We start from the raw sequence: 202,236 nt of genomic DNA on the forward strand, positions 1-202,236 counted from the left end.
CTAATTCCCAATACATGATTGCTAGAGAGATGAAAAAATATTTTCTTTGTATATCTTTTATTTCTTATTTAAATGTTGTCTCTAGACAAGAGAGTAAATTATGTATTTAACATTGCAAACTAATATTTCATATTTTAACCCTTTCGTACCTCCGGGACATACATATATGTCCCACCTACGAAAAAAATCATAACTTTTAAACAAATAATCCTATTGACTCTTACTTTGGCTTGTTTTAAAGAAGAAGGTTCAAGCTACATGTAAAAAAGTCACGCACTTTCAAATATAATGTTTACAATAAAATATAATTATCTAAACTTTGCAAAAAATCAAACTTTTAGAGAATAAAGAATAATGCATATTATATTGGAAAAACATAGAATTTATGCACTTATTATAAACTTAAAGTTTTATTTAAATGTGATTACAACTTTATTATAATAAATATTATAATAGTTTATATGTGTAATTAAAGTGTGCGCGAAGTAAGACGACGCGGCAGATACAAGGCTTGCAAAAAAAAATGTATAACAACGCCACGAGTCGAACGTGTGTGTGTGTATATATACATTCAGAAAAATCATAATATATATTTAAAAAAAAAATCTAAGCTCATATTTTAAATATATTGATATTTAAGCTTTTCATGGTCGCCATTTTGAATCTGCCATTTTGAATTTTGATAGTAAATTTGGAACCAGCACCAAAAATCTATAAAACTTCATATGAAACGCATCTTTTTTGGGAAAACCGGAAGTACGAAAGGATTAAACTAAAATTATATTCTTATTATTATTATTATTAGAAATAAACGGGCACAAGACATACTCGCAAGAGACAAGACATATGCAAAAGACTGATCATCATAAGATAAAAAAATAAATATAACTGTATTATGCAATAAATATTATACAGAAATAGAGTAATAAATTAATGATAAAACACTGTGATTAATAAATTAATGATAAAATAAATTAAATAAAGTCAAAAAAAACATAAGATTCATTACTGAATATATTCATTCCTTATATAATGTATGTCATTACTGAAAATATTCTTCAGCCGGCGGTCTTTTGATTGCACTAGTTATGTTCTCGATAAGCAAACCCATCGCAGTCATTTGAGTTGAATTGAGACATTTTCCTTTGAAATAAGAAGCGTTTTGAGAGACACAAGCCTCAGCAGCATCTGGCATAAAACAATCCTCGGTACTCCATTCTTTTTCGCACTTACTCCAGGGCAATTCCCAACCACCTATATAAAAAATTTAAATAAAAGAATATTAATTACAAAAGTTATCAACCATTATAAATTTTAATTAGAATATATCTTTATAATTAAGTTTCAAAATAAAATTTTATTAAAGTTAAGTTTACCAAAATCTACTATAAAATAAAATTTTGCACATTAGTTATATTTTTTCTAAAATTCAGCTTAAAAAAAATTCTATTTTTTTAATCATCTATAATTTTGATATTATTAGTACAACAATAGTCCTAAATATTTCTGCTAATAAGGTATCAATTTTTAAAATTTATCAGAGAATTTTAAAAGTAAATCTTAAAAGTAAAATTCAGTTATGTGTGTAGAAAATTTCCTATCAGTATAATTATTTACCAAGAACCGAGGCAAATATGTAATACAGCGTCCAGGCGATGATTAAATTATAATAGAGCATTACGACGGAACTAATGAGGACCATTCCGTATCCTAAGCCGCGCAGCAAGGGGCAAAACTGCTTATAAGCTGCCACTGGTCCGAGACTGGCATATTGCCCTGTGGAATAGGAGAAAGGACAATATATCCCGGTTGCGAATAATTCATTTTATCACAAAATCATTAAGAAATCATCAAGATATTGTATCATTGTTTCGTCTACCTAAAGAAAGTTCCATGAACATTAGAGGCAATCCGGCGATGACGAGCATCACGGTGAATGGTATCAGAAAAGCACCACCGCCGTTCGAGTAGCAGAGATACGGAAATCTCCAGACATTTCCGAGGCCTACGCTATATCCCAAGAGAGATAATAGAAAATCGAATTTCCCTGTCCAAGTTCCGCGTTCTGGGTGATCATCTTCACCGCCCTGCAAGGGCGCTTGACTATTGGCCACTGAGTATTTATCGTCATTCTATCAAAAAATTAATTTATTATTTATATTTTCTATAATATTTATTAGTTCTTTTTTATTATGAATAATTTTGCAAGAGCATTGATATGATATATGAAACTCGACAGATATTCCTCAAATTAATATAAATCTGGCTTACGTCCCAGTCCAGGTAAGGACGTATTCTTGAGGATGTCTCTTCCATTTTTTACATCGATATGATCTATCGCTGTCGCAATATCAATCGTTTCTTCGTTTTCTCATGACTACCGACTCGGATCCATTAAAGTTCAATGCTAATTGTACTAATTAGTCCTCTTTGATGAATGAACATTCTACGTGTTCATTTCTTCGAATGCTCTATATGTAGAAACTTTTTTAGCGAATATTATTACATTAAATATTCTTCTAATGTTATATCGCATTAAAAATACAATAAACTGCTTAATTTTATTTTAAAGAAAAAAAGATGCAAAAAAGCAAGCACTTTTGCTTGCAGACAAACGTTCGCATCTCGATTTTCCGTTACTTTTACACCGAAATTCGCTACATCATTGAATAATAATTATTAACGTTCTAATTAAGTTATTATAGGATTAGCATCAAGGAGATAAATACGCGCTAGAACAATGACGTAATTGATCGTTGATTGGAATTTAATTTTCTCATACAACTGAATTAAAATAAATATGAATCTAAAAATTATATAAAATTATTTTTGTTTGATTAGAAATACCTTTTTTACATTGAGAAAAGGAAGCGTATATGTAAAATATTTTTAATATTAAAAATATGTTACACATACACTTCCTTTTTTCAATGTGAAAAATTAATTTTAAAGTATAATCGAATTTTAATTGATTAACGTGTTTTTTCTGATTAATATTTGATATTACGATGCAAAATACGGAAAGAGATAAAATTATAAAGAGATAAAGATAAAATTAGAAAGAGATAAAATACTACTTAAATTAAGATAAAAATAAAGTGATGCCAAAACCAAACATGAATTTATATATCACATTCGCATCTTTATCATATATATGTCACTTACCACGTCTTTATCAACTAAAATTGCACACATTCATACACTCATTCAAGCATGTTGGAACACAGACATGTTGCCGGTAAAGTCAGCTGATGATTGACACTATCGATCTACCTATCAGCCTTGACAGATACTTTTGCCAAGGTCAGATTTACACTGTCACTAAATGTCAAGGCCACGCTTGGCAGGTCTGTGATCGCGAAAAGGGAATGAAAGAAGGAGTTGGAAAAACAGCCGGGAGATGCGAGGAGAGGCAAACAGATGTGGAAAATTGATTGAAGGAGCGATCCGTGCCCGGGCAACTCGCCGGCCTATCTGTCTGCTTATAAGGGAGCTTTTCTATTTGCAACCCTCTTTACCTCTCCACGACCCTGTCCGCTCACTCTCACATTCCCACTACCCTATTCATTCTCTCTCTCTTTCGCGCCCAGACGAAACCTGTCGCGAGCCTCAAACTCCACTCAGATCGATCGATATTACTGCTCCTGCGAGCTGTGCTCCATCCTAAACCTTGTAGCTCTCTCTCACTTGGGCCACTTTCTCAGTACTATCATATATCATCATTTATTCCATTTAGTTTATTAATTTCAGCGAAAGAGAGATGCACATGTGCACTCACGAGAAGAGATCGATGAAGTTTAGAGATTAATCCATTTAATATCATTTTTTAATACTATTATTTTTACTGTCAACTATTCTTTTATACTCATCCATAAAATTTTTATAAATTGTAGATTGACATTATTAATAAGCATTACGAGAAAAAAGATGGAAATTTTTTTATATTAAGAATTAATCTTTTTACGTGTAAAACGAATTACTCTTCCAAGTAACCGCAATGTGTTGTATAAAAAGTTTCTTAAGACTTGAAGGAAGTAATATTATTATAAAGTTATATCATATATAATATACGTAAGGAAAATTTTATATCATATAAAGGAGTCTATCTTAATTATGCATAATTAATTGATTGAACAAGTTAATCCGTTAATTAAAAAATTAATTATAATAATTTATTGTAAGTTTATTATAAATTATTATAAACTCAATCCCAGAAAATAAATAAGAAAGAAATAGCATTAATTTCGCTTTTCATTTAATCTTACATAATTCTATTGAACACTACTATGAAACTATACACAATTAACAGGTAATTAACGATGAATCTTTCATTGATTTCCGGTGAATATTGTCCATAGAATAATATTGTCCATTTCTGTCCATAGAAAATTATTGTCTTCTTACGTAATGTTCAGTGAATATTTTTTTCATGCATCTTTCTTCGCCATTTTACATGTATAATTTTTAGAAATGCTGCAGTGATCGAGAATGGTTGCAACTGTATGTTGACAGAGACCTGCAAAATAACATAAATAGAGTAGAGTGACTCTTTGTATGCTACATTTCCGAATGAGAGCAACGTAATTGAAATAAGATTATGTATTAAAAAAAAAACGCTTTCTAATGTATGTTATTTATTAAATTAAGTTAAAATATTATTTTTATCGAAATGAAGAAATGAGGAAGATGTTATTTAATATATAGTTATACACTTTTTTTGCAAGCCGCGCATCTGCCGTAAGACTTGGATGCTCGTCGCACGCGTCGTCTTCGCGCACATTTTGATTACACATATAAATTATTATAATATTTATTATAATAAAGTTGTGATCACATATAAATAAAACTTTAAGTTTAAATTCTATGATTTTTCGATAATTAATATACAGTTATTCTTCACTCTTCTCTCTCTCTCTCTAAAAGTTTGATTTTTTGCAAAATCAGGTAATTATATTTTATTGTAAACATTACATTTCAAAGTGCGCGATTTTTTTACATGTAGCTCAAACCTTCTTCTTTAAAACAAGCCAAGTCAATAATATTATTTTTTTTTTAAAGATGATTTTTTTCGTAGGAGGGACATATATGTCCCGGAGGTACGAAAGGATTAAAGATCTGCCGCCAAAATGGCGACGTGAAATACAATCTGATTTATCGCACGGTAAAAGCGCATAGTAAATAAGAACAGAAATAGTATCTATTCTCTGCTTCTATTGGCGAATATTTTCTATTTCGCGTATTTATTGGTGAATAGTTTTTATTCCTTATTCCTATTGCCTGTTGCCTAGCATTGTGCAAAGGCCATCACACATAAAATTCCATAAGCACGTAAGACGTAAGCGTAAGGAAATCGACCAATTGGAGGGGCCAATACTCGATCGTGATTGGTCGATTTCCTTACGCTTACGTCTTACGCGCTTATGGAATTTTATATGTGATGGCCTCAAGGGCCTTAACGCACGATCACGATTAGGATTAGGCCTGGTCTACAATAGGCAATTTAAGCCTTAAGAGATTGACCAATCACAATCAAGTATGAAGAGAATATTCGACCTATTGTAGATCGGGACTTAGGATGCATTCGAAAATTTTCCCCTAGTTAAAATGATGTTAAATTGACCAATCCGAGCAAAGAAATCTCTGCTTCTTCTCTCTTGATTGGTCAATTAAACGTTACTCTATCCTACAGGTAAGATTTTCGAACGCATCCTTGTCGAGAGCCGTATGCGACTCGTGGTCTCGTTGGTGCCGATTGTAAACGGTAGACATTGATAGATAGAATAAAAAAGAAAAAAAGAGGACAACAAGGACTCGTTCCCCGTGCGTATTCCCTTATTCCACGAGCCTGTCGAGTCACATCGATCCCTCGCGTAATTCGCGAATCGTCGATTTTCCTAACCTCCAAAACCTCCGAATCCTCGGACTCTCGGAGTGCCTTCTACGCGAGAGAGGACAAATCCATCTCTTGGACTCTTTTCCTCGCTCGTAGTTCCATCTATCCATCTTCTCTCTCTGTCCTACTCGCGCTCGCTCACTCCCACTCTCATTGCCCTCTGTTTCCCTATTGCCTCTAGTTCTTGGCAGGTCTCTAATAACTCCCACTTTCGTGTCTCCGACGTGCGAAAAGTGAGGGGAATCGCGAAGATCGTTCGGACACGGTGAAAAATTTGTGTGCAGAAATTAAACGTATAGTGTCGTCGTGAGTCAAACAGCTTACGAGGACCTGTGGACAGCGATATATATATTGTTGCGCGGAGTGCGGTGACAAGCACGGTGGCAAGATTCAACTTCCTGTCACAATCGCCGAGTAAACAGGCAAAATTCCGACGATTTACGGTCTATGAGCGCCAAGAGTCAGGGGGACCCTGGAGAAGATCACGTTTCCAGGTGTCACGAGAGTCGTTGCGTTCTTAGTGTCGCTCGCAAAACGCCTTTTGAAATAATGCGCCGTCATGCATCTCCGACAAGAGTAGACTCTCGTTCCAAGAGTCACGCAAACGCACGGTTTCCTTCTCGGCGATGACGTTTGTGTCCAAAATCCAAATTGTATCGACCACGAAATTTTACATTGTCGAAACCTACGATCGGTGAATTCAGTCTTTGTATGAGAAATTTACGCGGATTTTCGCTATCTATCTCTTTTAATTCTTTTAACTTTTAAAAAATTTCTTTTGGTCCTCTTTTATTTGTTCAATTCTCACTCGCTCATCGTCGCTCGATTATACACAGAGAACTCGTATACAGAGAGCGACGTAACTTCATCATGAGATCGCGAAATTACAAGAGTCTCTATTATTAGCGCTTTGTTTTGGTGCAACGACATTGTGTCATCAGACTTGGCGAATTATGTATATGTATAATAACATATAATTCTCGAGACAATTCCCAAGTTCACTTAGCACTTTTATGTCACATTCAAGAAAGACTCGAGCAATCTTTATTCTTTGCAAAAATTTTAGCTTTGATATTTTGTCGCAATATTGAGATATAAAATGTAATGATTATATTTATATAAAATGCAATGATTATATTTATATAAACAGAGATAGACAAGAATAAATGTTAAACCTTTCTTATATGTCGAAACTCTAATATATAAGCATTTATTTTTGTGATACATATAGTCTTATAACAAATATTTTCTCTCTATGTATTATATATTTTCAGAAATTGTGCAAGTAAAGACCATCATAAATAGGCATGACTATCTGCTCTTTGCATATATTTTATATATGTTTTTTACTGTCATCTTTATAGGGTAAGAGCAGAGAGTCCTTGCAGCGACATGAAGCGTGCAGCTGCAAAAAAGCTTATTGAACGGTACTTTTACCAACTTACGGATGGATGTGGAAACCCTCATTGTGACAATCAGCATTGTGCCTCGAGTGGCAAAGTATGACCTCAAAGCACATTTGTTCAGCTATTGTAAGAATTGGATAATATCCTACTTATGCATTTTATTCTGTTTTGTTCTAGGTTACTAATCTTACTCCAAATCAAGCAGCTGCTCAAGCAATACAATTATTTTCGCAAGAAGCGAGACTTTGCGATGGTACACAACCTAGTAAAGTTGCTCGGACTACTATAGAGCCAGGGCAAACATCGTTAGCTAAGAGTCTACCTGTAAAAAGCGTTAATCCTACGAGCTCCGATGAAGGTATCTCAAGTTGATTTAATGAAGCTTCGACTTTGATTCAAAGGTTAAATTATAAATTATGACAATATGCAAAACTAGATGGTAATTGTAGATTATATTTTACAGATGTAAGTAAATTTGAAACATTTTGATTTCTTATTAGGAAAACAAGAGCCATATCTTACAGAAGCCAAACTTCTGGATATTATAGAAAAATGTAAAGCGGAAGATTCATTTTCTTTATTAATTCGTACTTTGGGAGAGGTGTTTTCATCTGGAAAGGCATTAAGTCTCAGCTTTCAAAAAACTGAGAAGAGTAATTCTCCTTTGGCGGCGCTTCTCGAACGGGCGCCAGATACTTTATTAAGGCCACCTGCGGATTTAAATAAAGAAGCAGTACGATCTCTTCAAGGAGAAGATAAGGAAGAGGATAGCAGTGATCCGTCGCCTACAGTTCCTAATAATGATGATACTAGTGTTGATTTACCATCTGTTCGTAGAGCTTTCGAAGCACTTTGGTCTCTTCCAGGTGTGAAAAAATCATTTTACCTAATATATTTAATTATATGTAATTAATTTATTACATTTATTATTAAAGTTAAATGTTTCTTTATGTTTTCTAAACCGTTAGTATATAATTATTAATTTATAAAGAACGCATTTTAAGACTTTAAATATAATGTCATTGATAAATATATGCTATTTCATTTTAATTAGGTGAAGTATTTGAATCAGCTTTGGTCAATGCATTAGTTACTTTGGCAGATGACATAGAATTAGATCTAAGAGTATTTCGCATAGTACGCTGGGACAGTATGGACAGTTTGTTAAATGTATTTCTCATTGTCTTTGAAATTCCGATGCTCGGAAATAGCGAATATCTGGAATTAGCCCTCCATATGTTATGTAAAGCATTGAGTTGTTTACCGATAGTAGCTCAAGCTAAGTTGGCACGTGTTTGGGCCAAACACTGCAAATCGCGGCTTCCAAATCTTCTGCAGGCGCTTCAAGAACTCATCACTGTCAAAGTGCGTCTCCTATTTTTTCAATAGCACTGATTTCATTTTCATTAATTTTAAAATGACCACTATCTTTATTTCCCATAGTTTTGAAAACTTTAATACTATGTTATAGGTAATAGGAGGGTCCTTTACGCGCGATTATTGTGTCCAAGATGCAGATACCATTACCGCACCTACAAAAGTTATGAAAATTCTATACTATGCGAGTATGTTGGCTGGAGAATTAGATCCTCCTGAGTTGATATTGGGCGATGAGGCCGAATCGGCAAGCAGCGATAAAACTACTTCACGATCAGCGATATCAGGACAGATTCCTCAGGTATTATCTCTAATGGTATTCTCAGAAGGTGTATTTATTACATTGCTTGTCTGTTACATAAAATATTTATTTCAGGATGCATTAGCGATAGAATTAGGAATTAATGCACTAGACGCACGTAAACCTTTCATACCATTTACCGATTTCTACAATGAACCACTTAGCGATGCCATAGAGATGGACAAAGATTTTGCTTATTACAAGAGTGAAGAACCGATGAAATTTAGCTTTATGAATTATGCTTTTGTTCTTACACCAGCCACTAAAACTTTGGGTTTATATTATGATAATCGCATTAGAATGTATAGCGAACGACGTATGAGTTTTTTACAAACTGTTGTCGGACAACCTACCAATCCATATCTCAGATTAAAGGTTTGTTAATAAGGCGATCGATTATAGAAAACGTCAATATAAAAGTTACATTCTTACTTAAACAGGTGAGGAGGGATCATTTGATAGATGATGCATTGGTGGAATTGGAAATGGTAGCCATGGAAAATCCATCCGACTTGAAGAAGCAATTAGTCGTCGAATTTGAAGGAGAGCAAGGTGTCGATGAAGGCGGTGTATCTAAAGAATTTTTTCAACTAGTTGTAGAAGAAATTTTTAATCCTGATTATGGCATGTTCACAACCCAGGTCAGAACTCACTTCAATTAAATTAAGTAAGCTAAAGTAATTTTTCTGTTTTTTTTTCTTTTTATTTATTTTTGTTCAAGCATTATTTTTTTAATGCTAAGACTGTAAAAATTCATTAATTTCTATAATATAATTTTTCACTTTTTATATTTCAATCTTTGTGGAGGAAAGATGCATAATCACATATATATATAGTCACCTTTCATAATCACAATTTAATTTTAAAATATGATCACTTCTTTATTTCAGGAAGATACACAAATGACATGGTTCAATCCGACATCGTTTGAAAGTGATGCGCAGTTTACGCTAATAGGCATCGTTCTTGGTTTAGCAATTTATAACAATGTAATTCTAGATGTACGTTTTCCAATGGTAGTTTACAGAAAACTGCTAGGCAGAAAAGGTGCTTTCGCGGATCTCGAGGATTGGAGTCCAACGTTATATCGAACGATGAAGGAATTAATGGAATATACGGGAGATGATATGCCGGAGACATTTATGCAAACTTTCCGAGTGGGTTACAGGTGAGTTACGAATGGGTTACAGGTGAGTTACGAATGGGTATATAATTACAATGAGATTACAAAAAATATCTTGAAATAATCGAATTATGCACGCGAGTCTGAATATTTGTATCTTCATTTTATAGAGACGTGTTTGGATCGTTATCGTTCCACGAACTCAAAGAGAACGGCGACGAATTATACGTTACACAGGAAAATAAAAAGGAATTTGCCGATCTTTATGCGGATTTTTTGCTCAACAAGTCCGTGGAGAGACAATTTAATGCCTTCAGACGTGGCTTCCAGATGGTAACGGACGAGAGTCCGCTCGCATTACTCTTCAGGCCCGAAGAAATTGAGCAGGTATAACCGTATACAATCGTTGATATAGCGTAAATGTTATATCGGGCGATTATTCTCACGATATTTGATACGCGCGCAGCTTGTTTGCGGAAGCAAAATATTCGATTTCGCCGAACTGGAAGCAGCTACGGAGTACGAAGGCGGCTATACTGTTGATAGTGAAGCGGTACGTAACTTTTGGCGCGTAGCGCATTCTCTACCACCTGAAAGTCAACGGAGGCTTCTTCAATTCACTACCGGTAGCGATCGAGTTCCGGTCGGCGGTCTTTCAAGGCTCAAAATGGTCATTGCCAGACATGGTCCAGATTCCGACAGGTAAAGTAATTAACGTTAATTTTATATTTTAATTTTTATTTATATAATTAGCATATAATTAACACATATATTTTCAGATTGCCAATCGCGCACACATGCTTTAATGTTTTATTATTACCGGATTACAGTACAATAGAGAAACTACAAGATCGCTTATTGAAAGCGATTAATTATTCAAAGGGTTTTGGCATGTTATGAGCATGCTGCACATCGCCCCTCTCTCCCCCAGTCTTTCGAATTATATTCGACATGATGAAACTCGATTCCCTTTATCATTTTAATCACAGCTATAATACTTGGAAGTATCTATCATAATAATTGAAAATTGTGCCAGTGCGTGGAAACATTGCTTGTTGTGAATATGAATTGACAACAAAAGGCTCCTAACATTCTAAAATACTTCAACGAATCAAAGAGAGAGATTGAGTCCTTTGTACAAAACAGATATAACTTGAAAAACGCTTCACAACTATTCTTGCATGCAAGAATCGCTTGTATCATACTGTGTACTTTTTCTATTGAAGTAAAAATAATGAATATTGATTTCATTAGCCATTTCGAAATGATTGAGAAAAGAAGTGCAAAAAATGAATGCAAGTGTAAAAATACGGAAAACCAAACGAAACCGCATTATAGAAATAAATATGTAACTTTAGCAAAACATAGTCAACAAAAACAGAATGCGTTTCGGGAACTCGACGGTTGCAGCCGTTATGTATTTCATTAGATGATGAGAGTTAGTTTATAGAATTGAACTCTTTTCTTATTCTTAACAAAGCTAAATTGAATAATCTTTTTTTTAACATGCATTAAACACAAGTCATCAATTTTTTATTTAATTTGTGTTATTTTAACGCAAAGTATCAAAACTTCATTGATTTTGTAAACAATTTAATGTATTTATGATGTTAAGAAATTGCATAATACTTGGTTCAAAGATAAAGCAGATAAGATTAAAATTGATTTATATTTATAAATATAATTTTCATATGCAAAAACAAAAGATTTGATTGTACATAATAATATCATAAAGTTGTAATCAGTCACAGATGTATAGCTATCGTTTAGCTTCCTAAACGCATCTGATGCCTGATGCTGCAAAGCTGAAGATAATCTTTTTGCAAAAAACACATTGAACTGATGTCACCTTGACTTTTTTTTCTTTGTAAAATAAGATGTGAGATAATGGCGCTTTTATATGTATATTTTCTTTAACTTTCTACATTTTTCTCATGCATCACGCGCGTCATGATGATCAAGTATAGTATCAAATAAAAATTGAATTTGTATAAACATTTATATAATAGACAGCATTCTCTTCAACGGCTGACATTGTCAATCGTTTTATTGTTATTCACATGACAATAAAGCTCTTGAAACAAAAAAGCAAAATCGTTATCTTCTGGTCACTCTATCTCTTCCTTAGTTTTTCCCTTCACCCACCTGGGAGTTGCTGGGAGTAATTTCGAACGCAGCCTAAGGTTGATGACAGAGAACGAGACGTAAGCGCTTACGTCTGTCGTAAGCCGGTTATAGCTGGTTATACAATAGCTGTCGTAAGAGTTAACCAATCACAGTTGATTTTAGAGAAGAATAATCGAATACGATTGGTCAACTCTTAAGCGTCGTCTACAATGACCGTAGCATAAGGTTGTAAGGCCGTAGTCGTAAGAAATTGACCAATCCCAGTTGAAGTTCAGGAGAATAATCAACTGTGATTGGTCAATTTCTTACGACTCCAACCTTATGCTACGGCCATTGTAGACGACGCTTTACGACACCCGACTTACGACAGCTATTGTATAACCGGCTTTACGCCTCGTTCTCTGCCATCAACCTAAAGGCCCTTGCACAATAAGAACAGAAATAGTATCTATTCTCTGTTCCTATTGGCGAATATTTTCTATTTCGCATATTTATTGGTGAATAGTTTCTATTCCCTATTCCTACTGCCTGTTGCCTAGCATTGTGCAAGGGCCTTAACAATACTAATCTAGCTTTACTTGATCAGAGAGAAGACTGAGAGATGTCATGGTCTGTTTTTAGGTAATCCCTGAAAGCGATACTCCCTCTATGGACATTGAAAACGTGGACATGAACTACAAAGCCAATGTCCATGAATGTTCTCGGAGGGTAATATATAATGTGCACAATTTCTGGTTTAGTTCCGTGCTATGTGCACGAAATGCCGGTAGCACCAGAGTATAACAATCATTATTTTGAAAATAATATATAAATATGATAAATAATAATTTTTATAAAAATAATTTTTATAAATTACTTACCTATATGTGTATGTATGTGTGCCCCACGTTGTCCAAATGATTTTAAATATAAGAATAGACTATTTGAATATCGGCGTATGTTACCGCCGGTATAGCTCTCAGGTTCATGAGAGTACTGAAACCTCCTCACCTGGCAAATGCCTTCGTTAAGGCGGAGATACAGGGGAGGAAAAATTGAGGAGGAATAATTTTTTTATTTATTTTTTTTTATAGAGTTTTTAAACAGAGAATATAATACATATAAAAAATATATATTACATAATTATAATATATACAACGTAAATTATAATTAATTTGCAATTACATAAAAAACACATTACAAAATATTAAATTATGTAATATAAAAATAATTACATTACAAATATATATATTACAAAATTTAATGCAGAATATATAAAATACAATGCATTAGAAATATGTATTACAAAATATAATACAAATTTAATATAAACTATAATTTTAAACTTAATACAAAATAAAATTTATTACACGAAAGTGTCCAAAGTATACGTATAATATAAAATTTAGTAAAAATTTTTACATAGACCAGACAAGACTGATTAGTGATGATTAATTACGCGATATTTATTATTAATAATCGACATAGAATAATAAAATTTAATTAGTTTTATATAAATAACGTATAAACGTAAATAATCATGATCAAAAGAGTCATTAATAAAATTATTGATCATTTCTTCGATTGTAGAACAAAGTATTTGCACTACTAGCGCATTTTGCGCGGACTATTAGAAACAATATTCAAAGACGTGAAAAGATAGACAAAGCTTCGATGTATAAGTCAACGATTAAATTATAAGATAATATTAAAATATAAGACACATCGCGATTTAAAATTTACGAGAAAACGCGACGAATAAATAAGTCGATAATATGCGAAATATTTGATCGCGATACGTATAATTTTTATAATATAATAATCGAAGCTCTCAATAGATACGTGCGCGATATAATTATTATCACATAAATATAGAATATCAAAAATATTTCAACAAACATTTGAGGTCTGTAATGTTTGCGAATATACAATTCACCGACCGATTTACTTGTGAATTTTTATAAAATAAATCGCAATTTAAAATTCGAGATAAAATGCGACGAATAAATAAATCGATAATATTCAATTGCAGATACGCGAGTGACATACCGGTATTATCCGATAAAAAGAGGAGTGATCTTAAAAATGGAGAACGATTAACATCTTGTTTCTACATCAGATTTCACAAGATCAATCTGCGAAGAAAAGTTAAGTGATCCATTGAAAGTCGGGAACTTCACTGTAGGAGGGAACGAATCTCGGATCTTCCAGACTATTCCCAATAGCAATGATTTCAGTAATAAATCAACGACAATTCCCTCGTCATTATCTTCAATTCACGAAATTGATATGCACGTCAGAAAACATGTTCTTCCATTACTAAGAAATATATTTTTTTATTGAAAATTAAATGGATATAACGATCTTTTTTATTGAAATGTGATTACGAACGATTATATTTATAAATAATAAAATACATGCATTATTGGAGTTTGTGTTAAATGTGCGAATACATATAATTTGGGGTACCGTTTGCGCGCGCGAGACGAATCGAACCCGATAACAGCAAGATTTAAAAAATTTCAATTCGAATAGTGCGCAAAATAAAATAAATCAAATAATTTTAAATATATAATTAATTCTAGATTAATTCTTTAGATTCTTATTCTTATAATGTTTAAATTAATAATTTCTTTTCTTTTAATCAATATCTTGCTGATATAGGGGTACCCATTCGATTCGTCTCTAAATTTTTAAGTATTCGCACATATTATGTAACATTCATGTATAATTTCGCGTATATATAATATATCATATTAATAAAAATTATAAAAACATTTTGGATACGTTAATTTGTGCATGTATTTTATTATACATATATATAAAATGGTATATATCTAAAAATTCTAACTAATATTCTAAAATGGCGATGGATGTCCAATACCTGCAAATAGTTTCTTAAAAGAAACTAAAAACTAATATTAATATCCCCAGTACCTAAAAATAATTAATAATTAATAATAAAATATATTCGTTCGTAATCATTTTTATCAAACAGTTAATAAAAACTATTACAATATGAAATTACTTGAAAAATAAATTTTATACAATAAAATTTATACACAACGCTATATCCATATTTAATCTACTATTAAATCTTTCTGGCATTAGACAATAATAATACCAATTTTAATAATGACAGAACATTTTTAACGAGAAGAAAAAAATAGATGCATTTTCTCTCACATCTAAATATATATTATTTAAATTAATTCGACTTTAAAGAAGCGTATGGCGTTCGCCGTTGAAATACTACCGAAATCATTGCTTTCAGAAATTGTCAGGAAAAACCGGGATTAATTCCATTCTTACAATAAAAATTCCCAATTTTCAACAGGGCACCGAACTAGACGTCGCGAATGGATCTTATAAGAACCGATGAGAAATAATTCTCCATAATGAAAATCGTTTCGACTCCTCGGCGGTACGAACCACGCAACTTTCATTAACGTTTATCTAACGAAAGGAACAACGATAACTCTTTTATTAAAACGACAATCTTGTCTAAGAACGTGAAAAGAACGCGGGAAAAACACGGTGTTTTCGCAACTGTAATTTATAATTTATTTATGAATATTTTTCGATACGAAATTCGTAAATACACAAATATAACTGAAGAAACAAATTATTAAATTCATAATAATTAACTCGCGATTCTATAATATCGAAGGTGATCATTAAATTTTGTGAAGCTAATATTTCGTAATAATCGTTGACTTATCACATCGAATCTTCACATTCTTATTCCATATTTCTTTATATTTAATTAACAATATTTAGCAATATTATCTGACGAGAGAGATAGCGATAAGATCCTTTATTAATTCAATCTCGTTTGAAAATGCAAAAAGAACGCGGAAAGAGCACGGTATTTTCACAATCATAATTTATTAATTTATTTTAGGATTATTTAGTTACGCGCGATATGGAATTCATAAATAGATAAATCTAACGGAAAGCATATCATTAAATTTATAATAATTTGACTCGCGATTCTATAACGAAGGCGTTCGTCAAATTTTGTAAAGCTTATATCTCATCATTAATTTAGCACCGAATTTTTACATTTTATATAAAAATTTTCCGAATTTATTAATGACTCTTTGATATGAAAATATAAACAGTTACTCTTTTATGAATATTTTAAAAATATATACTATAGAATAAAATATGTTAATTTAATGAAATTACTATTATATCATCATTATACGTATACTTTCGATAATTTTCGTGTAATTTACAATCGTAAATACTATTTCATGTAATATAATTATAGTTATAATTGTATTTTATACACATTTATGTCAATAATTAAAAATATCAATATTAGATTATAATTAATATACAATTATAACTATTTACAATTTACAAAACACAATTTACTAATTACAAATTACAATTTACAATTTATGTTATCAATATCAAATAAATGTACTTGATTTATTCAAATGTTTAATAACATAAATAATTTGACATTGACAGCATTAACATTTGGACTTAATATTATAGCTATATATTAATTTACACATATATACGATATATTTTTAAGTTTTAAAATAAAATATAACATGTTAAAATATATATCTTGAACATTTATAATTATGCAATTTGTTTAATATTCTTGAAAATAATTTTGATAATTTAAATTTCATTTTTAAAACATTTTTAATGTAAAAGTAAATTCAATTCGCGCATGATTAGTTAAATGAAATAAAATGAATCTTAAGACATTACAATTTTAAATATAATTAAAAAATCACGTTGTTCGCCACGATTTAATAAAGAATAACGAAATGAATGATTTTACCAAAGTCCCTCTCTAATAATTTAACTATCTAACTATATCTTTAACTATCGATGTATTAGTAGAGTTTAATAAGATTTATATAATGATTTAAACAATCGCGATTAATCATCAATAAAATTATCCATCATCTTTTTAAATAGTAAAAAAAATATTTGCACTACTAGCGCAGACTATAAAAGATAATATTCAAAGACGTGGAAAGACAGGCAAAGTTTCGACGTATAAATCAACGATTAAATTATAAGATAATATTAAGATAAATCGCGATTTAAAATTCCCGAGAAAACGCGACGACTAAATAAATCGATAATATTCGGAATATCTGATTGCGATATGTATATCTTTTATAACATAATAATCGAAGCTCTCAACAGACATGAGCGCGATATAATTATTATCACGTAAATATAGAAAATCGAGAATATCTCGACAATCATTTGAGGTCTGTAATGTTTGCGAATATACAATTTACCGACCGAATTACTTCCGAATTTTTATAAGATAAATCGCGCTTTTATTTAAATTCGTAATAAAACGCGACGAATAAATAAATCCATAATATTCAAAATATTCAATTGCAGAGGGACAGCGATAAAATTCTTTTGTTACGGTAATATTGTATAAGAGCGATTAAAAATTTTATATTTGATCACGCGATGTGTATATACTTAATATGTACATACTTTAGACGGCACTTCCGGTTTCGGTACGAGCGAAAATCCCATTTCACTTATGAAAATCAGCTTCGAGCCAATAGGTCGGGAACGCAACGATACAACGAGCAAGGATTAAGTCCAAACCGGAAAGAAGACGAAACGATTGACGGAAATAGAGGAAAATGAAGTTCACCAGCTCTTTTTCGCGCATAATTATCCTATCTCGTATCGAACCTGGACCCGCTAAGCACGATTTCAGGTGCTCCGCCCGGACATATTATGCCTCTCGCGGTTGCTATATGCTACACCAGGCTAGTAGACGGCAAAAGAAGAGGATACCCACATTTTTTAAATGCTAACATTCAGCAATTTAGAAAATGAGGAGGCAACCCCTTTTACCGAGCGAAAATCGTGCCTAGGGGAATCCATTCGACTCCTCGACAGGGTTAACACACGCAATGCGTGTGGCTGTAGACGAGCAAAGAGAAGGGACCCATTGACGACCATTCCGAGCAATCGATCGAGTTCTAACTAATTCGGGCCGAATCACTTGACGAAGCACGAAGCAAGAGTGTACGTTGCATAGCAACGTGTGCAAACTCGAAACATCCCAGTTAGTTGGCATCGGAAGCAGAGACTCGTGACAATAAATGAAATTGGGATTTTATATGAAAAGTCCAAAAGTTCCGCGAAAACGCGACGACGCGAGAATACTACAACGCGAAAACGCGGTAACGAAGCGCTTGCCGTCCGCGGCACGTTGACGGCACCGACGACGCGAAAGGGTACTTAGCTTCCCATTCAGGCACCTTAAGATTTATCATAAATAGAAAAATTTAAGATAAACCTCACCATCCAAGTACTAAGCCCTCCCACCGCGACAAGGTGTACCCCATGGGAGGGTTGTATTATATATAATTTTATATATAATATAATACATAATTTGAAATTTATTTTGTAATATAGTACATAAATTTAAATTCGCAAATATAAACGATAAATAAAAATATAAAGGATAAGAGAACATCTATTATACAAAGCAATGTTCAAAATAATTGATTTTAAACCTAATTATTGCGCGCAATTAATTTTTACATTTTTACTTTTAAATAGATATATTTTAATATTATAAACTGCGTAATTACAAAATAATTTATATTTCTTAGATATAAACTTTTAAAAATATGATAAATAAAAAAATTTCTATTTTTTTATATATGAAATATTTAAATGAATATATTAATTTGAAATGTTTTATAAAAGTATCTGAAAATATTAATTAATAAAAAATTTTATAAATGTTTTAATTATTTTAAAATAAAATGGAATATTTTTTATAAGTATATGTATTATATATGTTACAATTTAAAATCACTATTAAATCACAATCAAAGAAATAAAACGAAACGAGAAATATGTATATTTTGAATATATATATTATTGATAAATAATTTATATATTGTTGCGTCCGCGGAACGCGGTATATATCGAACGCGATATATATCGAACGCGCGCGACACAATCGGCAAAATACATAACATACGCTGACGCTCGTGCACTCGTAAATAATAACGCGATTTAAGGTGCACAAGAATTTTAATAAATCGCGAGTAACATACAAGAATTCAGAATAATCGTAAAACGGATCACAAATAGACGCGCGTCCGCACAACTTGACAGCTGGGCTTAGACTCTCTGACAGTCGTTGTTTATAACAATATCTTGACAACGCGCGCAAAAACAATCTTCTTCGAAAGAATTCAACGGGTGACGAATACATTCAGCGGGACGGGACGCGGGACGCAACAATATAATAAATAATGAATGTGATAAATAATTTATATTAATGACTTACATCATATCTTATTGATCCATCCACTTCCAAAACCTCCTTTTTTCTTTTGCTTCCTTTGCTCTTTTCTCGTGGCACTTTAATCCTCGTTGCACTTACACTTATTCACGAAAAGTTCCTCGTTGCACTTGCAATTGTGTTTAGAGAAAGAATTTGATAATATATGAAACGTCTCACATCACTACTTCACTGTTCAAGAGCCACTGAGCGAATGATCGTAAGTCAAGAACATTACCGCGGTACTGTTTATATCGCCAGGATCGACTATGTAAAGGAAGAATTTGATAATATATGAAACGTCACTACTTTATTGCTCAAGGTACTGTGCGAATGATAATAAAGCCGTGTAACCTATTAACAATAGCGCGATACTGTTTATCAAAGTCGAACACGGTGTTATTGATAATTCTCTCGTGCCGAAATATTCTCTGTAATATAAAATATTCGCGCGCGGAATATTAAATTATAGAAGTATTTTAATTTATTGATTTAAATTGATTATTTTTTAACAATTTATCATGGAGCCTTTCGTTATGCTATTTATTTGCATCTATAATTCGATTGTTTTACTTTGTATTCTCTCATAATCCAAATTATTTTTAGATTTTCAAGTAGAACGATAAAGTAACACGGATGAAATATATTTGTGACTCTAGGTATTGAAATAATAATTATTGTCCGTAAAGATCGCAACGATCGAAGCAATTATTTAACATTTTGGATTCCTATCATTTAATCGATTCTCGATTAAATTGTACATTGTTTAATTAACAAGGATTGTTAAAATTTAAGGTATTGGTCGAAATATAATTAATTCTAATATTGTTAATGAAATATAATAAGCATCAATGATCGAAAGTTCATAACATAATTAAGTTTCTTATCCCCTTTTATGTATATTTTGTTTCAATTTTTAATCACGGTAATGAATGATTGCGATTCGATAAAGATTTATAGTTGCGATACAGTTTCATCTCGTGAATTAATTTTTAATTAATTAATTTATATTAATATTTAAAGCAAATTATGTTTCGATACTAATCGTAATCGTGTTTAGTAAAAAAATTACAATACAATACGAAACGTTTCTCACCACTACCTTATTACTCGAGAGTCAAAGACAAAACCGAAACATAGCGCGCTACTGTTTATATTTTATATTGCCAAAGTCAAACACCGTGTTATCAATAATTCGTTGCCAAAATATTTTATATATTATAAAATGTACATTAACGCGGAATATTAAATTAATAAAGTATTTTAATTTATTGATTAAAATTGATTATTTATTAAACAATTTATCCTTTCATTGTGTTAATTATTTGCATCTATAATTCGATTGATTTACTTCGTGTTCTCTCACAATCCAAATTACATTTAAATTGTCAAGTAGAACGATAAAGTAACACGGATGAAATATATTTGTGACTCTAAATATTATAATAATAATTATTTTGTCCGTAAAAATCGCAACGATCGAAGTAATTATTTAATATTTTGGATTTCTATCATTTAATCGATTTTCGATTAAATTGTATATTGTTTAATAACAAGGATTGAGAAAATTAAAACATTGGTCAAAATATAGTTAATTCTAATATTAAAGCTTTAACATAGCGCGCTACTGTTTATTTTTTGTATTGCCAAAGTCGAACACCGTGTTATCGATAATTCGTTGCCGAAATATTTTATATATTATAAAATATACGCTAACGCGGAATATTAAATTATAGAAGTATTTTCATTAATTAATTAAAATTGATTATTTATTAAATAACTTATCACGGAACCTTTCGTTATGCTAATTATTTGAATTTATTCGATTATTTTATTTTCAAAGTCAAATTCTATAATATTTAGTTTTGCATTTTAGAAGACTGACTTAGAGTGAGCTAAATAAATAAACAAATAAATAAATAAATAATAAATAAATGATGTTGAGAAGAAAAAGAACACACATAAATAAATAAATAAATAATAGCGTGGAAAGAGAGAACATACTAATATTTTTATATAATAAATTATTATTAATTAAATTATTTATATTTTTATTTATATTATTTATATTATCAGAGAGACATATATGTTACCCTCTGAGAACATTCATGGACATTGACTTTGTAGTTCATGTCACGTTTTTATGTCCACAGAGGGAGTATCGCTTCCAGGGATCACCTAAAAGCGGGCCATGACATCTCTCAGTCTTCTCTCTGACTTGATTTTACGAATTTCGCAAAGCTGGGTTTGTTTGTAGCATGCGGTACAAGTAAGTAATATGTTATTTGTAACAATCTTTAATATAGAGGCTACTTTTCGCTTTTCGTCACGTAATCAATTTTAATTTGCTCATATTAATTATATTAATTGTATACAAATATGAATTTGTATCTAATAGAAACCGAAAGCAGGTGACCTATGCATCTTGAGGTATTTAAGTTAACCTAAAAATGGAGCACACCAAGTCATTTTTCTTATCGGTTACTCAACGTATTTTTAGCAACTGGACAGCTTTAAAGGTGAGTTCATATAATCTTTATAATCTTATGTTAACGTTATAATTTTTTGTTATATTCGAAGCATAATTTTTTTGTTGCAATTGCACTTTTTACACAGTGCTTATTTTTATCCTCATTTTCCTATCAAATTTTATATAAGCATAAAATTCTTTAATTTTAAAGAGATGTAATATAAAAAACAATCTTTTTAATTTTGCTTATTTTAAATGTAAAAAATATATCATAATGTATAGCTCGAGATGAGCTGGAAGTTCTAGGACCTATGATAAAACTTATGACTTATGATAAAACTTTATCCATTTTTAGTTGGCAGTAGAACATGGCATGGGCTCAGTAGAAAGAGCAATAGAATTTTGTCCATATATAACAGAAGTGCTGTATATGAATGGTTAGTTGCTATTTACTTGGTAGTTTACTATTTCTTATTATACAAGAATGATATTATAAATGATATTATAAATTGCATTGAATTGCATTTTTCTATAGAGGGATTGACCAGTGATCAGATTGCTGCCGAAATAGAGGATTATATGGATGAACAACTTAACACGATACTGGAAGATAATAGTACTGTACAAGTAGCAGAAGAATTATTAAGATTTTATCGATATTGCATAGAGGGTAATGAATCTACAGCCAAAGTGGAACTTGAAAAATTACCACCATTACAGTCTTGGTTTACTTGTGAACGACCTACTCGATCTACTCGTTCTCTGCCAGTAGAACAAGATAGCAGCTCGAATGAGGATATGGACGTGGATAAAAGTGAACAGGATGGATGGACAGTAGTTACAAACAAGCGAAACAGATAATTTCAACTTTGTATAAAACATATCTTTACTTAGCGCTTTTCTTTTTTGTATATATAAAAAAGTCGAAAGACGTGAGGGGAAATAGAGAGAAAAAAAGAGAGTCAGGCGCATATGTTATATCCGAATGTAACATATCTGCATTCGTTCCATAATCATGTAAATTCCAGCACTATAAAATTACCTAGAAAACTGTTTTACCTAAAGCAGCCTCTTGAAGCATTGCTAATTATCATTTAGCAAGCGTCTCTTCTATATCTACAAAAGAAAAATAAAAATCTGTTTTTGTTCTTTACATAAAAAAAGAAAAGATGCTTAATAATATATTAATATCTTAAAGATATTACCTTTCCCACTTTGGGATAAACGGACGGTAAAGTAACCGTTATGGTGTATATTCTGATTTTTTATCGAGCTGGCTTGCCTTCTTTCGCCGGGTCCCGCCAAACTCAATATTACTGGCAGAAATACCAACCCGTGAAACAAACCAAACACCACTACTGATGTGAATAGCTGGAATAAATACGAGATTATTGCATCTCAGTTTATTTCGCGACAATTGTATTTTTAATAAAGAGCATGATTTACCTTAAAGAAAGTCATGAAAACGTAAGCTTTGCTAAAACCTAACAGGACAAAGGCGAGGAATGTGCTCAAACCACCGTTGAATACTGCCGGTCCAATAACGCTGAGCGTTGTCAATGCGCGTTCTAAAAGATAAAAAGTAATGTTAAAGTTCTCAATCTCTCTAATGGACATTGCAATTTTCTTTATAAGAAATATTAATTTTATTCAATGTTTAATAAATTTAAATAATATCTATATTTAAAGAAATTAATTTTTAATCATATAATCTATAATTAATTTGAATAAATTTTATAAATTTTAAAAAATTTTATATGAGATAAAAATATGTTTTTATTCTCAATACATACATGTTCCTATTATTATTATAAATTATGATTATTAATGACCTTGTTTACTGCCGCTCGAGCGTATGAACTCTAGTCCAATATGTGAAGCGTAATCAACTGCCAATCCTGCGCAAAGCAAGATCATAATGGTCGACGAGATTTCGACGGTCAATTCTAGGAAGTACATCGAACCCAGAAGATCGATGAGTGTGAAAAACACGCAACATATTACCCAAAACGACGTAATTAAATTTCTAAGTAACACTAACGTTACTACTCCTACCGCCACAATCTCCAGACTCAAGTTCCTGATTAATTCTTCACCGATAATCTGCGCAGATTAATTAATCCACAAAATATTTAATTAATGAGATAAAAAATTTCGCAACAATTTATTTACCCTATTCGACGCCCATGTTATATAATCTAACGAATAAATCGCTATATACTCGTATCCTTTAGTAAAATTCACGCATTTTATGCCGTCTCTCAGTGATTGCATAGCCTTTATTTGATCGGACGTCGTGCTTATGGGGATATGTTGCACTGGAATCTGCGATGTCTGAAATTGTCATACGTTTTCCCGTATGAAAAAATATGTTTCACAAACATTTGCAAGCGTATAGAAATATATCGTTATTTTTTACGTACTGTGATATTATAGTCATTAAAGGGTAATTTGTTGAATTTCATATCCTGGATATATGCTTGGCCCTTTACCGTGAACAAGAGATATTCCGTGAGAGTATTGTAATACTCATCTTTGTCCTCAATATATTGTGCTAATGAAAGATAATAAAAAATTATATGTATTTTATTATAGTTTAATTTTTTCTCGCATGATTATATTTTTATATCTCGTGGTTTGATAGTCAAATTGCATTTTACATCATCATTTTACTATGCGTCAATTAAATTACCTTTCCCGGTATTGTTCAACCATTTTTGGTACGCCATAAACCATGGATCGAGAGTATGATTATTGATGTACGGATTTTGCATGAGGATGTCCACCAGCTGAACCAGCGCTTGACGGTCCTCGTAATAATTTACACCCGTCAAGTATATGTTGACGTATTTACCGTACTTGGGAAAGTATTCCTTTAATTTATTGTGAAACTGTATAGGGTAAGATTCCTGATTCAGATACACGAGTGGATCAAAGTTCTGAGTTAATTGAAATATCGCCCACACATTGATGCCTAACAAAGAAGCGGTGACTAGCAGAATAATCGTTTTCACAGATGTTTTCATCATGCAAGGTCCGACGTATTTTTCGAAGATGAGCCTCTGAAAGTTTCGTTTACTGCATTCATTCGGTCGCCAATTGGGACGTGGTCGGCAACAACAACCGTCTTTCTTCGCTGCCAATCGTCTTTCATCGAATACCAGACAGCTGACGAAGAATGTGATCTCGTAGATGTAAAGAAACAATATACCCATTGCGGCGAACATACAGAAGGATTTTAAGAAAGGCATCACCGTCGTCATGCCGATAGCGAAAGCTACAATGTTGGTGAAAGATGTAACGGTAATGGACATACCTGCAAACGTGAGCAAAAGTATCAGTTGAATTGTTTATAAGATATCCTACTTTAATGATGGATTCTATTAATTCATCTAATGCATTTGCACATAAGTTCGTAGTAATATAAGCTTCTATTTTCCAAGTTTTTGGACATATATTTTTAATACACAATTCGACAAATGATAACGCGTATTATTTCTATTTCTTTTTAATGCCGCACCTGATATTTGAATAGACTTTGCGATACGGATAGAAATGTCCGAGGACTTGTCCGTTTCTGACATAATCTCGAGGTTCTGCATGATGACAAACATGTCGTCGACGCCAATGCCGAGCAACAGAAATGGCAGAATCTGGTGTACGGGTCCATAGAGAAACCCCATGTAGTAACAGACTCCGTAGGACGACAGGATAGCTTGACCAACCACGGAGATGCCCATGAGAGAAAGATATATCCGTTGATAAATCGCATTGCATCGACCAATCATCACGATTACATAGATCAGGATCAGCGATATGCCGCAAAATAACACGGTCATGTTGTTGTTGATCACCTGGTGCAGCATGTCCTGGTAGCTGCGCAGTGTCACCGCGTAGATCTCCATGCCCGGTGGTAAGGTGCGATTCGAATGTAGTACTCTCTCAATGAACTCAGTCTCCCATTCTGGTGAGTGTGGATTACTCTTTTTCAGCAACCAGTACATTAATGTCGCCTTTGCGCCCTTCACCTTGCCGTTCGCGTCATATTCGACACCTGCCAATAATGGCGTGATATCGGATAATATGTCTTTGGTATTCCTGTGTAAAATTAATTAATGCATCAGAAATAAATAAAAAATATGTGTGTATATGTGTATGCGCACGTGCTATTAACTATTAACATATTTCGAAATAAAATTTAGAAAAAATGCAGAATAAAATTTAATTGAAATATAATTGAATCGACATTAAAAGAATATAATTGTAGGAAAATAATTTTTAAAAATTCATTTCATTTCATTTTTTCATGAAAATGCGAGGGGCATAAATAATTTATAGTATGCTTATATTAAATTTTATGCGAAGATCTTGAGTGATTCAATCGTATCAATTTTGTTATGTAAAGTTTCAGGAACTCACTTATTTTGCAAAGTCATGGAAATGTCCCTTAGTATCTCTTTTTTCGTTAATTTTTCAATACTTTTTTTACCGTTTTTCTGCCATAATTTCAAGAGCGATTTGTGAATACAAGGCTCCTTTGCCATCGTCTTATTTATAATAGGCAGATATTCTTCGGGGAATTCGGCTTTATTCATAGTTTCCCATCTATCATCTTCTTGAAACCATGTAAAGTAGCTGGAATATAATGCAAATGCAGTAAATTTGAAATTAATTTCCATACGTATAAAAAAAAAATCGTACGTATAAAAAAAAATATTTACCCAGCGCACACATCTTTCCAAGTGTTATTTTTTACGACTATGCTTTTCACATCTCTCTCGATATCTTGAATCTATAATTAAAAAGTCAGCCATTACGATCGAAATATAATCGAAATAATATACATACTTTGACCTTTGTAGTCTTTATAAAGAATGTCTACTAAAAAATGCATATTTAAATAAATATTTAAAAAGTAGACTCATGCAACGTAACAAACATACAACGTAAGAAAGCTTATGAGCATCAATGTTAATTAATGTTAGATTAATTATATACATTACATACAAATGATTTTGATGTAATGTGTATATACATATATAGCGAATCTTATTTTTAAAAATATATATACAAAATATATATACAAAAAAATACAATCTTTGATGATAAGTTAGATTGCTGGTCGATTTTTAAACAACTAAAAGCATAATAAAAATTGTTTTTTCGCCGAAATTTTATAAAAAATTATGAAATAATTGATTTAATTATCGCGAAAAGAATTGTGCATTAATAGAAAAGAACCTTCGTTGATACTCGTATAATTCATGATCGCCTATGTACCGATCGCAGCACTTCGGGGTCCAGTATGTTGGGGGCAACGATTATGATGCTTTCGTGTCTGAGATCGTCCCGAAAGTGCTCCTTTACCCACAAAGCATCCTTGCGAATTGCAGAATCCGTCGGCGAGTAGAGTTCAATCTCGTCAATCTCCTCCTTCCAGAGTAATAATCCCAAGCCACAAACGAGGTTTAGACAAAGGGTCATGAGTATCCAAAGCCATGGCTTTGTAGCTATACTAAATCCGATCCTGAAGAAGACACACGAAAACAAAGGTAACAAAGGTAACAAAAAAATTAAAAGATCAAATTAAATAAAAAGTAAATTAAATAAAAGATATAAACCAATATTAAACGTGTGAATATTAAATATACAAAAAAATAAAAGAGAATAACTAAATAAATAAAAATTAATTCGATAAAGCATCGACTTCATCATATTCATTGAAAAGATTAAAACTGAATGCAACGCCAGCCCCAGATACCTTATATTAAATCATATAAATTCAATCCGTGATCATATGATCGTGAGAGAGACAATGGTAATCGATAAGTTGAGGTCGATGACAATGATCTCTGAATCACATAAATAAGATAGAAGATAGAGAAACAAAAATACAAATGTCTCATCGTCAGAATTGATATTAATTTATGTGCAATTCAATTATCAACATTTTGATATTTCTGCTAATTTTTATTAGGAAAAATATACACACATTTATAATAATCGGTCAAAAATTTTCATTAAATTATACAAACTTTATAGATATTGATAAATTTACACAGATATTGTATTTTTATTAATTTTTATTAATTTGCGGGAAATATTTTCCAGGCCTTTTGAATTGAAAATCATAGACTTTGAAACCTGTTTCTAGTTGTGCAGCTAATTGCTAACTAGATGCATTCAAGATGATTTCAGGGTCACACGCAAACAAATTTTCTCGGGATGAGACTTAACTTCTTTCTTACCATGTCAGCTATCATTCAAGTCACTTAAGCTATTAATTAATCGTTAAATAGAGACGAAGAAAAAAAACACTCTTTGGCACGAAAGTCGATAAAGTTTTTTAGATTGTTTTTGCGCTGCTTATAAATGAAATCTTTGATGTTCTCAGACATGCAACATCACAAACAAGAAATTTGCACAAGAAGCACTTGAAGAGTTATATAATGCGACATACGTTACAAATTAATAGTTTCTATAATTACGTTAAATACGTTAAAAATTAATAGTTTCCGTAATCCTACGGATATGCCGGATAAGTAAAAAAGATGAGGTATTAATATAATGACGAAATAAAAGCAAAATATTAAAAAAGAAGAATACTTGATAAATCTTTACGACAAATTAGAAAACAAAATTATCTACACATATTGAGGGCCATTATTAAGAGCAATGATACTGCAATATATCTTCATATAATCATTAATCCGATAAACATTTGTTTACAAATTAGCTTTCGAAAAAACAGAGATACTAATCTGTTTTAAATTTTAAAAATTAATAAATTTTAAAATTCCATAAAATAACATCGTTTAGAAATATTTTTGTATGTATATAAATTTTTAATTCTTTTGTATTTTTTATAATACTCCTAGCTATTTATCTACATTTCTTCTCATATTTAAAATTTTGTAATAATTTATATATAATTTTTACTACAAATGCACAATTTTATTGTTCTCTCTCTTTCTGTAATGTTTCTATTCAGGATTCAAAGATTATAGTAATATTAATTGTTAAGGCCTCGAAAAGTTCAGTTGTAAAGAAATGATTAAATAATTTTCACAAAACAATTTACTTAACGGAACTTTATTTCCGTGAAATTTATTTGATTGACAATGAAGAATGTGAATAATCAAGCACAGCGATCTTGCTGTGACGTTGCGAAAATTGGCTGAAACCAGCTTACTAACCTAGTAACAGTTAATATACGTGACGATGTCATCTATTTTTTCCATTTGGGACTGATTATCTCGATGACTCGAGAAAGACTTGTAATGTCATAATTCGAAAAACCATTCGAGTCTTTGACAGTTGCACATAATCATAATATATTAGACATAATTTTCTAATGGAAATCATTTTTCTGATGCTTTTTAAGTATAAAATTTGATATATTCAGACAAATAATAAAAGAAAAATAAAAAAAAGAGAAAATTATATCAAGTTATAATTGTAAGATATAATTATAAATTTATAATTATACATAATAATATAATTTAATTATTCGAGATCTTAAAAGTATCTTGTTTTGACAAACTTGAGGTAAATTTTTTCTTTGTTTTTCAGATTTCCTCCGAATCGCAAATTAGTAATGATAAGAATTTGAAATCACACCTGTGGCCGTCTTAAAATCGATAACGCAGCAGATGTACAACGCATCATAAATACTTATCAAAATATTTTCATTTATTTACGATAATAGCGTATAACTTTATCGTAATTACTGTTTTCTCTTGATACGAAATTAAGATATCTCGACCGTGTTTTATGTATCTTTCATATAAAATATTTTGTTATTACATATTTCTATACTTTATTATATACTTCTGATGCATATATAATGCTACATTATAATTTCTGAGAATTGTATGTTGTTCATATATCATTAGACAAAGTGCTTTCAGAATACATCATTGCTTCTCATAATATTAAGCTGGCAAAAACTTATTGATCGTTTGTTGCATCGCATAAAATGCATAGTATTGCATCGCATTATAGAGAAGATATAGCAAACAAAGGATTAAAGAAACCTTCGTGGAGTGAAAGCGAAACCTTTGACTTTATCAAGGTTCTTTCTGTTTCTTGTGGAAGGTCTCTCTCTCTTTCTCTCTTTAATTCAATCTCGTCTATCTCATAGCATCGTTTATTTTTCGTTTCTATTGTAAATAAAGAAAAGACGATACAGGAAAACAGAAATACACATGCAAATTAGCTTTTGCATTATATATCTCGACGCTGATTAATTCTGTTAGCGCATTGACTTGGATTGAATTGATCGAATATTGATCTAGATTAACTGAATCATTTTTAGAATAATTAAATGTCTTCTCAAAGAAAATACGCTAGGAAAAATATTAAACACATAGATCATGCAAAGTAAAATGTGATAGGCAGATAGATATCCATTTCGAATAGTTTAAAAGACTAAAAAAATTTTCTTCTCCTTTCTACGCGTGTTGTATAAATATAGGGAACTGCATACATAAGAAATTTTCCTATCTGAGACAACCTATCTGACTGACGATTTGTCATTGATTATTCATGAATTCTCTTCTACCGATCTGGAAAGTTGATCTCTTCGGCAAAGTTTTCAATTTTTATCATATTAGATATCTTTTCCTAATAAATTTTTAAATTATTATACAAATATTTTAACGTAAAAAGTTTATTTGAAATCAAACGTACAAAATATTCGTTAACAAAGTGACAAAATATTCGAAGATGGTTGGATAGATAACAACGATAACAGTGATTCTTATTCGACATTTTATATTTGACATTGCGCTGATTATGTTTTTTTGTATATTTTGAATTGTGTTTTTCTACGACCGACATTGAAAAGGATTCAGAGAGGATCGAAACGTTTGCGTTTTTTTTGTATTGAATTCTTAGATCAAGCGTCCTTTGTTCTTTTCTGGCAAAATCATATGTTATTCTAAATATATAATAATAGATTTTTATATGAGTTTACGTTGTTTTCCAACGCCGGTGGTTTTTTCATTTGCCTTTTTATAAATTTTTATGAAAATATTCGTTCATATTCAACCATTCATTTTTTTCTTTTTTTTCTTATTTTATTTATACTTTCTATACTCTAGTTTATTCTTTCTTCCTCTGCATGAGAAAAAGAGAGAGAACACCTTGAATATATATTTATTTTATTCCAACCAGAGAACGTGCAAACGAGCAGTCCACGGCGCACTGGGTGCATCCAACCGAGAATTCGTTTCGTGACTACTCTTTTTAATTCCGCTAACACATCCTTTGAATTCTCGAAATGGAAGAAAAGAAACGAGAGAGATTCAGAATTGAGAGTGCAAGAAATAAACAGAATAGCCCTCTCGAGCTCGAAGCTCCGTAAACAACGTGGAAAGCGATAAACAACGCATTTCTATCTACGTAGACGGTAGTCGGGAATCGAGCGATGGGGTGCGGGGAACCCTTTCCCCCGACTATTGCAGGCTTCCGGGCCAGAAGCGGGAAAAGGGGGACACAACTATGCGTACTTCCGCACACTCACCGGTAAAATATCCGATCGGCGTTCAAGTGAAAGTCGAGCAGCAGCTTCCTACAGCGACTCCACGTGACGATGGTCGTTCTGCTCTGTTCGTCGTCGGCCGTCGATGCGGCTGTCGTCGGCCGGTCACCGTCATCACGAGCCTCCATTTCGGCGATGCTCGCTACCGCGTCCGATTGTTGACTGGCGCTCCCGCGGTCGCTCTTTATGTCGCCGACTGACAGACTGACTGCTTGGCTGGCTAACTCGCTCCCGAGTGAGTTGGTATCATTCGCAGTAGCGCCGAATCCGTCGGGGCCGGGCGGCGGGATAGACTCCGTGCACGTGCGTTACGTAGACGCATGCAGTTGACAGGTACATCGAACATCGTGACAGCGATATCTCGTAGATGTATTGCGACTTGTATCTTTTCGCCGATATCATGTATATAGATTATAAGTTGTGTATCATGCAACTTTTTTACTTTTTCACACTGTCATAATTTTGTCCGTGCTATTATGATTATTGCAAGCGATATTCTTTTTCCGCTGACTTGAGGTACTGTTGGAGTCTCTATCTCCGTAGAAGCTTACATAACTGCTCGGCTGTGGACTGTGTCCTCTCGTTTTTCAGTCGTTTGATTACGAATATATTTGAACAGTTTCTGAAACAAATATTTTGATTTAATTTCAACGAAAAAAAACGGGGCTTATGGATATTCGTGGTTACCATTATTTATATACGAGGTGTCAAAATCATGCATGCATATCTCACCGTTGCACATGTTCAAGCACTATGCTAAACACCAATATATATGAAGTTAATCCCCCCCACTTAACAACCGTCAGGCTTTAAACATAACCGATGTCTATCTCCTCTATTGTCATTATTACTTAATAGCTGATGCACACATGCAGACACTCATTTCGCGCGTAAGTGACATAAAATTTGAGTTTTATACTATATCAACTAAAGCTACAAAATATTGAATAATCAAACAACATTATTGTGATAGTTATAAAAAATTGCTAGAGTTGTATGTATTCCAAATAAAACGTATTAAATTTTTATATTGATTTCTTACACTAATATTTTTTAAAAATATAATTATTGTTTATATTATGACGCTAATTATCTAAATATCAGTGAAGATGTGTAATGATGTAATAGCGTATATGCGATATAAATACACACACCAGATGAGCGCAAATATCTAGTACATGTGCACCGAGTGTTACTGAATATGTGAAGAAGATGGAGGAAGAGCTTTTAGTACAAGTGTACTGAATAAATACATAGATGAATGAGTAAAAAATTAATTGGAGTCTTGACACGAGAATGTCCGCCAACGCAAAACGAAATACAAATTCTCATCGTACTAAATATAATAGGTAGCAAAAATAGTCATTTCGACGTTAAATTATATTAAAATAATGTTAAAATGACTATTTTTGCTATCTTGGATAATAATAATAAAATATTTACAATTTGCAATTTATGATGACTTTCTCTCAATAGAAAATAGAAAGTGTGACATTTGGAGCAGATGAATTAAATACTTTTAAACTTAATCAAAATTTAATTTAAAAGTTATGTTATTTCGCTTTTCTTGCGCTTTAATAAAATTCCGGCCTCTCAATTAAATTAAAAAAAATTATTTTTATTTTCTAAACCAATTAAATTAAAAAAAATATTTACTTTTATTTTCTTACTGTATTTAAAAGATTTCGTGTACTATAACCAATTAAATTAAAAAAAATATTTACTTTTATTTTCTTACTGTATTTAAAAGATTTCGTGTACTATCTCAATATTTCATGTGATATATCAAAATGATGAAATTATGGATCCATTCATTGTTGCTTTCATTGATTCATTTTAAGCTACTTTAAAATCAAATAGATACATTCAAATTATTTTCTGGCGTGCAAAATATAACTCTAATATTCCATTGTGGAATATAATTATCTTAAATCTTTAATGCCACAATATAGATAGCATTATATCTCATTGAGTGCATATGCACCGAAGGGTCAAATGTTATCTTCTACGAGAATTATTTAAGAGTCATTATTTTCTATTAGAATATTTTCATTTAATTTCTTGTGATATACACTCTGTAATTAGGTTAAAAAACAGTTAATATATATGAGAATGAAGACGCAATGTTTGAATAAGCAAGTTTTACAAAAACAGATAAAAACAAATAAATCACATTAAAATTTACATAAAAAGTTGCACGAGTGCTTAAATCACACATGTACAAGATATTTACATATTTTGCATAAAAATTATTGCTATATACATATATATGATATGTGTAGCCATTTAAAAATATAATTTAAAGAAATATCCTCTTTAACTGAATAAATCACTTTAAACAGAAATGAAACGTAAACATCACGTCTGTCAAATCTCTTTTAGTTACACCCCACGTCTATAAAAAAAAGTTTGAATATATATATCAAAAAAGCTAAAATGAGCCCAAGAAAGCAGCTAAAATGAGCGAACCTATCTGTAGCGGTTTGATTAGTTTAACCGCCCGAAATAATCGCCGACGTGAAGTTCGCGACCCTGTCGCCGTCCTCTCATACGCTTGCATAGTTAGATATATCGAAAGCCACATGCCACATGTTGCATAACAGCATCCGATGTACTCGCGAACAGCTGCTTGCGTGCAAGTGCACCGACGAGACCACGATTAATCAACTGTGGTACACCCACACCGAGATTTCCTTCGGCAAGAATGGAAACAGGTTTCGCTCTCACGCTTTCCTTTATCGAGACTTAAGTCGTATTTTTATGCGTAGCAGTATAATCCTATGAAACATAATTAATACAAATCTCGATCGAGAAATCGATTTCTATCTTGATTTTAATTAATTTTATTCTCCTCAGAGGAGAAAATCTGATCCTAATTCGAAGCTTAGAATTTAATTAGAATAAGTTTGAATCTTATATAATTATAGTTATATAGTTCAATTAGAGTCAGATTCAATTATATTTAATGGTTCGCATAATTGGAATTAATTATGATAAGATGTTTGTGCAATGATATGGACGGTAAAAAATGTAAATGTAACACATGCACATGGATAATTTATGGCGCGTCTACGATTACAATTACAAATGTCATGTGTCTACGATAAACACACAGTCACACCTGTAGATTATTCTTTTATCTGTGAAATGTATTGGGTTGGCAACTAAGTAATAGCGGTTTTTTTTAACAAAACAAAAGACAATTTTTTCATGGAACAAGATAATTTTATTTATTAATGTATTGTCCATTTTTATCAATGACCTCTTGCCATCTTTCAGCATCATAATTCCACGTTCATAAAATTTTTGGTTTTTATCGGCAAAAAACTGAACCAAGTGCGACTTGACATCATCATCATTATTGAAATTTTTACCATTCAAGAAGTTTTGTAAAGCTCAAAACAAATGGTAATCCGATGGTGCAAGGTCAGGACTATACGGTGGATGCATCAAAATTTCCCACCCAAGCTCTCTCAATTTTAGGCGGGTCGCCAAAGATGTGTCGAGTCTGGCGTTGTCGTGATGGAAGACGACGCCTTTTCTGTTGATCAATTCTGGTCGCTTTTCTTGAATTGCATTGTTCAGTTTGGTTAATTGTTCAATGTACACATCTGAATTGATCGTCTGGTTGCGTAGTAAAATCTTAAAGTAGACAATTCCTTTGTAATAAAAAACTGACAACATGACCTTCTTTTAATGAAACCAATTTTGACAATGCCGTTCTTTTAAAGCTTCGTCGCCATACACAGCACATAACTTTTTGTGAGCTTTCGATGCGCTTTTTCCTTTGCGGAAGTAAAAAAGCAAAATTTGTCGAAAGTGTTCATTTTGCTTTTCCATTTTTCAACCGATGCCAAATAAAAACTACACAACCGATCAACAAATTTTTTTCACAGAATGTTAATTGGAATACGAACTGTCAAACAACAATATGAGTTTGACATTTGAAATACGTGAACATATCCAAAATTCAACTAACATTATCTATCAATGAAATCCGCAATTACTTAATTGCCAACTCAATATATAAATATTTGTAGCGAAGCGATGACGTGTTACAGATGAATGTGAAATGAATGCGGGAGCATGATCCTAAAGTTCAAGGTCTCGCTCTGCCTTATGATAATATTATCTAAAGCAAAACTTTCGACACGTGATCGCTCCACAAAAAAGATCCATAGTATTTATCGCATTAGTATTACATTATATTAATTACAACATCGTATTACATTACTATTGAAAGAGATTACCTTGAAAGATGGATGGATCTTTCATTCGAAAGATTGAATTAAATAAAATGAAGATTGAATTAAATGCGAGGTTAAATGCACGGTTGATTAAAATAAATTTGCAACAGCTGATACTGAAATATGACGCGGATATTTTTTTAAAGATCAAGTTAATCCGCATCTCACAGAATCGGACGTTTAAATTCTCATCTAAAAATGGATACAGCATCGATGACGCGTCCACTTCTTCCATTTTAACGATAATTAATTGATGCTAGTCTTTCAATATGAAGTTAAGCGCATTTAAACGCGTTTGAATCATAGATATGTAATAAATATAAGGTGCTTTCCATTTACATCAAAACTCAGATAAATCTCACTTCTGTCTTTCTTCAACATTCATGTTAAAGAAAGACAGAAGTGAGATTTATCTGAGTTTTGATGTAAATGGAAAGCACCTATTGATTAGCGTGCTCTATCTTAATCCTAAACAATCAACGCGTGTGTCATAATTATAGCGTTTTCAAGCCAAGCAAGTTTGAGAATGATTAATAACATCATAAATCTCCGTCTTGGATTACTAGAGATACTTGGATCATTATATTAATCGATGAAATCTTTCTCCAAAAAGTGTTGGATTGATTAATCATTTCAAAAAATCTTGTGCCTTAAAAACGATACGTTTATATTATTAATATTATACTCGTATTAATATTATAAATTTTATTTATATTAATCAGATTCGAAATCAATTTTTGATCGAACATATATTCATGACAAATTGGATTTAATTGCTCTCAGAGCGATCTAACCTGTTTCACTCGAGAACGCTATTAGAAAGGTTGTCACGAATGTATATTTATCTTCCTTTATAACTTAATTACCACGATTCCTGTTTTCTATTCTTATATTTGAAAGGAAAGACTACATTCCCGAAAGCTTTTTAAATTACGTACAGTAGGCGCCAATAATGCCTTAACATATGAAATTGGTCGTATTCGAGATTAATAATGACTAGTTATTATTAAGTTATTATTAATCTTGAATGCGACCAATTTCATATGTTAAGGCATTATTGGCGCCTACTGTACAACGCTTGGTCGAAATTACAAATCACAATCTACACTACACTTACTTGTTTATGGTTCCCAAATGAAGTTGCACCCATTCTGACGTAATCTCCGACGCGGGCGCAGCAGGTCTAGATAATTCGTGACTCGAATCGGTCTGACATTTCGGCAATTCTGTAAGTATGCATGTAGAGTACATTTGAATTTAAAGTAAAATTGAATAACGATGGGTGCGATCTCGATAATAATATAATAAAAATATAATTTTAAATATCTTAAATATATCTTAAATATATTAATCAGCGAAATGACGCGCGCAAACGTCGAGACAGAACGCGCGCTTAAGTTTGCGCGGGAAGACGCTTGTAGAACACATAACACATCTCCGGAGCTGGAGGATCCCCGGTGGCGATGTGCGCCGCATCGAGGCTAGACGATGAGCACGATTAGCGAACGGTAATTTCAACGTTTTCTTCCTATTGCCTTTGTGTCGAGCTGTGCTCGGTTTGCATCTCGGCCTGAATAATCCTAGAGTAATCCATCTTATATTATACTGCACCCTTTCAGGGATCGTAATTTTTCATGTATCATAATGACGAGAACCGCCAGTCTCCGGGCGAGAGAAGAGGATGGAATTACGACTTATCATCGCGAAAAGCCGTTCTATGCAGATTGCTTATCTGGTGTATGGCACTTGTTACACATGCAAAAGGAAGCGGAACGAGATTATCGTCCAACAAGGAAAATAAATGTCTTTCCCTGCTCTGTGTATCTTGTAAGAAAAAGACGCTTTTATCTTCCATCAGGTAAAAATCTTGTTTAGCGATATGATTGCATAGAATTTCAACATTGAATATCCGAAAATTTTAAAAAATAAACATTTAAATAAGATACTTCTACTGCAATGTTCTTAATAATAATATAGAGTAAGTTATTGAAAAAGATTACATATAAAAGGCCGCATTAAGCTTAAAAAAAAACAAATTATGAAATCATATTTTTCACTCGATTTAAAAAAAATTTTTGACAAATATTTTTCTTTAACATTTAAAATTATTCCATACACTATGTTACACTACTATGTTGCACTTATCCTCAGATTATAATGCGTGATTTCTGTTTAATCTTCTGGATTCAGATATAGAAATATCCACAGAGATGTATTATTTAGGTAAAATCTCAATCCAAAAGAATTTACGTACATCAGTGGAATTCGGATTCATCCAAAATACTTGTAATACTTTGATATTGGCAATCAACGTGGATAACTTACTCCTGTATTACAAAGTGTATTGGTTTGACCTCTGCGTCGACGATAATTCGCATCTGTCCCTGTTCGTTTATGGAGGCTAAACAAATTGCCGGATCCACCTGAGCCCATCGAATCCAGTGGGGGGTCAAAAAGACGAATCAAGCTCGAGCTCCGCGCCCCTAAGTAGGTCTTTAGCCGTTCAAAGACCGTTATCCGGCTCGCGACCTTCGGCAAACAATCCATCTGCGGTCGTTTGTCCTCGCGCAACAACGGCACCGCCGTTGACCGGATCTCGCGACATACTGTGCTCATCCAGCTTCCCATACTGCCGATTGGAGCGAATCAATCCGAAGATGATATTGGTATGATCAGAAGATCATGATAGCTCAGCTTGCTCAGTTTCCGAGAAATTAATTCAATTGATGACTATCAGACTTGAACTTTATTTTTACTGCACTAATACTGCGTTCGCTTATTGCATTATATTAATTTGCAATAATCATTAAAAAGAATTTAGTACAGATTAGATGGTTAATCTTAATATTGTAAAAATAAAAATATTTAGTTTAATTCAATTAAATTTTTAGAAAAAATAGAAATCTAACGATTAAAAAATTCGGTGCAAATAGTACAGTAGAATTAACAGTATAATTAATTCTAAAGTTCAGTACAGTTAATTTCTCAAAAGTTGAAAAAATGAAATAATTTAAAGACCAATTTTTCTGAGATTTTTTTGAAAGAAAATTCAATCAAACGTTAACTAATTTTAAAAGATTAATTAATTTATTATTATTAAAATAATATTTTAAAAATTATTGAACTTTAGAAAATTAATTATTATTATTATTAAACAATTAATTGGATTATTCAACTCTTGAGTAATATTTTCTTATCTTACTTATAGATTCTTTTTTTCTGAGAAAAAAGAGGAACTCTTGTTATAAAAAGGAAAGAATGCGAAGAGACCTTCGCCTTCGCACATCATTTACATTTCTAAGAGAGAGGAAGACTCGAAGTTCTAAGAGAGAGACAAACTAGATTCATCTCCCACACGTGGACTCCTGCTCACCTTTTGCGATCCTTCTTTCCCGGAAATACTGGTCGACCAGTTTGCCTTTGACTAATTAGGCAGAATCGCAGAATGCTTTCGGATAAATCGATGACTCGTCGCTGATTCCTTTGTGTCAGTGCAGCGTGTAACAGGTTCTCTCGTATGTAACGAGACGTCATTCAGGCGAATGTGGCCAGGTAAACCAATTGACGAGGTAAACCGGCGGTGGCTGAAGGTGTCAAGGTAGGGAGTTCACTCCCGGAGCGGAGTGAATGCCTTTCTCAGCTGCTTCGTCCCGGTATTTCAGTGCTCCTGGTGCTGCACCAACCGATGGGACTCGTCGTCTCCTCGCGCGCGGTCGTGATCAAGAAACTTAAAGAGATACCGGTAGATCGGCGAAATCAAGTTCAACGATCGACGAGCTGATCGATCGCGTGATCAGTTAATCGCATCGTCGATCCGAGATAATAAACGTGAGTAACATGTTCGCGAGGTGACTTATTGCTTAGAGCAAGAATCAAATATTAATTCAAAAACGATAAAATAAATCGGATACTCGCTTATATGTTATTTATTACGCATTTCTCATCTTCGACATTCGATGTAATAATTGAGATACAAAATACTACCTGCTACATCTTAACTAAAATGCCTGCTAAAGTGTAATCGAAGATTAAAATCCGGTATGCATACATCACATATAAAATTCGCGAATCGAATTTTATTTAAAAAATATTCAGATATAAAATTAATATTTTATAATTCCGCATATTCGAATCATTTTAAGTATTTCGCGTTGAACTAGCGGCATTAAGATAACAGCAACATTATACTTTTAAATGCAGTGTATTAAAAATGTGTCGAATAAATCTTTAACATCAAGTTTGGTCATGAAATTGTGAAATTTTCTAGGATTAAACTAAAGATCATGAAAGAATATTAATTTCTAATTTAGCAACTATTTGTATTAAACAACTGTTATATGTGAAAATTTTTCAATGAAAATATCCTTTTTAATTCTTTAAAGTATTAATCTTTTGTTCTTTTTCCTAAAGAAAGTATTAATTTTTTATTCTTTTTCCTTTTCAAAGTAATCTACTTTAGAACTTAATTCGTTTTATATTGTACATTTTAGTTTTAATAATTGCTCTTAAGCTATAATTTGAAATTTATTCAATTCATCACTTTTTTCTCTGCTAATAATATTCTTCTTCTGTCTGATTCAAGAGATGTAAATAAAATAAAATAAATGATATATGGGAAACTAAAGATATTAAATAAAGATATTAATTAATTAAGATATTCAAATTTAAAAGATTCAATAGTATTTTAAATATTTACAGTATATTATGTATATATATATATATATATATATATATATATATATATATATGTGTGTGTGTGTGTGTGTATTTTACATGCATATGTAAACAAAATATTAAAAATTTTCTTGATTATTATTATGACTTATTATTAAAACAAAAATTCTCAGTTCTATCGAAATAGATTTAAAAGTAGGATGAATAAATATGTAAACATACAAATGGGATAAGTTTTATAGATGCGACCGAATTTGAGGTCAGTCATAATAATTTAAATGGCTGAGTGCACTATTCAATATCGGTCGAATACTGAATTCCCAATGGAATTAACGGTTTTAGAAAGCCGTAAAATAACCGATAGAACAGGAATCGTGTATAAAATCAAAAAACAATTTGCATCAGAAATTAATTTTTGGGTAAATATCTGTGCACATAAATTCTTTTCCTCTGAGTCTCAAATTAAATTATCACATTGGGCAATATCCCAATGAATACATATAAAATACATATAATCTTATTGTAACATGATGAAAAGAAGCAGAATTTAATCATCGATATTTGAGAAAAATCATTCTTTCATTATGATTTTTACGGTATTTTTTCTATTTCCGTTATTAATGTAATTACCAAACAAGAGTCTAGAAATAGTAACTAGAACTGAACGAGTTGACAGAAAATTTCACACGTATAATGGCTTGATTCATTTAATGAATAACTGTGGACTTGTCGTGCGAGCCAACTTTTAATTGTCACGCTTCGCCTACATACGTAATTCAAAAAACTGGATATGAATAATTGGAATTTCTATTGCTCAAATCTAATTATCTTGTCATTTGAATGTGATTGCAACCGGTGTGCGATTTTGTAATTAATTCTTAATATGAATATATAGTAAATTCTTAATATGAATTATACAGTTAAATCATTGTAGAATAAATAATAGGGAGATGAAAGAAAAATATAATTGTGCATCGTAATCCATGCTAACGAGAGAAATGTAGAGAAATAAATTAGCTACGCGGGTTTGTTAAATTCAGAGAAATCGAACGAAGAGAAAATTATCGAACTAGAAAAGAAATCTTTAGCTTACTTTATTAAATACGCCAAACATTCATCGCGAGAAGTGTAGCATCACGCTCTCCAATATGACGCAGCAAACACACGCGCTTTCCAATAAATTGTCGAGTAACTTTAGATCCAAATACTCTTTCTCTCTCTCTATTTCTTCTTGAGGTGTTGGCCAGCACGCACGTGGTTAGCACGCTTGTCACTCTCTCCCGGAACGGGGCTTTTCCCTTCCATTTCGAGGTCACGCTTTAACATACAAGTACTTTCGATGCGCTGAACCTTGCCTTCCTGACCCAATAATTCTATTATTCTAGTCCGATCTGTAAAACATCAATTCGACGAGTATCACTTTTGACAATATCTTACCTCTTTATAAATTCTCAAGTATACATTTTAATTTTCTTATTAATATCTCTATAAATTCTTAAAATTATGCTGAAGTCTTAGAAATCTAGAAAGAAAAAGTCTCTCTCAGAGTCTAGAGAAATCTTGCAAAATTTCCGGCTGAAAATATGATATAATGTATATGAATCAGATTAATTAAATATTTATAAATTAAAAATCTTTTCTGCCTTTATAATTATATTTATTGGTCTTGCCTTGACCGACGAAAGTATTACGCTCTCATCGTGATTGCGAACGTGTAGCAAATTTTAACGGCATTGCCACCGTATTTGTATTTCACTCCTATTTCTTCGATTATGAGGTCACAGCTGTCAATTCAGCTAAATGAGATACTGCAAAAAAATGGCAAAGAATTTTGAACAACTGGAGGTATTTTCTCATGCCATGTCGTTCCGCTTATATTCGTTTCATTGCAATGAATAAGAGCAAAGAAGAGTTCGCGTAAGAGAACATGAGCATTTAGACAATCGTGATTACGTGCGCCAAGTGCATCTTGTGAACACCTTTCTTCTCTTCTCTCCGTTACGACACACTAAAAATCCCACGCATTCGTTCCGCTGGAATAGCGGGAATCTAACTCTTACCGCGACCGTAGTCGTTAAAATTCGTTACGAGAAATTACATCCATCACAGACCGAAAGTTCGCTGAGATAGAACACAATTCGAGATAATTCTTATTTCCGCGATAAAAAAATTATTGTTTTATATGAATTTATTATTTTATACATATTTTTGCCACTTTAAAATTGTTTTTCTTGTTCAGGATCATGATCAGAATTGCAATTCTCGTTCTTACGATTAATCTGGTGAATGGCCAGCTCAACTACGAGGGAAACCCGTTCACGGAATACACCGAGTATATCGCCGAAGAGAGCAATCTTTCTGAAAAGTCTGCCAGGAAGAATGACGCCTCATTCGATTACTCGAACTCCGAAATATCATCGCCTTCCCAGAAACTATATCCAATCGTAGAATCTGAAATCGACAAGCATCTACATCAAGTGACGGAACCTGACAATCTTCTTACTGATAAATTGCAAAAACAAACTTCATTCTCGGTCCAAGCCTTTCGATCGAACAACACAGACATGCATTCCGCTCGCCAGTTCCAGGTTTCTTCCGATCAGAATTCAGCAGAGCTCGCGTTGAACACGTTTCTAAATTCCAAAACACCCGAAGAGTCCCGCTTATCTCTCGAACACTATCTCCGCAGCCAAAACTCGCCAAACGCTCAATCCTCTCGATCCTCGAACGTAATCATCGGTCAAAATAAAAGGATGATCGAACCAACGCTCGATGTTGAACGGCCATTGAACCCTCAAATGGAACAACAGCAGTCGTTGGTAGTTCCTCAGGTGAACCAACAACTGCCACCGCAAGTGAATCAGGGTCAACTGGTACCGCAGGGCCAGCTAATGTCGCAGAACCAGCTAGTACCACAGAATCAGCTAGTGCCGCAAAATCAGTTAGTGTCACAGGGCCAATTAGTAACACAGGGTCAGCTGTTACCGCCTACAGGACAGGCTTATGACTATGTGGGGCAACCGCCTCCAATTCAGCCCGTAATCAGGGCACCTGCGGGAATTATCTTGGGACATGGGATGATGCAGCCCGTACCGCTTATGCCCGGCTTTCACACCAGGAATGATATAACGCCAGCAATGTGGAGAGAAAGGATGAGAAGGATTCGCGGACAGCCGTTTCCTTTTGCGCAACCTAGGCTGGCACCAGGATTGTACAAAGGAACGATCGCAGGTAAGTCTGAAAGAGAAAATATATGATATAAAATATATAAATATATATGAATAATTTTAAGCGATGATAGCCTTGAATACGAGATAGAAAAACAATTTTTTGCGAGTTGACCCAAGATAAAAAAGCTTCATCCTTTTTGAAAAAAGAATTTAATTCGTGACTTTGCCTGAACGACACATTACATCACTCGCAAAAAAATATTATTCAAACTTGTTTTATATTTATAACTATTTGTCTCTTTTAATAATCGATATTTTATTAATAATAAGAAAAAAAATACTTAACTCTCTGAAAGCATCAATATTACGCAAGTAATTTATTAAAATTCTATGGAGATGAAAAAATTATATCTTAAAGTTATCTTAGAGAGACAGAGAATAAAGAAGAAAAGAAAGGGAGAGAGAGAGAGAGAGAGAGAGAGAGAGAGAGAGAGAGAGAAGGAGAGATTACATTTAAATTATTTTTCATGAAATTTAGAATAAATTATTTTAACTATAAAATATTTTTTATATTTAATTATAAATATAAAAAAATCACTTTTGTAAAGGAAATTTTTTTAAAAATTCTTCAAAAATTATTCATAGTTATTTTGGTTTGCAGATAACGAATAATAGTGTCTTAACGAGTAGTGTTGAAATACAAGAATACTGATTTGATGGAAGTGACCTTTAACTATGATATAACTATATTATGCGGATGTATGTTATGTTACGTTGTATTATTCCGATATATTTTTAGTAATTTTATGCAAAAAAAAATCGTGAATAAACACTTTCCATTAGCAATATATCTTTTTTAAACCGATTGACGTTCGCGTGAATTTATAAATCGCAATCTACTAATGATCGCATCTATTACTAGCACTTAGATTCTCATTTCTTCTTATAACATAATCATTTACGAGCTATCGCATGTATCACATATTCTAGCATATAAAAAAAACAACAGGAAATTTATAGACAATTAATAATAATTTTAACGATAATCAATTGATAACTTTTCCTTTCAAAGATATCTTATGACGCATACTTTTTTTTGTACTCAACACTTGAATAGCATTAACGCACATTTGCGTTGCAAAACAGGCACGCGTATAGAATACACTTAACGCATCGCGATAAATTGTATGAATCTTTTTCTCTTAATGGAATCTATCACCTTCTGGATATCTCAGTTCCTTTCAAGCCCAAGGCTCCGATCGAGGTGATTTATACGAAGCCACCGGGTTTCCATCGAGGACCACCCATCATCAGTAATCCGCCGGTTCCTTACGAAGATGCGAGCGCCTGGTTCCCCGAAGCCGATCATCCGCCGTCTCAGAAGGATGTCTATTATTCGCAGCTGTATGCGCAGTCCTATGATCCTCATTATTACAATTACATTGCCACGACCGGTAAGATACGGCCGTATCTCTATGGGAAGCTGGGTAAACGTGAAGAGGAAAAGGACGATGGTATCTGGTCGGAGTTGTATCGTGGCTTCACGAAGCATGGCCTGAAGAACATCATGACGCCGACCTTCCTATTGGGCATGACGTTACCGGTGGTGACCCTGATGCTCTCTGCCCTCGTGCAAAAGCGATCCCTTGCGCGATCGGATGGGGCGAGAAACTTGGACCAAGAGGATGCTCTGCAAGAATATCTCGAGAGGTTGCAGAGAGCGATGGAGTGTTATGCTGATAGGAGCTCTCAAGATGCGAAGCTAGACGGATGCTAGAATAAATTAAGAAAACATTCTAATGCTAGATGAGCCGTTGGACGGAATAATGGCGCGATTTAATTGAAATAAAATCCTTAAGTCCGGTCTTAATGTCAATGTTGATAAAAATTGCATTAATTATTCAAGCAATAAAAATATACATGTGAGTAGTAATTTGATAAATTGCTTTCATATTCAAATAGAATATAATGTGTGTATTATAATGAATGTAATATTTCCTGATTATTCTTTTATTATAAATAAGATTGTTTAATATTAACGTTCATGTTAAAATCGGGCTATTTTTTCGCGCAACACTTATACTTCTTCATTTCATTCGACGGCTCAAATGTGGCCGTCTGATTCTGACATTTATTTATGTAAATCACGCTGATTAATTTATCGAAATAAAAATCGGATAGCCACATTTTGCAATAAATATATGGGGAGAATATGGATTATTGGTGCTTAAATCGCGATAAAAAACACTGATATCACGCGTGCTTTGTAGAGGTAAACGTATAAAATGCTTTTAAGCGGCCATGCTGACTAACAGGTGTGATAGAATTGCAATCTATCATTTTCTGATATATCGCGCCTAGATATTTTATTAAGAAACAGTTCATACGTGAGAGATTGCCGTTCAATTCTTAACATCATGAATTTTTAGAAGATGTATAAAAACAAATTTATATTAGTCATTTATATTAGCCAAAGTCATTTTAAAATGCCATGAGTTTATAAATAATATCGCGACATAAAGAATTAATAAATAAATTATGTTATACAAATCACATAAAACATAATATATAAAAATGCATATTTAGGAATCAATAATTTTATGAGCTAAGAGAAAAATTTAAAATAAATAAATGTAATTTCTATCCAATGAAACGATCGTTTCCGGCAATTCACGTGGAAAATAGATTGCTGTTTTCCACATGAATTACATTCCAACTCTCGCGATATGGCACAAACCTAATGATACGCATGTGTACGCAATGTATTATTAGTATTACGCAAGATCGGTGTCTCTCTTATGTTACACAAGTCGTTAAAAAAAAAAAGAAAAAACAGCTGAAACGACTCTTTAATTCCTTGCGCAACTTAAATTTAGGAGAATTAAATAACGTAAGACGAGTCTCGTAGATTTGCCAATGTGCACATCGAGTATACCATGTATATACATGTACTTAATATAAAAATATATAATATATATTCATGTTTAACTATAAAACCGATACACCAGATGTATGTTTATTGTTCCTAGCATAACGAATATTCCCATATTCTTCGTCAATCTCGGAAAAAATCAAGCATAGAAATCTTCTCCCCTTTCATTTTGGATATGGTAGTGAAATCCACCGTGGGAAAACTTTCACGCATCTCAGTCATCTGTTCGCACAATGGATGCAGATGAGGGAGAAAAAATTATTACTCTTTAATTAAATAGTAATTAACTATTTCATCTTTTATTTCATAACAATCAATATATATTTACTGATCGATATAAATTATTTATAGAAAATAAGAGAGCATCTTAGAGAAGAATAATTTACCCTTGTTCTGCGATAATATGCAATTAAATGCAAGGCGAGACTGGCTTCGAATTCTGATCTTAAACGTTGCAACCCACGTCTCCTATTACACACAGGCTGTCGCCTAATTTACGAGTTCAGTTCATTAATATATGTTCAGACTAACATAATTGACCTTGTCGTCAAATTGCTAATCCGGCATAGTTCGCTAGAATTGTCTGTACGTGCATTCGAGCTGTTGAAAGTGTCCTATATATGGACAACGCATAGTTACATTATGTTAAAATATCGCGTGCAGTGGCGTTGTATTAAGAAAAAATTCGCTGAAAATAATAATTAGCATTACACAAGAAACTTACAATAAAAATGCAGCTTTATCTAATTTATTACAATATTTCCGCACACGTAGATGGCTCGTAAAATGATATCCTCTTGCAAACATAGACAAATTTTTTATTAATTACATAATAGTATAGCTACCGAATTAATTTATATCTGAAAATTGATTCAGTTTTAATGATTCGCGAATTTGAAGTTTTGTTTTTCTTTTATATTAGCTGATACGAAAAATATAAGGTATATATGATAAAATAATATATGTATATAAAAATTTTATCTCTATGTATAATAAAAAAAATTTTTATACGAAAGACTGGCAGCTTATAGGATATGTGCATTGTTTGAAGAGTTGTGTTCACAGAGTATTTAGAAAGTAATATTAATTTAGATCGATATATATATATTTTTTCAGAATCAGCCGGTTTTGCCGGTTATGCTAGATCTGTTCGATGTATTAAGATAATTTCACAGTGCAGTGACCCAATCTGGAATGCTAAAAAACCTATCTGAATGTTATAAATCGTTTAATAAGATGTAGGTCACATATCAACGGTATTTATTTATGATTAAAGTTAAATCAACAAAGTTAAATGGAAAAAGACAAGTGTATAGTATTCCTTTCGTATCTTTTTGGAATATTTTCGAAACCTGCTATATATATAATAAATTATTCCATTGTTATAACGAGATAATTTATCAACTTTTTAAAAAATTAATCAATATTCTTAATAGATTAATTAAAAAATATCTAATATAACGTTTATTAATTAATCTTCATTATTAAATGATAATTAGTTTGATTTTTCTCTGTTATTACTGTAATTTAGGAACACGCAATTTTGAACAAAAAAATTTCTTGGAAATGATTTAGGATCGGTTAATAAGTTGAATTAACCGTCACGACTTTCGATCGAATTTTGTATTGACGACTGATATCAAGTTGAAGAACGAGCTTACCTACGTTACAAGCAAGCTCGAACTGTTCCCAGATTGATTATAATCGCATTATTTAATCGAACGTTTAACAGCTCAGCTCAAGGGTCATGAGACTCAGCTGCTTGTGTTGCTTGCAGAATAAATAATCACATGCCACTATCAGATCCGCTGTCCCTGAGTCGCTAAGTCGAATATGCGAATTGTGCATCGTAAAAGAAAAGAGGGATAAGGATGTTAATCGCAAATTTAAAAATATAAAAATTGATATATACTTAAAATAATAGTGTACAAAAGCAAGAGAGAAAGAGATCTGTGTGCTCCTTTGATTATAAAGGAGTGAGGATGAGAAATAAATAAACGTGCAATTTATTAAAATAAATTCTAATTTGCTCCATAAAATTCATAGACGCTATATCAGAAAAGTTCTACATTTGATATATTATAATTAAAAAACACAGTATTAGTATTGCCTTCGATGACATTTTCTCTATATAACTGCCATTAGTATACAATAATATGTACTTTAGTATAATGTATTTCTATCGTTAACTATTAAGTGTTGGCAGCGGAGGCAGAGCTTTTATTGGCATGTGATCGTGTTGTAATTTCAATCATTGCACGATCATTGTCGTGAATGAAGGATAAGTCAATTTGTTCGCTTTGCGTTTAAGTTCTATTTAATCGATCAGTCTTTATTTCAACGAACATTAAATGTGGTATGATTAAATCTGATTTTATCGCTGTGCCAAAATTGCTCTGTATAAACGGCAAGTACAAAATATAATGTGCGTTTTGAATTGTAACAACAATTTTCATGTAATTTCTAATACATAAAATATTTCAGTGCACAAGAATAGTATCTCGAGAAGAATCTCAATTTACAGTCCATTTTTAGTAAAAATGTTAAAGAATATTTCTAAAAAATTATTTGTAAATTTCAAGACATCTTAAAGAGAAAAAAATTAATAAATTAAAAAAGGATTGATGAGAATACATTCCATGGAGTTAGATTTTTAATTTCCATATTAAGAAAGAATCTTAAAATTTTTTAAAGAACTTTCTAAAAGGTTTCCTGAAATTTTTAATTTCTTTTTGATTGTAAAAATTAAAATCATATTTCTGCGCAGAATGAATTCTTGTGGCTTTGGAATTTATTCATTTTCGTAGATTTATTTTCGCGATCAAGGCGTCTATTTTCCTTGAGCCTTATTTTTGAGGCCTATTTTTTGTAACATCAAACAAAATCTTTATGCAGATTGCATTCGATTAACAAGCTGTCTTTCAAGAGACTAGACCTGACTATATTACTAAAGAATATAATCTAGATTACTTTTTAATATAGATTATATTTTTAGCATATACATATTATACATGGTTACAACGCAGTATATAATTATGCAGTTGCAAATTTTAAGAGCAAATAAAAATTATGCCTATTTATCCATTAAGAGAACATTGTACATATCACTTTGTATATTTTACATTGTTTTTGACTAAGCAAGGCATTTTAATAGAGCACAATTTTGTACTTTGCATACAAAATACGTTCAGCTCAGTTTACCATGCAACTACAATATGTAATTGTCTAATGTGTGTGTGTTTAAAGATGATTGCAGCGCGTCACGTCGTCTAATAAAATCTCAATGTTAAACTATTATAAAGTTATATTCAGAGCGTGTGCAAGACATCATACTCGAACAGTTTTAGTAAACATATATACTGAAATTCATAATAAAAATTCTCTTTATATATATGTCTATCGTCTCAACATATATATACAATACACAATAATGTGCCAATTTATATTCTTTTAATTATTCTATCTACAATATATATATATATTAATCTGAATCTTGTAAAAGCATTTTTTTCCAAGATCTTGGTGTTCTCTAACTGATAATTTATTACAGTTCCACATATATTTAATTTTATCCTAATTCTTTTTATCAATTAGTCTACTCAAATGGGTTAGTTAAAGGTCATTTTTTCGTTAAAAAATTAGTTTAAAAGAATCAAAAAATATCGAAAAAGGAGCAAATTAAATATATTATGCTTTCATAACATATTATAGCCTCTCGTGCTATTTTCTGTTATTATGCTCTGGAACATCGTCTAGCGATGTAGGCTAACATTTTCTAAAGAATTATTTGTTATAATATTCACGTCGTTTCGTGCACTTCGTCTTCTTTTTTTTTCTTTTTGTCTATATAAAGATGTAAAGGCTTGTGATACCTACTCTGTGTATGCTAACTTATTCAAACTTTTCTTCTTTAAACGTGAGATTGATAGCTTGCCCGACATCCTTTACGATGAACGCTGGTTTACACAAGCCTTCATCAACTGGCAGAAAATCCCTAGGACTATGATCAAGTCTAAATTTGGAATCCGGCTGATACACACCAGTTTCGACTAAAATACTAATGCAGGCCTTTGTGCTAGGACACCTCATGTTCTTGCCAAGGAGTTTTTCCAGACTGCGGGATTTAGTACCTTCTCCAAACTCGTAACGTGATAAATATTTGTCGTATAAATTCGCGCCAAAAATATCGGTATTGATGTTGTCACTAAAAATCAAATGCAAATTGCTCTATCACGACATGTTATAAATTAAATGTATCTGTAAACTTTATAATGATTTTTATCTTCAACACATACCCGATGGCGTAAATCGTATCGACGTTCTCGATGCCAATGCTATTGGCGTGATTTACGAGCAGTTGATTGGCATAATAATATGTAATCTCACTAGGTTTTCCGACTAGAGCAGCATATGTCATGTCTTTGCCTGTGATCTTCTTATATAAGTTTTCGAGGCACAATAAGAAAGTACCATGGCCGTATCGGGGAATTGGCGCCTCCGATGACCATAACAAATCCATGTTGCACGCTAACACTGGAATGTGCGGATAAGGAATAGTAGTAGGCAATCCTGTGGGCATTCCATTGGTAATTAGGAGGTCTACCATTAATTGCAACGACGTTTCCCAATTTATTGGTTCGCTCAGAAGTACGATCCCCTCAATTTGTGGAAAATTTAGATCAACCGGACCACAAATTGGATTTCTCTTCTTCACATTTACATAGTCTAAGCATGGAAAATTCTTTACTAATTCCTCTATCGTTGTTGTCTTCTCGAAACCTAATTCTCGGGCTATATCCGTTATCGGACCTTGACCCGATATGAGAACTTGTTTATTGTGAAAATAATTAAACATGTGCAATGGTGAATGTGCCAGCACAACTTGAGATTCCGCGACTTCGAAACCTATCCAATTTGAGAGCTCGACAGCTTTCTGCCTGCACAGCGAATTTCCACTATTGGTGACAAACAGCGTGGGGATACGAAATTTCCCATTTTGTCCTTGAAGCCGTTTGAAAGATTCTTTTACTGGTGGTAGTACTTGTTTTCCACGTACTATGACACCGTCAACGTCAAAAATTAGACCAAATTTTGGCTTTGTACTTAAATGCTGTACAAACAGAAAAAAACAAATCTATATAATTTTTAATACTGTTTAACTATTTGTGCAAAGTTCCTTGGATACAATATAAAAGATACAGAGAACTTTTGTTTTCATAACTATATTTATAATATATTATTTATATTCATCCCTGGAACTGGCATGAGTGTAGATACAAAAATATCTTGAACTTGAAGGTGCGATAAAAAGATTAATGTCATCAAAGAAAAAAAGCGATAAAAAGATTAATTTCATCAAAGAAAAAAATACACAAGTCAAAACTACATAATATTTATGTAAAAATTAAATAATATTTTACATAATATTTATGTAAAAATTAAATAAGAGATATTTTTGTACATTATTATTTACCGATATTTTGAATAAGTGAAGGAAAGAATAATGTCAAATGAATCGAATTTTAAATGAAAAAAGAAACCGAGAGACCACTAATGAATATTTCAAAAATGCGTGACCACCTCCATGATGACATGTGTATATCACATATATAAAAACTAAAAATACAACAATGACAAGTTATGAAACTCCCCGAAGTATTATGTAAAACGCGCATAATACAATAACGCGCTAACAATGACACGTACAGATGCGAACAAATCATGAATGTCGGAATAAAAATAAAAAGAAAAGAGTGAGAGATCGTAAACGAAGGAAGGACTTGTCAAAAAATAAATCGACACATTGGCGAATGACAGTTAGAAAAAAAGAAAAAGAGGAGAGAAATGGTGAAAGCGTTACTCACTCTGACTCCGGTGAACCTCGTCCGGACGTCCAGCCGCAGCAGGATATTGGCGATCGCCATGCTTTTATTTTTATTTAATTGAACGTATGGCGAGGCGACGACTTGCGTGTGATCCAGTCACGACCTCAAAACGCTCGCCAGCCGCCTGTCGCGGCTCGATTATACATACTGACGCGCTTTGAGGTTATATTGACCCCGCCGCACACATTTCATTGTATTTGTTCGCACATGCCGTAAGAGGACACGACGCGTGGACAGTGAATAGAGAGATTCTAGAGAGATCATCGCAAAGCGATCTGCATCTATAAACTATAAAGATATACATAGATGTAGCATTAAACTGCTAAAGAAGTGCGTTCAAAGATCCCATCTGGAAGAGAGAGCCTTTAGGCTGAGTTTCCACTGAGCGCGTCACGCGTCGCGTCATCCAGCGCGAGCCAATCAAAACATCCCATTGTAATAACACGGAAAACATGTTATTACAATGGGATGTTTTGATTGGCTCACGCTGGTTGACGCGACGCGTGACGCGCTCAGTGGAAACTCAGCCTTAATCGACCAATCAGGATTGACAAACCTTTTCTCCTGATTCGTTAATTAATAGCTACTTTACCTCACGTGTAAGATTTCCGAACGCATCGTGGCAGGTGGAATCTACAGTTTTGACGTGAGGACCACGAGTTGAAAAGCCATTTCTCACACGAGAGGAGCGTTCGCGTTTTTTATCGTACGTTCAGCAATTACGCCAAAATGTTTATCAAGCCATTTAAAATCAAGTCGAATTATCAGCTGAAAGGAACTGAAAGGTTTGTGTAATTTTTTGATTGATTCCACAGTCTTTGACGTGTGGTTAATGTCTCATCATATATCCTGTGTATTTATCAAATTGTCAAAACAAAGGTTTTTTTGTACAAACAAATGTTTTTTTCTTTCATGGATTTAAATATATCACAAAAAATAAGAGAAGATTCACGAGATCAACTGTAACATTTTAAATTTAATGTATATATGCAGTATATTTAAATACGTTTGACTATAATATATTTAAATATGCTAAATAAACAAGATATAATATATCATATTTCTTTTAGAAAAAAATTATGCGAGGAAGTATTGGCAGCGTATCCGAGTTTGGTACAAGATATTCAAATGCTGTTGCCTAAAAAGGAATCCATCAGCATTATGAAAATAATAACACATAATGGACAGATAGGCAAAATATACTGCGTCGCTAAGATACCCATGTTTTTTCAATTAGATTCATATAATCTGTTATTTCCCACAATTTATACATTATGGCACCATCCAGCTTTGATAAATACCTTCACTATGCACTCAGCAGTTTTATCCAAATTAGCGGGTGGTGCGGATCTCATGTTGCCAGGATTGGTTCTCAAGGAACCAGTAACATTGTACAGTTTTGGTAAACTGCCAAAAGGTTCTCCAGTATCGATCAACACTGAAGACAACAAGGTTTAGATTTTTATTTTTCTGTCAATTAGTTGAATATCAAAATATGGAAGAGAGAAGAAAAATGTTCTTTGTGCAGGCTACAGTTGCTGTTGGCATCACTGCACTTTCCAGTGAAGACATGTATTTGGCTGCTGGACATGGGAAATGCGTAGAGATTTTTCATGTCATTGGCGATATGCTTTGTCAAGGCAAGCTACCTTTAAGGCCTGATTTGGGACCACCAAATGATGATCTCACAAATATAGCGGAAAATGCCGAATCGAGTAGTCAACAGGCAACCGCGAATCAAACTGAAGTATTGCCGGTTAAATTAGAGCAGTTAGATATCGCCGAAGATTCAAGCGATGACGCCGAAGATGAAACTGTTTCCAAGGTAAATATATATCGGCGATTTTTTCTTAATACAAATAATTGAAATAAATTCATTATATTTAGGAATATTTGGAAGAAACAGAAAATGTAGAGACGGAAATTGTACAAAATTCACACACGATGGAATCGGAAGTAGTTGATCCAGTCCAAGAGATGGATCAATTATTGGAATATTGTTTCTTGAAAGCGTGCAAAACAACGATAAAGCCTAGTGATCTACCAATGCTGTCGTCCAATTTCTTTAAAAACCATTTGTTAGTTGTCTGTCCACCGGGTAAAAATGTCGATGTCAAAAAATCTCGATATAAAAAATTATCAGTTTTCCTGGCAGAAATGAAGGCCAAAGGAATAATCAATACATCCATCACGAAAGGTGTCGAGACCTTATTGTCGATCAAGGTAATACTTATATTTCAATTTCTTTTATAATCGAAAAATATATCTTAAAATCATGTCTCTTTCTCTTTCTTTCTCTGAGTTTACATTTTAAAAATTTTATCATATGTATTAAACATTTTTCTATAATTTTAGAAATAATTTTTTAATTAACATGTTTGATTAGAATAGCATACAATTGTAATAGGTTCCATTCTTTCACTCTTCAGTTTGATCACCCGCTTGTGAAGAAATTAATCGTTAATGAAGAACCGGTTGTGGCCGAACCGGTGGTTTCGAATAGCGCCGTCGTGTCGGAATGTTATAGAGTGACCGCCGACGTTTTGCCAATTTTATCGAAATTTGGCTACGAGTAAGTATGATAAGCATAGCGCTTGTCGAGTAATGTCATCTTACATTTGCAATACAGAGTAATTGCAAAAGAGATTACTTTCTATGTGATGATAACAAGTTGAAATTGATATATTATATATATATATATATATAAACGTGTGTTTACTTTATATCGAATGCATAAAATGAATGATGATTGCAGAAAGGGCGATGTGATGAAAAGAGCTGACATCAGGAAGTGTTTCACCGAATACGTGAAAGCGGAGGATTTACAGAACGGAAAGTAAGACAATGATGTTTTACTTGCATAAGTTTGAACTCGCTTGTTTCTGCGTTTCTTCTTCTACTGATATGATTTCTTTGAATTTGTAGAACGTTAAAGCTGAATCCCCAACTGGCAGGTATTATGCGAACCAAGGCTCATCAAGAGACAGTGACGATTGAGGATGGAATAAATAAATTTATCGGTCGTATGACGCACATGCACGAGGTCACTCTAGCGGGGAATACTTTGTTGCACACAGGAAAACTGGAACCGATCGACATGAGGGTGACGGTGCGATCAAGCGGGAAAAAGGTAAAAACAACAACTTGAGATGCAAAAATTATTCGCTTTTCTAATGGCATCGCTTGAATTCCAGGTGACGTTGGTAAACAACTTGGAAACATTCGGAATTAATTTGAAAGAATTCAGTAAAGAATGTCAGACCATTGGCGCGAGTGCGACAATCACCGACGATCCTGGCAAAAAGACACCTAGTGTTCTTGTTCAGGGAAATCAAATTTTATACGTGTATAAATTGCTTACAGGTGAGTCGCTTCGATTTTAATCTCTAATATCTATAGTTCTTTAATCTCTAATATTATAGTTTTGCAAATGAAATATGTAATTATCGTTTCTACAACTTTTTTAATGTATCGTTTGTTGCAGAGAAATATCAAATTAAAAAGAATTATATAAGAGGTTTAGAATTCGCTCCCAAAAAGAAAAAATAAAATCCTTGCATAAATAAGAAATATCCTTATACACTCTGTAAATAAATCAAGTTGTTCTCTTTTTTAATGTTATCGCAATGAGATAAATGTGTAATACTCGGGCTCTTTATGTTTGTGATTATCCAATGACTTCGTTTCGTTTCTTTTTCATCGAGGTTTTCTCGCAAATATAATTATTGCATTTTGAAACAATTTAATCATAAAGATTACGGAAGGATGCTGCCACTATATATTGCGAAAACATTTCTAAGAAATGCGATTAAGAAATTGACGATATTTATCGTTCTAACAGAAAGACGTACGTTACAGTAAGTAATAAATAAAAGAAACTTGCAAAGACAGTACGAGTTGTTATTATTAGTATATTATTCTGACCTTATCATTTCCTATCATGATATAAAGCAAAGAAAAACAAGAAAATACCCAAAGAATAGGTAACGTTCGTGCGAGAGATGACAGGCGATCGATGTTTGTTAATATAATTTATTATATATCGAGGTTTCAACATGGAAAAGTACAAATATTGCAATATAGGGAGGGCCCGCCAGCTCTCCTCGGGTGGGAGGGAGGGAGGGAGGGAGGGAAAGGGGGGAAGGCAGCAAAGGGTTTCGATTGCACAGAAGGGAGAGACGACGCACGTAAAGGGGATGTTCCTTGCGGGATACCTTGGGGGATGTTGCGTTCGGACAAAAACCGAGAGTGAACCGCGTATACGTGTATAATGTATATATATATAATGTATATGTATATATAATCATATTCTTCACATATATATTTATATATCTTTATATCGCTTTTTTTTTGCCTTAAATTTATCTCTTTTTTTTTTCTCCCTTTTTTTTCGAGGCGCGACGGGGATGTCGACGGACGTCGCGGAAAGCGTGAGGACGTCCGGTCGGGGTTTTCAGGGTATTTTTTTTTTTCTTTTCTTCTTTCGCTCGGATAAAAGGAAGGTTCCCTCCTCTCCACGGCCCCCGCATATATTTAATACTCGTTTTGTTCTTCATTTTTTCTCTTTTTTTTTCTTCTTTTTTTCTACCTGTACGTACAGGCGCGTCACGAGGAGTCGCGACGCACGCGTGCGTGTTTCGTGACAGTAATTACTTTTTTTTTTCTCTCGCTTTCTCTTTCGCTCTCTTCCTCTCGCTATCATCATAATCGTCATCGTTAGCCTTATCATTATCGTCGCCTTGCGCCTTCTCTTAACTAACCGCCTCGCAGACGTACGATCGATCGAGACATAGCGATCTATCTCACGGATGTCGTGCGCTCTTCGCCGAATCCATCGATTGTCATTACGTCATCGCAATGATATAGACAGTATATAGAGCAAGCAATACGAATTATAAGAGAAAATCGTCATCTTGTGCTACTTATGAGTCTTGATTTAATTGTTTATTTTTATTCAGCTACGATGACGATGTCTCTTTCAATTCGTGTCACTCGCGATTAAATCATCTGTGCCGACTTCTGAATGACAGCTCGCATTCATTGTTAATTCTCCGTTTCGTTCCTAAAGAGCCTTATATTTTTCTCATCGCTAATTATATATTTTAATCGCAATGCTTTAATAAATAGTGATTGATGCGACAGTAATGATTGACGGATTCGACGAGGGGCACACGGAAAAATTCGTCTAAATGTCGATTAAGCCTAAAACGCGCGCGCATTTTACTCGTGGACCAGATTATATCATCAGTCTTCTCGTTTAAAGCGTCGAGCGACACGGATTTATCCGATCGCTCTGTTCTCTTCGCGCGATTCTCGCGCCGATCAACAAGAATCGCGGATTCGGGTCCGCGAGAATCGCGGCGAAGGCTCGATAATTCCCTAATCCGAACGCTATGATTCGATCGTTATTGATTTTACTCAGGCAATCTCTCTTTTCTCTACGTCTGCGGAGGAAAGCCTCATGCTCGCCCTTTTTCTTTCTCTCTCTCTCTCTCACGCATTTCTATCACGGTTTCCTTTCTCTCTCTTTCACTTCACCTCGCATTCTCTCATGGGAACATATTGTACTTGCCGTTGTTGCCATAGTAAATCATCATCTCCGAATCAATTCGCCTAAGTCGTCATCACTATTATTTCTCTCTTGCTCTCTCTCACTCACTCATTCTTTCTCTCTCGCTCTCTCTCTCTTTCTCTCTCTCTTTTCTTGCTCGCTCGGTCTCGTTTACCTTCTGAATTTTCATAGTTTTTTTTTTCTTTATGCAACACATAATGCGACTAGGTAGTACAGATTAATTAATAATTAATATCGTGTTAGTGTTATACAATAATAACGTATGACTAGACAATGCAAGATAATAATTATATCGTAAATATAGTAATAATCATATTATGGATCGCAATTTATATCAACAATGTAGTGGCGCGCACGTGTTTCGAAGAATGGTAACAGTCTAATTACCGTTTTGTGTGCATGTATCTGCCTCTTTGTGTGCGTGTCCGGTGTGCGTAACTATTTTCCCGCTTCCTATACATGTATTATAGATGTGATGTATATGTATGTATGTATATATGTGTACCTTTTTCCCTCGAGAATCAAGATCTGTCTGTTGTTCTGTCTCGCGCGTATTACATCGTGAATGTGAGATTAAAAAAGAGGAGGTTGCAATTGGAGTAACGTCCACAAAAAAAAAAAAAAAAAAATTGCACAACGAGTCTCGTGGAGATGAACGATTTCCAAATTCGAAATTCGCAATTAAAAAAGAATCCTTTTCTTTCATCCTGCTCTCACGATGCAACATCCCGCGAGCTTTGGTTTATATGTATTTGTTTACATGTGGGTGGAAGCTTTCTGCGCGTTTATATAGTAACGTCGGTATCCCGATTAACTCCTTAAAAGGTATGCGAATAAATGCGTCCATCGCGCGATACGTGCGACTTCCGTCGAGAGAAACATTAATAAACTGTCGGGTAAAATGCACGTGTAATTCTTCCGCGCGATCCTACGTGTACATCTCTACAGAAATAATGAAATCATTATATATCCATAATATAGTGAGAGAGATAAATGAACGACAGTTTCAGCTGCGCGCGACGCAACGTCTCGCGGACACTCGATCCTCCTTGATTGTTAATTAATCATCGTAATCGCACTCGTTAATCGCGATCATCGCGAGGTATCTCGTCGCGCGTCAATTATCTCGCACGATAATAAGATATACGCAACGATCTAATAATGATATTCATACGAGTCGCATAATGTCGCTTCGTCTACTAATAATATAATACGTAATAGCATGACGATAATAATAGCAATAATAAGAACGATAATAACACCAATATGTACGTGTGTATACAAAGTTCTGTCGAAGATACAATACGGTAATATCTCTATCTTTTTCTCTTTCTCTCTCTTCCTTTCTCTCTCTTTCTGTCATCACAATTACTCTTTTTTTTTTCTATACACTGCTATACGTAATGGGAAAGCTGTTTTCACGATTGCACAGGTGAATTAAGATCTTTGAAGGTGTAACGAGGGAAAAAGATTCGGGGTTTTTTCGCGACCCGAGAGGCCCCGAAAATCTACTCCTCGAGAGATTAAAAAATGCGTCTGTGGAGAGAAACTCTCTCGTCCTCGTCGTTTAACGGTTTCGCGATATCAACGCCCATCGATGGATTTTTTACGGGGGAAATCATCGACGGACATCAATCTGCCCAGGGCTGAATCCAGGGTGCGGTTTTAGAATCGAAAAGTCACGAACAAAAGAAATTGATCTAAAAAGATCTCTGGAAAAGACGAGACTCTTCCGTAATATCCTCCTCTATCTTTTCGCGAGACGTCCCATCAAGTGATTCAACACGTTCGGAGACGTATCGTTGTTTATCGGTTTTTTTTTAAATTATATATACAATATATATATACAAATAAAATACAATATATGTATATGTGTATGTATATGTATATGTGTATATATATATAATATATACTAGTTGTATAAAGAGTTCCCGCGATGGCGCCCACGGGAATTTCATTTAACCCATATTAATCCGATGCTGTCGCGTGATTTGCAACGTTATTAAATTAATTATTTCAATTTATTATTATAATTAATCTAGATATCTTCAGATTATTAAGGGTTAAGCTCTCCGTAAATTTACAGTACTTGGAATCTCATTCGATGATCAATTTTCACCAAGAAACTTTTGTCGACAAGTTGAAAACATCGCATCGTCGACGCTACAAACTATAGAATTATCAAAGAAAAATGCTCCTTTTAATCTGCGCGATAATCTCTTGCATACAGAAGCATATATTTTTTACGTCAACGTTTTAATATTTTCCTTTTGTTGAGCTGTGACATTGTAAAGCTATTCGCAGTAGTAAAATCGAGATACGGTCAGACATATTCGATGAGCCGATCGCTTCCGTCCTGATTAAATCAAATCGATCCTCCCCCCTCCCTCGTTTATTTACTTCGTGCGAGGCCTAAGGAGTAAAATCTATTTTCGAGAGTCAACCTTGATCGTCAATGTGTGTTTTTTTTCTTTCCGATTATCAAAAATTTCTTATTCTTCTCATGTATCATTACTCACTAAATAACTTCATCAATTACACGTAACATCGATTTTTTCGACAAGTATATCGATACTTATCGCGATAATTACCGTTTCAAAATTGATCTCGAATTAACGCAACAACTCCCTTCTATTATCCTAATCCTTATTCTCTTCGCCTTCTGTTTGTTTATTATAATATCATTACGCTTTTTTTTCTTTTTTTTTAAATTATTAAATCATCCGTTAAACATCGAGTATCGCAAAATTGGAAATGCTTAGGTCTTCGCGATACTATCGCTATTATTATCACTTGGAGTTTTTTATGCAGTCCTTAGTGCGAATCGTCCGATTAAATTGGAAGCATTAAGAATCCGCGCGAAATTTTTTTCTCGCGAAGATATAATTTCTCCCCTTCCCTATCCCCGTGGTCCAAAGTATCGATTTATGATATTAATCAATTCACGTATCCGCAACAATTTCTCCTCTTTTTGTGACGAAACAAAATGTTCCGTATTTTAAAACGTAAGATGTTTGCGATTAAAATTAAATTAGAGATTTGGCAATTAAATTTATAAAATTTTTATTAATTATTAATTTTTTATGATTGTAATAGATCTTAAATTAAAAACAATTGACATATCAATTTTGAAAGAAGCACATCAATTTTTTAAGAAAAGGAAACAATCTCATAATCATATGGAAAAATAAAATTTTACCACAATTTTCCATAACGTTTATAGCATAATTCAGAGCAGATTAAATCCTATCGATATTTGAACAAAGGACCTCCGCATTAGCCGATCGATATCCTTGTTCATTTTATTTGCTCACTCATGTTGTCCCTTTTCATAACGATGTTATGCATATCGCATAATATCTAACGTTATCGTTATCCTTATTATAATGTATATCTATTGCGCGATTCCTTTTCCTTAATATCGCTCTTATTACTCGGTTACAGTAAATATCGCTATTAATAATACCGTATAAACCCGTCATAAAATACATTACTTTATTTAAATCCGTGTATCTCTCTCTTTTTCGCTTACGGCATCTACAACGTTATCGTTTCGCTTTTTTTCGCTATATACGTTACGTCGATTAATAATTACGGAATTGCGGTGAGAGCATACCTAGCATCCAGCGGCGATCCTCCTCCCTCGATGCGTAGAAATCGAATAACCGCTTGATTCTTTCGCCTAATTGCCTAATTAATATCGAGATTTGAGTCTCTTTAGTATGCCGATGAAGAATTAGCATCGATCGAGCATTAAATGAAGTCGATCAATCAGCTGCTAGGACATTGCCGTCAATAAAAAATATCTAAAAAAAGGAATAATTATACGATTTATTGAAATTCACTGATAATCGAATCATGAATAATTCTATTTAAATATAAGTTACACAAAAAGCATTAATTCATTCGTAAGTATATGATAAGTCGGTAGAAACAATCGCGCGGAAAACACGTAATTAAGAAAACAATTAATCTGCTTATCGACTCGGGTCAAACAGCAGAAAAATAATGTCGTATTAAAGTCTTTTTAATCTAACTGTTCGGCCTATTCGTCCGTCACTAAACGAACGATCAATTATCGCCATGTGAATCTAGCTTGTTTTTCGCAATAATCTATTTCTTTCAGTACAGCGAGAGCCTTTCAACAAAATTGATTTCAAATTATTTTTAATCATCATTAATATATCGATTTATACATAGGATGTCCCAAAATATCTTAATTTTTTCAATCATTTTTAATATTTTAACTCAATATTATTTAATATTGAAATTTAGAAGATCTTGAAATTTCTATAAATTTAAAAAATACATACATGCATATATATATGCATTGAAAAAGATAAAAAATTATACATGGATTTTTTTCTTAAATTTTCAACATTCAGAGAAATTGTTATAACGAAAATCAGTATTGAATTTCTTTAAGAACAGTCTTATTGTTAATGTGTCATTCGTCTTTCGGGATATCTTGTATATATCGCTTATCACATTGTTTGTTACATCATGATACCTTACATCTCATATATCACGCCAATGAACAAACTGAGACGCAAGAAACTTTCCAGCGCACGTTTTGGAGCGATTAATTAGTCGCGTAAAGCGACTAATTAGGCGGACATCCAAGATTAATAAGCGAGCCTATCGAGATATTCATCATACGTATTTGCATGTGTGCGTGATTAATCCATTTGTGTCTTTGTCTCATGTTAATCTTCAATTAATAACGGATTTTTGTTATTTTTGTGAGCATTGCAATCACAACAATAAGAATCTTCAAAGCATTTTCATAATTATTCCTAAAGAGAGAATTGCTTTATACATTTTTTAAATTTCTGTTAAAGTGTTATAGATTGTTATCAATCAATTTTTCAATATAATTCAAATAATTAAATATAATTAAATAATTCAATGTAATTAAAATTATCAAAATTATTTATTGTGTTGATCCTCTTCGTTATGAGTCAAGCATCAACATCGTGAATAATCGTACATGCAAATTTTTCAGATGATCAAATTTGAAAATATATTCATTTATTTTCAAAAATAAAATTAAGACGTTGTAATTTCTTTCATGACCATCCGTTTATGATTCGTTCGTGTGCGTGATTAACTTTCCACATTTCTTCATCTTTCGTTACGACTGACCGATAAAAGTGTTGATGTTTAAGAGAATAATATCGCAAATTGGAAAGAAAAAATAACATAAAAAATTGATCCCTTTTCTTTTAATAGATATTAAGATTTGAAAATATTAAGAAAGGTAAATTTCCCCTGTGGAATCTTAACGGATATCATTTTGTATCAAATTAATTAATTTTTTAATGTCTAAAAGATCGATTCAATTATGGAAGAATAATGAATTGTGCTATGATTTGAAAAAGATAATATTCCCAAGTATATTTATCCATATCATGTCTATAATTTTCATATGTTTGCATTCTTTTCCCTTCATTGATTGATTAATTTGTAATTACAAAAAAGAATATAATAATATATTTAATTGAAAAAATATTAGACGGAACCTATTATTTTACAGTGTGCGTGTTTAATGCCTCCCATCTTTTTCTCAATTATATCCATCGATTGATATCGAATCGTCAGTTGTAACAAAAATTACGAAACAAATTTTCATATGAAAATTATTATGTATTAAGTGCTGTGCGTGATTATATATACACAAAGCCCTCGATCTTCGATATTTTATTAATAACTCGATACTTATAACGCAAATGAAAATAAGCAAATTGCACAAAAGTCTAAATTATTCAAGGAATCGTATATATTTCGTCCAAAGTTGCATAAACAGATCATTTGTCTATTTACAGTTACGATTATCGTCGTATAGATGTAATATATGAACATTGTCTTGAATTCTCGAGTAAACGAGGCGTTAAACAATCTTATACTATCTCGCTTTTGCTCGCAAAATCGTGCGATCGAAAGTAAACGAAATTTTATTCTATGCGTCTCGATCGTATCAATTTTGTTTCTTTTTCTAAAATTCGAAAACGAAAAAGAAAAGTATCTTTTCCTTTCCCTCTCTGACTTTCTTCCCTGATTCATGCGTTTAATGCTAACCATAATTTCGCTCACGGTTTATATTTAACATACATTCGTATGTTCCTTTCTGCTTCCTTACTCGTTTCATTTCTTTTACAGCAATGGTTTAATAGCCATCAAGATTGGAAATATCCAAAACGGTAGTATTGCACTGCGTTAGCCTGCCTGACAATAATTTTTATGAACACTTACATACATACAACGTTATATAATATCGTAATGGTAAAATCGCTGGTAATCGTAATAGTAACACGAGGTCGTTGTGACGACGACGACAACGACGACTCGATGTGTACATCGGAAAATATCGATCATGTCGACAATCTTTTAAAAAACACTGGTAACTATCGTTTATCTGGATGCTCTCCTTGAAACATAACTCGCGTATTGAAAAATCAACATTTGTTTCAATCATAGACTTTCAATTTGGAATTCCAATTCAATTTGGCATCTGCGAAAAGTTAAATTAATATGGTATTGCATAAAACATATACTAGTTTTAAAATTAATATAATCGTTTTGGATTAAATAAGAAAAAAGTTACCTAATTTAATATATAATTAAATTATATATAATTAAAATATATTATATATTATATATAATTAAAATATATTATATATTATATATAATTAAAATATAAATAAATAAATGATATATATAATTTATATTCATTATTTAATATATTTATACATACTTAATATATATGTATATATCGCATATAAATTAATGAATAAATATAAACTGATTATAAGTTGTGTTTCGATATAATAATTGTGTTGGAATAAATTAACAATATTTATCTAAAATTAATATTAAAGACGACTGATATAAATTTTACGTTTGATCAAGGAGAACTTCCTCGACTGTACTGTTCTTTCGGAATGCCATTTTTACTTGAAAAAAAAAGAAGAAATGTTTTTTACTTTAACATTGGTGATATTCGTTTAACTTTCATTCGAACCCGTGTCGAAATATATGCGTTCTTTGTTATAAAGGGGATATCTTTGGCGATAGTACGATATATAATTCGAAATCGATAATCAAAAGTGCGTATATATATATGTACATGTATATATATACGATTTTTCGTGCGGCTTTTTTACGCAGAGGATTAATTGCACGCGTTATGGAATGTGCAATAATGTGTGTGAACGTCTCGTCTATTTCTCTCGACAATTAAAAATAATGCAACAATTAATGCAATTTTGATGAAAACATTCTTTAAGAAAATGAAAAATAAAATGAGAAATAAAATCTTGTAAGTTACAATTACTATAATTAATCTCTTCGGAGGCTCGTTTCCGACTTAAGTTAATTAGAATAAATAAAAAAGGAACGGAATCCGAGATCATAGACGAGAGAAGGAAGTCTTTTGTCGCGCGCAAAAATCCTCAGGATTCGGATGGAATGTTTCGATAGATCGATATTGGCCTCTGGTCTTACTTATACAAGCGCCTCGCAAATATCCCGTCGAAAAATTAGATACATCAACTCCTCTCATCCCGTCCTTTCTATAATGAGTCCTATAACTTTCGAAGTACTCTCTATATTATTTTTCTCGCGATAGTGAAGCGATCGATTTTCGGCGAAAAGTCGCCGAAATAATCGCAACCTCGTAAATCGACGTTTCTTTTTTTTTACGCGATTATATAAGTTACAACGTTCCTTTGGAACCATTTTCTTTTAATTATTATTCTATAATTCGCGACACACATGAGCTACTTGAGTGAAAACAGTATCCGTTATCGACTTCTCGGTAGAATAAGATTTATTTATTTTATTATTTGGTAGAGAATACGAGATGAGCCACATATACGCTCGTTAAAAAAAAATGAACGAAAACTTCTAATCTCGAATGACAAATTTTAATCCGCGCAAATGATATACGAATACCATTTTTATCCACGCATAGCGTATCGGGAATCCAAGCGAGTATCGTGAGGTCAATTACTCTACGCATACATCTCAGGATAGAAATCCGTATGTATTTTCAGCGCATATTTAACGGTAGACGCGTAAACTGTTCGCTTTATAATTTATCGCTTATCGCGCATAAAGATTGAACTTGAAAACAGTCCGTGTTCAACATTAAATGATACGCTGAAACGGAGAACAAAGGATCGCTGCCGGGCTTCCTCGATGTGCTCGTGTGAGAACGCTCGGGAAGGAAGATTATCTTTAATTGGCTTCCAATTCTCGCGTTAACGCCATAATAAGCGTTCTGCTTCGAGTAGCCTCATCTACTCCCGCGACTACGTCAATCGAAGTAATCGGAACAAACTGATCCCTTAATTTAAATCAGCCTGTCCAGAAGACAGAGTGATCATTTTAATCATCCCGTTCCAGCAACACGATAAAACTCGTTTCGACAAAAGATAAAATTCGAGGATAGCCGAAAAAGAAAGTTTCCTTCGAAGAGACTTTTCCTTGACACCTGTCAAAATTTTCTCCCGCCATTTATTTCATCGGACTGGGCCGAGATCGGCGGGAGAAACGAAGCGAAACTTTCATCTTCCGGCTTTTCTTTCCCTCCGATAAAGCTTCCTTCGAATTCCATAGTCGACGCATATCGAGTATAAGTAACCATCTCTCCTTCAGCTCGTCGCACGAGCGCTTAATTAGAACGTGAATTACGAAAATCGGTCGTTATGCGAGATTCGGTAACAGTCTTATCGATGAGCGAGCGAGCCTCGGCGCCATCGTGATTCGGAAAGAAGACGATGCGATTGCATCGGTTACTGATCGAGGTGATCGCGCGATTAAGCCGTGACATATCGATATATGTCAGCTGATCGTAGCTATTAGACGTTGTCACACGCACATGCGGGCTTTTCTTTCGCGATTAGCAACAGAACGATTGCGATCCTAGATCAGCGAGATGTCGAATATTCCAGCATAATTCGCGAAACTATGATAATCTCTCAAAGTAAGGAATGTTCGCGACAAAATATACCGCCGATGGCAAATTATGGCTGTTGCATAACAACAAAAATGAGACCGCAGGGACGTGTGAAAACTGTGAGAAAATGTTTTTTTCGCACCCTGGCCACGAGGAGGACCCGACTTTTGTGTTTTTAAAGAGAAGAATTATAAATCGGAAGAACTCCCTCCCCCGTTTTTTCCTCTCCTATCCCCATGATGCACTGTGAAACTTGTCCCATTAAACGTACAACGAAAATCTGTGGGACATTTCGTTAGAAAATCATTTATTTTCGTCTCGAAATTATTCGTGTTAATATCCGCGCGCTTGACTTTCCGTCTTGTAATTTGTGTGCTTTTTTCCCGTTAAAGTTTAATAATTACATTTATATTTTTATATTGTTTATTTGTACGCGTGTGTTTGAGTGTGTATGTGTGTGTGTGTGTGTGTGTGGGTATGCAATGTGTATATATGTGTCATTCTCGCCTCTTTCATGCCTTCTTCCGCTTGCGCTTCTCTTAATCGAGCGATCTAATAATTATAATCGTCAATCGTTCTCTAGATTCTCTCTCGCGCTCTCTCATCCTCGCGCAATTGATTTTGTTCTGTTTTTTAGTATCACTATAGAGTTATCATAATTAAATATTTATACACCCATTGACAGACTAGCTACCACGTTTTTTGTCGTTTAAATATAGTTTCATAGATATCAATTAATTTAATTAATTAATTAGTTATTATAAGTTATGAGATAATTAATAATTAGAATAATATATATCAAAACATGTACAGAAGATTATAGATTACTTCTTTTTTCTCTCTTTTCTTTCCCTCTCTCTCTTAACTCTTTTTTTATCCCTATGCTCTCTGTTTCATTCTCTAGACTGACATGTTTTCTTCTTTCCGCTCTAATCCGTCTCTATTTTTCCTTTTTTTTTGTTTACAGAGTAGTTATCAGTTTTGTGGATCGTTGTGGCTCGCCTCGGAATAATTTCTCGAGTACTTTAAATATTTTCTATTTCATTCTCTCTCATTCTTTCGTTCGCTCGCATTCACTCTCTTCCTCTCTCTCTCTCTCTCTCTCTCTCTTTCTCTCACTCGCACTCTTTTATTTGCATAATATTTGTTTCTTCTTTCTCTCTCTCTCTCTTTCTTTCTTCCGCTTTTTCTTCCACATTTTTTTAAGTTAGTTTAGACAGTACATAAATACTTTTCATTTTTTTTCTTAGTTAGGCCTACGATGAGCTAGAGTTGCTTTTGCTGCTTTTCCATGACGCCGTTTCCATTTTGCTGCGCACGTTTCCGCATTTTACGTACGCCCGAGTCCGTACAAAAGTAATGCACCGTCCTACTCCGTTTCTCGTTACATGCAATTTCATTACCTACCCCTTTCGCAATCGTATTGCCGATGCCGCAAGTGCCGCTTGCATCCTTTATGCAAAAATCATTAAAGAAACGCTCAATTAAATTTATCAATCGCGTCATGAAATAAACCACTTCAATTTAAGATAATTAATGTCCAAGGAAGATCGGATTATCGTACATTATAACTTGAGGCTAGGAATTTAATCAGATTCGCGGATAAGAGTTAGAAAAATGCAAAAGGCGCTCGCGGGACCCGCAACGATCGATGATGATTAAAGTTCGTGGATTATATGTAATTCTCATTCCCTGGTTAAGTGAAAATTATCTCTCGAACGATAAGAGGGTGCCTGGATCGGAAGAAAACTTTCCCCTTTAGGGCGAGCGATGTTTATTCGATCATTAATGATATAATGATGGTACAATTACTCGAATGATATATCTCTTACTCTCTCTTCCCTTACGCTACATCTGTTTTTCTCGTAACACGAAGGAGGACGATTAATGATGAATCATGACGATGGGTGAATGAATCAATGACTGTGAGTCTTGTAATAAATTTATTATGCCGCATTTAATGTATGAAATGGAATAATGATTACGAATTACGTGTGTATGCGTGTGTGATGATGTGTGAATGATTCGATGAAACATATCGTGGCATTTCGATGAGAATACATGATGGCGCGATGAGATGATTAAATGGGTCAAAGAATCGACGAATGAATCCTTAAGCAAAATCGAAATGATGAATGCCACGATTGTGATGGATGACGATGCGATATATTAATGACAATGATTTATGGACAGTCTCGTGATTTACAACTAACAAACAAGTCGCCGTCCACATAATGACGACGATTGTGCGTATTTTAGCATACAGCGACGCTACTTTGTTTCGACATGTCGGAAACAGCTTCGCTGAAAATCCTCGGACGATTTTTCGCTTTCGCGCGAAATTCATCGCGTACGCGCGTCTCCTCGTCTCGGATTAAAAATTACGACGGCCTCGAATTTTCAGCAAAACCGTTCGCAAAACGATCCCATCACTGGAATCTCTATGACCGATTATTAATGTTGCGAAAAAAACAAAGTCGGTTTCGTTGTTATTCGAAAAATTTCATTCCCAGCTCCGGGCAACTAATTTCGTCAGTGTCATATGACTGTTGCGATTGCACATAATTATATCCCATACAACACAGAAGATTGCCGCAATGTTGCCGCAATGTTCTGCATGGGATACGACTGGCTTCCATTAGATTTAAATTATTCGGGCTATCTTCGGCGAGGCGTCAGTCCGCGAGAAAAGATAATGTTTTTGACTACAGCACCACTTTTGGATTTTTCCCCGGAGCCGCACCTCGACCGATCGACAAAACACTTTATATTGCACAATGTGAGGCGAATAAACATCGCGCGCGCTTCATTTCGAATAATCTCTCAAAATTTATATCGTGAAATATCAGCAATGACTTATCGAGAAAATTATGAAAAGATATGTAACAGTGATTAATGCGGCGGAGATATTTCAAAATAATTATATGCAAGTGTGAAGAGAGAGAATTAAGCAGATTCTTTTTCATGAAACAACCGCACATTGCTAATATTTCCAGGACGACTTAAGTGTGAGAGTAAGAAGAAATGTATATGTCGTTAAAAATTTTGCGATGTATCAAAGAATATGAAGATTCTCAACGAAATTAATGGAACGCCCGAGAAATGGGCCTCCTAAACGTTTAATCTCACGAGCACGTAAAGTCGAATCGCACGATTTTTGGAGCTCGATGCTATCGTTCCTTTGACACCGCACCGTCGTTTTCCGGGCGGTTTGCCTTTCATCCGGCCAAGCCACCTCTCATCCCTCACTGCCGAGAATAACGTTATCTCCGCGAACAATTCCGCGCTTCTCCAAAAGGATCCGTCTTGTCGAAGCCCCGAGGATCCGCTCCTGGAATCGCGCGCCTCGATCCTCGGGGATCCTCGTCGACGACAGCAAATCCGGCTTCGCCGACGAGCGAGCACAATAGGAAGTTCCCGCGATACCGTACTTTCCGAAAATTACGCCAAAGTTCAATCAGGATACGTTAAAGTCGCATGGTGACAAAATCGTGCGAATCCAGGACGAAATTTGTGAGATGAGATTCGGACTTTGCAGCGCGACTTTAGCGACTTTACACTTCGACGTGCGTACTTTTTTTTCATCGTATCGCTCGAATACGATGTCGCGAGAACCTCCTAATAATAATCGCCATTAATCTCGGGATGTTAATCTTCCGTCTATCCCGCCAATTTCCATCATCGCGCGCCGATCCATCATCCGACAGACTGATTCGCGTTCGGTTTTCCAACACGCGTTTCCGTTTCTCTCGCAATCTCTGCCCTTCCTTCCTTTCCTCTCTTCCTTCTTCTCTTTCTCTCTCTCTTCTTCTTCTTTTTTTTACGAGTATAAGAGGGTACGAGCGCTAGTTAGTAGTACAATAATATCGATAATGCGACTAATGGTTAAATGTAAATCGTTTAATAAATGTAATATCGTTCGTCCATCGCAGAAATCAGTTAGAAACCGCGAATGTACCGATCTACTTCGAGGCTCTCGTTTCTTTCGAGATGTTACAGGATACCCTTGATCCTGTCGTCGGGAAAGTCCTCGCGTCTTACGAGCGCGTCTATGCGATCGATGAGGTGCATCGAATGCATCAAAGAATCGGTCAAACTGCATTAGATACACGGAATCATTGTATAACTCTTTCTCCTAATCTTGAAGCGCAAGAAAAAATTTTAACTCAGAAACTTGTTAAATAAAAAATTTGATAATCGTACGAATCAAATTAAAATTTGTTAAGAGATTATAAATTGATATACACAATAATATATCTATGTAATAATAATATATAAATGTAGAAATTAATTTTCAATTGGAAAAATCCCCCTCACGATACAATCTTCACGACCGCACAGGCCAGGCTCGCGCGCGTTGCATGTGTGTGATAGTTTACGAACTGTGTGTATGCGTGTCTGATTCCGCGTGTGTTTTTACTTCCCCTTCTCCGAAGTCATCGGTAATTATCATACTCATTATCATCATCATCATCATAGCGATATAACTAACAACGATTATTGAGACATAAATACAATACACATAATGTATATCTAACGTAATAATCGTATGTAATATATTATATTTAAGTAGATTAGCGTGCTCATTCTCTCTTTTTCTCCCTCTCTTTCTCTCGCACTTTCTCTCTCGAACTCGCCTCTCTCTCTCTCTCTCTCTCTTTGCGTTCTTTCGCCAACGACAGTAATATCTGATCCGAATCGTTGCGAGCGAGTCTGCATCCCCTAAAAACGGGGTAGGGCTCGCACCACTCTTTCGACCGCCGCCATTTTCTCCCGTGAAACGCATTTTCGCTTCCTCCTCAATCGCCTTGGTCCTCGCATCCGCCTCTCTTCCGCCACTCTCCCTCTTTATATCTACCTATTTTTACGTTTCGAGCGCCTCTCTTTTAGACTATCAATCGAGATCCAGAAGAGATTCGGAAAGTCCTGATGGACTTTAAGTATCCGTGGACATAACTAATCACAGTATTCACCGATATTCGAAACGAATAAGTCGCTTGTTTATCTTCTTTGAATTATATCGTCACGAAAGATACGCAAGTAACTTACTGCTTGACATTCAACTGGATGTGCCACAAGTTTTCTTTCCAACAAGATCCGTGAATCGTGTAATGCATTTTTTAAAACGACAGGAGTAATTTCGATGATCTGGATGTCGCCCTTCCGTCGTGTTGGATCAACGATTCAAGAGTTAATTATCGAAGGACCGACATCGCGTACTGTCAGAATGTAACGAAACTATATTTATTTTCACAACATCGTGACACCGAACTCGATTCGATTCTTTTCACTTTGTGTGTATCGTCGAGTTATCCTTTTACAATGCAATTATTTCGCGGGTCTCCTTTGGAATATACATACTCCAGAAATATTATATTAATGACTAGCTTAAGACTCGAAATTTATATGCATATAATAATCTCTAATGCTAATGCCAACTCTACGCGTATTCGTGAGAGATTCGTTTATAATTCATAAATAGTATAAATGGAAGATTTGTCAAATTCAATAAATCAAATTTCTTTATACTATTTACAAATCGCGAACATCCGCATAATCTGGCGTTAGCATTGTACGCCTTGCATCATGAACACTGCCCAACATACATGTCGAATATAAATAATTTTCCAAAATGACATTTTTCTCATTCTGAAGAAAGATATGGCACATGCTTGACGCAATCGTCTCCAATAATTATAACAAACAATTCGCGGTTCGTAAACGATTTTGTCGCATTCTAGCGGTGTTCACGAGATTATACTAAATTGCTATAATAATAAAGACGCTACGAACCAGGATCCATAAGCGTGTTTCGTGCATCGAGGTCGAGCGGCTCGTCTCGTTACATCGCTATTAAATCAGTCTGTAACTCGTGGAATGCCGTAAAGAAGAGATCGTGGAATGTCGGTGAGAATGGAGCAGGGGGATAAATCGGTGATATAACGGGAGATCGGGATCCGGTGTATGTATATGGCAACTGAAACATTTTAATAGAAATAAAACAAACGACTTGTTTGAACCAAACACAAATCAGTTTAATCCTTAAATAAAACATAATAGTTATGTTATTTAATAATTTTAATTAAATAAATAAATAAATAGTTGGTAAGTAGTAGTAAGTGGTAAGTATAGTAATGGCGGTAACAGTAGTAGTAGCAATGTAATAGTTATAGAGCGGGTGGCAGAAAGTGGCGACAGTAGAGCGATGTTAAAGTGAGCGAGTGAAGAGTGACTGTAATAAAGTACTTCTTTATAATTAATTAAGTAATGAGGCGTTAGAGGTTACACGTAGCTACTAGACGAGAGACACAGAAGATATACACGATCATAAGTAATAATAATAATAATAATAATAATTAATAATAATAATAATAATAATAATAATGAGAGATGACGATGGCGATAATAATATAATATAACCAGAATAATAAGTCTAATCATAATACGGTAATAGTGAGAAGGAGAAGAATAATTGTTATGGCATATATAATCGTACACAATATGAGAAAAACGTCCGGAAAAACGGACGCCTCGCTGATATCGAGAGGATGCCGACGAAATACGATTCATCTCTCATGTATCCGTATTACATAGCTGCCGATCGTATGCACACTTTCAAGTGGCATTGATGCATGCCAGCATTTGTCATTTAATTCTAGTGACGGCTTATCTGTGACAAATACACAAGTGTATTTCAAATCGCGAATAAAACTCACTGTTCGTTCTTTCAAATAATGCAATTAACTCGAAAGATTACTTTGTACTATTCGTACGAACGTTATCGCAATATATTTGCTATAATAAGTTTGCTATATTCATATAATTGCTATAGTCATAAGTGATGAGGGGAGACCAATCGTCGTACAAACACCCTCCGATCAGCGAGTTATCGAATTTGCGCTTATGCGGCGACATTTAAATGCACGTCGACGCTTTAATTTGCACTAATGTTCGAGATCCTGCCGCCTCTCGCCGAGACTCGGCGTCCTTCATCGAGTAAGGATTCGCGCGCGAATCGACGACGGCTGTGAATAAATAAAGCAATATCTTAGAAAAAAACCACAATGCTTGCGTATGGGAGTCGCGAGACAGACTTTTCTGGAGGGAGAGGGGGTAAATAGCATCCTCCGCCCTTCCTCGCGTCTCTCCTGACTCCCGGACTAGACACAAAAAGGTACACATAAATAGAGGACAATATACATGTGTTTACGCGTCCGTTTTGGTTTCTTTGACTAAATCTAGCCCTTAATCAAGTGTCGCCTCACTTGCAATTAAGTACATGCAGTCCGTATTCTCACGCTGTTTCGCGCATCAATCATTTCGCGAAATGTCAACCGCGATCAAAAACTATCTAATAGCTGTGAAACATCGCTTGCGGGGGAAGCGGGTGTAGGAAATCACTTTGGCAAAATTATCTCTATACGATCGGAGATTATCCACGTGGTTGTGGAGAAACATATCCATGACTATCGAAGAGTCATTTTGTTGAAAGCGATTTCAACTACCCACAGTTATAGAGAATATTCTTGAGATCCGCGCAGAGTCTTTGGAAAAAATAGTTTCTAAAGTGACTGTAATTATTAGTGGATAATTGCTTTAAGATACAATTCTGTCCAAGTCATCTGTTCATAACTCAATTTATCGACCAATGATTATGCTGCGCGAAACGAACGTGAGAAACTTCATCCGCTTGCCTCGCGTCGTTTCACTTAATTGCATACATCATCGCGTTCACCTCCAATTTCCTCATTTTCGCTGCTAAGCATTTATCTTCTTCTTCTTCTGCGCGAAGAGAGCACGTAATATCGCACAAATGACGCGTCAGTTTGCACGTAGACTAGATGCGTAATTTTTTTAATCTGATCTGAGATCGAATGTCGACCAATTTTTGCCATTAATCCGTGTATCACATACTTGTGCACCGTCCTCGAAGAATATGTAGAATGTCTCCTCTGAATCTTTCCTCTTCGGAATTTCGGAGAGTCGGAAGAACATTAAATCCGCGCGTATATATATATATATATATATATATATATATATATATATATATATATATATATATATATATATATATATATATATATATACACATATATATACATATATATAAATGTATAATTGTTTCTCGAAACGAGAATCGACGCTTTACAGGATAAAGGCGAAATGACGAATATCTAAGTCGGATGTACGTCATAAGTATATATGCATATGTATGTTTGTTTTTCTATTTTAAAGAACAATGCGTTTGCATTAATAATCAATTGCGTAATCATATCTACATTTTCCGTCGAAACGTGCAAAACTCGACGACGAAAAGTGTACAATCAACCGTGATGCTTGAGCGACTATGCGCTTCAATTTGTGCATCTGACATATTATAAATGTGAAGTAAAAGATACAAATATACGTGAAGATTAAAGAAGTATTTTTTTTAATTTTTAATAATTTTTAATTCCTATTAAAGAGACAAAAAACCCGTTTTAAGAGATTCTTTGCGTTCGCGACAAGAATCTCTCAGAGATTGTAAAAAGACCGATAGCCATGAAGCCATTACGTAACATCGTAAAACATCCTCTGGGACGGTGCACCTTTGCGGAAAATTGTCAAGAGTTAGAGAATTCGATTCTGCGAAAACGCATTTTTACTATCTAAGTACGTTTTATAAAAAAAAGAAAAGGAAAGGAAAGCGACATGTTACGCGCGTATCATCGGCACGTATGAGCGGCGATGGAGACCACCTGAGTACTGACTAGCACAAGTGTTTTACATGGTTATTAGTTTACGCGGTATCGCTTCGCGATCTCTCCTTGAGACCCTTGCTGTCTATCGATCGCTCCTTGTCACCTTCGGGGAGCACAATACATACAGCCCCGGCCCAGGAATAAATACGTCTCTCGTTACAAACAGGGTAACATCTCTTTTAATTAAACTAGGCTTACCTTATTAAAGTACACATACATCGTTCGAACTCTGTGAGTGCGAGCCCTGCCCCAATATCTTATTATATATCATCTCTTTCTAGCAATCTTTCGACTCTGTATGCCATCGCCGTCGGTACACCTACCTCCCCGCATTTTACATCCCCCGAATCCTCGAGCTTTTTCACGCGATTAATTCAGCAGTCAATTAATTAATGTCTTCACGAGCCCCGATAACAGTCAGACCCGTTCCTCGCTCTTACGGATTTCTGCGAAAAAAATCGATTCTAATCTCTTCTCCATCTCTTTCTCTTTTCCTTTCCTTCGTTCGTACCCTCGTTCTGTATTCCTCATTGTCTCTCTCTCTCTCTCTCTTTCTCTCGATCTCTATCTCTCTTCAGTTCTCATCCATACGACGCTAATACTCTCTAAAACTTATACATAAAACGAGTATGTATAACCACCTACTACTAAGCACTGTGTGTGTGTTTCTCTGAGGTTTCATTCTTTTATACTCCCCTCTATCTTTCTCTCTCTCCCTTTCGCTCTCTCCCATCCATTCACTTTCTTTCATATTTCGTTCGCGACCAGGAAGCGCGAGGTGCTATCACGTGATCCACGTGTTCCCCGCGACGAGTCTTATATCTCACGCGTTTCGAGAAGTCCGAAATATGTTCTTTTACGACAGCCCGCCATTTTTAACGCCGCGCATTTTATTGATCGTTCTTTCTCTAAGTGTACGTATACATGTGTGTGTGTATATGTGTATGCTTGTGTACTTGTGACGAGTGGTTCAGTCTCACAGCCCGATATCGTCGTGACTAATCCGGTCATGGATGTACATTAAGTAAAAAAAAAAGAAAAAAAAAGAAAAAAAAATTGGCCAAAGTGCCTGGCGGAGGCATTCGACGCATCGTCAAATGTCATAGTATAAGGAAAGCTCTTTCTCTCTCTTTCTCTCTCTTTTTCCCTTTCACATCTCGATCTTTCCGTCTCCTCTTTCTTCATCTTATCGTCCTTTTTACGCACGCGGACACCACGTGGTCCACACAAGCGCCCTCACGTACATATACATATAAATCGGTAAATATGTATGTACAGGACCCGCGACCGGTCACTGTGCGAGAGCCACGTAAGCCTCGTCTCGTCTCTCCTTCCTTCCGTTCCTCCTGTTTCCTCATCTTACCCTCCTATTATTCTAGCGAGTCAAGTAATTAGGCATAAAATTTGCACTTTATGCTTCAAAACGATTAGGAATAAATTTCCTACTCTCGCAGCGTCTATATCGATGATCGTGGAGGAACGTAAAACGAAGGCAAAAGCGCAGCTTCGATTTCTCGTCCTCCTTGTCAAATTTCTTATGATTTTAAGTGTGTCAATAAGGACACCGAACATCGTCTTTCGCTCCCGCATCCTCGGCCGCGGCCAAACGCGAGCCAAAAATGCGACAAGGAGAAGCGCGGGAGGATGCGGCGAGCGCAGCGAGGAACGGAAGGATAACGAGAGTACGCGAGAGTCGTTAATATTGTACCTTTCTTTTCGCTCCTCCTCTATTTTCCTTCGAATTTTCTACACGCACAGTTCCACGGTTCATGTATCGGACAGTCGAACGATTCTACCCATTTTTTCCTAATTATCTCTCGCGCGACCTTTCTCGTTCCTTTCTCCCTTCACTTTCCCTCTTCTCTTCATTCATCTTCGCACGCACACGCTTCGTTTCTTTCACACTTTCTCTCTCATACGGACATACACACTCCTCGCAACTACGCCTTCTCGCTCTGTTGGAGCTTCTTGCTGCCGGCCTGACGGTTGTTGTTGGGCTTGCTCTTCAGAGAGGTCTGCTTGGCTTGCGCGTGCTGACGTTGCTGTTGCTGCTGCTGCGTTGCCGGATTCGCCGCTCCCGAGACGGCCATCTCGATCGCCCGAGTGAGATCATGTATGCGCGACGGTAGACGTTGAAGGAACGGCTGCCGTTGGCCCTTGCTTCCTCCATGAAAGATGCCGCCGCCGCCGATGTGACTGTTGATGTTGTTGTTGCCACCGATAACGCCCGGTATCTGGCCAGGTCCCCGCTTGTTGTAAAGATGACCCGCTGGCATCGGCATCGGCAGCTGTACCACCGCCGCAGTACGTAGCAGCCGATGGCGACGATGATGGTACGGCGCCGCTACCGCCGCCGCGTCCGCTGCCGCGGCCGCAGCCGCAGCCACCGCCGCCGCTGCCGCCTGTTGCTCGTCCTACGCCGCCTTGCTCTTGTTCGTCTTGAAGCTGACCTGGAGCACGCGGTTACCCAGAGTGTAGCCGTTCAGGCTCTGTATGGCCACCACCGCCTCCTCGTAATTGGTCATCGTCACGAAGCCGAAGCCCTTGCACTTGTTCGTCTGCAGGTCGCGTATGACCTTAACTGATTGGACGGCGCCGAACGGCCCAAACAGCTGCCAGAGCACGTTCTCCTCGGTCTCGGGCGCGAGGTTGTACACGAAGATGCACCAACCGGCGCCGTTCATCGTGTTACCGGGCAGCATAGAGTTTGCGAGGAGGTCGCCCGCCAGCGGACTGTACCTGGAACACGGTGGCCGGGCCGATGATTAAACGGACATCGTCGCCCGGTGACGGTTCACGATAACGGTCGCGGAAGCGACGAATGACCGAATGAACGATGCTAAAACGTCATTATTATTCGAATAACGTCTGATGATGAATCGGTCTCTGGCGAAAATATAAATTATATCATTAGAAATTTCTCCTCTTTTCTTGCGAAAATTTTATAAAATTTGATGTTCACGAAAGAGATACTTAAGATTAGAATTTAACGCGAATGAGACATTTTATATAATATTTTTAATAGATATTTTATATCATTTTATATCATGATGCGTGATTTAAATATAATTTTATATTAATACCTTTACGTAAATTCACTTTCACTCTATACTATTGTTCACGTTTCATGAAGGAAACGCTTGAGCACCGTTCAGTTCAAGTTATAAATATACTTGCTATGGTACTTATATTTTCTTTTCTGAACAAAAGAGATTAAATCTATATAAGATTTACATTATACGCTACTCGCACAGTATATCGCAATCCCAATGAAATTAAATGTGTAAAGATGCGAATATCGATGTGAACACTTATTTTGCGCGTGATATATTTTTATTTACATAAATAGTACTTTCGCAGACATTTACATATGATATTGGTATGAAAAGATGAAAAATTATGCAAGATTACATGACAATTAATTTCATATTTTATATAATTTACACGAGAAATAATGATAATATAAATGGTATGTAAGGATAACGTGCAAATCTTGTTTATATATAAATGTCTAGAAAGAGATGTGCGTTTTCTATATAAAATATTGAAGTATTTATATTTTAGTCATATATTTACTATAGCAAACATTTTTAATATACAAATTAATGTATGAAAATAGAAAAATTAAAAATAAATATTTTTCGAATTTTAAGTCACTTATTTCTCTAAGAGAAAAATACATCTTTAATATTATTGTATTTTATGTGTAAAAAAAATTTATTTATTTTAACGACGAAACTCTATAAGTGACTAATTTATACATATATAGGCTGCATCATAAAAAGAGAGCGACATTTATTCCAGATTATTACATAAATTACATTTTATTAACGTACTTTATATTTGCGACACATTCTGTATTTATGTTAATCACAGAATATTAAGTAATCATATGCAAATCTCTATGTATGTATGTAATAAATTTGTGCTAATAGGAAATAAAGAAAACATTAAGAAGAATATAGACGGATTTTGGCAAATAATGATGATCTGTTTAAAGTTATAAAAATATAAGAATAAAAATAAAAGAAGAAACATCAAAATTAAGTAGCAAGATTACACAAAACTGAAGAAATGTCACTCGTCCATATTTTACATAGAGAGACGAAAATTATACAAATACATCACGTATCAAATACCGATCCTTTAATCAATTATAATTAGATTCGTTTTAAGCCATGCATTTTTTATAAGTAGAAAATAACATAACATATTCAGAGAAAAAAAGCAAACTCGGAGACAGAGCTATATTTATTTTACATTCATGCATTAACATGCGCGGGGATCACACATATAATGAACGTGTTTCTTGCAACACAAGCCAATTCCTTGGATGACATTCTACAGTGAAATTGATGTTAATTCATCATTAAATGTGCAATAGTATTAGTCAATAGACAAATGAGATTTTAGAAAACGGGAATAAAAATTATACACGTCTCATACATGGACGCTTATAAAAGTTGAGGGATATTTACAGTTGTAAAAAATATCTACGTACCTACTTGACGTCACAAGCCGCGTTAAAACAGGGCACATCTCGGTGAGTACTCAGTATAATGCCGAGGCCACAGTAATATGCATTCGTCATGAACGTTTGTTTTATTTGTTAACACGTTATCGCGAAATAAATATGTATTTTTTTTACGCATGTGTTTTTACGCAAAATTGTGTGCATCGGATGGTTTTACGATCGCGTGCATGTCTGATTTAATTCTGTGTGTATGTGTGTAGAGTTGTGCGAGTGTGTATGTGTGGAGAGTTGAAAAAAAAAGGAACGACAGGATCACAAGGACGAGGAAATGAGGACAGTAACATCACGTTGCTTGCGTGTAAGTTCATCCCGTTATTCATTAAGCATATGTACACTTGCATAAGTATCTGCATCCGATTCTCTTTTTACACATCTACAGATATTCGTATTCACTCGAAGAAAATCGTCCATTTTTACGAAACTTTTGTTTGTAAAAAAATTTTATATAAAAATATCAACAAATTTTTTACATTACAATATTTTTAGATATATTAATATTTTTCCTTTAAAAAGCTATAATAAAACGTAATGTAAAATGATTTGAATTCTCTGATTATCATTAAAAAGGCATGCCAATTTGACAAAATGTAATTACATTCTCTCGAAACCGTTTGCAAATGATGTAGAAAAATAATAAAACTCTAAAATATGCTATAATATAATCGTTGCAAATACTGCGGCGGCAAATACTGCTGCAGTTTAATCATTACTAAAGGATTGCACTATATAAATAAGTGAAAAAACGAAGGAAACCAAGGAGGCTTGGTTGCGAAACTCAGGAAAACGTGACGTCAACAATGTGATATCTACCATTGTGTTTGCAACTGAATCGAACAAAAGTTAAAGCAAAAAGGCGTGAAAAATGCATAAGTGATGGAAAATGCAAAGAATATTGGGACGTCGTTACGAAATTATGATTGCATAAAAGAAATTGATAACAAATCTGAATAATACATCATGAAAAATTTTGTAAAAACATACAAGACTGAACAGAGATGACTCAAGAAATTTAAGTAATAATAACAAATTCAAACTTGGATTACTCCGCTTTAATAATAAAATAATTGCACGATACCTTAGATAGATATTGAATTCGTAACGAGTCGAAGAAGGAAAAGATAGTAGAGAAGAGAAAGAGAAAGAGAGAGAAATAGAGAACGAAGCCACACAACATAAAATGTAAATGAAAATCAGGAGTGGAAAACGTAGTGGTAGTAACGAAAAAAATACTGACCTCTGTAAGCCTTTGTTAATGGCAAGCATGGCCTTGCCAGTGCTAAAACAAAAACACAAAAAGAACAACGTAAGAAGAGAGATACTCCGGGATCGAGCCAAAGTCGGGGGATAAGTCGGGCGCTTCCTGTGCCATCGTATTTCATTTTTCTATTCCTACATAGCGGTGCAATTTTACTCCGAATGAAACACAATGGGGAAGATGCAATGCGGGACTCAGAAAAGCGAAGTGACTTGCAATAAACATCTATTCTACCGATGAAATTTATTTCGCGATATCAGAAAAGACAAATCTTAGAAAATAAAATATAGTAACAATTTTTAAATTTAATCCAATTTATCATATACAATTCAATAAATAAATTGTTTACACTATCAGATAGAAAAAAAAACCAAATAATTTGTTTGAATAATATCTAAAAAGATAAAAATTTAGAAAAGAGTTTAATTTTTCACATATCTAATGGAAAATTAAAATAAAACTCATCTTTTATCACTTCGATTCTCTGTCAGGAGAGGAATATCAGAGGATTATTGTTTGTTATGGCAATGAGATAAGTACTTTTTTTCAGATTAAACTTAAATATGTTCCAAATATCAATGAAAAAATTAATATTAGAATAAATTAATATTAGAAGTAAGACAAGCTCAGTTTTGTTACCACAATTTCCAAGATATCTATAAAATGAGGTAAATTTATTTTAATAAATTAAAAAATATTACGAAAGCAAAGATATTAAAAATTGTTAAGAAAAAAAGAAAGAGAGAAAGAAGGAACAGCATCTCATTAAGGCTAAATGATCTAGATCTAATAGATTTAAATGCAAAAAAATTACACATTTTTACTTTTGTAAAAATTGTGAAAAATTAGCTTTACTCTATTCGAATCTAAAATCATCAACGTTTGGAAACAGTTTCGTTTAACACATTGACAGTGTAAATAACTGTTATCGCATCACTTTATGCCGGAAGGGAAGCAGGATAATAAGAGATAAAGCGATAGCAAAGCGCAGCTACACTCAGTTAACGCTTTGCATTTGATAAAAGAACCAAATGATTAATGTCTGTCACGAATCTCGTAGAGAATTTCGGCAACTCTGTAGTTCGAGTCTGACGTACAAACAGACCTAGCGTGTGCGATCAATGAAGATGTACAATGCGTGTATATTGTTTTCTTCGTAGTAACGAAATTAGGCGAATATATATACGTATACTATATAAATAGATATCGATAGCGAGCATCGTGACTTATGCGTATTATATGGAAGGCTCGAAAATGAAAGACAGATGATAACTTGTGCGAGTGTCATTAGTCTTTAATTCCACGAGTGATATTTGTCGTCAATATCGAATGGAAATATCGTGCGGAAAAATTTCTCCAACAATTTTCTAACACATATATAATAATTAAACAGTACTATATAAGCTTGACGACAAATATTAATACAGAATGTAAGACTATCGTGCATGTCTTGCTCCTCCAGGTTTCCAGAATGGCCAAGAATCAGCTTCGTTTTCAAATCAAACTTGCATTATTACATTATTTCGTATCATTATTATATTATTTTAATTTTCGTATTATTTTATATTATTTTACATTATTATATTATTTCGTATTATCTTACATTATTCGATATTTCGATCGAATAATATTAGATTATACACGTTTGCCTCGCGAGATCTACTGATCGCTGGCCTTGCAAGAGACGAGAAGTAAAAGAGAGATAGAAAATGAAGAATCGTATAATCAATTAAAGAAAAGTAACTACAACTATAAATGATAAAAGAGAGCCGGCTTCTTATTCTATACGCGAAGTTACATGGATATTATTGATCTATTATTTGGTAAAGCCATGCCTCCCATCCCATCGGCCTTGACAAGCTTTCGTTTCGTTGATGCAAGTTTGATAGAAATATATCGATCGCGCGAGGGAAAGACCTTTCTAAATGGAACTAATACGATTCTTTGTTCTGAAATATTTTATTTTCTCTTGCTTATCCATCTTTTATTCCTCGCTTTCAAATTGCGTTTATAGTTGTAATTAAAAATTAAAAATAATACTAGTATTTGTGTGTTATGAGTGGTAAGTATAATCATGACAGAAAAAAAATCTCGTAAAATTGTTTTACAGTAATTAAATAAAATTGTTTCTCATGTAATTAAATAAAAATATGGACAATACGATACTTAAGGATTACCGTGTAAGTAACACAAAAGTCTAATTATTCCGGCAAAATAACAGTGTTCAATTACAACTAAAAAAAGGAGCAGACATGTTAATATGCACATAGTTAAAATTTTGTCGCGGGAGGAGCTTTGTGCCGAATAATTCATACGATGTAGACATAACGTTCATTGTTTACAATCGATCGATCGTCTATTCATCAACATCAAACATTTGTTATCAAATGCTTTGCTTTCAATCAACTCGCTTCGATTAGTAAATGATTAAAAAGCAATATAATAGGTAATAGATAGATTTTTATTGTGTAATTAATTTAATAATTAACATCTTGTAAATTATTAATTTAATTATTATCATATATTTAATACGTGTCATCTGTGAAAATTTTCGAGTTGAAGCAATTCATAATATTGTATCGTACATTTTCTATCAGTTATTTTTCCTCGTCATATTAAAAATCACAAAAATATATACTATGTTCTATAATGCTAAGTTATTATCAGAATAAATAAAAAGTTTCTAAGCAAGTTTATATACGACCGATCGATTTAATCAAGTATTTGTATTTGCGCGTGATGTGTATACATGTGTATGTGTGTCAAGAGAGAGAAAATAGAAGGAAAAAGACAAGTAGCGTCCAATAGATATAGATAGATAAATAGATAAATAACGAAATAAACGGACAATTGGATAGAGAAATGGACGAATAAGGAGAGGTTCACGGATGAGTAGATAAGTAGCTCACAATCTATAAAGAATTCAATCTATAAGTAAAGAAGAATCATCAGACAAACCAATCGATAGAGAAACAGAAGCGAAAGAAAGAAAGGAAGGAGAAAAGCGAGAAGACGATGCGCGATCAACGCGGTATTTAATCCAGATACGTGCTAAATTTTCCCGGATCCAGGTAACATCGATATACCGTATTAACAACCGCATTAATTGATCGCACAGAGTGATTCTTAACGAAAATCTAACGAAAGCTGTAAGAGTAGAAAGGGGCAGAAAGAGAGAGAGTAAGAGATAGAGCAGAGATAGAGAGTTAGAGTTAGAGAGAGAGATAGAGAGAGAATCCTTGGGTAGAGCGAGTAGAGGCGAGTAGGTACCTGGATAGTGGCGACAGTGGAATGTACCTGAAGCGGCCGGTCGGATGGTGGATCGGCCCGCCGAAGCGCCGCGTGGCCTGTGGTGCGAGATAAGCGGCCAACGGCGGTATCGCCTTGTTGTTGTTGCTGGGATTGTTGGCGAACTTGACGGTGATCGGCTCGGACGAGCCCTTCGGTATGGTGCCGTTCAGCTCCTGGATCGCCCGCTCGGCCTCGACGCGCTGGTCGAACCTTATGAAGCCGACGCCCTTCGACAGGCCTATCCGAGAGGTGCCGAGAAGGTCGGCGGGACACACAAGATCACACTGGTTATTGCGAGATGCGAGATAACGTTTCGCTTTGTCGGAATCGCGCCGGACGCTTCCGGCCCCGTCCGATCTCGGTCGTTCTCTCGTGTATTTTTTCCTTTGCAGTTTAACGTGAGAAACAGCCAAGATAAAAAGCTGTTTATTTTCTTTTAATTTAAACGATATTTTAACGTGTCTTCGATTAGCATCCTCAATCAATTAATCATTGTATACAATTATCGCTCCGTTGCATCCTCGTAAAATGCGTGATGTATGTTAGTGCTATATAAAGAGGATGCGTAAGACATGATGAGTAAATATTTTTAAAATATTGATGATAAAAGAATGTTATATAAAATAAAATTAAAATTTTTAAAGAGATACATTTCGCTTTCAAATATATTAATATTAATATATTAATATTTTTTCTATATAAAATTAGCTATAAGAAAATTTTAAAAATCTATTAATAATATTTTTTTAAATAAAACTATACTTTTATGTGTACAATTCAAATGAATAGTCAGTCGATTCAAATTGATATTAAATGAATAGAAAAAAGGTGTAGTATTTTTAAACTCAAAATTCACTTAATAGTTTCACATAGACAAAAAATAAATATATCTAAAAGGTATGTACTTTAAAATTCTACACTTTTACCCAATAACATGTTTTCACATCATCAATCTTTCAAAAATATTCACTTGTCACGCTTCACGCGATTTACCCTTAATATGGCACGAGTCAACATCATTCATCCCACAAATTGCAGTGTATTCGCATATCATTAATCGCGCAGAGTGATAAATTGCGAATACAATTGCTTATCACTTGTAATGATGAAAAAAAAAATACCATTTACGTACACTCTACCTTCGTGCGCGCGTGAGAAATGCCAATAGTTTATTTAATCGTTAATTAAATTGTTAATTTATCTATAAACTGTATACACGCGTATCACACACACGCGCGCACACACACATACAACACGCAAAGCGAGTGGTTCGGTGCGCGCAGATTCGTTTCTTTACAAACACAACGACATTATTGTCGTGTGGACGTCTTTTTGTCTTTCTTTCGAATCTCTACTTTGCTGTTGTATCTCATCATCGCGGTTTACTGATTAATAACGGGTAGACAGAAATGGAAAAAAAAGAATGAGAAAGTGAGATAGAAAATAATAGAGTGAGAAAGAGAGAAAGAGCGAGTATATATATATATATATATATATTCGATTGTGGACGTACGTAGATATAATCGAGAGATCGTAATCAAATCATAATCATAACGAATGACAAAAAGCGTAAAGAAACAAAAATGGCGCTCGGAGGGAACATTGGATGCGCGTGTCTTCCGTCATTGCAAGACAACAATGAAAGACGCATCTCTTTCTCGTCATCTCTCCCCATATCTGTGATGCTCGTAAAACTTCGTTATAAAATGTGCATTTTACAAAAATGATACAGCTGAATATGTAGATCGTGTCTTTTTTTTGTTCGATTTCAGAAATTTTACGTTTCCAGTTCCATGAAATTAATACTTGAAATTTCGAAGACTTTCGCCGAAATGTGCCAAATGCCATTATTAATTTTGGCGTCGTTATTAATAATTATTAATATTATTAATTATTATTAAGCAAACATGGATTTTACTCGAGACACAATATTTACCTTGAGCGGTAATAAATCGATTTTCGATTCCGGCGCTCGATTGCACCGTATTTGTGCTTCAAGTGCGTTGTGTTTCATTAACAACGACGATGACATTAACAAAGTGCACGACGAAGAGAAACGTGGGGAAAAAAAACCGCCTAGACGAGAGACGCGCGCATCGCAGATCGGAAGAAACGGCTGCTTGTCGTTTCAGCTAGAAGGACGTAATGAGGGAAAAGAAAAAAGAGATTTGTGAGTTACGTACCGGGCAAATTGTCTCCGCCGCCGGTCACAAACTGTCGTACTAAAAAGAAACGGAAAAAATCATATCTCGTTAAAATTCAACTGGCAGCACTACGCGCGATTCGCTCGCCCCTGATTCATCGACGGTTTGGGGGATAAAACGTGTTCGCGGTAAGAAACGAGGTGAAGAAATTAACGAGAGACGCAACAGAAGCAAAATAAGAGCAACGACAATCGCGTTCAAATTTAACAAGAAAAAAAACGCCCACGACTTGAACTCAAACACATTTAATTTTTGCGAAATTTTTACAATAAATCAAATAGTGCAAAATTATTTACTTCCAATGTGTAAGATGCAACTTCGATAAATTAATCTGAATGTTTATACATTTGATAGATCGATCGAAGAAGTATCACAAGTGTTTTTTTTTTTTCTATATAAAAAATATAAAACTAATATGTCGCAAAATTAAAAAGGTTTAATAAAAAGAGAAAAATAAAAAAACTCTATGAAAAGTATTAATAAACAGATCTTTTTCATTCTACTTTGATTATATTATTTAACGCTTTGTTTATCGTTGCCGGATCGGTACACGTTGCTTTCGCAACTAATATTCGCGTCTTCGATAAAGATAAGAAACCGCGATATCGTTTTAAATAAAATAAACATGGAGCGAATAAGGGGCGAGCGGACTGCGTGTAAATTACGCTAATTTTCATCTCCTTAATCATATAAAAAGCGTGAGTGTCAAGATGGGAAAAATTTGGCGTATCGCGCATGTTCACTTTTTGCGGGAGGGAAACGAAAGCGATGTTTATCGAACATAAGTCTTGAAGATGACGGAGCAAGTCTGATGGACTCCGGATAACGAAGTAATAATGATGTAATAATGCGTAGGATCGATCGACGCAGATAAGATGAAAACGTATCGGAACGTGAGGATGGAAGAGGATGAAAAGTGAGCATGATTGGGAAACGCGAAATTAAGATCGAGGTGGTGGCCATGAGGCTTCGTTCGTGCAATCCGGGCTGATCGGAGAGGGGCATTTGCTAAATTAAATAATAAAATAAAATAAAAAAATGCAAATTAAATATCCAGCTCAGGAAGGATTAACTAAAAACAAAAGACAACGGAGGGGGACACTTGATTCGGTATTCACCGATAGATGAATAGCTCCCCTCGAGAACGAAATTGCGTGTACATATATGCGAAAAGCTGTACTCGTGAAATTGTTGAGGGATTTTGTGCTCTTCGAATGAGGAAACGTGAAAAAAGTGTGTGTACAGGCGAAAGAAAACATAATGAAGTGAAACTGATACGGTTACGATTTCGTTCACTTGCTTGGAATACTTTTATCGTATCGCTATAACACACATTTCATCGAATTATTTATTACTCGCACTTTCGTTGTCATTATCATTTATGGCGCACCGACCCACCCTACAAATAACTCTAACCCCATGGCCTACGCACCTGTGATCTGGACGCATTATAATTTTATTTAAAATCATCGATTTTTTGTCGCTGTCTTAAATGTAGTCAATTTTACTCTTGTACAAAAATTTTCGCCTCAGCGCGAATAGAAACATGACGTACCAAATTTAAGACAACTCGATGGAAAAAAAATATAAAAAAATCTGGATAAATCGCAGAAATATTTTAAATGGCAATTATGTGCGACGATCTGTCGGACTTTTGTTCGTATATAATTCATCATCGTCGAAAAAATTGACAAGCGGTCAATCGATTGGTAAATCCACTGTGGAAAGCTCGCGAAGATCGACAGACGAGACGGTTTTGCATGGGACTTACCGGTGATGTTGTCGCATAGTATTCGCGACGTGATAATTCTGCCGTAAGGGCTGAAGAGATTCTCCAGATCCTGCTGCGCCATATTCTTCGGCAAGCCGCTAACGTACAGATTCGCACCTTTGATCGCCTCGCTGCTCGGTCTCGCGTACGATACCTAAAAATTAAACAAATGCGTCCCGAAATATAAAAATATCCCTTTGTACCTCCGACAAATAGCAATCGCGAATTAACGAGATGACGAAAATATCTCCAAAATGTTTAGAGTAAGAATAAAAAAATTATGCTGCGCGATAATCATCGCTTTATTCTTGTTCGCGCGCGATAAAACCGAATCCAGGCCAACCTATTTATATTGCTGCATTGCCGCCTTACACGCTCGCGTAGATGCATTTAGCATTCTAGAAATTGGACAGATCGCTTTACACAATTTGACTATCGAAAAAAGACTATTGGAGATATTTTAGATCGAAAAAAGACTATTGGAGATATTGAATTCGAAATTATATTAAGAGATCTCTCTCTCTATTAATGTCTCTCCTTTGTATTGTAAATTAAAAAATATTTATGATTTTAATCTTTGAAGAAATTATTGATTAAACGAAAATACAACTGTGATAGAAAACAATCTTTTTGTTTACGAAGATTAGCAATCAAATAAAAGACTTAGACTTAGAACTGCATTAAAGGCTCCTCTCACCTTGATGGTTTTGTTCTGTAAACGAAGACCATTGAGCGTGTTTATAGCCTTTTCGGCATCTTCAGGCCGGTGATAGTTGACGAAACCGTAACCCAAACTCTGACCTGCAAACAGAAAAGCGTAGATCGATCAATTTCGTATATATTTCGCAATATTGAATTTATCTCGGACAAATAGACTGACCGAGCTAGACGCGTATGCGATTCGCGACAAAGAAACGACGGAAATATTTCATCGTCGACAATATGTCTCGATTGCTTTTGCTCTTAATGCGGTTAAACGTTTCTCTCGACGTTGCCAACGGATTTCAAAGTCCGCTCGTTCGTATCCGCGCGTCCATCTATTTGCTGGAATAGAATCGCATTGAAGAAATAGTTGAACGCGTAATCCCGACTTCAATTTCCTCGATACGTGCCGGAATCAGTTTTATGAATGGCGTAGTGGCAAATATATCAACGAGTAGTTGGCGAAATGCCTAAAGCACACTGCGAGAATACGAGTGAATTTTTTTTTGGCTTTACTCTGCGAGAGGGAGAATAATAATATCAATTTTTCTTATCGTTCTCCAATATCTTAATGCTAAGCTCTGCTCCACAAAGTTAATTTTAGACCGAATATTATCGCTTAAATTTAGGAATTCAATTCGACTCATTGCTTGCACAGTTTTTATTAAAATAGCAAATCTGAGGAACAGATCTCTCGCTATATTTATTAAATGTTTCTTATTACAATGATATCGTCAATTATTTTTTGACGGAGATGAAGCAGGAAAACAATTATGATTTTTTTCAGCCAAAAGGAAAAGAATTGTCCCGAATGTGATTTGAACGAGGCGACGAAAGACGTGGGACGATACTGCGATTCCGTGATGGCGAGGTCGAGTATAAAGCGGCAAATCTTCAAACCAAACGCCGCCCCCGCTCTCTTCGCGCGGCTCGAAATAGCGTCGCAACGTCTATACACGTGCTCGTCGCTGCCACTGCACGAAATATACCCGGCATGCACGTACGGGTCCGAATTATGCCAAGATTATGCATACTCGATATAACGGATCAATACGAATAGGCTGCGCAAAATATCGTGATCAGAAATTTATGGATAGATTATATGTATGAGCAAAACGATTTAGTTTATATTCCATACTCGAGGGTAAAATAACAAGATTTTGTAGAGGACAAGAATTTATATTCCTTATTATAAGAATTTGTATTCATATTCTTCCTTCGAAGTTATGTGTTGAAAATGTTAATCGTCGAGAATTTATTTTTCTAATAAAATTATTTTTTTACGCGATAATAATTTTCGACATCATTTTAATCGAGCTAGATTGTACAAATGAAATGAAACAAAGAAAAGTTTTTTAATGTAGAAAATCATAGTAAAAAACCGTCGAGAATTATTTCATTTTGAGGATGATGCAAATCAGTTTTCCAAATTTTGCTAATATTGATACGTCGCGATATCTGATTAGAACGCTTCAAAACTAAATTTACATCCTTAAAATAGACGGTGTATGGGCAACCGACTCTAGATAGCTTAACACAAAAAGAAAGGATTATAATAAAAGTGCTGATCTTACCGCTAAGCTTATCACGGATTAGCTTGCAGCTTTCGACCTCGCCTATACTGGAGAACAGAGAACGAATCTCATCCTGAGTCATGCTCTGCGGCAAATAATTTACTATGAGATTCGTCTTCGACTCCTCCTGCGAGGTCTGTCCGAGGGTAGATCCTCCGTTTTGTTGTACGACTGTATCCATTCCGTTCGCCATCATTGCAATCCTCTAACGAATCGTCTCTAACTATGTACGAAATCTGCAAACAGAATATACATCACATTGGACTCGCAATCTAGATAAATAATCGTCATCAATTATATAATAATAATATAACACACGCACATACACAATACACACACACATATTTGTATATTAAAATATATATTTCTATCAAGAAATATTGAATATATTGTGAATTTCTTGGATAATTATGGTAATGTTAGGTCTGCATATCTTATACTATTGTAAGGCATTAAAAAAGGTTTCGAGGAAGTTTCGCTTTCAAAACATCGAATCGGCGAATACGAGTTCATCGCAAGAATAATGTGGAAGAAACTACACAACACCGATGTAAACAAATATCAAAGGACGTAAAAACGTACCATCAAAACAATGATGCACAAGACGTTCTTTGACATTTGAAAGCTCAAGTGGCCTCGAGTTTTTTTTTGTGTAACCTATTCGCGTTAACTCAAACACAAGAACAAGTTCCTTTGTTCTATAAAGCAAAATTGACGCAAATCGTCTTAACTTTGGCATTATTGTAAAATAATAATAACTATCGAACAAGTTTCTCTCACATATGTACACACTATGTAATAGTAATCTATAATATATAATGATTATATATGAAGATAAATTATATCGTAATCAATAAATGTTATTGATCTAAATATTTTTTATGTACATTTTTCTAAAAAGAATGAGCCTGCATTACTTTTTTTTATTTTTATAAATGATACATTTTTGAAAAAATGCTTCTTAATAATTGCAAAGATATATAAAAATTATATAAACATAAAGTTTTATTTTGTTAAGGACTCGAAAAATCTTATTTAAAGCCATGAAGAATTGAAGTAAAAAAATTTGTAACATTCGAGATTCGATAGTGTAAAAATCTGGATGATGACTTTCCAAACACCCAAGTGTAAAAGGAACAAGAGCGACGGTTGGGAGAACTTTCGGGGTAACGTCCGATACAAACTTGGATAATTTAAAGGGGCCGACGACCCCCGTTGTCATTTAAAGGGCCGGAGACCCTTTCCAAACTACGAAGCACGCCGAGTGCTATAGAAACCTACATACATGGTGTCCACAGCAGATACAAGTTATAAGATTTATATTATAAGACTTCTGAATATTTTTCATAATGAAAATTCGATTAGAAACAATCTAATTAATGCGATAACGGGTAGTAGAATCATTAATTTCTTTCAATCACAACCCTTCATACACAGACACGTAAAATAAAAGCAGGAAATGCTCTCTGCACCACCCGCTGCATTTCTGAATAAATTATGAATTCGAGTGGCAATCAGCCATCTAGAACCTTATTACCATCTAAAAGCAATTAATTCCGAATTATATCTATAATTAAAATCGCTAAAATGCGACTTCATAACGAAATTATACTTGCATAAAAATATCAAGACAAATGTTCTTGTAATTACGCATCTAAAAGTCTAACTCTTAATTTTAATTAATTTGCCAACTAGATACATGCGCTTGATGAAATTTTCTATGAAGGAGATTCGTGAACACAAAAATAAAGCGAAAAATAATAATAATAATTTCAGATCAATTTCAAATCAACAAAAAAATTATTGACGATTTAGATCCAAGATTGGACGACCCAATCAGCTTTTTTTAAGCGGTACACCCGGTACACGCACGCACAACAGAGCGCAAAGGGAGAAACAAGAGCGCAAGAGAGAGGCAGAGCGAGGAAGGGGAATTACTGTGATGGCTACTGTAGGGTAGCGCTATGGTGTTCATGATTAAGGCGAGTACACACACAATACATACACAGAGCTGCGACGACACATTTATCAGTCGGCACGAGCCACCGGTGTATATTTTAATTCTCTCTCTCTCTCTTTTTTTACGTTCCCTTCTCTACACGCGTCTCTCCGTCCTCTCCCCTTTTCTTTCCTGCGTAACAATCAGCTGTCCTTAAAGCCTCCCTCTCTGTGCGATTAGCTCTCTGTGACTCGTGGTAGTAGCCACCCTAAAACGACTTGTCCGCAATGTCCTGAAGTAACAGATAGCTTTTATTATGCGTGTGCGGAGAGTGACCGGCCCTCGAGTTTCTAAAACGAACTGAATATGCATCATATATGAAAATATGATTGCACGAGATAGTGATATGTCATGTTTCTTGTGTAACGCATCGAATGCAGTGAACGGTCAGCGGTTTGATATCTTATTAATTTGCATACAAGTCTCAGTTTAAAAGATTATATGCATCTCATCAATATAAAAACAACTAGATGAATATATATAAAAATTGGATGTATGTGTATTTTAATTAATATATGCAGCTGTAATTAATAAGCGGTTCGTACTGATTAAAATATCCTTCCACTTGTGTTAGATTTTTCAAAAGCGAGTCTATATATTTCTTTTTTTATTTTTAATAAATTTATTGAAAAAATACTTGTCAATTTTATTGGGAAAAATGTATGGAAATTGTATAAATATATACAAAAGATTTACATTTTTTGAAAATAAAACCGATTTACAATCGCAAATATTGTGTTGAAGAATCAAACTGAAAAAATTGATACTGGAGATTCGGTCATGTAAATCTGGACGCGATGACTTTGCGAACACAGTATAGCAAAAGGAACAGCACAATTTAATTTTCAAGCATGAATCATTGGTATATTTCCAATTATCATAAATAATCTCGAGTTATTTCAACGTTCGTCATATGAAGATTGACAAATTGCTAGGCTTTATTTATCTCTTCTGATAAATTTAAACATGTAAAATTGATCAAATTACGAGTGAGAAGGTTGAAGCTCGGTTATTTTTTATGCGTATTATGGGAATGACTTTACACGAAGAAAATATATATATATTCGCCGAATAGAAAGAGCGCCGATTAGTCTCTCTTTCTCGTTCGCGTCCCCTTTGTTTACGAACGCAAGCGATAAAAGCGCCGCTCGCAAAGGCAGAAAAGTCGCGGTGCGCTTATCGTAAGCCGGCATCTTCCTCGGTATCGATCCGCGCTCGGCGTTCGCCATCGCGATATATTTTCGGATCCGACAATACCGAGGGCACGGCATAAGAGGGCCGCCGAGTTGGCCGACTACATTGTTACGGATCGCGCGACACCGATCCAACTTTTAGACGCATCTCCGCTGTCATTACGAGATAACAATGGATGCACCGCAAAAGTGCACGCTCCGAAAGCGGGGAAGGGGGATGGCAATCGTACGGACGACCCTCATCAAAATTTTAGATATAATATCGGAGATACACCCTATGAAAAGATTCCAGAAATTATTTTTAGTAAAATTTTAGTAAAAAAAATTAGTAGAATTAAATTAGGAATTTTAGTAAAAAATTCTGTAAAATTTTCGTAATAATTTAAATAGAGTAGTTTAAATGATATAATTTTTTATGAAACTTTTTAATAAAATTGTTATAATTTTCATGTGCCGCGAAAATTTATCATGGTTCAAAGTAGTTTAAAAAATTCAGCAGCTTAAAACTTGCGTGTTATATTTATATAGTTTGATATCTCCAAATTCCCTTAAATTTATTTAGCAAAATTTAAAATTACACATAATATATGATTAACTATTATACTTTAATATACAGATATATCGTCAAATATTCTATTTCCGGAGTATAATACGATATCTCATTGAAAAACAAGGTAATTATAAATAAAATTTTTGCGAGTCATAAACTGAAGTACGAAGGGAAACTAAATGGACGATGAGTTATTTCGAAACAGCCCGGGACTATCGATCTGGCGAAATCGATACAACAGAAATACCGTTTTATTCTGGTAAATGCTACCTTGTTATTTCAATTTAGCAGCGTCCCTATCGCATGGCAAGAGATAGCAATATCTCCGATTATTTAGATCATCGTGAGAATTTTACAAGTGTCCTCGATTTCAAAATTATATATGTTTCGTTCACAAATATCACTATTAAATTACAATAATAATCGAAAAACAATAACGATATAATTATCAATTATACGCAATTAGGATTCATGTCCGAGAAAACCAAATATTCGACGAACCATCGAGTGTTCCGCGACTTACGGGAAAGTGTGCCCTTCGCGCGAGGCTTCTTCGAAGAGGGAAAAGAAAAAGTTCTTTACCGAGGCCGAGAATGTCATCGTTAAGCGGCCCGACAAGGACGGGCATTGCGCTTAAGCCTGGTCGACGGGCGACCTCGCGGGTTAAAGTTCGATTAGCACGTACGTCGCGAGATACGATCTTCGGCCGGTGGCCAGGTGGCCATGGCGACGGATCGTGAAAATCGCGTGGCCGGGGCCGATCAATACGAGCGCGGCTCCTCGGTCCCTGAGCTTCGCGCTTTCTCTCTTTCTCTCTCCCTCTCTCTCTCTCTCTCTCGTTCTCTCTCGTCGCTCCACGAGAACCCCTTCCTGCCGTCGCCCCTGCGCGTTTCTGAGGGTGACCCCTCCCGCGCGTACGCCCCTTTCCGCGCGCGAAAAAGCGGCTCGTATACGCAAGTACGCAAGAGCGCGCGTGTAAGCGCAGACGGCGAGTTTCCGAGTTGCGGCGAGGGGGAGCGAGAGGGGTACATCAGCGCGGAAAGAACGATGTGCGAACGCACGCACGCACGCACGCACACGAATACAAATGAGGGGTCGAGAAGAAAATGCGACAATGACACGTGCTCTCGAGACGCCGATCTCGAGAATGCGAGCGACGACAGAGGCGACAAGTGTATCCTTCCTGCCCCGTTCGGCGAATCGACTCACTCACTCTCTCTCTCTCTCTCTCTCTCTCTCTCGCTCCGCAATAATCGATGCATTCCCCGGGGGTCGTTCAGACGCACTCTCGCGCCGATCTTTTACTCGCCAAGCGCCGACTTTTCACGTATCATATTTTTCCTTCTCGGTACCTGTAGGGTCTCCTATTCTCTCTCTCTCTCTCTCTCTCTGGCGTGCCTGTCACTGGTTTCTCCTCTCCTTGTCGCACACGAAACCGAGCACCGTACGAGCGGTCGGCCCTTGCGCGAGCCTCCGGCTCCTCTCCTTGTTTTATCGTTCTCACCACCGCCAATGTGCACTGTTATCACGCTACTGCTCTCGCACCACCGCCCGGAACCGAAGGGGAAATCAATGAAAGAAAAGTACGGCGCGAGCCCTCGTAAACCGGCATTTATGCACACCGTCCGACCGTCCTCGGTGCACTTCGTGACGGGCGACGGTCGCGTATCGACATCGACGACGACGGTAGCTGCTTTCGGCGTAGAGGCCTGACGCGACGAGAAAATGGGGGTGTCGGGGAGGATGGAGAGAGAGGGGGGGGAGGGGTGAGGGAGGAGAGTACGACGCGAATTCGGATCGGAGCGTGCCCGGAGCGTGCCAATGTACGATATTTGCGTGCGACGCGCGCGTTTAACGGAAGGGGGACGGAAGGGTTGCGCGAAGATGGCCGAGAAAAAAAAAATTAAAGTTCGAAACACTAGACTAAGGAAACGGAAAGAACGACGCGACACGGGCGGAGGCTGCGTAGAGACTGGACGCCTCGCTCGCCGCCTGACCGAGGCGGCTTCGGCCGCCGCTCGCGATCGCTCGGCCGTCATCGGCCGTCATCGGCCATTCCCGGCCGCGCTCGGCCGCGCGTCGACGGCGCTCGCAGACGCGACGCCGCGCGTCGCGAGAGCGTATCGCGAACCCTTCCTCGCCCGTGATTCGCCCCCCCTGGCACGCGCGAAACCGCGCACGAGACGGGGTTGCTCGTCGAAGCGTGCTTTAGACTTCGAGATACGCAAATGCCCGAAATGTATTTTTGAATCCTCCCTTTTTTAAGTTGATTACGCGAGAAATACTCGCGACTCCTAAAAGCTGATATTTAAATTTTAACGAAAATTTTTAAAGAAAAAGTGAAAAAAAATTATGTTTTAATTTTGTCCAGGAGTATATTTATGCAAGTATAAATTCGTGAGAGTCGTATCTCATTTGTTTGAATTATTTCATGAGATTTTGACGATCGAATCACGTTGATACAAATTTAATAATAAATAATGCGAAAAGAAAGAAAAAATTTTTATTATTGCATATATCATATAGACGTCGTGAGAGTCATATCTCATTTGTTTGAATTATTTCATGAAATTTTGACGGATCGATCGAATCACGTTGATACAAATTTAATAATAAATAATGCGAAAAGAAAGAAAAAGTTTTTATTATTGCATATATCATATAGACGTCGTGAGAGTCATATCTCATTTGTTTGAATTATTTCACGAGATTTTGACGGATCGATCGAATCACGTTGATACAAATTTAATAATAAATACTGCGAAAAGAAAAAAAATTTTTATTATTGCATATATCATATAGACGTCGTAAGAGTCATACTAAAATTTTCGCTAGAAAGATGAAACATATATACGTATGAACGAAGCTGAAAATATCCGAGCACACATCACATATATGCAAACGGAAACTGAAAACTTCTTTAACGTGCAAAGTTTACGTTTAATTGCAAATCTTTCCGATCCAGTTTCATCAACCTAGTTCTGCACGAAAGAAAAAGGTGTGCACTTCAAACCTCAACTACATTTCCCCTTACCTTACCGGCCCTTCAGGGTTTTTGACCCCTGACGTACTACGGTATCGCATCGAGATAAGGGTCTCCCTCTCGTTTTTTACACCGTCCGTATTTGATCATAAATTTGCAAAAAACACACCGCATAATCTTTGCATCGCGTTATATCAGAAACAAATCATTGTAGATATATATCAGAAAATATGTATAGCAAGAAAAAAATTCTCTTAATTGATAATATCGTTTTAACCGCAAATTTACATTAATAATTTGTCATTAATTTAACAATTTTTATATACAAATTATTAACAATTATTAATTTAACATTAATAATTTTTATATATAAATTTCTTTGAAAGAATAATTAAAAAAGGCGAGATAACGTTTGATGGAAATAATCCAATTTTTTTTTTATTTACAAATATTGTATAAGGATCCACTGATTATAACTACATCATTGCGAATTTTACGATGTTGTATATACGGATAAAAATAAAATTTGATCGACACTCCGTGTTTTGCGAAAGTGCCATTCGTCTCGTCCGCGTACGAAGCGTATAATCGCGGGAAACGAATCAAAGTAGCTGCATCCCTGACCTTAGTTCAAAGATCGAGCCGGTCCGTCTCCAAATGATAGAAGCCCGAAATTACACGGCTCTGACGAAACGTACCGAGTAAGACTTGGCGGCCATGCCAATAAACGATGTGCCAGTGCGCTAATGCTTTCGGAAATTTATTCATACGAGCATCGGAATATATATTTTGACGAGAGAGTGTCACGACATTGAGGGATCGATCGCGTAAATAGAATAACTTTACGCTAAATACGCAAAAGAGTTGGAAAATGAGAGATTATGAACGGATGAAAGCACTTTACTCGCCGTTCATCTTTCATCCATTCGCGTCTTTAATTTTAATTTTTTCAATTCGCAAAGATTCACATTGTGGACTAAAATCCCTTCAGATTTATTCCTTCAGATTTTGGATGCTTTTGCGCGATCGCAGAAAAAATAGGAAGGCGATTTCTCGAGTCGCGCCCATGACCATACTTAATGCTACGCGTCGTCACCGGAGAATCTATAACGTTTGGTCAAGGTGGAGAACAAAAGGGGATAAAGTTTAGACTAGGGCACGGTTACCAACAGATGCCAGACATATGCAGAAAAGAAGCAATGTATGTGTATATATGTGTACGCTACGCGTGTATTGTTGCATGCGCATGCAAATTTACCTCGATATCAAAAGCTCGTCTCTTTTTAAACTATTCAATCGGGCAACTGACTTAAAAAACATCTAATCTTTCATCCCAACTATCAATAATTATTAAACAAATATTTGAAACTTATATATTTTTTATATGATTGACAATACTTTGCATTTTCAAAATTAACGCGAAAGTTTTAATCATATGATACTCGTTTGAATTCATCTGCTTTTTTGATGCAGGAACTCGCGCTGCAGTTTGTAAATGATGAAATAGTTAAGCAAGTATTAAATTTGTACGAGACAAGTACTGGGATTATTCAATGGGATATTAAAAAATGCGAAAAATACGCCGGTCACGTGGCGGACCCCGTGAATCATTCCTGTCGACAAACGCAGACCTCACCCTCTTTAGTTTAGTCACAATCCAGCTGTCGAAGCTACGTTTTCGGGGGTAGACCCTCGGCATCATCGATCTGGCACGGCGGGCACGAGTATAATTCTATACGGGGTTATACCTCGGGAACAATAATTCCGTCCGGCAACTTTTTCCGAGGTCATCGAACCTTTAACGAGATTCCGTCGATACCTCCGACTCGAAATCGATTTGGCCTTACATCGGTAGAACAAAGTTATTTAAAAGTGTACCGAGAATACACTGGGTGCGTGAATATAGTATCACGCAAGATGATTATTGATTTAATAACAGGATTTAGCTGCTATTTCTGTATAAATGTAATTACATTCCCGAGAAATATTTGTATAAATATTTGTGTGTAATTGATATTTGGGGCATAAAAAATATTTTGTGTAACTTGTTTTAATATTTACAAGCATCGAGTTTCACGAAGAAAACCATAGGATAAACATTATGGATCGATGAAGATATTTTAGTCGCGTTGAATATCGATCGAAAAATTAAAAATATAAATACATAGTAAGAGTAGCCTGCTGCGTTTGCAGAAAAAAAATAATTACACACTGTATTCTTGCGTTTAGATTAGAATTTTTCTTTTAACTTAACGCGCGTAACAACATCTATAGATAGCAACTAGCGAGAAAGTTTTAACATCGGTGATTATGGATTAGCGAAAGTATTTAGAGACCGTACAAGTTTTGTAATAGTCTGTCAAGAAAACAAATAGTTTTAACTTTGACTTTCTGCATCATTTTACTTCATTATTCAAATCCTGCATAATGTAATGCATTCTTAATTATTTATCAATTGTAATTATTTTAATAAAAAATGAGAATAAAATTTCTTCCATACATACACAGAAAAAAAATAAGTGTCAAATCAAAACTTATATACTTAAACTAACGCGTTCATTGTTTCGTATATAGGCAACAATTTATAAATTTTAACAATATTATAGTCTTATTTTAATCATTATAATTGTCATCTCAAGAATATATAATTATTTAATTCTATTTTAAGAAAATTAGAATCTTTGATTTAAAAATGTTATTTTCTATCTAACATTGTTTCTTTTCCATTTAAGAAAATTAAATTTTAAATGATAAGAATATATTTTTCTTGATTAAACTATATAAAATGGCTTCATTCAAGTAAGCAGTTATTCAAGCAATTATATTTTTCTTTAATTAACGCAATATAATCTCATTTTAAGATTTCCATGTTAAAACTAAATATATTTTCAAAATAAAAATGTGCTTTTTTCTTGTGTACACATTTGCGATATATTTAAATTTAAATATTTAAAATATTTCTGACTTTAAAACTAAAAAACTTTGCGCTGAAATATTTGAAGAATTTCTTTGTTTTATTTTCTCAGAAAAGGTTTATTAATTAGTGCAACATCGTGCAACGCCTAGATACACATCTGGTTAATTTCTCGCTTATGTTTTTGCGCGAAAAAAATCGCCGGTAAAGCATAAAGTGTATGTTTTAATTAAAAATATTCAATGTATTCACAAGTAACTTTTCATGATTAGTCACGATACACGGTTTGACATTTACAATCGGTTTAATATAATAGTTATTAATATTTAAGTTTAATTTCGATTAAATTTAAATTTGATATATTATATCCTGCAACAGAGAGAGAGCGAGAGAGAGAGATCTGCATAAAAATTAACAAATTAACGAAAAGATTAAATTACTCCTTTCTCTCTGCTTATTTGTCCGTAATTCAAAATTCACGGAACGTAATTAAATGCAGCGTTTGATCGATTCAGTATCAGACGTGATAAATTAATTTTTCAATAACCATGTAAATTCATCGCAAAGCAAACAAGTTTTACGAGCGATTGCGTAAATTCATTATATATTTTCTGTTTCAAGCAACACACGATTACGTGGTCGTTGTACACCCGCGACATGTTATGTCGTATCAAATATATACATACATACACACATATATGCGCGTATACATCACGAATACGTACATGATGTATATACGCGTTTCTACAAGGCAATATTGTACATACAATGTGTGGGAAGCATCGAAGAGAGATAGAGAGAGCCGCGGAGAAGCTTCATTGATTGGTCGATGGCATGGTGGAACATTGCAGCTATCCTGGGGGTATATGAACCCTAATATATATATATATATATATATATATATATATATATATATATATATATATATATGTATACGTGTGTGTGTGTGTGTATGTATACTCTTCTCTCTCTGCCATTCCCCTTCTCGTCCCCTTTCCTTCTTTCATTCTCACTCTCTCTCTCTCTCTCTCTCTTTCTCTTTCTCTCACTCTCTCATACTCGTCTCTCGTTTACCCTCGCTACGATTTTACCCCGTAGTAAAACGCAGGCGCATCACATGGACCCAGGAACGATCAATACGAGGTTCCCCAACCAGACCTAGTCTCTCTCTCTCTCTTCCTCTCCCTCTCTCTCTCTCTCTTTCTCATTCTTTCTCTCTCTTTCCCCTGCTCACTGTTTCTATTTCCGTCTCTTTCTCCGTCTTTCGTGATTCTCATTACCATCTTCTTTAGCCTTCTTTCTCTAGCCTTCTTTTGCAAAATCGCGGCCAATCTTTGACATTTCGGCGTTGACTCGAAAATTCCGCGTCGAAAAACAAAGCCGATTAATAGTCAATCGTAACATTTCTCCTACTTTTCATTCTTATTAATCTTCGCACAACCTTAGCTCAAAGTATAAATTATATTTAAAAATACACTTATTAAATATCTTGTTTATGTATTAATACATGTATAAGATTTGATTAATACATGTATAAGATTTGAAACTCAAATTTTGCATGAACAAATTTCATTCATTCTCCTAAAAAATCGAAATGGAATCTAAAATTCGTATTCAGTTACCTAATAGCTTGGTAAAAAAAAAAAAAGGAAGCGATATCAAATTGATCTTCACCGGCTTTATCGTCTAATTCTCCCCCTCTTTGGCTCACGCACCATTGTAATCGAGGCCGTCGCGGACGGAAGTGTCCCTCTCGAGACATCCTGCTTGTCCTCGACAAGGACCCGCAGTGCCGGTCCCTGCTCCATCCCGGATCTGCTTGACGCTTCATCATGCATCGCGAAAGCTCGACGTCCTCGTTACTGAGCTATTTCAATTTGTTGTTTTTCGGTCGGGGTACGTTGCGGGATCGATAAGGGGTTGGATCGAGGAAGAGAGAAGCAGGAAGTTGTACGCGTATGTGTTTATGCGTATTGGGGTTGCGTGTGCTTGCGCGTGTGTGTATTGCGACGTGGTGCTCCCGCGACAGTCGCTTTCTGGTGCCACGCCCAGAGGAAGAGAGAACGATCTGGTGCACACACAATATTGCGTCGTGGTAAGCGTCAGCTGCTGGACGCGGTGGTTTCGCGATAGTTCTGGCGGTTGATCGACGTTAAATGCAACAACTTTGCCCGGTTAATGAGCCCCGGCGTCTAATCAGTTTTTATGTCCAAACTTGCTCCTTGCGTGAAATCACGCAATTGTTTTCAACATGGCAAGGTACACATAATAATAAAATATCGCGTGTACGAGAATCATCCTTTAAGCACTTGTAATAATTCTTGATCAGCGCAAAGAATTGTAGTTTTAATAAAATAATAAAATCTTTAAAAAAATTTTTTATTTTAATCAATTAAAATTTTCTATAAATTTCTGTTATAATTTACTCTATAATTTCGTAATATCGCTATGAGACCAATTTATTTTCAAATTATTTAATTGTGATTAATTATGAAAGAAAATTCTAATCTTAATGGCAATATATATAATATCTTGGTCTTAATCGCGATATTTTTGTTATAGAATGCATTTCTTTCGCTAGTTTTAACAAGTACAATCTCCATTTTAATTCAATCTGTAATTATAATATCATAAATTCCTCACGAATTTAAGTATCTTTTATTTATATTTGTGTTACATATATATGATATTTATAAAAAAATTGGAAAATTGGAAAATTAAATATATAGTCGATAAAAATTGCGAAGATGACGGGAGCACCACAGGAAATTTTAGGAAAGATTAACCTAAGTAGTACCGGAAGTTTTCTCGCATGAGGATTTCCAGTACAGAGGACGAACGTATACATAAAGATCGACAGCCGATCAGTGTACGATAGACGTGCACAGATCCGCTGATGAATAGTCAATAATTATAATGGCAATAATAACAACAATAATATAATAAGATAATAATAACAATAATGAGATAAAGATTTGTGAAAAATTACAGAAACAAAGAAAGTAAAGAAACAAATGAACATACCGGTTAACGATGAAAATCAGTGGTTGGAGGATGCCGATATCTGGGCGCAGAACGGAACGACGGTGGGTTTTATTTAATTACTTTTATTTTGTCCCTATTTATGCGTGTCCCTCTCTCGATATTTATCTCGATCACGATTTTAAACGCGTGTGCGTGTTTTTCGTTATATCTTTGTACAATTTTCTCTTATTTTGTCAACAAATTTTTCTATTACGACGCGAGACTCGAGGCGACGATCGCGACGATCGATCTGGAAGCCAGTTTCTGATCGTCAAGCGAGAGCTCCGACATTGAATATCGCGAAAACGCGCGAATCCATAAATCGGATATAATTGCGAGCACTTGACATATAACTCGCGACAGAAAATAAACAAATCTCGCGCGCGACAAACACACCTAGTGTCTCTCTTTCACTCCCACCCCGACCAGCGAAACGTTCTCCCTTTTGTCCCTCTTTCTCTTTTCTCTCTTTGCCGATGTCTCCTCTGCCGATTAAAGAATCTTCAGCTGACGATCTTGTTGCTCACGATACCGCTCTCTCCCTAACGCAATCAACTCCCATTCTCTGTTCACGATCGAATCGTCTTCGAGATATCGCGACGCGTCGATCAGAGGGATCGTCGATCGAGATGGATAAACGATTGGGACACTAAGAAAGTGCTCCTTGCGGCAGGACGAGTCGGGAATACGAAATAACGGAGAATACAAGGTTGAGGATCGAATGAAATTAGAAGATTGGAAGAACACGGAAGTCACTCCTCTGCTTTATCTTCGATAAGCCGATTTCGTCCGGTAAACTTATCTTCCCGCACGACGTTCACGAGATTTTTCCCTGTGTTTTGTTCTTTTTTCGCGATTTTTCGGACGTCGTCAACCGGTGATAACGAACAATGATGTCGTTCGATCGAGACACGTGAACGGGACGAAGCGGTAGGAAATAACTGAATTTTTCGAGAACAACAATAACGACGACGACGACGACGGCGACGACTCCGACGACGATGGCGACGGCGACGATGACTGCAACGGTGATGACTGTGCTTTTGATTACGACGACGAACGATATACCGAACCGAATGTTTTTTTTTCTTTTTTTTTTATGCCGAATTGAAGGGTCAGAAAAATTAGGAGATATGCAAGCAAATAGTAAGAATGTTGCGGGTATAACGGTGTCTACAACGCAATGCCTTTATGTGGTGCGGTAACTAAACTGACGAGGCCGGCCTCCGATGTCGACGGTTGCACCCTCTGGACACCCGCCATCGTCCCCACCGTCTCGGATCGTCGGAGGGAGCGGAAAGAAAGAGGGGATAGACTCAGGGCGAAAAAAATCGCGAAAAAGCTCGATCGAGGGAGATTGGCGGCGATGTACGCAGACGCTGTTGTTGTCGTTAGTCAAAGGTGAAGGAGAAACCGGGAGAGATGCGATCAGTTAGGAAGAAGAGGAGAGAACGGGATGGATGCGAAGAAGTGTGAGGGGACGCGGAGGAATCGGTGATGACGGCAAAAGGGTGGAAATTCGCGCAGACGTAATAGGCGGCCTGCACCCTCCAAATACCGATCGTCGGGGGTTGCTTGGTTGATTATGTGTGCGTCGTATTTCGATGCACATATTTCCAAACATCGCGGTGCAGCTACAGAGAGATTTTTGCAGTCATTATGCGCGCGCGACATCACGGTGATAATTGACGAATCGAGAAAGAGAAGATTATTGATTAAAATGATCGGCCCGGGAATTACGGGAAACAACTCCCCTCCGCGTCGGTCATTGCACGAATAAGTGTAGTTATACGAGGAAGGATAACTGTTCCATCGATCGGTTCATTTTGACGTCTCTCCAAAACTTTAATTTGGCATCGTTATGGGTCGATGTACCTAGTAATATTTTCCAGAATTAAGAATCTTAATTTAGATTCTCAAGCGCAATGCGGTTAACTCTAAACTGAGCTCTGCGAGAATTAATACTTTATATGAGTCATATACTAAATAGAAGAAAGAGAAAGAAATAGAAGGATATACTATCGGAGAAATGTATGAATAATTTAGAAATGTAAATAATCTCTCTCCAAATACAACAGAGTCGCATTTATTTATGGATCGATCGATAATTACAAGAAAATATGGGCCAATGTATAATTTCGTTAATTATTTAGATGGATTTGATATTTTACAAGTCTCAAACATGTTCGTGCAAGGATAAAAAAAGGTTGAAAAGAGATAACAAAAATATAAGAAAATTAAAACAAAATTGAAAGATAAAATGTGATCGAGTGATAAAATTTATACAAATCTTAATTTTCGAAGATAGTACAGTTTTAAGTTAAACAACAACATTATACAGTTTTAATTAAGAAACAACAAATTATAAAAGAGATAAAAAAGAGAGAGGAAAGCTAATCTTTCTCTTTTTTTATTTCTTAAAAAAAGAAAGAGAGAGAGAAGGAAGGGGAGAAAGAAGGGGAAAAAAGATTTCTAAGACAATAGCTATCAACTTTCAAGCTGTCATCGACGATAGAAGATTAAAAAGGGGATAAAAGGGGGAGAGATACATGGGAGTGAACTAGAAGAACGCAAAAATTTCATTTATTTTATTTTCAAATAAATGAACTTTTAAAACACAATGTAATTTCTATCAGCTGCATCATCCATCACACAGACCAATCCCGATCGATCGAGGTGCATTACGATGTCTGATCTTCGCGGGAAGTTGCTATGATTAATATCGCGAGTGCACATGAACTTTTGAACAACTGTACATCGTCTCGATTATGGAGGGGCCAAAAGAGAAAGGGGAAAGATACAGGGAGACGGACAGGGGTGAGAATAGTAGTCGGCGGAAATACGCACGCGCCATGGGGTTCATGAAATGGAGGGGTTGATAGCGAGAGACAGAGAGAAAAGCAGAGAGAGAGAGAGAGAGAAAGGGGGAGGATTGATAAAGGACTGGATAGCGCAAGCGCCAGCCAGGGGGTGAAAAAGCTCGCTCATTTCCTTGGCAAATGGCTTTTCGGTAACGCGAATGCCAAATTTCATCATGCGATGTGAATCCCATATTCTGTTTGATCAAATAAAACTGCACTTCTCAAAGCCTTTTCATTCATGGTGATTTTACGCAAAGCTCTCGATTCGTTCATAAAAAATAAATTTTGAGTGAAATATTTCGAAAAAAATCGAATCTCTTCTATTTTTATATCATTAACTATGAAATTAATATTAAGTTAGGTTTTAATATTATGTCAAATATGTCTGAATGAATCAATCACAAAAAAAAAGACAATTCAATCATAAGTGAATAGTATCACTTTATAAAATTGCATAAACAGATTATGATAAACTTATAGAGGCAAAGGCCTTGCCATTCTATTTTTATGTTAAAACTTTATGCATTATCGAGTTAATATCAAGTAGTTTGAATTCAGCATAATATATAGAAATAAAAAAAAACACATGCGAAGAGCGAACGTGCTTATCTCGTGACAGCAATCTCATCTGCGATCAGCAACCGTGAATAATAGTGCTAATATATAAGGCCTACCGATCGATTTTCTTAGGTGTGTGGGCTTATTTGTCTCTGTTCTATTACGCATGACGTTCGTTTATACGAACAGTGTGACAAACGATTTTTTAATGAGTCATGTCATGGATAGAGGCGAGAGAATCGATAAATATCAGGCGCGATATGTACTAATTGGTTTCGTCTGCGTCACATTGCATGTACATTTTGATATTACGAAATACGAGAGATAAACGAAACGATGCGTGGAGCAAAGAAATCGCCACGGCGGAACAAAGAGAAAGGGAGAAAGAAAGAGAGTCACAGGGGAGAGGCAAAAAGGGACAAGGGAGACAAGGGGTGTAATCTAATGGTAAATAGCACGTATGCATATAAGGGTCAGTCGAAGTGCGTCCCAATGGCGTAGGAAACTGAATACTAGTTATCAATGTATTTGAAATGGACAATTTTTGTAAAGTCTCAGCTCTGTCTTATGATACAATAAAAAATATAGAGACATAATAAACACTAAACATAAAACTTCACTTATAAAATAAGTAATATTCAATCTCTTATAATTAGATGCTAATGAGAACTTTAATTTTATAATAAAAGAGAAAGATATATTTAAAAGGGATTATAATACATTTTTCAAAAGATTTTATGAATTTATATTATTATAATAATAAACTATATATATTATGTACATTTCAAAGGATTACGTGCTGTTAATTTATATTATTATAATAATGATCTATTATTATATAATATTTTATGCACGCGTTTTAAAATTATGCAAAAAATCTGGCGGTGAATTTAATATTTAACGCAACTGCTCTTTCGTGTACGCTATTACATTAAATAACTAATTATTCATTTTTCAAATTTACATATTTATGCATATATTAAGAGAACGATGCTGAAAATCTCGGCATAATTATCAACTGAAAACATATAACGAGACGATCGTGATAGCGAAGAAACCATTTATTCTCGTCTCAATCCCTCTCAACATATTTTGCGACAATTATAATTTCAGGAAATAATTTGTCAAGAGATATCGTTATACATTACAATTGTCCGTGACAGATATCCAGTATATTCGCTCATAAAACTCGTCGATCGCCGGCAATCGATTGACGGTCGCACCCACCCCGCGGGTCTTAATCGTCAAAGGAGTCTAGACACCTTCCAGAGGAGGTCGCATAAATTCCGCGAGAGGACGACGTGGCAGATAATTTACGGGCGCGCTTGTCCTCTTTGTGCTTCCGAATGTCCTAGGGAAACCGACGCGCCCATTCCACCCCGAACGCGTCCCCTTCCTACGCCACTGGGAGGGTAGACCGAGGGGTGCCAGCGTCAGACGGGGCCGCCGGCCGGGGTTCGGAGGGTGGGGGGAAGGGGGAATTCGGAGGGGGTCTTTCGAATATCGATCTCCCCGCGCGTTCTCCCAGTCATTCACTCTCTCTTCCGTGCAGCGCCATATCCCTCTCACCACCCGGTTCGCGCGCACCCAGCACTCTCCCGGAGAGTGGAAGGGGATGCGAAACAGGCGGAAGGGAGGGAGCGCCGAGGGGAGCTTCGCCCGGCGGTCCCAGCCAAAGCCCGGAGGAGGAGGGCATTCACCAGGGAATACGCCGCCACCAACTATTACCACTACTACTACCACCACTAACCGACATCCAGAAAAATGTCCTCGGGAAATTGGTTTATCGGATCTTGCAGCGGGAATTACCCCTCTCGCCTCCCCACCCTTCGCCTCTCCATGCTATCTAATTTGCATTCTATCTTTGGAAATTCGTTACATCGTAGCCTCCTTCGCGGCTATCTAAATTCGCAGAGGAAACGAAAACGAAGTAGAAAAATATAGATCAGCCGACGTTTTTGGAATTTTTCAAAAGCTTTATTGTACAAATATCAGTTTTTGTATTGTTTAAATAAATTTTTGTACCCTTAATTTTGTTGCAAATTATTTCTTTTATGTTTTTTATAATAATTGTAAGTTTCTTTCTTCCTCCGTAATCATTAATTCAAAGTTGTGTAATTGTAAATTGTTTTATGATACGCTAAATACATGATATAATGTATTATCTTATCTCTTTATTATACGAATTTATTATTAATAATAGTTTCTATGTTCTATTTATAATTCGACATGCTATTCTCGAATTTTGACATCAGTAACAAAAATCATAGTTATTCTCTTTATCATATTATTCTTTTATTTTACCAAATTTCCGCGTAATTCCCTGCAAAAGGAGAATGTCCTGTGCGTCTTAATTCATTTATCAAGCGCAAATTTGTCGCGCAGCAAACGGAGAAGTGAATAAGCGACGTCGACATCTCGTTTGCGAAATTATTCGCGGAAATGTCACCCCGGAGCGCTCGAAGAGAATCGTTACCCTTCGCCCCCCACGCTCCCCGTCCACCCTTTTCCGTCGCTTCGCTGCCCGGATCATCCCTCTCCTGGAGTAGAGCTTGCCCTGGGATAGGATGGATGGTTGCACCTTACGGCACGGGTGATGCACGCGCATTTAACGGATGTGAAACATTGCGTGGACTCTAGAGCGAGGCTGCGTGTTACACGAGTGCCGCACAAAGGTAGTTTACATGTATATTTATGTGTAATCTTGTCCTCTCTCGGCGTATTTTTGTAACAATCGAATTTCATGCGCGCAAATTATATATCGACCCCCCCCCCCCCCATCTCGTCTCCGCCCGCCTCATCCAGACGTTACATAAGCACGCCAAATTGCGAAATTACAGACAGGTCGGAGAAGCGACGAGATTACGGATCGGAAATGACGTGACTGGCTGCTAACTAGCATCTGATTTAACGGCTGTAAAACTGTAATTTTCTAGGTAACGAGCTGATTAACATTTTAATTGAACGCTGGTAAAGATAATTACGCGCGAAAAGTAAAAAGTCTTCTCATTAATATATTTTTAAATTAAAAAGTCTATATTGGAATTAATTTCCAATTAATCTGCGTCATTAAGAAAGAGAGTGTTTCATAAATTTCAGGTGCTAATTTTTATTGCTTAAAGGACAAAGCTAAATCGAAAATACCGTCTTCTAGCATTCTAAATGTTTGCGTTTCCAGGCTATTTACAATGGAGATAATTTTCTGTTTTATAAAATAAATTAAATAAAATACGAAAATATACGTTATGCATCAGATCGCGAGTTAAACCTGCTTGAATTTTCATTTTCCCGTCTAGACAAGTTTATTTCATCTGCCAGCTTATCTGGAACATTGCGGTTCAAGATAATCGCGTTGCTCAAGACGTATACATATCGATTCAACAAACCAAGGAAACCAGAATGGACTCGGCGACGCAGTCGCCCAGTAAAGTCGTGGTCTGGGTGGTCCAGTCTGAAGCAAGTCCTACCGATCAGGTCCTGCCGACATGTCCGAAGAAACCGGTACGTACATATTATATCATGTGTCCTTCGCGATCGTCCTCGAACCGACTTGCGAGACCCGGATTGTGATTGCGCTATCGCAGACACGCGGGACGTATCCGTTCTCGATGAATTTCGCTCGCGATCCGTCAAATCGATTGAATCCGCTGTTCGAGGGATCACGCGAGGATTATCACGCGCTCGCCGATTGCACCCTGACATTTCCCATTTCGCACCACTGTCGGCTCGAAACTCCGTCTGGGAAAGCGACGTCACGTACGCGAGCACCGGTTGTCAATCACTCGGTCGGACAAGGTTGGCTCTAGCAACATCAACAATCGACGTATTTTTGAGCCGTCTCTTTCACACACACGTAAAAGTAAAAGCCGAAAGTTTCGTCAGTTAATCGAACGCGCTTTACATGCTGATGAAGTGTACGAAAGTTATGCTGCGAATCGCGAAATCGTATCTTGAAGTCATATTCCGGTAAGTAAATAAAGTTTAATTTTTCTTATATATATTGTTATATTTTCTCTCTCGTGATCTTTTTAAATAGCAATGAACAAATGATACTGAAACAAATGATGTTCATCCTTATCCCTTGAATCTGAAATTACGGTTGTAATTAATTATTTATTAAGAGTTAATTATTGCAAGATAAATTACTATGTCACCAAATTAAAAATTACTGTGATTCATATCATAGAAACTGCTAAGATAATCTAGCACCATGAGAATTCCGCGATTATTTATGGAGTAAAATCATAGGCGTCTATCGAATTTTAATTCACGACGATTCCGTACATAGCAATTAAATAGCAATTAAAATGGATTTAATTGAACGCGAAAAATGGTCCTCGTTATTTTTTGATGCAATAGAAATTGTCGAATTTTTAACGCGAATTCGTCGAATATTATTCGCATATTATTTTACATTTTCCATTTTTAACTTTTATTTAATTGAATAAACTTGAATAACCTTTAATTTGAACTTTTCGAACATTGTTTGAACTTTTCGAACATTGTTAGTCGCTATTCGTTTAAAAAATTTTACGATATATTTTGAATATAATCGCAATGAAACATAGTGTAGTCCTTCTTTTATCCCGGTAAATTAAAAAAAAATCTCACTCGACTTTTTAATACGTGTACGTGGAAGATGCGTATAGTTGATGAAAATATTACAGCGTTTAGTTCTTGCAAATAATTTAGAGTAATATAAGTAATAAGAATGTAATAATATTCAATTTAGATATATGAAATAGCGTTCATTTATTAAATTATTTAATTTCTCGAACATATTTATTACGAAACTGTAAGAGCAAATAGTTTCTAAATGCAATTATATTGAGAAGTTTATAGAATCACAGTTGAACTAGTTATAAATAATTATTATCTAATTTACTAAAACTTGTCATTTCGAGATTTAAATTCCAATTTATTAAAACTTGTCATTTTGAGATTTAGATTCCACATATAGAGAGAAAATCTTATAGATTCCCTTAGATTATCTTCGAGTTTTATAAATATAAATATAAATATAAGTTTATTTTTAATGAAAGAGCCTATTTATATGCATTTCTTCAATTAAAATAAAATTTTCTTATCGATTTTTCAAGTTCTAGCACTCTGCGAAACACTGAACTATTTAAAAATTAATATTTATTTGAATTTATTAAGAAAATATTAATTAGAAAGTTTATTATTGTTATTATTATTTATTTATTAGAAAAATTTATTAAAAATAGTATTTATTGGAATTCACAATATATATTAATGAATTAAGATAAACTCTCCTTAAAGCATTACACGAGTAATTATCTCGAATATTACATGCTGCGAGACGTTACTATTTGATAAAGTATTCAATGTTTCTTGAAAAAATATGATGTGTAACCTTTTATTTCCGTACGCTGAATTATTGATGATCTAGCTATAGCATCTTGATGTAAAGCTAGTATACCCTTTCCGCTTGTGGCAAAGGAACATAATGCTTTTAGTCACAAAGTGCGACATTTATGTTATCAGATGCGATGGAAATAGATATCGAGTGATCTGAATTTAGATCTGTGTATTGCCATATAGAATAGGCTATATATTTCTATGATAAGAAGTGCGATAAAAAGTCGATTCTCAATGGAACTTGTCTTGTATATTATATTAGACGACAGAATGACAGAAATATCCCGAATCTCTTTGTCATTCTCTCCTTCTTTAAGCTTTCCGTTTCTGTATGAGACAATATTTTTTTCTTGAATTGTAAAAATATTCATGGGATAATTGTATCATCTTTAAATAATTTAACTGAATCGCGAAAAAAGAAAATTTTATCATTTAACGATATTAATATTATTAGTTTTTGAATAATTATTAACATATCTCATTAAAGGGACAAGAAACGTTTATCAAATAATTATATAGGTGAGGAAACTTATTTGAATATGTAACTTTTATTAAAAAAAAAATTTATTCGATAAAGTTTTTTAGGTAAGTAACATTAATAACAAAAAGTTTTAAGTAACTTCTGCAATATCATGGTCTCTTATCTACAATTAGTCAACTTTTGGGTATCGGGGTAACATGAGTACACCGTTTTATTCTATTTGCCAATTCTATAAAACTATCGCGATTTTCACCAAGCCTCAATCACGCTCTCCTCTAATCTCGGTTCATCTATAATCGAATCAATCAGAGAGTCATGCTAAAACTCCCGCAGAGATCTCGTGACCGCAAATGAGTTTTCCCGGTTTATAATCGAAGCTTCGAATCGTGGGCGAAAGAAGAGGGCAACGGGGAGCTGTCGAGAGATCGCACGTACGAGATCTTTGACGCTTGGCAGCCACGCGAGTTTCCTGCGAACCGATTCCCATTTCTCTTGCATTGAGTTGGCTCGTTCACGCGAGACTCGCGAACCGGGAGATTCTGCACGAAGGCGTGCGAAACGCGGGGAATCCGCTCTTATCACGTAGGCGGTAACACCTACCAACTATAGTGTAAAGCTGATCGTCTTGCACGAAGCCGTCAGTGCTTCATCTTCCGCCCGATAGGTCAGAGTGTCGTTTGCTTCATGTTTGCTCTAATCTGAGAGACGTCATTCATTAATAGTGCCGGACCAACGTATCGTTTCGAGTTTCATTTGAGAAGTCATGGCCTTCTCTTGCGAAGGACGAGACCCTCTGGAGCATACCAGTCTTTATCAGCGCGCGGGTTAGATATCTTTGCCGTTCACACACTCTACGAATCGCGTTTCGATAATATTTCACCGTTCGTAAAATTTATACTTTAAAAATTGCAAGTCGATAACGTGTGCGTTTAATCGATACGGTCGTGAAATGATAACGCGTCATTATCAACATTATTATCTATATTTTTCCTCGGAATTATCGTGACTGCAAAGTCTAATATATCGTCATATTTTAGGTTTATCTTTTCGTTTAATTACATTTAATTTACTGGACCGATGCTCTTGTAGAAAGCGAGGATAGCGATGCCGAGGGTGGTCTAGGTAACGTGAACAAGATGGTGATGCGACCACCTGAGCATAGCGGAAAAGCTAAGAAGGGACACATCTGTTTCGACGCCACCTTCGAGACCGGTAATCTCGGTAGAGTGGACTTGATCTCCGAATTCGAGTACGATCTTTTCATCAGACCTGACACCTGCGGACCCAAGTTACGTCTATGGTTCAATTTCACCGTAGACAATGTGAAGGCGGATCAACGAGTGATCTTCAACATTGTGAATATCTCGAAGAGCGCGAATCTCTTTCGGCAAGGAATGACGCCGTTAATGAAGAGCAGTAGTAAACCGAAATGGCAAAGGATACCGCGAGAACAGGTGAAATTTTGAAAAGTCAATAATATATTGTTTCTATGAGAAAGAGAGAGAGATTTATAAATTTTAAATTGAACGTTGTGTTACTTATAAAATTTTCAAGCATCGACAAAGAATAATACTTTAATTTGTCTCAGCGATAAATAAAAATTCTTAATTAAAAGTTTAAAAGAATGTCAATTTTAATAAATTTTTTCATCAAGTACCAAATCATATACTAAATTTGCGATTATATACAATATGCAGATGCATATCTACATCTCTGAGGCAAATTTACATCGCGCGATTGACATAGACGTTCCAATTTATTGGCAATATTGCCGGTTTAAATCTAGAGAAACTGTGTCAGAGCGAATTCCAATATCCAATTACTTCATCAAGTACCAATAGTCTTTTAAATTAGAATTATCGGTATCATAAATCGATCGACGATTACTATCGCTGACGTGATTGATTGCTATTATAAATTTAATCAAGATATTCTTATATAAGAATTCTTGTATAAAAAAAAAAAAAATAATGTGAATAATATTCTCACATCATAACATAATCTAAAAATAAATTCTCATCATTTACAATAAATTAGCATTTAATTATATCTTACATAATTCTATTTCTCATGTCAGATTAATCGAGAAGTGCGCGATTACTAATCTATGCGCGATTCATATACAAATGATTGTCTTGAAAACACAGTTAATGATTGACTAGTAATGATTTGTCAACTATTATAAAATATAATGTAAAATATAATTAAATTAACTATTTTAAAATATAATGTAAGATATTATTAAATAACTATTTTAAAATATAATGTAAGGTGCGATTCTACGAAGATAAATATAAATGCAATTACCTTTACAAATAATTAACAAAAATTGCTTGTGCTCCACTGATGCTTGAGTCTCTCTCGATGTCCTCCTGATGTCCTCTTTTCTTGTTCTTTGCTGCTCTTTCATGGCACAACACTCACTCGCGAAAACACTTAATTACAATCGCACGCGCACTAATCATCAAAATCGACAATGCTGTGTTATTTTATATAACATTCCTAATGTTATAATCACACACGATCTATACTTTATTTTATATCGCGACAGAAAAATGCGAAAATCATAGTATACGATACGCTGGGCGTTGAAAATTACGATACGTAATTGATGATAATTAAAATACGCAGTTAAATAAAACTGTATTAATTAAACGTATCATGATGTCGCTCGATTTTAGAATCGATTATGTTGATAAAAATTATTTTGTTGATAAAAAAAACCATTTTATTAATAATAGAAAAATCCGGGAATTTATAACTTTATTACGCGATACATGCGAGTTAATGACCAGTAAAAACATAATAATCGCGAAAATTAATTAATCGCGCGGATTAATAATCGCTAATTGTAACAACTGAAGCGAATATTCGCGTTTGACATCTTTTAATACTTGTCGCGATCGTATTTCTAGAAATAATACGACGACATACACGAAACGCTTCGCGGAGTTTGCTTCGAGTGTCACCGTTGACTGACAGCAAGATTATGATATGTAAACAACAATGTTCTACACGTCGCCAAGTATTAGCCCGCTATTATTTACATACTTGTAGAGGGGGAAATTTTATCACCCGTACGATAAGACTGTAGCAGAAAAATATTATGATCGTATTATCTCTCCTAAAACGCAATAATATATTTCCGAACTACTAAAGGTCATCATATCTGATGTTATATTGTGTGATTGATAAACTTTTTCGATTATTATATCTCTAGCTTTAACTCGTGTAGTATCGCGCACTCTTAGGATAAAATTGGTCATATTATTTTCAGATTTTTCAATCATATTAAAGAATATCGCGAATATGTATAAAATTCGATTATTATTATGACATATTTATTAACTTATATATTTATTTATTTATATTATTATAAAAGATAGTAAAATTATTATTAAAAATGTGTGTATATATTATCTATTGGTAGGTAGAGAACATTGTGTGAATTTTCAATGCCAAGCGAATCGCAACTTTACGATTTTTACATTTTTCTATTACAATATAAAATAAAGTGCACGTCGTATATGATTAACGTTAGAAATGCTACGTAAAATATCGTACATTCATTGTATTCTAATGATTAGTGAATGCGTAATTGTAATTAATGTTATTTTTGCAAATGAGTGTTATGAGTATTATGAAGGAGTAGCAAAGACAAACAAGAAAATAGGAAAAGAGGCGATCAGGAAAGATCAGGCGATAATGGAAAACATGAGGTGAACAATTTTATTTATTGTTTATTATTTTATTAGCTATAAAATTAATTGTCCAGTTCTATCTTTCAAATAATATCTTTACATTTTGAAATGTAAGAATTAAGAATCAATAACAAATTATTTTTAGATGATCGCTCATCTGTGAATCGGACAGTCCAGAATTCTTCGATTTTGCTTTTTTTATTTTTATTAATGTTATAATGAATTTTCGAATTAATTATTCTCGAAACATATCAATACTGAATTTAATACTTGCAAAATAAATTCAAGAAATAATTGATAATTTGCTTTACGAATATTAACTTCACACAGAAGTGGTATTTTAAATAATTAATTCAGAGAATAGTTTTAATATCAAAATCAAAAGAACTAAAAAATTTTTTTCATTCTTATAAATTAGCATCATACTCGACTCGTTTTTTTTATATTAAATAATAAATATATACTTCGAGGGAAATTTTAACATTAAAATCGAAAGAAGTTTACATTAATGTTTACTCTTGTCATATTTATTCTAGTAATATTGAGGATTGAAGCATTACTTTTTAAATTTATTTTACGACAATTCATTCAAAACGAGATTTCAAATATAATTTGATTTTATATAAATTATTTTTCATAGTTTATTCCAATCTATTTCTTCATGTTACAGGTATTCTACTACAAATCTGCGCAGCATCAGAATCACTACGTATTAAGCTTCGCTTTCGCGTTCGATCGCGAAGATGACGTCTACCAGTTCGCTCTAACATACCCGTATTCGTACAGTCGTTATTTGGGGCATCTCGACAACTTATGCAGCAGATTGTTATATACAAAGAGAGAAACGTTGGCCGAATCAATCCAAAAGAGGAATGTAGAACTCGTGACTATAACCTCCGACTTCGAAGATACGGAACGACCTAGAAAGGTGGTCGTCGTTCTCGCCAGAGTTCATCCCGGCGAATCGCCGTCCTCTTTCGTATGTCAGGGATTGATGGATTTTTTGGTCAGCGCGCATCCCATCGCCCAGATTCTAAGAGAGTATGTGATATTCAAGATAGTGCCGATGTTGAATCCCGATGGCGTCTTTCTCGGAAATTACAGGTACAAATATTCTCGAGAAATAATCGATTTTTATTCATTCGTTTTTAGTAACGTACTTTAATAATTCAATGATGAATTAAACGTCAAATTAGAAACCGAATAATTTTATATAATTTTATATAACGTACATAATATTGTAATTTTATACATATGTAAATAATTTTATATAACTGATGCTTGGTATATTTTATAACCAAATAAATAATTTTATTTAAATTTATTTTTAAATAAAAATATTATTTATTTGGTTAAAAATATTATATATTTTTAAGGAAAATATATTTTATTTTTTATGAAGACTATATCGCAGAACAATAATATATATAATACACTCGATTATTTGATTAAGGTCTACCGTGATGGGATTAGATCTGAATCGATCCTGGAATCACATCTCCGAGTGGATTCATCCTACTCTACTCGCGACTAGATCGATGCTGAAGTCTCTCGATAAGAATTCGCATACACCATTAGATTGCGTGTTGGATCTGCACGCGCATACCAATGCCACGGGTGTCTTTGTCTATGGAAATACGTACGAGGATGTCTACAGGTAACTCTAATCTCGTTTATCGGTGAGTCAAGCAATATTAGGTATTCCATTAAGTCGAATTCGTGACAGAACTATATTATTCTAACGAGAATATGGAAAGTTAATAAATCAATCGAGCTTGTAATCCAATCTGACTCATGGCTGCCAGCCCCTCAGGTACGAGAGACATATCGTCTTGCCGAAATTACTAGCTCAACACGCTGAGGACTACGAACTAGGCAACACCATGTACAATCAAGATCACAATAAAGCTGGAACTGCTCGACGTTATTTGTGCTCTATCTTGAAGGAGCACGTCAACTGTTACAGCATAGAGGTTTCCATGTACGGTTACAATAAAAAAGGGATACCCGGTATAATGCCCTACACAGAAGAAGGATGTATCCTTCATGCATAATCATATAAAGCCCCTATCATTATATATAAAAATATAAAATATGAAAGCAATTGCACAAGCGAATGTTAAAAATAATTATTTTTACGTTTCGTTGAACTTTATTAAGAGTTTCAAATACGGAAAATAGTAATTATACGCGATTTATGTCAAAATTTAGCGTCAATACGGATTCGCTGATATCTAATTATGATATTTAATTAATTAGGAACATGTATCCTTCATGCATAATCATATAAAGCCCCTATCATTATATATAAAAATATAAAATATGAAAGCAATTGCACAAGCGAATGTTAAAAATAATTATTTTTACGTTTCGTTGAACTTTATTAAGAGATTCAAATACGGAAAATAGTAATTATACGCGATTTATGTCAAAATTTAGCGTCAATACGGATTCGCTGATATCTAATTATGATATTTAATTAATTAGGAACATTTAAGGCCTTGACTATCAGAATCGAATACAGATTACAGGCTCGGTCGCAATTTGGCTCGCGTTTTTCTGGAATATTACAAGCTTACTGGACTTATCCCGTCAGGGCTTCCCGATCAGCCGTCGAATAGGCGAACGCGTCAATCTCGGCAGAGACATCGATTTCCAAGAGAGCCTAGACCGAGAACAGTGAGGACTCCAGCGACTTTGCATCTCGCCAGCATTTATGAGTAATTATTTCAACCATACATATACGCATATATATACAGGGTGTTTCTTAATAAATGCGAAAAATTTTAGATGATTCTTTGTCGAAAATTAAGGGGGCTTTTCATATAAACATATATTCCCAAAAATAGGGGTAAAAATTAGGTTTTTATTTTTTTCTCAAATTTGGAACACAAGTTAAAGAAATGAAATTAGGTGGATATTTTCTACTAATAAAAAGGTTATTTATTAATATTTTTTCAGCCTCCCGTATTGTTACAAGGGGATGAAACTAGCAACCCCTATTCAATTTTTTATTAGAACTGTTTAATGTTTATATGAAAAACCCTCCTTAATTTTTGACAAAGAATCTCCTAAAATTTTTCGCGCTTATTAAGAAACACCTTGTATACATACATATTAATTGTAGCATAAAAGTATCGTCTCTATTATAAATTATATTTATATTAAAGACGAAATTAAGAAAATAGATAGAGAGAACGACATTTATTTCAACATTACAATAATCGGCTCTCTTTTGAATATATACAAATAAATAATAGGGAACCAAACAATTTGAATGATCCAAGACAAATTGAGTTATCTAGAAGCAAAAAATCCTTACGTAAAAATGTCAGTTTAAATCTAAGATAGAATGACGCGTATTATTTATCGAGATGCATTAGAAATCGGCTAATCTCAGGACCGAATCGTCAGGTACTTTCGGGAGGAAGCTGAGCCGCTCCCGAGCTCTCGTTACCGATCGATGAGCGGTACGCGGATGGGACAGCAGTCCGGAACTGGAATCGCGAATGAAACTGGAACGGGCGTCGGCAGCGGGTGCAGGGACCGGAGCTACAGGTTCCGGAGCCCCGGGGCACCGCTCGACAAGGTGCAGGCCCTGATGGGGCGTCCCGCCGCCGAGCCGCGACTCACCATTATCGATTTCAATCAGCTGACGCGGGGTGGTTTGGAGCTCGCAGCCACCAAGAACAGATCGACGGTTCCACGCAAAAGCGTCAAGTCGCGCAGATAACGATCGTCTCGCCTCGGACTTGGTCGTTTGTAAGAAGAAATCTCCGCGGCCTGGCAAACTGCGAATTTAAAGTCCTCCGGCGATTCGAATACGCTGCTTTTATTTTCTAGAGACCGGAGTGAGATTAGGAAATTTGCATCTTATATCTTAATAATGACAATATATAAATATAAATATATTGATTTATATAGGTATAAATGGAGATGAACTATTGCATCGAGATTCACGTTACTTTTAGCGACGAAAATAGAAGCAGGCTGTTTGTCGAGAAGAGAAATACATTTCGGAAACTATTTACTTAATTGTCATAATGATTATTATCAATAATTTTCGTTCTTTTATACCAAATAATTTCGAATCTAACAAAATTTAAATAAACGCATTAACGTAGTGTATATGTATTTCTCATAATATACTATATAATTCTCTTTCACGGATGCACATAACAATCAAATTTTCTAAACTTTCTCTTATATTTATATATTCTTATCTTTTTCTTTTTGATAATAAATAATAATTATTAATAAATTAATAATAAATAATTATTATTAAATTAATAAATAATAATTGTTCAAATTGTTAGATTTTATCAATGAAATTATATATACATATATCTGTCTTGTGACATGTTTACACATACAATTTCTAGCACTATATCTGTTACATTTATTACAGTTTATAGCACTATTGTTGATGTTATGCTGTGTAATACTCTTTATTTCTACGTTCAAAGATAAATACGATATTGTTATGCATATTAAATAAAACATTAAAAAGCATGCTGTTATCGATACCATTTCCGAATTGCATCTAGAATACTTTACAAAAAATTGTAATATAATTACATATATTGTAATAAATAATCGCCACACAATTTTGAACCTTGTTAGACATTACATTACAAACTTGTAAAATTTCAACACAATTTCACGTCATTATATAATACTTTATATTTTATCATTATTTTCGTATCAGATAATTTATTCGTACTTCAAAATAGAACAAAAAAATTTTACGGTGACAATTTCTAACTAGTAATTTTTCAATTTAAAAAAAATTGTTCGAACTTAAAACTGCTTTAACATAAGAAATGTTCCTCAGGAAGAAAAAGCAAGGCACAAAATTGATTCTATGAAGACACCTCGATTCAGGTTTTTATCAATCACACACGTGGCGATCGATCGTACGCTCCGGATGCTTTTCGGAAACGGTCGCGATGTTCCGTCAATGCCCGATTGACAGCGATTGCACATACCTGAGAGAATGCGAATTACGTTTCCTAAAACTCAACGAACCCGCGCTCGATGCACGCGCGCATTGGATGGACAGAAGACGCAGGTACTACGCGATGGCCCGTTACACCTGGCCGGATACGGACCTAAGGATACTCCGGATACTGGACGCGGGTGTGTCCGTGCATTTATAACGACGACAACGACGGGAAGGTCGGTATACTAATCGTGCTTGCGAATTCAACCACGAACAACGAACAAACGAATTTACCGTGTGCGTGTGTACATGGGTATGTGTGTGTATGTGTGTGTGATACGTGGGTACGTTGTGCGTGAGAGAGCGGGTCCCTGCGTAACGACGGTGTGTGCGTGTATGTTTCCGGATATGTGTGTACGTGTATATGTGTGCCGAATTTGCGATTATATATTATACGTGTATATGTCAATCAATCGGAACTGAAGAGGAACTAAAACGGAAAGAAATGAAACTATAGCGAAAGAAGGGAGCAGACAAGCGGCCAGTAGCTCTTCTACCCCTGGGCTCGAGACGGAACTGGCCCGTGGGCCGCTCCAGCGGGCTCGCGAGACCCCCATCTACGATCCCCCTTCTCAATCCCCCTTCCCACCCTGCTCACGGTAACCCTCTTCTTTTGCCAACAACCACCACCGCTCGTCCCCTTTCTCCTTCCTTCTCCTCCCTTTCCTCGATTGCCGCCCCCGGTCTCGCGTTCTTGCCGCCAGGAGTGCGTTTTCCTCCCTTCCGTACCGCCCCGTGCATCCCCCTCGAACTGGGCTGGGTACTTCAGGGTTGGACGAGAGCAGGGCGGTGGTCGTTGAACCAGGTATATAGCGGCTGATGTCTGCGTCGTGTCGGTTGCGCAGCAACAAAACGACCCTTACTACCGCCGTGTCATCCCGCCGCCCCCTCCTCGTCCCTCGTCTACTATGCGCGGGGTTGCAACCCCCGTGCACCCTGTCGCTACAGCGCAGCTCTCGGACGGTTTCCCAGGAGAAGCGACTAACCTCCGCGAACCCGGGCGAAGGGAGAACCGAGTGACGATCGGGATGAAAATGCGGAGAGGCAGGAGGGACAGATCTGTGCAACGGAGTCGACGTGTACGCGCGCCAGTGAATTAATATCGGGATTCGCCGGGGCCGAAATGATTTAATTCCGGATTTTAATCCGGGCTTTTATCTACGCCTCGATACCAGATTATACAAGCGTCGACTCTTTCTTTTTCACCCTTTCTTTTATCTGCCGTATACGCGGGAACGTTGCCAAGAACCGGCGACTGAGCTTCCCTCACATTTTTTGCTTTTTCTTACAAGATTAAGCGTTTTATTGCTTCTGCGAAAAATCTTATATCGGGATTGCTAATTATTCGCGTTCGTCTTTTCGTCGTCTTATATATCTTTATACTTACTTTTCATTTGTTATTTTATTCTTAATGCCAATTAAAAAAAAACGTTGTAAGCAGTACATTCCTATTTTGTTATACTTCTTTGCATTAAAAATAAATATGAGATAACTGCCTTAAAACTCATATCGATCCGAGTTAAATGTGAAAGATAATTAATGAAATCTAAAAAATCTTTTCATTATTTCCTATTTTTGATTATGTTCTCTTTATATTAATGATTGGAAATAAATTTAATTTCACGTAGATAAAACGAAAGAAATTGATGGTATTTTCTACATTTTGCCCAAAATATAATACTAAAAAAATAAGAAAAAGAAGGAAATTTCAAGATAGAAAAAAAGGAATAAAATAGATAAAAAACGACAGATATCCATTGAGAGAAAAAAGAGTCGGACACAATTTTTCTGAATGTCGCGATTGACTGCATGATCAGCTCCCCTCTTGATAGATATTTTCTTAGACTCGGAAACTATAATCAATCCCACTATATATAAAATAATCATTCTTTCTTTTATAACCTTATTATACCGTCGCGTTTTATTCTATTCTATTAATAAAATAAAGGCACTTATATGGAAATAAGCAAGGCTACTTATATGGAAATTTAAATTCATCTACTCTCTAAAAGTAAATCAGTGTATTATCACTGTAATCAGTGCTGTACTTATAACTGTTTGTAATCAGTGAGTATTTACTGTTTTTCAGTGATAATACACTGATTCACTCTAGTGAAAGTAGTAGAAACTACTGATGCTACTGAAACTACTGAAACTACTGATTACAGTGATAATACACTGATTCACTTTTAGAGAGTATATAGTGAGAAAACTTATTATATAATTTATTGTTTTACAATATTTTTAAATTCCTTATGGAATCTAATATTATAATATTCAACCTTTAAAAAAATATCTTCACTTTTTTATTAAACATTTTTAAAAAATATCTTTAATTTTGTATATTGTGTTAACATTTTTATATTATGTTGAGCGAAAAGCAGCCTATATATTCATGTATAATGTATACATACGTCATATATGTATGTATTCACTCGCAAGTCATGTACATATACTTATTGAGACATATACATATAAGATATATTCATATATCAATATATCAATATATAAATATATATACATATATATATATATATATATTATTTAATAATATTAATTATATATAATATTATTTGCGCGCGTACATAATATTGTGTGTATGTATATTTATCAAGAGAAAGAAATCGATGCATTTTTTTTTATGCATCGCAAACAAGTTAAACAGTTACGTGCTGCCATCTAATGTAGTCTTTCAATATCACATGCATATCTCTCTCTCTCTCTCTCTTTCTAAAAAATTATAACAAATGGTAATAAACTTTTATAAAATAAGTCATTCAGTCATAAAAAATCAAAAGTCAATCAGAAATATTTTATAAATATAAAATTAAAATTCAATAAACTTTTGATTGATAACGCGCCATTTTTAATAGCGTATTCTTTCGATATGAAGTGCGTTTAGTATTATTTGATTATTGCCTAAAAACATATTAAAGGCAGTTGCGCGTCCAACAATCGTAAAGAGAAAATATGCTAATATTATATTCCATAAATCTATCGCTACCGTTTTTTCATTGATATTTTATATCCGAAAAATAGCGCGATATATATACATACGCATTTTATTAAAAAAAGAATTCCAATATGTGTACTTTACTTACCGAATTCCAGCACATCGCGCCTCACTCGAAACGATGAAACAGCATGGCCAAAAGCACACACACACACACACACACAAAGTCCGTCACTTCAACGCGCGCGCGTTTCCGGGAAAACACTATTTTAAAACAGAATCTTACACGCTTCCTCAGAATTATTATATTTCGCGGTAATTTCACCTCTCTGTTCGCCTTCGAAACTCCGATCGTCCCGCCGATGACGCCAAGTGCGCCGCGACGCGCGCATGCGCTCCACGACAGCCGTTACCGGCGCGAAGTTGGCGTTGATCGCACTAGCGACGCCGCGCGGAGGCTCGCGAAGACTCCAGTAGCTCGCCATGTTTTTTACTGAGTGGGGTGTGTAGAAGAGAGGCCGGGGTGAAAATCATCTCTCGAGGTATGCAGGTACGTTTAAGAATTTTGCATTTCTTGCTATCACGATGGACACGCGTGTTCGGATTTGTGCATTAGCGCGATTCCCGTCGCGATTCCCGGTTGCGAGCGATCGCGTAATGTCGCGTTTCGTAACGTCGTCACATCGCGCACAGGCTCATGCGTTCCGGGCAAGAGGTATGACTCAGGCAAAACTATAGCGCAATCGGCAAGGTTATTTGCATTACATATATCCGTCCCTTTGCCAACAACTCGCACGCGCGGATACGTAATTGCGTCGCTCGCCTAAATCCGCGCTCGTTCGTTCTCTCTTTCTCTCGTTCGCTCGCTCGCTCTCTCTCCCTCTCTCTCCCTCTCTCTCTCTGCGCGTTGTGCATTCGCAATCCTCATGGCGAGATAACTCCGAAGAGATCGATGTATATATTGCGTTTTGTTGCACACGTCTGCATATCTATAGATAGATAGCACGTCTCTTTGACAACAGTCACAATGGTCTCGAACATGTGTAACGTCGCGATTCTATTTGCATATGCGCTGCATGACTTCTGGACCTTGGTCTTTGTTTCTCCGCCTTCTCGCGGTGCACGTTGGCAAAATTTATTATTCTGTACACTGTGATGTATAGAATGTTGTCTATATATATGTGGCAGCTGACGTATTTCTTTAAACGGTTACCAACAAGTATTAATATGTTAAATATTATAAAGTAGGATATTTCACATAGAATATATCGCGGAAATTTTTACAGCAGTATTGATAATGATTTAATATGCATATATAAATAAACTTCTAGGGATATTTGTAATTTGCGCTTATCTATAATTATAATTTAATTTCATTGCAATCGTATAACAAATTGTCGAGCCATAGAATAATTGTTCTTATGAAAAGTATAACAATACTAGCCAAGAAGTTCTAGGAAAATATAAAACAATGAATAAGATAATATTATTTATATTTTGTATATAATACCAAAAAATGTTAATTATAAATGAAACGATATATGTTTGTGGTAGCAAAGCGATTATTTATATCATTTTTATTTGTTAACTTTCAGTGTCAAAATGGGAAGGAGACTATACTTGTTATCCTTCACTAAGACCTGCCAGCCTCACTTTAATGATATATCCACCACCCATGCACAAGAACTAAATAATTTTTAAACAACGTAACAAACTCTAAGAAACGCTAATAATATTTCCGGGCAATTAAGAAATTTAATGTGAGAAATTTAAAACAAGAAGCGAAGAAAAACGTTTGATAAGCCCGTTTGATAAGTCCAAGCGTTGTGGTGGTGGATTCTGTAAAATTGAAAAATTAAAGGACAATAATAAAATATCTTACTGTATATACGTGAGTGAATTTATATAGATTTTAAAGGGTTGTTGATTTTAGTGGCTCTTCGTTGAAATGTTGACGTTATAAAATGAATGTAATCCACGAATCATGATTGTAATTTGTTGTAGGAGAGAAGATGATCACCCTGGAGGTAGTGGAGTTGGTTAGAGTTTCTGGGTCTAGGAGGAGATTTATTAAGAGGGAATGAGGAATCCGGCATTGCATTTGATCGGGATAGCGGCGTCCCCTGGAGGAGGAGGTGAAGTCTTTGGTTCGCGGGCCGAGGAGGAGTTGCGCCAGTGGCTCGAAGCACGCCTGGACGCATTAGGGATTGACCCTGTTGCGTACTCGCGATTTGTGCTCAGCCTATTGCGCCGCCCCGACTCGGCCCTAAGTCCTCCAGAAGAGGCAATTGAGCTAGGTAGAGGCACAGGACGTCGCATACGTGCCCGATCTAAAGCAAAGCTGCCAACACATGGTGACAGGGAGCAACGACGAGCTGTTGTGCAATGTCTGACAAGTGCCGCTGATGACGTGAGTTTAAAATATAATTTTTATTAAGAATATATAAAATCTTTAATTTCTGTTTCTTAAATTGATACGTTATATGATAATTATATGTAAAAATAACATTTCTCCTATGTATAGAAATACGGAGTGGAAACACTGGTTGATGAATTGTGTATAAAATTAAAAGAATTGGAAGGAGGAAGTTCGCATGATGAAAAAGAAGAATCTAAGAAATCCAGTGATGAACCCAAAACGAATTTAGAAGCACTCACACCTCGTGATAGAGCTCTTAGATACTACGCAGCATTCCCATCCTTGGAATCTGTATCCATCAAAAAATTTTCTCTCAAAAATTTTGCCAACAGCAACAATAATAAAGACAACGGAATTAATTTGCATAATAATAAAAATAACAGCGCTTATAATAAAAAAACTAAAATGTCTATTGTAAGTATAACACTTCTCTATTTGTTTGGCATTTTATATAATTATCAGTATGGTAAATTATTATTTTCTTTTTTTCCTTTTTTAGAGCATTGAATCACAAAGATCAGAGGATAAAGAAAGCTTCGGATTCGTTAAATCAATGGAACGGGAAAGGGAAAAAGAACGCGAATTGGAACTCGATCAATTAAGATTAGCGCAGTTAAAGGCAAAGTTTAATGAAAACTTGGAGGCACTTTGGAATTCAGTACCAGGCAATGCGCAGGACACAGCTTCAATATGGGCAGCTCCAACACTTTCCATTCCTTCTGGACCTCTATGGCCAACAGACACTACCAAGACAATCTTTACTTTACCTATTTCAAATAACGATTATGCTACTGACACACCAAATCAAGACTCAATTGTTGATGAATCACCGCTTATCCCCTGGGATATAGATCTAATCAGCATTGAAGATAATGCAGATGAATACAGCAATAAAAATACAACAGGTCAAACAAAAATATATGTGACGACATATAATTTATGAATAATACTATTAAAAAATTTTATATAGATTGTTTTTTTATTAAAGATTCTTATGTATTAATGTATCATTACAGAATACAATATAAATTGGTCAGATTCGGTTACGGATGGACCCTGGTGCTGGAGAGGAATCGATAGCAACTTAGCTACAGGCTTGTATTGTCACAATCCTCAGACTGGTAGTTGCTTCTTTCCAATAGCATCATGTAAAACTCCAATTGGAACTTGCAAACAGTCTCGTTCGAGTTTGAAGGTAAACAGCCTTCCCGAACCAGATGAAGATTTATTGACTTCCATGCGTACTCACTTTCGTCCGATAAAGGACGATGGTCACTGGGCAGATGGAACAACGTTTCCCGTAAACAACACAGTAGAACGAGTTGCCTATCGCAGATCCGAATCAGGAAACTTGTTGTATCTTCCTGGCGGAGAAAGCCCTTATATGGAGTACCGGGAGAGCGATGCGGTGATGCCGCCCGTGTCTACGAATTTAACGTTGAAATTTCGAGTGCGTCAATGCGACAAAGGCGTCCAAACCGAGCCCATACGATCTCCGGTCAAACGTCGCATCCTTTCCGAACAGGATCATTTTCGCTATTCCCCGATCGGAGCTGAAGATGCTGCTATACTCGAACAAGAAAATATCGAAAAAGATTCCTTTGATTCGGAATGGCCTCAACTTAACTGGGTACAATCAAGTATACCTCTGCACAATGATAGAAAAAGGTAATGAATATCGTTATAAAATATATGTCATATATGCATTGCACAAATACCTCAGTTACATAAAAATTATAACATAACGTCGTATTTGCAAATACTGATGAAGCAGTTTTACAAATTAATTAATTGTTTTTTTTTTTTATTATTATTAAGTGAGTGGAGTCGACCAAATTGCCAAACTGGAATTGCCATACGAGATTTGCAATACAATACATAATCGTTACAATTCAATTGGGTAATAACAAAAAAAAATTGATTATAGACAACTTATATTTCTAGTGCGAAAGATAAATATTGATATATATGTGATTATTCTAGAAAATTTCAATAGACTAAATTAATTTAATATAACCATACAACTATGCAATATGTACAACATTTTCATTGGAAAATATTTGAATGAGTTTTGATCCTTCAAAAAACATGAGATCAATTTTTCTTTAGAACAGGACTCACGCATGTTAAAAAAAATATGCAAAGAGTTACAACAGAGATTTTGCTACTTAGTAATTGTCCTGAATTCAATTGCAATTCGAAGATATATCGATAGTTTGGATAAAACTTTTACAGACACAATTTAGTTTTGTCACACAATAATTGTATGTACTCTAATTATACATGATATCTTTTTTCTGATAGAAGGCACAGTAGCAGCTTTGGGTGCCAGCCACTGACGACTTTGCGTCCTTTGACCTTGTGAACTGGATAATGTAAGCTGCTAAATAATTCTATATGACGGAGATTTGAGGTTTAGCTATATATACTTTTTTTTCGCAAAATAAAGAAGCGAATGATAGGTGCGTCAATGGGGGTCCTCTTGGCATGTGGAATTTGTTATGCATGTATCCAAGAAGGCACGAGTAAACCCCATCGTCACTCGTAATAAGCAACATGCAATCGAATACAAAACGAAACGCGAGGATATTAATTATTCATTTAGATAGTTATTATTAACCCTCTTTGTGAGATGAGTAAAAAGGAATGAGAAAAAAAAGAAGTGTATACACAATGTTTCACATAATGTCTCACGTTGTAAAAACGTTGAAGACTATGAATAGCTACGTGATTTAAGTTGTAGATTGTTGATTACTTTGTGATTTTTGAGGAGAGAACTTAGTAAGCTGGGTTTTTTTAGAAAATTGTAGCAAGCAATTTTGTTTCTAACGTTCGTCTAACGTGCAGGCTAAGAGTATACTTATTCAATTTTTATTGAAAAAAAGGAAAAAATAATGGGTATTAAAATTGAGAATTGGAGACAAATTTGAAAGGATAGTTGAGTACTTATTTTAAATGCTGCACGTTGCAAATCGGGTATTTAATTAAAGTGCTGTTCTATTTTCTTGTTGTTTTTTCGTAATTATTAACGGATTATCTTCTTAATCTCGTATTCTCCTAATTATAATTTAACTCCCTAGAAGATTAATCCTTCCCTCTATCCTCTTTTCCCTCTCCCATCTTCCACATTTCCTTGTATCCAGTGCTTTCCCTGTGCTCACCCTAAGAAAATCGAATAACTGAGAATGTACATGTAAAAAAAAAAACGTGTAATTTGAAAACACATGCTTACCTCATGAAAGAGGTACGCAAGAAAAAGAAAAAAAAATACAAGAAATGTTACTAGTATGCAAATGCCTTAGAAAGGAATGTTGAAAGATGTTAATGTGTCCAAAGGAAATGTATAGCGTGTATAATTGACTTTGTCTTTGAGAGAGATGATTTAAGGAGAATGTGCAAGAATCGAATGTTGAAAGATGTCAATGCATGGAATGTGTCAACACTTATAACTGACTCTTTGTCTTCAGGAAATGCTGTAAAAGAAAATGCAAATAAAAAAGTGGAACGAACAAAAATATATTTGCGCGAAATAATGTATGAAAAGGACAAATTAAAGGCATTGCGAACATTATACATAATTTTGAATCTTCCATCTCTTCACACATTTATTCATCCAAAAAATCCGAGAATTATATCCTCTCCTTTTATCAGGACAAATTATCTAAAGTCACAAACATGTCACAAGTACGATATATGCTAAGAGCATGCAAATTGATCTATAAAGTTACCATATATTACAATAACCGCTTCACTGTCACATCAATATGAAGATTCATAAATCTAAAAAACATCTTGAAAATCTTATAGAAAATTAGCATATTGTCTAAAAATAATTTTATATTTGTGCGATAATTTATTTTCTATATTTTATATATATCTCCCGAATAACACGGAACTTAAAATCTTGATCTAAATTGCATTGATTTAAATCCATGTGTGGGAGCAGGATGTAAATTGAATCTTATTGGTTTGATTGCTTTTGTTATGTTAGTTTTGGGAGATGTATCGTTACGTATGTCGCTAACTTTCGCACGGTAACGATAATACCAATACTCGAATGCTAGCGTGAGACAAGCAAAGACAATGCCCACGAAAATTACGAGGAATACTCCGCCAATATTATGAATACTGATACCATCGCTCTGATCATTTTCTAAATCGCAATTTTTCCGCATAGGATTATACTTCCACCATTTGTCTTTCAACTTTTCCAATCTTCTCTTGTTCAATAATATGAGGATTCTGCAAAAAAGATTCTTCTTCATAAAGAATATATATAAATATGTTTCCATACGTACGCGTTATTAAATTGATCCTTCAATGGTGATCCTTGTTGGACAGCGATGGCGTACGGTTTTCTCGAAAATTCTTCCCCGACTTGAGTCAGATCGCAATTTGTCAGGACGAGATATTTGATGGTCGAGGCATCTCCGATGAAAGCGAATTCATTATTCGCATACTGACCCTGACGTCGAATTCGTTTTAAAGCGTCGTCGATTGTGTTTGGAAAGCCAGCCTCTTTCATGGCTTGAAACATTTTTGTATACTTGTCGCTAACAGGATAATCCCAGACAGCGAGTTTCGCCCTTTCCACATCCGATAAGCTATCATTCAGGCTCATATCTTTCCAAATACTGCAAAAAATTGGAATAAGTTTAACTTGACAAAGAATTTCTCGCGCACATGAAGCTGATGGGAAGAAGAAGAGAAAAGATGACGGAAAGAAGAAGAGAAAAGATGATAGGAAGAAGAAGAGAAAAGATGACGGGAAGAAGAAGAGAAAAATTGATGGGAAGAAGAAGAGAAAAGATTACTTACTCATAAAAGCGAGACTCGATATTCGCCATCCTCTCAAAATAGACGTACGCCGGGGAATTTAATATAGGCGCGTACTGTATTTTGTACTGTTTGCTAAGATCCTCCAAGGTCTCGATAGGTATTTCCAGTCTGGACACTGTGAGGAAAGCCGCCAGGTTTGCTGTGTAGGATGCGATGATGATGAATCCAAAGAGCCACCATGTGGCCGCCACCAACCTGCCGGATAAATTTTTCGGCGCCTCGCCGCCACCTTGAGGAGTCAGAGAAGTCATGCAAAACCAGAAGCACTCCCTGAGATTGAACTCCCTCTTCTCGTCATCGTCTTTGTACTTCTCGCGATTGTTCTGATAGCTGTAGGGCGACCAGCGGTCAAACGTCCACATGAGGAAGCTGGTAAAGAAGTAAGCCGCCAATATGCAGAGCCAAACGTCCCTCTCCAGTACGGTGAGAAACTTGAAGAGCGACGTCGTTGTCTTCGTCTTCTGCATCATGATCGTCAGACCGACTAGATCGTAATAGGGCACGGTGAAATCCACGACCTTCTCTCGCTCTGCCATCACCCATATCGAGCCTAGACCGATATCGGCCCGCTTGTCTACCAGCTCCCTTATTATACCGTTCCAACTGCCGTTTTCGTTCAGCGCCCCATACTGTCCATCCTCCATCTCGCGCACCTCGTATTCAAATGGCACGGTCTCGCGGATCGCATCCAGCAGGTCGATGCAGAAACCGTACCATTGTTTAGTCTCGTTGTCGTACATCATGAAAGGCGAGTGCTGAATGGTAACCACCCTGTAGTTTGTCACCGCGCTGTTGTTCATGATGTCCTCGTTGGTGATCTTTTGGAAAATCGCAAGAGTTGTAAGTTCTCTCTTGTTCTTTTGATATTATGCGTGGACAATCGACGATAATGTTGGATTACACGCAGGGTGGACAGTGTTGTATCGAGTCGGCGCCGGCGCCGATGTGTGAAGAGAAGGTGGTGCGAAGCGAGTAAAACTAAATACGCAAATAAGGGCGAAGAGAGAAGGGAGTGCGAACTCGTGCGCTTTCGTGACGCGATATGTGAATAAATATAAGTGCATGTGACTATCCATTCTCTGACCACCTTGAACTTTTTCCAGGGCAGATAAGCGATCGTCATTAGACGAGAGCGATGGTGAGGCAGATACGTGGTATGGTATTAATAAAGGAAGAGCTTACGTCGAAAAATATCCCTTTTTTTCCCTCCAATGTAAGTGTATCTCATTTAATGAATATTATTGCGTTTGCATTTATTAACAAACAGTCTCTTTGAGAAGAGCAATAATTCAAAACACATGCTAGTTTTTTACTTGAGCATTTCTGTATCTTTTTTAATTTATAAATGTTAGATATATTACGCTATACTATAGTGCAGGTTGAATATTCTTCGCAAATGAGCAAACGTTAGATATAAAAGTCAAAATGCACTACAATATCATTTTAATGCAATTCCTTCAATACGACGACCAAATTGCTTTTTTTGCGAATTATTTCTGAACATATTCATGGAACATGGAAAAGGATAGTACAATGCGGACAAAAAAATATGAACGATCGATCGCATAAATGCCGCTTGGTCAACCACGATGGTCAAGAGTGATCAATAATCCTTGGATATGGCACTCGAGAGAAATGGAAGAAAAATCGAAAAGGTCACACGCGATATTGAAAACATCTTCGTATTTTTCAACCGGAAAAAAATTTCTTAGAATATATCGTGTGCAAACGTAATCCCCTCGTTCGTTTAATATCGACAAATCGATTAAAAAGTAAAAAAAATAAATGGAAAATATTAATAAATCATTCGATTAACACACATGTACGCTACGTCTCAAGCAACTTGGACCTACTTGCACGGCCGTATCTATGCCCGCCTGCCATTCTCCGCTTTGTATCTTCGACGTGATCTTTTCTCGCTCCATGTTCACCAGGTACATGACCATCTTAAAGTCCGCGCCGTGTTCTCCATTTTTTCTACCCCAATGAATACCGGCGTACGTCGGCGTCATATTCTTCGAGGTCGCCATCAATTTAGCCAAAAAGTCCAGGCCCCTCGTCGGCGTGTTGGTCTCGTTGTAGATGTTGCAATTGATTTGATGGGGTTCCAAGGGCCAGTCGCCGTTATCCAAAGCCGACTTCATCGCACGAACTCCCAACAAGGTCAAATCGTAATAAAAAGCGGATGTGATGAACGTTTTCGGGAGTATCGTCCTTACGACGGACTCTGCCTCGCTTTGATTGCCCACCGTCGGCGATTGCGGCTTGATGAATAACAGGGTGATATTTTCACATTGGCAGCTCGGCCATAATTCGTCATTCAAAGTCAAAACGAACCAGCCGTACTTCCGTCCGGTGAAGCTCAACGATTCCGCGATATCCAATACCATATCGATGGATTTCTCGTCGCCCAATAGAAAGTAATTGACTACATCCAAATCTCGCAATCTCATTAATTGCTCTTTAATTAATTCGATCGAATTATGCAGATCGTTGATGACGTGTCTGGTCGGCACGTTTAACAACAAACTCTTATACTTGTGATTCATAATGAAATTCTTATCGAAGAGAATGCCGGCATTAGTGATGTTCATCTGGATCGCCAGCTGTCGAATTATCTCGGGCGCGAGATCGCCCGGTGTCATTACCTGAAGTGAAATTTCAAGCGACACGAAACTAAAAAAGATATCTAAAATATATCTGAAGAATTTTCTTCTAAACAACCAGAAGAGACTTTACCGACTTTAAACTAAATCGGATCTTCTTGAACTGGACTTTAATAAATAAATGGTTATATATATTTCTAAATTGTTTAAAGCAAGATACATAAAACTATAACTGACAAAGCACAGACCGGAATATATTAGTATTAGACACATCTGAACTCGCTTTAAATATATCAATGGACATGTAATGTTCTGTTCTCTGTTAGCAGATTTTTCCATGTGTGCAACTAAACGCATTCTGGTACCTGGATCAAGTAATTTTTCTGATCAAGGTCCAGATCTCGCCAGTAGCGGATATCGCCTTCCTGACCGTATTCTGCGGATAAGGTCGGGATTCCCATGGACGCGGTGAACGAACTCGATGCTTCGGCGCCCGGGCCGATTGTCGTCACGTCCAGGACCAGATCTGGGACGGTGGAGCCGCCTCTCCCGACGGCCGAGCCCCAGACGTCACATATAGTATCGAGACTCTCGCCCGAATCGCTTTCGTTGATTTGCACGGACCATACAGTGCCTAGATGATCCGGATATTTCTCCCTCAGAGCCTTCAAGGCAGCGGTCACGCTCACGTTGGCCGCCTCGTTCTTCAGGCCATTAATTATAACTAATTGGGGAAAAAGCACCCCGACATGGCATGCGAAAAAAAGAAAAAGGATAAAATCGAGTCAGGCGATTAATCTTAAGATGTAACACCCTTAGGATACTATCTTAAATAGCTTGTTAATGAAAAGTTAGAATCACGCTATGAGACAAAAGCAGTTATCGCGAGTCATTTGAAAAACTTAATGAAACAGTTTAAAAAGCTGTTTCCATTTTCGCAAATGGAAGCTCTCTGTACATGCTTGTTACGTACTAATGGATGTGACTTTTTTCTCTACGTGATGATTAATGTAGCCGTTAATAACAATACGTCATGATATCGCATCGATCATAAATATTGTTACCGTCAGAAATTGTTATCGCGTTACGCAAGAAATATTCCAATCAAAAATTTCTACGGGGTGGAAACCTACAGAGATTCACCGGTCTTGATCGCGTCGGTCTCTGTTTATCGCCTCCGCTCGATGCATCCTCTCCGTGGACCATAAAAATCACCGATATAACGTACAACATCATACAAGTCTTCGCGACGCAACGATCAAAAAGCATGATCAATGAGCGATCAAGCTTCCCCGACTTGAAAATTAAAAGCGTCGAACAATCACCGACGTTTCCAAGGATATAATAAAAGTATAATCAACTTGGTCCATCGAAGATATTTTCAGCAACACTAAGATAAAGATTAAAACTCGAAGTTATGTATATCACTTATGTCAACGTTCTTTCGTTTAAGGATATCGAAGGCGCATCGAGGGGGAAAACGCGCTAAGTTAGTCGCTTCAAGAAAAGTGCGCTCAATTCCCCACGATTAATTGTTACTGCGTTTATATCGAGCTTAATAATCGTCAGTTCGATCTCGAAGTAGGCGTATGGAAGTAGAACACTGGGTCGGCAACACGGCCTTCACGGTCCAGTTATACAACTCGAGGATGAAAGCGATGGTAGCGTTGACCGTTATTACGCGGCATCGTCGGGACGCTTTCCCTCGAAATAATCTTTCCTCAGATTCGTCATGCACGGTCCGAAAACTTCAAAGCGAATATCGCACGGTCAGCTGTCTACTGGCGAAGTGGTTAGCAGGTATTTCGCTCTAAGGTGTCCTGCGGTTTATTTGTGTTTGTCCATCGGTTGCCGCGGGGATGACCCCAATCAATCGTCTTAACCCATCAGCACACCTGTCATCTCTTCTTTCAACAAAAATCCGATGGATATATATCTAGGATTTGCAGCGCGTCGCGTTTCGAGAATCGAGAATCGAGAACACGCGAGCGATATAATTACGAGTTAATCCCGCGCAAATCATCGCATGTTTTACAACTCTAGGAAATATTTTCTTTAATGTCTAGATTAATCGTCTCGAAAGAGCGAAAGAATGAAATCTTGATAATGAAAATATACAAGCGCGAGCTGCGTGCTGTAATAAAAGGAAAACGCAATTATTATAGGAAGTGCTAATAGGAAGGAGCACATTATAATTAACGTATTGTATTATTAATTATGATTTCGATCCTGAATGCTTATTTACGCAAATTATCAGCGATGGAATTAATACGGTTGAACCAGGTTGGGAAATTGTATTTGCTCGACGCAAATTGATCGAGAATGATGTTAATGATTTGCACGCGGTGAAAAAGTGACCGCTCGTACGCGGAAAGAGATACGAATGCTAAAGGATTTGCATTTACGCATTTACGGTTGTCGGGTCGGTGTAATCGATCACTTCCATTTCATTTATTCGCTGTTTTTCTGAAATCGATTCAGCCTTTGCGAAAAGGACTCTACTTAGCCAGTTAAGTGCGCTTTGATTACCGTTCGTCCTTTGCGTTCGCTTTTTCATATATCTCTTTGAGTCGCAATAAATCTGATCTTTTTTTAAAAAATGGGACGCGCTCTCTATCTTGATAACTTTTGGAAAAATTTATAGCTACAGAAATATAAATGAAAACGAAAAGACTAAGCAATTAACGTCAAATAATCGTGATCGTCATTTTGATGTCTATTTTGATAATTTTATATATGTAGATATGTATCAGAATACATATATCAGAAAAATTTTGAAATGAAAAAGCAAGAGCTGTCAAAGAAGCACGAAGACAGTTTTTATGTGTGTTTAGGATCGATCAAAAAATATCCAGGTACAACGGCAACGGCAATGACAACATTGTATTCCTTTTCCGGTAATATAACTGCCATCGAAATAAATCACCACCTGTAAAAATGATTTATAATTCGTCAGAGTGCACATTTTCGCTCAAATATTTAGTTTATATACATCATAAGTTGAGATTACTTTATCATTTTAGGATAGATGACTTTACTTTACCACACATCTTTGTTTTTATTTTAACAGCATCTGTATTTTACACACGAACAACATTGTTAAAAAATTATTGATTGCGCGATATTTTTTATATATTTTTAAATATATATATTATATGTACAAATAATATAATATATTATATAATAATATTATAATAGTATATTATAATAATATATTATATTATTATATATTATAATAATATATTATATTATTTGTACATATTGTATATAATATATAAATAATTTTTTTCATTTTTTTGACAATCAGAAAAATTACTTTTAAGACCGGCTGTTATTTAAACTACGTCACGCGAACTTGTATCAATCGAAGCGATTACTAAGCATTTCTTACACGCAAATCAACCGGTTGCAAGAAAAATATTTATATATAGTCGAAAACTACATTCCGTGGTCCAGTAATTTATAATTGCGCGATAGGAATTAAACTCCGTCCTTGACACACATGGAAGCTAAGCTCGTGGTTAACGAGCAAGCGGGGATTAAAAATCTCATGAAACGTGTAATTTAAGCACAATCAATTCGGAGCCTTGTAATATCTAACTCCATCTTGGACGCCGCGGCGTCAAAACGTCAGATACATGTCAGATACAGATATCGCGTGTGACGGTGCTATCAAACGATATGTTATTATAAGGCAATTATTATTATTTTCGTTATTAAAATCGGAGACCATTATCTTAGATAAGAAATAAATATTACGATCGACTTTATATTGTACATATCTATTTATGAATCTAACATGGGCAGACATTAATTTCCGCTCGCTCGGTTTGTGACATCCAGATATTTAAGATATTAATATCAAAAATATCTCACGTGTTAGATCGAAACCTTTTTCGATTTTAATGTCATCTGCCAGCACTATCACTCTTTCTCGGACGATTTTTGACAACTTTTAGAAATCATAGCTTGTATATAATTCTAAATATAAAAAATGCAGTGTTAAATTTCTCACATTAATATCGTTAATTTATATATATTATATGTAATTAAATATAATATATTTAATTGCATTATATGTAATTAAATATAATATATTTAATATTGCATATAATTTTATATATATTAACACATCAAAATTATACAATAGTTTTTTATTGCGAGTGTTTTCACATTTGAATGCCGTTTTTCAGCGACGCAAATATTATAAAATTATATTATTCGTCGGTAATAGATTGCAAATAGAAAAAATACATACATGTTGAATTTTCTTTTTAAACGATGACCTTCTCTTTCTTCGGAGTATTTTATTTGTCGAATGGTTAGCATCCATTATATAAATGTAAATTCGCGAGATTTATTTTTCGTGCATTATTCTCAGCATTATTCTGAATGGCGGGTTTTTTCTTTATCGCATTATAAATCTTCATTGTACTTATCCTCGACCGTACAATCGTCCCTTAACCCGTCCTTTTTATAATCCAACATGCTCTCATATAAAAACTCATTTGTCTCTACAGAGTGCAAAATTTCTGCGACCACCAAGATTATCTGCCTAAGAGCATCTCTACTATGATTATTTTGCACTTTTTACATTGTTGCGAATTAAGGTATAAACAGTCACTTAAAGTCCTTACAAGTTTAGTACTTAAATTGTTAATAATTAAACGCGCGCATCGTTGACTCTCTTATCATATTTAGGAACCATATAAACTTTTAATTGTTCTCGCGCGTAAAGGATGTAAATACGTTCTATAATCGCCTTTTAATAAAAGTGCTAATAAGGATTATATAAATATGAAAGCAAAGCTTATCCTCAGAATTTCACACATACATTAGCAGCAGACTACGTAATTAGAATGATTCTCGCGGTTACGAAATAATTAATTAAATTCGACAATATTAACATTAATGCTTTTAAACAATTCATCTGTACAGAATATAGGTATAATTTAGCTTTATATATATCAAACAATAACTTATTAGAACGAAATACGGGAGGCGAAATACATTCGATTTCGAGGCAATTTAATACGTAGATAACTTGATCAGTCGTGCATACATTTTGCATTATTTCGATAAATTGATCATTATTTTCTTTCTCGTTTTTACCGAATAATGACACCAATTATACCAGAAATATGCCATGAAATACAAACAAGTTATTCTCTCATATATAGATAAAACGTTTGGTCTTCATAATTATTTGCGGCGTTTTTCTGTGACACGAATGCATAAAAAAATAATATCGCGGCGGATATTATAGATTCACAATCATCACTGTTTGTTATCGGAGATCCCCCATAATATTTTGTCGGGAGATTTTCCTTGTGTCCGCTGAAAATATTGACTCGGCATGGCTTGTAAATTTTATCGCGCAGCTATATATTCTCACCATTCGCCTCGCGCATTCTTATATCGATTCTCTTCTAGGAATCATAAAAATTCATCGCCTCTTAATCTTAAAATAGTATATATATACATTCTTACAGGATCATTGAGATTTATATACTATTAATCAACGATAAAAGAAATTGTAGGCTATCGTTTGCGCATTGTAGCATTTATCATGCTTATCAAGATTAATCGAAGAGAGGATCGATATTCGATTTAGAAACGTATACGTAGCAAGATTTGCATTGTACAATAGTTTCCACGAATAAGACTCGTCTTGTTTATCTTGTTATTCAAAGGATATCGAATTCATCATCTTTGTGTCTGTTGGGCGAACAAGCCCTCGCTTATTGTTAAGCTTGTCAAAGAGACATCTTTGATAATAACTCGACGAGTTAGCATGGTTCACGGGACTTTCTGAAAGATAAACAGATTCATATGCTACCAATCAGTCCCGACCAGGCAGCCTGTATTTGCGAAAACTATTGTAGACCGACACGATGACGTGATGAAGAGGTATTAATGGATATCGATCGATGCTTGATATTTATGATCGATATCAGACGGAACCAGGAGCACTTTCTCAAGCTGATAAAACGTAAATATGTCTTATCCATGTATATCTTGGATATGTTTGCGTAGGACGAAGGGATACGTCAGGATTGACAAGAAACACAACAGCAAAATTCAACCAAACAGCTGATCACGAGAAACCGCAAAAACACTGGTGGCCTTCTTGAACTCTTGCATCATGATTGTGGTATCGGTATCCTTGTATAAGGATATTATGTAATAGGCAGAGAATCTTCATATAAGTCTAGCAACTATCAGAAGCTGTTACTGGACATTTTGGACGAAGATGAATATATCAAATATGATATTTATGCAAATAAATTAAACGACAATTTAAGAATTTTATCGAAAATTGCTGGTCTCTCATCTTTCATTTGTATTGAGAAAGACGATAGGATTAATGCTAACAATATATCTGTCGCAGAGAACTACACCATGACGGTTTCATGGCAATGATCGTATGTATGCAGGCCTTTTGTTATATCAGTCCATTCGGCACAAAGTCTTTGTCGCTAGATTCTCTTACGTCAAAGTCGAAATTCGAGATCTCCACCATCACGTTTGGAAGATCGATACGGTAGTCGTAACAGGTATTACCGCTACCGTTATACATGACGAACGTATAGAAAGCCGTTTCTACGTGATACCGCAGTCTCGTGGTAACATTCATCTTGCGGGCTTTCAAGCCGTTAATTATATTAGAAACATTTGCGTAAGATGTGTAATATAACTCTGGTGAGATCTGCAATTTAATATGAAACCATCCGGATAATTGCATTTAAGTTAATTCTTATTTATACAGATCTCTACTAAAACTAATCAAATGACGCGTATCAATTTATGAGCAGACAATAATGTATTTCTTAAATAATAATATAAATTTTGTACATATATTGTATTTCTCAAAATTGGAAAACAGTCAAAAGTAAAACTTTTTTTATATAATGATGGATAATCTAAAAAGCTTTTCTTGAAATTAAAAAATCCTGCTTCAGAGAAATTTAATTATTCATTTCTTTGGATAATGAGTTGCAAATAAAGAAATTATAAATGAATGTGCTGATAAATAAATATCAAAATAAGGACAACGATTTTATTGTACATGCCTTATAAATTAGAAAGCAAATATATCATATTAATATCTGCATTCAGTTTAGTATTGAAAGTATAAATTTATATGGAATGTGAAGCTCGCGTGGAAGCAAGCCAATTTTAGAACGATGCGTGATTAATGCGGCATGTTTATTTCCCGTTTATGAAGCTGTTTCGCACGTTAACCATTATAATGCGCATCACTGGTAAAAGCAAGAGTTTCTCTTTTACGTGCAAAATTATCGAAATTATAATTATCGTTTCATTATAAACATGCGTGGGCATAGCACACTTTTTAATCTGTTACCGCGAAATTTTTCCCAACTTTTTACCGCGTATTCTCGCGAAATAATACACTGCGAAAATACCGTAGAAAATGGAAACTTAGTCGCGGAAGATCTCGCTTTTATGTAGATAACTACGACTCCAGGAATAATAATCCTTGTGTTTCGATTGCTTCGAGGATGATGCGGTCGGTTTGTCTATACCTATTATTTTTTTTCTTTTTACAAAGTACCTCGTTTTCGAGAATACTTGAATGTTATAGATATGTGCGGTTCTCAATGTTTCTACGTATTTTCGTGCAAATTGCGCCACAAGCATGTACATATACGTTCCCTATGTAATATGCAAATTTGTCCAGCACATTAGGAAAGATATCGCAAGAGTTTTGCCGAATATTCTGCACGGATGAGTATAGAATTTTCGACTCGATTCGGTACAATTTGTGATGATTCTTATGGACTTGACGGATCTCTGGAAATTTTTTCTTAAAGAATTAAATTAAATTAAATATCGTGCTATATTAGAAAAACTTAAATGATAGAGTAAATGCTAAGTATCAACCACTTAGTTTTTAATTATTTTAACTTCAAATTTGCACATAAACGCGACTTGAGATTTCCCCTCAAGTTTTCGTTTCCATTTTAAACTCCGGTATCGAATAAAGAAAGCAAAAAGACGTTTCCACTTGAGAGTAGACTACATTAGAAATATAAAACCAAGAAATATGGAGAAATCTAAGTTCTAGGTCGTAAGATTGCGAAATCGTGCTTATTGTGTGTGAATTATTATGAAGGTGTACAAGCTGAAAATCAGATTTCAGTAGACGTTAAAGGCCGCACAGGCGATATCGTAGCTAATTACATTAATATCTCGCGTGTACCATATGTATGACGATATACATATATTCTCCTCATATCGACAATTCAGTGGTTTTGTACTTGCATTTATATAAGAGTTATTTTGCGAAATCTTGTAAAATTTTCACAAATCAGTGATCTGCACAAAATTCATTTTTGATGAAAAATAAAATCTCCGTTTTCGTTACCGAGCTATATAAAGTTATAGAATTGCGATAAATAGAGGTTCTAAATTCAATTGGAAGAATAATGATATACTATTACATAAATTTTTCTATTCTTTTTATTTTAAATTAGTTTGCTCGATTGCATCTAATTTTTATACATTTTAAACAATAAGATTTTATAGATATAATTTATTATATGATACAGATAAATTACTAATAATATTCATTAATATTCAATAATAATATTCATTACATGAATAATATTATCGCGCTTGTAATTCATTTTTGTGTAATAAATTTAATTTAACTTGTTACAAAGTTTTACGCGATCTTCGAGTTTACATAGCAAAACTGGTTTATTGAATATATTAATGAAACCGGGAAATTGCGAACTCTTAATTACTTACGGGAAAACTTGTCGATCACTTTACTTATTGAATTCAATTAATTACGAAATTCTGTCTGAGTTGGATGATCTGAAGATTATTGAGAATAAAGAATTTTTCGCTGCGATCGAAACTTTACGATTTATTTTGAAACCTAATTACTTCGAGATGATACGTAATCTCCGATAATAAATACGTTCCTAAAAAAAGAACATATCGAATATTTATAATTATCTCGAATATTTATATTTATCCAGATGTGGATATACTACAGAAATGAAAACATTGCACGCGAAATTACGAGAACTCAATTTGATCTAACTGAAGTAAATAAAAAGCAAATGCGTTTGAGCATCAAACTTTTCATGCAAAACAGCAATAACGAGCGCTTTAAATTTCTAATATGACGCGATAAAGAGAGGTGTCGCAGATATTAAATATTCCATATCTCAACTCGCGAAGATTTAGAATTCTGAATACTTCATAATCTGCATAATTCAAGCTGCTTTATAACGTCCACTATCCGAACAGGATGTTGCATGTCAGTTTGCGGTGCTTTTTCCATTCATTAAAGAGGAATTGATATTTATGCTAATTTTAAAAACATAACTCTTAAAAGAATCACTTTTTTATTCAACAATTACTTAGAAAAAAAAGAAAAATTATTGTTGAGCACGGGATGCTTGGTTGTGTGATTCAAATCGCTTAATATGATTGGATTCTAAAAGCTTATAGTTAGAACTTACTAACTATTCATTAGCGGCTTTTCACGCATTTAAGCAGAAAACACATTCATTGCAATTATAAATTGAAATTAAAGCTCGCGGAGAACACGCATATGGACACAGAATAAAATTCATAAGACGTGCCTTTCATTTCGCATTCAGAAAATAATCGCGATAATCTCGCTCCGCGAGCACTCGGTGGCTGCTCCTGATAACGAATAGGCGGAAATCCATTAAAGAAAATTGCCGGAGCAATTATTCGATCGATAAAAGCGTTTTTATCCGTAATAAAATCGTCGGAGATGATGAAAGGTGACGCGGTGATGCCAGCTGCGACAAAATTTGCATACAGACTTTCTTTTGAATTTGCAGTTATATAGAACGAATCCAGAGAAAATATAACGCACGAGATCAGCCCCCGTATCTCGCGAAGCTGTTTTCACAGATGACGTTTATGCAAGGACCCTCCCATTCCGTCTGACTGTTTCAGAAATTACGCGGGGAACCAGCCACAGGAATTAACATAAAAGAGTTATAGAAGCCCGAGTTATAGAAGCAGGTCGATTTGCATGCCGCTTCGTTCGCGTGTCCGCGTTTCACGAGGACACATGTTCCGTGCAAAGAAAGCACGTCTTATTTAATTGCAAAATTCTTTGCAGATTCTTATGTAAGCTGGCTTTCGGGGGCAATGCATCTCGGATGTAGTGAAAATTATTAACGCGACGATAAGCAACGTGACGCGTTCATGCATATGAAAATATCTGCGTACAGACGTGTCTGTTTCTCTTGGCGAAACAAGTTAGATTGTCAAATTATAGCGCGTATGCCCCGAAGCGTCTCGTCAACTCGAAATGTCTCTAGAACGCGCGATAAGCTAATGCACAGGAAGTTTACTGTACCTTCTTGGATTTTAGTTTTACGTACATGCATTTGCACAGATAATGTCATACGGTTCACGTATATCTTTATTTGATTATTATAATAATTACGTTTTGCCGGAATTCGCAATTTCGATGCATCCCACACTCGTATCTTCTGTCCAGCTATTTTTTCCGTTTCGTTGAGGAAATTGATATTCGTATTTGGACGATATACCTGGCAGGAAGAAATCCCGGAAAGATTATCGGGAAATAAAAAAAATATGTAAGCATTTACTCCGCGTTTCGTGGCAAGAATTTAAGCTAATTTTTATCCGATTGGTCTTTTATTCTTCAAAAAATTTTCATTCTAATATAATAATAACTGAACGTGTAGTGAATATACATGAAGAAATTTAAATTAGATTAACATAATTTTTGTGCAAAGTGCATACATCAGCAAAATCTGGAAAATATTTTTTTTCGGGATATTAAAAGGGTGCTCTTTGCTAAATCCATTTCGCACTCGTAGCTCCGTGTTATTTTTCGTTCGTTTTACGTATATGTAAATTAAATTTTTCAAATCCGGCAGAGCGCTTTACGAAAAGCGGTCTAGTATATTCTGTTGTTGCTGTTATTTCAGTATGTGGGTTACACCACGTAGAGAGAATTGCCATGTAACACGAACAATGCGCAAAACACTTGGCTCTCGTAACACAATGCAATTGCGAGACATAGCGCGGACGATTTGCTGGCGTTTCCAACGTCGCGTGCAATACGTCACGCAAAATGTATTTCGTATTTTGTAGTCCGTTGTAGGAGCATTTAAAAAGAAACAAAAGCAAATACATGTCATTGAATCGCCAGCATCCAGATTTGCATTATGCGCAACGCAAAATATTTCGAGGAAAGAATTATATCTGTATAATCTACCATGTTTATAACGCGTTCCACGTAGTAAATAAAAGTACGGCTACTCGCAAAATAAATAACGAAGAATTTATAAATCAATAATAAGTTTTGCTAGTTGCATATATGTATGTGCAATTATATACATATGTATGTCTGTATGTACACTGTTTTTATTTGTTTTTTTACTATTTGATCATACAAACAAAATTCTGAAGGAATTCACAGTAAACATTACGTAAAATCCATAACACCATACAACATCATTTATTTCAATATTTCATTAGTATTCGTACATTCATATCTCACACATAATATCTCGTTAAAATTAACGACAAAGTCTATCGTACGCCGCACAGCTATGCGAGAGAATTAATGCATTTTTCATAGTATGCAAAGAATGCATGATGAAAATTTAAAAAAAAAGGGTATCGGCTCATACGCGCGTACGTCGATATCAATTCTTCTAAATTGTGGCCGGAAGGTGATTTTATCGCGAAAATCGCGCCGCCATAAAATCGACCAAAATGTATATTCAGCACGAGTTACGTACAATACAATGTTTTCTAAACGATTTATTCGACACTTGTGCAGAGAGATTTCAGTATTTCGCGCGTCCGCAATCATAATCGTCGCCGATTCGAAATAAATCTTTTTTTTTCTCATTACATCGCTCATCGCGATATAGATACGATGGAATCGACCATCGGTTCGACACACTCGCTACACTCGCACACTGATCACTCACTGTGTATACACGTACATCGTACAACGTACATCAATCTTGTCTGTCTTGTTCATTAATTGATTTTGCATTCACACATTCAAGCGACAGACTCACATGAACGCTCGTTCAATCTGCGCCTCCGAATGCGGGCGGAGCTCCTTCCCAGATTTTTTCCTCATAATTCTCCTTGCGAGATCTTTTCCCCTAACGCGAAAATACGCAACGTAAATTGTCTATTGGCTGTATCATCCGTGTTTGCTTTTGAATCAAACAAATATCGCAAACATTACATTATCTTATATTTGTAAAAACAACAAATATCTGTGAAATGTAATGTATAATTCTAAAAAGTAAAACGATATATGATAAAAAGAGAGCTTTATACAAACATGCCTCGTGAGAGCCTTAAAGCTTGTTATTTTGATTCGAGATATTGATAGATTCTACGCGCCGATAAAAAATATTTTATAATACTTGCTTTTCGAAACGCAAGGTACAAATTTAACAAATTCGCTTCACTTACAAAAATTCTTCATTGTATGAATAATATTTTTGTTATTTATACAACAGTCTTCTTTCCACAGGAATTATTCCTGAAAATCTTTGTACGCAGATTTCGCAGATGCGTGTACGTCTGATGGATATATACAGGGTGTTTCTTAATAAGTGTAAAAAATTTTAGATAATTCTTTGTCAAAATTAAGGAGGGTTTTTCATATAGACATATACTCCTACATCCCTCCCTGTAGAATTACACTCTTCCAAAAATGAGGATAACAATAGGTTTTTATTTTTTTCTCAAAATTGGAACAAGTTAAAGAAATGAAATTAGGTGGATATTTTCTACTAGTAAAAAGATTATTAGTACTTTTTTCAGCCTCCCGTATTGTTATAAGGGGATGAAACTAGCAATCCCTATTCAATTTTTTATTAAAACTTTTTAATGTTTATATGAAAAACCCCTCTTAATTTTTGACAAAGAATCATCTCCTAAAATTTGTCGCACTTATTAAGAAGCACCCTGTATACGTAATCGATTTTGGCGCTTATGAGAATAATAACGTTTAATCAAAGTAGTATGGCGACTTTATTGACGTCGATTTTCATTAAATTACGCTCCAATATCGAAACAGCGGACGCGCTGTGTGAAACATTAAGCACGCTGTATCGAACTAAACATTATTTGTTTCTATCGTTATCCACGTAATTCTAGATATTGTAACCGATGTTCATTTCCTGTTTCCGTTTGAATTCAAAAATATTTCTCTCATACACGCCCTTCCTCTCCCGAACGCATTTCCTGTCTCGCGCCTAATAAAATATGACTTCCCTCTTTGCAATGCCGTATATCATAACACACCTGTATTTTCGTAAAATACACAATGCGGAAGATCTTTTCTTTTTTTTATAAAAAACAAAAGACTATGATAGATATTATATATATATGTGGCATACCAATAATATTGAAAATTATTAATATACGACAAAATCACTACAAGTGATACTCGCAATAAATAAAACTACTATAGCACTAGCATATATCATTTTTATTTATCAGACGAAAAGTTACGTTCCGCAAATTTTTTTTTAACATAAAACTTTCTGGATTTGCAAACACGGAAGAAGTTGGAATCGTGAGGAAAATAGCTCTGAACTAGGGAAGAAAATCTCCGCCAGCAATTCCTTGACACGCGCAGAAACGAGAATATCTGTATTGCTATACTTGTAAATCACAACCAACGGAGTATCAGTTTATCAACTAGATATGTTGTATATATATATATATATATCTTTTTTTATTTATCATACGTATCTAGAATTGTAATCTTTATATCGAGCGACCAGGCCCGATCATAATGTGGGATTCTCAGGCGTCACAGATCGTTTCGCGGCATTCAAATGTTATCTGATTATTAAATTATTTTATTTAAATACATATACTCTTCATTAAAAAAAAAATAGAAAAATTGCACTCGAGATTCCGAACAGAATCAAGGAAGAAGATTAAAACGAGCCGCGTGCTGATTCGCGAAACGCTCACTGAGAATCGAACTGCTGATACGTATATCATAGTGTAATATATGCGATATAATATACAATATATAATATCATAAACTATATATATACCCATATGAAATTTCTACCCAAGGCAGCCGAAGAGTTCAATACCACCTTTTGAGGAGGAGAAATAAGAAGATTGGAAATGATGTAAAGAGAAAGAGAAAATCATGATAAACTCTACATTTCTTTTTGCTGAAGCGAAATGCGGATACTTTGGCACTTATTAATATTTTTGTAAAAATAATATAAAACAATTTTCACAAGCTTAATATAAATTCCGCTTTATACTTTATAGAAAAAAATGTCGAGAAATAATTATATCAATGTATAACATACAAAACAATCGTTTCTACTATGATAAAGATTCTGTAATTTATTTTACATTTACGTTTGTATTCGCTAGATTTCACATCAAAAGACATAAAGCTATAAATTTTATTTAAATAAAATTAGTACGAAACGAGCACCAACATTTTTTCAGGAGGAAAATTATGTTATGTATGTTTTGCGCAAATGAGATTCATGTAGCTTTACAGGAAATGTAATCCATTTCAACCGCGCAAACACAAAACTATCCGTAGCGTTTTACAAGACGCGAGTTACGAAGAAAAAAACTTTAATACTCATCTAAAATTGATCGAGCATCATGATATTGATTCTCTCCTCTTTCATCTCTCCCTCTTCTTCTTGCATTCTTCTCTCTTTCTCTCTCTTTCTTGGGTAGGAAACAACATTGCATTGGAGAGTATAACTCGAGTAAAGAAATGTTCCCTATCCTAGTAATTAAAAATCTTATGTCGTTCGTAGCACGGCTACGAACGTGTTCTCACAACCTTATCACAACCTTATTATAGAGTGCCTTGGTGACGAGATCGAACTATTATCGAATCATGTGATACGTCCGATCTAATTTTTTTTTTCACCCTACCAATTCATCGTTTAATCCATCGTTTGGCGTGGCACTCGAGGAGATGGCGGATTTTTCGCCGCCTGTTCCCTCGTGTTTTTATCGTTAAAGATACTTTAAATTGTATTCTGGTCATATAAATAGTACTTCGCGTATGTTACGTATGTGTAAGTGTACATGTATATGTATGCGTACGTGTGCGCGCGTATACGTGATTCTATACAGGATATCTCGAAATCACCGATACATATTTTATTGACAAGCGACGAAGTCGCAAGAGTGGTTCGCTCGGGAGTTTTACTCTCAAAAGTGGCTCTTAATAGTGAAATGTTTCGACAAAGACAATCGAGAATCACTTCCAATTTTGTTTTCACCGGAAGATTCTCAAATGAATATATAGTTTGTTTCAATATTTCATAAAATATTAATAAAAGTACCAACTTGGGGAATGTGTAATAATACACCATTTTCGTCGATAAAAAAGATGAAGAATTGTAAATTGCGCTATAGAATTATCACACAGAAAAAAAGGACATTCTTGTTTTGAAAATATATTTAGTTTTAACATGGAAATCTTGAAATGAGATTATATTGCGTTAATTAAAGAAAAATATAATTGCTTGAATAATTGCTTACTTGAATGAAGCCATGTTATGTAGTTCAATCGAGAAAAATATATTTTTATGATTTACGATTTAATTTTCTCGAATGGAAAAGAAACAATGTTGGATAGAAAATAACATTTTTAAATCAAAGATTATAATTTTTTTAAAGTAGAATTAAATAATTATATATTGTTGAGGTGACAATTACAATATTAAATCAAGAATATAATATTATTGAAATTTGAAATTATTAAATTCTTCAAAGAAGGTTATAAATTGTTGCGTATATACGAAGCAATAAACGTTAGTTTAAATATATAAATTTTGATTTGACACTTATTTTTTTTCCGTGCAGGATCGTTAAATCATTAGACACGAAACGATGATTGAATCGAGAAAACCTTGACAAGAAGCCGATTATAAATAAATTAAATCAGCTGTCTCGTTAAAATTGATAGGTGATTTTCCAGTAAATCGTGTAGAGACACGTGATGTAAGAGCGCGTCAACGAATACGTCGAGAGGTGAATTAAGGTGTGATTTTAATGGCTATAATTCGCGGTCGTGATTGAGCGCGGTGCGAATCACGGAAATTTATGAATCGGTGTTGTTGACGTTGCGCCGAATAACGAACGATGTATCTTACGTTTGTTTTCTTACGCTACATGTTCCGCGATAGAGAGAGATTTATGGCTGAGTTAATTAATTATTCACAACCGTAATACTTGTTAACGATCGGTAGAGAGGTACGTCCACCGATCGAGTCTACTTAAAATGTACGCACGATTATTTCTCCCTCTTTCTTGTCGTTGGTAAGAAAAGCACGTCCTGATTTTTCTCTGCCTGACGCGCATTCGCTGAATCGACAGACAGTTACCTGACAGAGATTCTTTTCTTTCTCATCCGGGGTCGGAAACTGCATCGATGAATGCCGGTTGTCGCGCGAGGAAAGAAAGAAGAGGGTGGCTTCTCGTGAAATCGGCGGGAACGCGAGTCTCCCCGACTGTGACCTCAATTCCGGTCTATAATCCGGTAGTGAGCATTGTTGACCGTGATAGATCGTATTCTTATACGTTCTCGAGGGTGCTAAATTCAATATCATTAATCATTTTCTAGCGGCTACGGATTAATTAATCTCTAAAACCGCGGATGAGATTCATATGAAGCTGATGAAGCTTCTCCTGATAATATTAGGGGAGCATGATCGCTGGCCAACACGTAGGAAGCATAATTTCCTTTATTATTCCCGCGAAAAGTTCCCCTTCGCAACTTTTGCCCTCGGGAACTCTTCGGGGGCGAATTAGCGCTGGCTCAGCTGCCAATCTTGATTGCAATACGCTGCCTGCATCTCTCAGATGAGACTACCATTTCCTTTTCGAACGTCTTCTTCAAATCCTTCATAAATTTTCGCGAAACTTGCGATAAGCGCACATCGTTCTTCTCTGATTTTCTTAGAATTTTCACGGCAATCCGTTATGCCGGTTGAAGGAAGCAGATTAATATGACTTTTTGTTCCAAAAACAAGTTTACTTTGGATATCGCACGATTTAAATTTAAAAATTCTTGTAAAATTTTTATTTAGGTCAATGATATGTCAGTATTAGAGTTGAACGATTAATCTTATCAATTTTAATAATTTTCGCGCGAACGGAAGTTTTTAATTTTTCCCTGTCATTCATGATTATGACAGAACGAGAATTAATGAAACTTGTACACAAATTTCTCTCCTTTCCAACGTAAATAGCAGTGCGTTAATACACATGAAAGAAAATTTTTTCGATAAGAAAAATTAAATTATCATCTTCTTCGTATTGCTCGTCGCACGAATATTACTACTCGCGTTAAGATCGATGTCTTCATTCAATACGTAGGTAGAAATAAATTACCGGCGATTCGAATTTTATAAGGTCGGTTCGTAACTTGTCGCGAAACGATAATAATTCTACCAATTTACGTTCTGGTAACTTACTTGCTCCGGGTTCTCTCACACTTGGTAACGTCGTCGTCGTCTTTGTGCTGACTGCGCTTAAAGTTTTCACCGCGTGATATAACGAGTTGTGCAGGCGAACAAGCGATCGAGGTAAGCGAGGCGTCAAAATTCCCGTTAATTGCGACATACGGTTACGCGCTTCTCCCTGGACGAAGAACTTATTTAATGACTCTCGACTTGGTTAGCGGACGGAAATCCCGCGGGTATAGAACGGCTACTACCAACCGACCGCGAGATTCCGCTTCGCTTGCTATCGCTCGAGCGAGGAATTCGAGGGATCAGCCAGTCGCGAGGATCCTTCGCATCGCCCAATCCTAAGAGCCTCAGCGGATTCGCAACAATCGCCTGAACGCTCTTCTATAATCGAGATTGAAGATCGTATATATGAGGGGATTGAGAGCGCTATTGATATAACCGAGCCACGTGATGAAGTATACCATCCGGTCCGATGGGCAGCAAGCCGGACAGAATGGCACGATGACGTACATGAGGAAGAATGGCAGCCAGCAGACGACAAAGACGCCCATGATGACGCCCAGGGTCCTCGCCGCCCGCCTCTCCTTGGACAACGAGATCCGCTGTCGTTCCTCGATGAACTGATAGACGGTCGAGGTGGCGACGGCACCGCCGGCGCCAGCACCACGTCTGGTGGACGCGGTCCCGCTGCCGCCTATCGTTACTTCGGTAGGCTCGTCGTCGATCAGCGACGGCTTCGCCTGCAGACGGGGCGTCGAGCGCTCGTTGTGATTCGTCTCCGAGCTGACCGATTCCTCGGCGTCGTCGGTCTCGCGGTGTCTGGTGGATTGAACCGGACCCAATCTGCTCTGTCGGGCCCGTTCCCGCAATCTCCTGCGCGTCGCCAGGAAGATCTCTAGATAGACAAGGCTCATCAGCAGCAACGGTATGAAGAATGAGCCCAGGGAGGAGTATACGACGTAGCCCTGGCGTCTGGTGAGTTGGCAGGGCGTACCCGGTTCCAATTCCTCCGGCCAGTCGTTCCAGCCGGCTAACGGCGGCGAACTGATGGCGCCCGAGAGGATCCACACGCCGGCGATCGTCCCGAGAACTCGCTTGAGGGTACGCTTCTGAGCGTAATTGATGGGATCGGTGATCGCCCAGTAACGGTCCATGGCGATCGCGCAGAGATTGAGGATGCTGGCGGTGCAACAGAGCACGTCGCACGTTAGCCACAGTTTGCACAGGTGAATGCCGAAGATCCACTTGCCCAGCAGCAGGTAGGCTACGTTAAACGGCATCACGAGTATCGCGACCGCGAGATCGGCCACTGCCAGCGAGACGATAAAGAAATTCTGGACGATCCGTAGCGGCCTGTACGTGAACACGCTCAGGATTACCAGCATGTTGCCGAATACTGTCGCCACTACGAGGAAGCTCAAGGTCAGCGTGGCCACCACGGCCTCCCACGTCGGTAGATTCGAGCCTGTCTCCTCTTCCGGGATGCTGCAGCCTCCCACCTCGTAATCTTCGGACATCGTTCCGCCGGACTCTCCGCTCGAGTTCATATCGTCCAGGATGTCCTCTGGAAGGCAAATCGTTCATTATGATGTCATTGTTCTTGATAAATCAATTCCTCTCTCTCTCTCTCTCTCTCGCTTTTTTCCTTTTATTCGTTGAACGATATCAGTGTTAAAGCGCACTCGCTAACTCTAATATTAAAGAGTTGCAATAGAATGAGTTTAAATATGCAGAAATTAATTTGGCTCTGGAATCGAATACACAAAACCAATCGTTTATCCAATTCGTATGAAATTGAAATAACATTCGATATGCGAAATATAAATCCGAATAAAATTGCGATTTTACTTTTCGAGTAATACAATCGCGAACAAGCAGCGAAATGTCGTCTCGAACGAAAATTAATACGAACTTTGTGTTCCTTCCGCGAAATTTCTACGATTGGGGAAATGTATTCGCCAATCCAATTCGCTTATGTCAGCCAAAGTTTTCTCCGTCAATTGATAACGTTGATCGAGGAGTTGGATTTAACCAGAAATGTCAAATCACTAAAAAGACACGTATGTGTGTATGTGTGAAAGTGATTCAAAAGTTTCGAAAAGATCGCAAATCTTCGAGTTGCCAAATCGTTTGCGATTGTCAGTCAAAATACGATCAGATGAAATTCCAAAAATATAATCAGAGATGATTAAAGTAAAAATAAAAAATTCCACAAGCTCCTATTCAATTTAAGGAATATTTAACACTTTAAACTTGTCATCTCAGTCTCTTTATATCATTTGTTTTATAATTCGTTTTAAATATTCTTAAAATAAAGAATTAAAACTTTATCGTTACAGTAATTTTTGTAGATCTTCCGTTTAATTTATCTAAAATTATAACTTTTGCTAACAACCACCTAATTGAAAACGACTCCCAAATCAAAGGGTTAAATGATAAAGTAAGATTATTATTATTCACATGTGTATTCAATAAAAATCAGATGTTTTATAGCTGATTCGAAAACAACGAGTAAAATTATTAATGTCGCTAATAAATCGCAACGTCAAGTGTGGCAGCGACGCTTTTTTCCGACATTATAAATTATCGAGCCACAGATTGCGACATATATACACTTGGCTACACGCAAGAGGTATTATTTTCTGCACGAGAGTTTACAAGAAAGGTCCCAAAGCGCGGAAATTGTTTCCATTTTCGTGTACTCGACGTGCGCTCTGACTTTGTCACGCTCTTCTTGATGCGCTGGAAACGGATCACCGATAAAAAAATATAGAGTTTAATATGTATAGATTCTCGTGGGAAGAGAAATGATCAACGGGACGAACACCCCCGAGGCGGTAAAGTCAGGTTTCATGTGATTTTCCAATCTGTTGAAGATATTCCAGTCGAAAAACGGCGCCTCGCAAATCTTTATGATCAAATTTTTGTTCCTTTTCTTTCTCGAAGAGAAATTACGAAGATCACATGAAGCGAATCGCGTGGAATATATTTTTTGCGCGTCCTCTTTCATTTCCGCGCAATTACCACTTGAAGATTCGGGAAAACATCGCACCCACGCTCTGTTTTGTTTGCCACACGTCGTGTCAAAACCGTACTTTGGGTACTTCATCATCCTCGTGCTCGGCAGTTTTGTCTCTTTTTCTCCCTCTCTGCTTGTTCCTTTTTCTCTCTCTCCCGGCTTTTCCGACTAATTTAAAGCATGAAAGAATCGTCGAACTTCAAATTATTACACATGTTCGCCTACAAGGCAAATATTGATTTACTTAATGCCGAAGGGGGCTAAAAGCACCGCCAAGTACCGGAAAGTACTCTTCAAAAAGGCGTGCAAGTAGCTAGCTCGAATCAGTGAACCGCAAAATGAAAAAAAGATACGAGATGTTAATCGCTGGAAAAATCACGCTAAAAAGCCAAATTACCGCTCAAATCCCTTTTCAGGGATCGGCTGATGAAATATCCCGGTCTAAAGCTGCCGTATCGAGCCGCGGGTATTTGATTAAAGCAATCACGGAACTTCCATAATACGTAATATCGTTTGAGATCGACTTTGTTAAGCTTATTCGACTCGACTGCGCTGAATTCGCCGTGTCTCGAATTACTTAAGGAGGATCATCCATAGGTAGCGACCGTAGAAACGTTCTCCATTCCAGAACGGAAGGTTGGCGTAAAGAAAAGGGATCGAGATTGATTCTAAAAATCGACGATATCGCGCCCCACTTACCCGCGAAGGTGCATACACGATTGATTAGTTAAATTCACAAGCGCGGAGGTTATTAATAACGTAGCGAATTGCGGTTAACACACATATAACGACGTGTACCGTTTGTATATCACGCGTTTCAGTCGTCTCGCACGCAAATCTTCATACATGAACACACACACATCCTCCTCGCATGCAACGCGTTTATAAGCTTTCAAAAAAATCACCGCGCGTGTAACATTGAAACTTTTCATAATAATTAATGCGCAAAAATCATTAATCACGCGACTAGGATGGGCGGAAAGTTGAAGAACAACACGTATAAATTACGTACTCTGTCGCGAATTTTGAGTTGCATAGTTGAACCACGATGACGAATTACAATTCCGCTCGTCCAATTCATCGAGGAATTTCGCTCGACTAGACACGTTAGAAGTTTCTGTTGAAAAAAAAGAAGAAGAGGAAGAAGAACGAAAGTAAAACTCGCACCTCATCACCGCAACATCGTCCACGAGTGAACACGCGGTCCTAAACAATTCGATTATAACTCTGTCGCCAACGGGTTTTACGTTCAACCGGATTACCCGAAGCCGAACAGGGTCGCCATTTAGAAAATTGCAGCAACCTCGAAATTTTGTCGAAAAACATTGTACGCGAATATGTTTCGTGAGAATTTCTAGGGTGTGTTTTAAACCCGAATTTATCCGTCGTCGTGTATCTATCCGCGCCGAGCATAAATTGCTGTCCTTAAAATTCCGTGAGGCGTGGATTATAAACGGGGTTGCGTACTTTTCGTCGGTATCACGTCATGTAAGATAAATTTCGCATAATCGATAAATTCTGTTTTACGTGCCGCAGCCTGGATACGATGTAGCGTTACGTGACGTTGGCGACTTTCTTGTGCGCTTTTGCACACAAATCAGGATTGGCTCGCGACAATCTCGCATTCTCAAGCGACACATTACACATTTGTATCGTGTTTTAAAATCAATTATGCGCACTGTTTCGTCGGAGTTGCATTTTCGCATGATGGAAAATTTTATCCAAGTAATTCTTTTAAATGCGCGATTTTTTTAAGTAGAACGTTCCAATTTCCTCGCAATATCTTCAGAATTTTCTCCATTTTTTCACACGTCAAATTATTTTACACATTTGTACTTTATAATATATATAATAATATTAATAATTATATAGAATAATATTAATAATACATTTCAAAAGAGGTATCTTGAGAAGAAAAAACATTTAATTTTAGAGAGATCCATCTAATTCGCTCATGTTATCTGGTGTAACTTCAATTCTGGTGTAGAATTTTAGTTTGCTTAAGCTTATAATTAGAATATCCTAATTAAATTACGTCAATTGCAGCGACTCGTAGTTGCTTTCGGGTTTTGATTAGAACTGAAAGTTCCGATGGATTTCAATTCTAAAGTCCGATTTAAATGCCGCTTTGCTTTTTGTTATATTACAGTATTATTCAATAGCTCGATCCCATTAAGTCTGCAAAATTGCACACCATAATAATTTATGAGGTTTAAACAATCTGTATCATTTTATTCTGAATATCTATATGATATATATAAGGTTTCGTTTCAAGAAATAGATGCATAATACGTGCATTTCGTTAAACATTAAACGCGAAACTCGCAGTTTCCTGCTCGTAATATTAACTTGAAGCAAACAAAATAATATTACTTGCATAAAACGGATTATTTCGAGCGAATAGTAATATCTTTTCACTGGGAAAGGCAATGATGTACATGTGATAATAAACATTAATTTCACGAGTATAAAGTGAGACACAATAACAAGAAGATAATACCATTAGAATTATACGCGTATTAGCATGTACCATTCACTTCATTAGTTGATCGAATTCTAACTCGTAATGTTTCGAGTGCAGAGCATTAACAGCGGAATTCCATGCCTCTGTCTCTCGATAGCAATCGATGAGGCAATTGGCATGAACGCGAAAGGGCACTTGTCGAATATTCGGAACCTATCCTGACATTAATCACGAATCGGGTCAACTGGCTTTTAAATCGCTTGCGTAATCATAAAATTATTTCATTCTCGATCAATATGCGTCTCGAGTTATAGGAACAATATCTAAAGAATATTAGGAATATTTGGCAAATTATGAAATAAGAAGCAAATTCATTTTCCGAATAATTAAAATATAACAATATAACATATATAACATAACAAATTATATATATATAACAAATTTTATATATATATCATATTTCAAGTATACGAATATCTGACGAATTCAAATAAAATAAAAAAGGCAAACGATTTTGAAATAATGAATAGAAGATTGGCCTAGTCGTTTTTAGTCATACGAGATCACGCTATGAGACGGTTAAACACGATACAACAAAATCACCTCCAATTGTATTCGTTGCAAATAAAATTAAGGCAATTGGCTTTGGAAGTAAGCCAGAAATCGGGGAAAAGTTCCGGCAAAGTGCTCTAAAATAATTGAATTTCTACAGCGAAGTCGCGGCCTTAATTTTTTGCCTACGAATTGTCTATCGTTGTTTTTTCGATCGAATGATTTTTCGATTGTTATGCAATCTGTTGTGCAACCTCTCCGCAACAATGGCAAGGCACTTACTATCGAGTTCAGCGCTATACGCGTCCGGTCGTTCATGCGAAACCGTCAGAGATACATCGGACGTCACATTTTGATCCCCTGCCTCGCTTACGACGATCGATCGGCTGATTTCAACAAGGATCGCAGGTCAAGTCGATCATCGGCTTCCACGATTACATCACCTGCAATGAAAAGCACACGAACCATTACACTGTGAAACTTAAAACTTGTCACGCGAGATACAAAATTATAATATAATTTAAAAACAATGATTCTCGATAGAGACGAAATCTTCTTCCTCCGATAATATTAGATAAATTAAATTTCCAATCAATTATAAACGTTAATCTTAATTTATGACATCTTCTCTGTACCATTGTGCCAAGCGTCACTGATTTTCACATTATCGCTAGTGTACCATATGTGCATGCAACAAATAGAGTTCGTAGTGTAATACTCGCATTGAGCGGACGCAATAAAATAGAACGCGTAAATACACGGCAAATGCACCGCATCGAAAAGTTTGCTTCCATCTTTTTTTCCTCCCCGAAGTGGGTTTTACCTCGGTGAGAGAAAATTTAATTCGAGAGTTAACCCAGTTTCAGAAGAATGTGCGCAAGAAGATCTGTCTGTATATACGTAGATTCGCATTTATAAAGATGAGAGATGCGTTACAAACTTATAACAACTACGAAAACAGGCACGACAAATAGTACAAACCGATCGCGTTCATGGGGGGTTGTTTTGCAAGGATGCCGTTTTGCGAATTTTACGGTAACACGAAATGATAAAAGTTTCGTACGAATCCCGCAAGTAATAAAACCGTCCACAACCTTGTATATGATCGCTGTTGTGGCGGTAAAAAGGAAGTTTTTCGGAAATTTGAGTGTCATAAATTAAACAGAAAAAATGATTTTAGAGAACAATGTATAAAAACGCTGTAAAAATATATTTTGAGTTCTTTCATTCCGAATCATAACACATTCATTGTATGCGTAATGTTCGCCAGCGTACTTTTTTTCTCAGTAAAATATCAAGTATTATTCATTTATTTATTCGTTTATTTAATTATTCATTTATTTAATCAGCATTTCTATATAATACGATATAAAAAAATAATAAGATTAATATTCAGATAATAAATAAGAGTTTTGTTTTCAGAAATAATAAGGAAGATTCATGTCACAATTTATTATCAGGGCAGCGTATCAAATGAGTCTTATTAATATTCATAGTATTATAATCATGAATAAAGTATAATGTAAAAAATGATAAATATAAACTTCGCGTAATATACATTTTTTATTTTTAATTAAAATAATAATATGAATGTAATTATTTCTCGCGATCCGGAAAGGAAAGTTATTGCGATTTGCAGAAAACATAAAGATATACCATCTTTGTATACAAGGAAGACTTTTCTACACGACAATAGGCGCCTTAAACAGTTAAGAAGTTAAATCAACGTTATGGCACGTTCTCTGTATTTCATCTACAGCAAACTTCCATTTTGGAAAATTTTCGATTTTCCGAAAAGAGGACAAACGTCTATGCGCATGAGAATCGAGAAAACAGAGATTTAAATCGACACGGGATGGCACTGTCACCAAGTTTCTGTTGCAAATGAAATTTTGATCTTAAGACTTGACAAAGTGGAGACGCACTTATAACAGATGTCGAATATTCTTGAGAAAAGTACGCAGTGACGTATAGCTGAGAGAGATGAAATATATCGCCTAAAAATATAAATAAATTCTAGAATACGCCTTGAGATTTAAATTTAATTCACACCTATTCTCCATAAAAATTACAAACTTTACTTTTTAAAAATAGCTTGACGCATAAAAAAAGAGAGGGATAGAAAAACTTATGGAAGAGAAACAAAAACGATGAAATAGAATATAAGAGAATCTTAATGAAGAAACATTAAACAAACATAAGAAAGAAAAATAAATAGCAAAAAAGAATATAATGTATTGCAAAAGTATACGAGGGCACGAAAGGTGTTTCTTGAAAAATATATATCTGCATTATTTTCGTCGTAAATTCGTTTTCTATTTATTATTCCGGCAGCTTCTCACATTCACTACTCACCGAATTGGCATATCGATTCCTACGGGATTCATTTCTCAGTCGAATTTGCTCGTAAATGTACACAAGAGATCGTAGACTAGCAATTGACCTAACCGAAATTTATGGTATCCGACAATAATCCTCTTGGATTATCCATGTAAAACGCGACGTCTATAACTTTACCGTTAAATGAAAAAAATAAGTGAATTGTGCCATAGAAAGCGTGCGTTTTAATACTAGTTAATCTTTGAAACAAACTAAGTACTTCTCTATCATCTCTAAATAGCCAATTCTTGGCTATTCCGGCTTTAACCCAGGTATTCTAATCGTTTCACTTCACGCAGCATGCTAGTTTCATAGAGTAGTTGTAATCTGATAACTGTTACGCTTTAATCACTTCATTATCTGACATGCACAACCTGCAATAGATAGCCTTAATTTTGAATAAAATCGACACCTTGTCATTTCTCATTATATAATCTTGCAATATTAATTATAGTATCTTTTAGAAATAATTTAATTTTACGACAATTTAAATCCGGTGATCTGAAAAATATTCGACTATATAAATGAAGGGTAATACATTCTTAGGAAATCCACCGTACAGCCATTGTATGCATACGTTTTCGGATGTATTTCACATTTCATGAAACGAGTTTTACGCAACAAGAAAAAGAATGGAACGGGATATTATCTCTCATGTCGCGTTCACATATAGCCGTGCTCTATCACATGTATTTTCCTTGCCGGATTTTACTGATGGATCCCTCTCGTAGGGAAATTGCTGTTCACTCTAAGAAAGCTTGTTCCGCCATCTTTTCGGTACAAAGATTGTAACGATATAAGAACGACTGCTTGAAAGCCTCGTAGTTTTCATAAATTTAAATTCCGAACGGATATATAAGCCAAATTAAGCGTCCACAAGAAATACAAAGATATGCTGTTTTTTATGTTATACACACACACACATACACACACACTCATACACTGTTTTTCAACTGAAATGCACCAGTAAAAATTTCATCTTGTTTAACTTTCCCAGTCAAACACTCGCACAATATTAAAACTGGGTTTTCAGTTAAGCACGATACTAATTTGCATATTTTTGTCGAATATTCTCCTTTAGTTACACCAAGTTTTACCACGAAATACATTCCTAGACAAATATCTATAAGTTACTTTTAATTCTTCTTTTATTAAAATCGCGAAAGCTTTATTTTAATAATTCGTCGATAAATTTTAACTTTTGTCGTATTTGAAATTATATCGATCTTCGAAATTTAATACGCTTCGATCTAAAAATAATCTAAAATTGTATACAAATATCTTGGCTGAATTAGGCCGTTTTCTCTTCCTCTCTTACTATATTTGAAATATAATCTTTAATACAATTGAATTTAGGGTGAAAAATATTATACACATAAAAAAGGAAAGAGCAGAACATAAAGTAAGTTAAATTTTCATATGGAAAAAGCAAAAAGAAAAAATTATAATACATCATACGAAACTTTTATAATATAACTCGAGTACTGTCTCTCTTTTTTATCACAATGTGCAATTTTTTTTATTGACTATGTTACTTTCAAATGTTTCAAGTGAACCGGATCTGTTTTTAAATTCTCCATCTTGAAAACTAGAGAAATATGTATCATAAAAAGTTAATGGTCTTATAAAATGAGAATAATCGGCAAAAAGAGCAAAAAAAATTCTCTTTTCGATATATCTCTTGGTTACAAAGTTCTCTCTCTCTCTCTCTCTCTCTCTCTCTCTCTCTCTTTCAATTTTATTATGCTTACAGCAATAAAAGATAAACCGCAAATGGACGCATTGCGTGAACTTCTTCTGCGTTTTTATCTTTATCTCTTCGTATCTACAACCGCTATCAACCCCCTTTAACATGCTAATGATACCTATAAAGATACAGTTGTTGCAAACACAGCGTTTAATGTTATCGCGAAAATTTATATAACGTATTATAAATGCCTTTCCGCATTTTGGGTTTGTATAACTTTCTGTTAATTGCGTGTTAACTTTGCCTATGCGGCTCAAGCTTTATAGATTTACTCTCTGGTCGTTTAATATGTTTTAATACCACAAGGGTGTGCGACAAACGGTCACTATTGTATACATTTGCAATATATATATGCAGTATTAATTACGAAAATGCAATAATTAATATGATCATTGGGATTATTCCTTCTAATTCCCATATATTAATTATATATATATATATATATATATATATATATATGTAGGTGTGTGTAAAATATGTATATATAAAATATATTTATATATATTATAATATTTTATTAATTAACATATATATTATTACTAAAATATATTATTAATTAAAATATAATATTTTATATATATATATATATATATATATATATATATTTATATATAAAATATATAAAAAATATATAAAATACATGTGTATATATAAATGATATTAATAAGACTATAAAGATTATAGAAAGATGTATTAATAAAATAATTGGAGATATTCTATCTTCAATTGTGTGCGTGTGTGTGTATGTGTACGCGTATAGTATGGCCATGACGGACTTTACTTACATTAATTAGATTGTGCACTAAAGCTGGGGTACCAATTTCAACAAAATTATGAAACAGTAAAGAGCTGCAACACCAGCCATCGAGAGCAATGTTTTCGCGAAAATACATGACAGTTGTTAGAACACAAACTAAATAGTTTCCATCGAGTTTATAAATTTTCCAGTAAATCACGTACAACTTCCTCTGATATACATTTATAAATGTTATTTGGCGAAAACTTCTATATTACCTCTTTCTCCTCTTTCTTTTCTTTCTTTCTTTTTCTTATTGATCTATATATTTTCTTCCTTCATCTTTTTCTGTATCATTAATTACGCTCGAGAACGAAACGTGAGCTGTATTTTTTCGAAGAAATATTTTTCCATTAATATTACTGAAAGACAAAGATGGGACGGAAATACGTGGACAAATTAAGCGAACAATTAGGATCTCTCACCAATCGCTGATATTAAGGCAGAGACATCGCAAAGTGTCCTGTCAAAGACCAATTCGAGGTCCATTATCACAATGGACAGGGTAAAAGTTCGATTGACATGTAGCCTATATAAAGAATCAGGTGACGGATATTCGATATGATGAAAGTTTTTATTTCAAAGGACTGTCGTTATATTAAGTGTCTTTGAATGTCTTTTACCGATAAATGATGGCGATATATATTTATGTTACTATGTTTCTACGTTGAAAATTGAATATTACGCAAACTTCAATATTTATCGAAAATTTAAATCTTGACTATTAAGAATGAACCGTAATGTTTGTATGCGTAAGTTTAAGTTTGTTATTTGATATAGAACGATGATTGAAAATGTAGTCGATCGAGTAAACCTATACCTGGTTAAAATTTCTAGCTATGCGCTTTATCCAAATCCAAATTTCCAATATCTCTGATTCGTTTTAGTTCAAGAATTTATGCTTCAACGATGATTTCTCGATAAAAGTATCGACACGAAAAATTTATTTTCTTCTCCGTGTCAGAATTTATTTAACGAAAGTTATTACGAATTTATTCTTTAAAGTCAAAGGAAGAAAAGTTGGACTGTGCAATTGATTTTATAATTATTCGATTTTATAACTTTTCATAAATTGATTGAGCTACATTCCAATTTCTTTACAACTGACATGTTTCAATCAAATATTATTATAATGCTTCTTCATTAATATCGTAGAATTGAAAAAAAATGATATGCTGACATTTATCGAGTGATTGTATTTACAACGAAAATATGTAATGTCATTTCGAGAACGCGAAATGGAATACATGAGACGTCTCAATTTAAAATGATATAATTCTATTCGATATTCTATATATTTTTAATATAATGATATTTAAATTAAGCTCATTCTACATTTTAATATATATAAATCTGGATATAAAGAAAGAAATCACAAGTTTTTCTTTTATTGTACTCAGCTCTTGACATTTTTATATTACGATGGACAATAAAAGTGTAAACGATGCGAATACAATTTAAAGTTGCCAAAGAGTTATATAAGATTTTAGAATTTATTATATTTTTATTTTTTCCACCAAGTCACGTACTTGAATATTGCTGCACGTTTATTTATCTTCTTCGTGCATTGTGCGTGAATTTTATCTCTTACATATGAGTTTTCTAAACTCTTGAATAAAGTATCGATCGATATTAATGAGAATAACAAAATTTATTGATACTGCTAGCAATAACAGGAGAATGTAGCATAAAGTAGATAAAGCTTTTAACATCGAGAGAAAGAAAATCATGCATTAGTAGTTCATCCATCATCGCATTACATACGGTAATTTTCATTTATCAACGGCACTGACCGGTACATGTACTAGAGGATTATTCCGTACAGAAGAGATACTGTGCTGTGACTATACGATGGATGGACAACTTGCTTCCGGTCAATCTATTATATACACTGCTGTCCTATATATTGCGCATCGGTACTCTCAGTAATTTGAAAAAACATCCTTTAATCGATCGCGATATTCAAGCTTCTCACAAGCATAGATACCGAAAAAAAAATCAAAAAAATTGCTCGCAAAAACTTCTTTAAAAAACCAGTATTTATTCATTTTATTTAGATAAGAAAAGTGTAATCTTATGATTCTTTAATGCTTTCTTTCTGTAACTTTTCTTCTACGGAAGTATTAAATTCCTTTTCTGACACGCGAATTAACGAATAAATGGAGAATTTAATAAACTTTTGTGAAATACAATTTTGCCGGATAAAAAAATGACGAACATTCAGATTAAATTATGCAGTTATTTGTTAATAAAGCTTTCGACAAAAAATCTGATATTTTAGCCAAAATTTTCCATCGCGTACCGAGGGCACCAGGTTATTTATAGCCGATGGGTATACAGATATTTCAAATGCAATTCTTGATTATTTTTTTTATATTTGATTATAGATTATAGATAAACAGAAACAAAGTATCCTCGCAACCCGATTTATCTACTTCGAGCGGGATTTGCAGAGATCTGTTTTCCGTTGATAAGACTTGTCAGTAATTTTTTTTTTGGAAGAGATCGGTCTCGGAGAAATATCAAAGAACATGACCGAGATCCCTCGTAATCGCGATGCAATCATTGACGCGATACTCGGATCGAAAACGATTCCGATATCGGAGCGATTTTAAAGAACGACTCGCCAAGCGATATTTACGCGTCTCCGACGGGTGCTCCTACACGATCAGTTATTTATAAAGCCATTCACGATAATCAATAACCTATGCCTCTTTCCTGTGCGGCGAAAATTCACTGACGTGCCAGCGTACGTCGAGCATCTCCGTCGCCATGGAGCGCGCTCCGTCATTGTAATGGACCTAAAAACCGCTGCAATTGAATTACACCATATAGGCCCGGATATCTTGATTGCGCGTCAACAAATTCTATACGAGAGATATTTAATTGAACACACGCGCGTGCGGGTTCGCGTGTACACATGTATACCACCTCCGCAGGTATTTGTAAACAATCGTAAATAACGTTGCTTGCGCTGAGAAAAAATAGCATAGTTTATGGCAAAAAGAATGCAAACGAAGTAGAGAAAATTTCCCATGATAAGCAAGATGAAGGAAGGATTGTTCTCGCAAACAAATGCAACGAAGTCGTAACTAATTTAAAGTCCGAATTGTCTTTCGTAGTTAGCTGTTGTAATCAATAATTTGGAAGGAAAATATGAATCGTGCATACGAAGTATTACTATATAGATACGATATTAACATAAATATGGGTATTACAAATAAAGTAAACGCGGAAAAATGTCAGAAGTTAAATCCTGCAAATTCGTTACCCTGTTATATTATAAATATAAATACACTATAAATTTCCCACATATATTTGAAATATTTTCTGATATTTAAATTGAAATTTTTTTTTGAAATTCAAAATGTTTTTCAATTATTATCCGCTTATGGGATTAAAATATGTGACATTTAAACGATAACGTATAACAACAAGAAAAAAGTTATTATATAAGTGTCTAAATGTTAAAGAGAAAGTCTACTTTTACAAAATATATTCAAAATAATATGAATAAATTAACATCTAATTATCCTTATTAACGCCTATGAATAAATTAACACCAGCGTTATCCAAAAAAAAAGTATAATTGTGCATTTATTTCGCGCTTTCGCAAGAAATAAATTCACAATTTCTTGCTTCTTTGCGATAAATAAGGTGCCATTTTTTGTGTCAAAGCTACTTGTGATTCGATATAGCACATTTCGTCTGCCTCATGAAAACATTAACAAATATTTAAGCGGTACCGTGCAACTGATAAAAGATATTAGGGACCAGTGCCTGGCCAAAGATACGCTTTAACCACTTTCCTACCGACGAACATCTTAGCGCGATAACCGTCGCGTAAAAGCTCTCGCGAGACGCGTAATTTTCGCATCCCCCGAGCATATACTTGAAACACGCGCACTCCCCTTACATTTGCCAAAATCATACAGCCGTTTCGACAATCGCGATGGGAACGGATTCGCAATTTTGTTCATTCGTGGATCCGAGAAGGATTCAGAAGTCTTCCGCCGGCAAACAGCCATCATATATTCGATTGTGCCAAGGAAAAGATGACTATAAGAAATCTAAAAGGAATACTTTCTCGAGTACTTATCGAATTGCGAATCAAGATCAGTGCAAATTTTATGATTCCATTATTACGAGGATATTAAAGAAAATTGAACTCGATGTAGCAGTTCAATGTGACCAATATGAATTCTTGATCATGTTTTCTAGAGAGCAATGTCAAGCGATCAAATCTCTTTCTCTCTTTCTCTCTCGAGCGAAGTAGATATATTAATTTATAAAGTCGCGGATGTGGATCGACGACGGGATCGCAGCATCCCCCGGGGAAATAATGGGGAAAATTACGAAGGAACGAGGACCCATTTTCCCTCATTACCTACCCCGGAGAGCTTTTCGTGCTACGAGCTCTCTAAGAGATCGCGGGCGGAAGTTGGCGGCGGAACTCGCGGGAATACGCGTCTGGGAAATGCGATACGCGTTCTATTTCGCGACGCAAACAGTTCGTCGATCGATGACGAAGAATATCGGAGATCCCGGCAAGAATTCCGCCGAGGGACAGTATCCGCGTGAGACACCCCGAAACTTTCGCAGAGCGCGCATCATGGAAGAAGATGCTCGCGTTGCTCTCGTTTATTACGATCACCGTGCGCGATTCTCTCTTCGCGACGACGACGCGACCAAGTTGATGCGACCGAGGAGGACCGAGGGCCTTCTCGGGAGAATCGAGCGCAAACTCTCGCTTCGCGTATATCCTCGCCGAAGATACATACAACATACAATGCACCCCCGATGCAATTACGTCCCGATACCGCGCGCGAGATTCCCACGCTCGTGTTCTCTCCCCGCGAGGGCGAATCGCCGCGAGAACCCGCGGCTTCTTCCTCGGAGGCTGACGCCTCCGCTCGCTCAGGAAAGATAATTTTCTTTCTCTCTCGCGTACCTGAGATCGGTCGATCGGTGGCGCAGGGCGCGGCGGCATGATCCCGTCGCAGCGCGGCGCCGTTCGACGAGCACTGAGCAGCTATTCTGCGCCAACCCGGTTGCGTCGACGTCGAAAAGAGACGCGCGTTCTCTATCTCTATCTTTCTCTCTCTCTCTCTCGCTCTCTGCCTCTCCGCCACCCTCTTGTCACCCGCGCCCGTCGCCGCGCGGCGTCGCGCCTTCTTTCTCTCGTCCGCTGTCCGCAGCCTCCCTTGGTCCTGCTCCCTTCCGCCGATGCTCTCCCACGCTTTCCCGCGACAACGACGACTGACGACGCCGCCACCCGCCGCCCGATGCCTGCTCCTCGTTTGAGTGCTTCGCCGCTCTGCGCAAGCCTCCTCGTCGAAGGCTTCGAGAAGCTCTCTCTTGCTCTACGGGGGCGAGAGGGAGGGAGATCCGGCGGAAAGGGTAAAAACGAGATAGATAAAGAGACCAGCACACGTCGAAGAGGATGCTGCGCTCGCGTAAGGGTGGGATGAAAGAAAGGGGTGGCGTTTTGTAAAATACCTCACGCGCTCCCGTTGCTTGACACCTGTCTCTTTCTCTCTCTGTCGATTCTCTCCCCCGCTCTCCTTCTCTCTCTTCCACCCCGCGCGATATCATTCCGCTGGTGCAGAAACTTCTTGTCGGATGTCGTTAACCTCACGCCTGGTCGTCCGATCGCTTTTTCTCTCCTCGGCGCCTCGCTTTTTGTTCGTCGATGTGTTGCGCCGCGGTTTAAACGGCGGTCGCGAGACGTCGATACCATTCGGTAACGTTATTCGAAAACACGACGCCGTTCTTCATGTTGAAACCGCTCGCCGAGCTTTCTTATCTGGGCTTTAATTACTCGGCGGCAGACGCAGCGGGAACTTAAATAAAGATGCATTATCTTTATTGCGGAATATGTAAATGATGCATAGGTCGTACTAGAATTAAAATTAATTTATACGAAGCTTCTGGCCACTTTCAAGTAGATTTATCATAAATGAAAGTTTAATTAGACGTTCTTCTCTCTCTCTTTCGCGAGGGAGTTTTTAATAGTCAACATTGAGATTAAATATTCCTGCGCAGCTAATATTTAAATTACACCGCGTTCGAGTAAAACCTGCTTCAAATTAGTCTATATTGTAATATCAGTATCATTTGCCCTACGGTAATATTTTTAATTGCGCTATAATAAAGATTATTTGCGCCGTCGAGAACTTTCTGATTACTGCATTTCTACTTAAGAACGATTCATATCGCTACATCAAATGAAAATACAGACTATTTATCTCAGCAAATTTGTATCTTCATAAAGAATTTTTCTCAATACAGAGAGAAGCATTTATAGAAGTAAACATTATTTTTTGATACACTATCGCAAAATCGTACAAGATTCATATTTCAAGTCCAATATGAAATTATCTTATGTTTTCATACCCTTGTACCCCCTGTATGTCTTTGACCAATGTATATGGCACGTGTGAGGCTGACAATCTTCATTATCCAACGTCGTGTAATATAGACAAATCGATACGGACCAAGTAAACTATCGAAGCATTCAAATGCTGCAATATCAAATGAGACAGATCGCCGACAATAACGAATAGATAGTTCCGCGCGTACAATACATTTGATATGTAATGAAAAGGATGCTTTATACACAACCGCATATTAGCATGCGAAATATATTATCATGTCGTGTGATTTATAATCTAGCGTAAATTTGTTGAGAACCATGATACATACGTACATAATGCGCAACTTGCATTACATACACGTAGCATGCTTCTTCTTTGAATAAGAAACATGTGCATGCATATTTTTATATTATACCGGAGATTTTCCCTCTTGTGTGGCCGACAAAAACGCGGCTCTTTAACTTAAAATCATCCTTTTCGATGGATGGAGATTAAATCTGATTAAGAGCATCTCTTTGATATTTTTTGAGACGACAATGTATTAGCAAGATGAAAGTTGTTAGGTCAAACAGTATACTACCTTATAAAATGCAGGTTTGTTCATTGGCCATTAGCACGGGTTTGTTAATAAATAAGTATGAGCTAACGGAGATTTGCGTGGAAATTTATTCGAGAATTATATTATGTTTACAGAAGAACATGGTTGAAGGGATTTTATCGGGCTCGGCCAGTGTTGTTGAAGTATTCCTATTGTATATTTTATCTATGAGCTTTCATTCAGCGTATGTAAGCCGCTTGCGACAAAGGGGATCCTAAAGCGGATTATTTATAAATTAAGCGTAGAAACATAAAAAGGGAACAGCTTTCTCTTGATTATTTGCTTGTCAGCCAGTTTTCTGACAGATCTTTTCAGATTCGTTTCTTTGATAAAGCATTTTTCCCGTCTACAAAGCGATTTCGCGCTCCTCTGTTTGTTTTATAAACACTGATTCTCTAATTAAATGATGCCTTGTTAGATAATATCGAAACACTTTATAAGATTATTGTAATGTTATCAACATCTTGAACAATCAAGATTAAAAGAAAAAATATGTATGAAAGATTATTATCCAAAAAATATATATAAATTAATTAATATATATAAATTTTTGTTTTCATTTGATAATTTTGTGTTATTATTTTTTATACACTATATAAAAATTTATTAAATTTTGTATCTACATCTATTAAATCTTATAAATTATAAAAATCTATAATTTTTAATTAAATTATTAAAATTTAAATTTTACTATGGTTTGCACGTACAATTTATACGATATTACTTGCGTTTATTATAGATTTCACCGCGTTATTGGTTTACATGCCAAAGATAAGCTTTAAACGTATCGAAGGGAGAATGTATTCTTATCTACATAAGTTTTTCATCTTCTATTTTTTACTGCTGCCTAATGATTTTCCCAAGAGGAAAATCCTTTTCCCATATAATGTTTTACGAGGATCATAAATGAACGGAAATTGTTTGCACATAGTACCGTCAAAGTAATCATTTTATGAGAAGCGTAAGTTTCACCTGAGTTTCATCGATCTCGAGAGTATGAAAAGTAAACGAGCTTTGAATAAATTATCGCAAATATTGTACTGATATACACAAATATATGCACAAGTAGTATACAAGTAATATATATATTTATATATATATATATATATATATTTTATCGCGTTATGCATGATGTAATAACACGCGGTTGTTTACGAATCCTGATAAGAGTGTTGAAAAAGACGATGGAAGAGCGAACTGGTCTTATGATATATGTATTTCAAGTGCGATAAATTTTCCTCAATATAAATCGCTTGGGATTCCTGTGATGATTAGGAATACTCCATTAATTGACGTCATTTAATACTTCACATAAAATATATAGCATATTTTGATTGTACACTACACATATGTAAATATCGCCTTGTCGTGCTACGATTGATCGGATACAAATCGACTTGTTTACGTCACGATGTAACGTCAAGAAAGAATGGATTTGTTATCAACTGTGTTGTTTGTTCGATTTGCAATTTTTGAAGTCAAAGTTCGTCAAAGTATCAAACTGCATGACTCGAAATTTTCGTGCGTATAAACTTGCGCGAACTTTGCCTTGAAGATCGCAACCGGGAAATGTCTGGAATATGATAGAGCATGAGATCGGACGTACGTGTGACGTCACTTGACTGCGTCAAGTCTTGATCTCGACAGAAGAGATTCCTCCCTCTAGTCTTCTCCGGCTTGCTCCGTTTCATCACTCCGTTTACTCGTCGGAGTCTCTAATCTACCCACGATAACGATGTCTTCCGAAGTGATTTTACGTTGAAAACAGCAGTAGTGTGTCATTGACCATCGCTACGGCCGCTCTGTCTCATTGTCAGTGACAAAGTACAAGATCAATTTCGCCCACATCTCTCCCGTCTCGTGATTTATTTCTTTTTCGGCCTCTTTCTATTTCGGCTCAACCAGAAGAATCAATTCAATCACACTACTCGACGTTGCGATCAACATTTTCCTCCCGATTGAAGGTGACCTATAAGTATTTCTCCCCGTGTGTGATCCGTTAATAACCGACGTCTTTTGAAATAATCGAGAATTGCAAAAAGTATTCGATGAGCATCAAGCAAATGTGATATTGGATAGCAAGCGACGAGGATCTTCCGGCAGACGACCGATTAATCGTGTTCCTTGTAGAAGATAGAGACCGTACCATGTATTCGATCCTGCTATTAGCGAGATCCGCCCGACACGGGCATTTACCACGGAGATTGTCTTCATCATTCGCGAGACTGCATTTACCGCAGCTAACAGTACGTAGAGAGTATCATATGTGTGACTCTGTATTGTCATGCTTATTTGTCGAAAGATACATTCGAGATAACATTGTAGGAAAATACGCGATCGGTCGTCAATCCAGGAAATTGTGAAATTGTGAAACGTCATGTTATAATATACAGGATGTCAGAGTAATTTATTCCCAAAAAAAGCTCTTGCAGCTTACCTCGAGAGCTTTTCAAAACACTATAATAAAATATTTTTTCGTCGAGTACTTTTCGAGTTATAAGGCTTGAAATAATTTCTTAATTTTTACATAAGCCATAAAATATCTAGTAAAATATTCATTTTTCGATTATCTTATCTTAATACTTTTATGTACAAAATAATGAGAGGAATCAATTGGTGTAAAGAAAACACATAATTGTTTCGAAGAAAAAATATGTAATTTGCAATTAATGAAAAAATACTTTATTATAATGTTTTGAAAAGCTCTCGAGGTAAGCTACAAGAGCTTTTTTTGGGAAGAGATTGCCCTGACACCCTGTATATGAAGACATTAGTTGATAAATTTCTTTGCAGACTGATTATTAAAATTTGTCGATTATCCGTCATTTTTGCGAATCGATAAAGTATATGACATAATTTCGAGATAACGTTAAGAAGAATATAACGAATAATTGACGCGTAATTCGATTGCTATTAACCCCTTCACTGTCAAGCGAAAAGAAACTTTCCGTGCCAAAAGTGTGTTGAAGAAAAAAGTTTTTAAAATTGCATGAATACGTCAACATCAATATTATTGAGGTCGCCGAATCCGAATCTGAAGCCAGAATTACAAAATTTAAAATAGTGAATCCAATATGGCGGATCAAAATTCAAAATAATTTTGAATTTCAATAAAAATGTGTATCATTTTTGGGGTTGCAAAATCCAAACCTAATATCAGATTTTCCAAATTGAAAATGGCAAATCCAATATGGCGGACCAGAGTTCGAACAAATAGTTAACATACATAAAGGTTGTATATTTCTCTCTTCAATTATTTTTAAATCCCGCTCTCTGCTGAACCCAGAGTCACGAATCGAGGACGTAGCGGTTATTGACTCCGTTTCTTTATTTATTTTATTTCTTGAAAACTGGTATACGTTTCCACTTCTGTGCAAACAGCTTGATTTGATAATTCGTGACTCTAGATTCAGCAGATAGCGGGATTTATAAGTAATTGAAGAAAAAAGTGTACATCTTTTATGTATGGCAACTATTTGTTCTGGTCCGCCATATTAAATTTGCAATTTTTAATTTGGAAAATCTGATATTAGATTCGAATTCGGCGACCCCAAAAACGATAAGAAACCCATTTTTATTCAAACCCAAAATTATTTTGAATTTTGATCCGCCATTTTGAAGTTCGAAATTCTGATTTCAGATTCGAATTCAGCGACTTCAGAAACCTTAAAATACTCAAGGACAACCAAATCGTAATAATAATAACATGTTTTTTCCAAGATGCCCCTATAGAGGTCATGAAGCAAAAGTGGCACGAATTTTTTTGGCCCCTACAGGGGTCACTGACAGTGAAGGGGTTAACGATACAAATATCAGACAATTATCTGTTGACGAAATTTTGCGGTATCTAATAGTTCGCGCATCTGCTATCGGCAAATGCATATATAAAGCTCCAAGCTTCCTCGAAAGATAAATGATTCATAGAATGTATGTATGATTTATGTACAAATTATTTATAAAAAATACATCGTACCTACAGATATCATATGCAAGTATATCCGAGGCCGCTGATAATGCAACATGCGATATATCGTGGCGATAACTATAAGAATTGAGTAACTAAATATTGATATACAGTTATCGAAATTATTCAAATTGTAGATGATATGTACAAAATATACATATTATCAGAGAAAAATTACGATTGAATGTAAAAGATAGAAGAATGTAGGCAAAGAAAGAAGGAAATAAAAATTTGTTTGATAAAATATGTTTGTTGAAAGTATTCATTAGTCGTATCACATCCCGATCATAATTAGTTTATAACACATAATAATAATGTTTCATGCAAAACTGAATACGAGATATTGATTACAAAAAATTTCTTTGTTTAGAAAAGATCTAAATAATTTGTTGAAAATCGACAATAATAATAATAACGAATTAGAGGCATAATATTTCTTTTTTCGGCTAAAAATATAATAAGATTTTATAATTAAAATGATCAAATTGATTTGATAATTATCATCTTTATTATTAAAAAAATTTACTCATATTTAATTATTGCCTGGCTTAATAATTACATGCGTAATATTATCTCCCTCGACTTATTATGGACATTATGGCAATTCTTTGTTTATGGTTGTTATGATAAAAATATTTTTCTAGCCGTAGTGTGATACGATTATGAAACTGTGTGAAAACTTCTGTAAAAGTTTGTTTGTGCGCTCGCCAATTTCCGTAAATGGAATTGCGTATCGGCAAATGCACACGTGGAAAATTGCACTCTTTCGAGCTCTGTACAAGCGGGAACTGACAAATAGAACACATAAAAAGAGAACACATTTCCTTCTCTCTTTCTCGGTGCAAAGATAAGAGGGTTATGATATGATTTACAACGCGCAATCAGTAATCGCGCAACGGGGAACATCTTTGCTAAACGATTGCGAAAATCGAAGCTTGTGTCGCGAGTAATCCGAAATTGTATCTGTTGCGAGAGATGACGTTCTGTCTGAACGTGAAAAATACACGAGCGATCTCGGATATCATCTTCCTCTTATCCACATATACTTATCAAGTTATTTCGTGTTATCAATTATAAAATAAATGATATGGACGGCGATGTAAACAGATCATAATCGATAGATATAACTGATACGAAAATTATCATTCGCATATATAAATTTTTTAAAATGGCTTATTAATATAAAATTATTATATATTTTTTGTTGCACAATCAATATAAGAGAGATATATATATACGAACAAATATTTATCGGTATATCTTAATTAAAACCTACTTTGAAAGCTTTTCGATGATATCCAATAAATCTATCAAATATATCATCTATTTCTTATAGAGACACAACTTTCCGATAAACTTCAACATCCAATTACTCTCTTCTTGAATTAATTAATTTATGTTCATAATATTGTAAAGGGTATAGATAAAGTGTCCAATTTATTTAGCGTAAAATTTATTTTACATTGTGTATATTGCATCTCTATTGCATCTTTATTCGAAACAGACGATGAATTCGTAACATCGTCAAGTACAAAGATAAGACACGACGATAATTTTACGCTTAAATAGCAGTTATAGAGAAAATAAAATACTACGTCATTTATCTATGTTAACATAAAACTGTTGGAGAAGAAAGATCGGTTAGTTCACAAAGAAACAATACAATAGTTTTAAACATTCTCTTGCGGGGCGACTTAGAATTTTCTCTGTTAAAAATTTTTATATATGTATATATAAAAAAAATATATATTAAAATAAATACAATCCACCCTTCTATAAATATGAGAGAGATCAGACAGTTTCGCCTCCCTCCTTCTTGCTCCAACAGATATTAAATTCTACTGGCGTCTCCCTACACCGTTATAACTTCATAACTTCTTGCAAAGATTCAGAAACTCTGCTTCAGTATTGCCAGACCCTTTGCTGCATGAATATTAAATGATAACATAATACGTTCATTTAATAAATATTTGTCGGATATATTTTAATATACCAGATTTGCTGTGAAATGTGAGAGATAATTCGTTCAAAGCTTCGCTTTATTCTCTTGCAGCCATTTTCCTCATTTTTTTGCGATTTTACTTCTGTAACTATTTTACTTGTCTAACTTGTAAACAACTTTTCAAGATTGCTAAAGGCGCATCGCAAAGGTACGCGCGAAGAGAGCTGCAAACTTCGGAGAGGCCACGCAGACAACAGACTTTTTCGGAGCGCACTGAATTACAATATGCCCGTCGATTGGTCATCAAACTCGGCAGCGCTGTTATAACGAGGGAGGACGAACAAGGTCTGGCTCTCGGACGTCTCGCATCTATCGTGGAGCAGGTAGCCGAGTGTCAGATTGATGGACGTGAATGTATCATGGTGACCAGCGGTGCGGTTGCCTTTGGCAAACAAAAGCTTACCCAGGAGCTTTTAATGTCTATGTCAATGAGAGAGACCCTGAGTCCTACGGATCACACACGGGAACACGCAGGTACTATATCTTCTCTGTTTCTCTCACTCTCGAGATTTTGTTTACATTCATCCATATCTTTATCCCTCGCCCGTGGAAATTGATAAGATATAACTGATAAGATATAATTGCATATAAACATATTAATAAATATATATATATATATATATATATATATATATATATATGTGTGTACATATATGTGTGTATGTAATAATTATATAATAATTATATGAATTATATATATACAGTTCTTTCTTTTTAATTTTTTTCTAATTTTAAATAGTCTAATAATATATTATTAGTTACATTAATATATTTTTATTAATATAAAATATATTTTTTATAATAAGAACAATAATTATGTGAAAGATTCTTTGTATATCTTGCGTGGATAAGATTGGCTCGACACATTAATTTCTCTTTTGTCTTCTTCTCAATTTCATCGACAGTTTGATATGATTCTGAATCATAATCGTATGAGAACGCAATCTATCTAGACTCTAGACGCTACAGTTTCCCGCGCTCAAAGGCTATATTGATCACAAGTCCCTAAATTCAACTTGACCTATTTCGTAAGTAATGAACCCTCCTTAGCTGCTTTACTCTTCCTGCAAGATACGTCAGTATTGAGCGGGATAATTGGCGCTGTATATTCTTACGCCAATTTGACTCTTCTTATCTGTTTATATCAAACTATATCAAGAATGCAACGTGTACAGACGTACGCTTTAATTAGTATCTTCATTTGCGAATGGAAACTAAGAGAACTTTACATGTAAATACGAGTGCAGTTGAACCACGATTAACATAATTGAAAATTGAAGCCGGAATATGATAATCTTGTAGCGAACTGTAATTTGCGTTAATCCTCTTTGAGAGATTTCCGGTCGAATAACAGTTCTGAACTGCATTCTCATAATTCTAATTAAGATCGCACACATGCTGCACGCGGATCATGTATAAAGAAATTATGCGCCGTGAATTTTTAAAATACAGTAATTATCGATGTAATTTTCGCTGTAGCTTTAAAACGATAATATAAAGTATAAAAAGTATATAATTTTAACTACATATTACTATCAGCTCGTTTGAAGCGATCATTTTTTATGTTTTATGACATGTAATGCTGTTACTTTAGAAATAACTTTCTCGAAGAACATTAATGTGATGATCGTAATATACATAATAAAAGATTATTTGATATCACGTGCACGTGATGCATTAACTTTAATGCTTGCCTGCTAGCATTGAAAATGATTTTTATTTATTTACAGGGACAAGAAATATTAATTTAAAAGAGAGGGAATAAAAGACGTAATAAAATGTTGTTATAAACAAAAAGAATGCTGTACAAAGAATAAATTATTTGTGTGTTGAAAAGAATATTTTTTCTTTCTCATGACAATATTTAATATAAATCGACTTTGTGGAGACAACAATTTTCTCAGCTTCAACGCAATTTTCTCTTTACATGATGCGATTAAAATTCTTTTATTGGTACTATAATCATTGCTATTCCCTACAAATTATTTGTTAATTTAATCAGTATTAATACTTTCACGGAAAAAAATAACAAATCATTATTAGACTATACATTTTAATATTCATTCAATTATTAAAGGATTAATTATAATTATTAAAGGAAAATAGCACATATGTGTGAAACATATGTAGTCTTAAGTGCAAGTAAAAAGCATCATCAATAATGTCAAACACATGGTAGACACATTCTTTTTTTTATAAGTAAACAAGAGTGTTGATCCTAGAATACAATCGTTCGTAAATTTTTAACTCTGTAAAAGTACCCAAGCGGAAAGTGTCAATGTTCCGATAGTAGTCGACAATGTTCGGTCTGTCTATATGGGTTGAACCAACAACTATCCGGCGACGAATTCCTGCGGGATCCTATTTGTCCGAGAAATTATGTCGAGTATAGATCTTTCGATCAATGCGCGCGTCAGCAAACAATTCTCTCCAATCTACCTTATTCAATTATCTGCCGTTTGCTAGTCTCTCGACGTAGCATCTCCCAGAAGCATCTTTAAATGTATTCCAAAAACGACTCTCGAGTCGCGAGTTCTCTGCTTTTCTCGACATTCTCTCTCGAAGTGAAGTATAAAACTTACGTACTTTGATACTGTATGTTCAAGGAACCATGCTGGAACCCAGAGCGGCCGCTGCGGTGGGTCAATCGGGTCTCATGTCTCTTTACGACGCGATGTTTGCGCAATACGGAGTCAAGATCGCCCAGGTGTTGGTAACCAAACCTGACTTTTACAACGAGGAAACGCGTAAGAACCTCTTCAGCACATTGAGCGAACTCATCAGTCTGAACATCGTGCCGATCATCAACACGAACGATGCGGTATCGCCGCCGCCGGATATTTCGGACGACGAAGTAGCAGGTAGTAGCGGCAGACGAGGTATATCCATCAAGGACAACGATTCCCTGGCGGCGATGCTGGCGGCCGAGATCCAAGCGGACCTGCTAGTTCTCATGACCGACGTCGATGGGATTTACAATCTGCCACCTTGGCAGGACGGCGCGAAGATGCTGCACACCTTCAATTCCGATCATAGAAATACCATCGAATTCGGGGAGAAGTCGAAGGTGGGCACCGGCGGCATGAGCTCCAAGGTCAACGCCGCTCTCTGGGCGATGGATCGCGGCGTCGCGGTGGTCATCTGCAAGGGCACTCAGGAAAGAGCCATTAAGAGCATCATATCCGGCAGAAAAATTGGAACGTTTTTCACGCAAGCCGCCGGCTCGTCTACTCCCGTCGAGGTGATCGCCGAATATGGTATCTTCAATTTCCAAATCTTAAGATTTCGTGATTGTTGGAGAAGATCTTGTAAAATGTATAATACACATGGACAGACAACTTTTGTAACTTTTTCGGTGTTGCATAGTTTTACACAAGTTTTAGTTGCCTGATTTAATTTCTCTTCTTCTCTCTCTCTCTCTCTTCTCTTTCTTCTCTTTCTTTCCACGTTGCGTAATTTATGTTCATATTTTATTAATTTAAGTTTTTTGAATGTGCTTTTATTTCCATAATAATTTATTTTCATAAATGCGCGGTAAGCTATTGAAATGCAATGCTGACTGCATTGAGCGTACATATAATTCTGGAATAAATGTAACCATTACGCCGAATGCACGCTTTGCATATTGCTAATCCTCTTTCGGCGCTGAAAAGTTTCATTTATTCGTTATATGTTTATTCACAATATAAAATATCATTATGACATACGCCATATTTGAGATTTCATGTGTAAAATAAAATCGTAATAATAAAATAAGCAAATAAATAAAAATAAATATTTGAACTGATAAATATTTAAACGCGGGTTAAAAAGCTATAAAAAAAGACCAACCTATTAAGGTACAATTTATTCTCCATCGTTGATAGCGGCTGGAAAATTGCATTCATAAACTCACGAATAAAATTGCAGCTCGCATCGGCAGTAGAGTGTTGCAGGCGTTACGCCCCGAGGAACGTGCCGAATGTATAAGAATTCTGGCGGATTTGTTGGAGTCGAGACAGTCCGATATTCTTGCGGCAAATGCGATGGATCTGGAAGCCGCGAGCAAGAAAAACCTGGCCAAGGCTCTGCTCTCGCGCCTGTCCCTGACGCCGGCGAAGCTGAAGTCTCTGAGCTCTGGTCTGCACAAGATCGCGGAAGATTCGTTGAACAACGTGGGTCGTATTGTGCGTAGGACGAAACTTGCCGAGGGCCTGGAATTGCAGCAGATAACGGTGCCCATCGGTGTGCTGCTGGTGATCTTCGAGTCCAGACCGGATAGCCTACCCCAAGTGGCTGCTTTGGCCATGTCCAGCGCCAACGGACTCCTTCTGAAAGGCGGCAAGGAGGCCGCTAATAGCAACAGGTACCTGATGCAGCTCGTGAAGGAGGCGCTCGCAAAATTCGAAGCCTCCAATGCTATTTCGCTGGTGTCTACGAGGGAGGACGTGAGCGATCTTCTCTCAATGGAGAAACACATTGATCTCATTATACCTCGCGGCAGTTCGGATCTCGTCCGCACGATCCAGGAGCAATCCAAGCATATACCTGTGCTGGGACACGCCGAGGGCATCTGTCATGTTTATGTTGACAAGGACGCGGATCTGACGAAGGCCTTGAGGATCATCAGGGATTCCAAGTGCGATTATCCGGCTGCGTGCAATGCAATGGAGACTTTGCTGATACACGAGGGTCTCATGAGAGGCAACTTCTTTAACGATGTATGCAGCATGCTGCGCAAAGAAGAAGTGAGTGTTTTATATCGTGTAACGAAAGAAAAAAGAATGATAAATATAGCGTTATTTATTTCGGTACATTTAATTTCCAGAGTTCTTAGCTTTTAGCTACTTTAAAAAGAATCTTTTTGATCAGATCAAAAGGATTTGCCGACAGTAACTCTGTAATTTAAAGGAGATTAAGAACTGAGTGTAATGTTTTTTATTTCCTTCCTGTTTCGTGTCACGCTGCTGCAACTTCGCGTTCGTAAGCAAAACTTTTGTCGCGAGACTTTCGTTGGGATGTCGTAAAAAGTCGAAAGTTACGTCGGGTATAACATATATATATTAGCTTTTTCAATACGAAACAGGAAAGATTAAATCTTTTTACGTCTCTCTTGTAAAATATAAATGGAAAAAAATTTTTTACACGCGTTACAGAAATTTCAGTGACACGTATTAATGCATTCTACCAATTTATATCAATTTTAATCCAATTTTTTTCACAAAACGAAATCTTTCAATCGATACTCTTTTCTCGTAATGACGATGAAAACTCGATCGCTTTACATACATCTTTCAGGTGAAAATCAATTCCGGTCCAAAGGTAAGAGAGATATTGACTTTCGGTCCACCTGCTGCCAAAAGCATGCGAACCGAGTATGGCGCACTAGAGTGCACCATAGAGGTAGTCTCCGACATCGATGACGCTATCAACCACATTCATAAATATGGCAGTAGTCATACCGATGTCATTGTTACCGAGGACACTAACACAGCCAAGCATTTCCAGAGGGAAGTGGATAGTGCGTGTGTTTTCCATAATGCCAGCACCAGATTTGCGGACGGTTACAGATTCGGTCTTGGAGCGGAGGTGAGATACTTTCTAACTACGGAAATTTAATTAAATTTTTAATTAAAAAACAAACAATTTTATTATTAATGAATAAAAAGTAATTAAATCGGCTTTATCGCGAGATTTATGATATAGCTTTTGATATAATGAAAAAATGTAATACACATCTTCCGCTCGTGTATACTCGTATACGAGTTGCAAATTATTAATGACATAATTTTTTATCTTATCATATTTCTTTAAAGGTCGGTATTTCGACGGCACGTATCCACGCACGCGGTCCGGTAGGGGTGGATGGTTTATTAACAACGAAATGGATTTTGAAAGGGGATGGACAAACGGTCGCCGATTTTGCTGAAGGAGGCAGTGGAACCTGGCTTCATCAACCCTTACCTTTTACCGAATCATGACTCGCATGCTTTGTTTCGAGATTGCTAGATAATACAAAAAAAACAACTTTTTTAAAATTCTTTGGTCTCTCACAGTAGTCATATCGTGTATATTTTTTTTAGTTCGTGTCGCTTAAAAATTGTTAAAGAGTAACAAATATCTAAACTTTCTAATCTAAGATTTAAGCAATTATTGTTTCACCGGAAGCACATGCAGATTAAGTTATCAAGTATATATTTGTTTAATGCAAAATAATAACAAAAAATATCTTACCAATAATATCAGACATTATAATGGTAACATAAAAAAAAACTAATTTATTTTCTAAAATGTGCTTATATGTAAAATTTTTATACCGCAAGTAAAAACTTGCATAATTTCTCGGTTTTGTTAGAATTTAATCTAGTTATAACAAGAGACACATGACCACAAGAGACTTATGGGAAAAATATGACACACAAATGTTAAAAAATATAAATCAAAACGATAAATCGCATGATCAATTGTAATTAAATCAAATAATGATATTTTTCTATCTAATTATTATATATATTTATATATATAATAATTAGATAGAAAAATATCATTATTATTTTATATTTTTCTATCTAATTATTATATATATTTATATATATAATTAGATAGAAAAATATCATTATATATATATATGATACATATTTAAAAAATCATTATATATATATATGATTTATATATATGATACATATGTATCATATATATCGATTCAAAATTGAAATTTTTATCATCTCGGTCTTATTGAAAAGAATATAAATATGTAATTATAATATCTCTCATTTAGGATAGAAATATAATTATATTAATCTTCCAAGATTATAAATATAATTTTCTCCCTCCGTTCTCCTATATTAATAAGTTAAAAAAATTAAAAATTATTTTCATAAGTAAATATATTTTGTGTCCTAATATCAAAAGACACTTGAATGCAATTTAAAAATGAAGAAAAATAAATTACAATTTCAAAGAGAAATTCTGTCGGTACAACAGTATAAGATCTACAACGAAAGTTCTAAAGGATGCTGTTTCAGAATTACATTGAAAGTTTGTTAATAACATAAGAGCGCGCGAGATCTTCCTCTTTCAGTTCCTGTCTTGAAATGTACTCGACAAACCTCGGCATAAGAGTTCGGATCCTGTAGTTAACATGTTCGTGACTCTTTGTCGAGGATGGTATAAACATCGACGGTGCGCCTATTGAACGGGCAGCTGCCCCAGTTATAAATAACGTCAAAAGTTTATACGCGATTATAAGACCTATTTCACGGAAGACATATTTTTGAAAAGCGCAATACGAGCGTTAATAACATTTCCGACTGTAATTTTAAATATATTACAAATTTAAAAATGAAAAGTATGTTTCTCCAATATAATCAACATATTGTTTTTCGGAGAAATTAATTTTTATTAAAACTATTGTATACAAAATTATATGATTACGTAATACGAATAATGCATAGTGAATTCCATAGAATCGCTATAATTAAATTATAAATGAAACGTGATTTTATTGTGTTTCACATAAGTATATACATACTTTGTTATATTATATAAATAAGGGACGCTGAAGAATAATTTTTATAATATATTTGACATAGTACCTTTTAGAAAAAATATTCTCTCAGTTGGTTTATTCTGGAGCCCATAATTTAAAAGTTCTATCATACGAACTAGTCGCGATAAATTTGTGATCGGGAGACACATCGACAGACATGACTTTTCCGTCGTGACCTGGTAGCACCTTGAGCGGTTGCCATGTCTTATTGGACCAGATTTTGGCTGTGTTGTCGTAAGACGCGGTAACTAAATATTGTCCTTCTATTCTCTGGTATTTTACGTCGGATAACAAGTTGGTATGCGCCGGTATTGTATATATGCAGGTCCTCTTTCGCAAGTCCCATATCTTGCAAGTATTATCCTCACTTGCTGTCGCTATATGAAAACCATTTGACGAGAAATCGACGCCAAAGATGGATGTTAGATGACCTTCCATAAACATTATACATCTACCGGTACGCAAATCCCATACTCTACCGAAAGAATCGAGACTACCTGTAGCGCAAACACTTCCGTCACACTGAAAACTGAGTAAGAATAAAAATATATATTAAAAATCGCGATTGACATAGAGTAAAAATCAATAAAGCCAATCATATATATAAGAAAAGATATACCTAATACAATGTACAGCTCTAGAATGACCTTCTTGATGAAGTACTTCTGCTTGTTGCTCTAAATCCCATAATCGCCAAGATGCGTCGTAGCAACACGTACCAAGAAATCGTCCGGACGGATGAAACGCTATCCTGGAAACTCTATGAGGCTCGTGTCCTTCTACTTCTGCCAATGGTTCTTCGCCAGTGCCACCACTCCACAATTTCACAGTGCCTAATTATAATATTTATATGAATAAAACGAATCTTGAATCTATGAATCTTTTTTATCTGATAATCTTACATAATTTATAACAATATACAGACCATCTGATGCACAAGATGCCAGCACACAAGTCTGTCCTGCATTATCACCTATCACATCTTCGGTTATCGTAGCTTTTGGATGAAAAACAATACAGCCAACATTACAAATATGTCCTTTTAAAGTGCGCAACAAAGTACAGTCAGGTACAGACCATAATTTGCACAAGCCTGACCATGATGCGGTAGCAAGAATTTTTGAATTAGGGCTAAACTGACAAAAGGAGATGGGTCTCGTATCCCCAATTTGAGAGCAATAAATAGTTAATGCTTGCAACTTCTTCAAAAGTTCTTGTCTTTTCGCTGTTCGAGTCGCAGTTGGTAATTCTAGATCTTGTCTCGCCTCGTTCAATCGCACTTTTGCTCTGGGCAATGAATATGCTGTAAACATATACAAATTGCATAATATTTGCAGTATCTATGAGTAATATAAATTTACATATCTCTATTGTTTTTTAGAGAGAATTAAATCAAGACTCACTTGCTATCCATGATCGTGCAATTCGCAAAGATTCTGGGCCCTCGTGATACCAAGTTGTTTCCGTATCCTTTTCAACCGTATGAAGCGGTTTCTCTTCTTCTTCGTGCTTCTTCTTTATAGCGTCTTCCCCTACACTGGCTAATAATTCTCTCAATCTTGTTCTTCTATCTGCAGGGCCTTCGCCAAACAGACAAATTGGTTCACCCAATTGTCTCAAGTGTTTCTTTACCTCGGAATCATCGGTGGAAACGTTAATCTGTCTGGCCTTTTTCCTACGTTCGAATTCTTCCAGTAATGCCTGGCGATCTTTGGACATTTCATCCTCGAGTTCCATATACTCGTTTGAGATGTGCACATTGCCGACCAAGTTGGAAGCATTGGTGATATCATTCGCGTTTGTGGCATCCTTCTCTTCGTCCGCAGCTTCGACAGCAACTTGCAAAGCTGCGAGTCGGGCGCGTTCCGCCTCTTCCAGCGAGCCATAATGAACGGTCTTCTGTTTCTTCACGTAAACCAGATCCTCGTCGTCGGACATTTTTAGGTTAAGAATAACCTACGAGCCTTCTGTTTTCAGATATTACTATTGTACAAATACCGTTAAATAGTAAAATCAAGATTTTGATTTCTTACATGCGATGGAACATCAGGAAAAATAAGGAAGTTGATTGAATTGTACTATGACGAGAGAAATATTCTTGCACCCCCATAAAAAGCACAAGTGCTAAACACAAAAACATAACCTCTGAAGCATGTATTTTACTACACGCTGCTAATATTTTATGTACACGTATTATCGCGATTTGATCAATTAAAGTTGGAATTATATTTACAGTATTTATACATCATATACTTTGTATATAAGAATATTTCACGATTTCTTTGAAAAATATACACATGGCACACATCACTGTCAATCCCGCTATTTACTCCATAATATCGATCGATTTCTATCGAAGGTATTTTCGTTTATGAATCGAAGAGAGACCTCTATGAATGAATATATTTGAAGAATGATAGAAACATTGATAGGAATTTTCACCAACTTATTGAAAATTATAAATAAATTTCTGGATGAAAAAAATCGAACTTCTCCTCTTACTATAATATGTATGTGTATTTCAAATCATTAATCATTCTCTTTGCTTTGCATATTAAATGTCTTCAGGATATTAAAATTTATATTTAATAATTTTTTAATAATTTAAATTTAATGTTTATTAATTTTTTTTAAATTACGTACAAAAAGATGCACGTGTTTGTAAGTATATCTAAAATTTTCTAATTATCTAGCACTCATCTATTCATTTTTAGATATTTTTCTGTGTAGTAATAGTTTAAAAAATGTAATTTCCTATTTTATAATTGATATTTAGAATCTGCAGATCAGAGAATTAACTTCATTATTTAAACAGTAAATAAAGATTCTCTCAAAAATAACAAGAAGTAATAAAGCTCTCTATAAAATCCATCGAAATATTAAAAGCATTTATAATTTTATATATAATTATATATTAGTAACACATATAATTATTATAAATTAGATTAATCTTAACATTCTAGCAAACTGAAAGAATCACGATACGATACGAGAACTTTCAACGTTAATTATTGGTGGCCCTGAAAAGGGCCGTTTCCGTAATTTGTTCACTTTGAACTGGTGTACTTGGTGACCGCCTTCGTTCCTTCACTGACGGCGTGCTTGGCCAACTCGCCGGGCAGCAGAAGTCTTACAGCAGTTTGGATCTCGCGAGATGTAATCGTGGATCGCTTGTTGTAATGAGCCAATCGCGACGCTTCGGCCGCAATGCGCTCGAAGACATCGTTAACAAAACTGTTCATGATGCTCATGGCTTTGCTGGAGATTCCAGTGTCGGGATGAACCTGCTTCAACACCTTGTAAATGTAGATAGCATAGCTCTCCTTCCTCTTCCTTTTCTTCTTCTTATCAGTCTTGCTGATATTCTTCTGCGCCTTTCCGGCCTTTTTCACCGCCTTACCACTGGCTTTCGGTGGCATGATCGATTTCTCGTAGATCTGTATCAAAGCGAGCTCAGAGACAGAATGATTTGGCGAAGAGCTTCCACGCGAGTTTATATAGTGACAAGCGGTAGCGCGAGCGCACCAATCACGTGCGAGCGGCAGTGGCTCCTACCACGCTACAGCGCCATTGGTCGACACTCGTGCCGCTGGATGATGCGCGTTGTGTCGCTATAAAATTCTTTTCCTCATCGAGTAGAATTATAGAGAATATCATTTCAATTGCACTTATTGATGTATTATAAAATCAGTGAAATTTTATCTCATTAAATATGATAGATGTCAAACAATAGCTATTAAATTTCTTGGAGATTCTATAAGAGAAAGTCTAGTATCGCTGCTCCACATCGATTAATGCAATGTTAGTTAATATAATTAAATTTACGCCAACATTCCTGTTTGTATAATTTATCACGCGAGCACAGTTTTAAGGAGCTCTAGGAAAAATCAGACTTATAAATAAACATATAAATCATGACATATATAAAACATGTCATGGATACGCACCGTATAATATATGTTAGGTCAGCAATTTTTGTTTTCCGCACTTCATTTTTTTCTTCATATTTACAAAGCTTATCAAAATCAAATAAGCATGCATTTTACGCTTATAATTAATGAATGTTCTGCTTTTACTTTAAATATAAATATGCATTTCATGCTTACAATTAGTGGATTTTCTTTTTTTATTTATTACTTTTTTCCTCAAAATAAGTAGCTTTAATAATTCTTCAATTAATAAGTATAAAGATGTAATGTACATCTTTATATGTATCGCAATTTTCATCTTAGATTTATTCTTTTTAATTGAACTTGCATTTCTTATATTCTTTTTAAATTTTTAACACATACATCTATCATTCTATTCCATTCAATTGAATTAAAAAGAAAACTTATTGGCTGACTCAATATTGTATATAAAAAAATAATTCTTTATCGCGCGCCTAGTAATGTACGTTAGACCAAGAAACAAGAGGAACGCTCTGATTGGTCGGTGTCGACGTGGTGGGGAGAGGCTGGATCCGTTCGCTATAAAAGGGCGCTCTGCGATGCCTTCCCCGTCATTCGATCTGTTTTCTCGTCTGTAGACACTGATCGTACTTAGAAGCTCAAGATGACTGGTCGCGGAAAGGGAGGAAAGGGATTGGGAAAAGGAGGTGCGAAGCGACATAGGAAGGTTCTTCGTGATAACATCCAGGGTATCACCAAGCCGGCTATTCGTCGTCTGGCGCGACGTGGCGGTGTGAAGCGTATTTCCGGCTTGATTTACGAGGAAACTCGCGGTGTGTTGAAGGTGTTCCTCGAAAACGTCATCCGCGATGCTGTCACCTATACTGAACACGCCAAGAGGAAGACGGTAACTGCCATGGATGTCGTATACGCCCTGAAACGCCAAGGCAGAACTCTGTACGGTTTCGGCGGTTAAAGAAATTGTGGATTTCTACAAATACCAATCGGCCCTTTTCAGGGCCACAAATGACTTGAACGTTCGGTTTAATTCCTGTTCGCTACATATTTTTCCTATTGCAAGATCTTTTATGATTTATGACTAGAATTATTACACCTGTGACATCGATATTAAAAGAGCCAATCATTTATGTATACATATAGAGTAAAATTCAATAGACTGCAATGTATTTCAATTCATTTTTATATGCATATCCAATATATTCAAATTTGCAATTTATTGTAGAATGATATTGCATCTCCAATCGAACGTAAAATACAAGATACATTTGAACGATTTCAATATAGAAATTCTTAACTTTTTGTGCTTAATAATGAAAGATAAATATTCCTTTTTATATTTAGACATTAATTTTTAAATTCACAAAACTTATTTTTCTCTTGTAAAAATAGCTATTTTTAATATTGCTACTGTTATTAAGCATGCTAACTTAATAAAAAATTTTGAATTTGTAACTAATCAATCGATAAATACACATACATATTGTAATACATTTGAGATTAAAATATATCTAAATAGTATATTCATGTATGTTCATGCAACGAATGCTAAAATATGTTGAAATATTTCGCATAGAAAAATTAAATGATTCAGAATTTCTATGAATAATACTATAGATTATAAAGGTTAGGAGCGAATATGACTACAGATAAAACAATCAGCTGGCGGTCAATTAACGATGCGATATGTAGTTATCTTATATTTATCAAAATGCAAAATTAGAATTAAATATGAAAATGTTTAATACGTAATAAAAATATAACTTTAATCAGTGTAATTAAAACCAGGATTTTTATAATCAATATCATATAACTTGTAAAATGTGTTATATATAAATTGCACATTTCAGAGTATATATTGACATTAAAGAACAAAGAAATTATTATATTTAAAAATGTCAATCATTTATATTCATGTACGTAATCATTTGTAATCATGATACGTAAAAACAATTTGTTTTAAATAAAATTGTATTGAGTAACTTAAAAAAACAAATCCAGAAATAAAGTTGTACATTAACGTAAAAATATCATTCTGCATTAAAATCGATTTTAGATTTGAATCGAATACTTTTTAAAAGCAAACGGAAAAAAAGATTGAAAATATATCAGATGTATTTTTAATTTAAAATCTCCCATGAAATCCTCTCGTATTAATTTCAATTTTATTGAATTTTGTATGAATTTAATATTTCATAAAGGTTTCAAAAGCTTATTTTAAAAGGTTCTTAACATTAAAAATTCAAGCTAATAAAATACAGCAAAGATAAATATTCATGAAACAGGAGGAATGTTTAAGCGAAACTGAGATATAATCCTTCGAATAATTCATTGGTGGCCCTGAAAAGGGCCGGTGTTGTGGAATCCTTAAGCTCGCTCTCCACGAATGCGACGTGCCAGTTGGATGTCTTTAGGCATAATAGTGACTCGCTTGGCGTGAATAGCGCACAGGTTAGTGTCTTCGAATAGACCGACGAGATAAGCCTCGCTGGCCTCCTGCAACGCCATAACAGCGGAGCTCTGGAAACGGAGATCCGTCTTAAAGTCCTGCGCAATCTCACGAACAAGACGCTGGAACGGCAATTTACGGATGAGCAGCTCGGTGCTCTTCTGGTAGCGACGAATCTCACGAAGGGCTACAGTACCGGGCCTGTAGCGATGAGGTTTCTTCACGCCACCCGTGGCAGGCGCACTCTTACGCGCCGCCTTGGTCGCCAATTGCTTTCGCGGGGCTTTGCCTCCGGTAGATTTGCGAGCAGTCTGCTTCGTACGAGCCATTACGCAAGTCGAAAAGTACCAGGTATCGATACGATGGTCGGTAGAAAAGTGCAGGCGAGCAGCTTTCCGCCTGCTTTTATAGACCCAGCGGACGGACAACTCGACGGTGATTGGTCGCAGCTCCAGTGGTGGGGAGAAACGAACGCGGCGTTTTCTGCGAGCTCAATCAGTACTAAGGATGCTGCTCTATCATATGCTTCGAAGAGGATCCTTTACGTAGCGTGTAGCGTACGATATAGGAAATGCCTTGCTTTTCCATCTCATATGTCAAAATTGTAAATTATTATAAATGTAGATTAAAAAGTCTGCTTCAAAAGTATGACACATACGGAAAAAGGATAGCACATTTAATTTATGCAATGTACATATATATTTGCTTGCAATCTTAATATACTTATTAAAGTCCTAACAACTAATGATCTCGATGCGAGAGAATTGATTTCAATTAAAATCGAAATTTCATTTGAACATTGCGTTATTCGAATATAATGCGCATGATTCAAGTTCCAAGAAGTTTGAACGATAAATGCGATCATGTATTTAATATGGCTGAAGTTACAGTTAATAAGTTCTCAAGTGATGTCCTCATCTGATATGTAAAAATATTGTAATTTAATTCAATTTATGGCAAATATTATTTCATGTAATACTGGCTAAACTAGCCTTCTCGAAGTGAAATATAACTGCAATTCTTGACACAAAAACATTAAATAAAGTTTTAATATTAAAGATGTATAAATATCAAAAAACAAATGTCACATTTAATGTCAAATGAGGAGTCGAGTGAGGAAAGACAGTACGCATCTGAAATGACGTTTTCTAGTAACTGTGAATGTAAAATATTTTTTATTAAAAATTGACTATTGTAGAAGTTATGCAACGAAATATTTTATTCTGTACACATCATATATTCTATACACAAAACATATATTTATTATTATTAGTTTTATAAAAATAGTATTAAAAGAATATGCATAAGTTATTTTTCAATGCCTACTCAAGTTTTATTTATTCGCTCATTAAAATTCCTATACATTTAAATATAGAACTTTCCTTATGATTGTGAAATGTCATGCATATTTCTTAAAAGCTATTGCTCACTTTTATTTATTTTTCACGAAATCCAGTTAATCATATGGAAATTGGAAAGAAATAATATTCCATATGACATCTCACTATAGTGTCTCTATAGTCGAAAGAAAATATCGACCAATATGTTATTGCGTACTTAGAATATATAAGTGGTGTACTATTAAAGTATATTTTTAGACGCATACTTTTCAAGAGACTATAAATACCTCATATTAAAAATCGTCTCTCTTTGTAATTGCATAGTATACTCTAAGAAATTAGCATTAATGGTCATCATATATATATATATATATATATATATATATATATATATATATATATATGTATATATATTATTTTTCAAGAGATTATAGAACTATTTTAGCCGTACAAGCTAACCTACAAAAAGAAAATCAATAAATTATAGCTTTTAATTTTATATTATTTTATTTTCGAAACTATGATTTTTTTTCTCGATCAAGTATTTATTTATTATATTTATATGTCATCTATATTTTGTCTGCATCAACAGTTCTTTTTTAAATATGTATGTACCAAATATAACTCGTAAAGTTTTAGAAATGCCACATGGCAGTTATTTAACTTTTGCGAAGTTTGATTTTGCAAATAATGTAGATAAATTAAATATATTATAATAATGATATATATAATAAAAAAAATTACATATATGTAATTTTTTTACGTTTGGATATTAATTGAAACATTGAGAGCAAAGAGAAATAGATAAAATTGGATAGTGGCACAGAAACCTCGTTATTCCCAAAATTATATTATCTGTCAAATAAAGAGGACGTATTATTCCAGACAGACAAAAAATATTAGGACAAAGATAGCGTAGTAAAGATAAGGATTTAGGTGGAGTGCTTTCTTTTAGAACGGATTTTCCAAGTTTTATGATAAGGTTTAAATTATTCATAAATAAATATAAAGCATCGCACACCTTAGGTTAAGTGCGTACCACTATGAGTCTTTCGTTGACTTTAAAGCAGAGACAGCTTTCAAGCGACATGCATTATTTGTGCGTATCGAGAGATTAATTAAATTTTCACCGTAGAAACAATGAAAGAGTACGCTTTCAAATAGAGGGAGGTATCCGTAAAACACTATCTTGCAAATGTTAAATTAATGACTGACAGACAAAGAAACATTCGACTAACGACCTATAGATAAGACTAAAACGTTGTTTCGAATCCAGATGAGAGATAATATTTTTTATTTTCAGTTTTATCGACGGATTTTATGAACAAGAATCTAATTACAAATGATCGAGGTCGGTAGTTTCAGGTAAAAAATTCCGTCGTTCATGAAAGCGAGAATTTTTCAATCGCAGTTCGAATTACACGTGCTCCTGGTGACGCAGATCGCGAATCAGAAGTGAATTCTGTCGTTAATTTCAATCCAGATTTCGGAATTTGAAGAGAACGGCTAAATTATGATCGTTCGTGCTTTATCGAGTGTTATTTTACATTAACACGACTGTCTACAATTATTTCGTTATCTCGTCTCGGAGGGTTTATTACAGCAACGTTAAACTGCACGGATGCAATCGACGCCTTACAAGAGATCGTCTCGCGGATACCTAGTTTTTTCGAGGAAATTTCACGATTATGCATATAATACTACAACGTAACGATATCCGCCCTCCTCCCAATCGATAATGACATTTTACACTATTCCATAAAATTGTCTGCAAATGTACTTTGTAATCGGTATTCACATTGTGTTGCGTTAACGCTTGTATTCTGCCACCCACGAAAGTTGGAATATTCAGCGTGAATCTGGTACCTCGTCCCAAGTAGACACTCGCGATCGGTTAGCACAGCTATCACGACGTTTCGTGAACCGCATAAACGCGCCGTGTATCGATAATTTAATTGTTTATTAACTTATTTGGCGAGTTGAATCGACTCTCCCGAATGGATCAGCCGGTCGGGTCGCACGGAACCGCGGAAAAATCGATATGCATCGCGCGGAAGCCCGTTGAAATGCGTACGAAACGAAACTAGCTACTCGCTTCTACGATTCCGGACGTCGACCGAACGACCTTCATTGTACAAAATATTGTTTAAACAAGCAACAATTACCGGCCGCTCTTTCATTCCCAGCGGCATGTTACTCGCAACATTGGGAGGGACTCTCTCCATGGTCCGCGCTCACAGTACAAGTAGCGCGACGAACGGCAGTTCGTGAATAGCGTCATCTGTGAGCGTCTAGAACGAAAGTTTATATTTGTACTCTTCGTCTGCGAACGTTGCACAATATCTCTTGCATATCTATCGCCATGGAGGATAAGAACGCATCCGGTAATACCGCGGCCGTGGAAAATACAGCCACGGCTCCAGCAGCTAAGAAAGCCGCCAAATCCAAGGCGAAGACTCAGCGTCCCAAGTCGACGCATCCGCCGACCGCGGAGATGGTTACGGCCGCTATCAAGGAGCTGAAAGATCGCAAGGGCTCGTCCGTGTTGGCCATCAAGAAGTACATCGTCTCGACTTACAAGGTCGACGGCGAGAAGTTCGCTCCCTTCATCAAGAGATACCTGAAGGCGGCTGTCACATCCGGCGCGGTGGTGCAGACCAAAGGGAAGGGCGCATCGGGCTCGTTCAAGCTCGCGACCGCCAAGCCCAGTCCGAAGAGTAAGGTGGTGAAGCGCGTCGTCAAGGAACGTAGCACGACCGCCAAGAAGACTCCCGAGAAGAAGGTCGCGAAGAAGGCGCCCCCGACGAAAAAAGCGACCGAGGCTAAAAAGGCTGCCGAGAAGAAGCCGGTGCCGCCGAAGAAGACCGCCAAAACAGCGGCGGCGAAGAAGGTCGAAGCCGCGGCGAAACAAAAGTCCGCCGCTCAGACTAAGAATCTGTCCAAGACCAAGAAGGCAACCAAAGCCCCGGCTGCCAAGACAAAGACGCCTAAGCCGAAAACCACCAAGGCGGCGGCTACCAAGAGTGCTAAGGCGACGAAGAAATAATTTTCTGATACTGCTTTCTGCTTCCGCTACGAAACTGGCCCTTTTCAGGGCCCCAAACGATCATACGTTGAAACAAGTCGCACGTTATTATACCTTCATTTTTCCTTTCCTCAGAACCAAATTAAGAAAATCAAATATATTTTAATTTAATAATTTATTTTTTTTTTATAGAAAAATATATCAATTACTATTTTATGAAAATGAAATTTCATCAATTAATAATTAAAATTATATTAATTATCTAGTCATGTGGATTTAAAAAAAGAATCAAAATTAATAATTTTAAATTATAAACTAGCTTCAAGATAAACAACTTTTCCAGTCAAGTATAATATTTGCAAAGCATAGAAATTTATTTTCAGCTGAATCAAAACTGATCAAAAAGCCTTAAAGAAATACGCGTTTTTAAATTTCGATCAAACTTCGCTTTTAAATGATGCATAAATTAGATGTTTAATTACATTTATGAAATTGATTTATGATGGTTTCCCAGTATTTTAGGTATTATTTAGATCTCTAATCTTCGAGATGTCGGATAGCCAAGTATTCAAGTAATCGTGAATAATTCACATGTTCAAACTAGTCGATTATCTGATATCGCCGGCTATATAGTATCTACGTAATAACTATAATATCACGTATCTGATTAACTTATTTACACAAATACACGGAGAAAGTGTCTTAATTGACATTATTGCATTTTATGATCTTATACGTTACATACATATTTGCTTTTTGTATCTTATTCTGTCATATTTCTAGACGCTTATATAAATATTTTATTTATTAAAGGAATGCGAATTTAATTAATGTTTCGATATAAATAAATAAAAATTGAAAAAACTTGCAAATATTCGAATATCGCGATAGCAGTATTTTTTTATAATTATCTTAAAGCCTTTCGGCAGTAATAGAAAAATATTTCCTTGAAATTCTTTCGGGATTGTGTTCGGCTAGACACATGTAAATCACGAATACAATGTTGGAATCAAATAGTAATACGCGGATAGTTTTCTCTTTTAAATTGGTTCCTTCTCATCACTCATGTCAATAACTCACCAAGAAAGCTTAAAAAGTAAACTGCACACGCAATATATATCGTCAAATGCAATAAGTGGCAGATTTAACGAGCGGTTTTATACGAGACGAGTAAAAAAGTAGCGAAAGTAATAAACAAAATATCATGTAGCACATCATCTTTTTCAAGAAGAGACTAAACGACTGTAAACGACAAATAGCTTCTCAAGATTCTTATAGTTCGCTTTTCAAAGCCTATAGATTTGGGTAAAATAAGATTTTTAACTTGCATTTTTTTATGGACCAAATTAAGATCAGAAAGACCTGGAATTAGTCATTAAAAATGTCTATGTTAGTCTTATATTCCTGTCAGCTTCTGTTTTTTCCTATAGTACTAGAGATCAAACTTCTATATTGTACGTTCTAAAAACATTATAAAATTATCCAAACAATATTTAAGATTTCCTTGCACAGTTTAGGTTAGCTAACTCGAATGTTGAATCTTGCTGATTAATCATGGTTTGTTTTTTTTCTAGATTATTGATCTATAAGATAGTCGTAGAAAAAAATTGAACTTAACCCAAGTTGTTATAACTAAATGATAGTTTATGTTAATTGACATATTGCGTTTCTTCTCTTTTTGTTTTGTAAACAATACAAGTATCAGGAAATTTCAGAGATACTATAAGTAAGTGCAATCACGGATGATATAGATGATTAAATAATATCTTAATAAATCGAGACGCAACTTTTTTTAGATATTTTTGAAATGCAATTTGCATTTCTAAAAAATCGAGTTATACATAACATATGCCACATTATACAGTAATTATATTTTATCAGCATGTCGGTAAAATCGTTTCTTATAGTAAACAGCTGATCAGCTGATAAAGAATGTAAGAGAGAAAAAGCGAGCGACAGATGGATGTAAAAAAATATTTGATTAAAAATTTAATCCGAGATGTATTAGAATAGATAAGTATAAGTAATGTCAGCCTTATCATATGATTCATATATTTGAATGATGAATTTAGTCATCGCGACGATTGGTGCAAGTGTCAATAACGTTGCATCGTGATTGTACCGATACTTTTACCATTGTAACTTGCACATTTTCGTACAGAGGACAGTGTAGTCAATGAGAAACTGAAATGCATCGATAACACGGATTCTGCAGAACCTACAGTTTACTTTGCACTACTCTCGTGACACGAAGTAAGCTTATCATGATTAATGAATGAACGGATCAATGAATCGTGAGAGAGCATCCTAGCAAACATCATCAAGACTGATGTGAAACGTAGTCAGATGGATAATGCTTTTTGAAAATAAATTCAAATTAATTTATCGATTGATTCATGCATATCAATTGATTAATTATTGTTTTATGAAAATTTCGTGGATTTAAATTTCCTTTGATAAGAAGAGAGAAAAAGAAAAAAAAAAGAGAAGATTTTTATAAAATTTATTTTATACTGTTAATGTTGTTTCTCGTGTATATACATATATGAGACAAAAACTTACATTAATTAACTTGATATATTGTTCTCAACATATTTATTTTACTTTACAGACTCGGTCGTGTCGTATATTTTTATCTAGTCAGTTATATCTTTTTAGAATAAATTCTTTAATCTATTTAATTTATCGTAATTTATTTACTCTCTTTTTATAGAAGAAAAAAGAGTATATATGTATTCTTTTTCTCTCCCTCTGTAAAAAGAGAGAGAGAGTAAATAAATTAAATTACGATAAATTAAACAAAGAACCGAGCCTGTAAAGTGAAAGAAATATATCGAGAAGACATGGAGTGAGAGAGAAGAGAGACGCAGTGTCGTTCCTAAGACAATAAAATCGCCGAAAATATGACTCGTGGATGTTTTTGCTAAGACTTTCATATGCCATCTGTACATTACACATAGTCGCGAATCTGACATATACCATTGCCAAAACCATGTACTTTCAATTATTATGCGTTTCTTCAACAAATAAGTAAAGTCATATCCGAAGGTCATCTTTGTACAAGAACAACGAACCTTGATTGCTGGAGAAGCGGACCATTTAAATCTGATGCATTTATTGCGTATCTCGAAATGCATAAATCGCGCACGTGCTTTCCATCGCGTGTCTATTCGCGTCTTTTACTGCTAAATATCAGGTATTGTCGGATAAAACACACATGTTATTGGTTTCTTCTGACATATTTTTTCTCGGCATTTTCCCTGCGCCAATCATTACCTGTTGGCATTTCATCAAGCGATGATTACGCTTATAGTATTTATCTTACAATTAGCCTTATCTTCGAATGTGATGCTCGCGTGTGCATAAAGGTGCGAATCAAAGTGTGTCGTAAGATTAAAAACAATCATGCCATAAATGGATTGTGCAATTTCCAATTTTTTTACATTCCTCCGATCTAGAATATTCTCTTATAAACTTGGCGGATAAATGTAATGCTTGGAATCAGACATCTTTAGATAGGTAATTTTTAGAAACGAGAGCACGATGTGTGTATTTACACGCATCTCCTTTACATTAAACGATTTTCTAATAAATGCTGCCCAGAAAGCTGCATCACCTAATCTTCATCTAGATGCATTATATAATTTTCTTTTTCCCCTTTCTCATATATATTTTATAATATTTTATATTTATAAATATTTATTATATTTATTATATTTATAAATATTTTATAAATGTAAAAGATAAAAATTTTATTTCTCTCTTTCTGGAGAATCAAAAATTTGACATAGACACAAATCCGAATGGATCTTGATTGCAATTACTCCTTTATATTTTTTCTCTCCCCCGGCGTTATTAGAAATAATTAATCGCATTTTTAAACGAGAAAAAAAAAATAAAAAATCAATGAAATTTTCTGCTCGTTACGGGATATCAAACACATGTTTCTTTGTTCACGAGCGCGTGTCAATCTACGTCGCTCTAAATGCCGCATTCCTTGCCAGCTGGCCGGGCTCTTTGTTCGCGTTTTCGTTGAGCAAGAGAGCCGAAGGAACGGGCGCGCGGAAACCCGTCAATGCCATCGGGTTGACGCACACGTGTGTAAGTAACCGGGTGACTTAACGCGGCGACCGTCCCGGTTATTACACGCCGCCGACGGTCTTAAAGGAACCGAAGGAAAGGGAAAGTCCGCTCGGAGAGACCGACCGCGAACTTTAACGCTCTCAGTCCACGTAAAGCGAGCGCGCGTCTGCCCGCGTCGCGCGCGGACAGGCCAAGTCAGCTGTGATTCGCGAGGTAAAATTAAAAAAAAAAAAAAGACGGAGTGCGTGCGTGCGTATGCCAAGGAATTACCGACGATACGCGGCTCCAGAGTGTCCATGTCCAGCTCGTTTTCGCGTCAGCGAAGATGCGTCGCGACAGGAGAAGATAAAACGGTTCATCTCGACAGGTTCTGATGACACGATGCAGCCTGCTACGAGTGTCGCGAAGACGTCGTGACAGCGGAAGGTATGGAGGTGTGCGAAATCGCACTTGTCGCACTGCTGACACATTTAACGTTGCATCCCGACGCTGGTTGATTCCCCTAAAGTTAATTGCAATTTCTTTCTTTACCTCAATTATGGCTGATTCTGCGGGGAAAAAAGGTTTCCTGAGTAAAAAATTGAATTTGACAATGTTGCTAAGCATGTCCAGATTCTTTCTAAATATATCTGTCTTTATTTGCATGTGTGTTTTCGATTTACGAATATTATCTGCATGGATTGTCACGAATAAATATAGATTTGTCATGTCTGTGCGATTGTTCCGCGTGAAATTATATCATTTCTAATTTCCGCCAGGTACGCATACAATCTTATGACAGGCTCGAGGCAAGTAAAAGGCGATTTGACGTAACCGCTTGATGGCAGAAAGAATGTTACTCCATATCTATGACGTAATATTTATAAACACGCTTCTTCGCAGAAAATATTTACAGATACATGCGGATATATTATATTTTTTTTCATTTTGTTTGATACAATTAATATTATGTACAATTAATAATATGTTTAATACAATTTTATGATAGATAATGCAATAATAAATAATACAATGACTATATATAAAGTACAGAGAGCAATGTCTTTCTTACCTAATCTCGTCGGAAAAATGTAAATTATCAGATAGATGAAATAATACCTGAATACGTTGATAAACGCTCCAGTTTTTCTAAAGAGGTGGCGGGTTTACGTAAATTCACGATTAACCAGTCTGCATAAGGTGCAGGGTACTTATCTCGTTACGCTTGATCATTGACATTACGTTACCCATTTATATTGCGTTATATGATGACGCTGCGTGGAATACTAGTATTATACAGCTCTTATGCAATCGTGAAAATTTCACTTTTCTCGATGCAATACGTCGAGTCAAGCGCCATGCGAGCGACCATTCTTGTAATATTGCGCGCGTACATCATAGAGATTGGAATCATTTTTTACATCCAATGTGTTTTCCATTCTCCTCGTTCCACTTTCTCTCTCTCTCTCTTTCTTTCAACGTAGTTTTGCCTTCTTCGATATCACGTTGTTACGCAAGTTTGCACAACGTTATTATCGAGCTGAATCTACTACTATTTTTGATACAAGGACAATATCGTGTAGTTTCGACAGAATAAGAGAGGAAAAGAAAGGAATATGGAGGTCGTACAAACTCGAGGAAAGAGCAAATCTTTCTCACGAATTCATTGAATTAATTAGGAACATTGTACGATAGCTCTTCGAGGCGCATTAATATTGTTGACTTACCTATTTGACATTCGTTGCTGGGTTTTTTATATTTGAGATGAAAAAATTAAAGAACAGTGGAATATATCAATAAATGATTATATATTACATTTTGTTTGAAAAAGATATTGGTGATGCAATTTCAGAATTTCAGCATTTTTAAACATTTTATTAAGTGACTTTAGCACGTTGCTGTTATATAATTATTACAATTTTGTTGCATAATTAACAGTCGAAGTAGTGCATCCTCAGGATTGATGTAATCGTGGCATGTCATTTTCTGCTACTGTTTAATTAGACAACTTGTAATGTTACCAATTTATGCAACAATGTTTGCCGAACAAAATTTGCATTACAAATGTGCACAGACCCGTTTTAATTAATTATCGCTTTAATGATATGAAGATGTAAACATTCGGCAAACGAATTATGTAACGCATCACGCATCGAGTTATTTATACATTTATGTTGGAATTCATATGTATGATTATAGCAACGAAAGATGAGGTTTCAAGGAGCGATGTTACGTTTTCCTTAAATTTATTCGAGTTCTCGATTACCCCTTTTTTACAGTATCTATCATCGAAAAGACTATTAAAGAAATTGTTTCTGTGTATTTTCAGGCCGCGCATCACACGGAACAACCTACCGACCATGATCCGGAAGTGTTTCACCTTCTTAAAATCAGATATCCCGAAACACTCGCGAGAGTGTCTCGCTCCCTACTCGTGTTCTCATACGTTTGATCTCTTGACCGGCGGAGGATCATAATGCTAGAGCCGATTCTGGGAACATTGTCGATTTGGTGGTTGGTGGTGTACGCCAACATTCTACTGCTACTGTCGCCCTTGGTGCTGCTGATGATCGTCTTCCTCCCCAATTTCCCGATTCTGCTGCTGCGGAGAATCTGTTACATACCAATCGAGTCGATCTGACCAAGATCAATCGATATCACATCGTATCATCGCAGCTTCACATTTATAATACAATCTATTTTTTATATATATACTATCACGTACAATAATATGGTTGAGAAAAATCAAATTAAATTAAGTAATTTCGAGTGGTTTAGATTTAAGTCGTTCATTTTTAAGCATGAAAAAAATGTATAATTGCTAATTATTATGATTAAAAATTTTCACGACGCATGTTACTGTATCGCTGATACGGATCAAGTGTCTTCGCTTATTATTGCGATATGTTAATATGTTGATATGTTAATATATAGACACATATCATTATTGTAATGCATTTGTTGAGCTGCGAATAATGCAAAGTGCATCATCTCTATGCGCTGGACCAGTGAATCTATCATTTCCACGTGTATATGCTGATGCTCAGATGTATCAATTTATCCAACTATAATACGATCACTGAATTCGAATGAGAGCTGCTCTTTTTTTGCCCTACCTGCCGAATATGCGCGCGTGGAATTCTGAATTTTTTTATTGTACGCGATTTACGCAAAAATTCTTTCGCAATCGTCGGCGTTTTGTCGTTCGCCTTTCGCATATTTATACGACACACGGTAAATACGTAACGGAATATATTCATTATATACAAACGAGAGAAATCACAATTGCGGAATTTTACACGTACACATACACATAAGTATTTGATCAAAAGTGTTTTAACCAGAAATTTCAATTTCGTTTGCGAGCATAAAATTATATTGTATGAAGCTGCAATGCAATAAATTAGCATTTAAATGCTATGCCGAGAAAGAGAGAGAGAGTAATAATTTTTTATATCTTTAAATGTCAATTTATATATCTTACACTATACGCATACATTTTTGTACCTTGTATCAAAAACAAGCAATTAAATATTCGTAGTTGGAAGGCGAAATAAGAAATATCAAGGTGAACCACCCTGCTTTCCTGGCGAGATCAATGCATTTTATTATCGATTATTGATGAATTTATAAGTGGTAGAATACGAGAATGTCAGCCGGAAAGGCGGGTGATTAATATGTGTCACCTTGTTCTCCAATTGAACGCTTTGTCGATAGGATAATAAGTCGGATCCGCGAGTCAGAAATTGATATAGTCTATATAACTCTGATTTTTTTGCTTATATATGCGTACATTTAATTGATAGTGATCGATTGATAAATTCTATACTATTTGATTGGGTGATTAATATGTGTCACCTGGTTCCCCAAGTGAACGCTTTGTCGATAGGATAATAAGTCGGATCCGCGTGTCAGAAATTGATATAGTCTATATAATACTCTTATTTTTTTTTGCTTGCACATGCGTACATTTAATTGATAGTGATCGATTGATAAATTCTATATTAT

General features: G+C 35.3%; 18 protein-coding genes and 1 long non-coding RNA gene across 54 annotated transcripts in view; 10 read left to right on the forward strand and 9 right to left on the reverse strand.

Moving 5' to 3' along the window:
- Positions 1-3,599, reverse strand: part of LOC145961446 (sodium- and chloride-dependent glycine transporter 1) — a 9,137-nt gene extending 5,538 nt beyond the window's left edge. Inside the window, exons 1-6 of one of the 3 annotated variants that reach the window (XM_083081620.1) lie at positions 3,166-3,599; positions 2,272-2,471; positions 1,880-2,132; positions 1,618-1,776; positions 1,047-1,254; positions 1-21 (exon numbers count right to left, since the gene is read on the reverse strand). The exon at positions 1-21 is cut by the window's left edge and continues 151 nt beyond it. In XM_083081620.1, the coding sequence (XP_082937746.1) occupies positions 1-21; positions 1,047-1,254; positions 1,618-1,776; positions 1,880-2,132; positions 2,272-2,316 (686 nt within the window). In that variant the 5' untranslated portion in view covers positions 2,317-2,471; positions 3,166-3,599. Of the gene's footprint in view, positions 22-1,046; positions 1,255-1,617; positions 1,777-1,879; positions 2,133-2,271; positions 2,485-3,165 lie in introns of all 3 variants that reach the window. The other 2 variants (XM_083081621.1, XM_083081622.1) reach the window with 2 other exon arrangements.
- Positions 3,600-5,722: 2,123 nt separating this feature from the next.
- Positions 5,723-11,350, forward strand: Ube3a (ubiquitin protein ligase E3A). Of its 4 annotated transcripts, XM_083081558.1 has the most exons (12): positions 5,725-6,387; positions 7,258-7,393; positions 7,477-7,657; positions 7,800-8,165; positions 8,354-8,664; positions 8,771-8,977; positions 9,053-9,352; positions 9,418-9,618; positions 9,868-10,145; positions 10,271-10,487; positions 10,567-10,802; positions 10,880-11,350. In XM_083081558.1, the coding sequence occupies exons 1-12, from the start codon at positions 6,341-6,343 to the stop codon at positions 10,998-11,000; spliced, it is 2,601 nt and encodes an 866-aa protein (XP_082937684.1). In that variant the 5' UTR covers positions 5,725-6,340; the 3' UTR covers positions 11,001-11,350. The 4 variants fall into 4 exon arrangements, with proteins under 4 accessions (XP_082937685.1, XP_082937683.1, XP_082937686.1 ...); XM_083081559.1 differs by having other exon boundaries at positions 5,723-6,602; positions 8,771-9,352; XM_083081557.1 differs by having other exon boundaries at positions 5,723-6,387; positions 8,771-9,352.
- Positions 11,351-21,678: 10,328 nt separating this feature from the next.
- LOC145961252 (pre-rRNA-processing protein TSR2 homolog) lies at positions 21,679-23,444 on the forward strand. Its single transcript, XM_083081266.1, has 4 exons — positions 21,679-21,787; positions 21,917-22,037; positions 22,344-22,425; positions 22,524-23,444. The coding sequence occupies exons 2-4, from the start codon at positions 21,969-21,971 to the stop codon at positions 22,847-22,849; spliced, it is 477 nt and encodes a 158-aa protein (XP_082937392.1). The 5' UTR covers positions 21,679-21,787; positions 21,917-21,968; the 3' UTR covers positions 22,850-23,444.
- On the reverse strand, positions 22,850-35,876 carry LOC145961250 (patched domain-containing protein 3). 4 transcript variants are annotated; one of them, XM_083081259.1, is made up of 13 exons: positions 32,220-32,322; positions 31,515-32,154; positions 27,269-27,515; positions 26,710-26,780; positions 26,408-26,623; positions 25,509-26,086; positions 24,681-25,304; positions 24,412-24,542; positions 24,161-24,322; positions 23,821-24,091; positions 23,435-23,556; positions 23,194-23,359; positions 22,850-23,104 (listed from the first exon to the last, which is right to left on the reverse strand). In XM_083081259.1, exons 2-13 carry the CDS (start codon positions 31,658-31,660, stop codon positions 23,079-23,081), a joined length of 2,760 nt encoding a protein of 919 aa, XP_082937385.1. In that variant the 5' UTR covers positions 31,661-32,154; positions 32,220-32,322; the 3' UTR covers positions 22,850-23,078. The 4 variants fall into 4 exon arrangements, with proteins under 4 accessions (XP_082937385.1, XP_082937384.1, XP_082937383.1 ...); XM_083081258.1 differs by lacking the exon at positions 32,220-32,322 and adding an exon at positions 35,783-35,876 and having other exon boundaries at positions 22,850-23,359; XM_083081257.1 differs by having other exon boundaries at positions 22,850-23,359; positions 32,220-32,323.
- Positions 31,546-46,090, forward strand: LOC145961251 (uncharacterized). 4 transcript variants are annotated; one of them, XM_083081263.1, is made up of 9 exons: positions 31,546-31,865; positions 36,920-37,007; positions 37,135-37,287; positions 37,399-37,637; positions 38,003-38,445; positions 38,988-39,377; positions 39,442-39,607; positions 42,693-43,684; positions 44,859-46,090. In XM_083081263.1, exons 8-9 carry the CDS (start codon positions 42,697-42,699, stop codon positions 45,398-45,400), a joined length of 1,530 nt encoding a protein of 509 aa, XP_082937389.1. In that variant the 5' UTR covers positions 31,546-31,865; positions 36,920-37,007; positions 37,135-37,287; positions 37,399-37,637; positions 38,003-38,445; positions 38,988-39,377; positions 39,442-39,607; positions 42,693-42,696; the 3' UTR covers positions 45,401-46,090. The 4 variants fall into 4 exon arrangements, with proteins under 4 accessions (XP_082937389.1, XP_082937388.1, XP_082937387.1 ...); XM_083081262.1 differs by having other exon boundaries at positions 37,970-38,445; positions 38,988-39,607; XM_083081261.1 differs by having other exon boundaries at positions 38,988-39,607.
- On the reverse strand, positions 34,782-38,415 carry LOC145961253 (uncharacterized). Its single transcript, XM_083081267.1, has 3 exons — positions 38,105-38,415; positions 36,897-37,005; positions 34,782-35,174 (listed from the first exon to the last, which is right to left on the reverse strand). Exons 1-2 carry the CDS (start codon positions 38,405-38,407, stop codon positions 36,901-36,903), a joined length of 408 nt encoding a protein of 135 aa, XP_082937393.1. The 5' UTR covers positions 38,408-38,415; the 3' UTR covers positions 34,782-35,174; positions 36,897-36,900.
- Positions 46,091-48,440: 2,350 nt separating the features above from the next.
- Positions 48,441-52,681, reverse strand: LOC145961623 (haloacid dehalogenase-like hydrolase domain-containing 5). The gene is made up of 3 exons (XM_083082047.1): positions 52,420-52,681; positions 50,851-51,665; positions 48,441-50,759 (listed from the first exon to the last, which is right to left on the reverse strand). The coding sequence occupies exons 1-3, from the start codon at positions 52,477-52,479 to the stop codon at positions 50,447-50,449; spliced, it is 1,188 nt and encodes a 395-aa protein (XP_082938173.1). The 5' UTR covers positions 52,480-52,681; the 3' UTR covers positions 48,441-50,446.
- A 374-nt stretch (positions 52,682-53,055) lies between these two features.
- On the forward strand, positions 53,056-56,330 carry Eif2d (eukaryotic translation initiation factor 2D). Its single transcript, XM_083083403.1, has 9 exons — positions 53,056-53,225; positions 53,511-53,892; positions 53,969-54,265; positions 54,328-54,663; positions 54,870-55,012; positions 55,196-55,276; positions 55,366-55,570; positions 55,635-55,803; positions 55,925-56,330. Exons 1-9 carry the CDS (start codon positions 53,170-53,172, stop codon positions 55,987-55,989), a joined length of 1,734 nt encoding a protein of 577 aa, XP_082939529.1. The 5' UTR covers positions 53,056-53,169; the 3' UTR covers positions 55,990-56,330.
- A 126-nt stretch (positions 56,331-56,456) lies between these two features.
- LOC145962357 (ELAV-like protein 3) lies at positions 56,457-125,113 on the reverse strand. 13 transcript variants are annotated; one of them, XM_083083411.1, is made up of 8 exons: positions 124,793-125,113; positions 91,044-91,279; positions 89,465-89,568; positions 88,768-88,921; positions 86,976-87,014; positions 84,772-85,030; positions 81,481-81,522; positions 56,457-78,451 (listed from the first exon to the last, which is right to left on the reverse strand). In XM_083083411.1, exons 2-8 carry the CDS (start codon positions 91,237-91,239, stop codon positions 78,127-78,129), a joined length of 1,119 nt encoding a protein of 372 aa, XP_082939537.1. In that variant the 5' UTR covers positions 91,240-91,279; positions 124,793-125,113; the 3' UTR covers positions 56,457-78,126. The 13 variants fall into 13 exon arrangements, with proteins under 13 accessions (XP_082939537.1, XP_082939536.1, XP_082939539.1 ...); XM_083083410.1 differs by lacking the exon at positions 124,793-125,113 and adding an exon at positions 121,678-122,193; XM_083083413.1 differs by lacking the exon at positions 124,793-125,113 and adding an exon at positions 115,296-115,473.
- Positions 110,555-120,878, forward strand: LOC145962353 (cytosolic carboxypeptidase 6). Of its 3 annotated transcripts, none has more exons than XM_083083395.1 (7): positions 110,555-110,626; positions 114,078-114,442; positions 117,360-117,793; positions 118,143-118,346; positions 118,503-118,726; positions 119,214-119,409; positions 120,104-120,878. In XM_083083395.1, the coding sequence occupies exons 1-7, from the start codon at positions 110,611-110,613 to the stop codon at positions 120,420-120,422; spliced, it is 1,758 nt and encodes a 585-aa protein (XP_082939521.1). In that variant the 5' UTR covers positions 110,555-110,610; the 3' UTR covers positions 120,423-120,878. The 3 variants fall into 3 exon arrangements, with proteins under 3 accessions (XP_082939521.1, XP_082939523.1, XP_082939520.1); XM_083083397.1 differs by lacking the exon at positions 110,555-110,626 and adding an exon at positions 110,827-111,091; XM_083083394.1 differs by lacking the exon at positions 110,555-110,626 and adding an exon at positions 113,653-113,812.
- LOC145962354 (uncharacterized) lies at positions 125,046-130,641 on the forward strand. Of its 5 annotated transcripts, none has more exons than XM_083083399.1 (8): positions 125,046-125,186; positions 126,240-126,535; positions 126,649-127,054; positions 127,169-127,477; positions 127,563-127,968; positions 128,080-128,731; positions 128,882-128,963; positions 129,368-130,641. In XM_083083399.1, the coding sequence occupies exons 3-7, from the start codon at positions 126,725-126,727 to the stop codon at positions 128,943-128,945; spliced, it is 1,761 nt and encodes a 586-aa protein (XP_082939525.1). In that variant the 5' UTR covers positions 125,046-125,186; positions 126,240-126,535; positions 126,649-126,724; the 3' UTR covers positions 128,946-128,963; positions 129,368-130,641. The 5 variants fall into 5 exon arrangements, with proteins under 5 accessions (XP_082939525.1, XP_082939524.1, XP_082939528.1 ...); XM_083083398.1 differs by having other exon boundaries at positions 125,053-125,194; XM_083083402.1 differs by lacking the exon at positions 128,882-128,963 and having other exon boundaries at positions 125,053-125,194.
- On the forward strand, positions 129,368-182,001 carry P5cs (Delta[1]-pyrroline-5-carboxylate synthase). 2 transcript variants are annotated; one of them, XM_083083393.1, is made up of 7 exons: positions 129,368-129,438; positions 133,006-133,115; positions 176,042-176,390; positions 178,523-179,173; positions 179,826-180,643; positions 181,194-181,484; positions 181,712-182,001. In XM_083083393.1, exons 2-7 carry the CDS (start codon positions 133,038-133,040, stop codon positions 181,874-181,876), a joined length of 2,352 nt encoding a protein of 783 aa, XP_082939519.1. In that variant the 5' UTR covers positions 129,368-129,438; positions 133,006-133,037; the 3' UTR covers positions 181,877-182,001. The 2 variants fall into 2 exon arrangements, with proteins under 2 accessions (XP_082939519.1, XP_082939518.1); XM_083083392.1 differs by lacking the exons at positions 129,368-129,438; positions 133,006-133,115 and adding an exon at positions 171,631-172,196.
- On the reverse strand, positions 130,059-168,222 carry Ir25a (ionotropic receptor 25a). Of its 4 annotated transcripts, XM_083083388.1 has the most exons (8): positions 167,927-168,222; positions 158,336-158,496; positions 135,642-136,642; positions 134,874-135,232; positions 133,756-134,550; positions 131,882-132,720; positions 131,362-131,697; positions 130,059-131,305 (listed from the first exon to the last, which is right to left on the reverse strand). In XM_083083388.1, the coding sequence occupies exons 3-8, from the start codon at positions 135,775-135,777 to the stop codon at positions 130,960-130,962; spliced, it is 2,811 nt and encodes a 936-aa protein (XP_082939514.1). In that variant the 5' UTR covers positions 135,778-136,642; positions 158,336-158,496; positions 167,927-168,222; the 3' UTR covers positions 130,059-130,959. The 4 variants fall into 4 exon arrangements, with proteins under 4 accessions (XP_082939514.1, XP_082939515.1, XP_082939516.1 ...); XM_083083389.1 differs by lacking the exon at positions 167,927-168,222 and having other exon boundaries at positions 135,642-136,412; positions 158,336-158,359; XM_083083390.1 differs by lacking the exons at positions 134,874-135,232; positions 135,642-136,642 and having other exon boundaries at positions 167,927-168,219.
- Positions 182,002-182,868: 867 nt separating the features above from the next.
- On the reverse strand, positions 182,869-185,926 carry U4-u6-60k (U4-U6 small nuclear riboprotein factor 60K). Of its 3 annotated transcripts, none has more exons than XM_083083407.1 (5): positions 185,478-185,926; positions 184,848-185,400; positions 184,370-184,747; positions 184,064-184,277; positions 182,869-183,973 (listed from the first exon to the last, which is right to left on the reverse strand). In XM_083083407.1, the coding sequence occupies exons 2-5, from the start codon at positions 185,380-185,382 to the stop codon at positions 183,520-183,522; spliced, it is 1,581 nt and encodes a 526-aa protein (XP_082939533.1). In that variant the 5' UTR covers positions 185,383-185,400; positions 185,478-185,926; the 3' UTR covers positions 182,869-183,519. The 3 variants fall into 3 exon arrangements, with proteins under 3 accessions (XP_082939533.1, XP_082939532.1, XP_082939530.1); XM_083083406.1 differs by having other exon boundaries at positions 184,848-185,411; XM_083083404.1 differs by having other exon boundaries at positions 184,848-185,568; positions 185,678-185,925.
- A 219-nt stretch (positions 185,927-186,145) lies between these two features.
- LOC145962361 (histone H2B) lies at positions 186,146-187,131 on the reverse strand. Its single transcript, XM_083083425.1, has one exon. The coding sequence runs from the start codon at positions 186,861-186,863 to the stop codon at positions 186,492-186,494; it is 372 nt and encodes a 123-aa protein (XP_082939551.1). The 5' UTR covers positions 186,864-187,131; the 3' UTR covers positions 186,146-186,491.
- Positions 187,132-187,958: 827 nt separating this feature from the next.
- On the forward strand, positions 187,959-188,517 carry LOC145962362 (histone H4). Its single transcript, XM_083083426.1, has one exon. The coding sequence runs from the start codon at positions 187,999-188,001 to the stop codon at positions 188,308-188,310; it is 312 nt and encodes a 103-aa protein (XP_082939552.1). The 5' UTR covers positions 187,959-187,998; the 3' UTR covers positions 188,311-188,517.
- An 817-nt stretch (positions 188,518-189,334) lies between these two features.
- On the reverse strand, positions 189,335-190,172 carry LOC145962360 (histone H3). The gene has a single exon (XM_083083424.1). It carries the CDS (start codon positions 190,128-190,130, stop codon positions 189,720-189,722), a length of 411 nt encoding a protein of 136 aa, XP_082939550.1. The 5' UTR covers positions 190,131-190,172; the 3' UTR covers positions 189,335-189,719.
- Positions 190,173-193,427: 3,255 nt separating this feature from the next.
- LOC145962359 (histone H1) lies at positions 193,428-195,378 on the forward strand. The gene has a single exon (XM_083083423.1). It carries the CDS (start codon positions 193,504-193,506, stop codon positions 194,185-194,187), a length of 684 nt encoding a protein of 227 aa, XP_082939549.1. The 5' UTR covers positions 193,428-193,503; the 3' UTR covers positions 194,188-195,378.
- Positions 195,379-198,219: 2,841 nt separating this feature from the next.
- LOC145961313 (uncharacterized) lies at positions 198,220-201,318 on the forward strand. The gene is made up of 2 exons (XR_014435613.1): positions 198,220-198,675; positions 200,558-201,318. It is a non-coding gene; the product is annotated as an uncharacterized LOC145961313 (long non-coding RNA).
- The last annotated feature ends 918 nt before the right edge of the window (positions 201,319-202,236 follow it).

Source organism: Camponotus vicinus, unplaced genomic scaffold, assembly GCF_025532165.1.
Source record: "Camponotus vicinus isolate PSW18456_S1 unplaced genomic scaffold, iyCamVici1.0 SCAF_11, whole genome shotgun sequence".
NCBI lineage: Eukaryota > Metazoa > Arthropoda > Insecta > Hymenoptera > Formicidae > Camponotus > Camponotus vicinus.

Bases quoted from the DNA above. Each gene is read 5' to 3' on its own strand.
- Ube3a (XM_083081557.1), top strand. From the start codon at position 6,341: ATGAGCGCCAAGAGTCAGGGGGACCCTGGAGAAGATCACGTTTCCAG. The intron at 7,658-7,799 runs GTATCTCAAGTT...ATTTCTTATTAG, and splicing joins TCCTACGAGCTCCGATGAAG to GAAAACAAGAGCCATATCTT. The intron at 8,166-8,353 runs GTGTGAAAAAAT...CATTTTAATTAG, and splicing joins AGCACTTTGGTCTCTTCCAG to GTGAAGTATTTGAATCAGCT.
- LOC145961252 (XM_083081266.1), top strand. From the start codon at position 21,969: ATGGAGCACACCAAGTCATTTTTCTTATCGGTTACTCAACGTATTTTT. The intron at 22,038-22,343 runs GTGAGTTCATAT...ATCCATTTTTAG, and splicing joins GCAACTGGACAGCTTTAAAG to TTGGCAGTAGAACATGGCAT. The intron at 22,426-22,523 runs GTTAGTTGCTAT...ATTTTTCTATAG, and splicing joins AGAAGTGCTGTATATGAATG to AGGGATTGACCAGTGATCAG.
- LOC145961250 (XM_083081258.1), bottom strand. From the start codon at position 31,660: ATGGAGGCTCGTGATGACGGTGACCGGCCGACGACAGCCGCATCGACG. The intron at 24,323-24,411 runs GTACGTAAAAAA...TGACAATTTCAG, and splicing joins TTAATGACTATAATATCACA to ACATCGCAGATTCCAGTGCA. The intron at 23,557-23,820 runs GTCATTAATAAT...TTTATCTTTTAG, and splicing joins CTCGAGCGGCAGTAAACAAG to AACGCGCATTGACAACGCTC.
- LOC145961253 (XM_083081267.1), bottom strand. From the start codon at position 38,407: ATGGGAAGCTGGATGAGCACAGTATGTCGCGAGATCCGGTCAACGGCG. The intron at 37,006-38,104 runs GTAAGTTATCCA...GCATACTTACAG, and splicing joins ATACACTTTGTAATACAGGA to AATTGCCGAAATGTCAGACC.
- LOC145961251 (XM_083081262.1), top strand. From the start codon at position 42,697: ATGATCAGAATTGCAATTCTCGTTCTTACGATTAATCTGGTGAATGGC. The intron at 43,685-44,858 runs GTAAGTCTGAAA...TGGATATCTCAG, and splicing joins GTACAAAGGAACGATCGCAG to TTCCTTTCAAGCCCAAGGCT.
- LOC145961623 (XM_083082047.1), bottom strand. From the start codon at position 52,479: ATGGCGATCGCCAATATCCTGCTGCGGCTGGACGTCCGGACGAGGTTC. The intron at 51,666-52,419 runs GTGAGTAACGCT...CTGTTTGTACAG, and splicing joins CGAGGTTCACCGGAGTCAGA to CATTTAAGTACAAAGCCAAA. The intron at 50,760-50,850 runs GTATGTGTTGAA...TTTGATTTTTAG, and splicing joins GATACGATTTACGCCATCGG to TGACAACATCAATACCGATA.
- Eif2d (XM_083083403.1), top strand. From the start codon at position 53,170: ATGTTTATCAAGCCATTTAAAATCAAGTCGAATTATCAGCTGAAAGGA. The intron at 54,266-54,327 runs GTAAATATATAT...CATTATATTTAG, and splicing joins AAGATGAAACTGTTTCCAAG to GAATATTTGGAAGAAACAGA. The intron at 55,013-55,195 runs GTAAGTATGATA...TGATGATTGCAG, and splicing joins TTATCGAAATTTGGCTACGA to AAAGGGCGATGTGATGAAAA.
- LOC145962357 (XM_083083411.1), bottom strand. From the start codon at position 91,239: ATGATGGCGAACGGAATGGATACAGTCGTACAACAAAACGGAGGATCT. The intron at 88,922-89,464 runs GTGAGAGGAGCC...TTTAATTTTTAG, and splicing joins TACAGAACAAAACCATCAAG to GTATCGTACGCGAGACCGAG. The intron at 87,015-88,767 runs GTAAGTCCCATG...GTTTCTTTTTAG, and splicing joins ACTATGCGACAACATCACCG to TACGACAGTTTGTGACCGGC.
- LOC145962353 (XM_083083394.1), top strand. From the start codon at position 113,752: ATGGCCTTCTCTTGCGAAGGACGAGACCCTCTGGAGCATACCAGTCTT. The intron at 114,443-117,359 runs GTGAAATTTTGA...TTCATGTTACAG, and splicing joins AAAGGATACCGCGAGAACAG to GTATTCTACTACAAATCTGC. The intron at 117,794-118,142 runs GTACAAATATTC...TATTTGATTAAG, and splicing joins GTCTTTCTCGGAAATTACAG to GTCTACCGTGATGGGATTAG.
- LOC145962354 (XM_083083399.1), top strand. From the start codon at position 126,725: ATGAGGAATCCGGCATTGCATTTGATCGGGATAGCGGCGTCCCCTGGA. The intron at 127,055-127,168 runs GTGAGTTTAAAA...TCCTATGTATAG, and splicing joins TGACAAGTGCCGCTGATGAC to AAATACGGAGTGGAAACACT. The intron at 128,732-128,881 runs GTAATGAATATC...ATTATTATTAAG, and splicing joins CTGCACAATGATAGAAAAAG to TGAGTGGAGTCGACCAAATT.
- Ir25a (XM_083083388.1), bottom strand. From the start codon at position 135,777: ATGCTTTTTGATCGTTGCGTCGCGAAGACTTGTATGATGTTGTACGTT. The intron at 132,721-133,755 runs GTAGGTCCAAGT...ATTTTCCAAAAG, and splicing joins GCATAGATACGGCCGTGCAA to ATCACCAACGAGGACATCAT. The intron at 131,698-131,881 runs GTAAGTAATCTT...AATTTTTTGCAG, and splicing joins ATCGAGTCTCGCTTTTATGA to TATTTGGAAAGATATGAGCC.
- P5cs (XM_083083392.1), top strand. From the start codon at position 172,098: ATGTATTCGATCCTGCTATTAGCGAGATCCGCCCGACACGGGCATTTA. The intron at 179,174-179,825 runs GTATCTTCAATT...ATAAAATTGCAG, and splicing joins CGAGGTGATCGCCGAATATG to CTCGCATCGGCAGTAGAGTG. The intron at 181,485-181,711 runs GTGAGATACTTT...ATTTCTTTAAAG, and splicing joins GATTCGGTCTTGGAGCGGAG to GTCGGTATTTCGACGGCACG.
- U4-u6-60k (XM_083083407.1), bottom strand. From the start codon at position 185,382: ATGTCCGACGACGAGGATCTGGTTTACGTGAAGAAACAGAAGACCGTT. The intron at 184,748-184,847 runs GTGAGTCTTGAT...ATATGTTTACAG, and splicing joins TGCACGATCATGGATAGCAA to CATATTCATTGCCCAGAGCA. The intron at 183,974-184,063 runs GTATATCTTTTC...ATTCTTACTCAG, and splicing joins AGAGCTGTACATTGTATTAG to TTTTCAGTGTGACGGAAGTG.
- LOC145962361 (XM_083083425.1), bottom strand. From the start codon at position 186,863: ATGCCACCGAAAGCCAGTGGTAAGGCGGTGAAAAAGGCCGGAAAGGCG.
- LOC145962362 (XM_083083426.1), top strand. From the start codon at position 187,999: ATGACTGGTCGCGGAAAGGGAGGAAAGGGATTGGGAAAAGGAGGTGCG.
- LOC145962360 (XM_083083424.1), bottom strand. From the start codon at position 190,130: ATGGCTCGTACGAAGCAGACTGCTCGCAAATCTACCGGAGGCAAAGCC.
- LOC145962359 (XM_083083423.1), top strand. From the start codon at position 193,504: ATGGAGGATAAGAACGCATCCGGTAATACCGCGGCCGTGGAAAATACA.